Source organism: Hyla sarda, chromosome 2 (genome assembly GCF_029499605.1).
Source record: "Hyla sarda isolate aHylSar1 chromosome 2, aHylSar1.hap1, whole genome shotgun sequence".
NCBI classification, from domain to species: Eukaryota; Metazoa; Chordata; class Amphibia; order Anura; family Hylidae; genus Hyla; species Hyla sarda.
In genome coordinates this window covers 326,246,456-326,534,813 of record NC_079190.1, presented here as the reverse complement: position 1 = coordinate 326,534,813, position 288,358 = coordinate 326,246,456, and the positions used below count along the sequence as shown (strand labels likewise).

The 288,358-nt window shown below is 42.9% G+C and overlaps 2 protein-coding genes, 1 long non-coding RNA gene and 1 other non-coding gene across 7 annotated transcripts; 3 read left to right on the top strand and 1 right to left on the bottom strand.

Moving 5' to 3' along the window:
* The first annotated feature begins 29,581 nt into the window (after nucleotides 1–29,581).
* On the top strand, nucleotides 29,582–29,653 carry TRNAA-CGC (transfer RNA alanine (anticodon CGC)). The gene has a single exon. It is a non-coding gene; the product is annotated as a tRNA-Ala (tRNA).
* A 34,489-nt stretch (nucleotides 29,654–64,142) lies between these two features.
* Nucleotides 64,143–142,484, top strand: CAMK1G (calcium/calmodulin dependent protein kinase IG). The gene is given in 16 exon segments (XM_056557945.1): nucleotides 64,143–64,259; nucleotides 66,276–66,307; nucleotides 75,305–75,363; nucleotides 82,280–82,397; nucleotides 112,958–112,991; nucleotides 112,993–113,087; nucleotides 115,177–115,251; nucleotides 117,077–117,215; nucleotides 118,260–118,383; nucleotides 120,599–120,674; nucleotides 121,889–122,001; nucleotides 122,792–122,870; nucleotides 131,202–131,289; nucleotides 134,673–135,775; nucleotides 138,573–138,699; nucleotides 140,909–142,484. Coding segments are annotated over 15 exon segments (2,325 nt in total). The 5' UTR covers nucleotides 64,143–64,160; the 3' UTR covers nucleotides 138,664–138,699; nucleotides 140,909–142,484.
* A 4,598-nt stretch (nucleotides 142,485–147,082) lies between these two features.
* LAMB3 (laminin subunit beta 3) lies at nucleotides 147,083–281,282 on the bottom strand. Of its 4 annotated transcripts, none has more exons than XM_056557943.1 (23): nucleotides 281,266–281,282; nucleotides 243,743–243,790; nucleotides 241,891–242,045; nucleotides 191,785–191,899; nucleotides 190,617–190,690; nucleotides 190,060–190,242; nucleotides 188,205–188,268; nucleotides 186,559–186,752; nucleotides 185,078–185,198; nucleotides 182,244–182,432; nucleotides 180,590–180,745; nucleotides 178,980–179,176; nucleotides 175,009–175,105; nucleotides 172,420–172,789; nucleotides 170,900–171,060; nucleotides 170,196–170,401; nucleotides 169,530–169,733; nucleotides 167,734–167,878; nucleotides 158,067–158,274; nucleotides 156,994–157,135; nucleotides 151,491–151,667; nucleotides 150,242–150,395; nucleotides 147,083–147,506 (listed from the first exon to the last, which is right to left on the bottom strand). In XM_056557943.1, the coding sequence occupies exons 2-23, from the start codon at nucleotides 243,765–243,767 to the stop codon at nucleotides 147,367–147,369; spliced, it is 3,477 nt and encodes a 1,158-aa protein (XP_056413918.1). In that variant the 5' UTR covers nucleotides 243,768–243,790; nucleotides 281,266–281,282; the 3' UTR covers nucleotides 147,083–147,366. The 4 variants fall into 4 exon arrangements, with proteins under 4 accessions (XP_056413918.1, XP_056413915.1, XP_056413917.1 ...); XM_056557940.1 differs by lacking the exon at nucleotides 281,266–281,282 and adding an exon at nucleotides 245,650–245,901; XM_056557942.1 differs by lacking the exon at nucleotides 281,266–281,282 and adding an exon at nucleotides 244,873–244,966.
* On the top strand, nucleotides 214,090–224,039 carry LOC130356413 (uncharacterized). Its single transcript, XR_008888873.1, has 5 exons — nucleotides 214,090–214,217; nucleotides 216,239–216,420; nucleotides 216,763–216,856; nucleotides 220,790–221,015; nucleotides 223,746–224,039. It is a non-coding gene; the product is annotated as an uncharacterized LOC130356413 (long non-coding RNA).
* Nucleotides 281,283–288,358: the final 7,076 nt, after the last annotated feature.

Genomic DNA, 288,358 nt, shown 5'->3' with positions numbered 1-288,358 from the left:
AGTCTTGGCCTCCTCAAGCGGAAGACGCCTTTAAACGACTCAAGTCTGCCTTTTCTTCGGCTCCCGTGCTCTCCAGACCTGACCCATCTAAACCCTTCCTATTGGAGGTTGATGCCTCCTCAGTGGGAGCTGGAGCTGTCCTTCTACAAAAAAACTCTTCCGGGCATGCTGTTACTTGTGGTTTTTTTTCCAGGACCTTCTCTCCGGCGGAGAGGAACTACTCCATCGGGGATCGAGAGCTTCTAGCCATTAAATTAGCACTTGAGGAATGGAGGCATCTGCTGGAGGGATCAAGATTTCCAGTTATTATTTACACCGATCACAAGAACCTCTCCTACCTCCAGTCTGCCCAACGGCTGAATCCTCGTCAGGCCAGGTGGTCTCTGTTCTTTGCCCGATTTAATTTTGAAATTCACTTTCGGCCTGCTGATAAAAACATTAGGGCCGATGCTCTCTCTCGTTCCTCAGATGCCTCTGAAATTGAACTCTCTCCTCAACACATCATTCCTCCTGACTGCCTGATTTCCACTTCTCCAGCCTCCATCAGGCAAACTCCTCCAGGAAAGACCTTTGTTTCTCCACGCCAACGCCTTGGGATCCTCAAATGGGGTCACTCCTCCCATCTCGCAGGTCATGCGGGCATCAAGAAATCTGTGCAACTCATCTCTCGCTTCTATTGGTGGCCGACTCTAGAGACTGATGTGGTGGACTTTGTGCGAGCCTGCACTATCTGTGCCCGGGATAAGACTCCTCGCCAGAAGCCCGCTGGTTTTCTTCATCCTCTACCTGTCCCCGAACAACCTTGGTCTCTGATTGGTATGGATTTTATTACTGACTTACCCCCATCCCATGGCAACACTGTTATTTGGGTGGTCGTTGATCGATTCTCCAAAATGGCACATTTCATCCCTCTTCCTGGTCTTCCTTCAGCGCCTCAGTTGGCTAAACAATTTTTTGTACACATTTTTCGTCTTCACGGGTTGCCTACACAGATCGTCTCGGATAGAGGCGTCCAATTTGTGTCTAAATTCTGGAGGGCTCTCTGTAAACAACTCAAGATTAAATTAAATTTTTCTTCTGCATACCATCCTCAATCCAATGGACAAGTAGAGAGAATTAACCAGATCTTGGGTGACTATTTACGACATTTTGTTTCCTCCCGCCAGGATGACTGGGCAGATCTTCTACCTTGGGCCGAATTCTCGTATAATTTCAGAATCTCTGAATCTTCCTCCAAATCTCCGTTTTTCGTGGTGTACGGCCGTCACCCTCTTCCCCCCCTCCCTACCCCCTTGCCCTCTGGTCTGCCCGCTGTGGATGAAATTTCTCGTGATCTTTCCACCATATGGAAAGAGACCCAAAATTCTCTCTTACAGGCTTCTTCTCGCATGAAGAGATTCGCAGATAAGAAAAGAAGAGCTCCTCCCATTTTTTCCCCTGGAGACAAGGTATGGCTCTCCGCTAAATATGTCCGTTTCCGTGTCCCGAGCTATAAGTTGGGACCACGCTATCTTGGTCCTTTTAAAGTTTTGTGTCAAATTAATCCTGTCTCTTACAAACTTCTTCTTCCTCCTTCTCTTCGTATCCCTAATGCCTTTCACGTCTCTCTTCTTAAACCTCTCATCCTCAACCGTTTTTCTCCTAAATCTGTTCCTCCCACTCCTGTTTCCGGCTCCTCGGACATCTTCTCTGTCAAAGAGATTTTGGCCTCTAAAAAGGTCAGGGGAAGAACTTTTTTTTTAGTGGATTGGGAGGGTTGTGGTCCAGAAGAGAGGTCCTGGGAACCTGAGGACAATATCCTGGACAAAAGTCTGATCCTCAGGTTCTCAGGCCCCAAGAAGAGGGGGAGACCCAAGGGGGGGGGTACTGTTACGCCGAGCGCTCCGGGTCCCCGCTCCTCCCCGGAGCGCTCGCTACACTTCCCTCACTGCAGCGCCCCGGTCGGTTCCACGGACCCGGGGCGCTGCGTTACTACCTCCGGCCGGGATGCGATTCGCGATGCGGGTAGCGCCCGCTCGCGATGCGCACCCCGGCTCCCGTACCTTACTCGCTCCCCGTCAGTTCTGTCCCGGCGCGCGCGGCCCCGCTCCCTAGGGCGCGCGCGCGCCGGGTCTTTGCGATTTAAAGGGCCACTGCACCGCTGATTGGTGCAGTGGTTCCAATTAGTGTTTACACCTGTGCACTTCCCTATATCACCTCACTTCCCCTTCACTCCCTCGCCGGATCTTGTTGCCCTAGTGCCAGTGAAAGCGTTCCTTGTGTGTTCCTTGCCTGTGATTCCAGACCTTCTGCCGTTGCCCCTGACTACGATCCTTGCTGCCTGCCCCGACCTTCTGCTACGTCCGACCTTGCTTCTGTCTACTCCCTTGTACCGCGCCTATCTTCAGCAGCCAGAGAGGTTGAGCCGTTGCTAGGGGATACGACCTGGTCACTACCGCCGCAGCAAGACCATCCCGCTTTGCGGCGGGCTCTGGTGAAAACCAGTAGTGACTTAGAACCGATCCTCTAGCACGGTCCACGCCAATCCCTCTCTGGCACAGAGGATCCACTACCTGCCAGCCGGCATCGTGACAGATGTCAGCAGAGAGCACTGTGGTCATGATGTCAGCAGACAGCTCTGTGTTTCAAAAAGAAAAGAATTTCCGCCGTAGTATTCAGCAGCTAATAAGTACAGGAAGGATTAAGATTTTTTTATAGAAGTAATTTACAAATCTGTTTAACTTTCTGGCACCAGTTGATTTAAAAAAAAAAAAAAGTTTTTCACCGGAGTACCCCTTTACCTGCCTTAGAACACAGAGGTGGATGCAATCTGGACCTGGTGATTTGTCTATTTAGATTTTTTGTAGGCGGCACTGAACTTCTTCCTGGGTTAGACAGGTGACCTCTACTGGGGAGTTTACCTTATCTCGCTGTATTTCACCTGGCATTTCATTTTCCTCGGTGAATACATTGGAGAAGAATGTATTTAATATAATTGCTTTTTCCTGATCCCCATCTGTAATTTCTCCCTTATTAATTTTTAAAGGGCCAACACGTATTGTAATTTATTGCCCCCCTTTAATTCATCCACATAGTTTTTTTTTCCTGTTCCTGAACCTTTCATCCCCATAAGGTATATACTTCCCACAGTGAGAATTTAGGATATTTTGAAAAAGTCTCCAATTTATTGTCTTAAGTCTCCCATTTCCATATATATATATATATATATATATATATATATATATATATATATATATATATTCCATCCTCAGAAAGGCCCCGCCCATTCTCTTCCGTCAGAATGATCCAGGAAGCTGTTCTTTGACCTGTCCCCTAGGAGAGCATAGCTCCAGGGACGGTTTTAGGCTTAGCGTGGCCCTGGGCAAAATTAAAAGTGGAGCCCCAAAAGTCATAATGGTGCTCTAACCAGATTCGCCCATTTTTGGTCACTTCAAATACCATAACAAAATATCTAAAAAGCAATTGAAAAGTCCCATCAAAACAAAAATGGCACAGATAAAAACTACATATCACAGCGCAAAAAAATGACCCTCATACATCCCCATATACAGAAAAATAAAAGAGTTATAGGAATCATAATAGTACAATTTTAAGCATACTCATTTTTGTACAAAAACTTAAGTAGTAATAAAAAAAACTATATAAATTGAGTATTGTTGTAACCGTATGGATATACAAAACAGAGATAGTGTGTCGTTTTTACCGAAAGATGCACTGTGTAGAAACAGGTGCCCCCAACATTTACAAAATGGAGTTGTAATATTGAGGTTCTGAACCAGTGTGTGGTATGACACGGCATACCTGCCACCCATCACCATTACAAGCAGCCACTTCTCTTTGTGGCAGAGGGCACCACCACCATCGCACCTGATTCTAAGGTGGTAAGGGTGGTGTGATGGAGTTCCATGCACCCCAGACAAATTTGCGTCCACTCCTCCCCTCAGGTCTCCGGACATTTCCAAACCAGCTCTTCAATATACATAACTTGCCTCTACCTCCCCGCTCTGTATTACTGACTACTGCGTGTGTGCTGCTGCGGCCTCTGATCCTCCCACCTGCCTGACTTCCATCATCCTGGCAGTTTTCTTACTCCCACCATCCTCACACTAAGGCCCTTACACACTGCCGTTGCTACCCATCGAGAACGGCTGTTAAAGTCTCTTTTTTTTTCTGATGTATTTAACGATCATTCTTGTGACAGAGAGCAACGGGCAACAATGGGTCCCGCAGCTCCCATTTACTATTATGGGGGTTACTTTTAGATGGGATTAGCGGGAGAAAAAGACGGAACAATCAGTAATCTTTCTCCCGCTATTTCCCCCAGACATCCATATCCAGTCCGGGCATGCTGGGAGTTGTAATTTTGCTAAATCTATCTAAACACTGTTTTGTAAATTTTGCGTATTTGTAATATTTGTTGTGTATTTGCGTATTTGTAGCATATTTGCGTAATCGCACATGAAACTGCAAAAAAACGCTTCTGGGAGCAATCTTATATGGTGAAGGGGTGGGCAACTTTACTAATGGTTGCTAGGGATGTTGTTGATAACCTCTGACAAGTGTATTTGCATCATTCTCATTGGCCCACAAGCTAAAAGAAGGAATATGCGAATATGTGAAATATTCGCGCTCCACAGTCTCACACAGTAACTAGTCTTGGAGCCTTCTTGGAGGAATGATCACTGTGATGTGTTCTGTGGGAAAAAAAAACAATATTTGTGACTTCGAATATATAGCGAACATATTCGAATATTCGCGAATTTGAAAAATTTGTGATAAAAATTCTAAATGCGAATATTCACACCCAACACTAATCACATACAGAATTTTTTTTTACATATACACATACACATGTATAATCTCAAATTTCGTAGGGTATCATAAAAAAATCATAATAAAAAAGATACAGTGGTGATGGAAAAAATTGTATCTAATTAAATGTATCATTTTTATTATGAAATGTTTATTCATTTTTAAACAGGGATCAATTTATGTGAGCGGGTAAAGCACTAAAAATGTAGCCGACAATAATGAAAATGTAGTGTGTGCGTGTTTTTCACTTTTTTTTAAAACATTTTTTAGGTAGTACTACTACTCCCAGCATGGAACACACTCTTCCATGATGGGAGTAGTAGTTACCTGTACTAATTGACAGATCGCAGGGGTCCCTTGCGATCCTCTTGTATAATGTATAGATGCAGCGGCTGCTCTTCTATGGTCCCCTGCACTCACGTATATGTACACATATTCATATTTCCCGCAGAGCTGTGATTGGCCAGATGGTTCCAGCCAATCACAGCTCTCTGTGAGAAATAGGAATATGTGTATATATACAGCCGTGCAGGGGACCATAGGAGAGTGTCCGCCGCATTCATACATTATACTGGAGGATCGCAGCAGCTGTCAGGAGTGATACCTGCAGTGATCTTTCCTTTACTACAAGTACTAATACTCCCAACATGGAGTAAACTCTGCTCCATGCTGGGAACTGTAGTACCTGTATTAATAGACAGATCGCAGCGGTTACACTCGCTGCCATATGTCTATTAATGCAGGTACTACAGTTCCCAGCATGGAGCAGAGTGTGCTCCATGTTGGGAGTATTAGTACCTGCAGTAAGGGACAGATCCCAGGGATGTCACTCCTCCTGACACCCGCTGCTATCGCCCTTATGTGAATGTCGGGATCAGCTGTTCTCAGGGCTACAGAGCCGGGAGAACAGCTGACGCTGAGCCGTAGGTATACATCGTATATCTACTGCCCAGCAAGAACTTACAGTGAGCCTGCAATGTGTATACAGTATACACATTGCTGGCTCACTTAACCCCTTGCTGAGCTGTGCGCTATGCGCAAGCCCAGCAAGGGAAGAGTTAACTTACACTGCTGGACAGTGTAGGTTAACCCTTTGTGCGGTATACACTATATACAGCTATCTATAGATAGCTGTATACAGTGTATACACAAGACGAAGTCCAGATTACTTCCCTCGAGTCCCGGGCGGGGTTCGTGTAGCTCCGCCCCTAGTGATGACGTCATTAGGGGGCGGAGCTACAGAAGGGAACAAGGCTAATTAATCTGAAGCTCTGTTCACATTGTACGTTATGTATAATGTGAACAGACCCTTCTGGCAGTGTCTACCCAGACAGGGAGACTCCAGCTGTTGCTAAACTACAACTCCCAGCATGCCCAGACAGCCAAAGGCTGTCTGGGCATGCTGGGAGTTATAGTTTTGCACCAATTGGTGGCTCCCTGTTTGGGTAGACATTGCATCATGGGTTCTCTACCCAGCGGACAGCGCCAAAAATGTCATAACCAATTTTTTGTGTTTTTTTCTTCTCGTTTCAGATCCGTGTATGCAGAGGATTACTGCGGATTCGATGGATTACGGCGGATTATTTATTTTTTCCTTTAATAAAATGGTTAACGAGGGCTGTGGGGGAGTGTTTTTTTAAATAAAATAATTTTTCCAATGTGTTGTGTTTTTTTTTTTTTATTGAATTTTCAAGGTTAGTAGTGGACGCTGTCTTATTGACGGAATCCATTACTAGGCCAGGGCTTAGTGCTAGCCCCAAAAACAGCTAGCGCTAACCCCCAATTATTACCCCGGTACCCACCGCCACAGGGGTGCCGGGAAGAGCCGGTACCAACAGGCCCGGAGCGTCAAAATGGCGCTCCTGGGCCTAGGCGGTAACAGGCTGGCGTTATTTAGGCTGGGGAGGGCCAGTAACAATGGTCCTCGCCCACCCTGGTAACGTCAGGCTGTTGCTGTTTGGTTGGTATCTGGCTGAGAATGAAAATACGGGGAACCCTATGCGTTTTTTTTTTAAATTTTTTTATTTAAATAAAAAAAAAAAACCGCATAGGGTTCCCCGTATTTTCATTCTCAGCACAATACCAACCAAACAGCAACAGCCTGACGTTACCAGGGTGGGCGAGGACCATTGTTACTGGCCCTCCCCAGCCTAAATAACGCCAGCCTGTTGCCGCCTAGGCCCAGGAGCGCCAATTTTGACGCTCCGGGCCTGTTGGTACCGGCTCTTCCCGGCACCCCTGTGGCGGTGGGTACCGGGGTAATAATTGGGGGTTAGCGCTAGCTGTTTTGGGGGCTAGCACTAAGCCCTGGCCTAGTAATGGATTCCGTCAATAAGACAGCTTCCGCTACTAACCCTGAAAATTCAATAAAAATAAAAAAAAAACACAACACATTGGAAAAATTATTTTATTTAAAAAAACACTCCCCCACAGCCCTCGTTAACCCTTTTATTAAAGGGAAAAAAATTATCCGCCGTAATCCATCGAATCCGCAGTAATCCTCTGCATACACGGATCTGAAACGAGAAGAAAAAAAAACACAAAAAATTGGTTATGACATTTTTGGCGCTGTCCGCTGGGGAGAGCACCCATGATGCAATGTCTACCCAAACAGGGAGCCACCAATTGGTGCAAAACTATAACTCCCAGCATGCCCAGACAGCCTTTGGCTGTCTGGGCATGCTGGGAGTTGTAGTTTAGCTACAGCTGGAGTCTCCCTGTCTGGGTAGACACTGCCAGAAGGGTCTGTTCACATTATACAAAACGTACAATGTGAACAGAGCTTCAGATATACTAGCCTTGTTCCCTTCTGTAGCTCCGCCCCCTAATGACGTCACCACTAGGGGCGGAGCTACACGAACCCGGCCCGGGACTCGAGGGAAGTAAGCTGGACTTCGTCTTCTGTATACACTGTATACAGCTATCTATAGATAGCTGTATATAGTGTATACCGCACAAAGGGTTAACCTACACTGTCCAGCAGTGTAAGTTAACTCTTCCCTTGCTGGGCTTGCGCATAGCGCACAGCTCAGCAAGGGGTTAAGTGAGCCAGCAATGTGTATACTGTATACACATTGCAGGCTCACTGTAAGTTCTTGCTGGGCAGTAGATATACGATGTACACCTACGGCTCAGCGTCAGCTGTTCTCCTGGCTCTGAAGCCCTGAGAACAGCTGATCCGGACAGTCACATAAGGACGATCGCAGCGGGTGTCAGGAGGAGTGACATCCCTGGGATCTGTCCCTTACTGCAGGTACTAATACTCCCAACATGGAGCACACTCTGCTCCATGCTGGGAGCTGTAGTACCTGCATTAATAGACAGATCGCAGCGGGTGTCAGAAGGAGTGACATCCCTGGGATCTGTCCCTTACTGCAGGTACTAATACTCCCAACATGGAGCACACTCTGCTCCATGCTGGGAGCTGTAGTACCTGCATTAATAGACATATGGCAGCGAGTGTAACCGCTGCGATCTGTCTATTAATACAGGTACTACAGTTCCCAGCATGGAGCAGAGTGTGCTCCATGTTGGGAGTATTAGTACTTGTAGTAAAGGAAAGATCACTGCAGGTATCACTCCTGACAGCCGCTGCGATCCTCCAGTATAATGTATGAATGCGGGGGCCGCTCTCCTATGGTCCCCTGCACGGCCGTATATATACACATATTCCTATTTCTCACAGAGAGCTGTGATTGACTGGAACCATCTGGCCAATCACAGCTCTGCGGGAAATATGAATATGTGTACATATACGTGAGTGCAGGGGACCATAGAAGAGCAGCCGGCGCATCTATACATTATACAAGAGGATCGCAAGGGACCCCTGCGATCTGTCAATTAGTACAGGTAACTACTACTCCCATCATGGAAGAGTGTGTTCCATGCTGGGAGTAGTAGTACTACCTAAAAAATGTTTTTAAAAAAAGTGAAAAACACGCACACACTACATTTTCATTATTGTCGGCTACATTTTTAGTGCTTTACCCGCTCACATAAATTGATCCCTGTTTAAAAATGAATAAACATTTCATAATAAAAAAGATACATTTCGTTAGATACAATTTTTTTCATCACCACTGTATCTTTTTTATTATGATTTTTTTATGATACCCTGCGAAATTTCAATAAAAAAGGTATCTCCATTATTTATTAGGATCGCTAAAGTCCAACAAAAGACTAAAAAGATTTACCGAATGTACCCGAATACCGAATGTATCCGAAAAAAACAACACGAATACCCGAATACCGAATGTATCCGAAAATATTGCCGAACCGAAATTTTTTTCCAAAACGAAAAAACGAAACGAAATTAAACGAAAATTTTTCTAGTGCACAAGTCTATCATGTATCAAGGATAGAGGTGTCCCAACCGGGTACTAGAGCTTCTTTCAACGATATGATTTTCCCTAATAAACGTATCCTTTTGTTCCAATACTGTAATTCCTAACAAGTATCATAATTCTATTCAGACATTTAAAGTTTTATTTAATTCCAGCAACTCCTTCTTGATGTATGTTTTTTTATCATCAATGAGTTTATATACAGCATATTTATGGTGCACTACTGAGGTGATGTACCATTCGTGATGCCAGGGTAGCATTACCACCACGTTCCAAAGTATAGACAGTTCTGGGCAAAGCACTGGGGACAATAATGACCACAGATGCAGGGTTACGGAAACTCTTTTACTGAGGCAGAAACAATGGCAAAATCCTTTAATGTACAGATTAGAGCAAGGGAAGGGCCCTTGGGAGCCTTGTGCCTTTCTGGGACTTGTAGTTGCTTTCACTGGACTTAATTATGGTTGCTGCAGACTTTATACTTCAGCTTTCGACTTGTGACAACCCACACTGACTTTAGACTGACTGAAGAATATTCCCCCAGAGTTTCTAGCTTATCACCAGGCTTGAGACTGTACCTGTGTGATAGGGTTCTTGGAAATTGTGTGGCTATAGATTTTAGACTTCCCTTCAGGCCTCCTCGGACTATCACAGACTTCACCCAGCTCCTCTCCACATTGTACCTCAGCTCTAAGAACACTCTCTCCCAACTCCAACTCCTAACTGAACACCCCCTACCACCACCAGGTTACATACAGGTTAAGGTGGGGGCATCCCATTGGGGAATAAGGATCACCTGGTTTACTCTGCATGACTTTCCTTGAGGTTACAGTAACATCACCACATAATCACCACATAACACAAAATTCCATTATAACATAACAAAATATACCCTAGAGTAGTAGACCCAAAACAGAGACACTGGAAGTGCCTGAGGCAACATTTACCTGACAGGACAACATCCTGTACTGGGTTACCACACATATATTTATATTTAGAGGTTGCTCATTTTTATGGAAATTGGATGGAATGGCAGAAATTGTCCTCCAATCTTCTTTAAGCAGGCTTGCATATCTGTGCTGTATAATTGTATCATGTTTCCAGGAAGAAAGGTTCAAAGAGAAGATGTTGATAAACAGATATTGTGCTGGGATCTTGACATAAAGGGGTTCAATGGATGTGTTATCTAAGAGCATAAAGTGCAAGATAAATGAGCTTTCAGCAACACTGAAATTGTTATCTCACAATAGCAGGTTTACAAAGATATATCTGTTTTTTATTATGGTCATAATAAAATTGCCTGGGGAAGTATCACATGTGGGTACTCAATGTAGTCTGCCCTCCTAAGAAATGTCTTTTTATGTCATGTCAGATTGCAGCTATTTTTAAACAAAAAGTAATGGAAAAGGTATCAAACAATTCAAATGAATCTCACGGAAGAAAAAAATTTTTCCCAACCTGTTCACATCAAAATGTGACTATTTATACTACAAAATTCAACCTCAGAAAACATAGTTTCATTACATGAAAACCTGCAAGGCCATTTGGTTTTGAGGCTGAAGCCCATGCTGAAAACTTTGCAAAGAAGCATGCTGGGGCCCAAAGAAGAAAAAAATGGTGAAACCATCAAGAAATATTGAGGGACATATTAGGGGAGTGGGTGGAGCTTGCTGCAGAGAAGTAAGGTTTCCCATGTAGGGGGCGTGGCCTTCCCTGCTCGTTGAATTTACTATGGTAGCAAGCAAGAATGTATGTAGAGGAGTGCGCTGGCTGGGGTAATTTAGACCAACATGTAAGATCTTGATAAATTGGTGTAAATTGTAAATGCATTTTTTTGTACAGTGATCTCTTTGCCACTTTCTACTCAGAGTAACTGGTTGTACTGCTGTGACATAACTAAGGGGACTCAGGTGCCAGAGAGGGGGACAACTTTGTGTCGGGCTAGTATATATTTACAGGGCTCTCGATGTAAACATAAAGTATGTCTCATTACAACTTTGTACACTGATATTATGTATAAAGATCCCAGATCTCTAAAATCCACGAAAATGCATTTCACAGTCAGTTTTGTAAAAATTATAATCATCATTTAGTTAAAAAAAATTATAGACTAATACAACTCAGACGAATGGTTCTCGTGCTCATTGCTTCATTTTGTTGGTTCATTTTGACATATAAGTAGCACAACATTCACAACACTGCTCGACCTATTCTTGACAACCTAGGTGCCATGCCCTCTGTTACTTTGTCTGGGACTTGTGCTAGTAACCTGTAGCGTTGTGCACGAATATTCGTAATGTGAATTTTTATCGTGAATATCGTCACTTCACGAATATTTAGAATATAGTGCTATATATTCGTAATGACAAATATTGTTTTTTTTTTCTTTTTACACATGCAAAATTGTATTGAAATTCTTATTCTAATTTTCCATGCGAATTTTCGCATGGAAAAAAAGTGAACGAACATAGCAAATATGCGAATTTCGCAAACATAGGATGAATAATCGTCAATATACTTGCAAAATATCGCAAATTCGAATATGGCCCCTGCTGCTCACCACTAGTAACCTGTTCCTGTTTACTTGTTCAGACTCCTGGCTATATCTGAGTATGCTCCTATACTCTACTATTCCAGTCTAGTCATTCACACAGGGAAAACTCTCTGACAGGGTATGTCTGGTCACCGAAAATCCTCCAAATCTCTTCATCTATGATGTGTTCCTAAACCTGATTGTTAAAATACATGGAACAGAATCCAAACATAGTCATCCCAATAGAGTTTTCCGTACGTAGAATGGTATTCCCAATTCTGTTTGTTTCTTTCTTCATTTATAAAGAGAAACATTTAATTAGTTGTAATGAATGCAAAGAAACAGAAATTCAAACTAGGTCAAAGCCAGTCTAAAAATTCTTGATGTCCCACAAGTCCTCATGTATTATACATTAAAGCAAAGCATTATATTTAGAAGCATTTGCCGTATATTCTTCTGGCTCTAGCTGTTAGTGCACTAAGACTAGCTACAAAACAAATTCAGGCATCCAAATAGATACAAACAGCAAACTTCTGTTATGCAGCTTTTACAATGACTTGAGTGAATATCCACCTAGTGCTGTTTTATCCTCACTGAAGCATCGGCAATAAAACTTAACCTTTAATTATCAACAATTAAAACTGAATCCCCTCGTGATATAAAATGCATATTATGCAACAATCTTAAATAAAGATGGGTTCAAAAATGCCATAAGAAAACTAAATTAAGTATGTATTTCTCTTAATAGCAAGGTGGTAAGGTTCTTGAAATATACACCCGCTATATCCACCTAACAACAACAAGTATTAAACAGCCCAGCTCAACAGAAAACAAAACCTTAGATAACAAAGCCACATTTAGTTTCTTCCCTACGCGTTTCACCCATCAGGTAGTCGGGATCCTCAGGAGACAGGCTGGGACAGAAAACATATTCAGAACCCACAAGATAAATGTTGGACCAAAGCAAAGGACAATCCCTTCCAGATAATAAAAAGCATAATAAAGTGATATGCTGGTTCAGCAAATAATAGATAGAAAACAGATAGCTCCCTGTGGAGCACTTACAAAACCCTGTGCCCATGATATATGTATAAAATTTAAATAACATTTTTCATTTTCATGGACCACTGTTCCAAAAATCTGTCAGACACCTGTGGGGTGTAAGTGCTCACTGCACCCATTATTACATTCTGTGAGGGGTGTAGTTTCCAAAATGGGGTCACATTTTTTGGGGGGGGGGTCCACTGTTCTGGCACCATCAGGGCTTTGTAAACACACATGGCCTTCAATTCCAGACACATTATTTCTCCAAAAGCCCAATGGCGCTCCTTCTCTTCTGAACATTGTAGTGTGCCCGCAGAGCACTTTACATCCACATATGGGGTATTTCCATACTCAGAAGAAATGGGGTTGCTAATTTTGGGGGGCTTTTCTTCCTATTTTCCTTTGTGAAAAGGAAAATTTAAGGTAACACCAGCATTTTAGTGAAATTTTTATTTTTTTTCATTTTCACATCCAACTTTAATGAAAATTCGTCAAACACCTGTGGGGTGTTAAGGCTCACTATACCCCTTTTTACGTTCCATGAGGGGTGTCGTTTCCAAAATGGGGTCACATGTGGGTATTTATTTTTTTGCGTTTATGTCAGAACTGCTGTAAAATCAGCCGCCCCTGTGCAAATGACCAATTTAGAAATCAAACGTACATGGCGTTCACTCCTGAGCCTTGTTGTGCACCCGCAGAGCATTTTACGCCCACATATGGGATATTTCCGTACTCAGGAGAAATTGCATTACAAATTTTGGGGGTCTTTTTTCCTTTTACCTCTTGTGAAAATAAAAAGTATGGGGCAACACCAGCATGTTAGTGTAAAAAATTATTTTTTTTACAATAACACGCAGGTGTGACCCAAACTTTACCTTTTTATAAGGGATAAAAGGAGAAAAAGCCCCTGAAAATTTGTTAGGCAATTTCTCCCATGTACGGAAATACCCCATATGTGGCACTAAACTGTTGCCTTGAAATACGACAGGGCTCCGAAGTGAGAAAGCACCATGCGCATTTGAGGCCTAAATTAGGGATCTGCATAAGGACAGACCCAGATGCAAGCATTACCCTATGACAGTGTTTCCGAAACAGGGTGCCTCCAGCTGTTACAAAACTCGCCGCATGCCTGGACAGTCAATGGCTGTCCAGCAGTACTGGGAGTTGTTGTTTTGCAACAGCTGGAGGCTCCATTTTGGAAACAGTGCCGTAGGAGACATTTCTCATTTTTATTGGGGGTCGGGGTGGGTGGTGTAACTGTGTAAGGATGTGTGTATATGTAGTGTTTAACTTTTTATTTTCTGTAGGTGTAGTGTAGTGTTTTTAGGGTACTTTCGCATGGGCAGGGGTTCACAGCGAGTTTCCTGCTGGGAGTTTGAGCTGCAGCGGAAAATTTGCCGCTCCTCAAATTTGCAGAGGGAAACTCACTGTAAACCCCTCCCATGTGAATGTACCCTGTACATAGGGAGAGGGAGGGGGGAACATCCAGCTGTTGCAAAACTACAACTCCCAGCATGCCCTTTGACTGTCCATGCATGCTGAGAGTTATAGTTATGCAACAGCTGGTGGCACACTGGTTGCAAAACACTGCAAATTTGTTACTTAATTCAGTGTTTCACAACCAGTGTGCCTCTAGCTGTTGCACAACTACAACTCCCAGCATGTATGGTCTCCCAGTGCATGCTGAGAGTTGTAGATGTGCATCAGCTGGAGGCCCACTGCTTGCAAAACACTGATTTAGATAACAAACTCTCAGTGTTTTGCAACCAGTGTGCCTTCAGCTGTTTCAAAACTACAACTCTCAGAATGTACGGACAGCCGAAGGGCATGCTGGCAGTTATGCAACAGCTGGAGGCACACTACCACAACTCCCAGCATGCCCTTTGGCTGTCTGTGCATGCTGAGAGTTGTAGTTATGCAAAAGCTGGAGGCACACTTTTTCATAGAAAAAAAAATGTGCCTCCAGGTGTTTCATAACTGTAACTCCCAGCATGCCCAGACAGCCAAAGGGAATGCTGGGAGTTGTAGTTGTGCCTTCAGCTGTTGCAAAACTACAACTACCAGCATGCCCTTTGGCTGTGCATGCTGGGAGTTGTTGCTAAGCAACAGCAGGAGATGAACAGGCTTCACCTCCTACTGTATCCTACTGCCTCCGCTGCTGCTGCCACCTGTAGGGAACCCCGCCGGCCTCTGGACAGGTAAGTAGGGCCCCAATCGCCGTCCCAATCACCAGTGATCAACGCCCAGCAGGAAAGTGATTGGTCGGTCGTTGCGACCGACCGATCACGTGATCGTGAGGTGGCACCTTTCACCCTTTTTTTTTCAGGTCACCAGAGACCCGATTGAGCCGGAATCGCCGCAAATCTAAAAAATAGATTCATCTAATGGAATAATATATTTCTATAAAAATAAGTTTACTTATCCTGTAAAAAAAAAAAAACAGTGTATACACTTGTAAATAGTTAAAGGGGTACTCAGAGGAAATTCCTTTCTTTTTGGAACACTGATGACATCACGAGCACAGTGCTCTCTGCTCACATCTCTGTCCATTTTAGCAACCATGCATAGCAGATGTATGCTAAGGGCAGCATGGTGGCTCACTGGTTAGCACTGCTGCCTTGCAGTGCTGGGGACTTGGGCTCAAATCCCCCTAAGGACAACAATAAATAAAGCATTATTATTATTATAATAACGTCAGCAGAGAGAACTGTGCTCGTGATGTCACCAGAGAGCATTCCAAAAAGAAAAGAATTTCCTCTGTAGTATTCAGCAGCTAATAAGTACAGGAAGGATTAAGATTTCTTAATAGAAGTAATTTGCAAATATGTTTAACTTTCTGCCACCGGTTGATTTTAAAGAAAAAAGGTTTTCACCGGAGTACCCCTTTAAGAATGTACAGTTGTCTTGTAGAAAAATGTTTGTGGTGATATTGGCCATCATTTACTATTGCAAACCTGACATGTTTTGTCGGGTCTGTCTGTACCAGAATAAAAAAAATAAACGACTAACTCTCCATTTTACTAAGAAAACCCAAAAAAGGGGCCATCAGGGAAATAGGGAGTGGTCACTGAAAAGGGGCGTGTTCCCAATATTTTCACAAAAACCCAACAAATTTACTATGGTTTCCACAGAAAATGTGGTGGATTTGAGCTGAGGAAAACCCTACAGATCAGAACATGTGTAAAAAAAGGAAAATGTAGGTAAAGTTAAAAATTTAGGGAAACCTACACTCCACTCTTAGTAAATCAGGGCCATTGTGTTGCTTTTGATAGTCCTTAAAAAAAAAACACTCCTGGTATTGTCACAAACTGCAGCAATGGTTTTCTTTAAAGAATAGTATTTTGCACTGCTTATTTGTAGACCGATGATTCTGTGTAAGAACAAGTAGGTTTGAACAGTCTGTGACTGGGTTATACATGTTTCAGGACCTCCATAGGTCTATTCCCCAGTAGCCTGAATAAAGTAATGACTCTTTGGGGTTCAGATGCCTTTATATATATATATATATATATATATATATATATATATATATATATTGTGGCAGTGTGGCAAGGAAAGGGTGTATTTCCCTTGCTATCTCTGCAGAATGCTCCACCTGTGGCCTGATTAATGAGGTATCAGGAAGGGAAAGTGTGTTTAAAAGGAAAAGAAAGAGAATAGTTGGGGCTCTCCCTGGGTAACAGCATGTCGCTGTAGGGGGAGACACACGGACCCTGTTGAGGAAACACACAGCTAACTGTGAGCGGTCCAAGAACTGAAGAAGTGGTGTGAACTGTGAGAAACAGGTTGCAGGGGCACATGTTTTATGCTGGCTGAGGGTAGCTCACCAGATAGTAGTCAGGGCATGCTGATATGTGTAGTCAGTGACCAGACGGTCTAGGACTTTGGTTTGTTCCTGAGTTATGTTTTGTTTTACCTGCAACCTGTCTAAATAAATTCCTTTCTTTTTGGAACACTGATGACATTACGAGCACAGATGATAACATGAGCAAGGTGCCAGGCTTGCATGAATAACCGTTGTCTGCGGGTTTATTGAGTGGAAACGTGTCCCGTGGCAGTGTCCAGGATGATCCCGGAGCTAATCCCCAAGGAGGAATCCTTACAATATGTAATTTTTTTTTTTTTCTTACAGCAGACATCTTGAATTGACCTTGAAAGCCTAACCAACCAAATTTGAAAACCCAACCAACTCTCCATTTTAGTTAGAAAACCTGTGAAAAAGGGGCAAGGCTGCTGGAAAAGGGGTGTGGCCAATGATAAGGGTGCGTGTCCTTGACCTTTTAAAAAAAATACCAACATATTTACTAAGGTTTCCACAGAAATTGTGGTGGATTTGAGTTCTGGATAACCCCACAGCTCAGAGCAGTTGTAAAAAAAAAGCAAAACATAGGGAAAATTGCAAAATGTAGAGAAAGGTTAGTAAATGCCATGAGAAAATACCTGTGGGGATTAAAACCCACAAAGAAAACTACACTCCACTCTTAGTAAATCAGGGCCATATTAGAGTTTCAATTATAAGGTTAAAAATGAAAGATGTTAGTAGGAAAAAGTTTGGTTGGTGCTCAACGCTATATGGAATCAAGGTCAAAATTAATTTCCATTTATTAATATTAGAGATGAGCGAATCGAAGTTGACGAACCCGAATTCGTTACGAATTTCATGAAAAATTTGATTCGCAACGAATGCGAATATCGCCGCGATTTGATCGTGCGAATCGGTTCATTAAACTCCATTTTACAGCGTTCCAGGCTATTAGAGACCTAAGATGGCGGATTCACATGTGAGTACATGGGCAGGGGATTATGGGAGGGCGGGAAACAGCGGCGGGAATGAAGGTAGGCGGGCTGTCCCTGAATCACATGTGAGATGCAGCCTATCAGTGTTCACTGACTCCTGTGATGTCACAGCCCCTATATAATCGGCAGCCATCTTGCCTCTCTTCATTTCATCTATGCACTCAGATAGAGAGTAGAAGTATTGGAGAGAAAAAGCTGCGTTGGCGCTCCCAAGGAAGTAACCCAAGTCGTGGGTATTGATGCAAAATAATTTATTCTTACAGCATAAGAAATCAAAGAAAATAATAAATATATTTATATTTTTTATAATTATTATAGTTATTATAATTATATATATATATATATATATATATATAATATTTATTATTTTCTTTGATTTCTTATGCTGTAAGAATAAATTATTTTGCATCAATACCCACGATTTGGGTTACTTCCTTGGGAGCGCCAACGCAGCTTTTTCTCTCCAATACTTCTACATAACTCTACGGACTCTCCTCTGAGCTCCGTCCTCACGCTACTGGTTTGCATACCAAGCTACCATCACCGGCAAGGAACACGCTACCCCCACCTGGGTACCTACCTATACCGGATAAAGACCTACACCGCACCCGGCGATACCTCTGCTTTTTTCCTCCAAATTATTGCTCAGATGGAGAGGACGGGACTGTGTGTGTGTGAATAGCTCATACCACAGCGTTACACTGCAACTGCTAGTCACATCAGCATTAGGGAAAGGCAGGAGTGCAGAGTGCTGTGCTGTTACACTGAGAAGGATCATTGATTGCTAAACCTCCTATTCACGTTATTGAGCATTGCAGCAGAGAGGGGCAGATAGCTGTCAGCTGCCTCATACAGATCTCCAAGCTGCCTGAACTTTCTGAAGCATCTTATCTCCTCATTTTTCAGCCCAATTGAGTTTATTTTTTTTGCTCCATATATCTTCTGCTGCTCAGAATTGTGTGACAGAGGGCAATTTTTTTTTTTTTTTTTTTTTTTTTTTTTTTGTGGTGCTGCACTGTTGGGTCCTGCTGCTGTTCAGAAATACGTGATTGTTCAGTGGACTGTAGTACATTTGTATCATTTTGTACCTGTTAATCTGTCAAGGGGCTACATACTGTGCAAGTCCAAACAATAGTATTCACTGGCTGTTTTTTTTTTTTTTTTATAGTTTTTTCTGCGTATAGTTACGCATATATAACTGCCCTCATCAGTGCATACCGCATAGGTACTACCAAGTATTGTACAATTTAGTACCTGTTAAGCTGTCAAGGTGCTCCATACCGTTAAAGTCCAAACAATAGTATCCATCGGCTGGTGTTTTACAAAAATACAGATTTTTTTCTGCGTATAGTTAGGCATATTACTGCCCTCATCAGTGCATACCGCATAGGTACATCCAACTATTGTACCATTTAGTACCTGTTAAGCTGTCAAGGTGCATACGTACATCCAAGTATTGTACCATTTAGTATCTGTTAATCTGTCAAGGTGCTCCCTACCGTCAAAGTCCAAACAATAGTATCCACCGGCTGGTGTTTTACAAAAATACAGATTTTTTTCTGCGTATAGTTAGGCATATTACTGCCCTCATCAGTGCATACCGCATAGGTACATCCAAGCATTGTACCATTTAGTACCTGTTAAGCTGTCAAGGTGCTTCATTCCGTTGAAGTCCAAACAATAGTATTCACCGGCTGGTGTTTTACAAAAATACTGATTTTTTTCTGCTAATAGTTAGACATATTACTGCCCTCATCAGTGCATACCGCATAGGTACATTCAAGTATTGTACCATTTAGTATCTGTTAAGCTGTCAAGGTGCTCCATACCGTCAAAGTCCAAACAATAGTATCCACCGGCTGGTGTTTTACAAAAATACAGAGTTTTTTCTTCGTATAGTTAGGCATATTACTGCCCTCATCAGTGCATACCGCATAGGTACTTCCAAGTAATGTACCATCTAGTACCTGTTAATCTGTCAAGGGCCTACATACTGTGAAAGGACAGCCGTAAGTAATCACCTGCTGCTGTTCTAGACAAACACGGTTTAAAGAGTAGTGTAGCGTATTGTAATACCCTCATAAACGCACTAAGTATGTCAGGCAGAGAAGTGCCAGGACGTGCACAGAGGAGTAGCAGAGGCCTAAATTCTTCAGGCAGAGTTGGCAGCAGACTTGGGGCGAGTGGCAGCAGGAGTCGCAGCGAGAGGCCTGAGCTCCCGTTATCAGCCAGCAGTCGTGTCTCCACCAGCAACCCATTTGCCATCGTCGATTGGTTAGCACGCTCATCCACATCATCACAAGTGACATCTGACACCCCCAGTCAACAGTCGGTGGGTTCCTCAGACACAACCGTCAGTTGGCATGGCCCGGGAGCAGTCCCTGTCCTCAAATTGCCTTTGTCCTATGCTGTTCCCTCTCCTAAAGAAGTATCTTATGCTGTGGGTTCAGCTCCACTATTTACTGAGGATGATCTAATAGAGGACAGTCAGCAGCTACTGGACAGCCAAGAAGGGGAGGAGACATGCGCCGCTTGCTCCACTAGGCGGCCAAGTAGTGATGCGGAGAGTGACGTGGGAGGCGGTGTTGCAAGTGTTCAGGGTCCTGAAGCAGACACTGTTGGGGAACCTGAGGAGGACATCAGTGACGTGCGCACAACTGTTGATGATGATGAAGCCGATCGCAATTGGGAGCCGGGTGTAGAAGGGACTTCATCATCATCAGGAGAAGAGAGTTGCAGGTTGCCCTTGAGGCAGCAAGGTGGTAGCATGGTTGGCAGTCAGCGTGTTGGCAGTAGTGGAAATTCAGGAGCCAAACGTGCCCCGGGGAGACTACCTGCTTCGTGGCAGCCTACCTTTCCGGGAGGTAGTGGAACAGGGGTTATTGGAGACGGCGCCAGTAGCAGTCAATTAGTGTGGACTGCGGGTGAGAAAATCAGCTACTCGGCGGTGTGTAAGTTTTTCATAAGGCATCCGGAGGAGGTTCACGTAGCCACATGCAAGATCTGTCGGCAGAAGGTGAAGCGTGGCCAGGGTCCAAATGTCGGCACCACGGCCCTGCGTCAACACATGCTTCGCCACCATAAAGCGACCTGGGAGAACTGTGGCTCCTATGTAGTGGTCCAGCCTGCTGCATCACCCAGTGGCCATCCGCTTCCTCCTTTATCCAGCCAAGGCTCCACCACCTCAGCCAAAGGGAGGGAGCTGTTTGTCAAACCCTCCTTCTGTTGCTCCTGTTTCTCCCACTTTTAGTCAGCCATTCCGCCAACATTCAATCGGTGAAGCCATGTCCAAGAGACAACAGTATGCGCCCACTCATCCAACGGCGCAGAAGTTAAATGTGCTCCTGTCCAAGTTGCTGGTGTTGCAGTCCCTTCCTTTTCAAGTGGTGGACTCTGCACCTTTCAGAGAATTGATGGCTTGTGCAGAGCCGAGGTGGAGAGTCCCAAGCCGTCATTTCTTTGCGAAGAAGGCAGTACCAGCCCTGCATAAGTTTGTACAAGAGAAGGTGACGTGTGGAGCTGTAATTACGGGCAGGGACAATACTTGTCTTTTACGGCTCACTGGGTAAATGTGGTTCCTGCACAGCCACAACAGCAACTTGTACAGGTCACACCGCTTCCTCCTACACGCTCTCGCCCTCAGGCAGTTGGTCCTGTTACAGTGTGCGACGCCGCTTCCTCATCCTCCACCGTGTCCTCGGCCTCCACTCCACGTCCAAATCTCGGTGGCCCTTCATCGTACCATGTGTGTAGGGCACAGCGGTTTCAAGCTGTTCTTCACATGGTTTGCCTTGGCGAATGGAGTCACACAGGGGAGGAACTGCTAAAGTTCATTCGTAAAGAAATCCAAGTATGGCTTACTCCACAAAATCTGGAAATGGGAACCATGGTGACCGACAACGGGAAGAACATTGTGTCCGCGCTGCGACAAGGAAGTGGGAAACATGCGCCCTGCATGGCATACGTGTTGAATATGGTTGTCAAGCACTTCCTCAAGTCTTCACCCCATTTGCAAAACATCCTGAAAATGGCAAGGAAACTGTGCATACACTTCAGCCACTCGTACACCGCCAAGCACACCTTCCTTGAGCTGCAGCGTCAGAACGGTATCCCACAACATAGTCTTATTTGTGACGTTGCCACACATTGGACAGACTATAAGAACAAAGAAAAGCCATCACCGATTTCTTGATGATCCAAGCAGATAGGAGTACTCCCCTGTGTAACTTCAATGTGAACCAGTGGCAGCTCATACGTGACACCTGCCGTTTGCTGAGGCCCTTTGAGGAAGCCACATTATTTGTGAGTCGCCTGGATTACGCCATGAACGACGTAATTCCACTCCTACATTTCCTACAACAAATGATTGAAATTATGGCTGGTCATGGCAATGGAGACATTGCGCCTACATCTCAAGGCTACATGAGCCCTGTGGGGGCTGAACTGGAGGAGGAGGATGATGAGGGGCAGAGCGGAGCACAGTTTAGGTTAGATGAGATGGCCGCTTGTTACGCCGAGCGCTCCGGGTCCCCGCTCCTCCCCGGAGCGCTCGCTACACTCTCGCTCCCGCAGCGCCCCGGTCAGATCCACTGACCGGGTGCGCTGCGATACCGCCTCCAGCCGGGATGCGATTCGTGATGCGGGTGGCGCCCGCTCGCGATGCACACCCCGGCTCCCGTACCTGACTCGCTCTCCGTCGGTCCTGTCCCGGCGCGCGCGGCCCCGCTCCCTAGGGCGCGCGCGTGCCGGGTCTCTGCGATTTAAAGGGCCACTGCGCCGCTGATTGGCGCAGTGGTTCTAATCAGTGTGTTCACCTGTGCACTCCCTATGTATACCTCACTTCCCCTGCACTCCCTCGCCGGATCTTGTTGCCATTGTGCCAGTGAAAGCATTCCCTTGTGTGTTCCTAGCCTGTGTTCCAGACCTCCTGCCGTTGCCCCTGACTACGATCCTTGCTGCCTGCCCCGACCTTCTGCTACGTCCGACCTTGCTTCTGTCTACTCCCTTGTACCGCGCCTATCTTCAGCAGTCAGAGAGGTTGAGCCGTTGCTAGTGGATACGACCTGGTCACTACCGCCGCAGCAAGACCATCCCGCTTTGCGGCGGGCTCTGGTGAATACCAGTAGTGACTTAGAACCGGTCCACTAGCACGGTCCACGCCAATCCCTCTCTGGCACAGAGGATCCACCTCCTGCCAGCCGGCATCGTGACAGTAGATCCGGCCATGGATCCCGCTGAAGTTCCTCTGCCAGTTGTCGCCGACCTCACCACGGTGGTCGCCCAGCAGTCACAACAGATAGCGCAACAAGGCCACCAGCTGTCTCAACTGACCGTGATGCTACAGCAGCTACTACCACAGCTTCAGCAATCATCTCCTCCGCCAGCTCCTGCACCTCCTCCGCAGCGAGTGGCCGCCTCAGGCCTACGACTATCCTTGCCGGATAAATTTGATGGGGACTCTAAGTTTTGCCGTGGCTTTCTTTCACAATGTTCCCTGCACTTGGAGATGATGTCGGACCAGTTTCCTACTGAAAGGTCTAAGGTGGCTTTCGTAGTCAGCCTTCTGTCTGGAAAAGCTCTGTCATGGGCCACACCGCTCTGGGACCGCAATGACCCCGTCACTGCCTCTGTACACTCCTTCTTCTCGGAAATTCGAAGTGTCTTTGAGGAACCTGCCCGAGCCTCTTCTGCTGAGACTGCCCTGCTGAACCTGGTCCAGGGTAATTCTTCCGTTGGCGAGTACGCCGTGCAATTCCGTACTCTTGCTTCAGAACTTTCCTGGAATAATGAGGCCCTCTGCGCGACCTTTAAAAAAGGCCTATCCAGCAACATTAAAGATGTTCTGTCCGCACGAGAAATTCCTGCTAACCTACATGAACTCATTCATCTAGCCACTCGCATTGACATGCGTTTTTCCGAAAGGCGTCAGGAGCTCCGCCAGGATATGGACTTTGTTCGCACGAGGCGTTTTTTCTCCCCGGCTCCTCTCTCCTCTGGTCCTCTGCAATCCGTTCCTGTGCCTCCCGCCGTGGAGGCTATGCAAGTTGACCGGTCTCGCCTGACACCTCAAGAGAGGACACGACGCCGCATGGAGAATCTCTGCCTGTACTGTGCCGGTACCGAACACTTCCTGAAGGATTGTCCTATCCGTCCTCCCCGCCTGGAAAGACGTACGCTGACTCCGCACAAAGGTGAAGCAGTCCTTGATGTCAACTCTGCTTCTCCACGTCTTACTGTGCCTGTGCGGATATCTGCCTCTACCTTCTCCTTCTCCACTAAGGCCTTCTTGGACTCCGGATCTGCAGGAAACTTTATTTTGGCCTCTCTCATCAACAGGTTCAACATCCCAGTGACCAGTCTCGCCAGACCTCTCTACATCAATTGCGTTAACAATGAAAGATTGGACTGTGCCGTGCGTTACCGCACGGAACCCCTCCTAATGTGCATCGGACCTCACCACGAAAAAATTTAGTTTTTGGTCCTCTCCAATTGCACTTCCGAAATTCTCCTTGGACTACCCTGGCTTCAACACCATTCCCCAACCCTGGATTGGTCCACAGGGGAGATCAAGAGTTGGGGTCCCTCTTGTTTCAAGGACTGCCTTAAACCGGTTACCAGTACTCCTTGCCGTGACCCTGTGGTTCCCCCTGTAACCGGTCTCCCTAAGGCCTATATGGACTTTGCGGATGTTTTTTGCAAAAAACAAGCTGAGACTCTACCTCCTCACAGGCCTTATGACTGTCCTATTGACCTCCTCCCGGGACTACTCCACCCCGGGGCAGAATTTATCCTCTCTCTGCCCCAGAGACTCTTGCTATGTCTGAGTACATCCAGGAAAATTTAAAAAAGGGCTTTATCCGCAAATCCTCCTCTCCTGCCGGAGCCGGATTTTTCTTTGTGTCCAAAAAAGATGGCTCCCTACGTCCTTGCATTGACTACCGCGGTCTTAATAAAATCACGGTAAAGAACCGCTACCCTCTACCTCTCATCTCTTAACTCTTTGATCGCCTCCAAGGTGCCCACATCTTTACCAAACTGGACTTAAGAGGTGCTTATAATCTCATCCGCATCAGAGAGGGGGATGAATGGAAAACGGCATTTAACACTAGAGATGGACACTTTGAGTATCTGGTCATGCCCTTTGGCCTGTGCAACGCCCCTGCCGTCTTCCAAGACTTTGTTAATGAAATTTTTCGTGATCTCTTATATTCCTGTGTTGTTGTGTATCTGGACGATATCCTGATTTTTTCTGCCAACCTAGAAGAACACCACCAGCATGTCCGCATGGTTCTTCAGAGACTTCGTGACAATCAACTTTATGCCAAAATGGAGAAATGTCTGTTTGAATGTCAATCTCTTCCTTTCCTAGGATACTTGGTCTCTGGCCAGGGACTACAAATGGATCCAGACAAACTCTCTGCCGTCTTAGATTGGCCACGCCCCTCCGGACTCCGTGCTATCCAACGTTTTTTGGGGTTCGCCAATTATTACAGACAATTTATTCCACATTTTTCCACCATTGTGGCTCCTATCGTGGCTTTAACCAAAAAGAATGCCAATCCTAAGTCATGGCCTCCTCAAGCGGAAGACGCCTTTAAACAGCTCAAGTCTGCCTTTTCTTCAGCTCCCGTGCTCTCCAGACCTGACCCATCTAAACCTTTCCTATTGGAGGTTGATGCCTCCTCAGTAGGAGCTGGAGCGGTCCTTCTACAAAAAAATTCTTCCGGGCATGCTGTTACTTGTGGTTTTTTTTCTAAGACCTTCTCTCCGGCGGAGAGGAACTACTCCATCGGGGATCGAGAGCTACTAGCCATTAAATTAGCACTTGAGGAATGGAGGCATCTGCTGGAGGGATCAAGATTTCCAGTTATTATTTACACCGATCACAAGAACCTCTCCTATCTCCAGTCTGCCCAACGGCTGAATCCTCGCCAGGCCAGGTGGTCTCTGTTCTTTGCCCGATTTAATTTTGAAATTCACTTTCGGCCTGCCGATAAGAACATTAGGGCCGATGCTCTCTCTCGTTCCTCGGATGCCTCGGAAGTAGAGCTCTCTCCGCAACACATCATTCCTCCTGACTGCCTGATCTCCACTTCTCCAGCCTCCATCAGGCAAACTCCTCCAGGGAAGACCTTCGTCTCTCCACGCCAACGCCTCGGAATCCTCAAATGGGGTCACTCCTCCCATTTCGCAGGTCATGCGGGCATCAAGAAATCCGTGCAACTCATCTCTCGTTTCTATTGGTGGCCGACTCTGGAGACGGATGTTGTGGATTTTGTGCGAGCCTGCACTGTCTGTGCCCGGGATAAGACTCCTCGCCAGAAGCCCGCTGGTCTCCTTCATCCTCTGCCTGTTCCCGAACAGCCTTGGTCTCTGATTGGTATGGACTTTATTACAGACTTACCCTCATCCCGTGGCAACACTGTTGTTTGGGTGGTCGTTGATCGATTCTCCAAGATGGCACATTTCATCCCTCTTCCTGGTCTTCCTTCTGCGCCTCAGTTGGCAAAACAATTTTTTGTACACATTTTTCGTCTTCACGGGTTGCCCACGCAGATCGTCTCGGATAGAGGCGTCCAATTCGTGTCTAAATTCTGGAGGGCTCTCTGTAAACAACTCAAGATTAAATTAAACTTTTCTTCTGCATATCATCCTCAATCCAATGGGCAAGTAGAAAGAATTAACCAGGTCCTGGGTGATTATTTACGGCATTTTGTTTCCTCCCGCCAGGATGACTGGGCAGATCTTCTACCATGGGCCGAATTCTCGTATAACTTCAAAGTTTCTGAATCTTCTTCCAAATCCCCATTTTTCGTGGTGTACGGCCGTCACCCTCTTCCCCCCCTCCCTACTCCCTTGCCCTCTGGTGTACCCGCTGTGGATGAAATAACTCGTGATCTTTCCACCATATGGAAAGAGACCCAAAATTCTCTCTTACAGGCTTCATCACGCATGAAGAAGTTTGCTGATAAGAAAAGAAGAGCTCCCCCCATTTTTTCTCCCGGAGACAAGGTATGGCTCTCCGCTAAATATGTCCGCTTCCGTGTTCCCAGCTACAAATTGGGACCACGCTATCTTGGTCCTTTCAAAATTTTGTGCCAGATTAATCCTGTCTCTTATAAACTTCTTCTCCCTCCTTCTCTTCGTATTCCTAATGCCTTTCACGTTTCTCTTCTTAAACCATTCATCATCAACCGTTTCTCTCCTAAACTTATCTCTCCCACTCCTGTCTCCGGTTCTTCAGACATCTTTCCTGTAAAGGAGATACTGGCCTCCAAAAAGGTCAGAGGAAAAACCTTCTTTTTGGTTGACTGGGAGGGCTGTGGTCCTGAAGAGAGATCCTGGGAACCTGAGGACAATATCCTAGATAAAAATCTGGTCCTCAGGTTCTCAGGCTCCAAGAAGAGGGGGAGACCCAAGGGGGGGGGTACTGTTACGCCGAGCGCTCCGGGTCCCCGCTCCTCCCCGGAGCGCTCGCTACACTCTCGCTCCCGCAGCGCCCCGGTCAGATCCACTGACCGGGTGCGCTGCGATACCGCCTCCAGCCGGGATGCGATTCGCGATGCGGGTGGCGCCCGCTCGCGATGCGCACCCCGGCTCCCGTACCTGACTCGCTCTCCGTCGGTCCTGTCCCGGCGCGCGCGGCCCCGCTCCCTAGGGCGCGCGCGCGCCGGGTCTCTGCGATTTAAAGGTCCACTGCGCCGCTGATTGGCGCAGTGGTTCTAATCAGTGTGTTCACCTGTGCACTCCCTATGTATACCTCACTTCCCCTGCACTCCCTCGCCGGATCTTGTTGCCATTGTGCCAGTGAAAGCGTTCCCTTGTGTGTTCCTAGCCTGTGTTCCAGACCTCCTGCCGTTGCCCCTGACTACGATCCTTGCTGCCTGCCCCGACCTTCTGCTACGTCCGACCTTGCTTCTGTCTACTCCCTTGTACCGCGCCTATCTTCAGCAGTCAGAGAGGTTGAGCCGTTGCTAGTGGATACGACCTGGTCACTACCGCCGCAGCAAGACCATCCCGCTTTGCGGCGGGCTTTGGTGAATACCAGTAGTGACTTAGAACTGGTCCACTAGCACGGTCCACGCCAATCCCTCTCTGGCACAGAGGATCCACCTCCTGCCAGCCGGCATCGTGACACCGGTGTTTCTAGTCTTCGGACAGGAGAGGAGGAGAAGGAGCAGCCAGAGGAGCTGGAGGGTTATGAGGAAGTTGAGACAGGGGACCCAGACACACCGTGGCAGTATGCAGTGGAGATGGAGGCAGGTAGTCCCTCCGAGTCACTGGCGCAAATGGCACGATGCATGCTCAGTTGCTTGCGTAGTGACCCCCGAATTGTCAAAATTCGTCAGCAGGATGACTTCTGGATCTCCACCTTATTAGACCCTCGCTACCGTCCCAAAATGGGGGCCTTTTTTTACGCCCACTGAGATGGAAGAAAAACTGACCTACTACAGAGAGATTCTACGTAGTCAGTAGGATGCCTATCGGCAACATGGTCCATCCACTCGCAGGTCTGACTCGGGGGGCCCTCTGCGCTCACCTTCCACTGCCATGGCTGCTGGGGAGGGGAGGGGTGGCAGGAGCAGTACCAGCTCAATCAGCAGCAGCCTGAGTCTACAGTCGCTGATGAGTTGCTTTCTTCACCCGCATAGGAAAGCAACTCATCAGCAGCAGGTAGACATGGAGCAGGACCTGAACCAGCAAGTGGTGGCATACCTTGACATGGCCATGCCAACAACCATTGAAGATCCGCTGGACTTCTGGGCAGCCTCGCTGATGCCTCAGGCCGTGGGCCTTTGATTTTTGGAAGTTTAGCAGTAGCTAATACATGCTTAATGCAAATTTCAACAATGATCTTTAAATTCTCAGCGCTCTGCTAGGGCCTTCTCCTACCCCGCCAGGGCTGATCCGAGGACCTCACTAAATCATCCAATCGGTAGTAGAGACATGCGGTGTGTACAAAAGGCAGGGACTTAATGAACTCGATCTTATGACCCGCGCTTAGTTGTGATTCTTCTTTCCTGGCAAATAATTGCAATCCCTGATCCTTATAACACCTGTTATTGCTCGATCTCGCGAGTGATTGTGCAATGTAAGGGGTTATTAAAGCCTCTTGGGTACTGCTGATGCCTACTCCTGACTGCTCCTGTGTCTTTCAGGAACTACTTGACCTCATGATGCTTCTGGGCTTGGGCCTTTCATTTTAGGATTTTTGAAATGCATACATACATGCTTAATTCAAATTTCAACATTTATGGTGTAATGTATGGGGTTATTAAACACTCTTGGGTAGTTTTTTTCAAATTTTCTGATAATTATCACATTCATAAACTTGAATTTTCCACAATAATAACCATTACACCATTGAACGATTGTTGCGTGTGATTTTTTAAGTAAAATTTTCAAATAAAATACGCAGAGGAATGAACTCTGCTTCTTTATTTCATAAAAAATTATTTTATTGAAGAATGTCTTTAGGTGGTCCTCCGTCCAGCATTATAGAGTCTTCTGGACTCATGGATATGCCCTTGTTCTTAAACAAAGGTACAAAAAACAAAAATGGCCGGTCAGGGCTATTGAGACGTTACGCCTACATCTTATGGCCACATGAGCCCTGTGGGTGCTTGTGAGATTAGGTCCTTTGTACCCACACGGCGGGGTCCGGGACACAATTTTTGATTTAAATTTCAAATAATAAAAATCACACATTTCAATGGTCTCCTCATGCTGCAGCCAACTCCAGGCTGTGTCATTTTGGTAATATATAGAGAGCAGCACTCGCTGTCCTAAATTTTCATTAACATTTGTCGTCAAAAATGTTTGTCTTTTTTTTTAGGGATTGTGAAGCTTTGGTGCGTACTCATGCATCAGCCAACTCCTGTCTGTGTCATTCAGGCGATATATGGTTTACTGATGGCGCTGCTGGGCCTGGGTCTGGGAATTTAAAATTTTCTCATAGGTAGCACCCGCTATCCAAAAGTCTTCTTCATAAATTTCTACAATTGTTGTGTTTTTTTGGAGGGATTGTGAAGCCCCAGTGTGTACTCATCATGGGGGTGTAGCTCAGTAGTAGAGCACATGCTTCGCATGTATGAGGACCCGGGTTCAATCCCCGGCATCTCCAACCCTTGAAAGCAGAAAAAGACACCTTTAAAAGAAACAAACAAAAGGATACAGGTATACGTAGTAGAAATACTTCAAAAATATACCAGTTCACAAATGGGAGGAAGGAGCATGCATCAGCCAACAGGCTGTGTCATTCAGGCAATATATAGGTAGCACCCGCTGTCCTAAATATTCTTAAAATTATTTAAAAAATGGTTGTTTTTTCTTTGGGATTCTGAAGCCCTGGTGTGTACTCAATGCCGCTTCCTGCTACACTCTGTCAGCTCGTTGGTCCTGCGACAGTGTGCTACTCCGCCTCCACATCCTGCACTGTGTCTTAAGCCTCCACTGCCCGGGCAAGTCTCAGAGGCCCTTCAACATACCATGTGTGCAGGTCACGGCAGTGTCACGTTGTTCTTCACATGGTTTGCCTTGGCGACAAGTCTTGGAAACAATGGCCGGTCAGTGCAATGGACACGTTGCGCTTAAATCTTACGACCACATGAGCCCTACGGGGGCTTGTTGGATTTGGTCCTTTGTACCCACATGCTGGGGTCTGGGACACGCAAAGGTTGTTTTAAATTTCAAATCAAAAAATCATGGCGCTGCTGGGTCTGGGAATTTCAAATTTTCTCATGGGTAGCACCCGCTATCCAAAATCTTTTTCAAAAATTTCTAAAATTGTGGTGTTTTTTGGGGGGGATTGTGAAGCCCTGCTGTGTACTCGTGAATCAGCCAACTCCAGGCTGTGTCATTCTGGCAATATATGGGTTACTGATGCCACTGTGGGGCCTGGGTCTGGTAATTTCAAATTTTCTCATAGGTAGCACCCGCTATCCAAAATCTTTTTCAAAAATTTCTAAAATTGTGGTGTTTTTGGGGGGGAATTGTGAAGCCCTGCTGTGTACTCGTGAATCAGCCAACTCCAGGCTGTGTCATTCAGGCAATATATGCTTTACTGATGTTGCTGTGGGGGCTTGTTGGATTTGGTCCTTCGTACCCACACGATGGGGTCTGGGACACTCAAAGTTTGTTTTAATTTTCAAATAAAAAAATTATGGCGCTGCTGGGCCTGGGTCTGGTAATTTCATATTTTTTCATGGGTAGCACCCGCTATCCAAAATCTTTTTAAAAAAATTCTAAAATTTTTTGGGGGAGATTTTGAAGCCCTGGTGTGTACTCGTGCATCAGCCAACTCCAGGCTGTGTCATTCAGGCAATATATGGGTTACTGATGCCGCTGTGGGGCCTGGGTCTGGTAATTTCAAATTTTCTCATAGGTAGCACCCGCTATCCAAAATCTTTTTCAAAAATTTATAAAATTGCTGTGTTTTTTGGGGGGGATTGTGAAGCCCTGCTGTGTACTCCTGCATCAGCCAACTCCAGGCTGTGTCATTCAGGCAATATATGGGTTACTGATGCCGCTGTGGGGCCTGGGTCTGGGAATTTCAAATTTTCTCATAGGTAGCACCCGCTATCCAAAATCTTTTTCAAAAATTTCTAAAATTGTGTTGTTTTTTTGGGGGTATTGTGAAGCCCTGGTGTGTACTCGTGCATCAGCCAACTCCAGGCTATGTCATTCAGGCAATATATGGTTTACTGATGCCGCTGTGGGGCCTGGGTCTGGGAATTTCAAATTTTCTCATAGGTAGCACCCGCTATCTAAAATCTTTTTCAAAAATCTATAAAATTGTTGTGTTTTTTGGGGGGGATTGTGAAGCCCTGGTGTGAACTCGTGCATCAGCCAACTCCAGGCTGTGTCATTCATGCAATATATGGGTTACTGATGCCGCTGTGGGGCCTGGGTCTGGGAATTTCAAATTTTCTCATAGGTAGCACCCGCTATCCAAAATCTTCGGTTTAAATTTCTTAATTCATCTTTTACTCTTAGGGATTGTGAAGGCCTAATGCCTACTCATGCTGCTTGCAACTCCGGGCTGTGCCATTTATCCACTATATGGTCTCCTCATGCGGCCAACACCTCCACGCTGTGTCATTCAGCCACTATATGGACTCCTCATGCTGCCAACATGTCCACACAGTGTCATTCATCCACTATATGGTGTCCTCATGCTGCCAACACCTCCACGCTGTGTCATTCAGCCACTATATGGTCTCCTCATGCTGCCAACACCTCCGCGCTGTGCCATTCAGCCACTATATGGTCTCCTCATGCTGCCAACACCTCCACGCTGTGTCATTCAGCCACTATATGGTGTCCTCATGCTGCCAACACCTCCACGCTGTGTCATTCAGCCACTAAATGGTCTCCTCATGCTGCCAACACCTCCACGCTATGTTATTCAGTCACTATATGGTCTCCTGACACTGATGCCACCACCAGGCTCTGTCATTGTGCTGCTGTGCAGCAGTGATTCTAAAAGCGATGTCGGTAATCTGCATGTTATTCTGAATAACAGTATTATTTCACTAATCCAGCACACTCCATATGCGTTTTAGAACACAGCAAAGTGTCCTATACCCCTATAGAGGCTGTTTATAGGCTAGAAATAGCCTTTTTCAATATAGATTCGCCGCAAAAAAATTTGTATCGAAACAAACTTTTTCAGAAAATTCGGCGAATCGGCTGAATCGAATTTTTGAAAAGTTCGCTCATCTCTAATTAATATGATAGTAGACAATAAAATACATACATAAAACTTCTCTTGGTGAGTCACAGTGCCCTTGACCTTAGGCTAAATAGTGACAATCAAATAAATAGATAAATTAATAGCTAAGACCACCTTAAAGGGGTACTCCGGTGCTTACACATCTTATCCCCTATCCAAAGGATAGGGGATAAGATGCCTGATCGCGGGAGTCCCGCAGCTCGGGACGCCCGGGATCATGCACGCGACACCCCGTTTGTAATCAGTCCCCGGAGCTATCACGCCCCCTCCCGTAGGCTTGCATTGAGGGGTGGAGCATGACGTCACACGGGGGCGGAGGCGTGACGTCACACGCCGCCGGCCCTGTGGTCGCCGGTAATCAGTCCCGGAGTGAACACGCTCCGGGGACTGATTACAAACGGGGTGCCGCGTGCATGATCGCGGGCGTCCCCAGCTGCGGGACTCCCACAATCAGGCATCTTATCCCCTATCCTTTGGATAGGGGATAAGATGTGTAAGCACCGGAGTACCCCTTTAAACATATATAAAAAGCTACTGCTAGTTGGATCTTATAATAAACTAAGGGTTAATTAGGCAAAAGTTTCCTGAAAATAGTATGTGATAAGCTGTTATTTAGACTATATGTTAGTTCATATAAGACATCACTTGGACACTGAGGGTATATGTGTCAAATTGGTTTGCTCAGTTAACAGTGTACAGGGCAAAAGTGAGCCTTTCCTACACAATTCCGTTCATTAAAAATGAAAGATATCTAAGAAGCCATGAAGTATACCTCCGCATTTATCAAAAAGCTTACAGGTGTGGACTAAATTAAAAAAGTCTGTATTCTTGTATACAGTCATGGTAGTCAATAATATCACTTGTAGCGATATGCAGTGGTTGTATCTAGGTACATAAATATATCTAGGAATTAAAGGAGTAGTCCAGTCCTGAAAAACTTATCCCCTATCTAAGGATAAGTGATTGATAAGTTTCAGATCGCAGGGGGTTCGACCGCTGGGGCCCCTTGTGATCTCCTGTATGGTGCCCCAGCAGCCTGTGGGAAGGGGGCGTGTTGACCACCGCACGAAGCCGCGGCGGACACGCCCCCTCAATACAACTCTATGGCAGAGCCGGAGCAATGCGTTCGGCAATCTTCGCTTCATGCGGTGGTCAACACGCCCCCTGCCCCCTTCACACGGGCTGCTGGGGCCCCATGCAGGAGATCACAAGGGGCCCCAGCAGTTGGACCCCTTAGGATAGGGGATACGTTTTTCAGGACTGGACTACTCCTTTAATTTAGAATACAATTGTATGCAATAAGTTAATGGAAAATGAATACTGTCTGTATGTCTGTATGCCAGTCTGTTCCTACAGAATAAAAGAGAATCAATTGAAACAAGAAGGGAAAATAAAATAAAAAATATACTGAATGGAAATATAATCACGTTTAGCAATAGATACTCTAAATAGGAAAGGGAATACTTTATGTTTTGATAACTTTATTTTAAAAAATGCTGAATAGAAAATACTTTGCATGTCCATATACAATGTGAAAATGAATAAATAAATATATAAGATTTTTACATATAGATTCAGTACAATCGATTGTATACAGTCAAGGTACTTATGGAATCATATGCAGTGAAATGCAGTAGTAGCATCTGTGTATATATATGTGTGTGTGATAAATATATGAATTAGAATACAATCGTAGGCAGCAATTTGTATGTCGGTATGTTCATGCAAAGTAAAAAAGAATACTGTGCGAAAATAAAATACTGTGCAATGATGAATACACTGAACAGGAAAATTAGTACTGTGTTTCGGAACGTTCATGACAAATTGAAGGGAATGGAAGAAATAAACTGTATAAAATAACATCAAATGCAGACTGAAAAACTCTGCATGGTTATCTATAGTGTGATAGTGAAATATATTGAAATATTATGAAATAAAGTAAGAGTATGTTTTTTGCTTATAGACTTAATGGTTGTTCTGGTATGGTGTACATATAGAATAAAATAGAAAATGAATAGGAATAAAATCATATGCAGCAATTATTCAGGCAATTGGGACTCTGCATTTCCATATTTTCATGTATAATATATATGATAAAATAGTAAAGCTTGATATGAGATGGAGTTATGTACTTAAATATGATACAATAAAATCATATGAGATACCAATTGCGGTATATGTTATGAAAATACAATTACATTTAAAAAAAAAAAATCAACAACAATGACTAGTGAAACTACCACTTGACACGTTTGATTGGTTTGATGTATAATGTCATGAGGGGATCAGTCACAGGACCAATTGGAGCACTGTGTATGCAGCCTGTTCCCAATGCTTCAAGAGAAAGCCCCCAATTGGAATCTATATGTTGTCCAAAAAAAAAAGGGAGAGATTTATCAAAACCTGTGCAGAGAGACAGTTGACTAGTTGTACATAGCAAGCAATCCAATTGCTTCTTTTATTTTTAGATGCCTTTTTTTTTCGAGGAAAAAAAAAAGTTTTAAAAAGTTTTAAAACACACACATTCACCCCTTCCTTATTCAAAGTTTAAATCTCCCCCTTTTCCCAAATTCCATCTAAAAAATATATAAACATAATAAAAATAAACATATGCCGTGTTTCGCCGAGCGCTCCGGGTCCCCGCTCCTCCCTGGAGCGCTCACAGCGTTCTCCTGTTTGCAGCGCCACGGTCAGACCCGCTGACCGGGTGCGCTGCGATAATGTCCCCAGCAGGGATGCGATTCGCGATGCGGGACGCCCCCGCTCGCGGTGCGCATCCTGACCCGCTTACCAGACTCGCTCCCCGTCTGTGCTGCCCCGGCGTGCGCGGCCCCACTCCCTAGGGCGCGCGCACACCGGGTCTTTGCGATTTAAAGGGCCGGTGCGCCACTGATTGGCGCATGGGTTTTAATTAGTGTGTTCACCTGTGCACTTCCCTATATTACCTCACTTCCCCTGCACTTCCTTGCCGGATCTTGTTGCCATTGTGCCAGTGAAAGCGTTCCTTGTGTGTTCCTAGCCTGTGTTCCAGACCTCTTGCCGTTGCCTCTGACTACGATCCCTGCCCTGACCTTCTGCTACGTCTGACCCTGCTCTTGTCTAATCCCTTGTACCGCGCCTATCTCAGTAGTCAGAGAGGTTGAGCCGTTGTCGGTGGATACGACCTGGTTGCTACCGCCACTGCAAGTCCATCCCGCTTTGCGGCGGGCTCTGGTGAAAACCAGTAGCAACTTAGAACCGGTCCACCGACACGGTTCACGCCAATCCCTCTCTGACACAGTATCTCACAGTTGTAACACTCACGTTTCAGAAGACAGAAACCCCGGTGGATGTGGATCCGCTGGACCTGTGTGGCAGATGACTCGGATCGTACCAGGGAACGGAGTCTAAGGTGCCGCTGGTTTTCACAAGAGCCCGCCGCAAAGTGGGAGGGACTTGCTGCGGCAGGCGGCACCCAGGTCACTACCCCTGGCATGGCTCGACCACAAAGGCAGCTGAGGAGATGCGAGGCGCTGGAGGGATAAGGCAGCTTATAGTCTGGATAGCAAAAGGTCAGGACAGGGCATGGTTGTGTAGTCAGGACGTAGCAGGAGGTCAATAGGCAGGCAGCAGAGAAGCAAGGTCGGGTCACAAAGCGAAGGATCAGATACACGGCAAAGCAGAAACAGGAATGCTTTCTCTCAGGCTCAAGACAACAAAGATCCATCAGGGGAGTGAGGAGGGTGAAGGAGTATATAAATGAGCCACAGGTGAATCCCACTAATGGGCGCACTGGCCCTTTAAATCTTAAAGCTCCGGCACGGGTGCCCTAGGGGATGGGGACACGCGCGCCGGAACAGTGAGGCAGAGGCTTGGGCAGGAGAAGCACCAGGTGAGTGACGGACTGGGGCTCGCATGCAGGCGGGTCCTTCAATGCGAGTCCCAGCACCCGCCGGCAGCAGCAGGTAACGGAACCATGTGCTCACGGTCAGCGTGTGCAGCTGGAGCGCATAACGTAACAGTACCCCTCTTTGGTCTCCCCCTCCTTTTTTGACTCAGAAAACTTCTGAGAAGGTCACGGTCCAGGATATTCTCCTCAGGCTCCTAAGATCTCGACTCAGGACCGTAACCCTCAGGACAGTCGACCAAAAAAAATAGCTTACCTTTCACAGTCTTTGTAGCAAGAATCTCTTTCACCTTTAATATGTCAGAAGTGCAAGAGAAAAGTGTGGGGACAAGATTCTTCTGAGAAAACCGGTTTATGACAAGAGGCTTGAGGAGAGAGACGTGGAAGGAATTAGGAATATGTAAGGTAGCAGGTAGACAGAGTTTTTAGGAGACAGGGTTGATTTTTTTGTAGAATCTGGAAGGGACAAAGGTAGCGAGGACCGAGCTTGTAACAGGGGATCTTGAAGCGGATGTACTTGAATGAAAGACACACCATGTCACCAGAAGAGAAGGATGGAGGAGGTCTTCTACTTTTATCTGCTTGTGCCTTCATGCGTGAAGAAGCCTGAGATAATGACTGTCGCATCTGTTGCCAGATGGTAGAGAAGTCACGGACCAGCTCATCAACAGCAGGCACACTGAAGGAGACTGGGGGTGGAAGAGGAGGACAGGAATGGAGTCTGTAGACAACAAAAAAGGGAGACGACCTCGTGGACTCGTAATCCTTATGATTATATGATAATTCAGCCCAGGAAAGAAGGTCAACCCAATCGTCTTGGCTAGCTGAAACAAAATGCCAAAGAAAAGTCTCTAGGATTTGATTAACCCTCTCCACCTGTCCGTTGGACTAAGGGTTGTAGGCCGAGGAGAAGTCCAGATTGATGTCCAGACGGTTACAAAGGGCTCGCCAGAACTTAGAGACAAACTGCACACCTCGGTCCGAAACGATATATCGAGGAAGACCATGTAAACGAAAGACATGCAACAAGAAGTACTTCGCCAGCTACAGGGCAGAAGGAAGACCTGGTAGAGGAATGAAATGAGCCATCTTGGAAAACCAATCTACAATGACCCAGATGACAGTGTTATTATGAGATGGTGGCAAATCGGTGATGAAATCCATGGCGATATGCGACCAGGGAGTCTCTGGAATGGGTAAAGGCTTGAAGAGTCCTGCAGGTCTCTGTCGAGGAGTTTTGTCGTGAGCACAAGTTTCACAGGAAGGAACAAAATCAGAAACATCACGTACAAGATGGGGCCACCAGTAATGCCGGGAGATAAGAAGTAGAGTCTTGCTTATTCCAGGATGTCCTGCTGTCAAGGAAGAATAACCCCATTTCAGGACCTTGCATCTCAATCTGGCAGGCACAAAGGACTTTCCCAGAGGAACTTGCTGAATCTTGGCAGGAGCTGCAGCAACCAAACGGTCAGGAGGAATAATATGCCTAGGCGTGGAGTCCAAACCAATGATGTCAGAGGACCTGGAGAGAGCATCTGCCCTGATGTACTTGTCTGCTGGACGGAAGTGAATGAAGAAGTTGAACCTAGAAAAGAATAGTGGCCACCTTGCCTGGCGGGGGTTGAAACGCTGAGCAGACTGAAGGTATAGAAGATTTTTATGGACTAAGTAGATGCTGACCGGATGAGAAGAACCTTCCAATAAATGTCGCCATTCTTCTAAAGCTAGCTTGATAGCGAGGAGTTCACAATCTCCAATAGAGTAATTTCTCTCAGCAGGAGAGAAGTTCTTGGAGAAGAACCCACAAGTAACAGTCCTTGGCGTTTTTCTGAGTGAGAACGGCACCCACTCCAATAGATGAGGCATCAACCTCCAAAGCAAAGGGACTCTCCAGATCAGATCTTGTAAGCACGGGAGCATAGGCAAACGCAGTCTTTGAATGGGAGAAGGCCTCTTCAGCCTCTTGAGGCCAAGACTTAGGATTAGATGCCTTCTTAGTGAGAGCCACAATTGGAGCAACCAAGGATGAAAAATGTGGGATAAATTGACGATAATAGTTTGCAAATCCCAGCCAGCATTGAATAGCAAGTAGGCCCAAAGGACCAGGCCAATCCAATACTGCAGACAATTTATATGGATCCATCTGCAGGCCCTGGTGAGAGACAATGTAGTCAAGAAACAGAAGGCTAGATTTCTCAAACAGGCATATCTCCAGTTTGGCGTAGAGATGATTCTTCCGTAGTCACTGAAGAACCAGAGGAACATGAGTGCGATGCTCCTCTAGGTTGGAAGAGAAGATCAGGATATCATCTAGATATACAACAACAAAGGTGTAGAGAAGAACAAGGAAGATATCATTGACAAACTCTTGAAAAACGGCTGGAGCACTGCAGAGACCAAATGGCATTACGAGATACTCAAAATGTCCGTCACGAGTATTGAAGGCCGTTTTCCACTCATCTCCCTTGCAGATACGAATGAGGTTATACGCTCCACGTAAGTCAAATTTGGAGAAGACCTTGGCACCACGTAGACGGTCAAAAAGTTCTGAGATAAGAGGTAGAGGGAAACGGTTCTTGACCGCGATTTTGTTAAGTCCCCTGTAGTCAATGCATGGACGGAGTGAGCCATCCTTCTTCCCTACAAAGAAGAAACCAGCTCCAGCAGGAGAAGACTTACAGATAAATCCTTTTTGGAGATTCTCCTGGATATACTCAGCCATGGCTTTGGTCTCAGGAACCAATAGAGGGTATATCCTCCCACAGGGAGGAGTGGTACCAGGCAGAAGATCAATAGGGCAGTTGTAAGGACGATGTGGAGGCAGAGACTAAGCCTGTTTCTTGCAGAAAATGTCAGAGAAATCTTGGTAAGGTGATGGCAGGCCAGGTAAAGAAGGAAGGCGAGAAACAACTTTGTGCAGAACTGGTTGGAAGCAAAGATTTTGACAGGATTGTCCCCAACGAATGATCTCTCCAGTTCTCCAATCCAGTTGCGGAGAATGGCGATGCAGCCAAGGAAGGCCAAGATGAATCTCTGAAGTACAGTGTGGCAGAACATAGAATTCAATCTTTTCTTTATGCAACACACCAACTTGCATGACAAGAGATTCAGTACGGAGGTGAACCATACAGTCCAGGTTTTGTCTAGTAACAGAGGAGATGAACAAGGGCTTGTCAAGCCGAGTGACAGGAAGATGATACTTGTGGGTCAAAGTAGCATCAATAAAGTCCCCTGCTGATCCTGAATCCAAAAATGCTGTAGCTCTGAAGGAAAACTTGGCTGAAGCGAAGACTTGTACTGAAATATTTAAGTGAGGAGAGGTGTAAATCACACCTAGGGATTTCTCCCCTACGTGCCCTAGGTGTAAGCATTTTCCCGGATACAGTGGACGAACAGAACAGTCTTTGAGGAAGTGTTCCGGGCTAGCACAATACAAGCACAAATTCTCACTGCGTCGTCATGATCTCTCCTGTTGCGTAAGACGGGAACGACCCACTTGCATAGCCTCTTCGGCATGAGGCACAGGAAACTGTAGAAGTGAACGTTGAAACATGGGTGCCAGGCGAGAATATCTTCCTGCCTCTCAGCAAAAGGCACATCAATATGTGTGGCCAGGTGGATAAGTTCAGTCACAGAAGAAGGAGGATGACGTGCAGCAAGGGCATCTTTAATGCTGCTAGCTAGTCCTTTTTTGAATGTAGCACACAAGGCCTCATCATTCCATGCCAGTTCTGAGGCTAGAGTGCGGAATTGAACCACTTAGTCACCAACGGAAGAATTGGCTTGACATAGGTTCAGCAAAGCCAACTAAGCAGAAGAGGCACGTGCGGGTTCCTCAAAGACACAGCAAAATTCTGCCAGAATAGCCATTAAGTTGGAAGCTACTGGATCACCGCAGTCACAAAGGGGTGTAGCCCAGGGCAGGGCTTTGCCGGACAGTAGACTAATGACAAAGGCCACCTTCGCACATTCTGTCAGAAACAGATCAGACATGAGCTCCAAGTGCATGGAGCACTGTGTAACGAAGCCTCTGCATGACTTAGAATCCCCCTCATACTTGGAAGGTAAAGGCAGGTGTAGCTGGGAGCCAGAAGACACTGCAGGAGCTGGTGGTGGGAGTGGGCCAGGTTGCGGTACCTGCTGCTGTTGCAAGTCCAAAAGCTGTTGCATCATAGCTGAAAGTTGAGAAACATGTTGCGCCCTTTTGGGACAACTGCTGTGACTGACATACCACAACGGAGGGAAGATCTGTGACTTCAAGCAGGGGTACCTCAGCGGGATACATGGCCGGATCTTACTGTAATACTCATGTTTCAGAAGACAGGAACCCCGGTGGATGTGGATCCCCTGGACCTGTGTGGCAGATGACTCGGACCGTACCAGGGAGCAGAGTCTAAGGTGCCGCTGGTTTTAACGCTGCAAAGTGGGATCGACTTGCTGCAGCAGGTGGCACCCAGGTCGCTACCCCTGGCGCGGCTCGACCACACAGGCAGCTGAGGAGATGCGAGGCACAGGAGGGATAAGGCAGCTCATAGTCTGGATAGCAGAAGGTCAGGGCAGGCGGCACGGTTGTGTAGTCAGGACGTAGCAGGAGGTCAATAGGCAGACGGCAGAGAAGCAAGGTCGGGTCACAAAGTGAAGGATCAGATACACGGCAAGGCAGAAACAGGAATGCTTTCTTACAGGCTCAAAGCAACAAAGATCTGGCAGGGGAGTGAAGAGGGTGGAGGAATATATAAATGAGCCACAGGTGAATCACACTAAAGAGTGCACTGGCCCTTTAAATCTTAACGCTTTGGCGCGCACACCCTAGGGGATGGGGACACACGCGCCGGAGCAGTGAGGCAGATGCTGAGGCAGGAGAAGCACCAGGTGAGTGACAGACTGGGGCTCACATGCAGGCATGTCCCGGCCCCACCTACAGCAGCAGGTAACAGGACCATGCGCTCACGGCCACAGTGTGCGGCCGGAGCACATAATGTAACAACAGTCCTATCAGCTTGAGTGTACCCCCATAATGTAATTATTTGTATATTATGTGTAAAGGACCTTTGATATGGTCACATGGTTATTGATCACATGATAATGGTTGTCACATTTTAAAGTCACATGCTTTGTTACCCAGAGAGCACCAGGTGACCAGATGACCCGCAGCTAGCCTATGGGCTCTTTGCTCAGTCCCCTTTTTAAGAGGGGGAGGTACTACAATCTCTCTCTTCCACCACACTTTCTGCTGAGGTCAAGTCCAGTCCAGATGTCTCAGAGCCAGTGTCCAGCACATCTGGAGGCCTCAAGCCTAAATTACAGCCACAAGCCCGTAAGTCAAGTCATCTCTGTCTGCTGTCACTATCTTCAGACAAGTCAAGTCTATTATAGTCAGCATGGCTGTCCTAAAGTCTGTTCAAGTCACTGTAAGTCCCAGCAAGCTGCAAGGTCCCCTGTGCTACTAGTCACCTCTCTGGGATCCTGGCCTAGTTGTAAAGACTGCATCATCTGTCTACCTCAGTAAAGCTACCATTAACCCTGACTTGGCCTTGGACTCTTATTTGCCCTGCCTAAGTAGGACTAGTGGTGCTGCCGTTTGGGTGGTTCTCTGTAAAACCACGCCCTGGCGTCACAAACATTTAGGGGCTAACACCATCTGCCCCTGGGCTATAACATCTGCCCCATACACCTCATCTTCACACCCTGTGGTGCACCACATGTACTGTATATGTATGTAGATCTGGCTGGAAGGAGAGTGATGGTGGATTGGTGTTACTAGTATTGACCCACATACAGCAGGTGGTGGCTGACTGATTTTAATAATGTACAGCATGAGATGGAAGTTTGATGGTACTAGCGTACAGCATGAGGTGGTGTACTGATAGTGGCAGGAAGATGGTGAGCTGGTGGCTAACTGATGTTGCTATTGTACAGCATGAGATGGTGGACTGATGTCACTAGCATACAGCAGGAGATGACGGACAGATGTCACTAGCATACAGCATGAGATGGCGGACAGATGTCACTAGCGTACAGCATGAGATGGTGGACTGATGTCACTAGCATCCAGCAGGGGTGATGGTAGTACTGCCCAATCAGTGCCATCTGGAACAGGAGGTTTAAATTCCTCACTGATCCATGCCTGATTCATTTTAGTAAAAGTATGTTTTTCCACGCTGACAATCTTGTTCGCTTTGGGGTGACCTCGCCACATGCTGTGCGAAATATAAAATTGTTTCATTTAAATTTGCTTAATTTCGTCCCAGCCAGACGGCCCAGACATGACTGGAAAAAGCAGCAATAAATGGAGCAAAACTGCAGGGTGATTGCAAAAGCAAATGCAACAAATTTGAATTTGGCAAGCAGCCCTGGTTGGCAGCAGGGTCTTTGCAAAAGCAAACGTGATAAATTAGAATTTTGCCCCAGCCAGGCGGCCAAGGCTTAGCTGGGAAATCCCACAGGACAACAGAAATAGAGCAAAGCTTTTTTTCAGCCAAATATTGCCCCTTGCCATGGGTATTACTCCACATATTAACCATGGCATGCATGGTACGACCAAAATAATGGTGACTATGCATGTGCCACCTTGGCTGGGCACCCCCCTTTAGTAACCCGAAGGCCGTAGAGTCCACAAGAGGGCCTGTGCGGCCAACAATTTGGCCAGGTAGGAATTGAGGTGCACTATAATGGGGTGACTAGGAGAATACTGTTGTCTGGATGACATGGATTTCCCAATGGATAACTAATGGGATCGGGGCTACTCCCAAAAAATTATCCCTTTTTTAGGAGTAGCAACTGGTTCTTAGTTTTGCAAGTGAAGAAGACAGCATGGATTTTTCCAAGCATTCCAAAAATTATCCTTTTTGTTGGGAATAGCAACAGGTTGTTAGTCTAGCAAGTGAAGAAGATGGCATGAATTTTTCCAAGCCTCACAAAAATCATCCCTTTTATTGTGGATAATGGATTGTCAATGTGTAGACCTGGCTGGAAGTAGGGTAATGGTGGATTGGTGTTACTAGTAGTAGCCAGCGTACAGCAAATGGTGGTGAGGTAGAGTTATCTGGAGCCAGCAAAGAGCAGGCATTTGTGGACTAGGTATACTTCTACCCAGGCTTTGTGATACTTGAGGTGCTGATGTAGAGCCCTAATTCCTAAATTTGGACCTTGCATGTTCCTCACTTTCTCTTCGGAGAGACAGCACCATGCCTGCTTTCTTGCATCTGGTAACAAAGTAAAGAATTTCCCCACGGCAGGATACCTTAAATAACTAGGAACATGAACACCCAACTGTGCCCCTACTCTAGATTGTTTTTTCTCAAGCCTTCAGATTCAGCACCAGTGTCACCGTCACTTGCTCCTGAGCTAATCGGACCAGAAGGCCCACTGACATCCTCCTCTTCAAACACCTCTTTATCATCCCCACCATATTTACCGACTCATGCAAGCCAAAAAAGTAAAAGCTTGAGTGTTTGCCGAGACGGAAAAATCCAAAATTTCTGGTCGAATTGGGGTTTGCCAGATTTGGCTCACTCATCTCTAGTCTCTAATTTACAAAAAGTTGCAAGTCTGCTCCAAGTCTTACCTGTGTTACGCCGAGCGCTCCGGGTCCCCGTTCCTCCCCGGAGCGCTCGCCTCATCCTCGTTGCTGCAGCGCCCCGGTCAGATCCACTGACCGGGTGCGCTGCGGTACCGCCTCCAGCCGGGATGCGATTCGCAATGCGGGTGGCGCCCGCTCGCGATGCGCACCCCGGCTCCCGTACCTGACTCGCTCTCCGTCGGTCCTGTCCCGGCGCGCGCGGCCCCGCTCCCTAGGGCGCGCGCGCGCCGGGTCTTTGCGATTTAAAGGGCCACTGCGCCGCTGATTGGCGCAGTGGTTCTAATTAGTGTGTTCACCTGTGCACTCCTTATATATACCTCACTTCCCCTGCACTCCCTCGCCGGATCTTGTTGCCCTTGTGCCTAGTGAAAGCGTTCCCTTGTTTGTTCCTAGCCTGTGTTCCAGACCTCCTGCCGTTGCCCCTGACTACGATCCTTGCTGCCTGCCCCGACCTTCTGCTACGTCCGACCTTGCTTCTGTCTACTCCCTTGTACCGCGCCTATCTTCAGCAGTCAGAGAGGTTGAGCCGTTGCTAGTGGATACGACCTGGTCACTACCGCCGCAGCAAGACCATCCCGCTTTGCGGCGGGCTCTGGTGAAAACCAGTAGTGACTTAGAACCGGTCCACTAGCACGGTCCACGCCAATCCCTCTCTGGCACAGAGGATCCACCTCCTGCCAGCCGGCATCGTGACAGTAGATCCGGCCATGGATTCCGCTGAGGTGCCGCTGTCAAGTCTTGCCTACATTTCCACGATGATCACCCAACAAAATCACCAGCTGGCATACTTGTCCTCCGTGACACAGCAACTGAAGTCACAGTTACAGCAGCTGCTGTCACTGACACAGCAGCTGCAACTGCAACAACCATCTCCTCCGCCGGCTCCTGCAACTCCTCCGCAGCGTCCGGCCGCTCCTAACCCCTGCTTGTCCCTGCCGGACAAATTTGATGGGGACTCTAGACTCTGCCGTGGTCTCCTTTCTGGAAAGGCCTTGTCTTGGGCCACACCGCTCTGCGACCACAATGATCCTGCCACAGTCACAGTCCAGTCCTTCTTCGTTGAGGTCCGTAGTGTCTTCGAGGAGCCTGCCCGAGCTTCTTCTGCCGAGACTGCCCTGCTGAACCTGGCCCAGGGTGTTTCTTCCGTTGGCGAGTACGCCATTCAGTTCCGTGCTCTTGCTTCCGAGTTGTCCTGGAATAGTGAGGCCCTCTGCGCGACCTTTAAAAAAGGCCTATCCAGCAACATTAAAGATGTTCTGGCCGCACGAGAAACTCCTGCTGACCTACATGAACTCATTCATCTTGCCACTCGCATTGACATGCGTTCTTCCGGATGGCGTCTGGAGCTCCGCCTGGATATGGACTTTGTTCGCACGAGGCGTTTTTTCCCCCCGGCTCCTCTCTCCTCTGGTCCTCTGCAATCCGTTCCTGTGCCTCCCGCCGTGGAGGCTATGCAGGTTGACCGGTCTCGCTTGACACCTCAAGAGAGGACACGACGCCGCATGGAGAATCTTTGCCTGTACTATGCCGGTACCGAACACTTCCTGAAGGATTGTCCTATCCGTCCTCCCCGCCTGGAAAGACGTACGCTGACTCCGCACAAAGGTGACACAGTTCTTGATGTCAACTCTGCTTCTCCACGTCTTACTGTGCCTGTGCGGATATCTTCCTCTACCTTCTCCTTCTCTACTGTGGTCTTCTTGGATTCCGGATCTGCAGGAAATTTTTTTTTGGCCTCTCTTATCAACAGGTTCAACGTCCCTGTGACCAGTCTCGCCGGACCCCTCTACATCAATTGTGTTGACAATGAAAGATTGGACTGTGCCGTTACCGCACGGAACCCCTCCTAATGTGCATCGGACCTCATCACGAAAAAATTGAGTTTTTTTTCCTCAGGTTCTTTGGCCCCAAGAAGAGGGGGAGACCCAAGGGGGGGGGGTACTGTTACGCCGAGCGCTCCGGGTCCCCGTTCCTCCCCGGAGCGCTCGCCTCATCCTCGTTGCTGCAGCGCCCCGGTCAGATCCACTGACCGGGTGCGCTGCGGTACCGCCTCCAGCCGCGATGCGATTCGCGATGCGGGTGGCGCCCGCTCGCGATGCGCACCCCGGCTCCCGTACCTGACTCGCTCTCCGTCGGTCCTGTCCCGGCGCGCGCGGCCCCGCTCCCTAGGGCGCGCGCGCGCCGGGTCTCTGCGATTTAAAGGGCCACTGCGCCGCTGATTGGCGCAGTGGTTCTAATTAGTGTGTTCATCTGTGCACTCCTTATATATACCTCACTTCCCCTGCACTCCCTCGCCGGATCTTGTTGCCCTTGTGCCTAGTGAAAGCGTTCCCTTGTTTGTTCCTAGCCTGTGTTCCAGACCTCCTGCCGTTGCCCCTGACTACGATCCTTGCTGCCTGCCCCGACCTTCTGCTACGTCCGACCTTGCTTCTGTCTACTCCCTTGTACCGCGCCTATCTTCAGCAGTCAGAGAGGTTGAGCCGTTGCTAGTGGATACGACCTGGTCACTACCGCCGCAGCAAGACCATCCCGCTTTGCGGCGGGCTCTGGTGAAAACCAGTAGTGACTTAGAACCGGTCCACTAGCACGGTCCACGCCAATCCCTCTCTGGCACAGAGGATCCACCTCCTGCCAGCCGGCATCGTGACAACCTGGAATACAAAACTCTTGTACGTGAGCAAATTCAAAAAGTAGCAAAAAAGTCTCACAAAAGTTTCAGCTGCAACTTTTTTGTTTTGCCTATGTGCGGCAAATTTATCAACTCCTTGTGATTGTATGATAAACATGTAGTGCATAAGCAAAACTAAAGCAAAAAAAAAAATGCCTTCAGGACTTGCTTACCAAAGCAAACAATACATATGTATATGTTGCACTGCTCCCAATCTGTGGCCCAGTCTGGAGTCTATGATCAATACAGCCTCTCATACAGCCTCGTATACAGAAAAATAACAGAGTTAAAGGGGTCAGAAGAGGACAATGTTGAGCATACTTATTTTCCCAGAAAAAGTTATAATTTTTTTAAAAGTGGTAAAATAAAACAAAACCTATAAAAATTTGATATTGTTGTGATGATATGGACCTACACAATAAAAATATTGGCCCTGATTTACTATTGTAAACCTGACCTGTTTTCTTGGGTTGTGCACCAGAATTTGGTGCATTGCTCCAAAAATTGTGTCTGCGCAAAAATTTGCGCAAAAAAATTAAAAAACCCAACCAACTCTCCATTTTACTCTGAATACCAGAAAAAAAATGTGGCTGCAGGTGGAAGGGGGCGTGGCTGCTGAAAGGGTGCGTTTCCATGACATTTTCACAAAAATCACACCATATTTACCAAGGCTTCCATAGAATATATGATGGATTCGAGCTCTGGAAACCCTCACAGCTGAGATAAAAAAAAGCAAAATGTAGGGAAAAGTGCAAAATGTAGGGAAACCTTTATAAATACTGTGGAAAAATGCTTGTACAGAATTAAAACCCCCAAAAGAAAACAGCAGTCAACTCTTAGTAAATCAAGGCCATTGTGAAAATTTTACCAAAAAGTGGACTGCGTAGAAACAGAAGCCTCCACAATTTTCAAAATGGCTGTGACATATGGGCTGGGAAGGAGTGCACTCTAATCTCACCCACTCCCTTATCCCTGCCTACTTACGTACCTGCCCTAAACGACAGGTCCGTAACCACGAAGACAGTCCCTTCCTGTATACGTGAGGGGCGTAATTGTCAAAATAATAAACTACAATGACACTGACTAGGTCCGGGGACAGTAGGATTACAGACAGAGTAACAAAATACGACTACATACTCACACAATAAGAGTCAACTAACCTGGTCAAAGCCAGGAGAAGTCAAAGTACCAAGTCGCTAATACCAGAGAGAAGTCGAGATGAAAGCCAAAAGTCAAAGACACCTGGTTATACATGAGATACAGGGAATATACGCTAGATACTGGAGCAAAAAGAGTCTTTCACAGGCGCTGACTGAGAGCCAACTGCCAGGTTAAATAGGCAATTCATCGTGTTCTCATCAAGAGGTCAGCTGACCAGCTAGACAGTTAGGTGTAACTCGGCAACAAAATAAACAAAGAACCTGTCAAGTCATTACCAAGTTCAATTGATGGTGCAAAAAAAAGGCCTCATATGGAAAATAAGAAAGTGTCATGACTTTGTTAGGAAAAAATCAAAAGTGCAAAATAAAAAAAAAATAAAAAAAATGTCCTTCATACAATATGGATAAAAAATGGAGGGAAAAAAATCACCAAAATTTGGGCCAAGATAAAAACTTGATTTAAACATAAAATTTTGATTTAAACATTTTCTGATGCCAAATTTATTTTAAATTAATTCCCCAGGATATTAATCATGACATACATACATTGTTTTGTATCATATCTGTCACTTAGTTAAACATTTAAGGGTAGGGCTACAGGTAGCACATCTGCAGCGTATTTGATGCAGCGGATGTTATACTGTCCGTCCCTTAAGTGTGCCTCCAGCTGTGCCTGTGAGTCTTGCTTGCAGCACCAATCCACTGCTACTGTATGAGCAGATACAGAGGGAGCTGCGAGACGCGTGCCCGCATGCACTGTGTACTCCTGACACTGCGGGCGATCTTGACGTAGTTCATGGAGCCAGGGGAGCGGTTGCGATGTCTAGAGAACTGTGCATCTGCACTCATATCTGCTCATAGCAGCGGATTGCTGCTGCAAGCAGGACACATGGGCACAGCTGGAAGCACACACTAGGGACTCACTAGGGGCTGGCAGTAGCACATCCACAGCATCAAATATGCTGCGGATGCACTACATGAGACCTTATCCTAAGTGTAATTACTATAACATTTTCGCTAGCCATGTAGTAGTAGTAAAACATTTATAATTGCTACAGGCAGCTTATCTACATTTAACTCATGAAAGACTCTGTAAAGGTTAGGTAGCAGACTTTAGCCACACCCACAAAATACTGTTCTACAAAAGGATAAGGCTGGTTCGGCATGTACAGGTATAGCTTAGTGTTACACCTGAGTCAGCAAAAGAGCAGCTCTCAGTGTCTCATATCGACTTTTTATAATCAGCTTTCCTGCTACCTCCTGGCTGCACGTGTATAGAATTAATTGTAGGAGTCAAGCAGGACAGCAATGAGACTTAAAACAACGTCATGGATTAACTATGCACAGGACAAAACCACTAAACCATAACATCAGGAACAATTCTATTCAGGAACTTTGATAAGATCTTTACAAACTTTCATTCTATCTAACTATAGAAATTAAAAAATAAAAGATCAGTACATTCACATTTCAGATGAACTCCAATATTGTTCTTTTTTAAAAACTCATATGAAAAAAAGCAGTACCTCTGCACCACTCTAAAATAGTGAATCAAGCCGTATTTATTCCATAAAAAAATTAGCCTATTTAAAATTCCTTCCACCCTTCCAAAACCAATTATCCAAAATCCATACCATCAGGTGGTAAAGAAAAGAAGAATAACCATTTTAACAAGGAAAACTTTATCATCATGGATAAAGGCAATTTAAGCCATACTTTAAGCCATACATTCAATTGATAATAGCAAGTTTAATATTACATTTTATGCTGTGATTTTAATCCCTAGCTTTTCCATAATATCAGAAATAAAAAAAATAAAAAAATGTTATTCATATTTTGGGGGTTCTATCTATTCATCTATTGGTAAAAAATATGATTTAGACCAATTCATTTTCTAATCACCTTGGGAATATTTTCTGTTGTATTTTTTATTTAATAGTTTTTTATTTGTATTTTTCATGTTTTTAACATAGACAACAAAAATGCAATCTCCCCAAAAACCAGGGTGTCAATAACATATAAATTACGTTTGCAGGGATCAGTAAACAATCATTACATCACAATAGTACTGGCAATAAAAGAGAACATGTTGGTAGATAAATCTCCAGCTTTTCGAAAAGAGAGCCCTTAGGGTCACACGTGACGAATCTGCATCATATTTTACGCTGCGGATCCACCGATCACCGATCCTAGAGTGAGCCCCCTACATGTGCCCGCATGTCCGCCCATAGCAGCCATCCACTGCTACAAGCACACACAGAGGGGTCTGCGCAACTGTAGTAAACTGGGCACGAATGCACAGTTTACGCTCAGACATCGCAGCCGCTCTCTTCCTAGCTCAGGATGCAGAGGAGTGGCCGCGAGTGTCAGATCCCTGTATGCGTGGACACACGAGCACAGGCAGGGGGCTCACTCTAGGGTCGGTTATCGGATACGTACTTATTTTATTTCTACCCTGCTTAAAAGGGTACTCCGGTAGAAAAACATTTTTTGTAATTAATTGGTGCCAGAAAGTTAAACAGATTTGTAAATTACTTATATTTAAAGATCTTAATCCTTCCAGTACTTATCAGCTGCTGCATGCTCCAGAAGAAGTTCTTTTCTTTTTGAATTTCTTTTCTGTCTGACCACATTGCTCTCTGCTGACACCTCTATCCATGTCAAGAACTGTCCAGAACAGGATAGGTTTACAATGGGGATTTGTTCTGGACAGTTCCTGACATGGGCAGAGGTGTCAGCAGAGAGCTCTGTGGTCAGCTAGAAAAGAAATTCAGAATGGACCATTTTTATTTTTCCTATATACATCTGCAATCTGAAGAAGGGATATGCTGATCCCGAAACGCATCATTGTCTGCATGCTTTTTAAAATAGTTTTATTATTACATTTAAATAAACTATTTTAATGTAACCTACGTCTTCCCTGAACCATCTTTGGACCGAGCAGCGCCGAATGCAAGGGCCTTCTTTTTATCCTTCCTTTAAAGGCCAGTGACCTTACAAGAAGACAGGTTTGAGAAATCTTGTGCAATAACGACTGGGGGGAGGAGGGTGGCATCAAGCAGGGTGTATGACACAATTGTATGCACATTTTTGGCCATTGCTCGATTCCCTACCCCAATATAGCGAGCTCTGGTGTCACCCTAGTATGACAGCCTGTCAACTTTTGGAAGAGAGAGGAAACCTTTGTCCAGAATTGAGTTAACTTAGGGCTGCTCCAAAAAATATGAGATCTCTTCTGACCCCATTGCCTCCAGTACAGACCAGACAGGGAATGGTAGGTTGGTCATAGCCTCATTGGTGTGTAATACCAGCAAAAAGAAAGCTAATGAATGGTTTCCCAATGATTGGTGCAGTGAATGGATTTAATACCCTACCTTGTGCTAGACACCATTGTGAGTCTGAGAAGGTTTTACAGAGCTCTAGCTGCCACTTAACATGACTAGGGGATCGTATAGATCCGCAGGCCTACTTTCCCTGCTGACCAGTGACTGACCCTCTTTCCGGTTCCTGTCCCTTTTATTGCCTTCCTATCTCCTCCCCCCTTTTCCCGCTCTCCTCACTGACCTATAGTTAACCCCTACTTGCTCCTCATCCCCCCCCCCCCCCCCCCGTCATGTGTCCCCTCCTCTCCCATACTATCCTATATGGGGGCTTTCTTGACTAGGGGATCGTATAGATCCTCAGGCCTACTACCCCACTTTCCCTCTTAAAGAAGACACAACTCCAATTTTGTGGTAGTAAAGGCCACAGCGGACCATTTTATTAACATTTTTTAACCAACAAAATATATAAATATTCATATATAAATATACATACCATACAAAACACAGGGGTAACAAAATAACCCCTAATAATCATGTAAAGTGCAACAAACATTTTAACCCCTGAGATAAACCAACCCCCCAGCAGAAGGGGGGACCTGAAGGCAACCAACTCCTATTCCTCTCCTACTGAGCCCTTAGTTGCCTCACCCCCTGACACAAGGGCCCCACCTTCGTAGGATATCTACTGCCACGACTAGCTGAGTTCCATCCCAGCTCCACCAGGGCCAATATAACTGGGCCACTGCCACCGTTTTCCCAGCCATGCCTCCAAGTCCCCCCTTTCCATTCCAGCCGCTGGGACAAGCACCAATGCCCCCCTAAAAAACACAATAAAGTGCGGCGGGACAACTTTCCCTGCTGACCAGTGACTGACCCTCTTTCCGGTTCCTGTCCCTTTTATTGCCTTCCTATCTCCTCCCCCCTCCTTTTCCCGCTCTCCTCACTGACCTATAGTTAACCCCTACTTGCTCCTCATACTCCCCCTGTCATGTGCCCTCTCCTCTCCCATACTGTCCTATACGGGGGATTTCTTGACTAGGGGATCGTATAGATCCGCAGGCCTACTACCCCACCTTCCCTCTTAAACAAGACACAACTCCAATATTGTGATAGTAAAGGCCACAGCGGACCATTTTATTAACATTTTTTAACCAACAAAATATATAAATATTCATATATAAATATACATACCATACACAACACAGGGGTAACAACATAACCCCTAATAATCATGTAAAGTGCAACAAACATTTTAACCCCTGAGATAAACCAACCCCCCAGCAGAAGGGGGACCTGAAGGCAACCAACTCCTATTCCTCTCCTACTGAGCCCTTAGTCGCCTCACCCCCTGACACAAGGGCCCTACCTTCGTAGGATATCTACTGCCACGACTAGCTGAGTTCCATCCCAGCTCCACCAGGGTCGGTATAACCGGGCCACTGCAACCGCTTTCCCAGCCATGCCTCCAAGTCCCCCCTTTCCATTCCAGCCACGAAGGCCGGGTCTGAAACCTTACACCCAACCGTCCCTCCACAAAGCCACGGCTTGCTCCACCACCTCCCGAATGTCCAGAGCCCACATGTCATCTCCTTAAGGTGAATCCCATCACCATCCATCAATTCGACAGAGGTCACCTCCAGGTTGATATGCCTGACCACCAATCCACCGTTAGCTGCTACAAATTTCCCCACCGCCTTATTAACTCGGGCCCTAACCCTATTAACACTGCGCACTGACCGCGCCTGTCGCCACCGAAGCCTGGCCACAATGTCGGACCAAACTATGATGAGTCCGGGAAAAAGCGACCACAGCCGCAACAAGTCCATCTTCACATCCCTAATCAATGACCGAGACGTACGCATAGCCAGGTCGTTGCCCCCCACGTGCACAAAAAGCACATCCGGGGGACGATCCATTTCCACAAAAGAGTGCACAAACGGGAGGAGCTCCGACCACAGAAGCCCACCCCGCCCCCAACAAGCGCACCTGAGCAACAGTCCTGGGGAAACCCAGCTGCCGACCGTCCGGCCTCACCGCAGCCCTCACGCTACCCCTCCGCACGTAAGAGTGACCCACCATCCAAATTAAGCAAGGACCAGCATCTGCAAGACACAAAAGAAAAAATAAACAGACCACAACCAAAAACAAACACCCCCACAACACTTACAGTAAATGCGGCCGGACATTCACCTGAAAATGCCCGGACTCCCACCGGCCAATACGCTTTATCACCTCAGCCCCCACCGGGCAGACTCAGTGCCCGCCCCTATCCGGAACGAATGGGAGCTAAATTCCCCCGCATCCTGACCAGCCAAAACCACACATTGTCTAAAAACCTGAATGAACTGATAACGAGACAAGAACTCACCAGTCACATGCAGCAGCAACGGACCACCAACCCCCGGCCGCAAAGCTGCAAAAGCCCTGAAACACCATACCGGACGCATAACAGACTCCCCATGCTCCACCAAACGAACCAAAAAAAACCTACCCAACTGGTCCATCTTTGACCTGCACACGAAACATTCCAAGACTGAATCCACCACACTCACCTCCGTCCACTGCAAACCCCCCGACACCTTCCGACTAGGCGACACCAATTCCGAAACCCTGAAAGCACCAAAAAATGCCAGCGAAAACGCCAGACGAAACAGCACTACTTCGTAAGCAGACACACACACCACATCCAACAACAACCCCAGCCGTTCCAACAATGTAAAAGAGACAGGCCTATGCGTATCACGCATCGCAGCCCCCTTTCGGAAACCCTTCGCAGCCTGCCTAACCAAAAATGACTTCGTCCCGTCAGCCAACCCCCGGACTTTAAACCAAAACGCCAACGACGTCAGGCGCCAACTCAGACCAGAAGGAGACACCCGCTCACCAAAACACCACCCAACAACAGCACTAACGCCTCCCAACTACCAGAACCATCCATCCATCCCCCCAACATCAGATAACAAAGACTCCCACTCACGCCACAACCTACTATACCCTGACCAGGTGGCCTCACTCACTGACCGCTGGACCAACGCAAAGGCATCCCTCAGACCAACTTCCATAGCCAATCCGGTCACTGCAGACCGTGCTCTTCCGCTGCTGGAGCCAACTCCCGAAACCGCTCCCACTGAAAGCGAGAAAGAGAATCAGCTATAGCATTCTTCACACCCAGTACATGGCGAGCAACAAAATAAGAATTCAACTCAAGCCCCTGCAGCACCAGCCGGCGCAGCAGGCGCACAACAGGCGGAGAAGACGCGATTTGCGCATTCACCGCCTGAACCACCCCCAGATTATCACACCTAAAACAGATCTTACGGTTCCTAAGCTGAGCACCCCAAATCTGCACAGCCACAAGGATCAGGAACAACTCAAGCAGCGCAAGGTTGCGCACCAGACCAGCCTCCCGCCACTCCTGAGGCCACGACCCGGCACACCACTGCCCCTGCAGGAAAGCCCCAAACCCACAACTGCCAGAAGCATACGTAAACAATTCCAGCGCTTCATTGGACACCAACTCATTCATAACCAACGACCTCCCATTGTACATCCCCAGAAATTCTTGCCATATCAACAAATCCGCCCTCACATCTTCAGACCACCGAACATAGTGGTGCAGCCGCTGCACCCCTGCCGTAGCAGCCGCCGACCTCCTACAAAACACACACCCCATGGGCATAATCCGGCAGGCAAAGTTCAAACGTCCCAACAAGGACTGCAAATCCAGCAACTGCAACTTCCGCACCCGGACCGCTCCCGACACCGCCTCATGCAACTCACTCAATTTATCCACCGGCAGCCTGCACTCCATCGCCACAGTATCTATCACTATCCCTAAAAACGTAATTTCTGTAGCCGGGCCCTCAGTCTTGTCAGGGGCTAACGGGACCCCAAACCGCTTGGACACCCGTTCCATAGTCTGTAGCAAAATACTACACAAAGCCGACCCCCCTGTCCCCAGAAACAAAAAGTGGTCCAAATAGTGAAGAACTGAACCCACCTGCGCTTCTGACCACACCACCCACTCTAAAAATGTGCTAAAACACTCAAAATACGCACATGAAATAGAGCACCCCATCGGGAGGCACATATCAACAAAAAACTGGCCCTCCCAACAACAATCCAACAAGTGGAAGCTGTCCGGGTGCACGGGGAGCAGCCGGAACACAGCCTCAATATCAGTTTTGGCCAATGTCAAAGCCTCATCAAAAGAGGTGTAAGACACCGCACAAAGGTCAGGGTCGACGCCGTCGTTCACCGACGACCCCTCCGGATGAGAGAGGTGGTGGATGAGACGGAACTTGTTCTTCTCCTTCTTGGGCACCAGTCCCAGAGGAGAGAAGCACAAATTTGGCAACGGCAAAAACTCAAACGGACCCTCCATACAATCCAGCGCCACCTCTTTACCCAGCTTCTCCGACACCACGTCCGGGTGAGCCAAAGCCGTGGACAAATTACACACCCCACCAGGTCGACCCCCCGACTCACAAGGAATCCGAAAGCCACACTCAAACCCCTCCTCAGCAACGCAGCCGCGTGCCTATCTGGATACGGGGAGAGGAACGGCAGCATCTCTGCCACCCTCACCGGCATCACCCCTCTTTGAGTCAACCTCCCCACCCCCTCTACCCTTGCCCAGCTTGAAGCACCGCGACAAACTGTGCGCGCCGCCACAACTTGAGCATTCGTGTCTAAAGCGGCAGTCCGCCCCAAAGCGACACTGCCCTTCACTATAATGCCAACAACATCCCTTACCTCCCCCAGCCGACCGCCCGGCCCCTGAGCCTCCCTCCTGAAAGGACTGCTGTCCAGTCCCAGTCTTAGGGCCCGACATAAGGCGAATCCAAAGACTGATATCCTTATGGTCCCAGCGTAAAGCCGGACGCACAGCCTTCTTCTGGCGGAACTGCTCGTCGTACCGGAGCCAAGCATTACCGCCGTATACCCTATACGCTTCCCCTATTGAATCTAGGTAGCAAAACAACGCCGAGCAATGCTCGGGCGCACTCTCCCCCACCAAGCTCACCAAAATGGCAAACGCCTGAAGCCAATTCGTGAAAGTGCGAGGTATCAGACGATACTGCCGCCTCTCCTCCTCCTCCTTCTTAGACTCATCAGGTGTAACCCTATCTAAGTTAAACTTCTCCAAAGGGAGCAGGGAAAAAATTTCCACATACTCCACCTTCCAAATACGCTCCCTCACCTCCGCCTTCAAATGAGCCCCCAACGGACCCTCAAAGCAGACATAGACCTCACACTTAGCCGAGTCCGCTAAACGCACACCATCAACAGCCTTATCCAACGCCACCACCGGCGCCTGCACACCCGACCCCACCACTGGAGCGGAAACCGCCGCCACTGGAGCCACCCCCGCAGGCCCAGACCTTATGCTCGGGACCACCCCTACGGACCCCCACACCATACTATGCGCCACGGCGGTCCCACCTGCTCGACCACCACCGCCTCACTAACACCAGCACCAGACCCCCCTCCCAGGCCAGACACACCCCACACCGCTGCTGGAGACCCCGCTACAGACCCCCCGCGCCCTTGCAACAATGACCTCACCTCCCGCAACAAATCATACAGTCCCTCCCCCACTCCCGCCACATCACCCCTGGAGCTGGTGGTGCACTCACCCAACCTCTCCGGGCCGCACTGCCCAGCGGCTGTAGCTCCGGACGATCCATCCTTGAACCCGTCTCCTCTCCAGACAGCAAGACAATCGCAGCCCGATTGGCCACGATCGCGGCTCCACGTCCCTCTCCGTCAGCGGCCACAGGGGAAGGCCCCCAGAGTTGGACCTCCTCTCCGCACTTGCAGCACACCCAGCAGGCGACTCCTGTAGCTCCACGATTTCTCCATCCTCCTCATCAGAAGAGCAGTGGGCCGGACCTGTCACTAGTCCCCCACGCACTAAATCAGCATGGGAATGTCCCGTCAGCCTCATACCTCCCGCTCTTCTCCTCCAGCCTGCGGCAGTCCCCGTCTTCACCAGAGGTGGGCGAACTCCTGGCCCCCCTCCTCACCGAAGCGCCCACCAAAGAGGCCCTTCCTGAGGCCGCAGCACCTCCACTGGACTCAGGCACCCTGGCTTCTCCCCTGCAGGCAGCCGCGCCGGACACCTCACCGGCATCGAGGCCCCTTCCTTGCGCAGCTGAAGCAGGCCCCGCCCCCCACCGTCGTTCACTGGAGACCTGCGCCGAGACTGCCGGGGGAAGGAAGCAGGCGGACTCTCCCTCTGTCGCCCAGTACCTTGGCCCCGCCGGGAAGTCCTCCCAGCTCCCCCACCGTCCGCGGAAGCCACGGAACGGGCAGGGGAAGCTGGAGGGGCCCATGCCGGGGACTCCCAGTGGCGCCGCGCACGTGGAACCGGCTCCGGGCTGAGTCGCTCAGGCGCACGGGACCGCCGGGCGCTCGCTCGCGTGGCCACCGGAGCAGCCAGAGCCGCAGCCGCCGCGGGGGGACCCCACAGCTGCCGCTCCAACCACTCGGGACCCCGCTGCAGCACCTCGGCCTGCACCCGCCGCATGATCTCCTCGAGCTGGGAAGCCATTGCTGGTGTGTACCACAATGAACCTCTTTCCGGTTCCTGTCCCTTTTATCGACTTCCTATCTCCTCACTGGGGGGCATTTTCCCGCTCTCCTCACTGACCTAAAGTTAACCCCTACTTGCTCCTCATACCCCCCCCCCCCCCTGTCATGTGCCCCCTCCTCTCCCATACTGTCCTATATGGGGGCTCTCTGTTGTAAGTAGATAAAAATATTGCAGGAAGAACTCTGATTGCAGCTGAGAAAAGGATTTAAAAGGCACTTAAATGGCTTAATTTGGGTATTTCCCATATCAAACACCTCTAGTCTAATGGGAGTCTTAAAGGGGTAAGGGGATAAGATGCCTGATCGCAGGAGTCCCACCGCTGGGGACCCCTGTGATCTTGCATGCGGCACCCCGTTTGTAATCAGTCCCCGGAACGTGTTCGCTTCGGGTCTGATTACTGGCGACCACAGGACCGACAGCATGTGACGTCACACCTCCGCCCCCGTGTGACGTCACACTCCGCCCCTCAATGCAAGCCTATGGGAGGGGGGCGTGAACACGCTCCGGGGACTGATTACAAATGGGGTGCCGCGTGCAAGATCACAGGGGGTCCCCAGTGGGGACTCTGCTGAAAAACATCTCTCCATGGAAGGAGAGAGAGAGAGAGAGAGAGGTTTTTTTTTTTGTTTTTTTGGGCCACAATAGGGCATTATTAAAACATGGGAGGTAAATGGGCACACATAGGCCATTATTACTATAAGGGTGCACATGGTGGGGGAGATTTATCAAAATCTGTGCAAAGGAAAAGTGGCTGAGTTGCCCATAGCAACCAATCAGATTGCTTCTTTCATTTTTAACAAGGCCTCTGCAAAACACTGGGCAACTTTTCCTTTGCACAGGTTTTGATAAATCTCCCCCGGTGTTTTCAAAATCAAGAAACAAATCAGAATAACAAGAGAGCTGTCTTTTTACTGTGGTAGAAGCTGGACACAACATACTAGTCAATGAATGCTGTGAAAGAATGGCAATTTGAATAATGCAACTTCCGATGCTTAATAATATCTGGAAGACACTTGTAGGGATAAATAGGGGAGATTTTAAAAACATGTGCAGAGGAAAAGTTGCCCAGTTGCCCATAGCAACCAATCAAATTGCTTATTTCATATACTGGCTTTTTCAAAGATGAAAGAAGCAATCTGATTGGTTGCTATGGGCAGCTGGGCAACTTTTCCTCTCCACAGGTTTTGATAAATCTCCCCCAAAATGCTCACTATGGGGGAGATTTATCAAAACCTGTGCAGAGGAAGAGTGGTGCAGTTCCCCATAGCAACCAATCTGATCGCTTCTTTCATTTTTAAAGAGGCCTGTGAAAAATTAAAGAAGTGATCTGATTGGTTGCTATAAGCAACTGCTCCACTCTTCCTCTACACAGGTTTTGATGAACCTCCCCCTATATCCCTACATGAATTCTTTTAAGGGTAGTTTTCATAATGGGCTCACTTCTATGAGGTTTGCACAGTCATGGTACCTCAGGAGCTTTGTAAATACATCATGTCACCCAAAGACTAGTCTGCCAAAATATCAGCCCTGCTGCCTGCCCAAACAGCAGTTTATGAACTCATATGTGGTATTACTATACCCAAAACAATTTGTGTAACTATTTTTGGGGAGCTTTTTCTCCAGTTTGGTTTGTGAAACTGAAAAATAAATTCAAGAATAAAACAAGGATAAAAATGCTGAAAAAATAAAGTAAGAGCATTTGAGAGGGATTTATTAAGCTGTCTTATAGTGAGAATATTTTTGTTGCCCATAGCAACCAATCATAGTTTTCACTTCTCATATCACCTTGGTTAACTGAAAGCTGAGCTGTGGACAACAAAGAAAATCTTACTATAAGGGAACGTTCACACTTACAGGATCTGCTGCATATTTTGTGCAGCTGATTTTGCTAACCATTGAAGTCATTGGCTGCACAAAATATGCAGCAAAAATATGCTACAGATCCTGTATGTGCGAATATATATACAATCCTTTACATGCACATATAGTGGGTTGCTAATAGAGGTACTCTACTAGACATAAATAAATATATTTAAAATAAATAAATGAATGTACATGGGCTTTTTCTATTAAAGGAGTTGTCTAAGGCAAGGAAAAAGATTCAGCAACAATGCTCTTTCAGATATTACAGCTTACCCAAATTCACTTGAAAGTTAATAATTTACAATACTCCAAGGAAGAATTTGCCTAATGTTGATTATGTCACTTGATAATTTATTGATTTGTATTATAGTCATGTCCGGGGTAGGGATCAGCGCAGAATAGTGTTCTCCTTAACCACTCTCCTTACCTTCTTGAAAGATCTGCCCTAAATGGTGGCCCAATCTGCGCGGTGGTCCCTATACTGGGCTAGGCCAGATTAACAACGTATGGGCAGAGACAGTACAAAATCAGTAGACAAACAGTTAACCAGAGGCAAGCCAGAAGTCAGTAGCCAAGAGGGCAGTTTAGTACAAAATCACAAACCAGAGGCAGAGTCAGGACAAGCAAAGGTAAAATCTAGAGAGCAGAAAAGTACAGGCAAAATAAGCAAACAAAGGTAATGTCAGGGTAAACAGGAAAGTTGAGTAATACACAGAAAGCTAGTAAGGCTTGCAAGAAGACCCATTACAGGCTTAGCAGCAGTGTAGCTGCTGGTTCATATATACCGCACCAGGATGTGTGAGCAGCATCGGTGATGATGCTGATTGGCCTGGCACCTTCATCTCCCGATTGTCCAGCAGGGCTATCAGCAGTATGACATACAAAGAGGGAGTAGTCATCGAAACCCCATAACACTCCTAGAAGCACCATGCAGGGACCAGACATGGCAAAGAAGCATTTAGGACATTAGTACTGATCTGCCTCTTTTATACACTGAAATAAAATACATTTGCCAATTCTGTGTAATTTATTTAAAATGTATGTAGTGAATAGATTTTTTGTATTTGAGCTACAAGGTACAAGAATCTTGCCCCTAGAGGAATCACAATTCTACTATGATTAAAGCGTACCTGTCATAGTGCAAAAACAGAAAAAGTGATATGTTACTCAGTACATAATCCTGATCATGTACATATCATTTTTATATGTCTAGGACATATAAAATATATATCCCTAATAAATAGCATTTATATGTTGCTCACTTGCTTTGTATTCCTGCCTTCTGGAGGGGGCGTGTCCGTCTCTCTCCCTCACTGTGGATGACTCATCTGGGAGCAGCCTGGCAGACTGCAAATCACTGGACTTACCTTTTCTTCTCTGGGCTGTCTGCAAATCACTGCACAGTAGTTTTTATGCATACATTTTCTATCTGTTCCTAATAAAGCTGGATGTTAATAAACATAGCTGTCACTATGTGTGTCATTCAGCTTTCACAGACTCCTGAATGTCTAATCGGCTTATTTGTCATTCAGGAGTCAGCGAAAGCTTTGGCTGTTAAAGCATGCTGGGCGTTATAGTGTGGTGACCCAGTACAGAATATACAAAGGTAGAAACAAGGTGCGCTCCCCTGGGTGGGATCTGATATGGTTTCAGGTAGTGCAGAAGCTTTGAACTTGTGCACTGCCCGAAACCATATCAGATCCCACCCAGGGGAGCACACCCTGTTTCTTCCTTTTGTATTTCAGAGTGCACCCATACCTTGGCAGTGCATTATTCCGATCATTGGAGATTGGATCTGTACAGGAAAGCTGCACCTAAGTTCTGGCTGGATCTTCAGGAACTGTTTGACATCTTTTAACCACACCTGACTACCCTTGGGGTTTGAGCTCTGCTTGAGACACACAGCTCTCCCTTTGCGGTCGGTACGGGTAACGTACTTTCCTATTTATCATTGTGGATTTTTACAAAGATTGCTTACTGAAACAGGACATTTTACTTTCTCAGCTTTTGGGAGTGGTTGTGCAGATAGCGCATGTATCGGTATTGGATATGAAAGTATTGGCTGATTTATTTCTGCGTTTGGAGGACAAGTCTAAATTAGAAATATAGCATGGGGTAGATATTTTATTTTTGAACCTGTACTTAAGGGAAAAAATTGCCCCGAGAGGGTTAAGAATGCCCGAGAGGGTTATGTCACCCCCTCCCCCAAATACATAATAAAGCTATTCCTAATAGTGGTAATAATTATAATAATAATAAAAAATATTATCCAAATACTGAAACGAGAACAATTGTAAATTCAAGTTGGAAAAAGCCTATAAAAAAACCCAAACAGGGGAACATTAAACCAGCATACTGTGAAGGGGAGGTTACACTCAGTGCTAGTTTACTCCCTGGTATATGTAAAAACTCACTAAATAGCCTTGGGAATTTAAGCAATTCTAATGAGACCACCGTGCAGTCTGCATGTGCTACGGTGTGTGGCGGCAGAGTCCCTGATGTGACAGCATCTGGCTGCCCTGTGGGGGACCTGTCGTTGCTCACTGTGTATGATGACTGTTCAGAGGCATCCTGCTCTGATGGGGAGAATACTATTGTAGTAAATCTAACAAGCATCTCTGGGAATACAACTGATCTTTTAGAATCATCGGTCAGTCCCATTTCTGAAAGTTTTTTTTTTTAGACTTCTGCTTATCAAGTGCAGAGGACATGAAAAAGCCGCATGTAAATGCTGTGATGAAAATAAAAACGATACCAACGCTTCCTCTACTGGTGGTAACGTCAGGAGTGGGAACACCATCAAAAAGTCAAAAAAGATAAACAGACCCAGAGGAAAACGGGGGGGGGGGGGGGCAATAAAAAAAAGACCCCCAAGAAATGTTGAACATCAAAGTATGAAAATATTTAATCTATCAACACGGATTGCTAGAGAATGAGAGATGCCTTCTGAGTAAGGGTCTCTTGTTTTGTCCAGCTACACAGGTAGATTGCTTCCAACTTTTTTTTTACTTAAAAGAGTATGCACCTGCTTCTTTTCAATTATGGAAAGTAAAAAAGTACAGAAGAGGAGTGAAATAAAAAATGCCCCTCTGCTTGACATGTTTTTAGGTAACATGTATGTATGTATGTAGTGGGTGCCGACTTTAGAAAGCCACAGGATCTGCAGATTTCCCCTAATCAGGATAAATTATCATATGAGGAACGCAAAGGATTAAAAACATTAAGTAATAATGACACTATTGTTGTAATATGTAATATGTCCTGTTCTGACAAGGGGGGGGGGGGCACTGTCCTCTTGGATGCCAAGGATTATATTGAGGAGGCATTACGAATATTATCTGATGATGAATACTATAAAAAATTAGATCATGATCCATCTATAGCATATTTAGAGGAATATAATAAATTATATAAAGGAACTATAAACAGTGGTATTTTAAATAAAAGGGAATACCTACCAACTACCAAGTTTTTACAACTTGCCTAAAGTGGATAAAAATGAGAAAAAAACGTTGGGTCGACCCATTATTTCCAGGATAGGTGCAATAGGTATCCGACACAGCTTATTACTGAACTTAAACAGTTACAACCTAATCACCATTTTTTTTCTTGACCCTAGATGTAAGTGCACTTTATTCCAATATTCCCGAGTCCCGAGGTGTGGAGGCTGTGAAGCACTTTTTGAATAGTGATCCAGATACGGGTACTGCACAAAGTCCCTTTATTCTTAAATCAATCTCTTATATTTTACAGCATAATGTTTTTTCCTTTAATGAGCATGTTTGTGGTCAAGTGCGTAGATGAGCGATGGGGACTCGTTTCGCACACAGTTACGCTGATAGCATTAAAGCCAGGACCCATTTTAAGAAAGTTGACGTGAACAGCATTTTAAATTATGATAGCTGTCACTTTCCAAAATGGGTTAGGAATATACCTTTTGGACAGTATCAGAGGATAAAAAAGAATTGTACTGTCGACAGTGATTTTAAAAACAATCTAATTTATTATATACACGTTCGAGAAAAGGGCTACCCTAAAAAAATCCTGGAATCAGCTGTCAGGGTCCGGACTAGCAGCTGGTGAGGACACTGGAGGTGGATCCTCTGTGCCAGAGGCGATGACGCGGGCCGAACTGGGGAATCGGTTTTAAGCAGTTACTGGTGTTCACCAGAGCCCGCCGCAAAGCAGGATGGACTTGCTGCGGCAGTAACTACCAGGTCGTGTACCCCAGTAGCAACTCGACCTCTCAGGCAGCTGAGACTGGCGCGGTACACAAGGACTAGACAGAGGCGAGGTCAGACGTAGCAGAAGGTCAGGGCAGGCAGCGAGGTTTGTAGTCAGGGGCAACAGCAGAAGGTCTGGGTACACATGCTTGGAACACACTATAACGCTTTCTCAGGGCACAAGGCAACAAGATCCGGCAAGGAGAGGAAGGGGAAGTGGGTTTTTATATGTTAGGGAGTGATTGGACCAGGCACCAATTAGTGGCGCACTGGGCCTTAAAATTTTAGCATGCCGGCGCGCGTGCGCCCCAGGGAGCGGGGCCGCGCGCGCTGGGAGGAAGCAGACGGGGGCGCGATCCGAGGGCGGGCACGACCGTGACATCAGCTTTTAATAAAAGAAGTGCTTTGGAACAAGGGGACTTACTAATCCCCAAAACTAAACTAAAAGGGGATAAAAATAATGATAAACGCAAACTCAATTTTATTACAAATTTTAATAGCTTCACAGGTCGTATACAAATTTTTTTTAAAAACCACTGGCCGATTCTAATGCAGGACCTGATTTTAAAACAACAGATCCCAGGAACACCAGCTATGACCTACAGGAGAGCAAAGAGTCTGCGACATAATTTGGCACCGAGTCGACTGAAAAAAGAAAAACAGAGAGAAAACATTGTGTTAAACATGGAGAAGGTAGGAACTTTTAAATGTAATGCCTCTAGGTGTTGCAAATGGATTCCTCAGGAGGATCTAAATAAAGTCAAATCTTTCTCCACAGGTGAAGTTTTCACCTTGAGAGAGAGAAATGACTGTTCATCTACTTACCTGATTTACCTTTTAACATGTGTCTGCGGTCTTCAATATATTGGCCGTACGGTCCAAGCCCTTAGGGCACGCATGAATGAGCATAGATATAATATTCATGCAAAATTCATGCAGCATAGCATATCCTGACATATGGCCCTTACACATTAGGAAAGCGCCGAAGGTCTTTCTGTACAAGTAATTGAGACTGTCTCCAATGAAGTTTCAAATAGGTTCCAGAGACTTATAAATAGAGAGTCTTTCTGGATATATAATCTTAATACTTTATCCCCGGCAGGTCTAAAAGATGTAATTGAAAAAATTGATTTTTAAATACATGTATTTATTATAATATTTCATTAAAGTACTTTACTAGTACTGTTAGGTGTTTTTAAGTTTTTGATATATGTTCTGCTTACTGTGATATTTGAATGTAATTGTTCTGATACGTACGTGCACCATGTCACTTCCGCTGTGCTCTCCCAGTATTTTTAAATGGCTCCTTATCAGTGTATAACTGCACCTGACGAAAAAGCCGGAGCGGCTTTGTAACGCGATGCGTGGATCCTGTTTGTGCAATAAAAGCCTTATTCATATTTCTCAAGTTTATGTCTGGTGGCAGCACAATTTACCTCCCTTTCCTGGAACTTCTTTTATCTGCAGTACAGAATATAGCATCCTGTTCTTAGGAACCTTGTTGTTAGGGGAGTGTGCATGAGGTGAACCATGTGACTTATCTGCCCAATTGGGATCCTCCAAATCTGCCCCTTATATAGTGTGGTAGGAGTTCAGAGTTCAGTTCAGGAGAGAAGTGAGTTTTAGCTGAGGTACAGTTTGGAGAAGGCTGAAGTGAGTCTGGGAGGTGTTCTGAGGAGGCCTCAAGTCTAATCCTGCAACCACGCATCTGCTAAGGAATAACCCCAGTACCCAGGTGAATGTCAAGGCTAACGGTAAGCACTGACGTCTCAGGGACGTCAGTCCTACAAGCCATCAAAGTCAACCAAGGGTTGCCATACAGCAAGTCAGTCATACACAGCACAATAAACTAAAAGTCCCAGCAAGCCGATAAGCTTCCAAACTTAATCTTGCTCCTCTCTTTATGCCTATCTGAGCTGTAACAGATTTTACCATTTATCCTGCCTCAATATAGTCAGTTTTTCCGTAACCTTGCGTCAGAGTACTTATTGGCCCATTCCTGGCCCAGGAGAAGCTGGCTCAACCTCGAGTGGTGTATAGGTTAACCATGCCCTGGCACCATGAAAAGGTTAATTGCACATTACCCTCACCCACACCACAACTTTTTTGCATTGCAACAGCTGGAGCTGCAGCATTTATAAAGCACTGTGTTAGATCAGTGTTGCCTTTAGCTGTTGCATAACTACAACTCCCAGCATGCCCACACATCCTTTGTCTGTAGTTTAGCAAGAGCTGGAGAATGCACAGCTCTAAATCTTTACAAAGATTGTTCCCCCATCATAGAAGTCATAGTTTAGGAACAGCTGGAGGCTGTAGTGGTGCAATGGTGATCTCCTATACTGGATACCAACACACTTTGGGGCCAGTATCCAGTATGATGCAAAATACAGAGTAGTCTGTCTGCATAAAGACAGATGACCCCCCCTAGTGGTGGCTATTTTCATTTAGAAAAATTTTTGTAAAATTTTCATTTTTTTTCAATAAACGTATAGTTAAAAATTCATCTTATCAGTAGTACTACAAAATATAAAAAGTTTTTCATAATGACAGTACCTCTTTAAGAGCAGTTATTTGAAACGCGTTGGCGTGTCTATGTTAGAAGCAATCTTTTAGTGTTTTTATGTAACTAATGCAGATTTCTGTTTTACTCTATACTTTGGGTGCTGGACATTTGAAAATTCTGTTCATTTTTTTTTTTTTTTTTTGTAGAACCGGTGTACCATTTTACATCCTGCAGAGCAGTGAGTGCAACTATCGCTTTCTTGCATTGTCCTGCAACCTTATCCATTTTTCATACCAGTTGACACAATACCAATGGCAATTTCTGTTCTATGCAAGGTCACTTTAAGTTTCAGACTGCAAGAATGTCATATAAATTCCTGAAAATGACATGCCTATATTCCACAATTGCTGCCATGGTGATGACAAGGTCAGCATATGAATTCATATTTTATCGCTACAATTATGTTCTCAGGCAGATTATACAAAACAAAGATATTCGGCAGCATATACAGCACTGGCAGAGCAGAAACTAGAGAGCTGCTTCTCTGACCAGATACGGTCAAATTCATTGACCTTCTGGTCCTCTGCCAGCACACAGTGATGGACACCTAAGGAGATTTAAATTGTACAGCTTTGTATTTTAAGATAACACGTGTCTGTCTAACCCCTGCTCTCTTGTATAATCTGATAGGACACTCCTCTCATTAGATTCTCCTGCAAGCCTTGCCTAACACAACATTAGTTTAGTATTGTGTTTGCTGGGCATACAAGAGCAGCTTGTCTCCCTGGACTTCAGGTAGGAATTATTTTATACCGGTTTCCTCACAGCTTGAAGTTTAGATCCATTATTCATGTTGTTTTCTGCTTCCATAAAATATCTAAATATTAAAAAAAAAATGTATGTTGTAATTTGCAGAATACTACCTAATGTGACTCATTGTCCCATAAACAATTGAATCTACTTTTGCCTACTGTGTCTGCTTTGCTTCACAGGGTTATCAATGAACTATAGGCCTTTGTTACCGTATATGATTATTTTATATTGAGTTTTGTTGTTGGATTGTGTGACACATTACTACAATAGTGACTCAATAGTGAGAGTTTCAAAGCTGCTCTAATATATTCTCACAAAGTTGTCAGACAGAAATAGGTGATGTTTTTGGAGAATATGTCACCCAGTTGCCTCTTATAGATAAATATGTTCTTTAATTTGAAGAGGTCCCAGAAGATTGTATGATTTTATCAGAGCCAGAAGTCATTAAGTGGACACCATGGATGTCCAGGCAACTCTCCATCAGTGAGAAAGTAAATAGGAATTATAAGTACCAATGAGATTTCCATAAGACCTCTTATAAACACACACTGATGTAAAAAGGGTTACATTTAGGGACTTGCTGCAGTTTTTAAGAAAGCCCTTTGTGATTAGGATTTTTAAAAAGTTTAATTCCTTAACACAGTCTATGTATAGCATAGGCTAAGTTCACACCATGATTATTTTATGTATCCATCCTTCTTCAATAAAAAAAAAAAAAAAGGATCAGTTTAAAAAAATAAATCTAATTAATCTTAAAAAAAAAAAAAAGGAGCAAAAATGGTATGAACCTAGCCTTAATGGAGCAATGTACATAAGAAGGACATGGCTGAACTGGAGCGGGTACAGAGGACGGTGCTAGTGATCTTTTTATTCCTAGTAACCATGACAAGGGGGCATCCTCTACATTTAGAGGAAAGAAGGTTTCACCATCATCAAAGACAGAGATTCTTTACAGTAAAAGCAGTGAGACTATGGAACTCTCTGCCACATGATGTTGTGATGTCTGACTTAATAAACAAGTTCAAGGGGGGCCTGGATGTTTTTCTTGAAAAATATAACATGTTATGGATACTAGATTTATGGGAAGACAACATTGATCCAGGGATTTATTATGATTGCCATATTGGGGTCGGGAAGGACATTTTTTTTTGATTCCTCTGGATCAACACAGGAGGGTTTTAGGTTGAACTTGATGGACTCTTGTCTTTTTAAACCTTAGAAACTATGTAGCTATGTAAATATATGTAACTATGAATGAAAGGCGACCAACCACCCGTCTACCAACAGCAGTGATCAGGATCTGCTTGTTGTTGTTGCATTTCAAGGACTGCACCTTCAGTGCTATGTTCACACATATTTCCCCCCCCCCCCCCCTTTTGTCCCAGAAAATTGTCATTATTTGGCCATTATACGCTACAAGAGACAAGAGCAAAAAACTTCAGTATATTTCCAGTTATTTAAAAAAAAAAAAAAACTGGTAATGCACACATTGTAATATTTAGCAGGTTTTTTTCTGGCAGTTTTTGGAAAACTGCCACTGCAGTTTTTGAGCCAAAGTCAGAAGTGGATCCATAAGGGAGGAGAGGTGTAAGTCCTTCCTTTATATGTCCTATTCCTTTTGAATACACTTCTGGCTTTGGCTCAAAAACTGCAGTGGCAGATGTCCAAAAACTGCCAGAAAAATAACCAAGTAGAAACCAAGCCTAATCCTTTCAATATTAGGATTGATTCCCACTTCCATATGAAAATGGAAAAATTTCAATATAAATGTATTGCTGTTTTTTATTGAAAACTGAATGTTATGTAATATACAGAAGTGTATCTGAGTCCTTATGTAAACAAGCCCTAGTTATCTTTATAAATAAACTTTTATGTCTTTAATAATTTCTACTGTTTTCCAAACTATTAATGTTTAATGCCTTTATCATATTTTATGATTGTACCATATTGTATCTCTGATGAGTTCTCTTTAAAAATATACTTTAAAGATCAGCAGCATATTTTGTTACCAGGGGCCATTTCCATTCACTTCGTGTAAATATAACGCACACTTTATTCTATAATGTAAGGTATTAACATAGAGTTGTGCATGGATATATATTTCATTCTATCAGGCTATACTACATCATGAAAGTATTGTTCTTCTCTTAGGTCGTTTGTGTCAAGTAGTATAGTCTGCAATGTAGTTTGTGGTATATCTCAGGGGTTTTCAATATGTCATAACAGAAGCACAATTTGAAGATAGTCTGGTTTCCATAAGTAAACTATCCGCCTCTTGAGCAACATTGCCATAGCCAAATACATCCTGTCTTGCTCTGTATCCATGGATTTTATGGAATATGTAAAATTTAATAAATATGTAAATAAAGCCTTATATCCTAGGCTGGACACTGGATCCTCAATTTTGTTTACTTCAGCAATATTTTCAATGAGATTCTATCAGCTGCCAAAGTGTGGGCTACATGTACCCATTAACCCAAGTTTTGTTATTTTTTTGTTATTCTAATATAAAAACTACTCTGCTTCCTGATGTGTGCATTTAGATATTCTCTTCCATGATGGCCAGGGTAACAGTTGTGAACACCAATAGCCATTCAGCATACATGATCCAGACAAGTAGCAAGACTGTGCCCTGTCAATGGAAAAGCTGACAAAAAAAGGGGCATTAGATCAGAAGAAATAGAAGAATAAAAACAAATATCTGGATATGTTACATGTGTTTGGGCCATGTTTTTTTCAAGAAATGAATCCTTTATTATTGTCAGATACACATCACCAATGTCAATGGTAAACAAAACTGAACAATCTTACCAGATAAACTGGAAAATATTTACAGCTCACCCTCGTAGTGTTCGGTCTCTGCTGCTCATCCAGTCTGGGTGCACGGGAAACGTGTCTGCTCTACGAGGCAAACAATCTAGGAAGAGATCACTTGAAAAAAATCCATAGTGAAAAACTCCAGCACTTCCAGAGTGGATAAAAAGTATAGAATTTATTCAATCTCCGTGGAGGTAAAAAACATGCATAGAAGGCAGGAAAATATTTTCCTGCCTTCTATGCATGTTTTTTTACCTCCACGGAGATTGAATAAATTCTATACTTTTTTATCCACTCTGGAAGTGCTGGAGTTTTTCACTATGGATTTTTTCAAGTGATCTCTTCCTACAATCTTGCCAGATGCTAAAGGCCAGGCAGCCCTATTTTCTTCCTAGATGCCTAAGAAAGGAATCACCCTGACAAAGATCACCCCTTCCAGAATTTGCTGCTTCACATGAATCTGGAATTGGCACCAAATGTCCACAACGATGTTCTTTCCCATTGACAGATAGCACTTTTATACCTATTATTGTATACAGCTCTGGGTTACATAAATGTGGGGCATTCCAACTTTTGAGGCATATTGTTACGCCTAGCGCTCCGGGTCCCCGCTCCTCCCCGGAGCGCGTACGGCGTCTCTCTCTCCGCAGCGCCCCGGTCGGTCCCGCTGACCGGGAGCGCTGCACTGTCATGGCCGTCGGGGATGCGATTCGCACAGCGGGACGCGCCCGCTCGCGAATCGCATCCCAGGTCACTTACCCGTTCCCGTCCCCTGCTGTCATGTGCTGGCGCGCGCGGCTCCGCTCTCTAGGGCGCGCGCGCGCCAGCTCCCTGAGACTTAAAGGGCCAGTGCACCAATGATTGGTGCCTGGCCCAATTAGCTTAATTGGCTTCCATCTGCTCCCTGCCTTTATCTGACCTCCTCCCATGCACTCCCTTGCCGGATCTTGTTGCCTTGTGCCAGTGAAAGCGTTTTGTGTGTCCAAAGCCTGTGTACCAGTACTTCTGCTATCCACCCTGACTACGAACCTTGCCGCCTGCCCCCGACCTTCTGCTACGTCCGACCTTGCTTCTGTCTACTCCCTTGTACCGCGCCTATCTTCAGCAGCCAGAGAGGTTGAGCCGTTGCTAGTGGATACGACCTGGTCACTACCGCCGCAGCAAGTCCATCCCGCTTTGCGGCGGGCTCTGGTGAAAACCAGTAGTGACTTAGAACCGGTCCACTAGCACGGTCCACGCCAATCCCTCTCTGGCACAGAGGATTCACCTCCTGCCAGCCGGCATCGTGACACATATACTTCTGCTTTTCTCTTGTTATTTCATAACAGTCTTGCACAGGCCTCATCAGCAGAGTTCTTACTTATACAGTAGAATCTCCAAATAGCGGACACTCACGGGGAATAAAAAAGTGTCCACTATTGAGAGATATCCCCTATTGGGGAAAAAAGGCTAAAAAACAAACAAATTTCTAAATAACAAATATTGTCCTGTACACACTCCAGAGTGTAATTACCTATAAAACATGATAAAAAATGATATTACAGTAGAATCTCCCAGTGCCGTTTAATCATCCCTTATCCCTCCCCCGTATCATTTCATTCCCCCTTTATACCCTGTGCCACCTTATTCCCCAATGCCTTGTGCCAATTATCCCCCCCTTACCCCCTGTACCACATCATTTCCTCTTGACCCCCCTCCCCCCCCCATGCCATTTCATTCCCCCTTTATCAGAGCTGTAGCTAGCTCCTTTTGCGCTCGAGGTGAGAGAACAGAAGATTGCAATTCCCCCCCCCCCCCCCCATTTCGGCTCAGGGCACCCCTCAGAAATTATATTTTTGCAGGGCACCCATTCTGAATATTTTTTTAATGTGTTGACTATGTAGATTACAGTACTGCTAAATGCAGAAACTCCTCTGATTGGAGTCGTTCTCTTGTTCTTTTCTTCCCCATCTGGCCCAGGAAATCATGGTGATTACTTGCAGCCAAAACTCTTCAGCACAGAACCTGCAACACAAACATATTAGGCGCTGTACTTTTTTTTAGCATTATCCTCCCCTTTTCTCCCCTACAACACACAATGTTTCCAGCCTTGCTCAAATAACTCCAGCCCCCCACACAATGTATCCAGCCCCACCTCAAACAAACACACATACTCCTACCTTACTCAAATGCCTCAAGTCTTCCCCACATACATGCGCATCTTCCCCTCAAGCCTCCCATACACACAATGCATCCAACCTCACCCACACACACAATGCCTCCAGTCTCACCCACACCCTTTTACAGGTGTACAGGAGTACAGGGGTGTATAGGTGCACAGGAGTGACACAGGGGTGTACAGGGGTAACAGAGGGGTGTACATGGGTGACAGGGGTGTAGAGAGGTGACAGAGGGGTGTGCATGGGAGACATGGGTGTACAGGGGTGTACAGGGGTGACAGAGGAGTGTACTTGGGTGACACAGGGGTCTACAGTGGTGGACGCCTCATGGGAGCTACAGCCCTGCCCTTTATTACCCTTTGTGTAAATTCATCACTCCCCTCTTTATAAGGTGGCACAGGGGGATAAAGGAGGAATGAAATGGCACAGGGGATAAAGGGGAATGAAATTGCATAGAGGATAATAAGGGGGAATTAAATAGCACAGAGGGATCAAGAGGAAATGATATGGCACCGGGGGAAATAAAGGGGGGATGATTTGGCACAGGAGAAATAAAGTGGCACAGGGAGATCAGGGAAGCAGGGGGTGAATGATGTGGCCAGCGACCGTACAAAAACAGGAGACCACTGCTTCTGCAGTGGTGTGCAGTGGAGGCCTGGGTTCCTGGGAGCCTAGGCCCCTTACTCGGATATTGGCTCTACCCCCTGATGGCGGATATGTGTATAAGGTAGGGCCGGAACATAAGCCTGATTGTCCCCTATTGAGAGGGTTTTGTCCCCCTAATAAGAATTGTTTTGTCCTCTATTGTCCCCTTTTGGGTGTGTGTGCATCCGCTACTGGGAGTGTCCCCTATTCGGAGGGTGCGAATACATTAAGTCTTACGGGACTCTTCCAGGGAATTAAAAACTGTCCGCTATTGGGAGGTGTCCCCTATTGGGAGGTGTCCCCTAAGGGAGATTTTACTGTAGTATTAGTTAACTGTGTTAGTAGCAGATATGAAAATCCATGGCGGTGTCTGTCTGGTTTATATTTGGAGGCTCCACTGTTTTATATCATTATCTCACATGCACTGGAACATGTGATCAGCTATGCTGCAAACAGAAAATGTTAAAAATACCTTGGCATGTTTCTGTGTGTATATGGCAGAAGGATGTGAATACATACATTCAGAACTATTCCCATTGAACATAATGCCCGAATGTGTTGTGAGTGTAGCGTAACACTTGTGCACAAATACAAACACTTATTTTCTGTTCCTTCTACATTAGTGCTGGGTAACAGATATGGTTGGTATCACATACTCAGAGTAGAATCTATTGAGTGTTTGGCATATAAATATAAAAACTGGTCTCTTTCCCTGAACACGATTGTTGTGTCAGGAGGGGGTGCTCTGCAGAGTCCTGTGTTTAGAACAGAACAGATGGAGTGGTATGAAATTTACTGTATTTAGCTGCTTGGCATGTGTGTTCTGTTTGTTAGCAGACTGGGCAATCTATAAGGAGTCTTTTTACTAGTTAGATGCTACATTGTAAGTAATTTCTTGTTACTGATAATATATGCCGACTGCAGGCCTTCCTTATAATTCCATAGAAGCGTAAAGCTTAGATAGATTTCCGTTCAAGATACAAGACTGATTCTCTCTATAGTCACTGGAGCCACTTTAGACATGATAGCCATATAAAATGATTACATTGGGGAATGACAAGCCTGGCTACGATAAGAAACGTCTACCAATGAGGCAAATACAAAATCATACAACATTGGTCCGTCACTAGTTCAACCAATTTCATCATTATGTCAACGCGAAAAAAAGATATAATTTAATATTGGATTTCACAGGATGAAATAACAAGAGCTATAGACAGTTCAAAGAAAAAAAATATAGACAGAAGGGTTTCAATTGAGGTTATAACCTGGAATGTGTCAGCCAGACGCGAATGGGATGAATTGTGATGTATTATTTCCTCCACTCACAATGTACGTTGCACAGCATCATGGGAAATGTACGCAGTATAATCATTTTACTGTTCCTACTTACAGAGAAGGTTCACCTTAGTGATGACAGCTTTCTGCATTGACAAAATACAGGCACACTACATGACATATATAATCAGCTGACCGTCCAAGAGATGTTGCAAGGAATTCCATTTCCCCTTGACTGATGCTCATAAAGGGACTGATTCCTGTTATAAATGTGTATTGGGGAATTGTTTGAAATTCTCTAATACTGAAGTACAACTTAACCAAAGATGAACCTTCAATAAAGACCAAACAAAATTGCATCGTAATTCAGCGTCTCAATTTTGACGCCGGATGGTTGGACACGCCGAAGGGCACCAGACAGGGGAGCGCAGCTTTCTGTGTTCCCCTGTTCGTTGCCCAGATACAATTGACGCCGGATGCCATACAAGTGATGACAAGTTGTCATCAGTTATGGCATCTGTTGCATCGAGATTTTGGCTGAGTTCACCTATTTCCGACAAATGTGAACCCAGCCTTGCTTGGACAAAAAAAGAATCTGTAAATATGCATAAATTAGAAAACTGTAGTAGACGCACTCACCAGGTTAGATGCAAAGCACGATTTATTCCAGTTTACACACATAGTGCATGTAGCGCTGGTAGAAAGAAGAAAAGCCGCCAGAGCTATCCAGAGCTCCGGTGACTTTTTTCTTGCTACCCCCGCTACGTGCATTGTGTGTGGAAACTGAAATAAAGCATGCTTTGCTTCTAACCTGGTGAGTGCTTCTACTACAATTTTCTATTTTATGCATATTTACGGATTCTTTTTTTGTCCAAGCAAGGCTGGGTTCACCCATGTCCGGCATAGGTGAATTCAGCCAAAATATTGATGCAACTGATGCCATAACTGATGAAAACTTGTCATCAGTTGTATGGCATCCGGCGTCAATTGTTTCTGGGCAAGGTACAGGGGAACACAGCAAGCTGCGTTCCCCTGTCCGGTGCCCTTCGGCATGTCCAACCATCAGGCGTCAAAATTGAGACGCTGGATGATTGTGAACTGTCCCATTCAAATGGGATAAGTATTAGCATCAGTTTCCCTCTGGTGCATGCCAGAGGGAAACTGTGTCGGACACGGCACATATGTGAACTCAGCCAAAGAGCACCCCTGATATCATGCTCCCACATACTTCTCTCTCGTGCATCACTCTCCAAATGGTCAATAGGAGTACAGTGTCGAGACTGTTACTCTCTCTTGTCCTTACTCAATATTTTTAAATATAATTTAACCAATGGTAGTTTTTAGGAAACAATTCACATTCAGTGTCTCTGAACCATTGCCATCTATTGTATGTCATATTCTTCCTATTAAGTCCTATCTTCCAGTAATGTATGCCACAGTTCATTGCCTCCATCCTCTTTAGACTATTCCCATAACATAGTCTTATCAATCATGGTCTAATCAGTTTGCTCTATTTCTTTCAGGTTGGCTCTTACAGCAGCTAAAATGCCAAGTGCCAAGTTGACTGCATTTTCCCCAGTTGGTAAGTCAATTATAGAAAATAACACGGCTGCTGAATGCTAAATAGACATAGAATATCATTGCAGAAATGAAGTGGCATCTAGCCAGCCATTATATCATGCATATTTTATTTTTTTAATTTCTCACTACTTAGCCTCTTCCTTCAGAAAAGCACACGTCATTGTTAAAAAAAAGGCATTTATAACATGGCGCACGTCTGGGAGGAAAGGAAGTGGATGAAGAGGGCACAGGGATAACTGACCAGGACCTTCTCCAACCTAAGTGTCTTTACATTCTTTTTTTTTTAAACTGCAATTTCTATTAAAGAGTTTTAGAGAACAAATAAAATACATGAATACAATAATGCGGCAGGCATCAAATAAGACAGACCGGGGAATACTCGTAAATGTATACAATGTCCAATCTCAAACCAAAGGAAAAAACTAACTAAATCCAGTCACAGTGCATCCAAATTCGAAGGCAGAAGGACCTGTGAGGCAGGAGTAGGAAACAAATCAGGAAACCAAAATGTAATCTGAAGAGTAGCGCATAGTGCACACACAAAAAGCACAAAATGAGCAGAAAAGAACACACAATATCAAACAGACACACAAGAGAAGAGAAGAAGAAGGGAAAAACACCAGGACAAGAGGAGGGGAAGTAGCTCAAGAAGGTTGCCTATCAGTAAAGCGATCCCACAGATCCCAGACAGACAAAAATGATGGCAAAGTATTATTCAGAGAAGCAGTCAGAGAGTTGAGGGATCGGATCTCATAGACATGGACCAAAAGATCACTCTCCAAGGGGGGGAGTCTTCATCCAGTACTTAGCAAGACAATATGCTTAAAAAGTTTAAATGGCTTCTTGGACAAGGTCCTATAGGACAAATGCAGGAGATAAACCAGGGGATCAAGGGGGACAGACACCCCAAGAACCTAGCAAATTAAACAGGCCACCATCCTCCAAAAGCCCACTATAAGCGGACAGGACCAAAAATATGAAACATGGACCAAATCCCCACCCCACAACGCCCGCACAGGGGAGGAATGGAAGGGTTCAGTCTATTTAGAAGCTCAGGAGCTTAGTACAAACCAATGAGCATTTTAAACTGGGTTTCCTAATATGCCATACAAATCGAGGCCTTAGAAGTCCTCTCCTAGATCACCTGCCATTGAGGGATAGTTATATGGGTATTCAGAACCTCCTCCCAGCATCCCATATAACGGTGTTCAGGTTCAGTCCCACGAAGATGAGATTTGAGAATGGAGTAAATAGCCGAAAGGAGGCCCTTTACTTGTGGTGCCTGACAGCATAATTGTTCAAAGCCAGTGGGCAGAGAAACCACCTTAGAACCCAAGGTAGAGGACATGTAATGATTGAGATGAAGATAATGGAACCGCTCAGAGGAGGGAAGACTATTCCTGGACATTAATTGATCGAACGGCAGGAGGGCACGGGAACGGAAATGCACTACATCCACCCAACAAAAGAGCCCCTAAGAGCCCCACTCCCTTACCATACCAGAAGTTAAGCCAGCCAGGAAGTCATGGTGGTACAGAGAGACTGCATAGGGGAAGACGAGGGCGTCTTAACTGAACAATAACCCCAAACATACCGGGAGAAAGCCATTGGACCTAAAAGGGGACCCAGGGAAAGAGAAGAAAGAGAAGAGGTCCAAAGGAGAGAGTTAGGATGAAAAGGGGCAAGCCACAGCTTCTCCGGCTCCATCCATCTGCTATATGCGTGGTACGTGGACCACGTGGCCAGGTGGCATAAATGGGCAGCTCAATAATATTTGGCCACATCCAGCACAGCTAGAACACCAAAGGACCTACCAGCCAGCATAACAGACATCGGGAAATGAAAGATAGCAGACTGAAGGGAGCGAATGGCAGAAAGAGGTACCCGTTCCGGGAACATCTAAAAAAAGTTAAGCAATTTAGGGAGGACCTTCATTTTAACAGCCGCTATATGGCCAAAAAACAAAATATATTGGGACTGCCATTTCTCCACAAGACCCCGAAGATCCTGGAACAAAGAGAGGAAATTAGCAGACTAGAGGGAAGCATAGGAGGGAGTGAAGAGAACCCCAAGATACTTAAGGGCAGAGGGAGACCACTTGAAAGAGAAGTTAGCCCGGAGAAGAGAGCACAGAGACAGGGGGAGATTTACAGGCATCGCCTCAGTCTTAGAAAGGTTCACCTTATAGCTCAAGACTACACCATAGGAGTGCAGAATCCAGTACAAAGCAGGGAGGAAAAGTAAAGGACGAGTGAGGGTCAGGAGAACATCCTCCGCAAACATGCAAATCTTAAAATCCCTATCATGCAACTGAACCACAGAAATGTCCGGGTCCCCCTGGACCAGAATAGCCAGCCGCTCAATACAAAGAGCAAAGATCAAGGGAGACAGTAGACATCCCTACCTAGTCCCATTAAACAGAGGAAAACTCAGGGAAGTCACATGAGGGAGCTTAATAGAGGCAGTAGGGGAGGATTAAAGGCCCTGCAGAGCAGTCAGAAAAGGCCCCGTGATCCCAAATTTCTGAAGAGTAATGAAAAAAATTGCCCAGCTCAGCCTATCAAAGGCCTTTTCTGCTTCAAGGCTAAGGATCAGGGCCTTCTCTGAATGCCAATTAATCAAGTCTATCAGACCCACCACCCGTCTGGTGTTATCTCCCCACTGGTGTCAGGGGATAAAGCCAACCTGATCCATATGAATAAGGGAAGGGCCGCCAATACCTTGGCAAACTGCTTCAGGTCAGAATTAAGAAGTACAATGGGTCTGTAACTTGAACAATCATGGGGGTCTTTACCCGTTTTAGGGATAAGAGTTACCAAGGAATGCAAAAAAGATTGCAGGATCTGCTCCTGCACATCAGGAAAGGTAACACTGAAGAGAGTCCCTTCATGGGGGAGACGGGGGTAAGCCCTGCCGGCCAGGAGATGCAGGTGGACGCCTCATGCCAGACCGCCAATTGCGGACTGCTTGCCACACCAGAGGAAGTGGGTGGGGGGGGGAGAACAGGGACAGAGCATAAGGTAGGACGATCCGAAAAGAACTGCTAAACAGCAGAGCGTCCATCCTTGCGGGCATGAAGGGCAAACGGAAAGTTCCACCTATAGGCCACCTGATGGCTCTGCAAAGTTGCAAGAAGGGGCTGAAACATCTGCTTCTTCCTGAAGGTAATCCAGGAAAGGTCTTGGTACAGCTGTATGGGAGCACCATCAAACTCAAAATTCGGCAGATTACAGGCCTTTGCCATGATTGCCTCCTTCAGTTGGAAGTCATTCACACAACACGCAACATCCCTCGGAGTACCGGTAGAGGACTTGGGACGGAGGGCCCGGTGGGCATGATCCAGTTTTATTTTGCGCATAGTTCCCCCAAAATAAGGTTGAAAATGGCCTCAAGAGTCACCTGAAGATCTTCATACTGTGTCACCTCCGGGAGACCATGGATCCTGATGTTGTTACACCTCCCTCAGTTGTCGAGATCGTTGAAATGGTTATGGAGGTCAGTGAGGAGGGAAGACTGAGCAACAGACAAGACATCCCAAGGCTGTTTTTCCCCAGCAGGGGGAGGAGCAGCATGGGCCCCAGACGAGGAGGCAAGACCCCTCTGAGAGAAGAAATGGGGGCCCCCGCATTCAACTTTGAAGATTGCATTATTTGGGGCTTAGGAGAGGAGACAGAGGAGGACAAAGGCAGGAGCTGAGACCCTGGGATGAAGGAGGGGGAGAGGCCTTAGGCACCAGGGTAGAGGGTGGCAGAGTCCAGTTCACAGACAGGGCATATTTAAGAGGGGCACCCCCACAGAGGACAGGGGGGGACCCAGAGTCCAGCAGAGACAGAGCCTGCCACCAAGGAGGACCAAAGGGCTGAGGAAGGAAGGGAAGGCAATCCCAGGGCTGGAGGCACTGGACCAGTGGGAGAGCTCACCTCTGTATGATTCCCAGGTAGAAGAAAGTCTGGAGGGGCCGCTGATGGAGTCAGTCCAGTTCCGTCGGTGGAGGGAGCTGGAGGGCTGCACAGAGAACCGGTCCGAGGGTCAGGAGGGAGTTCCTGCAGGGCCGCCGCTCCAGGCATCACCAGCACAGGGTACGGGGCCTCAGAGACTTCCGGCTGGGACTGCAGGAGCACGGACTCGGAGAGCACAGAGGCCAGCGCAGGAGCAGAAGACGGACACCAGGGGGCGGGTGCAGCAGTGTGTCCCGAGCGGACACCACCTGGCGGGAGAGAGCATCACCAGAGCGGGAGCACAGGCAGGAAGCCGAGTCAGAGATGGCGGGCGGGTGTCCTGCGGCCTGATCCGGAGGGGGCCGAAGAAACCAGGCAATGCCAGCTGGAGATTCGGAAGACAGACGGGCGGAGGAGGAACGCTTCTGGGACCAGCAGGAGGTTCTCCCCATGAGGTAGGAGCAGGTCACCATGCTAAAGCAACATGTAGAGGGACAAAGGGAGCGGGAGCAAGCTCTTTATACAGCCATCTTCTTCGGTGCCTCGCCACGCCCCCGTGTCTTTACATTCTAGTTTCCATATACCATGGATAGTTTTTAAGTTTAGTTTATTAATTTACAGCCCTAGACAACAGTTTGCTTTTTAATAAATTGGAATGCTTCTTTAATCTATAAAATGTATGGCAGCCTCCCAACACATGATGTCAGTGAGAAGGAAGAGAGAAGGGTAAGCTCTGTTGGATTTTGCTGCCTGACTCTTCTGTTCTGGCATGGATAAGCTGGAACCAGAGCAGTCTGGCTGCAGCTTACCCCTCCCCACATAGAGCGCATGAATGTACAGCTGTGCCGAATGTTCACATGTATGGGGAGGGCTGGAGAGATGCGTTCGGCTTACAGTTATTGAGAGTGTATGGCCGGATTTGTTATAATGGGATCACATATGGTAACTGTAATAATGCTAACCATATTGCTTTTGTATAGTTAACAAAATGTTAACAGCTTTTGCACAAAATAATGTGTTTATTTGCCTTTTTGTCACAGGTTGCGTTGTTCACTGTATATATCTATGTGTCTATCTATATTTGTATGATAGCATGACTGTAGTTCTACATATGAATATCTATACAGGTATTTCTCTTGAAACCAAAATATGGGGGAGAAGGACAAATCTGTTTACATAGATCCACCAATACATTAAAATCACCTTTCTAATATCGTTATCTCCCTTGTTCCACCAAGCCCTTGTTTGTAGGCCCCCATTATTCCACCAAATGTAATGCCAGTGGTCCATTCCACTTTCCAACATGCACAGTCACCAGATTACCTATAATCCATGCCACCTGGTCTGGTCATCCACATTCCCGTTTTCAAGCCCATTGCAGGTACTTTTTCCAGTGGACAGTTGCATGGTAATTCTGACCAGTCTGCAGCTACATAGCTCCATACATAGCAAGGTGCAATGTCTGTGTATTCTGGCACCTTTATATCATAGACAGCATTGAAGTTTTTCAGCTGTGTGGTATTAAAGTAGACTGTTTAGCCTCTCATCCCCATGTGCATCAATGTGTGTTGGATCCAAAGGACTCTGTTGACAGGTCACTAGTAGGGTGGCTTGTTTTTCCACTTTTTTCTCTGACTGAGTCCTAATGGCCAGCAAAATTTGCCCTCCCATGAGCCACTCAGGTGCTAAATTTGGTTCTGATGGGACAATATCTTCTGTCTTCACTACAAGCTTTATATTATACACAGTAAAAGTGCCTTGTTTAGAACTTGACCCTTATTCTGAAATTTGGGCAAGGCCGGTCTGGATAAGAGAGTAGATAGAATTTGATGATGACATGCCTCTTGAACACATACTCTCGTGGACACACTTACACTGTATGGCATGGGTATTTAATGAAAGCTTGTCTATCTGGTGATTGTTTGACACACATAGCAACACAGGAGGTACTGTGCTGCTGACATCTGAATTATCCCAGGTAATCTATTCATTATAATCCTTAGTTTTAGGGTGCGTTCACATGGAGTAAATCAAGAGGAATTCACGTCGAAAAATTTACAAGCGAAAAAAAGAATTTTATTTTCACGCGAAATTTGCGCGCGGAAATGGGGGAGAAAGAAGTGAAGGGTTTTTCAGCAATTTCACGTGAAAACGATGTCTGGAGGAATTTTTTTTTACCATTGACTTCTACTGTTTTCTGCTAGCAGATTCCGCTTGAAGAATGAACATGCTCTTTCTTCAAGCGGAACGGAATTCCGCGAGCAGAATTTCCGCAGTGTGAACAGGACAGCGGAAAAAACATTAAAGTCAATTGGCAGAGGAGATGTGAATTTATTTGGAGCGGAGAATTCAAGAGGAATTACTCGAGTAAATTCCTCTTGAATTACTCCGTGTGAACGCACCCTTAAAATTAAGAGTAGACACAATTCAAGGCACATTTCTAATGTAAAACATGGAGTTCATAGTGGAGGCAGAAGATATTGTACATCAGAAACAAATTTTGCACCTGGTAACTAGAGTGGTTCATTTTTCTACTTTTTCCTTATCGAATCCTGATACCTGGCAAAAGTTGCCCAGGGTATGGATGGGCAACTTTGCCAGGTATTTGGATTTGGTCATTAAAAAAGTAGAAAAACTAACCATCCCAGTCATTAGTTGTCCTTTCTTGGACCTCTTTTGGTAGAAAATAACTGCGTCATACCAAAAGCACTCCAACCCAGACTTCTAGACATAACAGTTGGTCAATGTCCCTCAGATCCCCATGCTTACGTATTTTTCCTGTTTCAATGAACCGGCTTTAACAACTAACTCATCTTTTAATGACTCATCTTTTAATGTTATGGCTGACCAGTATATAAATATATATATACTTTAGATTTAAAGTTCCCATTATTATAGGGTTTTTATATAATGTACAGTATATAGTTTTGTTGTAGTGTTTAGTAATACATCTGACTTCAACTCATCTTAAATCTGCAGAATTTGCAGTGTCCACTATAGATAAAATGAGTCGTAAAGAAGAGGAGAATTCTTGCATTTGGAAGAAGCAAACAAACAACATACGAGAAACTTTTGTATTTATGGAAGTTCTTGGATCGTAAGTAACAGTCTATTTCTTCTACAACATATTGGGGTTCAGGTGTGCTAGTAGTGTTCTTGTCTTTGGCTGCCTGCATGTATTTTTCAGAATGTTCTGATTCCATAAAGGAAAATAATATTGAGCCTTTCCTATATATACTTGGGAGTAACATACCAGCCCATATTCATAAGAAAGGGTACTCACGATACAATAGCTACATGTGGCTGAAATCATGCTCGCATGCTGCCAACAGGGTTTTCTAATACTGTAGTGTCAATCAACATACTGCCTTATCATGTTTATTGGTGGATTCACACACAGCTGATTTTTATACACCAAAGACTAAACAAGTTGTTATTGCTACTATAAAAATATATACTTTATTATAGAAGCTGTGCAAAAAATGTTCAGCTCACCTCCGTATCCTGCAGCGCACAGACTAGTGCGGACCGCACCAAGGTAAAGTATATAGAACAGAAACGCTGTCCAGCGCTGCTCCCGTATAAAACAAATTCCTTTACTGTTTCATATACACCATAGGTACACAAGACAGGGTAGTCACAGGTGATGCGTTTCAGCCTAAGGTATGACTAAGGCCCTTTGACGGGCTGAAACGCGTCACCTGTGACTACCCTGTCTTGTGTACCTATGGTGTATATGAAACAATAAAGGAATTTGCTTTATACGGGAGCAGCGCTGGGCATCGTTTCTGTTCAATATACTTTATTATACTATGTTAAAAATTGCAACAATGTCCAAGTGTAAGGCACAGCTCACTCGAACGCCCGTCCTGATCGTGAGGTGGAGGATATATCACAAAGATTACATCAGAGAGGATATCAAAAAGGGACATTAGAAAGGGAAAAAAATGTTTCTAGCAAAAGAAACAGGAGAGAGTTGGTATATGGAGATAGTAAAAAAAACACAAGAACCATAAACTACAGAGTGATAAAAAACCACGTATCTTTTCTACCAATTACAGCCAAAATTTCAGACAAGTCTGTCAGATAGTGTAGAAATATCTGCCAATGGTAGCAAATGACAGCCAATATACAAAAGCTTTTGAAAATGGATACAAATGTATCTCTAGAAGAGCGAAAACCATTGGGCAGCATATTTCTCCCGGTATTTCGAGTTCAATGGAGGAGAAAAAACCTACCTGGTTAAATGTGAAGGGAAATTTTAAATGTGGACACTAGAAATGTATTTGTTGTACTATAATGAAAAATCGTAGGACTTTTATGTCCACCACAACAAAAGAAATTTTTAAAACATGTCTGAATACATAAACTGCAATACCAGCAGTGTGGTGTATCTAATGACATGTGAACTATGCCAAGTTCAATATATCGGTTGTACAACGAATCCCCTGAAGGCTAGGATCAGGAAACACCTTTCAGATATTCCACACTTTCAATCTAGACACTTGTCCATGGTAAGTAAGCATTGTGCTGAAAATCATGAGGGTGATTTCTCTGGTCTTAGACTTCAGGGGATAGAAAGAGTTGTCCACACTATTAGGCTAGGTTCACACTGTGGAATCTCTGGCAGAATTTCCGCCGGAGATCGATCCAGCAACACTAGGACCATGCGGACTGCATTGCCGTTCCCATAGATGCCACTGCATTTCTGAGCAGATCTCCCAAAAGATCCACCCAGAAATGCATTGCTGTTTATGGGGGCGGCAATGCAGTCCGCGGGGTCCTAGTGCTGCCGGCTCGATCTCTGGCAGAAATTCTGCCCAGAAATTCTGTAGTGTAAACCTAGCCTAAGGGGTGGAAATATCAAACAGAAGTTGTTGGATAGAGAGGTATACTGGATAATAAAATTACAAACCAGGCACCCCCAAGGTCTTAATCAAAGACAATACGTGATTTTACTCTACTAAATTAATAGTCACTGATATTGTGATCCAGCAACAACTTTGCACATGTATGTGTATACATATATATGTATGTGTGCACACATATGTGTATAGAGTTGAATGTTTGCCCTCTCTCACAAAATAAAAATATATTATATATAACGTAAGCATAAAATCTAGAATATAACAATTATTAACTTGGGCCCATGTTTTATTTATTATTATTATTCTTACAAAAAAAGTTGTCTAAAATGTATCACATTAAGAATTGACTAAAAATTACTTAACAATTCATATAGTATAATATAATGAAAATAAATACATGGACCTATAGATATTAAAAATATATAATATAAGACATATTTAACTGTCAATATACTTGCTTTTATTTCAGTATTTTTATACTTGTATAAATCTCCCATCTCTGATGTTTGGTGCCTATCATGTTGAATAACAGAATTAAATTAAATATAAATTAAATACCAGATACATTTTTACAATAAATATAGTGAGTCCAAATGCAGTGGTGTCCGCTCACCTCCGGAGCCGAATCTCCGACACACCTGTGCTGTCACGGACCCGCCGGTCCCGCCCCGGCTTCAACAGCGTATAGAAGGAAGAATTGTCCGGCACCAGGTATGCTCTAAAAGATTTCTTTTATTCATGCCATAGCAAGGAAACAGACATCACAGGACTGTGGTAATCTGACGCGTTTCGCTCTCTCTTGAGCTTAAACGTAGACTCAACGTAGTCTACGTTTAAGCTCAAGAGAGAGCGAAACGCGTCAGATTACCACAGTCCTGTGATGTCTGTTTCCTTGCTATGGCATGAATAAAAGAAATCTTTTAGAGCATACCTGGTGCCGGACAATTCTTCCTTCTAAATATAGTGAGTGTTACACTCTGTTTTTTTGTTATATTTTCTTATTACAGGCACCATAATCTAATCTGTACCATGAGAATTATAACTGTGAATCTCAGTTATTTTTATATTGTAGTGTTAGTATGTGTTCACATGAACCATGCGTTTTTATCACATGTATACAACTGTGCAGGAGACGGGTGGGTTAAATTCCAGCAGCAGGGTTAAATCCAGGGAGTGGTTGCATTCCTTGGATACACCCATCCTGTTGGATAGAATCCCGCCCCTCTCCTCTATAAAAGAGATTCATTTATATTGTATTGTTGTATGACTAAGGCGGCAGATTGTGGTTGAAACGCGTCACCTATTTGTCATCATGCTGTGTTACCGCTGAATAAATATTTTTCATATTGCTTGGAACCTGCGCTGGACATCTCTTCATTTCTACAGTATGTTAAAAATTATACACAATCATAACAGAATGTTCATACAAATACAGACAAGAAATGGCAGTACAGTACAATCATAAACAATATTCACAATAGTTATATTACCTAGCAGCAGGAAAATTATGTAAACTCATCCCAAACTGGAATGGTCTGTCTGCTGTGATCACTGAAATGTACAAATATGTATCCCTGAGTAGGCGCTACCATATATGTACATATAAGCCACATATGTAACCTCAATATATTCAGAACTATTCCTAAATGGCCTATAGTGCAACAATAATGATGAAAAATATCACAACCATGACGCTACGGTACTGTTTCCAGGACACCGAGCGCTTTCCCTCCTTCCTCAGGATATATTTTTATAGTAGCAATAACAACTTGCTCGGTCTTTGGTGTAGAAGTATTGTTATATCAAGTTGTTTCATAATGGTGAATTATATTGGTCCAGATACACTGCCCTAGCACTGTGCATTTTATATACAGGGGGCAGAATTGGTGTGGCCGGTTGGAAGGTGTTGGTTTAAAGCAGATTTTGTTGTAGATATTTCTGTGACTGAGGATCAGTTCTATTTAATTGAATGGGAATGTTTTAAACAGATCAAAACATCAATTTCTGCCTTGTGCAATGAGCAGCAGAATCCCATTGAGATCAATGAGAGTCTGCTGCAAGTTGATCCTGGAAAATCTGTAGTGTGCAAAGGCCCTAAGACAGTGTTCACACAGGGTATAATTCTTATGGATGTTTGGTGCAGTATTGCTCACAATGCTGGGGGAAAAGAATCTTTACTGGTTTTTAAAATCCAATTTTTTTGTAAAATGTTGTTGTAGATACATAGTTTATAAGGTTGGAAAAAAGACAAGAGATCATCGAGTTCAATCTAAGACTCTACCGTGTTGAACCAGAGGAAGGCAAAAAAAATACATGTGGCCAATGGCAATTGCCCCATGACAGAGGGAAAATTCCTTCCCGACTCCAATATGGGAATCAGAACAAGTCCCTGGATAAACGTTCTATCTACATTAATCTAGTATCCATAACCTGTAATATTATATGTTTCCAAAAAAACATCCAGGCCCCCCTTAAACTTGTTTATACTAAAATAATACATATTATCAAATAATATGCAAAGGATAAAATCAATGTTCAGATCTGTAGCAAAATTCACATAAAACCTCCATTAGGAATTACGTAACACATTATCATTTCCCCCACTAATGTTAACACCACTAGCCCAGATGATCTCCAGAATTCAGTCTACATGTGAGATGTTATCAGGAACACGTGGACGGCTTTAAATCTAGATACAGCCATGAGGCGTTGCTCGGCCTGCAACATTCAACATCCCAGCCTGCTAGGAATTCTTACAATCCTATTAGCGCACTAGGTGTTAAATAGGAGCATGTAATACAAAAGTGCTGACAAGGGCACTAGATAGGTCGGCGAAAGGATGCACCAAATATACCAATGATGAACGATGTGGGGCACATCTTGTTGGATTTGTTAGACACTTATCTCTTTCTTATAATTCCTGGTTTTTAGGAAATCTGACATCATTTCATGCTGTCTGAACCACAAGCTATTGGTCAGTCCCCAGTGGCTTCTGCCTGTCCTACCAGCCTGATTGATAGATCTCTACCTATACCCAAACAGGTCCTGATAACTCCTTTTGTAAAATTGAAAAAAACTTTATTAGCAATCAATTGTCAGAAATAGGAAGCAGCAGACAATAAATAAATATAATTGCCATACATACGGCAACAATACAACATACAGCACGGATCTTATTACGATATACAGGATACCACATGCTAAACTAACATTCCTGTACACAGTCAAATATATAGCATATCAGACAGTGATGAAGTCAAGTATTTATTCTGAAACTAATGGCAAGCACATACAGTACAGTAAAGAGAAACATCCAAAAAGTATTTAGGATCCACTGCTATGCCAACAATTATACATGATTCTGAATTTTTCAGTCACAAAATCTATGTCATAGTAAATAAATAAATAAATAAATGAAATAAATAAAATAACTGTTTAAATATACCGCTTAGTGACACTATAGTGCTGGAGTATCAAATACCTTCAGTAAACATCATCTTTCTGCTGAGCTAGAAGCTAAAACTAAATTTTTCCAAGCCAGACAAATGTCAAAAGGAGGCAATGTGAATGCGGAATAGCCTGAAACCATTAAAGCCAAGATCATTGCTATGCTTAGATCGCACAGCCTTGGATACACAGATACTGAAGCTTTGATGATGGTCGCTTCATATCAGAGATTGACTCTGGTATCCAGGCAACACAAGCACTATTATTATTACCGGGAGATTGTGCCGCATTCACTTTAGAGCAGTGTAAGTTAAAGGAAAAACAATTGGTGGGGGCTGCAATCATGAGCTGCGCCAACAGTTGTCTGCCGCGTGCGTGCACTTCAACACACCAGGAAAACAAACATTCATAAAGATGTCAGTGATCTAGTATTCTTATAGTAAACAGCCCCAAGCTTGATGCTTGTTCTATTGTAACATCACAGTTTCTACTATCCCTACTTCTTTTGGAAATGTTTTTTGGTCTTCGACTGTCCTAGGCCGACCTTTCCCATTCATTAGCCCTCTCTTTATTATATATATTTCAATTTTTTCATTTTTATATGTTTACAGAGTTTAACACCCAATGCTTGTAAATAATGTATTATCTTAAACTCTGTTCACACCTACCGATTTGTTTTTCAGAATTTTATACAACTGAACCCCATCATATGTCTGAAAGGGTTTTGCAAAAAAATCAATTACATGTTGCCTAAACAGAACTGCCGAATTTTCGTGGTGTTTTACAAATATTTTTCCTGTCCAAAAATGTGTGGCCAACTGTTACTTTAAAGTATATAGTAAAATATAAAGTTTACCACATTCATAGCATCTACATGTTGTGATATTTTGGTGGGTGTGTTTTGTTTTGTTTTTTTTGTTCAGTGGAGTTTTTTCAACACCCAGGATGCTCTGGCTTTTGGTATATCATTAGTAGTCTATATTTGGTTCATTGATCTCAGAGTATGCAGCACTAGTACAACCCAGAATACGCAGGTATGTTTTGCCGCTATGACAATGTATACCCCAAACATAGACTGATTTCGGCAGGACCAGCTTGCTATCTAATGTGTATGGGGGAGTGCAACTTTACCCCAAAATAATATTTGGGGATAAAAGGATTGAACATGTTGAATTTTAACACCTAAAACTTGTTCAGTAGGTTGACAAGCATGACAGCTTAGGCTGGGTTCACATATGTCCAGCAACCGGTATATTAGACGCAACTGATGTTACAACTGATGACAACATGTCATCAGTTGTATGGAATCCGGCCTCCATTGTTTCTGGGCAATGGACAGGGGAACACAGCAAGCTGTGTTCCCCTGTCCAGTGCCCTGCGGTGTGTCCAACCATCAGGCATCAAAATTGAGATGGTGGATGATTGTGAACTGTCCTATTCAAATGAACGGGATCAGTTCTAGCATCAGTTTTCCTCCGGTGCACGCCAGAGGGAAACTGTGCCGGACGCCTGATATATATGAACTCAGCCTTACACTGCTCTCCTCATTGGGAACACATGTAAGCTTGGCCAAAGCAAGCACGCACGAGGAGCACAGGAAGAATAGCTGTCAGCTGAATACATTTTTGACCAACAGCTAATGAAGCGGTATGACCATCGTAATGCATTTCTATTATCAGAGTTTCCGGAAGAAATGTGGGAATAGAGCAAGGAAGCCACCATAAGAAGACTAGACAGAGGTCAAAGAAATGGACTTCATGCCATTCTTCTAGCTAGTCAGACCAATGCATCTTCTACAGAGGCTGTTTCTTCTAGGAAGCATACATCAGGGAATGTCTTCTCATCAGTATCTTGCACACGATAAACATGACTTTCTATTTGCCTTCATTTGTATCTATCTACCACAGATAATGAAATAGTTTTTGTGTGACTTTAGCCGATTCATCTCTACACATTTACAAACAGGTTATTATGCAGATAGCATCATGCCCTACTCCGAGGACCATATGGAGAAGAAGATTGCCTCTTATTTTTCTTTTTTAGAACTGTGGATGAGCATAAAGCTGATCATAAAATCATTCATGTGACATAATAACAAAGTAGTACTGCTCCCCCGCATAATAGCATTGTCAACTTATATGTGATCTCAATGGTTGCACACTTATTCTTAACTCCCAAATTGTCACTGCATTTGCATACCAATTAGAATGCAAGATCAGGGGATCTCAATTTATGATTATTTATTTATCTATTTGACTATTTCTAATGCTTCCATTAAACCTACTGATGGCAAAATGGAGGTAAAGGCATAATCTAGCATCATGCCTTTTGTGATACTGAGATGAATTCTGTAGATTTGAAACAGTAAACCAGAAATTTCTAGCTCCCAACTTACTCCGGCAAATTTTTTTATTTCTCCTATATGCCTGAACTGCCGGAATAAAAATAATACACTTTGACCTACCTTCTGCCATTCCTGCATTGCTACTGGAATCAATCAGTCTCCCATCCTCCAGCCCGAGTATTCGTCTGAATTTTGGTATCCGACATGTAATACCGCACTGGCCGCAGCAATATCCCACTTGGGCCGGCGATTAGCTAAGCACAGTGTGACGTCACGTGCCCCAGAAGCCAGGAGAAGACCTGTGCTGGAGGACGGGAGACTGATTCCAGCAGCACCAGGGAAGGTTAGTCAAAGGTTATTGTTTTTATTCCAGCAGAAATAAACATTTTCACCGGAGTTCTTCTTCAATTTTTCTGTAAAAGTTAAATTTTGGAGACTGTGTAAACTGCAAGTGACATGGATCCTCGGGTTATTAAGCATGATTTTTAGCATATACTTACTTATTATTAGCATACACTTACTTATTGCTGTTTTTTTGCACAGAATTCTATGACTGTCCTATTTGAACAAGACAACTATGGTTATGCTGCAGAATCAACATCATTCAGATGTATTGTGTTGAATGGATACATTTTTCTGCAAACAATCTGCTTCTTGTAAAGTAACCCTTGGAATTTCAATATGGCCGCGCGGTGTTTTTCCACGGGAAAAAAACACTGCAGCCAGATGTTAGCAGAAGTCAATAGGGAAATGCAAAACCCACTTAGCATTTTTGGTTTGGGTGTTTTTTCCCCTGACCCCGGCATTTTGCTGTGATCTGGCAGTTTTTCCAAATTGTAGCTTGCTGAGACAATGGTGTTTTCTTTTTAAACAAAGCCTTTGGCTGTCTGGGTATGCTGAGAGTTGTAGTTTAGCAACACCTGGAGTCTCCCTGTTTGGGAAGACACTAGAAGAAGGCTCTGTTCACATTATACAAAGGTACAATGTGAACAGAGCCTCATACTTACCACCCTGGCTCCCGGCTGTAGCTCCGTCCCCGAGCTACACCGACTCGGCCAAGACAGGAGCCAGGAAGGAAAGTGGAGGTCGGCTTACTTATACACTATATACAGCTATCTATAGATGACTGTATATAGTGTATAGCCACCAAAGGGGCCATAGGAATGGGGAGTCCTGCCATTATAGTGATTGGATTCCACGCTCCAGTATAGTATATGGCCCCCTGTATACAATACGTCCAGCGGAGGTGAGTAGGGATGCTATACATCCCTTCTCATCTTCTTATACTTTGTGGACCATGCGCTCAGCATCCGACCCACAGAGTGGTACCCTGAAGGAAGTAAAAAAGCTGTCACAGGGGAAAAAATGGCTGTTTCCACACACCAGCAAAAATATGTTTTTGCTGGTGGGAAAAAACCTCAGTGGAATCCTAGCCTTATGAGGCTTCACATGATCACTTTGAGTCAGTCTCTGCAGTTGGTAGATCTGACTTACTGCTATTAAAAAACAGCAATCAATAATAATTTCCCATCCAAACGAAACTAACATTTCACACTTACCTAGAGGAAAATGGCACATAGACCATTACTAGTTTAAATGAACCAATCTGCCAAGTTTTAGTTATACATGGAATTTTGGCATTTTGCTAAGTTTTTTGGATTTAGGCACATATATAAAAGATCTTTGCAGCACATAACTAATGTAGAGAGCTAATAAACAGTGAAACGTCATATCATGACTACAGATTTGTTCATTTACAACATGTAAAATGTAAAATCCCATGTAAAATAACATTATATTTCAGAGTATGACTAAATTCAAAAAGTCAACATCAGTTTGTGTCCTGTTAAAGGTATAGAGTAACCTGATATCTTTAGTTTAGTGCTTATAAAATGAATATGGAAGTAATACAATCCACAGTTACATGGCTGGTGGAAAGTAGGGCAGGGGATGAAGATAATGTGTTGATAGGGCTTTGCTTGGTCAATCCAGGTTTACAGATGCTAAAGGTCTCTTGCATAACCCTTCCTTGTGTAACTAGGATTTAAGCTTTAACTTCTGATTTACTGAATGGGCTCCTAGTAAATTACCTGAAAGCTGAAGCTAAGAAATGGTGCTTTCTTATCCTTAATATGTTCATACTGGTTAGATTTAAAAAATCATAAATCGTTTTTTTAACAACCTGTTAACTTTAAAGTTATTATATCAACAACCTTAAGCAATGTTCACAGTGAGGGGGATATTCAAAGCTCGTCGCAGTAAAAATAAAACATTTTGGGTCAAAATTTTGGCGTAAAAAATTTCCGATATATACTCAAAACTGTGTACGTTGGTTTCTGCAAGGTTTGCACGGTTCTCATCAAAACTGCTAAAGTGGGCGTGTCAACGTAATTTGAGAATTTACCACATATTTTCAAAGGCTGTGTAGACAATTTACTTGAAAAATATCATGTATAGTGTAAAACCTATATGATTTGTTTTATTATTCTGTACTAAATGTTATGTTAAAAGCCTAGACAAACAATATACAGCTGAATATAACTATTGAAAGCAGTTTAACCTCTTAATTACTCATATAATTTTGCCCTTAACCCCTTAAGGACCAGGCCAATTTTCACTGTAGGACCAGAGCGTTTTTTGCACATCTGACCACTTTCACTTTAAGCATTAATAACTCTGGGATGCTTACCTTTCATTCTGATTTCGAGATAGTTTTTTCGTGACATATTCTACTTTATGTTAGTGGTAACATTTTGTCGATTTGCATCATTTCTTGGTGAAAAATGCAAAAATCTGATGAAAATTTTGCATTTTTCTAACGTTGAAGCTCTCTGCTTGTAAGGAAAATAGACATTACAAATAAATTATATTTTGATTCAAAAATACAATATGTCTACTTTATGTTGGCATCATAAAGTTGACATAATTTTACTTTTGGAAGATGTCAGAGGGCTTCAAATTTCAGCAGCAATATTCCAATTTTTCACAAAATTTTCAAAATCTGAATTTTTTCATGGACCAGTTAAGGTTTGAAGTGGATTTGAAGGGCCTTCATACTAGAAATACCCCACAAATGACCCCATTATAAAAACTGCACCCCTCAAAGTATTCAAAATGACATTCAGTTAGGTGTTTCACAGGAATAGCAGCAAAGTGAAGGAGAAAATTCAAAATCTTCATTTTTTACACTTGCATGTTCTTGTAGACCCAGTTTTTGAATTTTTACAAGGGGTAAAAGGAGAAAAATCCTCTCAAAATTTGCAAGCTTCTCTCGAGTAAGGAAATACCTCATATGTATATGTCAAGTGTTCGGCGGGCGCATTAGAGGGCTCAGAAGGGAAGGAGCGACAATGGGATTGTTACGCCTAGCGCTCCGGGTCCCCGCTCCTCCCCGGAGCGCTTACGGCGTCTCTCTCTCCGCAGCGCCCCGGTCGGTCCCGCTGACCGGGAGCGCTGCACTGTCATGGCCGTCGGGGATGCAATTCGCACAGCGGGACGCGCCCGCTCGCGAATCGCATCCCAGGTCACTTACCCGTTCCCGTCCCCTGCCGTCATGTGCTGGCGCGCGCGGCTCCGCTCTCTAGGGCGCGCGCGCGCCAGCTCCCTGAGACTTAAAGGGCCAGTGCACCAATGATTGGTGCCTGGCCCAATTAGCTTAATTGGCTTCCACCTGCTCCCAGACTATATCTTACCTCTGCCCCTGCACTCCCCTGCCGGATCTTGTTGCCTTAGAGCCTAGTGAAAGCGTTACTGTGATTATCCATACCGTGTACTTGACCTCCTGCTTGCCTTATTGACTACGATTCTTGCTGCCTGCCCCGACCTTCTGCTACGTCCGACCTTGCTTTGTCTACTCCCTTGTACCGCGCCTATCTTCAGCAGTCAGAGAGGTTGAGCCGTTGCTAGTGGATACGACCTGGTCACTACCGCCGCAGCAAGACCATCCCGCTTTGCGGCGGGCTCTGGTGAAAACCAGTAGTGACTTAGAACCGGTCCACTAGCACGGTCCACGCCAATCCCTCTCTGGCACAGAGGATCCACCTCCTGCCAGCCAGCATCGTGACAGTAGATCCGGCCATGGATCCCGCTGAGGTTCCCCTGCCTTCTATCTCTGATCTCACCACGGTGGTCGCCCAGCAAGCCCGACAGATCGCCCATCTAACCCACCAGCTGTCGGAAGTGTCCACCATAGTGCAACAACTTCAGTCGCAACTTCTGCTACAGCAGCAACCATCTCCTCCGCCAGCTCCTGCACCCCTTCCGCAGCGAGTGGCCACTCCTAGCCTCCGCTTGTCCCTGCCGGACAAATTTGATGGGGACTCTAAGTTTTGCCGTGGCTTTCTTTCGCAATGTTCCCTGCACTTGGAGATGATGTCGGACCAGTTTCCTACTGAAAGGTCTAAGGTGGCTTTCGTAGTCAGCCTTCTGTCTGGAAAAGCCCTGTCATGGGCCACACCGCTCTGGGACCGCGATGACCCCGTCACTGCCTCTGTACACTCCTTCTTCTCGGAAATTCGAAGTGTCTTTGAGGAACCTGCCCGAGCCTCTTCTGCTGAGACTGCCCTGCTGAACCTGGTCCAGGGTATTTCTTCCGTTGGCGAGTACGCCATACAATTCCGTACTCTTGCTTCTGAACTATCCTGGAATAATGAGGCCCTCTGCGCGACCTTTAAAAAAGGCCTATCCAGCAACATTAAAGATGTTCTGGCCGCACGAGAAATTCCTGCTAACCTGCATGAACTCATTCATCTAGCCACTCGCATTGACATGCGTTTTTCTGAGAGACATCAAGAGCTCCGCCAGGAAAAAGACTTAGATCTCTGGGCACCTCTCCCACAGTCTCCGTTGCAATCTACGCCTAGGCCTCCCGCCGAGGAGGCCATGCAAGTGGATCGGTCTCGCCTGACCCAGGAGGAGAGGAATCGCCGTAGGGAAGCTAATCTTTGTCTGTACTGTGCCAGTACCGAACATTTTTTGGTGGATTGCCCTATCCGTCCTCCACGTCTGGGAAACGCACGCTCGCACCCAGCTCTCGTGGGTGTGGCGTCTCTTGAGTCTAAGTCGGCTTCTCCACGTCTCACGGTGCCCGTGCGGATTTTCCCTTCAGCCAACTCCTCCCTCTCAGCCGTGGCCTGCCTGGACTCTGGTGCCTCTGGGAATTTTATTCGTGAGTCCTTGGTGAATAAATTCCGCATCCCGGTGACTCGTCTCGTCAAGCCACTCTACATTTCCGCGGTCAACGGAGTCAGGTTGGATTGCACCGTGCGTTACCGCACGGAGCCCCTCCTAATGTGCATCGGACCTCATCACGAAAAAATTGAGTTTTTGGTCCTCTCCAATTGCACTTCCGAAATTCTCCTTGGACTACCCTGGCTTCAACACCATTCCCCAACCCTGGATTGGTCCACAGGGGAGATCAAGAGCTGGGGTTCCTCTTGTTTCAAGGACTGCCTTAAACCGGTTCCCAGTACTCCCTGCCGTGACCCTGTGGTTCCCCCTGTAACCGGTCTGCCGTCCTGCCATAAGAAGTGCCTCTCCCCCCCTCCCAGTCCAGTCAGGCAAGCCTCGGTGCCTCCTCATGGCCCCCGTCCTGGTGTCACACTGCCCCGTGCCAGGCCTCGCCCTCTGCCCTCCCTCCCCATTCCCACTCCTGCTGTACTGCCTGCCGTTGAGGAAACCCTCCATTCTTTCCCGGTGTCCTCATCCCAGGGGAGGCAGTTACCGGACAAAGAGAAGGGGAGACCTAAGGGGGGGGGGTACTGTTACGCCTAGCGCTCCGGGTCCCCGCTCCTCCCCGGAGCGCTTACGGCGTCTCTCTCTCCGCTGCGCCCCGGTCGGTCCCGCTGACTGGGAGCGCTGCACTGTCATGGCCGTCGGGGATGCGATTCGCACAGCGGGACGCGCCCGCTCGCGAATCGCATCCCAGGTCACTTACCCGTTCCCGTCCCCTGCCGTCATGTGCTGGCGCGCGCGGCTCCGCTCTCTAGGGCGCGCGCGCGCCAGCTCCCTGAGACTTAAAGGGCCAGTGCACCAATGATTGGTGCCTGGCCCAATTAGCTTAATTGGCTTCCACCTGCTCCCAGACTATATCTTACCTCTGCCCCTGCACTCCCCTGCCGGATCTTGTTGCCTTAGAGCCTAATGAAAGCGTTACTGTGATTATCCATACCGTGTACTTGACCTCCTGCTTGCCTTATTGACTACGATTCTTGCTGCCTGCCCCGACCTTCTGCTACGTCCGACCTTGCTTTGTCTACTCCCTTGTACCGCGCCTATCTTCAGCAGTCAGAGAGGTTGAGCCGTTGCTAGTGGATACGACCTGGTCACTACCGCCGCAGCAAGACCATCCCGCTTTGCGGCGGGCTCTGGTGAAAACCAGTAGTGACTTAGAACCGGTCCACTAGCACGGTCCACGCCAATCCCTCTCTGGCACAGAGGATCCACCTCCTGCCAGCCGGCATCGTGACAGGGATTTTGGAGAGCGAGTTTTTCTGAAACTGTATTTGGGGGGCATGTCACATTTAGGTAGCCCCTATGGCGCCAGAACAGAAAAAAACTCCCCACATGGCATACCATTTTGGAAACTACACACCTCAAGGCACGTAATAAAGGGGTCCAGTGAGCCTTAACACCCCACAGGTGTTTGACGACTTTTCGTTAAAGTCGGATGTGTAAATGAAAAAAAAAATTTCACTTAAGTGCAGTTTTTTCCCCCCAAATTTACCATTTTTATAAAGGGGAGAAAATGACCCCCCAAATTTGTAAACCCATCTCTTCTGAGTATGGAAATACCCCATGTTAGGATGTAAAATGCTCTGCGGGCGCACTACAATGCTCAGAAGAGAAGGAGTCACATTTGGCTTTTGGAAAGCAAATTTAGCTGAAATAGTTTTGGGGGTGGGATGTTGCATTTAGGAAGCCCCTATGGTATCAGAACAGCAAAAAAAAACACATGGCATACTATTTTGGAAACTACACCCCTTAAGGAACATAACAAGGGGTACAGTGAGCCTTAACAATTTACAGGTATTTCACGAATTTTTGTTAAAGTTGGAAGCATAAATGAAAAAAATAATAATTTCACTAAAATGCATTTTTTCCCCCAAATTTTACCTTTTTAAAAGGGGTAATAGGAGAAAATTAACCCCAAAATTTGTAACCCCATTTCTTCTGAGTATGGAAATACCCCATGTGTGGACATCAAGTGCTCTGTGGGCACACTACAATGCTCAGAAAAGGAGGAGCGCCATTGAGCTTTTGGAAAGAGAATTCGTTTGGAATGGTAGTCAGGGGCCATGTGCGTTTATAAAACCCCCATGTGCCAGAACAGTGACCCCATTTTGGAAACTACACCCCTCACAGAATTTAATAAGGGGTGCAGTGAGCAATTACACCCCACTGGAGCTTGACAGATCTTTGGAACAGTGGGCTGAGCAAATGAAAAATTAAATTTTTCATTTTCACGGACCACTGTTCCAAACATCTGTCAGACACCTGAGGGGTGTAAATGCTCACTGTACTCTTTAATACATTACATGAGGGGTGTAATTTCCAAAATGAGGTCACATGTGGGGGGTCCATTGTTCTGGCACTATGGGGGCTTTGTAAACACACATGGCCTTCAATTCCGGACAAATTTTCTCGTCAAAAGCCCAATGGCGCTCCTCCTCTTCTGAGCATTGTAGTGCACCCGCAGAGCATTTACATCCACATATGGGGTATTTCCGTACTCAGGCGAAATTGCGTTACAAATTTTGGGGGACTTTTTTCCCTTTTACCTCTTATAAAAAGTAAGGGGCAACACCAACATGTTTGTGTAACATTTTTAATTTTTTTACACTAACAGGCTAGTGTAGACCCCAACTTTTCCTTTCCATAAGGGGTAAAAGGAGAAAAAGCCCCCAACATTTGTAGTGCAATTTCCCCCGAGTACGGAAATACCCCATACGTGCCCTAAACTGTTTCCTTGAAATATGACAGGGCTCCGAAGTGAGAAAGCGGCATGCGCATATGAGGACTAAATTAGGGATTGCATAGGGGTGGACTACGCCAGTGATTCTCAAACAGAGTGCCTCCAGCTGTTGCTAAACTCCCAGCATGTCTGGAAAGACAGTGGCTGTCTCCAGAAATGCAGGGAGTTGATGTTTTGCAACAGCTGGAGGCTCTGATTGGAAACACTGCCATACAATGCATTTTTCATTTTTATTGGGGGACAGTGTAAGGGGTGTATATGTAGTGTTTTACCCTTTATTATGTGCTAGTGTAGTGTCGTGTTTTTAGGATATATTCACATGGGCAGAGGTTTACAGTGAGATTCCCGCTAGGAGTTTGCACTGCTGCAAAAAATTTGCCGCAGCTCATAATTGAAGCAGGAAACTTACTGTAAACTCACCCATGTGAATGTACCATGTACATTCACATGGGGGGGCAAACCTCCAGCTGTTTCAAAACTACAACTCCCAGCATGTACTGACAGACCGTGCATGCTGGGAGTTCTACTTTTGCAACAGCTGGAGGCACACTGGTTGGAAAACCTTCAGGTTCTGTTCCCTAACTCAGTATTGTCCCAGTGTGCCTCCAGCTGTTGCAAAACTACAGCTCCCAGCATGTACTGATCGCCGAAGGGCATGCTGTGAGATGTAGTTATGCAACAGCTGGAGGTAAGCAACTACAACTCCCAGCATGCCGAGACAGCTGTTTGCTGTTTGGGCATGCTGGGATTTGCAGTTTTGCAACATCTGGAGGGCTACAGTTTAGAGACCACTGCACAGTGATCTCCAAACTGTAGCCCTCCAGCTGTTGCAAAACTACAAATCCCAGCCTGCCCAAACAGCAAACAGCTGTCTGGGCATGCTGGGAGTTGTAGTTTTGCAACAGCTGGAGGGCTCAGACTGTAGCCCTCCAGATCTTGCTAGGCAACTCACCAGCTTCCGTAGGATCCAGGGAGCCAGCCGGACGACATCGCCGCCTGCCAATCACCGCCCAGCGATCACTGCCTGATGGGTAAGTGGACTTCGGCGCTGGTCCTCTGACGGTTTCCCCGTTCTGCCCCACCTATTGTGGGTGGGCAGAACGGGAAAACCGAAAGTTAACACCCCCGCCCCTGATCTGCTATTGGTCATCGCTTCTAGATGACCAATAGCAGGGATAGGAGGGGTGGCACCCCTGCCACCTCACTCCTATCCCTTCAGGGGGATCGTGGGTGTCTTGGACAACCCGGTCCCCCTTATTTTCCGGGTCACCATAGACCCCTATGACCCGGAATCGGCACAAATCGCCAATCACTGACATGGGGGGGTCTGATCAATATCAGCAGTCACCCCGGTTCCCACAGATGTACGCATACGTCCTTGGTCCTTAACTACCAGGGAGCTTAGACTTATGCGTACGTCCTTGGTCTCTATAGGGTTAAAGGGGTACTCCAGAGAATTTTTTTTTTTTTTTTATCAACTGGTGCCAGAAAGTTAAACAAATTTGTATGTGTTCTGCTCTTACACCAGGGGACATTCTGTAGTAGCCACTAAAGGGGAAATGTGGCATTACATTTTTACATTTTTATCAATGAGTATCCATGTATTATAGAATTTAATTGAGTCTACAAGAGTAAAAGGCTCTCTGCCTTCTGCTCTGGCTCATAGAAGGCTGTCTACAGTGGGGGACCTCCTCACAGGGCTTATGTAAAGGGGTTGTCCAGATTGGGCAACTCCTTTGAGGTTTTAAATAAAATTGAAATGTTAGTTAAGCACCCAAGTCATGTTATCAAAAACTATTTTTAACAGGATAGCACAAACCATGACGCAGTCAAGATCAAGCAAAAACATTTTAAAGGGGTACTCCCTTGGAAACAAAATTTTTTTATAAACTGGTGCCAGAAAGGTAAACAGATTTGTAAATTACGGTACTTCTATTAAAAAATCTTAATCCTTCCAGTACTTATTAGCTGCTGAATACTACAGAGGAAATTATTTTCTTTATGGAACACAGAGCTCTCTGCTGAATCACGAGAACAGTGCTTTCTGCTGACATCTCTGTCCATTTTAGGAACTGTCCAGAACAGCATATATTTGCTATGCGGATTTTCTCCTACACTGGACAGTTCTTAAAATGGACAGAGATGTCAGCAGAGAGCACTGTGCTCGTGATTCAGCAGAGAGCTCTGTGTTCCAAAAAGAAAAAAATTTCCTCTGTAGTATTCAGCAGCTAATAAGTACTAGAAGGGTTAAAAAAATTTAATAGGAATGATTTACAAATCTGTTTAACTTTCTGACAACGGTGTATTTAAAAAAAGTTTTCCACCGGAGTACCCCTTTAAGGACCAATTTTATTTAATTTTTTTATTAATTGTACATATTCTTTTCTGCAGCACTCATTCTCAAAGTCCATTTTGTCACCTACACACCCATATAAAAAATAGTTTAACCCCTTAAGAACCAATCCCATTTTAACCTCAAAGACCAGGCCATTTTAATTTTTGCATTTTCATTTTAAATTCCACAGATATAGCTTGCTCTGCCTGTTTTTTCGCGGGTTTTCAATTTTGGCGCATAGCTCGGTAAAAGTGGTGCAGAGTTTTTACTATTTGGTGTGAAAAATCAAAAAAGTGGCGCAACATTTTTTAACCATATATTTAAGAAAAAAGGGGTCTTTGAGAAGTAAATAAAAAATTAACATAAAAGAAAAAAATGTGTCCAGGAAATCGCTGCAAAATTGCACTTTCTGCATTTTTTACATTGACCCCTTCCCGCAGAATGACTTATATAAATGTCAGGTTATGCACATCCTGACATTTATATAAGTCATTCAGTTAACTCGGTGATGCGCGGCATCGCATGGGTTAACAGGCAGAAGTCCCGCTGTAACCAGCAGGTGACACGTTCTGCAACACAACCCAGGACCATCTGTGAATGGTCCTGGTCAGCTATCACTGTGATTGGTCCCTGTGGACAATTAACAGTGTCTCATCCGACTGGGGGGGGGTGAAAGTTCAGATCCCCAGCTCTGCCTGTCCCTAGAAGTCCGGGCAGAGCGGGGGAAGAGGACCCCAAGAGACATATCTGAGGATCGGCGCAGGCAGTGGGGTCCGGCGGTAGGCAAGTGGAGGAGGCAGCGGCGGCATCAGAGGCAGCAGTGAAGATCGCTGTAAAGAGATCTTCACTGCTGCTTCTAGGAGTTTCAAAACTACAACTCCCAGCATGCCCAGACAGCCTTTGGACCCCCATGTTGAAATTATCGTATGTCGGGGCCATCGTAGGTCGAGGGGGTGCGCTGTATACGCACTTTAACTACAGTATTTTTAATAATACATCATATTCATATGTTAATCGATATCCTACAGGCCATTGCTCACAACATCTAAGATGCAGAGAATTGCCAGCAACATTACTTGGAAGCCATGTTGTGGTGAAGGTATTTTAGGTCAGATAATATAATACTTCTCCAAGTTCTGGAATGAAAATGATTTGGGTAATAAAAAAAATGATATATTAATTAAGAAGAATAACCATGTACGGTATATAATGGCATATAACATATTCTGGGTTGGTAGTAGCAGATATGGGGAATGTTGTGCTCTACAGTTGTGGATAGAATTGTTCTGCCTCATTTAATCTTCTTCTTACTTGAGATCATGTTTTAGTCGTGCATTAGATTGCTTTTCTACAGCTTTCAATATTTCAATTACCTTTGTCCATAGGGAAATCGCTCTTGTGTTACAAAGTACTTCTCTCTACCAGGGCAGATACAGAGCACTTACAAGCAATGCAAAAGCAGGCTAGTTAAGAATGTACTTTTATGCCTTGCTGAAGCGCAGAAAGGGAAATCCACTGTGTTTTTACCATTCCTTGTGTATAATGCTGAAGAATATGTCTGTACTTTGCATGCAATGGAAAATAAATCCACATTGTACCCGTCCTTTTCTGTGTAACACTTACAGTCATCCCTGAAAAAATAGGACTTTCCAAAAAATATATACTGCCCTTTAACCCCTTAATGACAATGGACGTAAATGGACGTCATGGTGACGTGGTACTTAAAGGGGTATTCCAGGCCAAAACTTTTCTTTATATATCAACTGGCTCCGGAAAGTTAAACAGATTTGTAAATTACTTCTATTAAAAAATCCTAATCTTTCCAATAGTTATTAGCTTCTGAAGTTAAGTTGTTGTTTTCTGTCTAACTGCTCTCTGATGACTCACGTCCCGAGAGCTGTGCAGTTCCTATGGGGATATTCTCCCATCATACACAGCTCCCGGGACGTGACATCATCATTGAGCAGTTAGACAGAAAACTTCAGCAGCTAATAACTATTGGAAGGATTAAGATTTTTTAATAGAAGTAATTTACAAATCTGTTTAACTTTCCGGAGCCAGTTGATATATATAAAAAAAAGGTTTTGCCTGGAATACCCCTTTAATGCACCATGATCTACATTTACGCGCCGCTATGATCGCAAGCACCAGCGTCATGCCCGGCTATCAGCAGCCAGGGACCCGCCGGTTAAGGCGGACATCCGCGATCGCGGATACTTTAAATGGATGATCAGATCACCCGCAGCGCTGCCGCAGGGATCTGATCATCCAGCATGGCGGCCGGAGGTCCCCTCAACTGGCTCCGGCCGTCTCCCGTGGTCTTCTGCTCTGGTCTGAGATCGAGCAGACCAGAGCAGAAGATCACTGATAATACTGATCAGTGCTATGTCCTATACATAGCACTGAACAGTATTAGCAATCAACTAATTGTATGAATAGTCCCCTATGTGTAAAAAGAAAAAAAGTTAAAAAATGTAAAATAAAAAAGTACAAAAGTTTGAAAAATCCCCTCCCCCAATAAAAAAGTAAAACGTCCTTTTTTCCCATTTTACCCCCCAAAAAATTGTTAAAAAATAATTAATACACATATTTGGTATCGCTGCGTGCATAAAAGTCTGACCTATTAAAATATATTGTTAATTATCCTGTACGGTGAACGGAGTAAACGTAAACATTTTTTTTTTTAAGTCTGAAATTGCTGCTTTTTTGTCACATTTTATTCCCAAAAAAAATGTAACATTTTATTTATAAAAAGTAAAACCTAAGCAAAAGTGGTACTAATAAAAACTGCAGATCATGGCGCAAAAAATGAGCCCTCATATCGCCCCATATACGGAAAAATGAGAAAGTTATAGGTGGTCAAAATAGGGCAATTTCAAGCATACTAATTTTGTTTAAATGGTTTGAGATTTTTATTTAAGTGGTACAATTATAGAAAAGCATATAACATAGGTATCATTTTAATCATATTGACGCACAGAATAAAGAAAACATGTAGCACGGTACAGTCTATAGAGGATGTGCATAAGTTACAAGATGACTTGGATAGACTAAGTGTCTGGGCATCCACTTGGCAAATGAGGTTCAATGTGGATAAATGTAAAGTTATGCATCTGGGTACTAATAACCTGCATGCGTCGTATGTCTTAGGGGGGATTAAACTGGCAGAGTCACTGGTAGAGAAGGATCTGGGTGTACTTGTAGATCACAGACTACAGAATAGCATGCAATGTCAGGCTGCTACTTCCAAAGCCGGCAGGATATTGTCATGTATCAAAAGAGGCATGGACTCGAGGGACAGGGACATAATACTCCCCCTTTATAAAGCATTGGTACGGCCTCACCTGGAATATGCTGTTCAGTTTTGGTCGCCTGTACATAAAAGGGACACTGTGGAGCTGGAAAGGGTGCAGAGACGCGTGACTAAACTAATGTGGGGCATGGAACATCTTAGCTATGAGGAGCGATTAAAGGAGTTACAATTGTTTAGTCTTGAGAAGAGTCGTTTAAGGGGGGATATGATAAACGTATATGAGTATATTAATGGCCCATACAAAAAATATGGAGAAAAACTGTTCCAGGTTAAACCCCCCCAAAGGACGAGGGGGCACTCCCTCCGTCTGGAGAAGAAAAAGTTTAGTATCAAGGGGCGACACGCCTTCTTTACCATGAGAACTGTGAACTTATGGAACAGTCTACCTCAGGAACTGGTCACAGCAGGAAAAATTAACAGCTTTAAAACAGGATTAGATACATTCCTGGAACAAAATAACATTAATGCTTATGAAGAAATATAAAATCCCATCCCTTCCCCAATATCGCGCCACACCCCTACCCCTTAATTCCCTGGTTGAACTTGATGGACATATGTCTTTTTTCGACCGTACTATGTAACTATGTAACTATGTCATTTTTACCGGAAAGTGTACAGCGAGAAAACAAAACCTTCCAAAATTTGCTAAATTGTGGTTTTCTTTTCAATTTTCCCACATAAATAATATTTGTTTGGTTGCGCCGTACATTTTATGGTAAAATAAGTGATGAAATTACAAAGTAAAATTGGTGACACAAAAAACAAGCTCTCATATGGGTCTGTGGATGGAAATATAAGAGAGTTATGATTTTTAGAAGACGAGGAGGAAAAAACGAAAATGCAAAAATAAAATTGGTCTGGTCCTTATGGCCTAAATGGGCCTGGTCCTTACGGGGTTAAATACATATGGGAGCCTGCCAAAAGGATGAGGTATAATATGTTCCTTGTCTGTATTTTAAGCTTGTTTCATTAGGAATCAGCTGGTATTACCATTGGAAGCCACAACTACAAATGATTGGCCATCCATGTAGTACAAAGTTGGTTTAGTGCGCCAAAATGGAAACCACTCCTACAGAATGGCTCTAGATTCTTACACCTAGAGGGTGATACCGAACACGGGGACCCCCCTCCAGGAACCACCCATTTCCATCTATATAATGCTCATCAATTAGAAGCACACAACAGAATAGAAATCTATGTAGAGACAGGGCAGAACTAGACATTGTCTTGGCAGGAATCATGGCACTGAAATTCCAGCTCCAAAAAAACCATAGTTGTTTGTTAACTGATAGGTCCTGGTGTGACATATTCATAGACAGTTAGGGGGTCATTTATTTCTATGTGCTACTTTGGGTCTTGTTTGCCTGTGCAGCGCACTAGTGTTCAAGAGGCACAGTTGGTCACCATTTGATAAGTCCTGGCTAGTCTACATGAACCACTTGGAGCTAGTGTGGCGCACACTTGTTAGTTAGCCCAGCAGCGCTAGTCAATGGGAAACTGTTTCTGCTGTATGCATCCTTTTCACATATACAATGGTCCCTCAAGTTACAATATTAATCGGTTCCAGGATGACCATTGTATGTTGAAACCATTGTATGTTGAGACCATTACTCTATGGAAACCTGGAAACCTGGTAATTGGTTCTGAAGCTCCAAAATGTCATCCAAAAATAGGAAAAAGTGAGGATAAAAGAAAAATAAGTAGATAAGTAATACAGATAAAGCAAATCCTTACATATAAAAGTAAGAAAGATCTGCTGGGAGCTGTAATCACTGTCTATGTAGAGGACAGGAGCTTCTTCAGGGTCTTGTACAGTACACGCAATGTCCTAAAAAATGGAGCCGCCCTCACCTGGTGTCCAAAGGAGCAGATAACCCTGGCACAGGTAAAGAGTAGTACAGAACATGTAGTACCACCCTTTGCTGTAGGGGGCGCTACCAGACAGGAATTCAGTGCATATGCTTCAGTTATACAGGTGTTTTACCAGTGAAATGCCCATTCTGATTGATCAGTTCTTCCAGCTATTGACACATTTCATAGATCTGGACTGTCTATAGCATTGTATGTTGTGTCTGGTTTCAAGTTACAATGGTGCAGAAAAGATCATTGTATGTTGAAACTATTGTACAGGGTGGGCCATTGATATGGATACACCTTAATAAAATGGGAATGGTTGGTGATATTAACTTCCTGTTTGTGGCACATTAGTATATGTGAGGGGGGGGGAAACTTTTCAAGATGGGTGGTGACCATGGCGGCCATTTTTAATCCAACTTTTATTTTTTCAATTGGAAGAGGGTCATGTGACACATCAAACGTATTGGGAATTTCACAAGAAAAACAATGATATGCTTGGTTTTAACGTAACTTTATTCTTTCATGAGTTATTTACAGGTTTCTGACCACTTATAAAATGTGTTCAATGTGCTGCCCATTGTGTTGGATTGTCACTGCAACCTTCTTCTCCCACTCTTCACACACTGATAGTAACACCGCAGGAGAAATGCTAGCACAGGCTTCCAGTATCTGTAGTTTCAGGTGCTGCACATCTCGTATCTTCACAGCATAGACAATTGCCTTCAGATGACCCCGAAGATAAAAGTCTAAGGGGGTCAGATCGGGAGACCTTGGGGGCCATTCAACTGGCCCACGACGACCAATCCACTTTCCAGGAAACTGTTCATCTAGGAATGCTCGGACTTGACACCCATAATGTGGTGGTGCACCATCTTGCTGGAAAAACTCAGGGAACTTGCCAGCTTCAGTGCATAAAGAGGGAAACACATCATCATGTAGCAATTTCACATATCCAGTGGCCTTGAGGTTTCCATTGATGAAGAATGGCCCCACTATCTTTGTACCCCATATACCACACCATACCATCAACTTTGTGTTCCAACAGTCTTGGAGGAATCTATCCAATGTGGGTTAGTGTCAGACCAATAGCGGTGGTTTTGTTTGTTAACTTCACCATTCACATAAAAGTTTGCCTCATCACTGAACAAAATCTTCTGCGTAAACTGAGGGTCCTGTTCCAATTTTTGTTTTGCCCATTCTGCAGCACCTGAAACTACGGATACTGGAAGCCTGTGCTAGCATTTCTCCTGCGGTGTTGCGATCAGTGTGTGAAGAGTGGGAGAAGAGGGTTGCATTGACAATCCAACACAATGGGCAGCACAATGAACACATTTTATAAGTGGTCAGAAACTTGTAAATAACTCATGAAAGAATAAAGTTACGTTAAAACCAAGCACATTATTGTTTTTCTTGTGAAATCCCCAATGAGTTCGATGTGTCACATGACCCTCTTCCTATTGAAAAAACTAAAGTTGGATTCAAAATGGCCGACTTCAAAATGTCCACCATGGTCACCACCCATCTTGAAAAGTTCCCCCCCCCCCCACTCACATATACTAATGTGCCACAAACAGGAAGTTAATATCACCAACCATTCCCATTTTATTAAGGTGTATCTACATAAATGGCCCACCCTGTATGTTGAGGCCATTGTAAGTTGAGGGACCACTATACATTTTTCAATAGGGAATTTTTCAATGCTTGCCTTATTTCTGCATAAGAATTAGCACTTTCCATTGTTTTGCCAAAGTTTTGTGCTGTGCAAAAAAAAAAGTGCAACTTTTTCCACAATTTTTTTGGTGTCGTGCACTGATAAGTTCCCCACTAAATGTAAACACATATGCAGTGTGAACCCTATCTTAATCTCCTGCTTCAGATCGGAAAAAAACATGCAATATGTGGACTGTCATGGAAGGTGCTATCATAGCTTTGTTAATAAAAAGCTCAGCATTGACCCCCCCCCCCCCCCCCCATAAATACTGGGCAAGTCTACAGAATCATTTTCAGATTATCTATTTTCTCTTACTGACCCATCAGAGATTTAGTAAGTGATTTTTCTACATTATTCTGACAATGAACTGGACAATGTACTTCTAGACACAACTAATAGCGCAGAACAAGATGTTCCTGATTATATTAATAGGCTTCTTACACTTGTGTCCCCATCTGAAATCATCAGAAGTTAAGACATTGAGGGACTTAGTAAGGATTAGTGGTTGCTAATCGTGGAGAAAAGAACTTGATACCAATGAAACAACCAAGATTAACCAGTGAGGGCACGGAAAAGGTTTACATAATACTGCAGTTTAGATCTATAGATGACTAGTGATGGAAAAAGACAGCAATATGAAGCATTTACACTGAAATACAAATCATGTATATTGTTTAAATATACTACATGGTCAAAACTATATCTAGAGATCTGAACATCAAGTATCTTCTTGTTACAGAATCTTTGCTATATATAACTAGTGGGTGCTATTGATGTTATAGCAGCATCTGCCTATTCAGAAAGCTTTCTATTATACATTGTACTAGCTGCAACATTCTAAGGCCTTTTGGCCACAAAAGCATTAGTGATTTTAGGTACTGATATAAGGTGATAAGAGTGTGTTCACATGTTCAGGTTTTCAACTGCAGTTATTAAACACACAGCTAGGAGGGAATCTGAAAAGAAAAGAAGTCTCAGTTTTTTCTTTTGAAGACGTCCTCCATTCATGATCTGTTTTTGGCTAGGTTGTCAATGTTCCAATTAATCTCAAAGGTGTTCATAAGGGTTCAAGTCGGGCCCTGCAGCCTATTTAAAGGGGTTTATCCAGGAATAGAAAAACAGAGCCAATTTCTTTAACCCCTTAACGACGCAGGACGTATATTTACGTCCTGCGCCGGCTCCCGCGATATGAAGCGGGATCGCGCCGCGATCCCGCATCATATCGCGTGGGTCCCGGCGCTAATCGACGGCCGGGACCCGCGGCTAATACCACACATCGCCGATCGCGGCGATGTGTGGTATTAACCCTTTAGAAGCGGCGGTCAAAGCTGACCGCCGCTTCTAAAGTGAAACTGAAAGTATCCCGGCTGCTCAGTCGGGCTGTTCGGGACCGCCGCGGTGAAATCGCGGCGTCCCGAACAGCTGATCGGACACCGGGAGGGCCCTTACCTGCCTCCTCGGTGTCCGATCGACAAATGACTGCTCCGTGCCTGAGATCCAGGCAGGAGCAGTCAAGCGCCGATAATGCTGATCACAGGGGTGTTAATACACGCCAGTGATCAGCATAGGAGATCAGTGTGTGCAGTGTTATAGGTCCCTATGGGACCTATAACACTGCAAAAAATGTAAAAAAAAAGTGTTAATAAAGGTCATTTAACCCCTTCCCTAATAAAAGTTTGAATCACCCCCCTTTTCCCATAAAAAAAATAAAACAGTGTAAAAAAAATAAAATAAACATATGTGGTATCGCCGCATGCGTAAATGTCCGAACTATAAAAATATATCATTAATTAAGCCGTACGGTCAATGGCGTACGCGCAAAAAATTCCAAAGTCCAAAAAAGCGTATTTTGGTAACTTTTTATAACATTAAAAAATGAATAAAAAGTGATCAAAAAGTCAGATCAAAACAAAAATCATACTGATAAAAACTTCAGATCACAGCGCAAAAAATGAGTCCTCATACCGCCCCGTACGTGGAAAAATAAAAAAGTTATAGGGGTCAGAAGATGACATTTTTAAACATATAAATTTTCCTGCATGTAGTTATGATTTTTTCCAGAAGTGCGACAAAATCAAACCTATATAAGTAGGGTATCATTTTAACCGTATGGACCTACAGAATAATGATAAGGTGTAATTTTTACCGAAATATGCACTGCGTAGAAATGGAAGCCCCCAAAAGTTACAAAATGGCGTTTTTTTTTCCATTTTGTCGCACAATGATTTTTTTTTCCGTTTCGCCGTGCATTTTTGGGTAAAATGACTAATGTCACTGCAAAGTAGAATTGGCGACGCAAAAAATAAGCCATAATATGGATTTTTAGGTGGAAAATTGAAAGGGTTATGATTTTTAAAAGGTAAGGAGGAAAAAACGAAAGTGCAAAAACGGAAAAACCCTGAGTCCTTAAGGGGTTAAAAAGAAAAAACGCTCCCCGTCTGTCTCCAATTTGGGTGTGGTTCTGCAGCTCAGTTCCAACGAAGTGAATGGAGCCAAGTTGTAATACCACACACAACCTTGAGACAGATGTGGAGCTGTTTTAAAAAAATAAAATTAGCTGTTTTTCTATTCCTGGGTAATCTTTAAATCTTTCTACAACAAACTCAATTGTGAGGCTTAGGCTAAGTTCGTAATGTATACAATTTTAACCCTTTTTTTTGTGTTGATAATGGGCAAAAATGTAATTTTTTTTTTTTGTGTGTGCAGTCTGGGCAACTGATCACCATAGATCTGACATCTGTAACCTCTGGTGTTCTGCTCTTACACCAGGGGACATTCTGTAGTAGCCACTAAAGGGGAAATGTGGCATTACATTTCTACATTTAAATCAATGAGTATCCATGTAATATAGAATTTAATAGAGTCTACAAGAGTAAAAGGCTCTCTGCCTTCTGCTCTGGCTCATAGAAGGCTGTCTACAGTGGGGGACCTCCTCACAGGGCTTATGTAAAGGGGTTGTCCAGATTGGGCAACTTATTTGAGGTTTTAAATAAAGTAGAAATGTTAGTTTAGCACCCAAGTCATGTTATTAAAAAACTATTTTTAACAAGATAGCACAAACCATGATGAAGTCAAGATCAAGCAGAAACATTTTAAAGAGTTACTCCCTTGGAAAACTTTATTTTTTTATAATCTGATGCCAGAAAGTTAAACAGATTTGTAAATGAAAAAATCTTAATCCTCCCAGTACTTTTTAGGGGCTTTATACTATAGAGGAAATGTTTTTCTTTTTGGATTTCTCTTATGTCACAACCACAGTGCTCTCTGCTGACCTCTGCTGTCCATTTTAGGAACTGTCCAGAGCAGCATATGTTTGCTATGGGGTTTTTCTCCTTCTCTGGACAGTTCCTAAAATGGACAGCAGAGGTCAGCAGAGAGCACTGTGGTCGTGACATAAGAAAAATAAAAAAATAAAAACATTTCCTCTCTAGTATACAGCCCCTAAAAAGTACTGGAAGGATTAAGATTTTTTAATAGAAGTAATTTACAAATCTGTTTAACTTTCTGGCACCAGTTGATCTAAAAGAAAATGTTTTCCACGGGAGTACCCCTTTAAATGCGATATTTACCTGTCCCTAACCTACAAAATATTGACAATACAACAATGACAATGAAAAGCAGGGGCCTCCAGCTGCTACAAAAAGATAATGTAATAAAAACTTCACCTTTATTCCATGCAAATTAAAAACAATGGGATATCCAACATGATAATAAAACCAAAACACCGACGCGTTTTGAGCCAGATGTGGCTCTTAGTCGTGGCAACATGTTCACGGGCATATGCCCCTTATAAAGTGACAACCCTAAGTGAACCCGCCAGTCACAAGAGCGGAAGCAACGTGAGTGCACTGTTAATTCCAACAGTTCGTTGTCTACATGGGGGTATTATCGCTGTGTTATATCTGTTGCACCCTCACGATCAACACAAAAGAATTTGCATCCACAGTAACAAAACAGAAATGCATCATTAAACCATTGATTAATTGCAAAACTATCCATGTAGTTTACATGGTAACTTGTACCAAATGTCATATTCAATACGTAGGTTGCACTACTAGAAAATTGAAAATTTGCATTCCAGAACATTTTTGGTGCTGCACGATTAATGCATTGGACAGCAACCAACCCACATGTGGATTATCTAAACACCTTAGAGATCACACCTAGGCGACATCTCTGGTTTTGAAGTGATAGGGATTGAACAAGTCAGACCGCCTCGCAGGGGAGGTGACTGGACGCAAAAATTGAAGTCCAGGGAAGCTTTTTGGATTTTGACTCTTGATTCCCATAGCCCTCGCGGCATGAATGCTAGACATGATCTGATGTACATATACTGATTGAACATCATATTCTCACATGTAACTGTGGTGATGCGTAGTGCTTTTGTGCTTCTGTGTATGTGTTATGTTCTGTCATTATTATGCTTTATATTACGTCTAGCATTATTATATTTTACATATTATTTCTTTTTTTATTTTGGATATATTTGACGTGAGGGACATCACCAAATGATGTGATACTCTGCAACACATGCTGAGGTTGCACTATGCATTTGACAGTTATGTAATGTTTGTTTTTTGAGTCTTACAAATTTACACAACATTTATACTTTCTAACATTTATATTGTAATGTGAGCTCATTTATGTAACGGTGTTCTACAATAGATGGATACATGCATGTCATTCACGTATTTTGTGGCTTTGTGGTAGTACCAAGCTTGCATATGTCACACTCACGTTGCTTCCGGCCCGCTCCTGTGACTGACGGGTTCACTTAGGGTTGTCACTATTTAAGGGGCATATGCCCGTGAACATGTTGCCACGACTAAGAGCCACATCTGGCTCAAAACTCGTTGGTGTTTCTTTTGTTTTATTATCATGTTGGATATCCCATTGTTTTTAATACGCATGGAATAAACGTGAAGTTTTAATTGCATTATCGTCTTGGAGCAGCTGGAGGCTCCTGCTTTTCTGTCTTCTTTTGTTACAAGTCCGGGATACGACCCGCTGTTTTCCTGCCCTGCTTTCCAAATACTGAGTCATCTTTCAGTCACATTATACATTGGAGTAGTGAGCTGAATCTACATTTTTCTTTTCCTTTATTGAAAAATAATACAAGACAAAAATAACCCACCCTATAAAATACACAAACCCCCAAGAAAACAACAAAAACAGATGGGGAGCATCAAAAAACAATGAGCTCTACATCATATGTCACCAAAGGGTAATAATTCAATCATATTGGCATGTAAAAAAAAAACGTCGCTGGAGACCCCCGCGATCTCTCCTGCTGCACCCCCGTACATCAGCAGCCTGGAGCTATGTTTGCTCCGTGGCTGATGTCGGGTGATAAAGGGGCCCCACCCCCTCGTGACATCATGCCCGCCCCTTCAATCCAAGCCTATGGGAGGGGGGCATGAATGCCGCCATGCCCCCTCCCATAGACTTGTATTGAGGGGGCAGGGTGTCACAAGGGGGCGGGGCAGTGATGTTACGATACCCTGTCTTTTTTTTGTGCCCGTCATTAGCCACAGAGCAAACATAGCTCAAGGCTGCTGATGTACGGTGGTGAGGCAGGAGAGACCTGTGGCAGGGCCCCCCGCGGTCAGACATCTTGTCCCCTATCCTTTGGATAGGGGATAAGATATCTAGGGGCAGAGTGACCCCTTTAAACCCTCACCTGGCTGGGACATGTTGGAGGCTATTGATGCACCCCACCACCACCTCGACACGTGTTTCGATCCTTCGTCAGGAATGATATGATATTTACCTGTGTTTACAGTTGATACATTGATCTCTTTCTCCTGCAGGGGGGCCTTTTCGGAGGTGTTTCTAGTAAAGCAACCGGGCCACTGGACAGCATTATGCACTGAAGTGTATAAAGAAAGTGAACAGCTCAAGAGATCGTAGCTTGGAAAATGAAATTGCTGTGCTGAAGAAGTAAGGCTTTTCTATGTGACAAAATTGTTTGTTATTATATATTAATGTGAAAGTGAATGGCTCAAACCAATTATTCTGGAATCCATTAACAAAAAAAAAATATGTTTCCCCTTACAAACGGCCGCAGGACCTGACAATGTTCTTCTATGCCCAATGCCATACTACATAGAGCTGAAAAAAATAACATTTAACAGCATGTGCTGTGACTGGTATCTAGTCTCAGCGGAATGGGACCCAATCTTATTCAGTCTACTTGCTGTACCCTCCTCCTGCCAGTCAGGCTTGAATGACAGTGAATCCTCCTCTCAAGTCTGAGCAGGAAGGTGAAGAATAATCATATTATTCCATGGATGGCTGGATTTGCATTCAGAGTTTCTGTTTGTTTTTAAATTTTCATGCTGTATTTTTGCTGGCATTTTCATAGCATCTTTTGAGGCCAAAAACACTGTGACTAGACTCGCCATGCCAAGTCCAGTGCCAGTGCTCTGGTCTACCCAACTGATTATGTTCACTTATCTTGATGACAGGCTCTCTGCTGCTCGGAAAATGTTGCAGCCTCAGTGATTTGTCTCAGTGACTAGCCTCAGTGACTGGCCTCAGAGACTCGTCTCAGTGACTTGTCTCAGTGACTGGCCTCCGAGACTCATCTCAGTGACTGGCCTCAGTGACTTGTATCAGTGACTAGCCTCAGTCACTAGGCTCAGTGACTAGCCTCAGTGACTGGCCTCAGTGACTGGTCTTAGAGACTCATCTCAGTGACTGGCCTCAGAGACTGGCATCAGAGACTCGTCTCAGTGACTGGCCTCAGAGACTGGCCTCAGTGACTAGCCTCAGTGACTGGCCTCAGAGACTCGTCTCAGTGACTGGCCTCAGAGACTCATCTCAGTGACTGGCCTCAGTGACTTGTATTAGTGACTGGCTTCAGTGACTTGTCTCAGTGACTGGCCTCAGAGACTCGTCTCAGTGACTGGCCTCAGAGACTCATCTCAGGGACTGGCCTCAGTGACTTGTATCAGTGACTGGCCTCAGTGACTAGCCTCAGTGACTGGCCTCAGTGACTTGTCTCAGTGACTGGTCTCAGTGACTGGTCTCAGTGACTAGCCTCAGTGACTGGCCTCAGTGACTTGTCTCAGTGACTGGTCTCAGTGACTGGTCTCAGTGACTGGCCTCAGAGACTCATCTTAGTGACTGGCCTCAGTGACTAGCCTCAGTGACTGGCCTCAGGGACTTGTCTCAGTGACTCTCCTCAGTGACTCGTCTCAGTGACTGGCCTCAGTGACTCGTCTCAGTGACTAGCCTTAGTGACTGGCCTCAGTGACTCGTCACAGTGACTAGCCTCAGTGACTGGCCTCAGAGACTCGTCTCAGTGACTAGCCTTAGTGACTGGCCTCAGTGACTCGTCACAGTGACTAGCCTCAGTGACTGGCCTCAGAGACTCGTCTCAGTGACTGGCCTCAGTGACTTGCTACAGTGTGATCACAATGTCATCAGCAGAGCCAGGAAAGTGCATCATCGGGTGAAGTAAACAGAGGCAGTAGTGTATTTTATTTATTTTGATTTTACAACCCTTACAGTTTTGATTTTTATTTAAATCTGAAAACCCCATAAGGGGTTAGGTAAATCCTTCTCTTTCAAAGTCTCAGTGGAGTTGTATTACAGCCATATGCCATAACATTACATAAAACGAATACTAGTAACACTGGCCACATGTAATAGCGTTTTATAACAACTTCATGTTTTGCCTTTCTCTTGATCTACAAAGAATATAAACGACAGATTGAACCTTGTGGTGTTATGTATTTTATACAAGGATCACATTTTTGTTGACAGTTTCATAGAATCCTGACTGTACTTTGGTGACACATTTTAGTAAATTCTTAAACACAATTCCTGCTGATGAAATCTTGCGTTTCCTTGATATGTGCACCTTGTTAAATAGGTTCCCTGAAGGTCCGTTTCTTGTGCTGATGTGATTTTACAGTCATGTCCAGAATACATTTTCTCTCACATATAAAGTGCTTGCTTTTAGATTTCTTGCTGTCCATTGTATCAAAGTAACTGAACAATGGGCCTGTCCTCTTCTCCTCAGGATTAAACACGAAAACATTGTGACACTTGAAGATGTCTATGAGAGCTCTTCACACTTCTACCTCGTAATGCAGCTGTGAGTATTCTGCTGAACTGGATATATTGTTTATTGTAGAAAAGTTCACTTTACATTTACTGAAAAATATGGTTACAATATTCTCAGAAGATGTTTGCTTATAGGGCATAATTCCATCTGAACATTTATGGCAAATAGACAGGATGTCCCATAAATGTCCAATTGATGCAGATCCTGCATCTGGGATCCATACTATCCTGTCCATACTCGGCTATCTATAATAAACGAGAAAAAAAGAGAAAAGGCACACGCGCCCCTAGTAAGATACTGTCAGGAACTTGGCAAAATGTAAAGAATTACACTTACCAGAAGATCTTGCGCTGAGGGCACAACACCATATAGAGTATAAACAAGTAGAAAAATCTGTATGCAGCCTGGATCCTCCGGTCAGGTCCTCCCTCACCGGTTCATAGTAGCAGCAGGAATAGCAGAAGTAAAAGTGGATTCATTTCAGGCGCAGTTACAGTAGAAGACAGATGACGGTATACGTGGGTACACTTCATAGGGTTTTATTTGGAACACAAACAGCAACGCGTTTCTTGCCCATAAAGGGCACTTCATCAGGCAGTGTGCCTACACATTGCCTGACGAAGTGCCCTTTATGGGCAAGAAATGTGTTGCTGTTTGTGTTCCAAATAAAACCCTATGAAGTGCACCCACGTATACCGTCATCTGTCTTCTACTGTAACTGCGCCTGAAAAGGATCCACTTTTACTTCTACTATTCCTGCTGATACTCGGCTATCTATAACAGTTCACTCAGAGGAGAAATGGAGTAGCTGTGCGCATTCATAACCACTGTGACGTTCTGACGGGAGGCTCATACATACATACATAGTTTAGTTACATACATACATAGTTTATTAGGTTGGAAAAAAGGACAAAAGTTTATTAAGTTCTATCTCAGATGTTCATTTACACGATTGTTGGGTCCCAGACATTGATCCTTTAGTGGATTGGGAATAAGTTGTTATGTGGGATGTCCCCTCTAAACTATGTCTTTTATATTTTATAGAACATTTTATTTATATTTTTCTATTGTTGCTGCTCTACATATCATTCTTTCCCAGTTATTTCAGATAGAGCACTACTCTATTTCTAATTTATTGATATTTCCCTTTAAAAAAAAAAAAAAGCTTTCAAAATAACCAATCTTGCTTGAATGATCCCTCCAATTCCTTGTTCACTTCCTAAAATACGAATTTTTATATCTAATGGAATGGGTATTTGAAAATAGAAGACAACATTTGTACAATAGCTCAATTTCTGAACAGCACTAAAATAAGTCATAAAACCCTTATTTCTTAATAATCTTAAAAAGATATTGGGGGAGATTTATCAAACGATTTACACTGGTTTTTCCTGTCTAAATTTGTCGCACAGAAAGTCGCAGTCTAAATATGTGCGACTTTTCTGCGACTTTTGCTGTAGAGGATTTTTAGAACATGATGCATGCAAGTCTATTTTAGACGGAAATGCATTGGAAAATGCATTGGTGCTGAATTTATCAAGTGCTACTTTTGTGCGACAAGTCGCATCTGCCCAAAATACGCTGAAATGTCAGACCATGTTGGAGCAGGTCTAAATGCAATTTAAGCTGTAGATCCTGAAGTCTGAGCACAGAATTTTCAAGGGCTGTGAGACCTTTGCTAAATTAGGAGCACAATAGACAGGAGACTACCACATACGCTGGTCTATAAGCATACCCAGAATAGACTAGATTAGGAAATGTCCCCCATTGTATTCATCCTTCTAAAATGTAATAAATTGTGCTTTCTGTCTACAATAATACAATAATAATATTACCCACCTCTCTCCAATTATAGGGTATCCGGAGGAGAACTCTTCGATCGTATATTAGAAAGGGGAGTGTACACCGAGAAAGACGCCAGTAATGTAATCCGTCAGGTTCTCTCGGCTGTGAAATATCTTCATGACAATGGCATTGTTCATAGGGACTTAAAGGTAAAACTGTATGAACTTAACACATTCAGACAATGTCAACACTTAATTAAAGAAGTACTTTGGGAGAGGGATTCATTTTTAGCAATATTCCCATTCTGCTCATTATAATACAAACATTAAAAATTATAAATATAAACATCTACTTACCTCCCACCACTGCGGTCCTGATGTGCTCCTCTACCTGATTCCCTGTGGTCAATATTAGTGATGAGCTGCATTGCCCATATTCAAATTTGCGATATTTCGTGAATATATAGATGAATATTCGTCCTATATTCGCGAATTTCGCATATTCGTTATATTTGCATATGTGAATATTTGCATATTCACGTATTCGAGGAAGAAAACAGTGAGGGGGTGGGCAACTTTACTATGGGTTTCTAGGGATGTTGTTGATAACCTGTGACAAGTGTATTTGCATCATTCTAATTGGCCCACAAGTGAAAAGAAGGAATATGCAAATATTCACACATGCGAATATGCGCATATAGGAATATTCACATATGCGCATATGTAAAAAAAAAAGAGAATATTCACAATTTCGAATATATAGTGAATATGTTTGCAATATTCGTGAATTTTCGATATTCGTGATCAAATTTCAAAATGCTAATATTCACGTCCAACACTAGTCAATATGTCACGCTGTGACCCGCTTTGGGCAGTGATTAGCAGAGAGGCAATGAGACGTATTCAGCCCCGGCAATGGTCTTCTTCCTGGTGCCAAGGCTCATTATCTCCAATTGCTGCTCAACCAATCACTATGACAAAACATTGATGTGGCCAGCAATTCGCTGTGCTGCAGCGTGACATATTGACCACGGGGAACAAGGAAGAGGAGCACAATGGGTACTACAGCAGGGCAGCAAAAGCACTGGTGGAGCGGCAGGAGGTTATTAGATGTTTACTTTTTTTTATAATAGACAGAATGGGAATGCTGCTTAAAAACCCTATCATTGGGTACTCCTTTAATCTACACTAAAACAATTACATACAACTACCAATTTCTTTTTAAACAGCAGACTTGCACATTGTGTATTACAGCCAGAAAACCTTCTTTACCTCACCCCAGATGAAAATGCAAAGATTATGATAACCGATTTTGGTCTTTCTAAAATGGAAGAAAGCGGGATTATGTCCACTGCTTGTGGTACTCCAGGATATGTTGGTAAGTGCTATAATTGTTCATACTGTATATACTAAGGGGTAAGAAAGAAAAAAAAAGCCCATATCTAGATAGGGATTCTCATCAGAATTTCGGACATATCTTTTTATAATTCAAAAGTCCTCTCTAGCGCCTAGAATAAAAGCCTTTTTTGTTACTATACAAACCAAATTCAGGTGCCCAGGGGGCGTTCCCCAGCATGGAAAACGCCCAGGTAAGTCAGGCCTATGTCCTGTATATCTAGTGGCTGTCAGTCAATGGGACAAACGGATGCAAGCAGAGTGTGGGAAGTGGTGATAAAGAGAACATGTGTTAGGCTGGTATTCCACTTGTTTTTTTTGGGGGGGGGAAACGCCAAGAAAAATGCCAATTCTGCCGCATGGCGTTTTTTCAGCCAAGAAACGCTGCGACCAGATGTTAGCTGTAAATCATTGAGAAATCGCAAAATTCTTTTTCCACCTTGCGTTTTTCAGTTTGGCGTTTTTTTTTTATCCTTTTGGCGTTTTTTCACTCTTTTTCAGCTCCTTGGTGGTTTTGCAAAATTGCAGCATGTTGAACCTATGGCATTTTTCTCCCATAGAAGTCTATGGGAGTAAAAAAAACACCAAGAAAAACGTCATGTGGGTTTTGACTTTGGCGTTTTTGCAGGCGTTTTTTATTTTTTGGGGGGACTTTAACGATCCAAAAAAGTGATGGAGATACCTTTTTACAAAAATTTCGTAGGGCACCATTAAAAAAAAATTATAAAAAAGATACAGTAGTGAGGGAAAAAATTGAATTTAACAAAATGTTTCTTTTTTATAACAACATTTTTGTTCATTTTTAAACAGGGATAATTTTATGTGTGCAGGCAGGGCACAAAAAATTTAGCCAAAATTAATAAAAATGTAGTGTGTGTGTTTTTTTTTTTCACTTTATTTTCTTTATTTTTAATTTTTTTTAGGTAGTACTACTACTCCCAGAATGGAACCCACTGTTTCATGATGGGAGTTGTAGTACCTGTACTAATTGACAGATCACCCCGGGTCTGTTGCGATCCTTCTGTATAATCTATAGATGCGGCCGGCTGCTCTTCTATGGTCCCCTGCACTGACGTATATATACACCTATTCATATTTCCTGCAGAGCTGTGATTGGCCAGATGGTTCCAGCCAATCACAATTCTCTGTGGGAAATATGAATAGGTGTATATATACGTCAGTGCAGGGGACCATAGAAGAGCAGCCGGCCGCATCCATACATTAAACAGGAGGATCACAGTGGGTGTCAGGAGTGACATCTGCTGTGATCTTTCCTTAACTGCAGGTGTCAGAAGTTACACTCGCTGCGATCTGTCTATTAATGCAGGTACTACAGCTCCCAGCATGGAGCAGAATATGCTCCATGTTGGGGGTAGTAGTACCTGCAGTTAAGGACAGATTACAGCGGGTGTCACTCGTCCTAACTTTTACAGTGATGTGGAGCGGCTCTATACAGCCCTCGCATCTCTGCTCTGTACTCCAGCCAGTGATGTGAATAGAACATCACTCATTCATATTTCCCGCTGAGAGCAGTGATTGGCTGCCACCATCCAGCCAATCACCACTCTGGAATATGAATGAGTGATGTGAATTTCTATTCACATCACTGGCCGGAGTACATAGCAGAGATGCGAGCGCTGTATAGAGCTGTCCTGCATCTCTCCAATAGATAGGATGATCGCATCGGGTGTCAGGAGTGACATCCAGGGCGATATGTCTATTAGTACAGTCTGCTCCATGCTGGGAGTAGTAGTACTATCTAAAAAAATGTAAAAAATGGAGAGAAAAAAAGTGAAACACACACTTTATTAAAAATGTATTACAATTTTGTTATAAAAATACAATTTTGTTAAATCCTAGCCTTAAACTTTCCTGGGCTCTTTCATTGATGGGGAATACCCCCCTGAGCACTTGAGCCTCATTTGCATAACAACAAAAAGGATTATATCTTAGTGTGGGAGGGGAATATTGAAATGCCTGGAATCATGATGACTAGCCCTATATAGCCATGGGCCTATTTACACCCCTACTTTCTTGTTGACAGGTCTGTTTTATAAGGTGCAGAAACAGATATATTGTCATGCTTTGATGTATTGTCCCCAATGTAAAACAACATCTAAATCAGTTCTATTTAAAAAGCAGCACCAACAAAAAGCAAACTGGGGCAAAGATAAAAAGTTGTGATTTTATTCTTTTAGCTCCAGAAGTCCTTGCACAAAAGCCATATAGTAAAGCAGTGGATTGCTGGTCTATTGGAGTCATAACTTATATTCTGTAAGTAACTCATTAGATTTAAAAAAAAAAACATACACACGATTATGTTTTTGTTTTCCATTGTCTAGATGGTAAAGCGACAAAATGTGTTATGTGAGGTGACTTTGACCAACAATTTTTTCTTATGTTCGTCACCAGACCTTAAAAAGTACCTGTTATGATCTTAACAAATTTCATAGTCCTCCCAGTTTACTCCCCCCATCATGATAAACCACCCCCTGCCTTTATTTTTATCATTTTTTTTTGTTTTGTTTTCTACCTTGATTGTTCTGTATCTTCTGCTCAGTCTCAGTCAGCTCCACAGACTGGGAAGGGGTGCTCACCAGCATGCATGACATCATCTGAAGCCATGCAGAGGAGAACTTTCCCCCTCCCTCACTCTGCTACACACAGCCTTGAGCAGTTCAGTGTAAGATGGGCTGTGATTGGCTGAGGCTGCACACACACACATCACTGTGCTGAGCTGAGGTCCCACCTGCATTTCCTGACTTTTGCCTGTGCCAGGCTGCTGCAGGAGACAATTTGCAAGCAGGACTGCAAGCAGGAACAGAAGCAGGACTACTGGTGGCCAAACTTTTAGGGAATTATTTAACACAAAATGCTAATTCATTTTACTATTAATAATGACAGGTACAGGTTAATATAGTTTCATTAATTAATAGTACAAGTGAATATAAGAAACTCATATCTTTTTAGTAAAAAAAACTTATATTTCCTGTTATCAATCTTCTTCCCTCTCCCCCCCCCCCCCCCCCCTCACCAGCTCGGGGAGAACTGTGAATTATTGCGGAATACTGCAGAGCAGATATCTGCTTAAAAATACCAAGTGAAAGTTATATAATGGCCGAAAATCACCGTCGGAAGTCAGCTTAAATGACAGCTTGTGGCCCTCCAGATGTTTCAAAACTTCGACTCCCAGCATGCCTGGACAGCCGTTTGCTGCAGTCAACTGCCATTAGCTCCAGCCAGCAGCTATCCGAGCATGTCAAGGCATGCTGAGAGTTGAAGTTTTACAACATCTGGAGGGCCTCCAGTTTGAGACCCATGATTTATCACATTCAGAAATGCCAGCATGTGAAAAACACATCAAGAAAAATATGGAATTATTGGCAGGGAGCAGAAAAGGACAGAATAATAGGACAGGGAATACGTGTAGGAGGTTCAATGTTCACTGAATATAGTGAATAAAGTGTTTGCTTTGTTTTGACTTATAGGCTTTGTGGTTACCCCCCATTCTACGAGGAAACTGAATCTAAACTCTTTGAGAAAATAAAAGATGGATCATATGAGTTTGAATCACCATTTTGGGATGATATTTCCAAGTCTGGTAGGTATATTTGTATTACTTTGGTATAGAATACAGAGGTCCCTCAAGTTACAATATTAATTGGTTTAAAGACAATCATTGTAAGTTGAAAATATTGCATCTTGAGACCAGAACTCAATGGTAAATTGGTAATTGGTTCCAATGTCTCCAAAATGCCATCCCAAAATAAGAAAAAAATCAAGATTAAAGAAAAATAAGCAGATACCTAACACAGGTAAAGCAAGTTCTTACATATTTCCAACAACCTGCGGACATCCAGATGTTGCAAAATTACATCTCCCAGCATGCCCGGAATTGTAGTTTTGCAACATCTGGAGGGTGAAGACCACTGCACTAAAGTAAAAAAAAAAAAAACTACCCAAGTTGAAAATAAAATCCATTTCCCATGGTGGCTATAAACCCCACAAAAGAAAATAACTCATGTCGCTTGCTGATATACTGCAGAAGGGACTCCGAAATGGCTGCTCTACAGGGTAAAATACGCATCCTCTGTGGTGGTAAGTTCTGTGTAAAAGGCGCTGTGAACAGCTGATTTCAACATTTGCGCCAAAATTACTAACAACTTACACCAAATGACAAATTTGGTGCATGTCCACGAAAACCAAAGTGAAAAAAAAAGGGTAAAAAGAAACTGTCAGCAGGCAAAATTGATAAATACCCCCCATTGTCACTTAAGGGATCATTGTATATAGATGGATTTACACATCAACTCCATTTAACAGATTTTAACTCTTTGCTACATTTTGGTTGTTTTGATGTATTAACCAACGTTTTGACCATTTTCTTTTAGCAAAAGACTTTATAAGCTGTCTGCTAGAAAAAGATCCCAAGAAGCGATACAACTGTGAAGCTGCTCTGAAACATCCATGGTGAGATGCTGTTTCCAATGTCCTCTGTGTAGGGCAGGATGATATTACTATGATTTAACTGCATGAACAGCTGTTAGAAAGGAGCCAAGTGGCACTTGACAAATCAGTACACATCCATCCTCAGTGCCATATTAAACTCCCTTCTCTAGCAGAATAAAGCAGTATTGCCAATAAACATAGTCTAGCTATTTGGAAGCGTCTCGGTATAATAGTCGTGTCTAATAATTATGATCATGCCATTAGCCTACGCCTGGCAGAGGGAATTATAAACACTTAATAAATAGCTTGCTTGTAAATGTCTGTTCTGACATTAGAAAATGTGTGCTAAATTTGTCTGCTGAGAAAGACAATCTTATGTATGCAAGCTTGCTGAGAACACTTACTGATATATTTATATATTGTATATAAATGTGTGGTGCTCACTGGGTGAAAATTTAGGTGATGGAATGCAGTAGGTAAGGTGTAGTTCGAGATGCCAGGGCACCGTTAATCTCCATGGTTCGAGGATGAGATAGCTTCTCCTGGGCCAGGCGCATGGTAATGAATACACTGATGCAAGGTTACGGATAACTATCTTTACTGTTGCTGGAAGTAGCAGATCTTAAACAGTATAGTCTCTTGTGAAGAGGGATGGGCAGAGTGAAACCCGGGGAGCCTGTCACCTTGCTGGGAGTTGTAGTTGCTGTTGAATGCAGCTTTAAGATTATTAGCAGCACCCGCTGACTTAAAATATTTAACTTGACTGAATGACTGACTGAAGAAGAGATTTTTCTCAAGAGCTTTGCTTACCGCCAGGCTTTGACATTCACCTGTGCACTGGGGTTTTTCCTGAGATTGGCATGGCTGTGGAATTTTGTAGTTTTCTTCTCCATAGGCTTCTCGTTACGGTACCTGCACTCCACTCCTTACTGCAACTCTCAACCTCCTCTGCTAACTCACAACTGAACTCCACCCTCCTCCCTACACTACATAAGGGCTAGGTTTGGGGGTCCCTCATTGGGATGTCAGGGTCGCCTGGCCACAATCTCTTAAAGGTACAGTGCAAAAACTAATACATAGCATAACAAAATAATATATCAAAGTATAACAGGTCAGACAATGGCGCAGTGGGCCCCAACAGATAGACAGCAGGGATGCCGAGGTAAAACTTTAGCCCACACCACAAATGGCCCTTCTTCAAATGCTAAAGCGACCTGGGTTGAACCATGATGGACACAATGGGAGATGGAAAGTATTGACCTCTAATATAGGTTCCAACAAAATCAATATTTTTCTCCTCTTATTAAGTTACACTTTGGCCATAAGAAAATGCACATTCCCGCACCAGGACGAGCATACACGTCCATGGTTCTCGTGGGTGCTGACCAGTGCACCCAAGAGATCACAGCAGGGACTCGGCTGTAACACACAGCCAAGACTCTGACGCACTGCCAGGACCGAAGTAAACTTTGGTTCCAGCAGTTTAACCCTTAAATCTGCGGTCGGAAGTGACCGCGGGCTGTAAGTGTTTTGACAGAGGGAGCTCCCTCTGTCACCCCTGCTGCACCCCGCAGCTCGATCGTGGGGTGCTGTTTGTGATCCCTGGTGGGCTGGAACATGCTGCACTGCCAGGACCGAAGAAAACTTCGAGTCCCAGCAGTTCAACCCTTACAGCCGCGGTCGGAAGCGACCGCGAGCTGTAAGGAGTTTTGACAGAGGGAGTGGGCTCCCTCTGTCTCTCTCCTGTAGCACCCCACAAAGATCGCGGGGTGCTGCATGTTACCTGGGCAACCGGGGGTCTTTACAAGGACCCTCAATCCTGCCCCGGTTATTGCCCATCAGGACGTGCCAAAGGCTGCCTGCCAGTGTAAAACTAGCAGGCAGCATATAACTGCAATGCTTTTGAATACTAAGTATTACAAAGCATAAAAAAAAGTGTAAAAAAATAATATAAAATAAATAAAAGTGTAAAAACAATAAGTGTAAAAAAAAGTGTCAAAAATAAAAAAAAGTGTAATTTTTTTTAAAATTAAATAAATATAATGAAAAATAAAAATGCATAATGTGTAGGATCACACGGCGCACATGTAATATGCTGCGGATGCCCGCCAGCAGTCACAATAATGATCTCCCTGCTGCGGCTGGGTAGCTTTGTGTGTCCACTCATAGCGGTGGATTTCCCGCCTGCAGTGATGAGCGGACATACTGAGTTACCCAGCCACAGCAGTGATCTCGTCCCTGTGACTGCCTGGGGCATTCGCGGTGTGAAATATGCTGTAGATGCGCTCTCTGTGACCCTACACTGCATCCTGTTCATACAGCATTTCAGCAGTATGTTAGAGGTATCCGTCAGCATCATGTCAAAAAAGTGATGCTGACTAGAGATGTCGCGAATTGTTCGCCGGCGAACGGTTCCCTGCGAACATAGCTTGTTCGCATTCGCCGCGCCATGCGAACATATGCGATGTTTGATCCGCCCCCTATTCATCATTATTGCAGTAAACTTTGACCCTGTGTGTCACAGTCAGCAGACACATTACAGCCAATCAGCAGCAGACCCTCCCTTCCAGACCCTCCCACCTCCTGCACGGACTCCATTTTAGATTCATTCTGAAGCTGCATGGTTAGAGAGAGGAGGGATAGTGAACCTGCTCCTGATTTAATAGGGAAAGCGATAGCTAGGTGGTTTATTCAGGGTCCACTACACTCCTGAAGCACTAATTTAATCTCTGCTGTAAGGAAAGCACCCAAAAAAGCTCTTTTTAGGGCTCAAACATCAGTCTGCATTTCTTAGTTTTTCCCCTGTGTACTCTAATAGCATTTGCCTGCCTGGCAGCATGATTGGCAGGCTCACAGGGTATATTGTGCCCACTTGCCCAGTGGCACCAATCATATCTGCTGTCACAATAGCTTGCAATATAGCAGTAGTATAGCAGTCAGTTTCTTTCACACGTGTGTTTTGCAACAGCTGGAGGCCCCCTGGTTGGGAACCACTGGTTAAAAGGGGTACTCCGGTGGAAAACTTTTTTTCTTTCAAGCAACTACAGTATTCAGTGTCCACAAAAGTCCGGAAGGACTCATCTGATCTCTGCTTTAAGGACAGCACCTAAAAAAGCAATTTTTAGGGCTCAAACATCAGTCTGCATTTTTTTTGTGAAATAATAACAGTTTCCATCACACAAGTGCGTTTCAGGGCCTGCAAGGGCACAGTGTTACACCAGTGCTACTCATATATGGTGTAGCAGTAGTGTAAATTTGAAAAAAAATAAAATAAATAACATTTTTGGCTGTGAAATAAAATCAGTCAGTTTACAAAACACTTGGGAGTTTTTGGGCCTGCAGGCCTCTGTGTCACACTAGTGCAAGTCATATTTGGTGTAACAGTAGTGTAAATTTTAAAATAAAAATCTTTTTCGGCTGTGAAATAAAATCAGTCAGTTCACTTCACACTTGGGAGTTTTTGGGCCTGCAGGGCTCTGTGTCACACTGCAACAATACCAAATTTTTCAGGCATGTGTACATGCCTAATTTTCTGGCCTTTGGTGCTGAACTGTGGCTTCAAAAACCAAACAAAAAAAAAGGCACATAACAGGGCTTAAACTGATAGAAATAGCACTACTTAACACACCACTCCTATCTGGTGGCACATTAGATTGCACGCGCAGTGCCCCAAATTTGAAGTAGTAGGACCAATTCCCGAAGGGACTGACAGTGGGCGATACATTCGACTAAAAAAGGCATGATGATGAGATGAGCTGCCTTGGGCTAAAAATGGTCCACACGCTGCTGTATTTTACTTCTGAATGCCGCATGACTTGCGTGACTTATTCGCCACCAACTAGGGTTCAAGCTGCAATGTTTTAGGGCACTTTCAGCCTGGAAACAAACAGAAATTTTTCTGGCCGCTGCTACAGCAGCGGCTGCAACAATACCAAATTTTTCACGCATGTGTACTTGCCTAATTTTTCGGGTATCTGGTGCTGCACTGTGGCTTCAAAAACCAAACCAAAAAAAGGCACATAACAGGGATTAAACTGATAAGAATAGAACTACTTAACACACCACTCCTATCTGGTGTCACATTAGCTTGTATTTAAAAAAATAATAATTTGACTGTAATATAATAGCAGTTTCCTTCACACGTGTGTGTTTCCGGCCAAAGTCCTCTGCACGCTGACACATGCAAAAGAAGCCCGCAGCAGAGTGAGGATATCGGGGACCCCCTTCCCACCCTTGCTGGGCTCCTTGTACATAACAGTCTGTTTAACTCTGTCCATTTTGCCCCAGATGAAGCGAAAAACGGTCCGGGTGATGGCCCTGCAAACGGTGGCAAGGGGGGGCATTTCCAAAAAGCAGGTCCGAAGCGGAGGATACGCATCAGGCACCAAATATAGTGCCACTCAACGGAATCAAAAGCCTTATGGATATCCAGGCTGACCACGTGACCAGGGGAGACACTCTCCTCTGCTGCGGAGATGTTGAGCTGAAGTCTCAGCACAGGCCAGCAGAGAGGGGGTTAATGGAGCAGAAGCAGGATCAACTGTTAGCACCACTCAGGCTCCAGCAAGTCCTGCAGCCAGGACGCTTCCTCAGCACAAGAGCCCCACCGTCCCAGCAGTTGGAGGAGCGGGGGTTGCCCTGGAGACCTACACTACCTGATCGATACAACATAATACTTGATGTTTTAAAGCACATTATTCCAAACAATTTAGGAATGTTAGGTGATTTATGCCCTTTATGGATTAAAACCAGACTCTGCATCAACTATGTAATTTTCCATGGAAGTTTTGCCATGGATCCCCACTCCAGCACGCCACAGTCCAGGTTTAGTCCCCTTGAAACAACTTTTCCATCACTATTTTTGCCAGAAAGAGTCCCAGTGGGTTTTAAAATTCGCCTGCCTATTGAAGTCTATGGCGGTTCGCCTGGTTCGCACGTTCACGAACATTTGCGGAAATTCGGGTTCGCTTTTCGCGAAAGGAAAATTTTTATGTTCGCGACATCACTAATGCTGACGTATACTGTAGCAGCTCCATTAATTTCTGAATGAGACTGCTACAGTATACATTGGCATCCCTTTTTTGAGATGACAACGGACACCTATACTGCAGAAACAGGTTTATTTTGTTGGGGGGGGGGGGGGGGGCAACATAATAAACCAGTTTTTTCAAGATTTTTTTTTTATTACGCCCAGTGATGGATATATTGGCCATGTGTGAGTGCTAATTCCCACAACATGACGGATATATCCATCAGTCGCACATTACTGTTAGCCGACCAAGGACCGATCAGAGTGGTCCCTTGTCCAGCCAATACACTTTTAGGGGTGCAGTATTATTCTGACAGCTCCGATCCTTTGCAGGCATGGGGTGGGGTCTATAAGTCATATAATGATATCCTGAAAGCCAAATGGGGCTCCTCTCCTTTTGGGTCCCACCAGGTGGTCATGCAACCAAATATGGCCTAAGCAGGGATATTACTGAACACGGGACAAACAGCATAATAAAATATGGAGAGCATTTTCTACTTTTCAGATGCATTGTACAAAAAATATATCCCACAAATGATGCATTTGTGGGGATTTTTTTTTTTTTTCCACTGATTTTGTAACCATTCCAGCCATTCAAAAAGGACTCAAAGTACTCACTTTTGGTGTAGGTGAATACTTTAGGGGGTGCAGTTTCCAGAATGGGGTCACTTGTGGGGGTTCTGTATGGTTCTGGCAGCTAAAACCCTATGCAGTTATGAAGTGCGGCCTATAATCCATTCCGCACTCCTCTCCTTCTGGGTCCTACCACGCGGCCAAAGAACCAAATATGGCCTAAGTGGGGGTATTTCCTAACACGGACCGAGCAAATAAAATATAGGGTGCATTTCTTTCTATATCAGAAGTGATGTACAAAAAATATGTCCCACAAATTATGCATTTGTGAGAAAAAGCAAATTTCAAATTTTTAACACTGACTTTGTAATAAATCCTGCCAAAAAACTCTGGTGTTAAAATACTCACTGTACCCCCTAGCGAATACCTTGATGGGTTTATTTTTGGGGGGGGGGGGGGGGGGGGGGTTCATATGTTCTACCACCTTCAAATTTCTGCAAACCTTGCATAGCACATTAAAAATAGATGTATTTTTCAGATTTTGAAAATTTAGAAAATTTCAAGTTAAATTGTTAGGCTTCTAATTCATTTAAAAATAAAATAAATGCTTACAAAATAAAGTAGACATCTGAAAGTATACGTTTTATAAACTATTTGGTCAGAAAGTATAAATATATGCAACCTATTAGTGTTAAAATAGCAAAAAATCTAAACAACCGACCCGGTGTAATGCGGAGTCACGGTGTGTAGGGCGTAGGGCGTAGAGGTACGCCCTACGTCCTTAAGAGGTTAAGGGGTTAAAGGGGTATTTCAGGAAAATTTTTTTTTATATCAACTGGCTCCAGGAAGTTAAACAGATTTGTAAATTACTTCTATAAAAAAAAATATTAATCCTTCCAATAATTATCAGCTGTTGAAGTTGAGTTGTTCTTTTCTTTTCTAGTCAGAAGAAAAGAGTAGAGTAGAAGAGGTTTGCTATGGGAATTTGCTTCTACTCTGGACAGTTCCCGAGACAGATGTCATCAGCGAGCACTTAGAAAGAAAAGAACAACTCAACTTCAGCAGCTCATAAGTACTGAAAGGATTAAGAGTTTTTAATAGAAGTAATTTACAAATCTGTTTAAATTTCTGGAGCCAGTTGATATATAAAAAACTGGATAACCCCTTTAATTTGAAGTGCAGGTCACAAACACAACTCCTTTTCAAATAATTGCCTTTTCTAATCTCGGAAAATTAGTTGTTATTGGCTGAAGACAAGGCTACATATTTCACATATTCATGGCTGAATGCATAATACATGACAGGCAGGATCCATATTCTGGTTCTGGCTCATAGGGTGAGGGTTGTCCTGACATATGAGCAGCACCAGTACGTGAGAAACTCTAAAGGGAGAAAGTCAGAAGATTTAAGCTGCATAAACCATGGGCAGCATGAAATTCAGAGAGGCAACATTGTTACAAACAACTATGAGTCCCTTTAATCCCTTGGTGACATCATTGTAAATGTATGGTGCAGCCGCCTGGGCCTGAATGCACCATACCGTACATTTATGTCCTGTTAGTGCAGGAGTTCTATGAAGCAAACTCAGATGGTGAGTGATCTCATGCAAGAGAACTTATCCCCTATCCCAACGGCTCTCCCATAGAGATATATGGAGGGGGTGTGGCAGCCCCCACTTCGGGCAGAGGTCTTGACGCGTCGCTCCAGGGGAGAGCTGGGGCTCCGTACAGGAGATTGTGGGGGCCCCAGCGCTCGGAGCCCCCACAATCTAAAACATATCCCTATCCTGCAGATAGGGGATACGTTTTTTGCGTGAGACTACTCCTTTAATGACCGACATCAGAAGTCACACTGATCTCATTCATTTAGCAGCTTAATAAATTAAGAAAGAGAAATCAAAAAGTTTAAATCAAAATGGTATCAATAAAAACTGCAGATTACAGTGCAAAAAATAGCCCTCAAACAGCCCCCTCAGAATAGGGTGATTTTAAGCATATTTATTTTGTAATAAAAAAAAGTATGACTTTTTTACAAAAGCTATGCAAGTATGAATAATGTTATTGTTTTGACCTGTAGAATAAGATACTATGTCAGTTTTGAAGTGCCCTGAATAAAAAATAAAGATTCCCCTCACCGAAATTAGCAAAATTGTGATTTTTTTTTTTAAATTCACCACCCTTAAAGGGGTATTCCAGGAAGAAACTTTTTTTTTATATATCAACTGGCTCCAGAAAGTTAAACAGATTTGTAAATTACTTCTATTAAAAAAAATCTTAATCCTTTCAGTACTTATGAGCTGCTGAGGTTGAGTTGTTCTTTTCTGTCTAAGTGCTCTCTGATGACACGTGTCTCGGGAACTGTCCAGGGTAGAAGCAAATCCCCATAGCAAACCTCTTCTACTCTGTGCAGTTCCTGAGACAAGCAGAGATGTCAGCAGAGAGCGCTGTTGCCAGACAGAAATTAACAACTCAACTTCAGCAGCTGATAATTATTGGAAGAATTAAGATTTTTTAATAGAAGCAATTTACAAATCTGTTTAACTTTCTGGAGCCAGTTGAAAAAAATATTTTTTTCCTGGAATACCCCTTTAATCCCAGCCTCTGACTGACTGCTCCTATTAGGAACTTCTGACTGGAAGACGTGTCTTTTCTTCTGGCAGTATTCTTTTTTTCTTCTATCTGTTACATACTGTATTCTACATTACACAGACTTATGTTCTTTAGTACATTAAAAATGGATTTTCCCTGCAGGATTGCTGGTAATACTGCTCTCCATCGAGACATCTACCACTCAGTGAGCATCCAAATCAAGAAGAACTTTGCTAAAAGCAAATGGAGGGTGAGTTATACTATTTTAATTACAATTTTTTTCTACTTTCATAAATACATTCTGAAATGTCAGAACCATATCATTCTATTCTTTACAGTATAATGCATAGTGGGTTTTATGATCACAGATATAACACAATGCATACTTCAGGTCATGTGTTGACTAGTAGAATGTACGCAATATTGCCACCAAACATCCCTTGGTTGACCACACCAGTTTTTTATAGTCTAGTCTGGTCTAATATTGTGTTCTAGTTAATGTCTTGGTAGATCCTTTCAGATACAGAACTTTAAATCCATTGTATAGAGAAAGAAGGAAATGTATTAGGGTCTGTGGCAAGCTCACCGATTATGTGGGGCTTAGCTTGATGGTGACTTTAGTTAAAGGAGGTGTGGCTGTACGACATGCCGAACAATTTACACATGCTAGCAGGCATGAAATGGAGTGGAAATCTACACCAGCTATGGGCTGGTGTAGATTTCTGAAGCTGTCGCCTGGGTCGTGTGCCTCATGATAAATCCATTGCAATTGTACACTGGTGAAGGTTTACTTAAAGGAGTACTCCGCCCCTATACATCTTATCCCTATCCACGATCTCGACATATGGCGGATGGAGCAAACTTTTAAGGTGGAGGCTCGTGACGTCCCAGTCAAGCCCCGCTCATGACGTCATGATCATGCCCCCTCAATGCAAGTCCATCACGCCCCCTCCCATAGACTTGCATTGTGGGGGCTTGGCCGTGATGTCAGAAGACTCCGGCGCTGCACCCAACGCTCTAAATAAATGCCAAGTGCAGCGTGGATAAGATGTCTAGGGTCGGAGAACCCCTTTAAGACCAGCGTGTAAAATGTCAGTTTCGGTTAATTCCTCCCATACTGTTAACACTTAAGATTCTAGCTTCTACAATCATTTTATTACAGCCTAAGTGTTCATCCGTCTTTAAATTCAATAACAGTATATATTATTTTCCCCAGTTATCTTTTAATCCCTTAAGGCCCATTTTCACCTTAAACTGTCAGCTTGCTTCCCCCACACTAACCAGCAGTACTGGTAGTGGGGGATGCTGATCAGTTTGATGCTTACTGTGCCCGGATCCGCCCAGCCGTTCAGCCGATATCTTCATTTTTCCCTATATGCTAATGAAGTGCTAACTGGCACAGGTGGGGTAACTGGCACTCTGACATCACCGCCGCCGGACGCAGCCCCACCCAGCTCATCAATATTCCTTCCCTCCCTCCGCCTCTCCCTCTTCATTACAGAGCAGGGAGAAGAGAGAGAGGCGGAGGGAGGGGAGGAATACTGATGAGCTGGGCGGCACTGTGGCCGGCAGCGGTGACGCCATAGTGCCAGTTAACGCCGCCTGTGCCAGTAAGCACTGCATTAGCATACCGCTGTACCACTGGTTAGTGCAGGGGGGGCAAGCTCCCTTTAAGGACTCAGCAAATTTTCATTTTTGCATTTTCGGTTTTTCCTCCTTCGCTTCTAAAACTCATAAAGCTTTAAATTTTGCAGGTACAGACCCATATAAGATCTTGTTTTTTTTATGTCACCAATTGAACTGTGTAATAACATCACTTATTTTGTAATATAATCTGTGGCGAAACAAAAAAAAATATTTGTGGGGTGAAACTTAAACAAAAACGCAATTTTGTAACTTTTGTGGGCTCCTGTTTCTAAGCAGTGCGCTTTTCGTTAAAATTATTTATTATCTTTATTCTGTAAATCCATATGGTTACAAGGATACCAAATTTATTGGATTTTATTTTATTTTAATACTTTATAAATTATAAACTATATGCACCAAAATTTGTATGTTTAAAATTGGCATCTTCTGACCCTATAACTTTTCTTATTTTTCCACATGCGGGGCTATATGAGGGCTAGTTTTTTGTGCTGTTGTCTGTAATTTTTATTGGTACCATTTTATTTTTATGGGACTTTTTGATCTCTTTTTATTATTATTTTTATGGTATATGACCAAAAGTGCACAATTTTGGAATTTTTTTTTTTTTTTTACGTGTACGCCATCGACTGTGCGGTTTAGCTAACCTTGTATTTTAATAGTTCGGACATTTACGCACAAGGCGATACCACATATGATTATTTTTATTATTTTATTTTAAAAAATGGGAAAAGGAGGGTGATTTAAACTTTTAATAGGTAAGGGGATAATTAACTTTTATTAAAGAGGTTATCCACCATAAGGTGATTTTAGCATCTATCTGCCAGACAGTAATGGAGATGCTTAGAAAGGATCTGCGCTTGTCTTTGGGTTAAATGGCTGTGTTGTGAGATTGCCATAAAGTTGTGGCTTTCTTTTTGTGAACCTCAGTATTTCCTGTTGAAGTTTTCTTTTTTACTACAAATCCCAGAATTCCACTTTCCTGCCTCCCACACATCAGCCACCCCACCCATTGAATAACAAAGCTAGATTCCATGCTTTCTAATCAGGTTGCCTCCAGCTGTTCCACCCATTGAAGCAGACAGGCTCCCTGTCATCACCTGACTAGTGATGTCAGGTCTCGGCCGCACTGCATCCTGGGAAATACCCGAGACAGGAGTCATTACGTATGCTGTTAAAAACGAACATCCAGTGCAAAGATCACATAAGAATACGAGTCCAGCCATTAGAGACAGGTACAGACACTATATTATTAACTACACTAACTTTACAGCCCCTGTAGCATAATCAAATAAAAAAAAATCCTGGAATACCCCATAGGGGGCTACAACATGCAATCTTCTGATTGCATACACGGATCAATGCTATGCCATAGCATAGCATTGATCAGTGTTCTCAGCGCTCTGCTGCTCCTGCCTGCTGAGCAGGCATGGAGCAGTAGATCGTCAACTGGATGACAGAGAGGCAGGTGAGCACCCTCCCGTTGTCGTGATAGTCCCGATCAGCTCCGCTGAGCTGCCGGGATTCTTTCACTTTTGTTTTAGATGCCGCAATCAACTTTGATTGAGGCGTCTAAAGGGTTAATGTCGGGCATTGGCCTGATTGGCGGTGCCCAGCATTAGTCGTGGGTCCTGGCAGCCCGTAGCAACCAGGATCCACCGGGTTTAACCCATTCTCTGCTGGTTTAAACCCGGTAAACAGGACCAGAGCATACCTGTACCTGAGTCCTTAAGGGGTTAATATTATACCTAGGCACTGGATTTGAAGTTCTGTATGAAAATAATACATTCATATACATTTTAAAATAGGTTATACAGTAAGTGACACATAATACTGAAACTAGTTTAAAATATTACAAACAATGTGGTTTGAGTCTTGTTCTGTACATAGAAAACAGTGAGATAAGAACACTTTCACATTTATTTATTTTTTAAATAGAATATAATAATAGTAATAGAACAATAATAAAAATAAAAATATTTTTTTCAGCAAGCATTTAATGCAGCCACAGTAGTTAATCGCATGAAGAAAATGCACATGCATACTGCTCAGGGATCTGCCTCTGATGTAAAGAATGGAATACCCACTATCAAAGTCTCTAATGCTCCCAGTACCATCAGTGAAGAGCAAGGAAACACCAATGAAACCTATACAAATTTGCATCCTACTAGAGAAGCAATAGTAAATGCATGTGACACAGCACATGTTAAAAATAATCCTGATGGGAACAAAGCAACACTAAAGGAATCCTGTCTCCCAAAAGATGCCAGTAAAGTGAATCCAAGCCATCAGTCACAGCAGAGCAATGCATCTAGTAGGAATTCAAGTGGACTACAAACATCAGACTGTCAACTGTCCCCCAAGTCAAGTAGTGAGGTCCAGAACCCTAAGAAACCAGGGAAAAATGTGACACAGAATTGTGCTACACAAACCAGCCCAGTGCATCCAATGTCTGGTGAAACATTTCAAGCCTGTGTCATGAAGGATGGACACTCGCAAACAAAATCTAAGACTCAGGCCAACCAAGCTTCCAAGGCTACCACTGAAAGTAAACCAACTACTGTTGACACAAATACAAAAGAAGTCAAACAAAGTAACCCAAAGCCTAAAAACATTTCCCAATCACTTGATCTGCCATCTCCACCTACATTTAAGAGTGAAACACATCGCAATTCATTAGAGAAAACCCCTTCACCCAATACCTCATCCAAAAAGTCAGCTTTACCAACAACTGTTCCAGCTAGTACCACTCAAAAGCCTCCACCACAAGCAGGCCTCAATCCACCTTCTCAAAAGAATTCCTTGCAAGAAGCCAGTTTCTCAAAGAGCCCAGCTAAGAAAGTGAGTGCCCAATCCTCTGTCCAGGAAAGTACAGCAAAGAAGAATAGTACTCCAAAAAAGTTAAATCTGGACTATGATATCTTGTGCATGGAGCTCCCTCAGTGCAAACCTTTGGACTTATCGAACAGTGATGAGATTTCTATTCCCAATAGTCTTTATGTGACTAATGGAATTTCGGTGGAAACATATGAGAAGGGAAAACCTATTTCATGTCCAGAAACTGGCCTGGTGAAGAAAAGTCACAAGAAACAGTAAGTCATGTAAAATAACGTTACTAACATTTCAAAAAGCAGACATATAGCCAAGTGAAATAATTTGTGACAGGACAATGGTGCCTAGTGCTGAAGACCCCACTTATGTAGGTAAGGCCCTAAACAGCAACAGGAAAACCTAGGGAAATGTTAGGGCCCAATGGATTGGATAACTGTGGTGATCCAGCCAAATATTGTCTATGCTTGGCATTGTGCCACAGGACAAACGTTGATTGTTGTCGATGCCATCTGAAAAGTCTCAATGACATGCCTGATGTTTTAAAGTGGGTTTTCTCTTTAAACATAAATAAGGGAAAATATTTTTCCCACTTGTTTACAAAAATGTGATGGCTGTCATTGGCCTATCTAACGTGTGTTCAAGGTTATTCATCTACACTGGAGAATATCTACATTTAGAACCCATTGAATGTGCCGCACTCACACGACACACAAGTCTATTGTGGGATATTTAACGTTTGCTTTGTAGTTTTACTTTAAGGATGAATATATATTAGGATTCTTGTAAGTGATAATTAAGGGCAAACACCTGAGAAATAAATTGAAGAAAGCCAAAGTATAATAATAGCTATCAGTATAACCTTACAATTGTAGACAGAGTGCTGAAGGTGATAGTGTCTCTGTAATGTGCAGTAGCATCATCACTTTGAAATCCTCTCTGAAATAATGGCTTTTGAAATAAAGGTCTATAACCATGCATTTGAAGAAGTGTTCAATTTGTATCTAAATATTCAGAGACTTATAGAAGATGACAAAGTCATACAGTATAACACTGCCCTGAACTGCAAAAAATATGAAATAACAAAATTACTCAATTTTAAATCCTAAATTAAAGGGAATCTGTAATCTATATTTGCTGCTAACAGCTGCAGGGACAATTGGATAGCTGTTAGGGTATAAAAGAAAACTGTTCTTTTGCTGGAGTTGATGGTGTTGCAAACTCCTAAAATTGTCTTTGTATTTCTCAGCCAAGTGCCAAGGAGGCAGAGCCAAGCTGTTTAAGTGGCACAGCTTGTCACCCCCTCTCACTCACCTTCACCTCACCACAAGGAGGGGCTGGAAGGGAAGGGCAAACAAAGAAGCATGCCAGGTTGTAGCACTTAAAGGGGTAGGGGATAAGATTTCTGATCGCGGGGGTCCCGCCACTGGGGACCCCCGCGATGTCAGCTGCGGCACCCTAGACATCTGAGGCACGGAGTAAACTTCGCTCCATGCCGGATGACTGGCAATGTGGAGCGGAGGCCTGTGACATCTCAGTCACACCCCACTCGTCACATCATGCCCCCTCAATGCAAGTCTATGGGAAGGGGCGTGACAGTCATCACGCCCCCTTCCATAGACTTGCATTGAGGGGGGGACTGTGACATCACAAGCGGGACGTGACCGTGAGGATACGAGCCTCTGGCGCTGCACCCAATGCTTTAAACGAACCAGGGTGCAGCACGGAGAACGAGGGGGTCCACAGCTGCGGGACCCCCGCGTTCAGACATCTTTTCCCCTATCCTTTGGCTAGGGGATAAGATGTCTAGGGGCAGAGTACACCTTTAAGTAGTTTGACTCCACCTCCTGCTTTGGGGTTGTCCTGACCTACTTTCATAGACTGCTGATATAGGGGGTGTTAGAGCAAACAATCACAGACTGCTGTTATAGAGGTTGGCCCACCCAGGTCCAAATTACAAACAGAGTTTGCTATTATTAGGGACTGACAGTCTTCTGTTATATGGCATAGTTCATAATGCACAGGCAGAGTGCTGTTGTAGGGGGAACACTACCAAAAAACACAGAGTTCACTTTAGTAATAGTAAAAGTCTTCAGGTCAGAAGAAAATATGTATTATTAGTATTAAAGGAGTAGTCCGGCGCGCACTTTTTTCACTTTTTTCTCTTACCTGCCAACGAGCCCCCGGAGCTCCGGTACAGGTGTTCGGTCCCCGGGCTGTATACTTCTTACTTCCTGTTAGCCCGGCACGTCACACGGAGCTTCAGCCTATCACGGGCCAAGGCGGGACATGCTGTGGCCGGTGATAGGCTGAAGCTCCGTGTGACGTGGCGGGCTAACAGGAAGTAAGAAGAATACAGCCCGGGGACCGAACACCTGTACCGGAGCTCCGGGGGCTCGTTGGCAGGTAAGAGAAAGTGTGTTTTCTTTTACTTTGCAGCCCAGATGGGATAAAATGAAAAAAGTGCGCGCCGGACTACTCCTTTAATAATAATAATGTTATTAATAATAATAATAAAAAAATAATGAATCATGTTTTATTTATAAACCAACTTTAAAAGTGGTAATTTTAAAATTAGTAGAGAAGTGAAACGGATGATCCAATCATGAAAAAAAAGGGGAACATCTGAAGGAGCGCAGACCTCTAGAGGCTCTGCTGGGCATATAGCCTCAGCAGATATATGCCCAGCAGAGCCTCTAGAGGTCTGCGCTCCTTCAGATGTTCCCCTTTTTTTCGTGATCGGATCATCCGTTTCACTTCTCTATTGATGCACTGGACTCCGCTACCCAGAGCCCAGAGGAACCCGGATGCTGCAACCTCCCTCTCCAAACTCAAAGTGACTGCAGGTGTTATGCTCTGAGCATAACACCGTAAGGTAAGGGACCACCCTGCTGGCCCATTTATCACTATCTATGCACGAAGTTACCCTGTTTACCTGCACGCACCTTTTCCTTCTTGTATCCTAATCTTAAAATTAGGGGGTTCTGTGTTAGAATATTTATGAATAAAACAACCATGGATTCTACTTTGTTCCATGTATGACATATTTTATCCTTGCAGGCATTTCATGAATGGTGTTACAGGACCAATGAAAACCACAAATTACACACATTGTGGCAGTGGACAGACGGGGGTCTGCTCTGTAATGTGACCAGCAAAATAATGCATTGACATACAGCATTTCATTGTAAGTATTTGGTATATGCCAGGCAGATGGTTCAGATGATCAGAACTGTGTCTTCTCAATAGGAGTTACTGCTTTGTTTTTGGTTTTGTATTTTTAGCTTACTTATTTTAGCATGTCATATAAGGATTTGGAAGGTTAAACGTGCTTCAAATAAAAAATAAATTTGGATTAATTGTAACCACCAAACCAATCATCCATAACAATAAAACCAACCGCCTAATATTGTGTCAACAAACTTACTCTGAGTAAAATATGTGAAGAGAAACTTACTCTAACTTTTAGAGGCATGGGGGAAGATTTATCAAAACTTGTGGAGAGAAAAAGCTGACCAGTTGCCCATAGCAACCAATCAGGTTGGTTCTTTCATTTCTCATAGGCCTTTTAAAAATAAAAGAATCTGATTGGTTGCTATTGTAAACTGCACCACTCTTCCTTTTACACAGGTTTTGAGAAATTTCCCCAAAACACTCTGCAAAGCTTTCTAAGTTAGGCTGGGTTCACATATGTCCAGCATAGATCGCGACGCATAAATGATGCCACAACTGATGACAACATGCATCAGTTGTCATCAGTTGTATGGCATCCGGCATCCTTGTTTCTGAACACTGCATTCGCTTGTCTGGTGCCGTCCAGCATGCCCAACCATCCGGCGTCAAAATTGAGAGGCTGGATGATTGTGAACTGTCCCATTAAAATGAATGGGATCAGTTCTAGCATTAGTTTCCCCTCTGGTGCACGCCTGTGGGAAACTATGCCGGACGCCTGATATAGGTGAACCCAGCCTTATTTGGCACCAAAGTGTTAGCAGCAGATCTATGTCCTGTAAGTTGTGAGGTGAGGCCTCCATGGACCATCAGACTAGTATAGTACATCCTATATATATATATATATATATATATATATATATATATATTTGTGATCCATATGTGCAGGTCCTCCACTCCAAGGTAGGTGCACAACTGCACTTGGAGTTGAGCACCTTGTATCACTTTAGATCACATCAATGTAAGTGTTTACATCCCATATATTCTTGAGCATATTGAGATCTGTGGAATTTGGAGACTAAGTCAACACCTTGAACTCTGTGTCATGTTCCTCAAACCATTCCTGAACAATTGTTGCAGTGTGGGGTGGCAGAGCGCATAATCCTGCTGACAGACATCACTGCCATGAGGAAATGCTGTTGCCCTAAAGAGGTGTAGTTGGTCTGGAACAATGTTTAGGTAGATGGTACATGTCAAAGCATCATCCACATAAATGATACGACCCAAGGTTTCCCAGTAAAACATTGCCCAGAGCATAATACTTATTATGCCAGCTTGCCTTTTTCCCATAGTGCATAGTGGTGTAATTTCTTGCCTAGCTAAGTACACACACATACACTAGGCCATTCAGGTGACATAAAAAAAATAAGTTGTGCTACCTGAACCTTTACAGCAAAAATTATATATCAGACCAGGCCTACTTCATCCATTGCTCCATGTCTGATGCCCAAGTGTCCATTATAGAACCTTTCAGCAGTGTTTAGGGTTTAGCATGGACACTGTGACCTGTAGCTTCATATGAAGCAAGCTGCAATAATCTGTGTGCTCAGACACTTGTCTATCATAGCCCAAATTAACCAGCAATTTATGCTACACAACCTCTTTAGTGGGTTAAGACCAGATGAACTACCCTTTGCTCCCCACGCACATTAATGAACCTTGGCATACATAAGCCTGTGGTTGGTTCACCAGCTGTCCTATTTTGGACCACTTTTGATATGTACTAACCAGTGCAAACTGGTAACACCCTATTAGACCTTTAGGAGATCTAGCCATCTAGCCATCATACAGATCAAACAGACTGAAAAAAAATGACAGCATGGCATTTTGATAGTATTCAGAATATTGGGCAGACTAGATGGGCCAAATGGTTCTTATCTGCCGACATCTTCTATGTTTCTATAAGTTAATGAGCAGTTCATATAAACTAATCACTATGCAAAGGTGGCTGGCACACAGCAACAATGCCAATACTAGTAAATGCAACATACTTACCTAATTGTCACTTACTAATAAATTATGCCTTAACATTTTTGAGTGTTAAAAGAAAAAAAATTATAAAATAAAATAATTTTTAGCATTTCAATGATTATATAATTAGAACAATGGCTAATGCTAGGATTAGCTACAGTATGTAATAAAAGCAGAATCTTTCTTTTCCACAGAAGGGCTACACAGTAAGACGTGTACTGAAGCCAAACATTGATCACGCTTCAGAGGGACGCATGGGAAGCTTCCTTTCATTTCCTCTTTGAGAACATCGCCCGGAGGACAAAGGCGTTTTTAGAGGGACACAGCAGTGATTTTTGTTAAGTGGAGGCTGATCACTCACCAAGGAGATATGGTGGCCTCTACAGTATGGCCATGACTACAACCATTGCTGGACACTACAAGGAGGACCGCAACTATGTGTACAATCAAAACTCTTCCTTGCATAACTAATGTACATTTTTAAATCTCACCGGCAACAATGCCTTGTATAATATGCTTTGGCAGGTGTAGCTTTGTATCACTTTGTATGTTAGTATATTGGATTTGGTGAGCTACTGTGACCATCAGGAGCCTTTTACAGCTTCATATTGTACAGTAATGTTGCATTTGAACACCCGTAGAGCTGTTGGGAGGCCTAAAGCTTTGACCACAGAATATGACTTATGTAGGTTTTACCCTATATGAAGCCATTGTGCTTGGTCAGTTCTATCTGCTTGTATTTATGACAAGCGCCAGGAAAGCCTATGTGTTTAATGCATGACTTTAATAAAGACAAAAAATACAGTAAGGCTTCTGTCTAGCAAGGTCTTGCTGGAAACAGAATATAGTTATTTATTCATTAGATGGAAAGACATGAAGTGAATGTATGGAAACTGGCAAGACTTTTGTGTGTTATTTCACTTTTACAATAGAAAGATGTGTTACATGTTGAGCTACTGACAATGTACTATTTTAGAAAAATGATACCAGCAAATATATTGTTTCCAATGCAACGCACGACACAGAACTTCCACAATATAGAGTTGTATTTTTTACTCTAGCTATACATATGTATGTATATATATGTTGGTGTTATGAGTAGTGAGTATTGACAGCTTGGCGCCACTTTGTGCCAAGAGCTCAGCCACTTTATGATAGTGTAACTGTTCAGGCTTGGAGTCCTGAAGACCATAAGACAAACATTTGCTGGATATTTCAGAAGCAAATGGACTCTGCAGCTACTGTAAAAGCCTATTTGTAGCTTTTTAATGCAGCGATTTTATTAAACATTGACAAATATGCCTTTGTAAATATAAATGCAGTGAAATGGTTCTGCTTCTGTAATTCAGAAATAAATATGACTTTTTTATGTGGAAATCCTCAGCTGGCTTTCACTTAATGTCTGTTACAGCAGATCTGTTTGTGTTGAACCTTGGTTTAAAGGTTCACATAGAGATGAGCTAATCCTTAAAAAAATTCTTATCCACATTGATTTTCCTGGAGGCGAATGACCCTGATGAACTGTGTATTTTTATACATCACACAATGATTCTCCCATCATTTAAAGGTTACAGAATAGTTAAAGTGAAGGTACACCTTAACACATTTGCTTGCATCTCATGTGACACTGCGTCTAAACTAGACTAATATAAATGCAACCGGGCATACAGCAAAGGCAATAGGAGGATATTCAGGATAGGTAAGTCTAACAATAAGGGTTCAATTGGGGCTTTGGGATACTATTTGTGGTAAGACTGGGTGTCTGTAGCCCAATAATGTAGCTGAATATATAAATATATATATATATATATATATATATATATATATATATATTTACTGTACATATTCCGATAACACAGATGCAGAACTATGAGTAAATCATAAAAAAGCCTGTAGTTTACTGATGGATGATATGGTACAGCAGGAATATTAAAGTATTTCCAGCTCTATACTGGGAATGGTCGTGGTTGTAAAATGCAGTAATAGGAATATATTAGGAGAGACAAGATACTTATGCATCACATATTAACAAAGCAAAACTGCATTGGTTCAATGACCTTAGTTAAGACATATAATCACACTAGGCCAGTTTCACAGTTGCATTCATTTTTGCATCCATATTACAACCACAGTTTCTGGCCCAACCATGACACCATCATAGAATAAGTGTCTATTCATGGGGGTTCTGACCTCTGGGTCCACTCGAAATCTCAAAAATGACATCCAAATCTCACAATGTACAGAGCGGGGTTAACACGCCCCTTCATTCATTCTCAGTGGGAGTGTAGGAGACAGCTGAGTACTGGGATACATTGTCAAATATATCGTGTGTCCCCGAAAATAGTACCTACCCCGAAAATAGGCCCTAGCTGGATTATCGGGGTGGACTGCAATATAAGCCCTACCCCGAAAATAAGACCTAGACCAGTAGTCTCCAACCTGCGGACCTCCAGGTGTTGCAACATCTGGAGGTCCGCAGGTTGAAGACCACTGACCTAGACAATGCCTGGGCTGCAAATATTAAAAAACAAACTTTAACTTACCTTCGTCCTCCATTCCCCCGTTGCTAAGGAACTGGCTTCCCTGTCCTCCGCTGTTCTTGCTGTGGTCCTGGGGATGGGAACGTCACAGAGCCTTCAGCCTATCACCGGCCACAGCGAAGTCCCGCCTCGGCCGATGATAGGCTGAGCCCACTGTGATGTAAGAAGCCGGCCGGCTTCTTACATGACAGTGGGCTCAGCCTATCATCGGCCAAGGCGGGACATCGCTGCGGCCGGTGATAGGCTGAAGGCTCTGTGACATCCCAACACCAGGAAGCAGAAAGAACAGCGGAGGGAACATGAGGCCGGTGCCTTAGCAAAGGGGGAACGGAGGACGAAGGTAAGTTAAAGTTTGTTTTTTAATATTTGCAGCCCGGGCACAGGAATAGATACAGCGCAGCTGCTGACAATTATTTGCAGGGGGGAGAGAAACTGCACTCGCAGGTCACAAATCATTAGTCCCCCGATGTGGGGTGCTGGGCTGATAAACCGGCGGGGGGTGGGGGGGACGTTGGTGGGCAGAGCTGCGCCCATCACATGTTGATAATCGGGGGGGGGGGTGTAAATACCGTTGAACCGCCATGTTGTTCAATGTGCATGCCGTACTGTAAATAAATAAGCCCTACCCTGAGAATAGGTCCTAGTGTGTTTTTTGTGGCTAAATTTAATATAAGACCTGGTCCTATTTTCGGAGAAACACGGTAGGATAATCCCTTTAAAGATGTTTTTTTTTATTTATTTCATTTTGTAGCTTCTGGTGCCTTGACTCCAACAGTATTTTTTCATGCTATGCCCCCCTGTTACTGAGATATAGGGGTTTTACTGTTTAAATGATTATAATTTTTACTGAATAGTCAAATTGGCGGGAACTTTGTTACAAAAGGAGGTGTAAATCCTAGGCTAAAGGTGTAAAACGTGTTTGTGAGGATGTATTTATGAAGCTTCTAATCACGTCCCCTCACATTTTTTATTTTTTTTTGCAATAATATACATTAAATATCTCAACAGACCTATTTTATGTTACGCCTCGCAGGATACTCTTTATTCACTGACCAAAAAGGATGAATATATTGTACTCAAAAGAACAATATTTTTATTCAACTGAAATAGAACTTAATGTAGTGCATAGTTTATTTATGTATTCATTTATTTGCCATCAAAGGTACATACAGAATGTGATATAAATAAATATTAATGTTACAATAAACAAGTCTGTGAACCAAAATAGTTGGACAATAACATTAAAGCAACTGGGTATTGGACAGAGCACTTTAAATAATCCTAATACACTGTAGCATTTCAAATAATGACAAAAACAATAAAAACGCCTGGTTACACATAATGTGAGTCTAAGCATTGTACAATACTTGTATAGTTACTTTTTGATGTTATCTACTGAACATACGTTACAGCTGATTTACTTTTCTGTTCTGTATTTTAGCCGCAGAGCCATACTAAATGTAGAAAATACAAATATCCTTCTCCCCTTTGATCTTAGTGAGACATACAGTATATAAATAATTTTTCATATATGCTATTGGAGCTCTGCTATTTCACCTCCACACAACTCTGTGTCTGGCTGTTATACATCGGCCTTACAAAAATATGTTTAGCTAACAGATATTCCCTTGAACTCCCCAGAAAAAAAAATCACTTTACGTTTTTCATTCACTTTACTGTTTCTTACAAAAGCATCAGCTCCATTTTGTCACAGTTTAGCAGAAAATGATGTAAAATAATTGATTTGATTTCACCGTATGAACAAACTCTAATATTGGCTTATCTTTCAGCAGAACAATGGACTTAGCATTTAGAAATCTGACCTGTCCAGTCTTTGTTACCCCCAATTGCTTGCTGTATAAAGACAGTCTTGCTGCCCAGTATACATCAAGTTGTTGGCATATCCCCTAAAATCCATTGGTTGGCACAGGCAGCTTAAAGGAGAACTCCGACAAGAGTTTCTTTTTTCTACTAATTATGCCCACTAGGTGGCGTATAAGGGGGAAAAAAAAAAACAACAACAACAAGAGATTGTCTTCCTGAAGCTGCTGCAACATGACTGTCGTCTACGGAAGCATCTGGGCCCAAATTGTCCCATCTTGGTCAGTGATTCGCTGAGTGCAGTCTGACTTTGGGACTGATGCTTCAGTAGGCGACAGTCATGCTTCAGGAAGACAATTGCTGCTGGGACAACAGAGGCATCGGAGGTAAGAGGGAGCATTGGAGATAAGCAGATGTTTATTTTTTTTATACCCCACACGATAGGCATAATTAGAAAAAAAACTGCCACCGGAGTTCTCCTTTAAGATCCTCCAACACATTAAAAATAACACATCTCATTAACAATACTGTAGTCTAGAACAAGATATGTATCAAACAGCACCATATAGCGTATAGTGACATATATATATATATATATATATATATATATATATATATATATATATACAGGTGAAACTCAAAAAATTTGAATATCGTGCAAATGTTCATTGTATTTTATTAATGCAACTTAAAAGGAAAGGAAGCATGAAGTGCTCCAAAATCTCCTGGTAGACGGATGCGTTGTCCCTGGACTTAATGAAGCACAGTGGACAACACCAGCAGATGACATGGCTCCCCAAATCATAGTAATTGGGGGGGGTGGGGGGGCTTTGGGGTTTTCATGAGCTGTAACCATAATCATCACAATTATGACAAATCACGGCTTGATCTATCTTGCTTTGCATGTAATGAGTCTCTCTCTTTAGATTGCATTACTAAAAGAAATAAACTTTGCACAATATTCTAATTTGCGAGATTCCAATGTAGATAAGAAAGTTAACAGCATGAGCTGAAGGGTAAAAATCATACATTTTTCCTCCATAACCTCATAGCCCATCAATGAAGGTTGTCACTTAAAGTCCTTAAATGTGTGCAAGTCTATGAAAATAGGGGCAGCAGTCTGGCAGGGTCACAATATACAACAGCCAAGCCTCTGTGTATTGGTCTTCTAGTATGATGTTATTCTGTCCTTTTGCAAACTGTTCATTGTTACCAATATGGAGAAGTACATAAAACAAGTATACAATAGTTTTAATACTGGGCAGCGAAGAGAATATTGACCTATAATGCTTTCTACGGTAACAGTAAAACATATAATTTTTTTTCTTGTGCAAATTTGGGCCAAAGAGTGTTTTGCATAAAAATGTGCTCTATGGAGGCGATTTGTCAAATCCTGTTCAGAGTAAAAGTTGCTGAGTTGCCCATAGCAACCAATCAGATCGCTTCTTTCATTTTTGAAAAGTCCTGTGAAAAATGAAAGAAGCAATCTGATTGGTTGCTATGGGAAACTGGATAACTTCTCCTCTGCACAGGGTTTGATAAATCTCCCCCAATGACACTCAACCTATGGCACTGATTTGTTTTCTATTAAGAGCAAAAGTGGAAATACTGGCTTCTGGGTTGACTAAAGGGTCATCACTGATTGGTTAAAGGGGTTATCCAGGAAAAAAACTTTTTTTTATATATATCAACTGGCTCCAGAAAGTTAAACAGATTTGTAAATTACTTCTATTAAAAAATCTTAATCATTTCAGTACTTATGAGCTTCTGAAGTTAAGGTTGTTCTTTTCTGTCTAAGTGCTCTCTGTTGACACGTGTCTCGGGAACCGCCCAGTTTAGAAGCAAATCCCCATAGCAAACCTCTTCTAAACTGGGCGGTTCCCGAGACACGTGTCATCAGAGAGCACTTAGAAAAGAACAACCTTAACTTCAGAAGCTCATAAGTACTGAAAGGATTAAGATTTTTTAATAGAAGTAATTTACAAATCTGTTTAACTTTCTGGAGCCTGTTGATATATATAAAAAAAAAGTGTTTTCCTGGATAATCCCTTTAAGACTGATCTGATAGACACGTGACATTTTGATGCAGTATATCAATCCATTTCTGGTTTTGGCTCCAAAAACTAGAAGAAAACACCAAAGCAGAAGGTCTCTTTTTGGAGAATGTTAAATCCCCCACAGAATCTTGACTTAAAAGCTTGAAATATTGACCATTAGTACAAAAGTGGAGATATGAATATTCAAGTAAAGTTCAAATACTCGTACAGACAAATGGCAACGTCTCACTGGTTTTAATCCTTGCAGGTTGCGTAAAAGGCAGCTCTAGCACGAATGTCATCTCGGATGCTCCTGACATCATCTTCCAAGTCCTGCAGCTCCGAAATCTTTTTCTGCACCGATTGATGATGTGCTCGAAGCTCACCTTCAATTTCTGTAAGAACAGAATAAATAATCTTAGGTACTGGCAGAGATTCATTTTAGAGGTGAAGTAACAACATCCTGGATTACCTACTTCGAAGTAATTGAGAGAGCATACATTGTACACTTCTTACAGTAATCGGAATGTATATATACAGCTACTAGTATAATGCATATTGTGGGTAGCATATGGCTCCGTGGGGAAGAAAATCCCAAACTGGCTAATTCTTTTAAGGTGTGAATTTGGGCAAGGCAGTTTAAGATTGCACCAGGTTATTTAGAGTGTCTCAGGCTGTTTGAAAATCTGGTGTATTTTACACTGACACGGGGGGGGGGGCATGTATCATTGTCTTTAGAGCTGTTTTTATGTGTATCTTTGTCGCACATTTGGCTGGACCTTTGTCGCTATATTTGGTTTACGCTTTTAAAAAAAAGTGTTTACAGACCAGCTGTCACAAATTTTGGCACAAAAAAGACTTAGCTTGGCTTAATGGTGTATGTGAAGAGTGAAATTTCAGAAAATGTGACCTGCACAAAATGTATCAAATGCCCTGTAACCATTTAAAATATTTGGTGCTCCTACACATTACGAGCACGCAAAAAAGGTGTACAAAAATGCTTCACTTACACTACCTATTTGTTGGCACAGTTAAAAGGCAAAAATTATGTGTAGCACGTAATCAATTTTTTTGGCACATTTTAAGCCCCACCCATTTTATCAAGTCATGCCCCTTTTTAAATAATAATATTTTATAAGAAAATGAGTTTACTTAAAATTGTCCTTTTCTGACCCCTTGAACACTTTTATTTTTCCGTACACAGGGCAGTATAGGGGGCAAATTTTTATGCCATAATATGTAATTTATATTGGTACCATTTTTGTTGTTTGGGATGTTTTGATAGCTTTTTACGCCATTCACAGTGCAGTTGCATTAACTGTTTTATTTTAATAGTTGCGAAATTTCTGCACAAAGAAATACCACATGTTTATGTTTGAAAAAGAGAGTGATATAAACTTTTATTAGGTTGGATTTATTAGGTTGGATTGATGTCACTGTACAAGGATAAAGTAAAGATATGATGTCCATAGTGATGTCTCAGTATGGGGGGGCTTAGGGGCTGAGATGGGACCTAACTACTATATGGGAGCACAGATTGAGCACTATCAGTGTCTGGGACATAACACATAGGGAGTTTGTAAATAGGTTGGCATTGTGCTGGAGCAATGAGCCTAAAAGATTTGTCTGGCAGATTCCGCAGAGACAAGACTTAGGCTGCATTCACACCACTTTTATGCAATACAGTTTACGTATACGTTTTCAATTTGAAAACCGTATGGAACCGTATTGAAAACCATCTGCATTAACTCTCCATTGAAAACCGTATGCCAAACGATGCATCCGGTTGCATCCGTTTTGCGTTTTGTACAGTTTTGTCCATTTTTTCCTGTACCCAAAACCGTAGCCTACCACGGTTTTGGTCGGGGTGAAAAACCGTATTGGAACCGTATACGGTTTTTTAACATGGAAGTCAATGGGAACCGTACAAAACCGTATGCTCTTAATGGAGTGAAAAGTTAAAAACATTAATGGTTTTTTCTTAAAAAACGGATGCAACCGGATCTTATTTTCTCAAACTGTATATGGTATATACAATTTGTACACACGTTTTAGTCCGGTTTTGAGGAATCCGTTTTTCATCAAAAACCTGATACGGGAACTGTATTGCAAAAATGTGGTGTGAATGCAGCCTTAGCCAGGTGAAGTCTTAGGGGCGGTCTGCACCAGATAGAGAAGAAAAGGAAAGGTGAACAACTCTGAAAAAGACACTTGTGAGACACTGACAGTAACTGTAATCACTTATACTTTCAGCAGAAAGTACGGCTGGTATCTACCTCTATCACTGAATGTGGAAGTATTAGTCAGTCATTAGTCAGTCATTAGTCACAATGGTAATCCAGATCGGTATTATTTGTTGCTTGCTGGTAACGCAGACATCTATTTAATTTTGTTTGGAGGTGCTGACCATTTTTGCTTATTTGTAGATGGTGGCCAGCTACAGTACCTCCCTGATCTTATAGTTACTCTGTTGCCACTTGAGATCTGTTGCCATCTAACAGCCGATTGAATCACCACATAAAGTGAAAATGATGTGAGATCTTATGTTCGAGTTTTACCTAAGGCCTTACAAAGTCTAGAGCCACTTCTGATACCACACACAACCTGAGGACAGGTGTGGGGCTGTTTTTTTGGGGGGGAAATCTGCTCTGTTTTTCAATTGCTGTTTTTTCTTTTACAATTTTTTCTATTCAATGTAATCTGTGTAGACTCATAGGTATCTAAAAACATCATAGCTGCTGTGGATGTGTTAAGAACAAAATCCATGACAGAGTGATCAGAGCCGTAATGCATGGTGGCCTATTCACTTACCATATGAATAGCACAGTTTGCAGCTGCCTTTATCCTAGACTGGGTAGCGTCAGAATGAACAGAAGGCCCATGGCTATCTTACAGGGAACATATTGCTAAGACTCTCAGGCGCTTGTTCAAAATGTGTGGGAAGCATTTAGATGAATATAAAAAAAGGCGTCAAACCACGCCATTCAGTATTTTTCTCCCATAGTAAGCGACTATTAACTGTTCTGCTCCTGACAGATTGTAGCTATATATACCACAAACTATCAAAAGAACCTGTTACAGCATAAGATGCACATTTTGTCCAGCAGGCACGCATACACATTTCTCTTACCGTTCATCCTTTTCAGCATTTTTTCAGAATCTTTAAAAAGCTGATCAGCCTCCATTTTGATATTTGAGACCTTCTGTCCTTGGGCACCAAGGCTGGATGCTTGACCCAAGCGATTCTTTAACAAGGCATATTTTTCCTTTATGGCATCTAGACCCTATAAGATAGATATTATATAATAGATATCACACATAAAAAGAGTAGTTGAGATATAAGTTACATTACTGGGCACCAGTGTACAAGAAAGATATAGTGGAGCTGGAGAGGGTTCAAAGACGGGCAACCAGAGTAATACGGGGAATGGGAGGACTACAGTACCCAGAAAGATTATCAGAATTAGGGTTATTTAGCTTAGAAAAAAGAAGGCTTAGGGGCAACCTAATAACTATGTATAAATACATCAGGGGACAGTACAGGGATCTCTCCCATGATCTATTTATACCCAGGACTGTATCTATAACAAGGGGGCATCCTCTACATTAAAAGGAAAGAAGGTTTCTACACCAGCACAGACGGATGTTCTTTACTGTAAGAGCAGCTGTGGAACTCTCTCCCTATCAATGTGGGAAGAATGTAGCAGCCTTGAGTATGACCCCACAAACGGTGGCCTCCCGTGCATGATATTGGGAACATGTATTTATGCCCCTGCTTAAATGTCCATTGTTTATTTAAGTTATTATATTTTATTTTAAAACTGTCATTTTAGCTGCAAATTTCTGTACTGATTGTTTGTTTTTTACAATGTTTTTTTTTAAACACATGTTGGCAGGAGCCTGTTTGTTCCATGCCAGGAACTGTACCGAGCAGGATAGGTGTTCTATGGGGATTTGCTCCTGCTCTGGACAGTTCCTGACATGAACAGAGGTGTCAGAAGAGAGCACTGTGGTCAGACAGAAAATAAAATATACAAGAAAAGAACTTCCTCTGTAGCATACAGCAGCTGATAAGTACTGGAAGGATTAAGATTTTTAAATAGACGTAACTTACAAATCTGTTTAACTTTCTGGCACCAGTTGATTTAAAATAAAAAATGTTTTCCACTGGAATACCCCTGCACCCTCTACTGGTATCTGGAGGTCACCTGAATTTTATGTATGTCTACACAGGTGATTTTGTTTTCTGTTCAAGAAAACTGAGCTCTAAACATCGAGTGAATCAGCACAGACTTTTGTGTAAAAGTGAAAATTATTTTGAAAAAGGCCTTCAGCACATTTCAATGGACAACTTTACATGCATAACATTCTCCCAGTACCTCTTGTGCATCCATTGCTTTCCTATGAGCTCCCTCAGCTGCTTGCTTGGCCTGACCAGCCTGCTGTAGACTTTCTACAGTCGTTGCGCGCAATTTCTCCACTCGCTGTGTAAACATTTCAAGTTGATCGTGTATGTCTGTCAATCCCCTTTCTACAGGGCTCAGAACTTGTTCAATCTGCAATAAAAAATCATTCTGGTAAGTAGTAGAAGAAAATCACAATTGTCCCCCATACTGCCGGCAGTAACAAAATAAAGATGTACCTACCTTCCTTCGCTCCCCCGGGGCCTCCGGTAACTGGTTCCAGTCTCCGCCGTGATCCTCTTCCTGGTTGCTGGTGGTCAACGAGTCATACTGCACTCAGCCAATCACCGGCCGCAATGAAGTCCCGACTCGGCCGCCGATAGGCTGAGCGGCAGTGTGAGAACGCTTCAAGTCACAAAATTCTTCACTTCACCTGCACCTGCTGCCAGGGCCGAAAACTTCACACTGCCGCTCAGCCTATCGCCGGCCTAACTGGGACTGCGCTGCAGCCTGTGATTGGCTGAGCGCAGTATGACTCGTCGACCACCAGCCACCAGGAAGAGGGTCGCTGCGGAGACCGGAGACGGTTACCGGAGGCCCCGGGGAGCGAAGGAAGGTATGTGCATCTTTATTTTTTACTGTCGGCAGTATGGGGGACAATTTTTATATTCTGGAGCTCTCCTTTAAGAGCCTGACCTCCATCACCAGTATAAAAAATAATCAGGACTGGTCAGGAAAATAATGACAATACCACTGCTAACACATTTTGGTACATTACTGCCTTTTGCTAAAATAAAATTTAAAAAATCACATCCCTCCCCCCTTTCATTCTGCACACAAAACCCTATTAAGAAGTAAAAACTGAATTTTTGAAAGTTTAGTGAATTTATTAAAAAGGAAAAACTTTAATTTCACATATACATAAGTATTTAGGCTACTTGCTGGGACACCTGAAATTTAGCTCTGCGGGGCTCCTATTTCTGAGATGTTTCTTTACCTTGACTGGAGTCACCTCTGGTAAATTTAGTTGACAGGACATAATTTTGAAGGACACATCCCTGTTAATATGAGCTCTCACAGCTGACAATGCATATCAGATATCAGAATGAACTGCCTGTGGCACTGCACTGAAATTTCCATTGCCATACATAACTCTTAAATGGAAGATGTTTGGAATCACCCAACCAAAGTACTGTAAGTGATCAGGTGAGGAAGGACATAGTAAGGAGGTGACTATGAATTCAATGGTCACACTGGCTGAGCTTTAAAGATCATGCTTGCAAACAGGAAAAACTTACAGAAGGTCAACAATTACTGCAGCACTCCATAATCTTGGATTAATGGCAGATAGGTGGACAGATGACAAACAGGCGGGTGGATGCAGCCGATGGACGACGGTCCGTTATCGCGCCTTAGCGCTTCGTTAGGCCCCCAAGGGACCGTCGCCCATCGGCTGCATCCACCCACCTGTTTGTCATCCGTCTACCTCCCTGCTACTTTGTATACAGCAATATGAAATAAAAGCATCTCCGCAAGAATTTACCTGGTGTCCGAGGTGAGTGCTCCAATGCTCATTCATCTCTCTGTTTGTGATAGATTTGTAAATTACTTCTATTAAAAAAACTTAATCCTTCCAGTACTTTTTAGGGGCTATATACTATAGAGGAAATGCTTATCTTTTTAGATTTCTCTGATGTCATGACCACAGTGCTCTCTGCTGACCTCTGCTGTCCATTTTAAGAACTGTCCAGAGCAGGAGAAAATCCTCATAGCAAACATATGCTGCTCTAGACAGTTCCTAAAATGGACAGCAGAGGTCAGTAAAGAGCACTGTGGTCATGATATCAGATGTTTAGAATAAGCATTTCCTCTGTAGTATATAGCCCCTAAAAAGTACTGGAAGGATTAAGATTTTTAAATAGAAGTAATTTACAAATCTGCACAGCAAAGAAAAAAAAAATGAAAATGTAGCCAGCACCTAAACCCAATACACGGGTGCACGCTGCTGTGGCAAGTACAAAACATGTAAAAAAAGAAAAAAAAAAGAAAATGGCAGCAGCACACTTGGTCAACAAAATGGAGGCTCTTAGCGCACTTTTTGATCAAAACGTGTCCCCCCATCCACCACGCGGAGGTGGCCTCCCTCTGTAGCCGTGCATCCCCTCCCCTATTTTCACAGGAGGTGGTTTGGATCGTTAGTGGATCCAACATGTCACCCAGCCTGAGGTAGGTGAGTGTTTAGGGACCCATCGGATAAGAGGCCACCTCCGCGTGGTGGATGGGGGGACACGTTTTGATCAAAAAGTGCGCTAAGAGCCTCCATTTTGTTGACCAAGTGTGCTGCTGCCATTTTCTTTTTTTACATGTTTTGTACTTGCCACAGCAGCGTGCACCCGTGTATTGGGTTTAGGTGCTGGCTACATTTTCATTTTTTTTTTCTTTGCTGTGCAAATTTGGGGGGAGTGGCTCCCTCTGTAGCCGTGCATCCCCTCCCCTATTTTCACAGGAGATGGTTTGGATCGTTAGTGGATCCAACATGTCACCCAGCCTGAGGTAGGTGAGTGTTTAGGGACCCATCCGATAAGAGGCCACCTCCGCGTGGTGGATGGGGGGACACGTTTTGATCAAAAAGTGCGCTAAGAGCCTCCATTTTGTTGACCAAGCGTGCTGCTGCCATTTTCTTTTTTTACATGTTTTGTACTTGCCACAGCAGCGTGCACCCGTGTATTGGGTTTAGGTGCTGGCTACATTTTCATTTTTTTTTCTTTGCTGTGCAAATTTGGGGGGAGTGGCTCCCTCTGTAGCCGTGCATCCCCTCCCCTATTTTCACAGGAGGTGGTTCGGATCGTTAGTGGATCCAACATGTCACCCAGCCTGAGGTAGGTGAGTGTTTAGGGACCCATCCGATAAGAGGCCACCTCCGCGTGGTGGATGGGGGGACACGTTTTGATCAAAAAGTGCGCTAAGAGCCTCCATTTTGTTGACCAAGTGTGCTGCTGCCATTTTCTTTTTTTACATAATTTACAAATCTGTTTAACTTGCTGGCACCAGTTGATTTAAGAAAAAAAAAAAGGTTTTCTGCGGGAGTACTCCTTTTAAAATGGCTGTCCACCAATGGTACCCATGCAACATGACAGAGTTTAAGAGGATCTGAAGAGAAGAATGACAGAATATTCCCAAATCCAGGTGTGCAAACAGATGGCATCATACCCAAGAAGACAGGAGGCTGAAATCACTGCCAAAATTGCTTCAACTAAGTACTGAGCAAAGAGCCTGTATATTTACGTCACTGCAAAATTTTAACTTTCTTTTTAATAAATTTGCTAAAATGTCTTTAAATTCAGTTTTCACATTTTCATTATGATTGCAGACTGATGGTGGAATAGTTACATTTTGTTGATTTTAGATCAAGGCTGCAACGTAACAAAATGTTACAAAAGGGGAAGGGTCTGAAGACTTTCAGATTGCACTGTATATATTTATAACTTTACATAGATATCTATCATATGAAACCAATAACTGTTCATGATAAAAGGATAACCTTAATTAGTCAGGAAAACTGGATTTTGCTACAATTAATAAATACTGTATTTATCGGTGTATAACACACACTTTTAAAACTTAAATTTAGGGCAAAACCCCTACCTGCGTGTTATACCCCGATAAATGTGCTGGTCACTGATTTAAAGTGGCTGCAGTGCCGGCTGCTTGTTAAAGATCAACATCCCGGCCGCGGCCACTTTAAAACAATGACCAGCAGCGGCTCCTGCGGGCTAACACTTCTCCTGATTTTAATATTGTTTATAATCCCTTACCTGGCCGCGTTCTGGTAGGTTCAGGTTAGGCGGCAGGTCTTGTGGGCTGTGTGGATAGTAAAGTATGATAAGTGACGTCCCCTGCCGACTCCTCTGTGTAGCATCAGGAACGTGACGTCCCTGCAGCGCCCCGCTGGCAGCTGTGCTAAAGTGGCCACAGTCAGGCTGCTAAACTTTAAACTCTTCTGACGCAGAGCAGAGGAGCCGGCAGGGGACTTCACTCGTCATACTTAACACTCTACACAGTCCACAAGACCCGCCTCCTAACCTGAGCCTTCCCGGAGTGCGGCCAGGTAAGGGATTATAAAAAATATTAAAAGCAGGGGGAGAGGGGATTATGAGCAGGGGGGAAACAATGAGCAGAGGGGCTTGTGAGCAGAGGGGAGATGATGAGGCAGAGGGGGGTAATGATGAGGCAGAGGGAGGAAATAACGAGCAGGGGGGCTTGTTAGCAGAGCGGGATTATAAGGCAGAGGGGGGGATGATGAGGCAGAGGGGGGTAATGATGAGCTGAGGAGATGATGAGCAGAGGGGGAATGATGAGCAGAGGAGATGATAAGGCAGAGAGGGGGATGATGAGTAGAGGAGATGATGAGGCAAAGGGGGAATGATGAGCAGAGGAGATGATAAGGCAGATGGGGGGGGACGATGAGTAGAGGAGATGATGAGGCAAAGGGGGAATGATGAGCAGAGGAGATGAGGCAGAGGGGGGGATGAGGAGCAGAGGAGATGATGAGGCAAAGGAGGAATGATGAGCAGAGGAGATGATAAGGCAGAGGGGGGGGGTGATGAGTAGAGGAGATGATGAGGCAAAGGGGGGATGATGAGCAGAGGAGATAAGGCAGAGGGGGGGATGAGGAGCAGAGGAGATGATGAGGCAAAGGAGGAATGATGAGCAGAGGAGATGATAAGGCAGAGGGGGGATGATGAGCAGAGGAGATGATGAGGCAGAGGGGGGTAATGATGAGCAGAGGAGATGATGAGGCAAAGGGGGAATGATGAGCAGAGGAGATGATAAGGCAGAGGGGGGATGATGAGCAGAGGAGATGATGAGGCAGAGGGGGGTAATGAGGAGCAGAGGAGATGATGAGGCAAAGGGGGAATGATGAGCAGAGGAGATGATAAGGCAGAGGGGGGATGATGAGCAGAGGAGATGATGAGGCAGAGGGGGGTAATGATGAGCAGAGGAGATGATGAGCAGAGGGGGAATGATGAGCAGAGGAGATGATAAGGCAGAGGGGGAATGATGAGCAGGGGAAAGGAGGCACATAGGGGATCAGAGGGGGTAAATGTGGCACAGGGGCTGAATGATGTGGCATGGGGGGGGACACTAAACTGAGAAGCAGGGAGAATCAAAGTTGGGGGGATGATGAGGCATTTAGTTCAGAGGTTCCAAGTCATTTATTTTACATTTATTTTTTTTCCCTCAATTTTTCCTGTGAAAATGAGGGTGTATGTTATACGCTAGTGCATGTTATATGCCAATAAATATGGTATATAATTTCTCTAATTGTTGCAAGGACTTTATGGTGCATTCACACTTTCAGGTTTTTAATTACAATTATAGAATACAAGACTAAAATAGACCATACATTGAGAATATATATAAAAGAAAAGAATGGGACTGCTGTCTTCAGATCCGTTTCTTGTTAACTGTGTCTCACCTCTTGCATTCGGTCCTGGATTTGCCACAACAAAGTGCTTGATCCACGGATTTTATCTTCTGCTTCCTGGAGGATTTTCCTTGCTTGCCTTATATTACCTACCACACCATCCACATTTTCTTCAACATTAATTGCTTTGTTCCTAAGGTTTAGAAACATAAAGAAGTCCATCATTCAGGGCCCCATATTGATCCACTTAAGTAAAATAACTGGATGAATATCCCAGTGTTCCCCAACCAGTGCTCTATCCTGATCGTGTTCAGTCCAGCCCAGTACACTAGCAATTTCCCTGCCTGTCACTTTAAGATAAATGTTATCAGGATGTGTAACAATCTACTTTGTATAGGAGAAGAGTGTGTCCCCACCATCATCTAAAAAAAAAACAGAATATGCCATCAGGCATACTGAATTTCAACAAGGTTCGACTGTCAACTTTTTACGTATGTTAGTGGGGTATTCCTGCTTTATACATTTTATCCCCAATCCAAAGGATTCGGAATAAGATGTATAAAGACAGAATACCCCTTTAATGGCCATCTTTAAAGGATGAAAAACACTAGTTAACAACCAGTTCTGCAGGGAAAGGCCCCCGTTCTTTTGTATGAAGCAGTATTTAAGTTCCCTGCATAGCATGTAGACTGGAGCACCGCTGTGAAGGGACATAGTCGAATTGACCTTTTTCACTTTGTTCTTGGGATCATCAGGAATATCACACTATCCCGATATCGTAAACAAGGAAGTAACAGGGATAAAATAAGCTAGGTTCTCATAAATATGTCAAGATGTCCAGTAAAGAACAGGCTACTCATAAGGTAAAATGAGTGGTCAATATAGTGATATACTGTGTGTCATAACAAGTATGGGAGGACTTTATCTAGATTGTATGGGAGCAGTTTGTAAAGCAAGGACCATGTCTGACAACTATCTTATGTGCATGGCTATGGGGGTTTCTTGTCATCAGAAGCTATAACATCACTTACTTATCTTCAGTATTTTAACACTGAATAAGGGAGTATACTGGACTTGGTGTCATTTCATGACTGTTATATTTCATCATTTCTTGCTGGACATACCTGGCTTCTTCAGCCTCGCTCTGCAGTTTCTTTGCTTTGGCAATATCCTCTTTTGTTTGTGACAGCACTGCATCAATATTCGGCAACTTTCCTGCTATGTTACGTATTTCACTCATTTTCCTCTGTAGGGAGGAAGCATCAACGGGCAGCTTGAGTGACAACACATACTCGCTGACCTCTTGGATAGTGGCTGGATCTGTAGAAGGCTCTAAGAACAGACAAATGCTAAATTACCCTTTTGTTCTCATATATTAAATGCCGAACCTAAATAAGAGAAACAGATATCATGTACATATTATGCAAAATGCAAGTCTGATGGTGGTCTTATTCTTTGTATTTTATTTTTTGCACGTGTATTGTTGGGTGTCATAGGGTTACATTTATTATATTATCTGTATTTATTTACTGGCCTTACAGCCAGTATGTCTTTCCTACACTCCAGTTGTATTTATATTTGGATTTTTATTTGTTTCGGTCCTTTATGTGCCTTATAAAATTTTTGTTCTGGCAATTTTTGTACCTCTATTTTCAATACATGGCCTTACATTCATGCTAATGATTCTGTTTCCCCATTTTGACAGGGTATATTTTTATGACTAAACATAAAAGGAATTTCATGCATGGACCATAGGAACCTGTAGACAGGAGCTGGTCATTAATTTCTATGGGAAAGTGTTCCCTCTCCCTTTTCCTTTCATTGTAATCTCTGTAATCCTTGTAATGCTACCAAAGAGATTTTTTTTTAACTATAGATAAAGATGAAAAATAAAGAAAATGGCCAAAAACTATAAAAAAAAATATGAGTAACACAAAAGCTTGATTTAAAGGGGTATTCCAAACAATTCATCTTATCCCCTATCCAAAGGATAGGGGATAAGATGTATGATTGCAGGGGTCCCGCATGTGAAGTGTGGAGGCTGGAGGCTCCGAGTGTGAAGCGTGACAACTACGGGGGCAGAGTTGTGATGTCACGATAATCCAGCCCTGTGGTCGTCATGCTTCACACTCTGAGCCTCCAGCGCTGCAGAGAGCTTACAAAGGAGGGTGCGTAATGACAGATTGCAGGTGTCCCCAGCGGCTGAACCCCAGCGATCATACATCTTATCCCATATCTTTTGGATAGGGGATAAGATGTATTAGGGCCGGAGTACCCCTTTAAGCAATGATTAATTTTCTGATGACAACACTTGAGTTGGATAATTGTTAAAAGATGCAAGTCTGTATTGAACAATTGATGTTTCTAATACTTCCCTGGAAACACCCTTTTCCCTAAGACAAAGGATTTGTTCATAGGGTAAGTACAGCCAGAAAATTTCCGAAAAGTTGCAAGTAGAAGTAACATATAAATATTTTTAAGCAATAACTATGACACTGTGTGCTATGAGTTGTAATTCATAATTGTATACTGTACTTATTGCTGTCCTTGTCCTGCAAAATCCTCCTCCAAAGTCCTGAAGGATCACAGTGTTCTGTATAAGCTGTTAGTGGCATAGTTTATAAAGCTTGTCTGAAGTGCTAATGATCTGACATTAATACCTGGCACAGTGCTGATCTCTCCCTGTCATATTAACTGATATATATATATATATATATATATCCCCCTCGATTGTGTAGTATAGATAGCACTCCTCCATAAACCCTGAAGATCCACACATCATGTACTCATCCTTTGAAATTCTTTTGGATTTCCTTACATCGGTGGAGACAAGAAATCGACAAAATGTAAATCTAAAAAGAACACATTAGCTTCTAATATGAAAACTAAAGTTTTATCCCCAGTGTTTCCAATGTGATAAACAAAATGAGGTAAGGATGGGTCTGTATCACTGTCCTATGCTGGCAGATCATGTTGTCCATCAGATTGTCCATAAAGGAGAATGTACTAGAAATAAACACTTCTTTAGATATTTTACAATTATCCAGTAGTATTTAATAGTCTCATATTAGACTTCTCCCTTCATATACTGCCAAGATAGAGGCAATGAGCCAGAGAAATATGTGGGATGTGAGAACCCACAGCTAGTGTCTGTTCACACTCACTAGAAATAGATCAGAAGGGGTACAATGAAAACAAGATGTGTTGAAAACCTCCCAGCGGTCTGTGTTATGTGCTTTATATCAACCGAAAGGAACAAAATTCACACATTTCCCAACCTATCACAGATCAACACAGTAATATGTAATGGCCTAAGAATTGATGTCACTGCAAAGGAATAAGCGTGCTAGTCTGCTGCCAGAGAGACGTGATCTAGTTCAGGAAAGTAATCCCACAAAGGATTCCCTGTTATTAATGTAAAGAATCAGCAACTTATTGTTCAGACATGTAGTCTGATTAACTAGTCTGCACAGGTAATACCACGTGTAAAAGGTCTGCACATGGTGGATGTAGTCTCAGAGGTATAATAGGATAAGCTCTTTATTCCAAGCAGGGGTATAGTTACTATTTTGTAGGGATTGACCGATATAGTTTTTTTAGGGCTGATACCGATAATCTGTGGCCTTTCAGGCCGATAGCCAATAACTTATACCGATATTCCGGTATAAGTTATCGGCTATTTCTCCACCCCCCAAAAAGCCGCTGCAGATCATTGATTTAAAGCGGGAGCTTTAAATCAATGAACTGCAGCGGCTTTGGCTGAATCAGAGACCACCACCGCCACCCGCTTCTCTCCCCCTGCCTGTCTGGGGGTCCTCCCAACCGCCGCTGCCCCCCAGCAATCCCCCCCTACCCCTGCACGCACACCGCCCCCACCGCCGCTGCCCCCCAGCCACCCCCCCCCCCCTTATTACCTGTTCCAGGGGTCCGCGTTACTTCTGGCTCCCGTCCTGAGCTGTCACTGTGCTCAAAAAGAACCTCCAAACCCCAGTCACCGGAGTGACGGGGTAAAAAACCCCTATTGAAAATTCCCTCCCTAACTATAATATATAAAACTTCACTTTTATTTCAATATTATTATAAAAAGGTCCCCTGTAGTGAATAAAATTAGCAGACTATTCCCTCAACTAGTGTAGCTTATCCTATCTGGAGTTCACTGTAATATGTACTTGACAGTGGCTGCAGACCACTGTCGATTGGGGAAGGTACTGCAAATAAAATGTAATCAATCTGTCTCCCCTACATGTTTCGTGGTATGACCCACGTCCTCAGGGGTTAAGAGACAAATGGCCACGTGTATATGCAAGTGCTTCCTTTTATAATGTCCACTGGACACTCCCCATACCTTAGAACCAATCATAATAGCGCATAGACTTACCTGTTCCTATGCCACCTATCACTTCACCGTTTATTGCAGGTGCCTGGGGTTAAGGGATAACTTCCGGCGCTTGTTGATGACATATATCAGTCGCCGCACTTACCCGTGTTTTCCTTTTGTTTACCTATTCCGTTACGTAGATCGCGCATGCGCCCTATCTCCGGGCTCGCCGTTCAATGCGCGATCAGCGCTATGAGGACTCGCGCATGCGCGCGGACTTAGACCCAGGTCCGTAGCTCAGAATGTCAAATGCGCATCTGCACGGACTTAGAATCTGGCTGATAGAACGTTATCTGCCCAGTGAAGGTGACATATATAGATCACTAGGATCTCTATATATTAGAGTTAAGGTATCAGATAAAGTAGACTTATAGGGATCTTAAATAGACACCCCATATAATCATTAGTTGTACACTCTAATCTCTATTATTGTGTATCTAACAAGTGTATTCCACTATTGATAGAGCGGTGGTATAGTTAAATCCTAGCTGCCTTGTAATTAATTATCAATTAATTTATTGATTACTTTATTAATCTATACACTTGTACTAAGAACAATTTATTTAGTTGTCTTCTATCTTTTTAGGGGTAAGTACTATATCTATCCATATATACACGTTTTATGCCAAAAACCAATAAAAGATGGGGGAATACATTAGTTGTATATCGATCAGGAAAAATATCAAATATGATAGTTAAATTTGCCCAGAATAATACCATTGCCAACTTTAAATGAAAGAGATTTTTTTAAGTTATTATTAGAATTGTACCATTTCTACTCATAAAAAAGCCGCGAAGGAGAAACCTTCATTAAGGCCATAGGGACTGCGTGTTCCCAGTCTATAGATCCATCTGGATTCTTCTTGTAGCAATATTTTATCTATATTGCCTCTACGTGGGCCCAGTTGTTTCTGACAGATACCCCAAAATTCGATCTCGAATACATTCTGACCATGAACTGCCCTCATGTGTCTAGCAAGTGGCGTATCACTGTTTGTACGTATAGTACTCAGGTGTTTGGAGATTCTCCTCCTAAATTCTTGTGTTGTCTTACCGACATAGAGTTTGGTCTGCAGCCACTGTCAAGTACATATTACAGTGAACTCCAGATAGGATAAGCTACACTAGTTGAGGGAATAGTCTGCTAATTTTATTCACTACAGGGGACCTTTTTATAATAATATTGAAATAAAAGTGAAGTTTTATATATTATAGTTAGGGAGGGAATTTTCAATAGGGGTTTTTTACCCCGTCACTCCGGTGACTGGGGTTTGGAGGTTCTTTTTGGTTATCTAACCCCGTTCCCCCCCTGGGCACTTAAGTTTTTTTGTGTTTTCTAGGGCTCTCGCCCTTTTTTGCCCGTTTAGGTTACATGACACTGCATGATGGCAGGTTTCTTATCACAAAAATTTAGCCTAGATCAATTTAATACTGAAGCCACTCATGTTTTTTCTACTCAACATCTTCCATTAAACCAGATTGACATCCAGCAAGCGTTCCGCAATCTAACAAAGACCTATAAAAACTGTGTTAGGTCCTGGTGGGAAGTCACCAGTTTTGAAACATATTTGCAACAAAAGATCGTGTATAGAGGATTGAGAATACCTATTACACCTAATTCACACAGGGACGACTCAGCGTTCCTACAAGGCTGGGAACAACTCCTAACCGAAAATTCATTGCGCATGATAAATTATCTGTGTGAATACGAAAAAAGACATCTGGAATCCACGAATATCCAACTAGAAAAGGAAATTAAAGAAATTCAGGACTTTATTAATAATCCAGAATACGCATCTCTGGAAGTAAAACTCCAAAAAAATTTGGAAAATTTCAAAAACGAATTAAAAGAAAAGAAACATAGCAAATATATAAGGGACTACACAGATTTTGCAAACGGCAAGGCATACACATACAGAGGTGAGAGGAAGGGCCATTTTACCCATTACAAATCACACCCATATAGGTCACATCAGGACACTGATACTTCAGGCACAGAAGAATATCTCTCAGATAATAGCAGCTCACGTGGGAGCACCAAAAGGAAATATAAAGGAGGCAAAAATAAGACATACGTTCCTCAATACAAAAAACCTCCGTATACGAATAACCCTAGAAGTAGTCAAACATGGTCGGAGCCATCCAGACCAGTACCCAATGGCTCTGGATCGTCTATGGTTTCCTGTGTGCCGTATCCCCCTCTGACACAGGGAAATATGGGCACTATACAAGGAACAAATCCTCAATTCCCCAATACATCACAGGCGAATATGACATACCATCCTGTGGCATCAGGCAATATAGTGAGACAACTGGGTCCTCAATCTATGTCACAAACAACTATGACACGTTTTTTAGGCCCAACAGTGCCTCAGGCACTTCCAACATTTTTGGGCAATACAGGGAGTGTATCAACTCTGAATACCCCAGCGACTGCACATATGTAGGATTGGGAAGAGTAGAGGAGAATTCTGACCATAGGGATGATACAGGAATTGGAGATATGGATGAATTACAAATCATCAATCTCTCCTCTTACTCCTTATCCACTAATGAGATTTCACTACTCAAAAGGGGTCTGTCCTTCACCCCGACACCAAGATTTGACACCTTTACATGGGTGAAGGACATTAATCTTTTTGCCCGTAAGTTATGTCTCCATAAATGGCATCAGCTACACAATGATCCAGTACTTACTGCACAGAGTAATGAACTGAAGGCTATTGAGGTCTTGGAGGATCTTCTTCTGGAAAATATAGAGGGACCTAGAGGTTGCGAAGGACCCCTAACTAATCTTAGGCCGAAAAGTAGATTGACTCCATCTCTTTCACAATACGGCAGCATTGATACATTTGTAAATCTAGTAGTGAAGGAAATTGAAAAAATCAGACCAACACAGAAGATGGTATACACCAATCTAACCGCAGGCGAAAGAGAGGCTTTAGAAAATCTAAGAACAAACACTGACATTATAATAAAAGCCTCGGACAAAGGCGGTAATGTGGTTCTCTTAGATAGGAGTGAATATATCCGTATGTGTCTGGCTTTGCTAGAGGATCACACTAAATATCGGAGACTAAAAACAGACCCCACAATTCCTTTCCTCAGGGAACTGAAATCCCTCTTGACCTCAGCGAAAGAGAGTAGTCTAATCTCCATGGATGAATATAACTTTATATATAATCCAAATCCTACAATTGCGACCTTCTATTCTTTGCCGAAGACGCATAAGAATACACAGCCACTCAGAGGACGACCGATAATCTCGGGGAATGATAATCTCACACAGGGTGCCAGCATCTATGTAGATCAGTTTTTAGCACCATTAGTCACCTCTTTACCATCTTATCTTAAGGACACTAAGGACACTGTCACTAAACTACAAGATTTAACAGTCACTGATTCCACCATGTTAGCGAGTATAGACGTTGAAAGTCTTTACACTAATATTAGGCACGATTTGGGGATCACGGCGGTAAAGAAATTTCTTAATACACGCAGTATTCACTTCAAGACACATAATGAATTTGTCATTGATTTACTCACATTTGTTTTGACACATAACTATTTCTTATTTGATGATACTTTCTTTTTCCAGACACAAGGCACCGCTATGGGGTCCACTTGTGCACCAAATTATGCTAATCTTTTTCTAGGGTGGTGGGAGAGTGAGTTTGTTTTTTCTGATGATTTTGAGCACTACACTAGTCACATTATATTTTGGGGTAGATTTATTGATGACGTGTTGATTTTGTGGGATGGGGTGAGCACCTTATTCACATCCTTTTTAGAAGCTCTTAATCACAATGTTATTGGTATGCACTTCACTTCAGAGTTTGGGGGTAGACTAATTAACTTTTTAGACCTTACTATTATGATTGATGAGACTAACACGATTCAAACAAAAGTTTTTCGTAAACCGACATCGACGAATAATCTCTTACACTGGCAAAGCTGGCACCCTGTCACCCTTAGAAGAAGCATTCCTGTAGGACAGTTCCTAAGGGTGAAGCGTAACTGCTCTACTCAAGATACCTTTGAGGCGGAATCTGTAGAATTATCCAGGAGGTTTAGAGCAAGGGGTTATCCTCTGGCCTATGTCAAGAAGGCACACAGGAGAGCGAACAATAGTGATAGGAGACAACTACTAACTTCAAATAGAGTAGCCACAGAACACAAAATCAGATGCATTGGTACATATGATGCATATAGTACTAGGATCTATAATATCTTACGCAGATATTGGCCGATTCTATATTCAGATCCAGATCTAAGAGAAGTAGTAGGGGTTAGACCACAAGTAACCTTTAGGAGAGGATCCAATATTAAGGACATTCTAGTCCGGAGTCATTTACCCTCATTGGAGGAGACCCACAATAGACCTCGGATGGGGGTTACAGGATCTTTTCCATGTGGCCATTGTAGTTTCTGCAAATACTTACCCAAGACTCAAGAGTTCTCCAATCCACTTGATGGACGTCAATACCAGATTAGACAATTCATTAATTGCTCAAGTAAAAACATAATCTATGCAGCTCGCTGTAATTGTCACAAACTCTATGTCGGTAAGACAACACAAGAATTTAGGAGGAGAATCTCCAAACACCTGAGTACTATACGTACAAACAGTGATACGCCACTTGCTAGACACATGAGGGCAGTTCATGGTCAGAATGTATTCGAGATCGAATTTTGGGGTATCTGTCAGAAACAACTGGGCCCACGTAGAGGCAATATAGATAAAATATTGCTACAAGAAGAATCCAGATGGATCTATAGACTGGGAACACGCAGTCCCTATGGCCTTAATGAAGGTTTCTCCTTCGCGGCTTTTTTATGAGTAGAAATGGTACAATTCTAATAATAACTTAAAAAAATCTCTTTCATTTAAAGTTGGCAATGGTATTATTCTGGGCAAATTTAACTATCATATTTGATATTTTTCCTGATCGATATACAACTAATGTATTCCCCCATCTTTTATTGGTTTTTGGCATAAAACGTGTATATATGGATAGATATAGTACTTACCCCTAAAAAGATAGAAGACAACTAAATAAATTGTTCTTAGTACAAGTGTATAGATTAATAAAGTAATCAATAAATTAATTGATAATTAATTACAAGGCAGCTAGGATTTAACTATACCACCGCTCTATCAATAGTGGAATACACTTGTTAGATACACAATAATAGAGATTAGAGTGTACAACTAATGATTATATGGGGTGTCTATTTAAGATCCCTATAAGTCTACTTTATCTGATACCTTAACTCTAATATATAGAGATCCTAGTGATCTATATATGTCACCTTCACTGGGCAGATAACGTTCTATCAGCCAGATTCTAAGTCCGTGCAGATGCGCATTTGACATTCTGAGCTACGGACCTGGGTCTAAGTCCGCGCGCATGCGCGAGTCCTCATAGCGCTGATCGCGCATTGAACGGCGAGCCCGGAGATAGGGCGCATGCGCGATCTACGTAACGGAATAGGTAAACAAAAGGAAAACACGGGTAAGTGCGGCGACTGATATATGTCATCAACAAGCGCCGGAAGTTATCCCTTAACCCCAGGCACCTGCAATAAACGGTGAAGTGATAGGTGGCATAGGAACAGGTAAGTCTATGCGCTATTATGATTGGTTCTAAGGTATGGGGAGTGTCCAGTGGACATTATAAAAGGAAGCACTTGCATATACACGTGGCCATTTGTCTCTTAACCCCTGAGGACGTGGGTCATACCACGAAACATGTAGGGGAGACAGATTGATTACATTTTATTTGCAGTACCTTCCCCAATCGACAGTGGTCTGCAGCCACTGTCAAGTACATATTACAGTGAACTCCAGATAGGATAAGCTACACTAGTTGAGGGAATAGTCTGCTAATTTTATTCACTACAGGGGACCTTTTTATAATAATATTGAAATAAAAGTGAAGTTTTATATATTATAGTTAGGGAGGGAATTTTCAATAGGGGTTTTTTACCCCGTCACTCCGGTGACTGGGGTTTGGAGGTTCTTTTTGGTTATCTAACCCCGTTCCCCCCCTGGGCACTTAAGTTTTTTTGTCACTGTGCTCACTGACGGTGACGTTACTTTGAGGACGTCACTGCGCTGCACAGCGTAACGCAGGACACAGCAGGAGCCAGAAGTAGCGCGGGCCCCAGACCCCGGGAACAGGTAATTATAAAACCGGGGATAGGGGAGGCAATGGGGGCAGCGTGCGGTGCAGTGGCGGTGAGGTGGGGTCGGGACATTATCGGATTATCGGCAAGGTAATTGCCAATACCGATAACGTCAAAAATCGTGAATATCGGCCGATAATATCGGCCAAACCGATAATCGGTCGATCCCTATTATTTTGGATCAATATACATGCTATTTATTCCAAAAGGTATATTGTGCTCACCGGTCAAGAAGTCTCTAACTTGCTGTATAAACTGTCTGGTGCTTCCTATATCTTGTACCATGCGGTTTCTGGTCCGGGTCACTTGTTCTGACAGCTGTTGGGCACTATCCTTGATTTGATTGGAAGTTTTTTCCGCTTCCTGTATCTATGAACAGATGTTGCATAACATGTCACTTTATCGGTATACATCTTTTAAAACTTTAAAAAAATATATATATATATTGTTAAAAAGGACCCCCAAAAAGAAGTAGGTTACAGAGTGTCTTGCTGTCGGGACACATATCCATCAGCTGCAATCTACAATAACTCAGGAACAAATCTTCAACTTACCAAATTGTAAACCTACAAGTTTTATTGTTGTATCCACTATTCACTGTCATGTTTTTTTATGTGAATAAAAAGAAGCACGAAGTACTATATGCAGAAAGTGTCCTAAAAATTTTTATTATTTTAATATTTATTAAATATTGTGTGTCTCCATGCCTGTTTTCAGACTACCTTTTATATTTTTTGTAATAAATGAAAATCAATGACAAAAGAACTAAAGAAAAGATCTGATCATAAGACTGTTTTATAATGAAATACAAATGTACGTAAGTATGTAAGAGTAAGGCCTGGTGACCAGGCTGAAACGTGTTGCTGTCTGTTTGTCCCAAGTACCGTGGGCTATTCTATGGGTATGCCAGCATCGTCAATGTCCCAAATAACCCCTTTGATAATCAAGATCTTACAAGCCGGCATCCATACCACCATTAAAGGAAAACTGTCAGCCTGTACATCCACACTAAACCTTATATACTGGCTTATAGTGTGGGTGAACAGGAGTCCAAAGAGGGGCCACTCACTTAAATAGGTCCAGTAGGTCCTGAGATTTGTCCCTCAGAAGATCCTCTGCTGAATTCAATGAATCATGTGCAGTGTGGTGGGGCTTCGCAGGTGGCGGGGCTTAGTGACTCCACTTCCAAGGATGTGGAGTCACAGACAAGGAATATGTAAATTGAACATATTAAGCCCTGCCCCCGCTGAATTCAGCAGTGGATACTCTGGGGGACATATCTCAGGACCTACTGGACATATTTAAGTAAGTGACCCCTCATTGGACTCCTGTTCACCCACACTATAAGCCAATGTATATAGTTTAGTGTGGGGGAACAGGCTGACAGTTTTCCTTTAACCAATTCCAGTTCTATATCTCTGATATTTGTACTGGAGCTAAATATTTCATTAATATAGCTCTAATATTTTGGAAATGGAAAGAACATATTTCTTCTAAGACACATCTTAAAGTGTACCTGTCATTACAAAAATCATTTCACATGTCAAAAGTTTTGATCAGTCAAGGTCTGAGTGGTTAGACCTCAACTCGCTAGAAAAAGCAAGGAGAGAAGCACGCTTATCTCTCCGCTCTGTGACTATGTGAGCGAGACAGTTTCATAAACTTACATCATGAGACCATCTCTGTCACATGACACAGTGCTGTGAGAGAACGCAAATAGCACGCACTTCTGGCTCATTCTAGTGATTTAACATGGTCTGAATACTCTGACCTGATTTTTTTATCGACACTTCATTTAGGACTTGGGGGAAACTAGTTCTAACCTAAAGTATTAGGGTTGATAATATGTTTTGTGGTACCCTTATAATAAGTATTGTTAAAGATAAGCAGAATTATGGCATGTGAGTACCCTGAAATGGAGAATTCATCATCTCAATCAATTAGTCATTGTTTTTATTGTATCCAGCTTTAGCATACTGTATTACCATAATTAAAGTGCATGCTTTAAAACATTATTTACCATCTGTGTGTTCTTCAGCAATTGGCTATTCAGGTCCTGAAGTTCTTTGGCAGTTTTTTCTGTGTTCCTTAGTGCATTCATTGACAAAGGAAATGCCCCTCTGCAATTGGATCCCACCTTGCATGATGTGAGATTGTTCCTGAGACACACAGTTCCAAGGCAGTTCTCTGGTGTGCAGGACTCTGTTCGTACACCCTCACAGATCTGCATACAGTTTTAAAATGAATCAATTTTGTTTAAACATTCTATTCTAAATAACAATTTCTGTAAAGTGACATGCCACATTAGGCAGGTTTACTGAAAATGAACGATAATCTAATGTACTGGCAGTTAGGCAGATGATAGCAAATTCAGCAGTAAATCTGTCGATAATAACATTGAGTCATCTTCCTATCCAAATACCTTGTGCACCCCTAGCACATATGATGTTTAGGGTCTTTCCTCATGCAATTTGCTATCTACCCTATACATGGATTACAATAGGACTATAGAAGATTTCTGTACATTTAAGAATAATAGACATTTCTTGACATTACAGGTTTTACCATATATTTATGTGGCAGTCACAATACCAGAAATGTAAATGTTATGTTTGTGTAAAGAATAATATCTATCCATATAATGAACAGCACAATGTGCTATAATAATAGCTGCATGTACAATTACCCTGTTGATGGTTGGAGTAAGATTTGGGTAGGACAGCTCATCTTTTAGTGTCTCCAGGTCAAACACTGCTTCTTGAGTCTTCCCTTCAAGACCATTGACCCCTCTCCTGCTTTCCCTTGATTGAGATATAGTTGTCTGAGCCAATGCCACCCTCTCAGCTGCCTCAAGAGATGATTGGTAGGCTGCATTAACCGTACTGAATAAACCTAGAAAAAGAATGTGTTTGCATCAAAGGTTTGGCTCAGTGAACACTACATCTGAGCCTTTTGTTGGCATTTTAGATGAGAAATATTTCCAAACAGATTGAAGGCTCTGACATATGACACTGCATTGGCAAACAGTAGCAGACATTACCCATAGGGCCTTAATGTAAAAACAAAATATACAGCATGCTTTACACTATTTTTTGTACTACCATATACGGTAAATGTAGGGCTCATTTCATTTGCACTAAGTCTAAATCACACTACACATTGCGTTTAAGCCATTGTTTGCCTACTTCTCCTCTATTAGGCCTTTTCAACTGTACAGGAAAATGCAGCAAAAAGCACTCTTTGTCTATGTTTGTCTATACAAGTGCATATGTCAGAGCCTTTCATTAGTGGTATATGTTGGGAAATCTTCCTGAGGTATACTGCCCATGATTGGTTCCGAGGTCATCTGCATTGAACTTGGGGAAGGTCACACCAAGGGCATCAGCTTACCTAATGCATTAGTAGAGATGCTGTTTCCATGTTGGGTCAATTTCCTCTGGTAAAGCTCATTAACATTGTTATAATTGAACCCCAAGGAATTCATGTCAGCTGAAAGAGAACCGAAACTATCCACCATAAACTGGTCCGGATTTATTTGCCTCATGTCTCCCCTGTAAAGTTCAAAAAAGAAACTTTGTACTTGGAAAATGTTTTTAACAGACAGTTTTTATTTATATGATAACAAAACTATTGACATGATATTAAAGGGTTCTCCAAAACAAACTAAATAACAGAATTTGGTAAGATAAACTAAGTCACCTGTCTTCTCTGAGAGACTTTTTCTCCAAGCTCAGGCAACATATGCAATATCCATCTGCTTTCCGGGGAAACTGGTATTTACATGTGCTGTCTCTATTGTGTTGCTTCATGGTTCAGTCACTTAGCAGCACTAAGGCCTCATGGAAACAGAAGTACTATGGCTCCATGCAACCTTCTCAATATATTGAGTGATTAAATGACACCAACAGAAGTCTATAAGACCCTAATGAACTTCTATGTGGATCCAACATATCATGTTCTATTAGATTTTTAGGGGAGTATATCTCTTCTAAAAGGTGCCATACCAAGCACCATACAGTGGGACATAGAACGCCTATGTACCCTGTACTGACAGCACAGGGTAGAGGCAGAGGAACTGGGGGGGCTGCACTCCACCAGCTGAGACACAAGGATGCCAGGAGAATGAAAAGACAGTAAAGAGGCCAATGCTGTACTAAGTGCAGGCACACAACAGCAGAAGTCAATCGAAGAGACTTATGGCATAGTCTAGACTATCAACCATTGGAAGTCTAAGGTAAAGAGTAATGACCAGTGGAAGGACATCAGACTCCTGCTACATTCAAGAGTACAGTGGAGTCTATATATCTACTATTCTATGACCAGAAGGTAGCCTATTAATATAAGTGCCAGTTGGATCACTCTGTCCTTTTATCAGAAGAAAGGTTGCCAAGCTCATGTGGGTCAGCTTAGGACTGCCACGAGCATGTGATTAGATATGTAATGAACTCCTATAGGCAGTGTTCCTGTAAAGAACTCTGACTGTGGGATGAGTTGGCCTGGATAGGTCTTGAACCATGAGCTAGTTTTAGACAAGTTCAAACAATTGTTCAAACACTGCATGGTTGGTAGCTGCAATGCACAGCTCTTGCCACTAAAAGTGATTTGCAAATATCCAGTGACAGGTCCACTGCTATAGAGAATTTCTACAGAGGCTGCTATAAACACTGCCACAGAGCTTGCTACAGAGATTACTATAAGTTTCAGTGTTTAAAAACATAATCCCCCCCCCCCTTGGGAAGAGTCCGCCAATCAGGATGCCGCCCCCGAGGACCTGTATCATTTATTCACCAAACTCCTTGGTACTTGGTGTACTCTCTGGATATGGTTCTGTAGCATACCTAAATAATGTGGCTCTGTGGAGTAAATATCTCTGAATAACAGAAGGTAATGATCACATAACTAACATTTACCTCATTTTTGTCAGATGGTTCTCTATGCGCAAAAGCTCACTTTCTGAGATACCAGACCCACCGGAAAGTCTCTGGATATGCTGAAGTTCAGCTTCAACACTATTCACCCGAGGTCCAAAATCCACATCAAACTTCCCTGTCTGTCCCGCAGTTGTGTTGCGGACAGTTTGCAATTGTGTACCCAAAACTTTAAGCTCATAATCGTAAAACTGGAAGCATGAGTGGCAGGGCTTGCAGTTGGGGAAAGTATCAGAGTAGCCTCTTTGGCAGGAGTCACAGCGTTCTCCCACAAATCCTGGTCGGCACAAGCATTTCCCAGTTGCTTTATCACAGCCATTTTCAAGTGTTCCTTGGAAGTTACAGTTGCATTCTGCAAAAAATAAAGCATGAAATCTTTGGAATTATCTGAAGGAGAAGGAAAGGTGTTTAAGAATAAACTAAACACAAGAACAAAGGGCAGCACAATCTGAGGTTTGTTAGGAAAAAGATCAAAAGCAATGTCATTTCACTAAAAAACATAGTAGATGTTTGGAACAAGCGTCCAGCAGATGTGGTTTAAACATGAATTTAAGTGAATTTAAACATGCCTGGGGATCAACACATGTCTTTACTAAGATAACATAACAAAGAAGTAATATTAGGACAGACTATACGGACCAGTCTTCTATGTTTCTATGTATTACATGCAGGGGTCAAGTCCTGGGAAAAGAAAAGTGTGGGAACTCACGCTAGATTTCCACTTAAAGGGGTACTAGACATCTTATACCCTATCCAAAGGATAGGGTATAAGATGCCTGATCCCGGAGGTTCCATTGCTGGGGACCCCCACGTTCTCCCTGCTGCTCCCGGTGTTCGTTTAGAGTGTTGGGTGCAGCGACAAAGGCTCATGACATCACAGTAATGCCCCCTCAATGCAAGTCTATGGGAGGGGGCGTGACGGCCGTCACCCCCCCTCCCATAGACTTGCATTGAGGGGGCATTACTTTGACGTCACGAGCCTCTGCCCTGCATCACCAGTCATCCGGCACGGAGCAAAGTTCGCTCCTTGCACCGAATGTCTGGGGTGCCGCAGCCGAGACCCCCCTGATCAGACATCTTATCCCCTATCCTATGGATAGGGGATAACATGCCTAGGGGCGGAGAAACCCTTTAAGGGCTAGTCCTACAGGACTCCTGCTAATGGGAACTGCATTCCTGCTGTGGAAAAAGTGCAGGAACTCCTGCAGGACTTGAGCCCTGATTACATGGTACTATACCCTTGCATTATAATTGCACCATATGCATCTTTAATGGGCACAGTATAAACAAGCACTTTTTAGAGGCTCAATGGGGGAGATTTATCAAAACCTGTCCAGAGGAAAAGTTGCCCAGTTTCCCATAGTAACCAATCAGATCGCTTCTTTCATTTTTAACAAGGCAAAATGAAAGAAGCAATCTGATTGGTTGCTATGGGCAACTCAACAACGTTTCCTCTGGACAAGATTTGATAAATCTCCACATTGTTCAAGAAGATTAGTATTCTCTATATGGAAAAAAAATCTTCTATTTATTTCTTTTTCCATATAGAGAATACTAATCTTTTGGCACAACATTGGATTCACATTGGGGTTTATTTACTAAGAGTGGAGTGTAGTTTTCTTTGTGGGTTTTGATTTCCGACAGGAATTTTCCCAAGGTATTTACTAAGGTTTCCCAACATTTTGCACTTTTCCCTGCATTTTGCTTTTTTCAACTGTTCTGATCTGTTGGGTTTTCCTCAGTTCAAATCCACCACATTTTCTGTGGAAACCTTAGTAAATATGTTGGGATTTTTCAAAACTGTCGGGGATACGCCCCTTTTGTCAGGACCACGCCTACTTTCTCCATGTGGCCACACCCCCTTTTCAGGTTTTTCTTTTAAAATGGAGGGTTTTGGGTTTTTTTTGTCTCAAATTGTGTTGCATGGAACGTCCAACACAATTTGGGTGCAAAACCAGACAAAAAAGATCAGGATCACGTTGGTAAATAAACCCCATTATCTCTTATACCATTACATAAGATTGTATTAGAGAACAGCAACAGTTTATATCATATGATCATTACATTTATTTTTTATCTTTAAAGCTCTATTTCATTTACAAATATTATTCATTAAAATTGAATGCTGCAGCATAGAGAAACTCTTATCACTGACATTGGCCCTCATTTACTATTCTAAACCCGACTTGTTTTGTCGGGTTTTTTTGGCGCATCTTTGTCTGCGCCATGTCGCAGACATCGTGCACCAGTCTGCGACACGATGCAACATTTTTTCCCGACAGACCCGATGTGGATTCTCCCAAACCCGAAAAAGGGGCGTAACCCAACATTTCTGAGCTTTCCCACGTATTTATAAAGGTTTCCAACCCGAATTTGTTGAATTGTTGTGGATTTTTTCCCCACAGCTCAGAGGAGTTGGAAACCAAAACCAACAAAACCCACGTGCGACAAACAGGATGCGACATAATAATAAATACCAGGGGAAAAAAGCAGTCGGGTAAGAAAGCAAGATAGATTTACAACACGATTTTCTTAGTAAATGAGGGCCTTTATGTAGGTGACTGCACAAACCTCGACATCCGGACTGTAGGGTTCCATACATCCTGTCCGGACACTCCGAGCAGAGCTGACCACCAAAACCCTCTCTGCACAGACACTGCCCAGTGACCTATATGGAGTGAGATAACATATTACCTGTTATTAAATGCACTAACTAAAAAATATATACTGGATGATACACTGTATTACTGTGTGCCCCATTGATAAATATGCTGCTCTCTGCATGCGGCCAGAATAAATTCATCCACCCCATATATTAAAAGATACAACAGTCTGAATGTGTTTTAATTATAGCTATTGTGACATCCTCAAGTTGGCTGTTGTGACATCACAAGTGGGTCTTAGTCTGGAAAACAGCAGTAAAACCATATGATACAACAAGAGAGTCTCAGTCAGGTAACATGCTGTGACATAACTATTGTGTATCACTCAGTGTGCTTCAGTCAGGTGAACTTCAATGACATCACAACCCTCTTATGTGAGGTAATCTGCTGTGACATCACAACTCTCTTATGTGAGGTAATCTGCTGTGACATCACAACTCTTTTATGTGAGGTAATCTGAAGTGACATCACAACTCTTATGTGAGGTAAGCTGCTGTGACATCACAAGTGTGTCTCAGTGAGGTTAGCTGCTGTGACATCACAACTCTCTTATGTGAGGTAATCTGCTGTGACATCACAACTCTCTTATGTGAGGTAATCTGCTGTGACATCACAACACTCTTATGTGAGGTAAGCTGCTGTGACATCACAACTCTCTTATGTGAGGTAATCTGATGTGACATCACAACTCTCTTATGTGAGGTAATCTGATGTGACATCACAACCCTCTTATGTGAGGTAAGCTGATGTGACATCACAACTCTCTTATGTGAGGTAAGCTGCTGTGACATCACAACTCTCTTATGTGAGGTAAGCTGATGTGACATCACAACTCTCTTATGTGAGGTAATCTGATGTGACATCACAACTCTCTTATGTGAGGTAATCTGATGTGACATCACAACCCTCTTATGTGAGGTAAGCTGATGTGACATCACAACCCTCTTATGTGAGGTAAGCTGATGTGACATCACAACTCTCTTATGTGAGGTAAGCTGCTGTGACATCACAACTCTCTTATGTGAGGTAAGCTGATGTGACATCACAACTCTCTTATGTGAGGTAAGCTGCTGTGACATCACAACTCTCTTATGTGAGGTAAGCTGCTGTGACATCACAACTCTCTTATGTGAGGTAATCTGATGTGACATCACAACTCTCTTATGTGAGGTAAGCTGCTGTGACATCACAACTCTCTTATGTGAGGTAATCAGATGTGACATCACAACTCTCTTATGTGAGGTAATCTGATGTGACATCACAACTCTCTTATGTGAGGTAATCTGCTGTGACATCACAACTCTCTTATGTGAGGTAATCTGCTGTGACATCACAACTCTTTTATGTGAGGTAAGCTGCTGTGACATCACAAGTGTGTCTCAGTGAGGTTAGCTGCTGTGACATTAAAACTAGGTCCTGTAAGGTAAGCTCAGGTGTTGACACACCACATGAACCATCAAGCAGGCGGTGTATACTGTTCCAGCCTAGGGACCCCTCTGAAGGTTGTGTCTGCCCCTGCTGAGCTCTGGGTGTAGTGTACAGTTCTTGAAAACATTTTAACTACTATTTGCATGACACAAATATTTGATTTTAGAATCTGGGGATCACTTCTGCAAATGTATACTGAATATGATTCTAGTGGTCACATTTAAGAAGTGTTGCAGGACACCAGAATATCTATTTCCTAGTCCACTCAACCCATAGTTATACAACACTTATCAACCCATCTACAATCCTGCCGCTTCAAGACTGTTCAATGAAACCCTCTAAAAACACATGTTACATTACTGCTCTGAATAAGCCTTGGACCTACAGTAAAGGTGGACAGTTTGTTGGTGGAGAGCAGGCCAAGAATGCATCTTTTTTGGCCTTAAAGGGGTACTCAGGTGGAAAACATTTTTTTTAAATCATCTGGTGCCAGAAAGTTAAACAGATTTGTAAAAAGATTTGTAAATCAGCTGCTGTATACTACAGAGGAAGTTGTGAATTTCTTTTCTGTCTGACCACAGTGCTCTCTGCTGACACCTCTGTCCATTTCAGGAACTGTCCAGAGCAGGAGCAAATCCTCATAGCAAACCTATCCTGCTCTGGACAGTTCTTGACATGGACAGAGGTGTCAGCAGAGCAACTGGTGCCAGAAAGTTAAACAGATTTGTAAATGACTTCCTCTGTAGTATACAGCAGCTCATAAGTACTGGATGGATGGAGATTTTTAAATAGAAATCATTTACAAATCTATTTAAATTTCTGGCACCAGTTAATTTTTAAAGAAATAGTTTTCCACTGGAGTACCCCTTTAAGTCTTCATGGCAGGCTTTAGTTTACTCTAGAACAGAATAAGAATTCTTAAAGGAAATCTGTCAGCAGTGTCATCTGCGCTAACCTGTCAGTATCGACAGGTAGTGCAGGTGACACTGATGACAATGGTACTTACCTTGTCCCGTTCCGTGGCGGGGATCTCCGGTAATCTTGTCCGTTAGCTCCAGTCCCGGCACCCGGCTTGGGGCACGGGCGGAGCTTAATGACATCACCGCTACTGCGAGACCAAGCAGAGAGCAGCAGCGGCTTGGGACATGGGCGGAGCTTAATGACATCACCACTGCTGCTCCCTGCTGGGTCCCGTTGTTACAGAACAGCAGCAGTGACGTCACTAAGCTCTGCCCGTGCCCCAAGGTGCCGGGACTGGAGTTAAGGGACAAGATTACCGGAGATCCCCGTCACAGAATGGGACAAGGTAAGTACCATTGTCATCAGTGTCACCTGCACTGTCGGTACTCACAGGTTAGTGCAGGTGACACTGGTGACAGATTTCTTTTAAACTTTATCATGAAAATGATAGATAGTTTCTACTTTTGCAGGTACTAGCTAAAAACAATGTTTATCTTCCCTAATCTTCAAGTAACCCTATCTACTTAGGTTTTGAGGATATCCCTAGGATACAGTTGAATCCCTAAAAACATAGAAATCCACTATGTGATATTAAAGAAATCATAATTTGTTGAAGGTACTTGGAAGAAGTTGGGAAAATAGCTCGAAAATATAAAAATGTTTATTATTTGTAAGGAATTCCTTTTTAAATTATTCTTAGTGAAGACTATAAACCAACAATATACAATTCTATGACAGTCTACAGCAGTGTACAGTAAACTGCAGAACAAGGTCTAGTAGACCTTGAGGTTAAGTCACCTCCAAAGCAGTCCTGGTTGTTTTTGTTATGCGTTCTAGCGTGCCCGTAACAATTAGTGCCCGTAACAATTAGTGCCCGTAACAATTAGTCATTGGTGAATCATACAGGGGAGTGAGAGGCACAACCAGTTCTGGTGCCATTTGCCCAATTCCACAGATCAGGGCAGAGGAGAAGCTAAGCTGTGCATAAACGTAACTACAACTAACATAGGCAATAAAAATCTATTGGTGACTGCTATTACTTTAGTGGGGCTATTCTGTGTCTCTCCCTTTTTGTTCGTAAAAAAGGATGTGCTTTCTATGTAATTTCTATCTAATTGTAGTTTTGATTTCTTTGTTTTTGCAGTAAAGATCATTTGGGTGATTAAGCTTAAAGGGGTACGCCATCCCTGGACATGTCTGTTTGCAGGAGGGGGGGCTGGCTGCTGGGCCCCCCAGCGGTCTACTGGCAGTACCGCAGCGTTCTGAACATTTTGGTTCAGAACGCTGGATTCGAGTGGCCATGGTCAAGACCTCACACCACGCCACCTCCATTCATGTCTATGGGAGGGGGCGTCGCAATGTCTAGGGGCGGAGTACCCCTTTAAATGCATACCCAGTGAACAGGGCTTTCCATAGGAAATTCAATGACAGAACTGTAAAATTCTTGCCCCACTATATCTGCCTGTGTGACATATCTATGATAGTTCTCACCTGATTACATTGAGGACTGTAAGAATTCCTTGCATGGCAACCGCACATCTGACATCCCCTTCCACTAGCAATATTCCAGTAGTGGGAGGTGCATTGGTCACAATGCCGGCCTGCGACATTTGGAAGACATCGACATTGTCCTGTTTCACTGTCACATGGCTGGTCTCTCTCAGTGCCTTGTGGGTTGCAGTCACACTCTGTAACATGAAATGGACCCAAATTAGCAGATGCATTGACAAACCTGTCATCCCCTGTCTTCATAAATCACATATATATTAAAGAAGTATGACTTTTAGGTGTTAAAGGGGTATTCCGGGCAAAAACATCTTATACCCTATAAAAAGGATAGGGGATAAGATGTCTGATTGCGGGGGGCCCGCCGCTGGGACCCCCGCGATCTCCCTGCAGCACCAGCATTCTATGCGTAACAGCCGCAACGCCCCCTCCCATAGGCATGAATGGAGGGGGCGTGGCATGGCGTCACGTCCCCATCTCGGAAGCCCCGCGGTTTACGAGACTGCAGACGAAGCTATGCATAGAATGCGGGCTGCTGCACGTAGATTGCGGGGGTCCCAGTGGCGGGCCCCCCGCGATCAGACATCTTATCCCCTATCCTTTCGATAGGGGATAAGATGTTTTTGCCCGGAATACCCCTTTAAGTCACTCCACATACTCCAGTCTCATCCTACACCTTTCAAAGCATAGTGATAGGACTGACTGGTGTATCATGGTATATATTTGTATACTTCCTATGGTATATATTTGAATCTAAATTGTATTTCATAATTAGTGTTGCTCACGAATATTCGCAATTCGAATATTATTCGCGAATATCGCATATTCGCGAATTCGCGAATTTCACGAATATAGCGCTATATATTCGTAATTACGAATATTTGTTTTTTTTTTTTCACAGTACACATCACAGTGATCATCCCTCTCTGCTTCCAGCTTGTGTGGTGTAAAGAAGGCTCTAATACTACTGTGTGAGACTGGCGTGCGAAAATTTGCATATACGAAAATTAGCATATGCGAATTTTTTCGTATGCTAATTTTGAATATGCTAATATTCACATATGTTAATTTTCGCATACGCGCATTTTCGCATATATGCGAAAATAAAACGAGAATATGACGAATACGCGAATATTCGCGAATATATGACGAATATTCGTCCATATATTCGCGAATATTCGCGAATTCGAATATGGCCTATGCCGCTCAACACTATTCATAATACAAAAACAACTTCTCAAAACTAGAAAACTAGAAAATACCATTAAAAGACCGAATAATAACAGTACTTTCACAGCAAATGGAAACACTGCAGATTTTCTGTAGTTTTGGAGTGTTTAAAAAGAAAGAAAGGAAAGAAAAATTAGTGTATTTTAAAATGAACAACACTGCAGATTTATTGAGGATTTTTTCCTTCCCTATTGAAATTTATCTGAAAAATCCACAATAATTTAGCAGCAGATCTGCTACATAAATTGACTTATTATAACACATTATTATAACATGAGCAATAAATTCAAAGCATATCACAAACTTAATAGGTTAAACTGCACAGGGAAAGTTTTAGAGTCTGAGCAACTGGTTATTCTACTTACTGGAACAACCCTGTGGGTTGGCAGCATTCAGTTGGTAGTACCCTGGCTTGCATTGATCACAACGTTCTCCGCCAACATTTTCTTTACAGATGCATCTTCCATTCATAGGGTCACAGCTGCCACCTTCCACACTGCCCTCCGGATCACAATCACATGCTAAAAAATAAACCATTAAAGATAATTAGCAAAAAATAAAATAAACTGATGAGATTAAAGTCACATTCCAGTCAAAATGTATATTCTGAATGTTGTCCAGATCCCACTGCTTGGGATACCTGGTGGGAGATTAAAAGCACAGAAGGAGGTTAGCTAAAGACTGGAAGAGCATCATAGCAGGGAGTTCTTGTAAGAGCATACATTACATTTAGGCTAGGTTCCCACTGTGGAATTTCTGGGCAGAATTTCTGCCAGAGATCGAGCCGGCGGCGCTAGGACCAAGCAGACTGCATTGCTGCCCCCATAGACTGCAATGGATTTCTGGTTGGATCTTTTTGGGAGATCTGCTCAGAAATGCATTGCCATCTATAGGGACGGCAATGTAGTCCGCGTGGTCCTAGTGCCGCCGGCTTGATCTCCGGCAGAAATTCTGCCCAGAAATTCCACAGTGTGAACCTACCCTTAAGGATGGAGGACCACAGATATATCTGGTGGACTGACTAATTTTTAAGGCATTTTGTTTAGTTTTAGAGATGATTAAAGATATGGTGGAGATGAGTTTTCTTCTAAAAATCCACAATGCAACCAGAAAAACATTATAGGTATAGCATTTCCTATTTCCTTTTTGACACCTAACATTTGCATGTGGCATTTTTGAAAAAAGAAAAAAACATTTGTCACCCATGGCATTTTTATTGGTGTGTTCAAAACCCTGAAGTGGGGGTTAATCATAGAAAATGTTTTTTCACTTAATGTGTCCAGGCTATGTGATAGCATTATGTGATTATCATCCCCCCACGATCAGGCATGTCTAGCGGCAGGGTACCCCTTTAAGTAAAAATGCAACGGCCCAGGTTTATCAATCTGTCTGAAAACTGGTGGTATTTGCCCATTAGCAACCAATCACAGTTCAGCTTACATTTTTTAGATTTTTCTGGTACAATGAAAGCTGAGCTGTGATTGGTTGCTATAGAAAATTCACCCCAGTCCTTGTCTAAGGGTATATTCCCACTGCAGAATTCCGTGAGCGGAATTCGGCGAGTGGAATTCTGCACAATGAACGTTAGCATCAGTGTGAATGGTTCTTCCGCGAGACCCGTTCACACTGCAGAATTTTAGCGCCGCTGAAATCCCGCCGCTGAAATTGTTCCGCGCAAAGAAACAACATGTTAATTTTTTTTTCACGGAAGTCCGCGAGTACTGCATAGCAGTCAATGGTGATTGCACAGTGCCCCGCGGTCCTACCACCGCCGCCGGCAGCCAGGCTGAAACTCTGCTCGCTGAATTCCGTGAGCAGAGATTCAGCGACATATCTGTAGTTTGAACATACCCTTAGACAGAATGATACATCTTGGCTATTATCTGGAAACACCCGAAATACATTAATACAATTTGTAGAGTGTTGTTGTTAAGAAACCTCCATTGGTTACCAGTAGAAGGCACTGTGACCCTCCAATAAACCTCCCCCTCACCCATGCTCTATAAATAAGGCACTCACAGATGCAGGCATCCCTATGGCTCATTTCCCGGTTTGGATTTCTGTAATAGTCCGGCTTGCACCTCTCACAGTTGTTCCCTGTAGTGCCATCAGCACAGTCCTCACACACCCCTCCACTCACTCTGCCACTGGCTTCATATACTGCAGGGTCGAAGTGGCATTGGTCGGAGTGATTGTTGCAGTTACAGCCTGTCATGGGACAAAGAAAAGGCATTAATAATACAGTGAAATGGACTGTATACCCAACGTTACAATGAGCCATCTAATACCAGATCCTTAGCCTTTTGCTGTTTAGTTTTACATTTTACAAGATGAATAAACAAAAGGTCTTCTTCTTCAGTTGTGTTTGAAGTGTAAAGATGAAGACATCGCAACACTAACATCTCACAGCACACTGCAGTGTGTACTGCTTACCACAAGATGGCGATATCAGACTGCATTCAACCTCACTTCCCTGTCTACGTTGAGATCCATACATAGAGGCTTAGGGGGAGATTTATCAATGTCGGTGTGAGGTAGAAACCATTTAAACCATGTCAGTGCTTTCTATGTTTTGTATGTCTGTGTAAAATGTATCAATCGTGCGCAAGCTTGCTGATAAATTTTGCTCAAACATTGGCATTCCTTCATGTTTCTACCGTCTGACACATTGGTATGTGCACTCCCCGGTGTTCTATATTTGCGCAAAATCTGCTGCCTTTGCGCAAAGTTTTAATATCTAAACAAAAAATGTGCAATAGTAAATTAGTGTGTAAAGCATTTTTCTTTCTACGGTACACGAGCACGTAGAGAACATTGCACAAAAAAGATGCAATGAATGTCACTGCGCAAATTTTAGCACAAAAAAAAACACGTGATAAATGTCCCCCTTAGTGATTATTATAAGATTGGTGAGCACTTATAAGGTGTCCTGGTAGGGGCCACTTGATGAGGAAATATAATATTAGAGATCTTACTGATGCTGCATTGAGGCTCCCAGAGGCGCTCGCTACTACTAGATACAGAAAATTCTGCTATTTGTATGTCTTAAAAACAAGATTTAGTGCAAATAGTACATGATGTTTTTGAAGCACAGAAATAATAGGAGTAATGAAAGACAATTCTGTAAGGTGAGATGATGAATGTTTGTAAATGTTCTATGTCTACAGATAGGTCCGTGTCTGAAAGTGCTGCTGGCATCAGGGCAGAAGGTCCGAGAAGGTCATTGTAGTCAACACCTTGTCAGCATTGAATTCCTCTTACAGCCTCTCATCACGGCCATAACTGCAGAGGTAGCAGATATAGCAGCTGATATGGAGCCCAACAACTATGTGGGCCCATCGGACTATACTATGAGGCCTCTCAGTTAACCCTGCTGTGAGCAGTATCCCCTCCTGTGCTGTGACATCATATGTTCATTATATTTGTATGTGTCATTAATACATGTTCTTACTTCTATGATGTGATGTCACAGTGAACAATGTCACCTGTTTTATGTTTATATATGTAATTTCTGTGTTATGCTATCATGGTGTGAATTATCCTTGTATTATCACAGAACTGCCCATTATCCCATTATTGCGACATCACCAAAAGCATTTTTCATGTATTGGACCATCCTTGCACTATGACATGATTGTGTGTATTATCCTTGTTCTGTAACCTCACTGTGCACACTATCATAGTACTGGGGCATTACTGTGTACATTATTCCCGTTATCGTGACATTAACGGGTATATCATCACTGTGCTGTGACATCGCTAGGTGCTGTGTATTGGGCAGATCAAAACACTCATAGGCTTAATGAAGCTGCAGCTAAAGGTGGTCATGGTGAGGACCCACTACAAGTCTTGCTATATTGCTCCATGGTTAGTTATTGTACTTCTATTTCTCATCAGAAAGGCCTGCAACTACAATACACAGCATACAGGAACTGATTAAAAAAAAAAAATTATAAAATTTTGTAAAAAAATGTATTAGCACCATATAACACAAGGGGGTTTATTTACTAAGAGTGCAGTGTAGGTTTCTTTGTGGGTTTTGATTTCCGACTGGTATTTTCTCAAGGTATTTACTAAGGTTTCCCTACATTTTGCACTTTTCCCTACGTTTTTTTATTTATTTATTTTTTTTTACAACTGTTCTGATCTGTCGGGTTTTCCAAATCCACCACATTTTCTGTGGAAACCTTAGTAAATATGTTGGGATTTTTCAAAACTGTCAGGGACATGCCCCTTTTGCCTGGACCACGCCATCTTTTTGGGTTTTTCTTGGAAAATGGAGGGTTTTGGTTTTTTTCTGGTCACAAATTGTGTCGCACAATTGCGACACAATTTGGGTGCAAAATCTGACAAAAAAGAGTTGGGATCACGTTAGTAAATAAACCCCAATATGTTGAGCAAGACTATGGTGTTCGATCTACAGATTTTACGGAAGTCCTATGCAAGTCTATGGAACTTCCGCCAAATCTGTAGATTGAACACTATAGTCTCACCCTAGGATGGCTCGGACATCTCACATAAGTGTAAACATATTTCCTACACTGGTTAACTATTCCTCTGCACAGGTTTTGATAATTCTCCCCCATTGTGCTAAGTGAATATGTCTTAGGTCCCTGAAACTCCACAACTATTAGCTCTAACCTGGCAGCAATATTTCACATTGCAGTGCTACCACAGTGGAAGTTAAATAGGCACTGTCATATGAATAACCTTTAAATAGATTAATAGTACAAGCTTTGTAATATATCTTATTATCTGGCTATACTATTTGGTGCTTTCCTCCTTTGTTGTAACCGCCATATATGTGCACAGACTACTCTTGCAGCACTCTAACAGGTGTACAGGGCACTTACGTTTGCACACGTTTGGGTTGTTTTCATCAGCCGGCCTCCAGGGCAGGTCATTGTAGAGGTCAGCGCAACGTTCACAGTTCACTCCAGCAGTGTTATGTTGGCATGCACATGTCCCATGTATCTACAGCAATGACACAAACAACATATATGACATGTCAGTCATTTCAGTCACTAAAAATAGTGCTGTACAAAATGTCCATTGCAGGATATTAATCATTAATTATTGTTATTATTATTATTAGCCTGGTGCTTTGAAATCTATCTGTCTGTCTATATATATATATATATATATATATATATATATATATGTATATATATACACACACACAAATATATATATATATATATATATATATATACATACATACAGATGTATGTATTCTCTAGGGAAAAATATGGCGGGACTCGTACCTATATCTCTATGATGTAGGTCCTTAAAGTCTCCTCTAGAGTCCGTGCGCATAGTTTTGTTGTGTGAATGTGTCCTGAGTGTGCCTTAGCTGTCGCTGCCTCTGATAACGTCTCTTTTTTTAGAGCAGAAGCCGGGGCCTTTATTTAGGAAATGCTGCCAACTAGGCGATTATTGACTTTGATGGAAAGAAGCTGCCTGGTACAGAATAAATGCCATGCATTGAGCATTCAGATAGATTTTCTTACTGCAGGGCTAATGAGTAACACCAGAAGATTGAGCAAAAATCCAGTTCTGCAACATTTGTTTTTCTTAATTTCAGCAAATACAGTTAACTCATTGTGTAATAAAAGTTATACAAAATTCTAATTAACTCAGCTTCATACAATATTCATTGAATAGAAACCTTCATTATCTACTTCAGGATGGAAATCTTGCCTAGTGATGTGATGGATCTAGAGATCCAAGGCTTGTTACAAGACACAGATCTGATAACTTACTGAAACAAGCCGTGCAACTGTGGGATTGTCATAAGACAAGTAAACAAGGGTATACTTGTTTACATGGCGCGGCACTAGCAAACCACAGTGCAGCACTGTTGTGACTCTCTATCATACCATAACCTGATATATAACATGAAACATAGAGCACTTGTGTAGGGCTTTCCATTTCCCATTCAACTGGTGATCCCGCACAGTTGCCATCCAGTGTGCAAGAACTGGAAGAAAATAATGTTGCATGCAGCCTTTTTTAATCCGGCAAAACATCAGAGAGCTACTATGCCGGATGGTCTATAGAGCTGGCACCATAACCTATTTTAGCCCAAGGGGCAACAGATAAAATATTGGATAAAAAGATCCTGCCTGTTGCATCCAGCGTTTCCATCTGACATAGCTCAGAAGAAGCTGGACATATGTAAACCCAGCCTGAGCATTTTATTTTTGGCTATAATTCTTTCACATTTTCTATGGCTACCCAGTAATCCAGAATATTTAATAGTCTTTTTTACTTGCCTGCTCCTATTGATCAAGTGAATTTTGCTTAGATATATGTATGTAAATGCTATATTTACCTGGATGTCACCAAATGGATCTCTTTCTAGAGCACCCTCTGAGATGCAGCGGTCTGCATGGCCATAACAGAAGCAACTACCATGGACCCGCATCTCATTGACTGCATAGAATGCATTGGGTTCTCGATATCTCACGGGGGGCAGGTGTGTCAGCCGAGTAAAGTTGATTCTCAGGTTAGTGAATTGCCCAAGCTCTGTAAAAATAGACAGGATAAAAGAATAAGTGTTCTGCACTGGATATAAATCAAAAGCATCGATCAAGTAAAATGGAAGCTATAGAAGGTAAAGAATGTATGTGAGAAATAAAATGAATCTTTTCTCTTGATGTTTAAAGCTTATCTGGAAACTCCATCATGCTAGTACTGATAAATGTAAGGTTATGCACATGGGGAGGAAAAATCCGGGCTGGGATTATGTATTAAATGGGAGAACACTTGGGACGACTGACGTGGAAAAGGACTTAGAAGTCTTCGTTAACAGTAAATTTAGCTGTAGTGACCAGTGTCGGGCAGCTGCTGCCAAGGCAAATAAAATCATGGGGTGCATCAATAAGGGTATAGAGGCCCACGACAAGGAAATAATTCTACCGCTGTACAAATCACTAGTCAGACCACACATAGAATACTGTGTACAGTACTGGGCACCAGTGTACAAGAAAGATATAGTGGAGCTGGAGAGGGTTCAAAGACGGGCAACCAGAGTAATACGGGGAATGGGAGGACTACAGTACCCAGAAAGATTATCAGAATTATGGTTATTTAGTTTAGAAAAAACAAGGCTTAGGGGAGACTTAATAACTATGTATAAATATATCAGGGGGCAGTACAGAGATCTCCCCCATGATCTATTTATAGCCAGGACTGTATCTATAACAAGGGGGAATCCTCTACGTTTAGAGGAAAGAAGGTTTCTACACCAGCACAGACGGGGTTCTTTACTGTAAGAGCAGTGAGACTGTGGAATTCTCTCCCGGAGGAAGTGGTCATGGTGAACTCTGTAAAAGAGTTCAAAAGGGGTCTGGATGCATTTTTGGAGAATAATAACATTACAGGTTATGGATTCTAGATTTATAGGGACAGGAGGTTGATCCAGGGATTTATTCTGATGCCATATTTGGAGTCAGGAAGGAATATTTACCTCTAGTAGGAGGGTTTTTTGCCTTCCTCTGGATCAACCCAGTAGGGACTCATTAGGGTTATAGGTTGAACTTGATGGACTCTGGTCTTTTTTCAACCTTATGAACTATGTTACTATGTTACTAGTCTATAAGCCATGCTAGGGTCACCATATGTGATGGCATCATGTAAAACACATAGATAAAAAAAAACAATATGTCCACTAATATATAGAGATGTATTACAATTACCAAGATATGTTATTGTACCTCCCTATGGCAAATGCTACTGTTCACTTATTTGGCATGAGTATCTGCCGGTTTCCCAGACACAGGGGAATGGTAAAAATTGTAACCTCCTATTGCTTCACCACTAAACTTTATTCTAAATTACAACCTATAATCTGAATTGATCCCAAAACCACAGTAACAGAGAGCAATGATTCTTATCTATATAACAAGTTGTATTATAATCGGTTATAGTGATTCACATACTATTATGTAATGGAAACAGAATTGTTTGTATTCATACCATGGATTTGTTGGCTTTTAGATATAGGAACCGAGAAAGCCATCGCCATTGGGCTAAATTGTACCTGAAAAAAAGAATTCATAAAAAAACATTAACATGTGAGTAGGCTTCAAGACTTATTGAAGGACAACCACAGTAGATTAAATCATATTATGATAGGTTTGTTTAAAGCTTCTTACTGTCGGAATAAGACATAGGGCTTTATGTATAAAACCTGTTTCAAGAAAGAGTATCAGTATTGCCACAGACAGAATGACTATTCACACACCTAAAGCAGTCCTAAAGTATGCCGGCCATTTAACATAACTTTCAACGTGTCAAAAGTTTTGATTGGTGGCAGCCTGAGTGTTCACACCCCTAGTTATTGAGAAGTGCATAGTTGTGCGCTTCACTCCCTAGCTCACTGTGATCTCCATCCAGTTGCACTAGATGGGCTCCATAGACATATAATAGAGCCCATCCTGGTGTTACCCATCGCCACCCAATCATATCTCATTTTTAAATATACTTTAAGATAAACTGGAATTAGATTTTTGCTATGGACAATATTGTCACTTATTTTGTAATAAGGTGCATTGTGTAAATCAACACAAAATAAGATATTTCAGGCAAGTGTTTAGTTTACTGGTAAAGGGACTGGATGAGGTCAGAAAAAGGATCTGAGTGTACTCTTGTCTGCTACCTATACTAAGTACTGCAGATCAGCTTGAATCACCTGCGTGGGGCTGAACTGCAATACCAGATACAGCCTATTAAAAAAAAGTGATACTATTTTGGGGAAAAAACAGACCTAGAAAGACACATATAATATAATATAGCACATTATTTTAAGGTGAGCAAATCTTACAATAGGTCTAGTTTTTATCCTGCAGTGTTGATCCAGAGGAAGGTAGGTAGATGCCACTACCCTTAGGTAACTACTCATTTATACTTCACAGTTTGGATTTTATTGGCTATATTTATGCTCAGTTATGCTTATGTCATTTAACCATTTGCAATGGATGCGATATAGTAATCCATGCTCTTGGCTGTATGTATGTATTTATTTCGCCATGGACCTCCAAGAACATAGGCAAGGTTTGTTTTTATAATTTATTCAAATGTAGACTGCTAGAAGGTACTCTGTGCTAAAACACATCTACATATGGGGGGAGATATATCAAAATCTGTGTAGAGGAAAAGAGGTGCAGTTGCCCATGGCAACCAATTAGGTTGCTTCTTTCATTTTTTTACAGGTTTCTTTAAAAATGAAAGAAGCAAGGTGATTGGTTGCCATGGGAAACTGTACCACTCTTCCTGTACACAGGTTTTGATAAATTTCCCCCATGGAATCTATTTAGTTTCCAGTCATTGATATGAGATTGCCTTTAGTACTCGAACATGCACAGGCCTCATTTATTTCAATGGTTCATGAGCAGTCAGATAGTCTTGGATTGAAAAGTGCTGCAAACCAAGCTTCTCAATCCAAGTTAAACTTGTACACGATTAGAAAATGACCTGAACTAGCTGACTTTGCTAAGGCCATTAAAATGGGTAGGACCTTGTCTAAGCATAGATACATTGACATGTCATTTTTGGGATCTTCCTGAAATATAGGTGCCTCGGAGGCACAAATCGTAGTGTGATTAAGCCCTTTCATAGTATAGCAATGTGTGACAATGTTTATTAGCTCTAGATAACACTATATATAGTATAACCCAATGTATATTTTGCTTATTTTTCTGAATAGTAACACATTCAACATTGCTTTAGAAAACTTAAAACTGTTATGAAAATAATCCAATTTCTACTATATATTTTATATCATAATAATGCCACAATATATTCACCACAAGTAAACAGATACTACCATTACCTTGCCTCCATGTGTTGGGTTCCCATGGAGCTCTTGACACCGCACATCCTCAAGGTTTTGGGGTCGGCCTTGTCTTATGTTTGGAAATAAGGCAGCACAGTTAAAAGCTAAATACTGATACACCTGCCAAGTCTTTCCAAGGTCAGAAGATCGCTCGATCAGCATGCCAGCTGGCCGGGGACTCTATCAGGATCAAATGAAAGGAGGAGAGGCTGTTAAAGAAAAAAGTGGGCACCAAGCGAAAGAGAAAATAAAAAGAGCAAATGTTGGCAGCCATTATATCATTGTCTTCCTTGAATCAGGACTGTGTTTTATTAGTTTCACAAATGATCATCTTTTACTTGCTTCTATGTGTCACAAAGTAGGGCAGTGAGTATATAATGTTGTTTCTGGGAAAGAGCCAGACTGAGAATGAGTTTAAAATATATGGGACACTTATTTCTACATGTGTTTAATATATCTACTGTTGAATAGAAGTAGTAATCTTTAGAATGTATGGTAAAGATATACATGTCTGCCTGTCATCACATGTCTGCTGTGTCTAACATGGGGCTTACCCTGAAATCCAAAGTGACATCATTGAGTTGAAACTTCCTGTTCAAGTCAAATTGCAGAGAAACAGACTCGACTCCTGTGTGGAGAATAAAGTACATCATACTTACTGAATTATCGGGAGTGACAAACTAACTATGGAGATTACAGACTTACATACAGCCAACAACTATGCTGCTTTTTATGAATAATTTTAGGCTATTTGAAGAATTTAGCGATATAAGTATGACAGATTGACCCTTTATAATTGTATGTTGTTCTCTTAAGGGCTTTTGTCGTAATGAATCTAGTTATAGGTGTCCAACAATCAGCTTATATAATATTGCATGGGTAAATTTTTTCTGGCCATATATATGGGGCATTACATGGCACTGTTTGTAACATATGGACTAACATGTAAATCACATGAAAAGTCATAATAAGTCCACCATTATTACTTATTTATATTCCCTGAGGGGGTCACAAGAAGATGAACCCTGGATATGCCATAGGAAGTCAAATGGACAGGCGTCTTGATTAGACAACTCAATAAAAGAATAATTCCCTTTAACATGGAAATACTTCTTTCAATTAATTGTCTCATCAAGACACTTGTCCATTTGACTTCCTCGGACATATCAAATATAAGGGTTCATCTGCCTGTGACCCCCCTCAGGGAATAGATAAGCCATGAATAACTAATATGTAAAAATTCCACCTGGAACTCTAATCTATTAGAAGAATATAGGCTCAGGAATCAGCTTTTTCCCTAACTCCCATAAACTTGACTGTAAAGGCCTCTTCCGATGAACTTCCTAGACACTGTGTCTGCCACAAGTCAGGGACTGTGGATTAACAGACCTCCATTTTCCATGTGAGGGCCCCAGGGGTGTACATTTTTTACATCTAAGGGACAGTTCAGTAAAATAAGGATTTTAAAAAATGCTTGTCTTGCTAAATATTCTGTGATATGGTAAAAAAAAAAAATAATAATAATCAAAACTGAAGAAATTTTAACTTTTGAGTAAGGTTTCCAATTTGTTTCAGGAAAAAAATACTAATTAGATAAAAAGTATGGTTGATAAATTGCTTAATTCTTAGGGTTATTTAAAGGAAAATCTCTGTCCAATGGCCTGCCATCATAAAATACGAGTATAGCTGAGTACAAGAAAATAGCAACTCCTTAGAACTTACCATTCTCAGATTGCCACCAACGAAGATGACCAATTGGGGAGACCAAATTAATAATCCGATGACTCACTGCTGTAAAGGGTTCTCGTGAATCACAGCGACAACATTTCAACTGTTCCTAAAAGACAAATATATAGAAGATTTAGAAAGATCAAACTTCGCTGACAAAGAATCTGCTGATAGTGTCTTGGTGCCAAATACCACAGATCATGTTCACAGGTCTTGTCCATGACCATGATATAAAGGGTTAGAGCTATTTTGGTAATACAAAGGGGCCTACACAATGTTAGGTAGGAGATTTTTATGTTTTGGCTGACCAGTTGATATATATAGTATGTTTTTGCTTCCTCACTGGGCCATGTGGCCTTGATGGCATGTGTAAAATCTTACACTGGTCTCCTTAATAGAATAAAGTTGTAAAACAGCTCTTCCTGTTTACACACTGTGCATGCCAACTTTGCCACCAATACACATATTAGGGTCATTTATCAGGCTTCCAAAACCATCCAGTATTTATTTACTCAGTAGACATCTTTACTCATTCATTCATGACAATCATGTGCCCTGTACGACACTAAGTGAGACTACTGGGTTCAGGGCAAAGACAGTCAACTTTACACAGAGCAACCCTTGGCATCACTTCCAAACTAACCAGAGACATACAAACATTATAAACTATATGTACTGTAGGTAGCAAATAGTTAAATAACTATAAGGATAAAGCCCAAAGTAATAAACAAAAACAATATTTATCAATTGATGAAAGAAATGAACACCTCACATTACATCAGATTAATTCTATCTGTTCAATAGGACCCATGCACAATATGGTTCCTGATTCTGAAGAAAATCAATATGATCATTTTTTTTTCTTCTGAAATCCACACAAAACTGCATTGAAGTTAATGGGATGGTGATACATTTGAGCATGGTTGTCTGACAATACAATGTATACATGGGCCTTCCAACTCCCACTTGACGCATGCTATAGAGATTTAATTAACAACAAATTGCCATCTATTTTCAATGACGACTAATAGAATTGTAAATGCAGCTCTGGACTCTAACACCCGTTATACCTTAGGATCAGTATGTTAAGTAATTCAATGCATTTTCAATGTTACTCATTAATGTCTAAACTTAAATATATTTACAATAATAATCTATAGAAATCCATATATAAATATGTATCTATAGTTTTATTTATTAGTCCTATGAGGCTTGCTTGGAACATTTCACATTACAGGAAGAAACTATATAAAGTCTAAATTGAACCATTACGGTAACATGGGAAAGTTATCTAGGGTAACCTAGTGAAATTTCCCAAGGACCACAAACAGACCTTTGTAGTGGCTTTTGTCTGCAACCATTCCCTAAACTAGGTGAAAGGTTACTGGGTGAAAAGTCAGTCTGTATAGGGATTGCTCTGGTCTGAGAAGGCCGAAAGCTCCACAGGCACAGCTCAGCCACATGTACATTTCTATAGAGGATCTTATTTCTATAACAAAGAACTGTCACATTTAGGAGGAAACCTGTTGTGCTGTGACTCAGATGGTGACTAAGATGCCTCCCACAGGACATAGAGGGGCATTTACTAAGGGGTTTAGTCATTTTTTTCTGACTATTTTTGGCACAAAATCGTCGCAATTGCGCCTACCCTATAAATTGTGCGACTTTCCCTAGCAAGAGCTAGAAAGTCAAAAAAAAATTCCCGCTTAATTTACGCAAGTTTTCAGTTTTGACTTGCAGTGGTCAGGAATTTATTAACTGAGACAGTCGCAGTTGCGCAATAAACTGTCGCAACGGCCATAAAAATTTACTAAATTTACTCCAGCTCCAACATGGAGCAGGAAAAGCTATTGCCGCCCGGGCTCCGACATACTTTCTCCCCGCTACCCTCACTGCGCTACCGGGACACTGCAGTGATTTATATCCCCCCCCCCCCTCTCACCTGCCAGCGCCACACAACTCCCATCTGTCTGCTGTTGCAAGACTACAAGTCCCAGCAGGGCCTTACAGTGAGGACACGCTGGGAGTTGTAGTCTTGTAGCAGCGGGAGCTGAGCGGCGCGGGCGGGAGACAAGGGGGGTAGCGGGGAGACCGTATGAGGAGCCCGGGCGGCTGCACTGTAATGTCAGCCCAGGCTCCTGCCCTGAGAGCCATAGGCTTTGGCTGTCCGGGCATGCTGGGTGTTGTAGTTTTGCAACAGCTGGAGGGCCACAGTTTGCAGACCACTGGTGTGTGGTCTGTAAACTGTAGTCCTCCAGCTGTTGCAAAACTAAACAGCTGAAGGGGACCGGCGAAGAAGTTCACTTACCCTTCCGAGGCTCCAGCGACGATCGCTGACGGAGATCGTCGCGCGGCAGTGTCGTGCAGCGCTGCATCCTACGGAAGCCGGTAAGTTGCGCAAGCTTCCCAACCAGGGTGCCTCCAAATGTTGCAAGACTACAACTCCCAGCATGCCTGGACACCCTTTGGCTGTCCGGGCATGCTGGGAGTTGTAGTTTTGCAACAGCTGGAGGCACCCTTGTTGGGAAACACTGGCCTAAAACAGTGTTTCCCAACCAGGGTGCCTCCAGATGTTGCAAGACTACAACTCCCAGCATGCCTGGACAGCCATTGGCTGTCCAGGCATGCTGGGAGTTGTAGCTTTGCAACAGCTGGAGGGCCACAGTTTGCAGACCACTGGTTTGTGGTCTGTAAACTGTAGTCCTCCAGCTGTTGCAAAACTAAACAGCTGAAGGGGACCGGCGAAGAAGTTCACTTACTCTTCCGAGGCTCCAGCGACGATCGCTGTCGGAGATCGTCGCGCGGCAGTGTCGCGCGGTAGTGTCGTGCAGCGCTGGATCCTACGGAAGCCGGTAAGTTGCGCAAGCTTCCCAACCAGGGTGCCTCCAAATGTTGCAAGACTACAACTCCCAGCATGCCTGGACACCCTTTGGCTGTCCGGGCATGCTGGGAGTTGTGGTTTAGCAACAGCTGGAGGCACCCTGGTTGGGAAACACTGGCCTAAAACAGTTGGGAAACACTGGCCTAAAACAGTGTTTCCCAACCAGGGTGCCTCCAGATGTTGCAAGACTACAACTCCCAGCATGCCTGGACAGCCAAAGGCTGTCTAGGCATGCAGGGAGTTGTAGTCTTGCAACATCTGGAGGCACCCTGGTTGGGAAACACTGTTTTAGGCCAGTGTTTCCCAACCAGGGTGCCTCCAGATGTTGAAAGACTACAACTCCCAGCATGCCTGGACAGCCTTTGACTGTCCAGGCATGCTGGGGCTTGTAGTTTTGCAACATCTGGAGGCACCCTGGTTGGGAAACACTGTTTTAGGCCAGTGTTTCCCAGCCAGGTTGCCTCCAGATGTTGCAAAACTACAACTACCAGCATGCCTAGACAGCCTTTGACTGTCCAGGCATGCTGGGACTTGTAGTTTTGCAACATCTGGAGGCACCCTGGTTGGGAAACACAGTTTTAGGCCAGTGTTTCCCAGCCAGGTTGCCTCCAGATGTTGCAAAACTACAACTCCCAGCATGCCTAGACAGCCTTTAACTGTCCAGGCATGCTGGGACTTGTAGTTTTGCAACATCTGGAGGCACCTTGGTTGGGAAACACTGTTTTAGGCCAGTGTTTCCCAGCCAGGTTGCCTCCAGATGTTGCAAAACTACAACTCCCAGCATGCCTAGACAGCCTTTGACTGTCCAGGCATGCTGGGACTTGTAGTTTTGCAACATCTGGAGGCACCTTGGTTGGGAAACACTGTTTTAGGCCAGTGTTTCCCAGCCAGGTTGCCTCCAGATGTTGCAAAACTACAACTCCCAGCATGCCTAGACAGCCTTTGACTGTCCAGGCATGCTGGGGCTTGTAGTTTTGCAACATCTGGAGGCACCCTGGTTGGGAAACACTGGCCTAAAACAGTGTTTCCCAACCAGGGTGCCTCCAGATGTTGCAAAACTACAAGTCCCAGGTTGGGAAACACTGTGCCCGGCCTCCGCCCCACCTTACTGTAAGGGCATGCTGGGAGTTGTAGTCCTGCAGCTGGGGGCAGGGGACAAGCTTGTCACTTGCCCACACATCTCCTGCACCACACAACTACAACTCCCAGCATGTCCTTACTGTAAGGGCATGCTGGCAGTTGTAGTCGTGCGGGGCGGGAGATGTGTGAGCAGGTGATAATAAATGTACTAACCCATTTTTTTTGTTTTCTTCTCATTTCAGATCCGTGTATCCTGTGGACTCCTTCGGATTCGGTGGACTACTTCGATGACCAGCGTTTTTCTTTGTTTGATTTTAATAAAATGGTTAACGAGGGCTTGTGGGGGAGTGTTTTTTGTAATAAAAAATTTTTAAAACCTGTTGTGTTTTTTTCTTACTTTACTAGACAGGCTTAGTAGTGGAAGCTGTCTTATAGACAGAGTCCATTACTAACCTGGGCTTAGCGCTAGCCACAAAAACAGCTAGCGCTAACCCCCTATTATTACCCCGGTATCCAATGCCACAGGGGTGCCGGGAAGAGCCGGTACCAACAGGCCTGGAGCGTCAAAAATGGCGCTCCTGGGCCTAAGCGGTAACAGGCTGGCGTTATTTAGGCTGGGGAGGGCCAGTAACAATGGTCCTCGCCCACCCTGGGAACGTCAGGCTGTTACTGTTTGGTTGGTATTTGGCTGAGAATGAAAATAGGGGGGACCCTATGCGTTGTTTTTTTTTTTTTAAATAAATAATTAAATATATTAAAAAAACGCATAGGGTCCCCCTATTTTTATTCTCAACCAAATACCAACCAAACAGTAACAGCCTGACGTTACCAGGGTGGGCGAGGACCATTGTTACTGGCCCTCCCCAACCTAAATAACGCCAGCCTGTTACCGCCTAGGCCCAGGAGCGCCATTTTTGACGCTCCGGGCCTGTTGGTACCGGCTCTTCCCGGCACCCCTGTGGTGTTGGGTACCGGGGTAATAATTGGGGGTTAGCGCTAGCTGTTTTTGTGGCTAACGCTAACCCCGGCTTAGTAATGGACTCAGTCTATAAGATAGCTTCCACTACTAAGCCTGTCTAGTAAAGTAAAATAAAAATAAAACACAACAGGTTTAAAAAAAAATTTATTACAAAAAACACTCCCCCACAAGCCCTCGTTAACCATTTTATTAACATCAAGCAAAGAAAAACGCTGGTCATCGAAGTAGTCCACCGAATCCAAAGGAGTCCACAGGATACACAGATCTGTAGAAGAAGTAACCAAAAAAAAAAAAAGTGTAAGTACATTTAGGGAGAAAAAAAACTGTGTTAAAAAAATTTAATAAACACACACACACACTAAACGCCGTTTACCACTTCTGAGCCATGACTACAATTTACAGTGATCCCTCAACTTACAATGGCCTCAACATACAATAGTTTCAACATACAATGGTCTTTTCTGGACCATCGTAAGTTGAAACCAGACTCAACATACAATGCTACAGACAGTCCAGATCTGTAAAACGTGTCAATGGCTGGAAGAACCAACCAATCAAAATGGGCATTCACTGGTAAAACCCCTGTATTACTAAAGTGTATGCACTGACTGGTGTCTGGTATGACATGTTCTGTACACTTTACCTGTATCAGGGTTAGCTGCTCTTTTGGACACCAGGTGAGGGCGACTCCATTACTTGTTTGGGACATTGCCTGTACTGTACAGGACCCCTGAAGAAGCTCCTGTCCTCTACATAGACCAGTGTTTCCCAAGCAGGGTGGCCCCATCTTTTGCAAAACTACAACTCCCAGCATGCCCGGACAGCCTTTGGCTGTCCAGGCATGCTGGGAGTTATAGTTTTGCAACAGCTGGAGGCTCCCTGCTTGGGAAACACTGACATAGACAGTGATTTACAGCTCCCAGCAGATCTTTATTACTTTTATATGTAAGGATTTGCTTTATCTATATTAGTTATCTACTTATTTTTCTTTGTCACTTTTTCCTATTTTGGATGACATTTTGGTGCCTTTAGAACCAATTACCACGTTTCCATAGAGTTATGGTCTCAACATACAATGGTTTCAACTTACAATGGTTTTCCTGGAACCAATTAATATTGTAACTTGAGGGACCACTGTAGTTATTGAATTATTTAGATGTGATGAAAAAGCTAAAAAAAAAACTCAAAAACAAAAGATCCAGAAGGAAACCTAGCAGCCAAACCTATTTGGACAGCAGGAAAAAGGAACAGACTATTTTTTCTACTACATGAAGTAAATTTCCCACTTTTGCCTATGTGTGCCAAATTTATTAATGCCGTGCAACAATTTAGTAAATTTGTTGCACATAGTCAAAAATGAAGTAGAAAAAAACAGGGTAAAAACCAGACTACATAGTAAAAGATTAGTAAATGCCCCTCATAGACTCTTCAGTAGAAATTTGGGACAGAAGCTATAATAGTTTTCACTGGACTTATTTCTCCTCAGACATTTACATAACACAACACTGTTCCCGGCTCTGTTACACATAAGAAGATTCCTAGTCAGTGAATAAAACAGGCTTATTATTATTACGATCTTTTCACATCAGAGAAAGATCTACAGCTCCAACATACAATGAAACTACACAAATACATTGGGGGTATTTATGAAGCATTTTACTCTGTTTTTGAAGGGTATATTTAGTGCAATCTTTTGGTGCAGTGCTTTTTTTTCCGACTTTTTGTGCAACTTTTTATTTACATGTGTTCTTGGTATTTTGCTATGGTAGACATTTATTGAGTAGAATTTTTGCAGTGGTCAGGCATTTATGATGTGCGACTTTTTAGTGTGTTGCAAAGTTAGGGGCAACTGGGCTAACTTATGTGCACATCTACTCCAGTCCTGACTTGGCTTACAAACTGGCTGCATTATCGAAAAGTCTCACATTGTCTGACAACAATACTCTTTGCTGCCACCTCTGTCTGTGTCAGGAACTGTCCCGAGAAGGAGAGGTTTGCTATAAAGATTTGTTTCTACTCATGATTTTTTAAAAGAAGTAATTTACAAACCTGTTTCACTTTCTGGAACCAATTGATTTGAAAAAGAAAAAGAAAAAAAAAGTTTTTCCACTGGAATACCCCTTTAAGCCAAATCCTAGGTATACTGATGTTGCAGGCCATAGAAGAAATCTCCTAGGGTACTTCAGGGGCTGCAAGTACTGCCTTTATGGCACATATGCCCTTGGATGTTTTCCTTGAATATAACACAACCAGGGGCTTATGGGATACCATGGCAGACCTTGCAGCTGTTAGAAACACCTGAGAACTCCTTTTTTGTTTCTTCTCTTTGGTCTGTAACATCTGTATACATCTGTATAGATTAGATTTTTCACAAGAAGGGCCTGTGTAATGTTGGCACACAAGCATTGCTTCTTGACCTGTTCAGCTACAGTCAAAGGGGTCTTCTGAGGCAAAAACATTGATTGCACATTCACAGGAAATAAATAGGGCCAAGCTACCATGATGGGTATGGCTGCATGTCCAGGTAGTCTTTAACAGTCAAAAACTTCCAAAAAACCTTTTACTAAAAAAAAATTTAAACTGTAAATGGTGCACACAGAATGGTGCACACAAGGACAGCCTGGATAGCCAAAACCTGGTACAGGTAGCAATATGTGCTTGGCCTAAACATTGTTAAATGGGCACTGTCAGTTACTGAAACTTTTTATAGGCTGTTACTGATGGAAATTAAAGACCATTAAAGTTGATCACATTTTTTTTTTTTATTTAATAAAGAAAATGGCTCCTGGAAATATCCCCACTAGGGGTCCCCTTACCTACTGGTCCTGCAACAGCATCAGACATGTCCATGATTAATGGACAAGAGATGAGTCATGGACAAGGCTGCATGAGCAGACACACCAATCACCTCCCACCACCACAAGGGAGGGACACGTCCCCTTCCCCTGAGAGGATTTCTAACACTGTGAGCTAATGAAGAGAGGTATTTTTATAATAAATATAGGTGATAGAGGCATCAAAACTATAGGTACATAGTCAGGATTAGGTACTGAGTAAAATGTTAAATTTTTTTGTGGGATCTGAAAGGTACGCTTTAAGTGAAGAATAAACATGGAAACATCTTTTATTTCATGTTTACTACTTGCTTGCTACCTTTGCAGGTAAAAAGGGATATACTGTAAAAAAAATCCCTAAAACCTAAAGAGACTAATGCTAAAATAACCGCCATTCTGTTATGTCTCGTCTGAGTGATCATGATGAGACCCCTCTCCTCTGACATCTCAGATGATTTCCTTGCAGTATTACATATTGACAGAATACATTATCTAGTTTATCAGCTATTGTTCCTCTGCTTCATCTTATCTATTAGGGAAATGAGCAATTTTCACTTTCATAACATCATCCAATACTGTGACTCAAAATAAATTCTGGGCAAAGGGATGCAGATGATTTCAAGTCTACATTCCACTGCTCTGCCTCATTTACTATAATTCCACCAAATCTATCAATGTTCCGGCAGGGCGGACCTCAATCCGATGACTTTGATGCTGCTGCCTGCATAATGTTTCGAAAGCAGCAAAAGAGAAAATCGCATTAGTCATATCTTGCAGTAGTTTCCATAACCATATAACCTTTATACTGATATCCTGATATGACTGTCTTCTGCCAGTGGTTTGTACTGTGCTAGGACAATTGGTAACAAGAGGGGTATGTAATACCATCTCATGACTTTAGGCTCATAGATTGTGAATTTTATTTTTTATTCATTAAAATATATTGCACATATTGAGCAACTGTAGATTTTTTAACCTAGAGAACTCCTGAGGGCTTTCAGGCATTGTCCAAGAATATAAAAACAGTGCCACACTTGTCAACTGGAATAGTCATCTATCTTTCAATGTATGAGCCCAGTGGCCATGTTTTTATTATCGGGAAGCTGCAGCTTTTTCTTAGCAAGGTGTCAATAAAGAAGAAAGCAGGATTTCTCACACTGTGCAGGATGGAAAGCTAGTTTTATTTTTAGACAAAAGCTGTCACTTCTCATCCTAAATCTGCACCATACGAGACTGGTATAGTATCCATGGAACAATGTGAATAGTTATCCTTAGAATTTGTAGTGACTTTACCTATCCAATTTGATATAGGCCTCTGGCTCCTTAAAGAATTGTTTATAATGTTTTCTATGTTTTTATCGGATCTGGATTCCAGGAATTTACTTCTTTAGTTTAAAGCTCTGATTAACTTTTAGTTTAAGCCCTGACCTGACACAATCCTCCTCTATGACCTTCACAGTTAATACTTGTCAATCAGCACAGGGGCTAGTGGGTTATCTACAGAGGGTTTGTGAAGATACAGATAAAAAGTACCTCAAGAGAGGTTTTTATTAAGTACTTTGGGATTTCTAAGATGACGTCAGCTCACCATCTGTTCTTTAACCCCTTAAGGACCCAGCCATTTTACACCTCAGGACCCGGCCATTTTTTGCACATCTGACCACTGTCACTTTAAACATTAATAACTCTGGAATGCTTTTAGTTATCATTCTGATTCCGAGATTGTTTTTTCGTGACATATTCTACTTTAACATAGTGGTAAAATTTTGTGGTATCTTGCATCCTTTCTTGGTGAAAAATCCTAAAATTTGATGAAAAATTTGAAAATTTTGCATTTTTCTAACTTTGAAGCTCTCTGCTTGTTTTTATTCACATATACAATATGTCTACTTTATGTTTGCATCATAAAATTTACGTGTTTTTACTTTTGGAAGACACCAGAGGGCTTCAAAGTTCAGCTGAAATTTTCAAATTTTTCACAAAATTTCCAAACTCACAATTTTTCAGGGACCAGTTCAGGTTTGAAGTGGATTTGAAGGGTCTTCATATTAGAAATACCCCACAAATGACCCCATTATAAAAACTGCACCCCCCAAAGTATTCAAAATGACATTCAGTCAGTGTTTTAACCCTTTAGGTGTTTCACAGGAATAACAGCAAAGTGAAGGAGAAAATTCACAATCTCCATTTTTAACACACGCATGTTCTTGTAGACCCAATTTTTGCATTTTTACAAGGGGAAGAAGGAGAAAATGTATACTTCAATTTGTAGCCCAATTTCTCTCGAGTAAGGACATACCTCATATGTCTATGTAAAGTGTTCGGCGGGCGCAGTAGAGGGCTCAGAAGCGAAGGAGCGACAAGGGGATTTTGGAGAGTACGTTTTTTTAAAATGGTTTTTGGGGGGCATGTTGCATTTAGGAAGCCCCTATGGTGCCAGAACAGCAAAAATCCCCCACATGGCATACCATTTTGGAAACTAGACCCCTTGAGGTACGTAACAAGGAATAAAGTGAGCCTTAATTCCCCACAGGGGTTTCACGACTTTTGCATATGTAAAAAAATAAAAATAAAATTTCACTAAAATGTGTGTTTCCCCCCAAATTTCACATTTTTGCAAGGGTTAATAGCAGAAAACACCCCCCAAACATAGTAACCCCATGTCGCATTTAGGAAGCCCCTATGGTGCCAGGACAGCAAAAAAAAAAACACATGGCATACCATTTTGGAAACTAGACCCCTTGTGGAACGTAACAAGAAATAAAGTGAGCCTTAATACCCCACAGGGGTTTCAAGACTTTTGCATACGTAAAAAAAAACCACATCTCTTCTGAGTATGGAGGTACCCCATAAGTTGACCTGAAGTGCACTACGGGCGAACTACAATGCTCAGAAGAGAAGGAGGCATATTTGGCTTTTTGAGAGCAAATTTTGCTCGGGGGGCATGTTGCATTTAGGAAGCCCATATGGTGCCAGGACAGCAAAATAACCCCCACATGGCATACCATTTTGGAAACTAGACCCCTTGAGGAATGTAACAAGGTGTAAATTGAGCATTTACCCCCCACTGGTGTCTGTCATATCTTTGGAACAGTGGGCTGTACAACATTTTTGATTTGCACAGCCTACTGTTCCAAAGATCTGTCAGACACCTGTGGGGTGTAAATTCTCACTGCACCCCTCATTACATTCCGTGAGGGGTGTAGTTTCCGAAATGGGGTCACATGTGGGGTTGTTTTTTTTTTGCGTTTGTCAAAACCGCTGTAACAATCAGCCACCCCTGTGCAAATCACCTCAAATGTACATGGCGCACTCTCCCTTCTGGGCCTTGTTGTGCGCCCCCAGAGCACTTTGCGCCCACATATGTGGTATCTCCGTACTCGGGAGAAATTGCGTTAGAAATTTTGGGGGGCTTTTTTCCCCTTTACCTCTTGTCAAAATGAAAAGTATAGGGCAACACCAGCATGTTAGTGTAAAAAGTAAATTTTTTTTACACTAACATGCTGGTGTAGACCCCAACTTCACCTTTTCATAAGGGGTGAAAGGAGAAAAAGCCCCCCAAAATTTGTTAGGCAATTTCTCCTGAGTACGGCGATACCCCATATGTGACCCTAAACTGTTTCCTTGAAATACGACAGGGCTCTGAATTGAGAGCGCCATGTGCATTTGAGGCCTGAATTAGGGATTTGCATAGGGGTGGACATAGGGGTATTCTACGCCAGTGATTCCCAAACAGGGTGCATCCAGCTGTTGCAAAACTCCCAGCATGCCTGGACAGTCAACGGCTGTCCGGCAATACTGGGAGTTGTTGTTTTGCAACAGCTGGAGGCTCCATTTTGAAAACAGTGGCGTACCAGACGTTTTTCATTTTTATGTATGTGTATATGTAGTGTTTTTTACTTTTTATTTTATTTTGTGTTAGTGTAGTGTAGTGTTTTTAGGGTACAGTCACACGGGTGGGGGTTACAGCAAGTTTCCCGCTGCGAGTTTGAGATGCCGCGCAAAATTTGCTGCATTGCAAACTTGCAGCCCGATACTCACTGTAAGCCCCTGCCCATGTGAATGTACCCTGTACATTCACAGGGGGGGGACACCTCCAGCTGTTGCAAAACTACAACTCCCAGCATGCACAGTCTCAGTGCATGCTGGTAGTTATAGTTTTGCAACAGCTGGAGGCACACGGGTTGGGAAACACTGAGTTAGGAAACAATGTTTCCCAACCAGTGTGCCTCCAGCTGTTGCAAGACCACAACTCCCAAACATTCTCAGGCATGCTGGGAGTTGTAGTTCAGCAACATCTTTAGCGCCAGATGTTGCCGAACTACAACTCCCAGCATGCTTGGAGTTGTAGTTTTGCAACATCTGGAGGACTGTTCCCAATCTGTGCCCTTCCAGATGTTGCAAAACTACAACTCCCAGTATGCCAAAACTGTCCAGGCATTCTGGGAGTTGTAGTTCTGAAACATCTGAAGGGCCAGATGTTACAGAACTACAACTCCCAGCAGGCCTGGACAGTAAGGGCATGCTGAGGATGTGTAGTTTTGCAACATCTGGAAGGGCACAGTGGTCCAAAAACTGTGGACCTCCAGAAGTTGCAAAACTGCAACTCCCAGCATGCCCAAGGGCTGTCTGGGCATGCTGGGAGTTGTAGTTTACAGGGTCCCTTCATCGTCCCTTCAAGACCCTTCATCGTCTGGATCCGGGTCTTCAGGGACGAGGTAAGTACCGGGGCCGGTCCCCAGCACTCCCCCGTCCCCCGCCGTGTCCTCCGGTCTTCCTCCCGTCCTCTCCGGACTTCAAGGGGCCAGGCAGGACGGGAGGAAGTAACCGCCCCCCCTCCTGCGATTGGTCGGTTAACTAACCGACAGATCGCAGGGTATAGGAGGAGGTGGCAGGCTTGCCACCTCGCTTCTATACTTTAGCATGGACCTGGCTGTCTGTGACAGCCGGGATCATGCGAAATTACCGGGCGGTCGGGTCCCAGAGACCCGATCAACCTGGTATCGCCGCAGATCGCAAGGGCGATTTCCCTTGCGATTTGCGGCGATCGCCGACATGGGGGGCCTACATGGCCCCCCTCGGCGTTTGCCCTGGATGCCTGCTGAAGGATTTCAGCAGGCATCCGGTTACGATCTCTGCCCGGCGAGCGGCAGAGACCGGAAAACGCCAGGACGTACGGGGACGTCCTGGGTCCTTAAAGCCCACGGTGCGGGGACGTCCCTGTACGTCCTGGGTCCTTAAGAGGTTAAAGTGTCCTTGTCCTTTAAAAAAAACTGGTGACAAGTCTTAGAGACATGTCACAGAGTCAAATAATTTGATCAAATGGAGCCTCAGTACTGGAACCCCACAGTCACTAGAATGAGCAAAGAGAAGGGTGCAGTAGCCCGCTTTACTCCTCAGCTTGCAGCAATCTCTGTTCAACTTTACTGGACAGTCCAATAGATAATGGGACTGTCCAGTAAAGCTAGAACAAGATCATTGTGAGCTGGGAAGTGAAGTGCTTAAGTGTGAATTTCTCCCTGTTCGTTTTAATAATTGGAGGGGGTCTCAGCAATGAGACCTTGACCAATCAAAACTTTAGACAAGTAAACGGGGCACTTTGAACTCAAAATATAGTTTAAATATTATGAATTGATGACTTTTTATTCCCTGATTAAAATATGTAGGCAAGAACCTATAATCACTATCATGCTGCCTTTACCATGAGTTATCAGAGCAGTTCTTGGTGGCTTCTCTCAACCCCTCAAGGCTTTATTGATAGATCTCCTCCTGCACAGGCATACAAAGAGATCTATCAGTCAAGGCTGGTGGGCTGGCAGAAACCAGTGAGGACTTGTGGTTCAGCATGAGAATGATAAAGGGGTTCCCTTTCATGTCAAATTCCTGTGAACCCATTTGCAGACCCATTGGCATCTATAAAAATCTTTGAATGGCCATGGAATATAAGGGTGTGCAGAGTACTCCAGGGTGCTTTCTTTGGTGCTTTTTTCTGGCTAAAAGAAAAATTCAAAAAGGTCATCTTCTGCTAGGTCACGTTAATATGGTATAAGTATTTGAGCTGATGGGACAACCCCTCTGATGATGGAAGGTAATCTGACCTGTTCTTAGTTAAGCTGATATAGGGGAGTTCATGGTAATATAAATGCAATGTAAAGCTGGAGGTACACTACTGGAGGGAAAGCAGGGATATCACTTACACCTAAGCCATGGAGCCATTTTAGGGGCACACAGACCTCTTTACCACACCAGCATAATAAATGACAAATGGTAGGTGCAGGATCATGTAATGAATGTGACACTGGGGCCATGAGCTTCAATTCGATTTTGCTATGAATGGTGCCTACAACAAGGTGATTTTGTACTGTCATTCTTCTGGAAGACGTACAATCTTTAATTTTACTAGAAAACATATTTTGTACATCAAATAGTGTAAGGGTTAACATTTACGTCAATATTTAACATAATCTATACATAATGTATTTCCAGGAAGCTGGGTATTTCTTCTACATTGTGATTAAGGGAATTTATTTTGAAATGATAAAAGCAGACTGAAAGCATACATCATCTACTGTATCGAGTATATAGTATTGAGTATATAGACATAGGTGAAAAATAATTATATAGATAGATAGATGAACAGTGGCACTTTAATATGGTGAAGAAAAAGTGGTCTTTATTCACACAAACATGATGTTCACATTTGTGTGAATAAGGATCACTTTTTCTTCACCATATTGGAGTGACATTGTTCATCTGTAAGCTGCATCAATGAGGAACCCTAACCCAGACCTATTACCTTGTGCACCTGTGTATTGCTGTTTTTGTGGAGTGCTGTTTTCTGGGGAGACTATATTTATATATATGATGAAAGAACACTGCAGCACTCCAAGATGTGGTAAAAAACTTGTAAAAAAGTGTTTATTCCATCAAAAATGCAGAAGGCAACGTTTCAGCTGCTAACATACAGCCTTTCTCAAGCTTGAGATATGCTGTATGTTAGCAGCTGAAACATTGCCTTCTGCATTTTTGATGGAATAAACACTTTTCTACAAGTTTTTTTTACCACATCTTGGAGTGCTGCAGGGTTCTTTCACCTTCTTGAAGTTTGGAGTTCCGTGACCAGGGTCTCCCACTGAATTGCACCCATCTTCATTTATTCTGACGGTGTGCTGCTTTTTCTTTATATATATATATATATATATATATATATATATATATATATATATACACAGACAGTGGGGTTCAAAAGTTTTTGGCACCCCAGGTAAAAATTTGTATTAATGTGCATAAAGCCAAGGAAAGATGGAAAAATCTCCAAAAGGCATCAAATTACAGATTAGACATTCTTATAATATGTCAACAAAAGTTAGATTTTATTTCCATCATTTACACTTTCAAAATAACAGAAAACAAAAAAATGGTGTCTGCAAAAATTTGGGCACCCTGCAGAGTTAATATCTTGTACTGCCCCCTTTGGCAAGTATCACAGCTTGTAAACGCTTTTTGTAACCAGCCAAGAGTCTTGTCTTGTTTGAGGTATCTTTGCCCATTCTTCCTTACAAAAGTCTTCCAGTTCTTTGAGATTTCAGGGCTGTCTGTCACGCACTGCTCTTTTAAGGTCTATCCATAGATTTTCAATTATGTTGAGGTCAGGAGATTGTGAAGGCCATGGCAAAACCTTCAGTTTACACCTCTTGATGTAATTCTATGTGGATTTTGAGGTGTGTTTAGGATCATCATCCATTTGTAGAAGCCATCCTCTCTTTAACTTCAGCTTTTTTACAGATGGCATCAAATTAGCATCCAAAATTTGCTGACATTTTATTGAATCCATGTTTCCTTCTACATGTGAGATGTTCCCTGTGCCACTATCTGCAATACAACCCCAAAGCATGATTGATCCACCACCATGCTTAACAGTTGGACAGAGGTTCTTTTCATTAAATTCTGTTCCTCTTCTTCTCCAAACGTACCTTTGCTCATTCCGGCCAAAGTTTAATTTTAACCTCATCGGTCCACAGAACTTGTTTCCAAAATGCATCAGGCTTGTCTATATGTTCATTTGCAAAGTTCAAGAACACCCCTGAGGAAGTCACAAACGGTGACGGAACGCGTGGGGCTTTAGGGGTCCCGTCCCGCTTTCCATCTTTTCGGCTCCTTTGTTCTGTGGTTGCTGTGCACTGGTGATATGCATTTATATATCTTCTCTTTGTACATCGTGTATTCCTTTTTCATTTGATGTTAGGATTATTTATTCGGTGACATAGTTTGATGCTGTATGTGTATTATCTTATTAGTTAGCACCACTGTCTGAGCCATTATATTGTATTATAGAGGGACGGGACTTTGGCGAGAAGGGGGTTCATGGCCCCTCTCCCATGTTGTAGAGGTTGCTCAATTAAGAGCCTTTTAACTGATTTTAGCTCTTTCTGTCTTTTTTTCATCTTTATATGATATTTAATAAAATAAAACATGTTACTTATATGAATATTGATCCTGTGGTGTGCACTCTTTACAGTAAATCTTTACCCTTGTATAGAAACATTTGCAAAGTTCAAACGCTGATTTTTGTGGTGAGGACGTAGAAGAGGTTTTCTTCTAATGACTCTTCCATGAAGACCATATTTGTACAAGTATCTCTTTATAGTGGAATAGTGTACCACAACTCCAATGTCTGCCAGATCTTTCTGGAGGGATTGTGCAGTCAAACGTGGGTTTTGAATTGTTTTTCTCACAATCCTGCGAGCTGTTCTGTCTGATATTTTTCTTGGTCTTCCAGATCTTGCTTTAACTTCCACTGTTCCTGATGACTGCTATTTCCTAATTACATTCCGAACAGAGGATATTGACATCTGAAAATGTTTTGCTATCTTCTTATAGCCTTCTCCAGCTTTGTGAGCGTCAACTATTTCAGTTTCAGATTTCTAGACAACTGCTTAGAAGAACCCATGGTACTGATTGTTGGGGAAAGGTCAGATGAGTCTGGGCATTTAAAACCTTTGAGACTGACATCACCTGGTCTTCCCAGATGATGATTGAGAACAATCCATGACACTGGCAGGTATCAGCTTTGCAAAGGGGGCAGTGCATGCTATAAATTCTGCAGGGTGCCCAAACTTTTGCAGACGCCATTTTTTTGTTTTCTGTTATTTTGAAAGTGTAAATGATGGAAATAAAATCTAACTTTTGTTGACATATTATAAGAATGTCTAATCTGTAATTTGATGCCTTTTGGAGATTTTTCCATCTTTTCTTGGCTTCTTTATGCACATTAATACATATTTTTACCTGGGGTGCCCAAACTTTTGATCCCCACTGTATATATATATACAGGGCACAGTAAGCACAACACATAGTGCAAACACTTCAAAAGATCTGCAAGTTATAAATCTATCAGGGAAAATACTAAGTGAGGCTGAAATGAATTTACTAGCGAGAGGACTCACCTTTGTTCCCACAGTAAAATTCGACCCATTTATATGGGTTAAAGATTTAAATTTGTTTACAAGAAAATTGAAATGGAGGAAATATTTCCTTCTACAAGATCATAAACAAAGTAGAGAAATGGGGTTAGAATTAGAGGACATACCATTATTTCACAACATGGTTGATCTAACAAGAGAAGCATCGTTGGGTGAAGGATTGGGGCCATTCACTAAACTACATAAAAAGAGTACAAGACCAGCCCCTATTGGAGATTATAGCAATATAGAAGTGTTTACAGATGTTGTAACAAAAGCCCTGAGATCCCTGGACCCCAGGTCCAGCGTATTACAAAATCTCACTAGAGCAGAAGAACAGGCACTAAGAACCTTGGAGCGGGATTCCTCCCTGGTCATCAAACCCTCGGACAAAGGGGGAAACATTGTATTGATGACCAGGGATGAATATAAAAGGATGTGCCTCAATCTACTAGATGACAGGCAATGCTATCAGCGTCTGCCGGAAAATCCTACAAAAAAATTTAGTGCTGAGCTGTTACAGATATTGAATGAAGCTAAAACAGAGAAATTGATAAGTAATGCTGAATATGAATATCTAAAACCAGACATGCCACAAACAGCATGCTTTTATACTATTCCCAAGATACACAAGGGGTACCCCCCACTGAAGGGAAGACCAATTGTGTCAGGAGTGGATAATTTGACGCAAGCCCCAAGTCAATATGTGGACCAAGTACTTAGACCATTTGTATACTCATTACCATCATATGTACGGGATACACTGGATGTACTGAGAAGACTCGAGGGGTTAGTGCTTGAGGAAGGGTCTTATTTGGCGTCTTTGGACGTAGAGGCGCTATACTCGAGCATCCCACATGACTTGGGGCTTAAAGCCACTGAGTCCTTCCTAAAAACTAGGGGACTTCAATACACTCCACACAATGATTTTGTCATCCAATTGCTGTCATTTGTCCTTACTAAAAACTATTTTGTCTTCGAGGGGAGGTCCTTCCACCAGCAGCGTGGAACAGCTATGGGGAGCCCCTGCGCCCCCAGTTACGCTAATCTATATTTAGGCTGGTGGGAGGACCAAACCGTATTCGGAGACGAAATGATTGAATGGACACAACATATCAGTTTATGGATACGATTTATAGATGATATCCTGCTAATTTGGACGTCATCCAAAAGCAAATTTGAAGAGTTTGTACAAAGTCTGAACAAAAACGCATTTAATCTCAGATTTACTCACACGATTAGTCAATATGAAATTGAATTTTTGGACATTAAAATAAAACTGACAACTAATAACAGTATTGAGACCACGCTTCATAGGAAAGAGACAGCCACAAATACCCTTCTTCGGTGGGAGAGTCATCACCCTCTCCCCCTGAGGAAGGGTATACCGACAGGACAATACCTACGGGTAAAGCGCAATTGCTCAAGTCTTTCGGAATTTCAAACTAAAGCTATGGAGTTAAGACAACGATTGAGGGAAAGGGGATACCCCAATAAAGTCCTGAAAAAAGCCTATCATAGGGCCCTCAATAGCCCTAGGACAGAACTATTGATTCCAAAACCTAAACAGGATGGAGAGGAGATTCTCAGAATAATAGGCAACTATGATGTTAAATCGAGGGAGGTAAGAGAAATTTTCCAAAAATATTGGGAGATCCTGAGGGCAGATAAGACACTGGCGGCAGTGCTACCAGAAGATCCCTCTATAACATATCGAAGAGGTAGAAATTTAAAAGATAGACTCATTAGAAGCAATTTGGAACCAGAAACAAACCAGGAGACCTGGTTAAAAACGGGAGCAAAAGGTACCTATCCATGTAGTGGATGCATTGTATGTCCACATATTAAAAGGGGTAATCACTGTGTGAGTGCCACTAATCAAAAGTTATTTCCCCTGAAGCATTGGGCAAATTGCAACACGAAAGGGGTGGTCTATGTGTTGAGTTGTCCGTGCCCGGTCAACTATGTAGGCAAAACATTTAGAACATTGAAAAATAGGGTACAGGAACATCTGGCTGATATAAGGCATCGAAGAGACACCCCAGTGGGAAATCACTTCTCATGTAGCCACGACGGTGACCCTAGAGAACTTAAGGTACAGGTGCTGGAAGTGGTTAAGCCCCCAGTTAGAGGGGGGAACTGGGATAAAATTCTCCTGCAAGTAGAAGCTAAATGGACATTTCTTATGGATTCAGTCAGACCCAAGGGATTGAATGAATTCATAGCATTTTCAAGCTTCATTTAAATGAGAAATAAATAATCCCTCCCCTAGCGTCCCTAATATACTTCTTACAAAGTAAGAAAGACCAACAAAATAAAGTAAATAATAAACATATAATTTTTCATAGTTATATATCGGATCGGTCAATAAATTTGCAGCGCCTCGGTAACAATGCAAATCTCTGTATTAATATATCACTGCAGCCTCAATAATTCCATCTAAACAGAAACTGACAGAATGGTTAGAACGTGTATTACTACCCTAACCCTGACCAGAATACACTCCCCCATACACCTGGTCCCAATACACACCTTCTCTGCACATAGACACGCCAGGTAACTGACGTAGCAAGCAGTGATAGGTAGAATCAGAAAGGAAGGAGGGTGGAGTGGGAATGACGTCCTATTTAAAGAAGATACAATGGCGGCATTTGGTGCTGACCGCCATCAGTGTCGGACATCAAACAACCTGGCTCTATACTTCTGATGAAAGAAAATGGCCTAATATGGTTCCTGAAGACCTGGCAAAAGAAACGCGTCGAACCTAGACAATGTGAACTGCATCCTTGATCTACACCAGGTTTTTCTTTCCATTTTGCACTTTTTTCTATTGACCTCTCTTAAACAAGATATAAGGCAATGCATGCATGCAAAGTGTAAATAGATTCCTGTGAGAAAGGAAATATGATACTAAGTGAATAATAATTACGGAACACTTGTATCAAATATATCAAATATGCAAATGGATAACAAAAAGAAATAAGTGCATATTTAAATATATCAATATGATAAAGGTCATAAGTTGCTGACAATCGCATTATAGACTGTGCATACTAAATACAACTACAATCAATGACTACTAACGTTTGAATTTTACAAAATATTAAACTGGATAATATCCTCACATCTGCATTTGGCTCCATATACGCTGAACAATATGTGTGACCGCAATACAATGTGAATAGAGTCTTTACGTACTCAGAAGTTTATATACAATCGTCCAATTACATCTGAATCTACTTGTGCATGAGTAACCAAAAGGCTACAAATTGTGTGAAATATGCATGTGGTGATCTATTGGTATTGCGATGATTGATGGGCTCACATACATAGTAATATACTCACTATAAGTAATAGTGAAGAATCGAGGTGTATGAATTACACCCTGAATATTCACTATATAGAGCTCTACAGTGCAGTGAATATATACACCTCAGTATAATAATAATTAACAGATAACACTGTATGAATGAGGTGCTGTGGTGATTGTGAATGTCTCATGGAGAGGGTTAAAAAAGGCTGAGACATGAATACACCAATGTGAACAGAAAGCTAAAACCTAATAACGCAGAGTGGATATTAGAACTACAAAAATAAAACAAATACGAGGACGAATAACTAGGATCGTATATGTTTATATGTGATTTAAATTAATCCCAATCGGAGAGTGTTATACAGTGGAGGATATACGCCTTAGCCGGTGATAAAACGATTTATTTAAGAACCTCAATCTGAAAACTATTCAAATATCACAACCAGTAGGAGTGTGAATGAGCACCTACATAAGGTGTTGGACATACGCCCAGAAGGGCAATCAACCGGCAGCAGTGTGAATAAGCACATACATAGGGGTTTGCACATATACCCAGGTTGACGATCCATTAGCAGAAGTGTGAACAAGCGCACATATAGGGTGTTGGATACACGCCCGGGATGGCGACTAACCCTGTGTACTAATGAACAAACCCATGTGGAGTATAACCAATATATCGCAACCGGCATGAATGTGAACAAGCATACAGCAATATGGGATTAATTGCAATTTAACACAGCACTATGAGCAATATATTACGGAATTGTTGTTGTATTGTACTGGTATTCCAATGTGGATGCGCCTATTACATACTGAAATAAGAAAAGGAGAATAACGCAGGCACAGCGGCTACCTATGTGAATAGGCACCGATACTGAGATTGATCAATAGACCTTTAACACACAGGAACTTATGAACATTGTTTGAACTTTCAGAATTATTACGGAATTATGAACATTGTTTGAACAAAAGTAAATTATATACACTGGTGGCGGTCAAGAAAATAATTTTTCAAAAATTTTCTAAAAAAATTTTCCATTTATTATTTTGTTTTTTGTACATTTTTTAAGGATAAATTAAAAGTAATATTTTAAAGGTTCCCTTTACGATTATTCTTTCTATATATATATATATATATATATATATATATATATATATATATATGAATAATGTATGAAAAATAATCACCAACAGTATGGTAGATCTACCGGTCAGGTCATAAGATACACAACAAGGTTTCATGTGAGGACATTAAACTCCAGTCTGCAAGAATCTATATGCACATTGCAAAATGTAAACAGTAGATCTGAAAGCTGAGATAAGTAGTGGAAACTAAACACTAAATGCTAAAGGTGGCCATACACCATACATAGCTATTGCCTAAACACTACTTCTTCTGATTTCCCAACGCCCCCCACACCCAGACAGTTTCCTTCCACCTTTACCAAAGATTACCAAAACATACCCTAACAAGAGAGGCAACTGTATGCAGTTTTTTTTATTTCCAGAAAATAAGGGTTCTGTAAATGCAGACTATGCCTTATTGTATGTCTTTCTGCTTCTCTTACAATAGGTCACGGCACGAGTTTAAGTCCCAGCAGGGACAAGGTACAAAATAAAAAATCTATATAACACAATAGGAATGATTCTTGTGCAGTTTTTGCTGATCTACACAGATACATTGGATGCCAATATGCAGAGAACTGCCGTGGGCCACCTCCTCTCAAGTAGGTCCCACCTTGGTCCTGTGTGTGACAGCCCACCCTGCAGCCACTCTCACAGCTGCACTGTATGTTTAGTAGCCCCTCTCCAGGAAAGCACATTGACAAAGTCTACACTACACTGATCAGTCTTAACATTGAAACCCCTGGAAGATGAAGTGAATAACATTGATTATCTGGTGACTATGGTTCCTGTCAAGTGGAGGGATATACAGTATTTTGCAGCATGTAAATAATTAGTTATTGAAGTTAATGTGTTTAAAGCAGCAAATATGGACAAGGTTTTCAACTATATAAACTATGGAGATTTATCAAAACCTGTGCAGAGGAAAAGTTGCCCAGTTGCCCATGGCAACCAATCAGATTTCTTCCTAAATTTTTAACAAGGCCTCAGCAAAATGAAAGAAGCAATCTGATTGGTTGCTATGGGCAACTGGGTAACTTTTCCTCTGCTATTGATAAATCTCCCCCATAATATGTGTAAGGATTCAAGCAACATTGACAAGGATTATTTGGCTGGGTCAGAACATCTCCAAAATGTCAACTCTTGTGGGGTGTTGCCAGTTTGCAGTGACTGAAACCTGCCGAAGAAGTACAACCAGTAAACCAGCAAAGGGGTCATGGATGTTCATGGTGCACTGATGCGCATAGGGAGCAAAAACAAGCCCATCACAGAAGATCACAAAGAAAAGCTATTGTAGATGGTTGTGAGTTTCTTACCCAGGGAATAGATGGTACCAGAATGCAATCTGGGAAGAAGACAAGCTAGTGGAAAAGGTGTGATGCTCTTGAAAATGTCCTGCTGGGAAACACTGAGTCATGGCATTTATGTGGATGTTAGTATGACAAATACTATCTAAATCTAATTCCTGAGATGTGATGGAAAACCAAATCCATTGAGGCTCCTCGCAACTTACATGACTTACAAAACTGACAGGCTGTTCACCTGCACTAAACCCCAGATTTATATGTCTTTAGTTTTCTAGTTCTGCAGCGCAGCTCAGCACAATGGAGGCAGGGATGCGGCTTGCTGTGCTCTCCTGCCTCCTGAATATTCCGTGCTCTGGCCTGCCCCCATATTGAATATGCAAAATTATTGACTTTCACCTCGCTAGGATGTGCAAAGCGGAGCACAGGTGCAGGCTCTCACATTCATACAATACTTTTGCATATTCATTGCGGATGAAGGTCAGAGCGAGAAGACAGGGCAGTGCGAAGACACTAGTCCCTGCTTCCATTGAGCAGAGCTATGCAATACCACTAGAAGACTAAAGATCTATAACGCTTGCCATACTTCAATAATTCAAATAAGTAACCCCCCATTTTAATGCCAGTATATTGGGTTTAGTGGAGGTGAACAGCCTGTCAGTTTCCCTTTAAAGGATTTGCTGCTAATGGCTTGGTGCCAGATACCACAGAACACCTTCATGGGTTCACTGTTTGTGTGCAGTAACACATTTTAAGCTTGCTAAAACCTAACTTGGGACAATTTCAAATGCCCTATATAAACATGTAAAGTGCTACCACCCTCCACAGACATCATTGTTGGTAAATGAAGAGTCTGCAAAATACTCTATTCCCTCCTACAATAACTAGTAAACTGGGGAAATATAGCTGCATAAAGGTCCCCATACACCCAAGACCCTGACCAACTCTCTAAAAAGTATGAGGGCCTCCTGACTCTCCCCTGCCAGATGATGTTGGGGGAAAAGGGGTTGGGTTAGATATTAGATATCAATAACCCAACTGTTTTTATTGTTTTAAGAGGGGTATGTCACCGCCACGGCTGTCTGGAAGCAGCTTACTGTGCCTCTCTCTATTGAAAATAGCTATTTCTTCTGATCTCCCATATGGTAAGATTGGGAGCGATATCTGTCATCCAAAACAGCTATTTAAGGTGTGCGGTCAACTTTAGAATTGTGCTTGTAAAATTCTGGGTCAGAAGGGTAGGCAATGGGGCCTTCTTCTATATGTACAACACCATTCAAATGTAGCAGTAATTGAATATGATATTGACATGAGAAACTAAACAAGCAGAATAAACGTATAAAATGCCCCATGATTTTATCACCCAAGATTACTTAAAGATGATTTAGTGATAACATAGAACACGGTTTAATGTAAGTTATTGAAGTTATTTACATACACTATGATTGACATTTTACATATTCTTTTACAGATAATTCCACACTGGTCTCACCATGGAGCTTGCAATCTCTTTTTAAGTGCCTAAGCAGCAACTCACATAGTTTAAAACCATATAAAATAAAGCCAAATGGAAGGAAACCAAGAAAGAAAGGACAATTTACTAACTAGAATAAACTCCATCACCCACAATGGGATCATTTTGGTTTTTTGCAGGTACTGAAGTAGTTCATTAATCTGATATATATTCCTATTGTCATTACAGAATAAGTTTCCATTATATTATATGGTGTGGTGTAACTAGACAGTAAAAAATCCATCCTCTACTATTCTGTATACACACCTGTATTACCTTGCCCTGTAAATAATACTTTGATTGTGCTTTTATCCAGTAGTCTGAAAGCATTTACTATTCTATACATGTTAAAACTATTAAATGATGTAAATGTGCCAGCAAAACTAAGCACAGCAATTTTCAAATTAACACATAGGGGAGGGTGAGTTCTGTGCATGCATAAACCTGTCTGTTCCTGGGTGTTAAACGAGACTCTGTTTCAGATAAAGCAACACCACATTCCCTTAACAATCCAGAGCACTGAGCCTTAAAGAACTAGTAACCACAGACTGTCTTACCTTACAGAGAACCCATACTGTGAGTACTATGGAACCCAACCCCGTGTGATTTACACATGTTTTAAAAACATCCAGGGTGAGACGTATGTGCTAATCCTAAATACAAAGCAAGTGAGGAGAACTCAATGGACTACATGCAGATGCCATCATTTCAGGACCACCTTATAGATGAACTTTTGGATAGAAACTAGTTAGTGCCATTGTCTACCTTAGAAAAATAAAGTCTATGTCTAGGGTATAGCTCATTTATTGAATAACTGCTAATGGGATTATGTGCATAACACAGAAAGTAGCTAAAACCCTCTGAAAGTACTCACCGTTCTTAGAATTCATGTATGTATTACCTGGCGTGTCAGCTAATTGCTCTGCTAAATCCCTCATGGTGTCTTAGCAGCCTGCAGCTACTCATGATAAATACTTCCATCCTATAATCTATAAATGGGCAGGTGAAGCATCAATGAGATTATCTACCACAGTGTATGACCCTCCCTTCCCATTACCTCATTCCCTACTGTGCCTCGCACATAGGTGTTTAAAGCCACAGGTGACAGTGACCTAACCTTTAATCATCGACCCATGTGGCATCACCAGAGGGAAGGCTCATGGGCACAGTAATAAAGATCATTTTAAAAACTTTATAGTCAACTTTCCGGATTTTGAACAGATATATATCATCTGGTAAATGTGGGAAAGAGTTAACATTGCTTTCTGACTGCCATATCTTGTGTGGTTTAGTCTTTGGGGGTTCCAATTACAGGGATAGATAGATTGTACTTTGTCATATAGAAGGTTTCAAATGGTCTGAACACAAAAAGGATAGCTGATCCAGCTCTTCCGTTAAACTTGCCTTTATTCGGTATGCATTAAAATCTTTATCCATACACTGTAACGCTACTGTGAGTTCTCCATAATGTGAATCTCAACACCTTTCACATGCATGTGCGCGCTTTGTCAAGAGTCAAATGTTTAGGACATGACTATGGTTTCCTATGATGGTATGGCAGCCTGTATAGACGTGCGTAGATCATAGATAAAAATGGTCACACTTGCCCATCAACTGCATTGAGAACTTAATTCTTATACACACAAAACTGGATAGGTCATAAATATCAGAATGGAAGGGGTCTGACAGCCAGCACCCCTGCCAATCAGCTACTTTAAATGTTTAGGCCTCAATTTTAAAAGGTGGATGACCCCTTTAAAGAAATGTTTCTATATTCAATCCTCAGGATAGATGACTAGTGTCTGATCGTTGGGGTCTTACCACTGGTCAAGCATGTGTACTGCTATTCCAGTCAAACACTCAAGGACTCCTGGAAACACGCAGATACATTGTTTCACTAATTCTAACAGATTTGCAGTGTGCATGCTCATATGCTGCTCCATTTAAACTCACTTTCTCTTGTGATTGGTGAAGATCCCAGCACTTAAAACTTCACTGATTGGACACTCCTTTAATTAGATGTATCACCAGAAAGATAGCTGTATCCAGCAGGAGTCTATTTAGTATACCAAAGGCCTAATGCTCACAACTGTATTATAGCTTTGTGTTGTATGAAGCTATTTAATTTATTTCGTTCCACCTGGCGTCATGAGGTATGTCCTGAGGAACTCACTTTTCTAGAAAATTGCTCCACTTTTCCCCCTCAATCCATATTATTCTGACTTGCAAAGTAATTTCCCTTTATACTGTATAAATCTCTTTACCTATTAAAGGGCGACCACGGGGCAGGCGGAGTGTGACGTCACGCCTCCGCCCCCGTGTGACGTCACGCTCCGGCCCTCAATGCAAGCCTATGGGAGGGGGCGTGACAGCTGTCACGCCCCCTCCCATAGGCTTACATTGAGGGGCGGAGGGTGACGTCACACGGGGCGGAGGCGTGACGTCACACGCCGCCTGCCCGTGGTCGCCAGTAATCAGACCCGGAGCGAACATGCTCCGGGGACAGATTATAAACGGGGTGCCGCGTGCAAGATCACAGGGGTCCCCAGCGGCGGGACTCCCGCGATCAGGCATCTTATCCCCTATCCTTTGGATAGGGGATAAGATGTCTAAGTGCCGGAGTACCCCTTTAATGTCTTTCCTTAGCAGCTACGTCAACAATATCATCTTAGAGTGAATTGGCCGTTCATATATGTCAAAGACGATCAAGTGAGGAACAACTGCTTACCAGGCAGACAAACCTATCTATATACACAGTTATTTAGCAGTCTAGACTGTGAATTGAGAGTGCACACAAAGGAATAAATCTATGACACAATGTATTACTTGCAGCTATGCTAAATGGAATGTTACTGCGTATAGTCATATATATGTCTCCAGTCAGCTACTTCACGTTTTAACACACAATGTTTGGGTGTATTCTTCGGCTTCAGGGCAGATTTACAGCACACGAGAGCATCACATGTGATGAAATCCTCCCAGACGCTGGGCATAGTACAGATCTACCGCAGTCCTGGGGTCAGCACGTTTTGTACCTAACAGCTGAGAACACACTATGAGTCATGAGAAATCAATGCTAAATTAATTTAAAAAAAAAGCCTCATAAAGTTAGAAAAACACCACTTTACAAAATTTCCACAAAATGTTGGTCATTCTGTTCATGGCCATTCAAGTAGTTTTATAAACATTCCTATTTTCCTATTTCTTATGGTTGACAAAGAGGTGGAAACAACAGATAAGTCCCGGATCTAAACTTTTATCTTAACTGCACTGTCACTTAAAAAAAACTTTTGGGATGCAGAGTTTTGAGAGGTCAGGTCTGAGTGTTCAGACCCCAGCTGATAACTAGAACTAGCTAAGGCTACTTTCACACTGCTGCTGCGCCCTGTCCTAAACCCCTTGGGGACAGAGGGTTTTTCCGTATTTGCACTTTCATTTTTTCCTCCCCGTTCAAAATTCATAACCCTTTTAATTTTGCACCTACAGACACATATGATGGCTTTTTTTTTTTTGCGCCACCAATTTTACTTTGTAATGCCATCAGTCATTTTACCCAAAAGTCTATGGCGAAACCTAAAAAAAAAAATCATTGTCCCCTATAGCTTTTTTATTTTTCTGCATACAGGGCAGTATGAGGACTCATTTTTTGCGCTGTGATCTGAAGTTTTTATCAGTACCATTTTTGTTTTGATCGAACTTTTGATCGCTTTTTGTTAATTTTTTTATGGTATACAAAGGGACCAAAAGTACGCTATTTTGAACTTTGGAATTTATGCCATTTGACCACGCGGCTTAATTAATTATATATTTTTATAGTTCGGACATTTACACATGCAGCGATACCACATATGTTTATATGTATTTTTATTTACACAGTTTTTTTTTCAATGGGAAAAGGGGGGTGATTCAAACTTTTATTAGGGAAGGGGTTAAATCATCTTTATAAACTTTTTTTTTTTGCAATGTTATAGCCCCTATAGGGGACTATAATATGCATTACACTGATTGCCCACACTGATCAAAGCTATGCCGGGCAAAACGGTCAATAATGGGTCCCGATGGATCCTATTAAATATATTGGGGTGCGTTGTGCGCCGTTATTTTGTAGCGGGAGAAAAATAAGGCCCACTATTCTCCTCAGCTCCCGCGAAGGCCATCACATTACCGTGTCCTAACGGCAGTTTGAAAGAAGCCTAAGAGTACACCTAACGGCAGTTTGAAAGAAGCCTAAGAGTACACCTAACGGCAGTTTGAAAGAAGCCTAAGAGTACACCTAAGCGTACACCTATGGAATTGTGTCAGCTGCATTTTTCTCCCTGCTTGTTCTAACAATTATTTGGGGTCTTAACAATCAGACCCAACTGATCAAATTTTTTTACATGTCTCTAGGACAGTGACAGGTACACTTATTAAGTCTACCAATTAACCTGTCATGACTCAATAGGATCCATATATAATATTGAAAAACCCTCTGTAACATAATGCTATTATTTTCTTATGTGGCCCTAGGATAGCAGTTGCATCTCAGCACTGGTTGGCAAAAAAGTGGAGAAAAATGGGGACAAGTTTGTGATCCAGAACAGTAGCACTTTATCAAGGCCCAATTTTTCTCCAATTACCTGTTCCGAACCTCCGGATATATGGATAGGGGCCATAGAGCTGAAAACTGCACACAACCTCACAAATCCTAAGCCTACCATAGAGTTGTGTCTACCTGATAGCACAACCCAGCAAGGTTAGTACAGTACTATAGGTTTGGTGGTGGGTTTGCTTTCTTTCCTCCTACTGCACTAGGAAACACCCCAGCATTTTGTCTTGTTCATCATTATCTGCCACAATGGATTCTCTGTGAATCTGTGAATATTGTGTAACATCAGAAATAGTGTGTCTTACAATTTTTGACACAATTATATCACCAACATACACTGAGGGAGGAAGATATCCAACCCTGAGGGAAAAAAAGCCACCACTGGCCTATGCAATGTATATATACACCAACAAAAAAGAACCAGTAGTGTAAAAAGTTGTATTTTATTTAACATATATGCCGTCATATATGACGAAGCACAAGCGAAACGTACGTTGGGGTAGGAGGTGGCAGGCAGGTAATGCATGGCAGGATGTTCTTGGTTTGCCTATTTGCACTTTATATTTCATCTTGATATGGATTTGTTTACACCTTGTTTGTATATTCTATATATCTGATTGTCCTGTAGCTACCATATATCGAGGTTTTGTACCCTGTATATTGATCTTACTATATTTTTTAAGGACAGCTTCCCTGTATTCCATGTATTTATATTTGCCATGCCCCCTTCATCTAACTACAGTTGTTTTGTGGTGCCTTGTTTTTATACTTTCCTCTTTGTATTTTTAAATGTCTGTGATCGGCATATATGTTAAATAAAATAAAAAAAATTTACACTACTGGTTCTTTTTTGTTGGTGTATATAATTTTTGACACAAGACATCTTAAAATTGATTCAAGAGAATTTATATTATGTCCTGGAACAAAATCTTAGGCATTGGCGTATGGGCATTCATATGAAGTACATTATGAGCACTAAAATATAGCTGACATCTCTGTGGGTATTACCAGGATAAACAATGCTATGTAGCTGGCTTGCTGAGTTGAAGCTGTCATACAATGTCATTATTTTAGACTTCTGTGTTTAACATCTCTTATTCCATATATTCTGTATCTAATATTTTTCTACAGCTAGAAATTGTGTGTGTACACACATATATATATATATATATATATATATATATATATACACACACAAGCGTAGCTTCTGGGCCCCGATGCAAAATCTGCAACAGGGACCCATATGCCAATTAAAATACTGGTCTCTTATGGGGCAGGTGTGTTTTGGGGCCCCCTTAGGCACCAGGGCCCCGATGCAACTGCTACCTCTGCTACCTCTATAGCTACACCCCTGTATATATATATATATATATATATATATATATATATATATATATATACTTTTCTTGGGGGTTTTAATTTCTGAAATCTACAAAGAAAGTAAAAGCATAACAGAACTACGGGCATTATCTGCTATACTTTAAATAAATATAATAATAGAATGATATCAAGCCAAATACCACTCTGGTACAATCTGATCATTTCAAATTTCTACCCATAACAGAGTCCGCTGTACTTGGCTTTTAGCCACCACTCTGAAGCCTGGAGTCTCGGCACGTACTTACAGCCAGAGGATAAAGTTACATAAAGCTGCAGACTGAGGATGTGAAATGTAAACCCAGAGAATAAGATGATGAGATTAGCACATTATAACCATACTGGGCACGACAAATCCTCAGCTCTGCCAGCGCCATGACAAATCATGAGATCTTGTCAGCAATATAGGTAATGGGGAAGAAGTCTGAGGCAAACTCACACAAATGTCACCTTCTCACTAGGCTAAGTAAACATCTGTCTAAAATCCATTTAGCTAAATAATATATTCGTATTGTTTAAACTATTATTTATATCATCATGTAGTCATTCTAAGGCTAGGTTTCCACACAGTTTTTTCTCGCGTTTTTTTTGTTGTTGTTTTTTTTAACTGCCACTGCAGTTTTTGAGCCGAGTCAGAAGTGGATCCAGTGGGAATGAGAAGTATAAATACTTCCTTTATATTTCCCATTCCTTTATAATTAAATTCTGGCTTTGGTTTAAGAACTACTGTGGCAGATTTCCAAATAACACCAGAAAAAACCTGTGTGGAAACAGCCTAAGACTTAAATTATTATGGTGTGAAGAACCAGTAAAGGGGTGTAGCTATAGGTGGTGAAGAGGTAGCATTTGTACCTAGTCCATGGTGCCTAAAGGGGTTCCAGAGGCCCATCTACCACATAAGAAGAAACCAGTATTACAAATGTGCTAAGGACCATTTATAGACTTTTTTATTGGACCAGCATTTTCGCCTGTCTACCTTTCAGAATTATGGCTACAACATGTGCATAATGCAATTAAAGTGATCGGCTTTGTATCCTACCTAATGATTTAGAGGCTGTGTACACAACAGGTGAAAAATCTATTCCTGTCTGGTGAACAAATCTACCTCTGAAGCCTAAAAGGTATAATGACTCTGTATGGTATATATGCTACAGCAATATATGGTGAAGCATTAGACAACTTTTCTGCAGACTTAGAGTTATTATAATATTACCTGTGAAGAATTTATATCATAACCCTTGGTAAAAAAAAAAAATAAAAACAGTAAGCATATTCCAATGTAGCTGTTGCTTAATTTGGAATAGCTGTAAAAGTATTTTATTGGCTTGTCATAAAGACCCGGCTTTGCCTTGTGGAGCCTTCTGAGCTTTGGCATTTGACTTTCCTAAGGGTCATCATATTGATGGTCTAAAGAGAAAGGACATGTTTCTCCTTCAAAGTTATTAGTAATCTATATATCTGGTAACACATATCAAATCAAATGTGACTCCTTTTTCACAGGAAGTGCCGTGAAATGGCTTTTGCCCTGTTGCCTTCTGTGCTCGAGACCGTGGCTATATAATGGAAGATTTCATACAGTAACCATTTGGTAAATGCCATTGCTTTTTCTTACTACTTTGTTTTTAGACCATAATAAGGATTTGTAAGTATTGCTTTCTGTCAAGCAACTGAGCACGGGCACTGGCAAGAGGGCAATAGATGACAAAAAGGGGAATTAAAAAACTGGTTGGCATTAGCCATTGAAAATAAAAAGTTTATAAAAAATTGGCTAAATACAAAATGAAAGAAAGGTGTCCTAAGGAAGAAGCTAAATCAATCCAACATTAAATATACAAATGCTAAAAAAAAAATAAAAAAAAAACACTTGTCAGAGCATGTAGGCCCCCTAAATAATGATAATGGGAAGGTGGTCACCAGGGATCAAGAGAAGACAGAGATACTAAATGGATTTTTTTTAGCTTTATATATACAAAAGAGGAAGGAGGAGCTGATATAGAGCCATCATGTAATGTAGATATGGTCCAAGCTAAATTAAATAAAGTGATTGTGGGCAAAGCTACAGGACCAGATGGATTATACCCAAAAGTTCTTAAACAGTTTTAATGGTGACTGGCATTCATTCAATGGACTAGCACAAGGTCTATGTGGTGCTGATCTTTAAAAAAAAAAGAGTTATGAGTTTACATTTAACACACATATTTTTATACTCTTGAATTGGATAAAAACACATACTTTTACATATGCAAAAAATCTATTCTGCTATATGCCATACAGTAGAATCTGTTTCCCATTGACTTACAATAAAAAGAAAAAAAAAAAACAATGCAAAGTTAACTTTTTTTGCTGGGTAGGGTAGGACATAGACTACAGAATAGTATGCAGTGCCAAGTGGCTGCTTATAAGGCTTTTAGGACTTGCAGGACAAGGACACGATAATACTATGTTAGAAAGTATTGGTCATGCCTCACCTTAACTATACTGTTTAGTTATGGGCACTGAAATGCCCTGGATTCAGAGAGCGTACAAAGAAGAGTGATATCTTAGTTATGAGAAAAGATTAGAAGAATTACATTTCTTTAGTCTTGAAAAAATATCTAAATGGGAACATGATTTACCAATATATGTATATAAATGACCCATATGAAGGTATGAAGAAAAGGTACATCATTTTAAATCTTCTTAAAAAATAACATCAACTCTTACGTAAATATATAGAAATCCCTTCAAGGCTGATGTCTTTTGGATGTTTTATCTGGATTACTAGTAGGGAAACAATATTCCAAAGTTTACCAAATTCCCATTCCTTCATTCACGTCTTTTCACGTTCATTGAACTCTACAGACTTTTTTTTTATCTTTCTGTTTTTGAACTGTACTAACTATGTAACTGTCTATGAATCACTTGACTTGGAAAGTAGCATAAACAAGCATAACAATTCTGAGAATATATTCACCACCCAAACTGTATTTCCTGCTAAATCAAGGAAAACTATTTTAGTTTCACTTCCAAGTACTAAGGAGTCATAATATAGAAACCTTTATTCCCTGAGGTGTATAGGTATATGCAAATTACTATAAAGGCACAGTAGAAATGTGGGGAAGGCACAATTCCTAAAAGGAGAACTGACATATAAATACACTATTACACAACATGTATGAATATTATGTGTATTTATACAGTATGTTAATTAGGTGCTTACACTTTTATAGGATTGAAGGACATCCAGGACGATATTATCCTTAACACTTTATTCAAAATTTGGCTAAAACCACCAATTTCAAAGGGTTCGACCACCTCTCTTATGCGTATGGTGGTATCCCTACTCTGCACTGATAGATGACATCTGGGGAAAGAATGGTCAAGCACGTTGGATTTTAACTACTCAACCCACTGCCAGAGCTGTATTCACAACACATAAATATTCAGCTTTGTCTACTTACAATATACCGTGGTATCCATGGTATATGTCAGCATTCCTTTTTATAGGAATATACCATTTTTTCTACAACTTACTAAGTAAAAGAAGTGTGAACCCAACCTTAGAGCATAGGGTGCTATATACTGTATATAGCCTTTTTAATGGAGTAATAGGCTGTTTATGTTATTGTAGGAACCTCACAAGGTGATGAGAACCAATGGATACTCTAAGGTGGAGAGTTTGCATATTTGTTCAATATAGTATAGATAAATGATGTTCATCATTATTGCAGAATGGTTTTTCGATGTTAGGCACAAAGTACATTGTGTGGTATACTGAAAAAGGTATTGGGTATCCCAGTGGCAAATGTAAGATGGGCACTGCAATGTTATATCCTATTTCATAAGACAAACATTTTTAATACATGTTTCCTTGATATACACAATCTAAACCAGCACACAATCCATGCCTAAAGATCCCTGAAATTTGGTTCAGTCTGTAATATTGTATAATAATAAAATATATGTAATAAACACAGAAATTAAGTATATGAGTCTGCAGTATACAAATAACAAATAACAGAGGATTTTATGAACAATTAAAGGGGTACTCCAGTGGAAAACTTTTTTTTTTAAATGAACTGGTGCCAGAAAGTTAAACAGATTTGTAAATTACTTCTATTAAAAAATCTTTATCCTTGCAGTACTTATTAGTAGCTATGAGCTACAGAGGAAATTCTTTGCTTTTTGAATTTCTTTTTTGTCTTGTTTATAGTTCTCTCTGCTGACACGTCTGTCCGTGTCAGGAACTGTCCAGAGCAGCATAGGTTTGCTATGAGGATTTTCTCCTGCTCTAGACGGTTCCTAAAAAGGGCATCAGGTGTCAGCAGAGAACATTGTGGACAAGACAAAAAAGAAATTAAAAAAGAAAAGAATTTCCTCAGTAGCATACAGCTGCTAAAAAGTACTGGAAGGATAAAGATTTTTTTAATAGAAGTCATTAACAAATCTGTTTAAAGGGTTGTGCGCTGCCCTGGCTTTCGGAGCTCCGCACGCAGCGTCAGGAAGTTCATTACTCCGAATGCTGTGTGCGGGCTTCCGTGTACGCGGCCGCCGGGCGTGACGTCACGTCTGGCCCCCCTCGTGATGTCACGCCCGCCCCCTCTACCAAAGTCTATGGGAAGGGGGCGTGACAGCGGTCGCGCCCCCTTCCCATAGACTTTCGTTGAGGGGGCGGGCGTGAAGTCACGAGGGGGCCGGACGTGACGTCATGCCCGGCGGCCGCGAACACGGAAGCTTGCACACAGCGTTCGGAGTAATGAACTTCCGGACGCTGCGTGCGGAGCTCCGAAAGCCAGGGCAGCGCACAACCCTTTAACTTTCTGGCACCAGTTGATTTAAAAAAATGTTTTCCACCTGCTTGGACACATACTAGTCCTGTTGTGTCCATGCATCATCACCTATGTCATGGACACACTTCCTTGATTGACAGCTGTGAGCGCAGGGCTCACAGCTGGAGGAAAAATCCTCCCATTGTCAGCTTGTGTCCCGCTACTGTCAGTGTGGACAAGCTGGGAGTTGTAGTTTTGCTAATGCTAGGGGAGATGTGAGCAGACAGCATACTGACGGAGGGGGCGGAGACCTGCACAGTGAGGCCACGCCCCCTTCCTTTGAGAGGAATTCAGACTAGTGAGCTCAATTAAAAGTAAAACAAAAAAATAAATAAAGGTGCTAGACACATAAAAATTACATGCACATGGTCAGGATTAGGTACTGAGTGATATATTTAAAAAAATGTTTTTTTGTTGCATCTGACAGGTACGCTTTAATACTAAATGCATCAATAACATTGTTTTACAACATGTGAAAACTGCCCAGACATCTATGTAGCAGAGTTTTGGAGGAAATCAAAATCCACATTTATTGTATAGTTCACTCTAAAAAACAGATTTAATATCAACAATAAACACAATTAAAGGGGCTGTCATGGATCTTAAAAATACAGCTGTTTATGCCTAAATACAGAGCCATACCTGTCCATTGCTTACAAAATAGTATATTTGAATAGCATTCATTTTGGCACAGAATCCAGACAGTACACATAGAGGCGGTGGTGTGTGGCAAGCTATGACCTCTGTTTCAGTTGCACAACTAAACTGCACTTCTACAGCCAAGGGACGTGTTCAAGGGTTTATTTAGCATTTACAGACAAGTGAAGGCTAACAGTGCTAATTGAGAATAGAGGCCGACAATTCTAAACATAATATACAAAGCCAGGCTTCAAAAGTTTTCTATATCTGCATCCACATGAATGGAGTCAACAATATATCACATAGTTTTGGAGTCAACAATATATCACATAGTTTATTAGGAAATTTAAAAAAATAGCAAAATAGATCTTGTAAAGCATTAGCAAAAAAAAAAAACAATTTTACCTTCTTAAATTGAATTAATTAAAATAGAAAAAAATATAGACTTACCTCTCCCCAGTCCCCTGCTGGTATCCCACAGCTCCAGTTCAGCTCCTTCCAATTCCACAAAGCTACTGTTTTCTTCTTGCTTCTGAGAGGAGAGCTTGATGCAGGGCCTGCCCGCTTAGCCAATCACTGGCCAAGACGGGACACCGCTTCAGCTAGTCATAGGAACTGCAGCAAACTCTCATCTCTGAAGCAAGAAGAAGACAAGATAGGAGGACCTGGATGGAGCCAACCAGGAGCTGTGGGGGACTGGGGATAGGCGAGTATAGTTTTTTTCCTATTTTTATGCAGCTCGAGCAATATATCATTTTATTAAAAATGCTTGCATACCAGCGTTAAAGCTCTTGGGGGCCCAGTGCAAAATCCATAGGTAATTCTAACTATGACATGTCATCTAAAGTACTGTTTCCCATATGACAGATGGTTCATGTTGCTACAACCTCTGCATCTATATATAGTAAGTAGGGTAGCATACATGGCATTGTATATATGTATTGGGGCTATATACTGTACAAGTCATTCTGGTTGCACAGTTCAAAGGAGGGGGGGTAAAAATTGACATAATACATAAAATCTTCTCATATGTGGGATTAACACTTGGGTATTTTTGATTTATGATAAGTTATATGCAGTGTCTTTAGTTTAAAGAAAAAATAGAGGTCTATTGGTTTCTTTCCTTTCTTTTTATAATTTTACAGGTTTCCTTGCCTTCATAACTATAGCTACTTGTAAAGTTAATAGACAACTAATAAGTAAACACCACAGAAGAAAAAAGTCACAGACTTAATACAGTACCACACCTCTCAAAGGCAAATTATTTGGCAATAAATATGTGTCATTTACAAATATATATGCTTTATTGCACATGTATTGGTTACAAAAATACCGAGGACATACAATTTAAAAATATTTAAAATACCCAAACATCTTGGGCAACCCTAAACACTGGGGGAGGGGGGGGGGGCAATAATGGTACACCCTCCTATAGACACCCACTATCTGGTAAGAACACTCAGTATGATTAGTAAAACTGAATAATGAAAAGAACAGGGCAAACCCAGATGGAGGTGCACAGAAGCCCCACGTGTTACGTCACCCAATTGGTGACTTCCTCAGGAGTGAAGGGTTACAAGCAAATGTCCTCTTTATATATACAGTACTAACTGTGCAAATGGCTAAGAGATGTGGGTGCAGGAAGTCCCTCCCCAAACAATACCTCCACAGTCAAGTTTGCTATACTGGAAGCACCAGTTTCCTGTGTCCGGCTGATGTATGTCCAGTCACAAGATTAGCACTACTCACATGATCAACAATTGGCTAAATAAGATCACAATATACACAGATTTTTATACTGAGTGTACTGACAATAATAGTTATTACAGAAACATAGCTAATTTGATCGATGTATGCATTCATATGCATGCATGCATTCATATCACAAAGGGGCGCAGCAAGTAGTAGCGTCCAGTCACATGACCCGCAGTCCCGAGAAAATAACTCAATATACGCTCGTTTTCAGGCTGAATATACTGAACTGTATTCCCCCCAGACGGGCACCTCATTAGTTCAATACAAGCATTACCTTATGTATTACAAATGGCGCAGCAGTTAGTCCCGTCCATATACCGGTCACGTGACTACCTGTCACATGGCCTGCTCTCCGCATCCATCACGTGCCCAGCTGGTCATGTGAATGACCTGATCCCGTGACCGGTCATGTGGGCAGCGTGGATATGTGGCCCAAAGCCATCAGGCAGTGGTCCACCATGGTCAGAAATAAACGGGTATACTTTGCTATTTAGTCATATGAGTGCACTTTAAATGGGTTTAATGCTACACACTAAAAGTAAATATGTTGTTAACCCCTTAAGGACTCAGGGTTTTTCAGTTTTTGCACTTTCGTTTTTTCCTCCTTACCTTTTAAAAATCATAACCCTTTCAATTTTCCACCTAAAAATCCATATTATGGCTTATTTTTTGCATCGCCAATTCTACTTTGCAGTGACATTAGTCATTTTACCCAAAAATGCACGGCGAAACGCCATTTTGTAAATTTTGGGGGCTTCCGTTTCTACGCAGTGCATATTTCGGTAAAAATTACACCTTATCATTATTCTGTAGGTCCATACGGTTAAAATGATACCCTACTTATATAGGTTTGATTTTGTCGCACTTCTGGAAAAACTCATAACTACATGCAGGAAAATGTATACGTTTAAAAATGTCATCTTCTGACCCCTATAACTTTTTTATTTTTCCACGTACAGGACGGTATGAGGACTAATTTTTTGCGCCGTGATCTGAAGTTTTTATTGGTACGATGTTTGTTTTGATCGGACTTTTTGATCACTTTTTATTAATTTTTAATGGTATAAAAAGTGACCAAAAATTTTTGACTTTGGAATTTTTTTGCGCGTACGCCATTGACCGTGCGGTTTAATTAATTATATATTTTTATAGTTCGTACATTTACGCACGCGGCAATACCACATATGTTTATTTTTATATTTTTTTACACTGTTTTATTTTTTTTATGGGAAAAGGGGGCTGATTCAAACTTTTATTAGGGAAGGGGTTAAATGACCTTTATTAACACTTTTTTTTACTTTTTTTTGCAGTGTTATAGGTCCCACTGCACACACTGATCTCTCATCCTGATCACAGGCGTGTATTAACACGCCTGTGATCAGTGTTATCGGCGCTTGACTGCTCCTGCCTGGATCTCAGGCACGGAGCAGTCATTCGCCGATCGGAAACCAAGGAGGCAGGTAAGGGTCCTCCCGGTGTCCTGCAAGCTGTTCGGGACGCCGCGATTTCACCGCGGCGGTCCCGAAGAGCCCGACTGAGCAGCTGGGTCACTTTCACTTTCACTTTAGAAGCGACGGTCAGCTTCTAAAGGGCTGATACCGCACATCGCCGCGATCGGCGATGTGTGGTATTAGCCTCGGGTCCTGGCCGTTGATGAGCGGCGCGATCCCGCTTCATATCGCGGGAGCCGGCGCAGGACGTAAATATACGTCCTGCATCGTTAAGGGGTTAAACTGTAATAATTAAAACATTAAAAATAATTATAAACAATTACATGTGAAAATAAATGTGAAACATTTATAAAAATAACATTTTTGTTTTGTTTAAATCACTAATATACAAGTATATATATATACACATACATCTATATGTATGTGTAACAAATACATACTATATGATCCACATGGGATCCACCCCCCAAAAAATAAAAAATAGAAAATAAAGATATAGAATTTAGCCCTTTATTGATATTCTACCGACACTAGTACATCCCTGTAGCACAATTCCTCGCTTAATGCCAATTCCTCCTTAATCAAGAATGTTTCCTATTAGTAGGATGATTCATTGTATTATATTACCTCTATTGGCCCTCCAGTAAACTTAGTCATGGGAGGAGAGACCCCACTGCGCCACATCCGTCAGCCCTCTAGACAGCCAACCAAATACACACATTTTAAATCATGAAATCTTCAGCAAGTCTATTCACATACATCCCTACCCAAAAAATCATATCCACTATCATAGACGTCCCTCTGATACCACTTCTGTCTTTCAGAGAAAATTACTGCATTTATTGGATTTGGCTGCAGAGCATGGGGCTATTACGAAGAAAGAAAAGAAATACATGCAGGTAAATAACCCAAGAATTGCCACCTTTTACATGTTGCCTAAAGTGCCCGATCATATCAGGAATCGGGAGTCTCTGCGAAAGGCCTACACTTTTCTGGATTACTTTTTACATAGTAAAAGTTGTTTGGTTACTTCTTTAGCCTTTTACATCAGGAACTCCATCCACTGGATACAAAGTTTGGAAGATCTAACTGTGCCAGAGAATACTTTACTTGTAACCTGTGATGTGGAATTTCTCTATTCTAATATTTCTCACAAAGATGGAATCACGGCTACTATGTATTTCTTGGACTCTAATTCCACTGGAAACAGAAGATTGGATTCATTTCTGATTGATTTACTTAGGTTTGTGTAACATCATAATTATTTCGTTTTTTGACTGACAGTTTTTTCTGCAGATTTCTGGTATCGCGATGGATGCACGATGTGCGCCCTTCTATGCTAACCTCTTTTTGGGGCACTGGGAGCAGACACACGTGTACCCATCACGGTTTTTTCATAAGGTTTTACGTTGGTACCGCTTTATTGATGACATTTTGTTTTTCTGGCAAGGTACGAGGGAGGAATGTATTGAGTTCATCTCCTCCCTCAACCAAAATTATCTGAATATTTTCCGTTTCACCCTCCTCTGTAGAATTTCAAGATCTGAAAGTATCTTGTAATGGGAATTGAGTAGCAACAGATCTCTAAAACCGGAAACAAAAACGGCTACAAACAGTCTTTTGCACAACTCCTCATTTCATCTAGGACACACACTTTGGGGCATCCCAGTAGGGCAATTTTCAAGAGTACAAAGAAATTGCAGTAATGAACAGGATTTTCGTCAGCAGTCAGCGGAAGTTTCAAAGCCGTTTAAAGAACGCAGGTATCCAAGAAGTAATATCCAGAGCCTTTCAACAGGCAAGAGTTAAAGATAGAACAGAACTTTTGGAGACTACAAAATAAGCTCAAATAGAAGAACTTCGATTCATCTCAACCTACAACAACCAATGGGATGCACTTCAGAACATCTTACAGAGATATTGGAACATGCTTTCTATGGATAACCGCATCCGGGGACTGATACCCACCAGACCTGCAATGGTATCCCAAAGAGCTCCTAATTTGAAAGACCTTCTATCACACAGCCATTTCCAAAGGCCAGACAAGAAATTACAGAGGGGACAAAAACATCAAGGATCTTTTCCGTGTGGAGACTGCAATGTCTGCCAATATTTCTGTCCAACACTTATATTTGTGAATCCAGGAGATGCAAAGGAGTATCTCTTTAGGAGCTAAATTAACTGCAAAACAGCAAATGTTATATACGTGATAGTATGTCCATGCTATAAGGTCTACATCGCACAAACCAGCCAGCAGCTACAAAAAAGAATACAGAAATATTTATCCACAGTCTCCTTGGCACAAAGAGACACTGGACGTGACAAGACTCTGACTTCAGTTGCAGATCATTTTCTATATACCACCAGGGAAGACCCTCGGGCCTACGGTTTTGTGGCTTTGGAAATGTTACTAATATTCATGGAGGCTCAGTCTCCAATCGCCTACTACACATTGAGGCCAGATGGATCTTCAATTTGAAGTCAGTGTCTCCGGATGGGTTGAATGAAGAACTTCTTTTTACTGGTTTTCTTGGTGAGTCATAGAATAGATTGTATAAATCTCTGGGGTGAAAGCATGAAATAGTAGGGTCATACACATCATTGTATGTTGTGTTTTCTCTGGCAAGTGTCTCCATGTTTGCAGCTGGTAGATATCGGACATAATATACACTGCTCAAAAAAAATACAGGGAACACTTAAACAACACAATGTAACTCCAAGCCAATCACACTTCTGTGAAATCACACTGTCCACTCAGGAAGCAACACTGATTGACAATCAATTTGACATGCTGGTATGCAAATGGAACAGACAACAGGTGGAAATTAGCAAGACACCCCCAATTAAGAAGTGGAGCTGCAGATGGTGACCACAGACCACTTCTCAGTTCCTATGCTTCCCGGCTGATATTTTGGTCACTTTTGAATGCTGGCGGTGCTTTCACTCTTGTGGTAGCATGAGACAGAGTCTACAACCCACACAAGTGGCTCAGGTAGTGCAGCTCATCCAGGATGGCACATCAATGCGAGCTGGGGCAAGAAGGTTTTCTATGTCTGTCAGTGTAGTGTCCAGAGCATGGAGGCACTACCAGGAGACAGGCCAGTACATCAGGAGATGTGGAGGAGGCCAACAACCCAGCAGCAGGACCGCTATCTCCGCCTTTGTGGAGGAGGAGCAGGAGGAGCACTGCCAGAGCCCTGCAAAATGACCTCCAGCAGGCCACATATGTGCATGTGTCCACTCAAATGGTCAGAAACAGACTCCATTAGGGTGGTATGAGGGTCCAATATCCACAGGTGGGGGTTGTGCTTACAGCCCAACACCGTGCAGGATGTTTGGCATTTGCCAGAGATTGGCAAATTCGCCATCTTCACAGATGAAAGCAGGTTCACACTGAGCATGTGACAGAGTCTGGAGACGCCATGGAGAATGTTCTGATGTCTGCAGAACAGCTTCACCAGTTTGGCGGTGGGTCAGTAATGGTTTGGGGTGGCATTTCTTTGGGGGGCCGCACAGCCCTCCATGTGCTTGCCAGAGGTAGCCTGACTGCCATTAGGTACTGAGATGAGATTCTCAGAGCCCTTGTGAGACCAAATGCTGGTGCGGTTGGCCCTGGGTTTCTCCTAATGCAAGACAATGGTAGACCTGGCAGGAGTGTGTCAGCAGTTCCTGCAAGAGGAAGGCATTGATGCTATGGACTGGCCCGACTGTTTCCCAGACCTGAATCCGATTGAGCACATCTAAGACATAATGTCTCGCTCCATCTACCAACGCCACATTGCACCCCAGACTGTCCCAATGCTTTAGTCCAGGTCTGGGAGGACATCCCTCAGGAGACCATCCGCCACCTCATCAGGAGCATGCCCAGGCGTTGTAGGGAGGTCATACGGGCACTACTGAGCTTCATTTTTACTTGTTTTAAGGACATTACATCAAAGTTGGATCAGCCTGTAGTGTGGTTTTTCATTTTGATTTTGAGTGTCACTCCATATTAAGACCTCAATGGGTTGATAAATAAAATTTGATTTCAATTGATAATTTTTGTGTTATTTAGTTGTCAGCACATTCAACTATGTAAACACGAAAGTATTTCATACGACTAGTTCATTCAGATCTAGGATCTGTTCGGGGCCATCTATGTTGCAGGGACCGTCCGGTGGGGATGGTTAGTCGTTGCGGGCTGTCCATTTTCACCGGGGAGGGCCTCTTCTCCGTGCTTCGGGCCCAGCCCCGGAGTAGTGACGTTGCCTTGACGACGACGCACAGGGACGTTCATGCGCAACATCCCTGTGCGTCGTCGTCAAGGCAACGTCCCTACTCCGTGCCAGAAGAGCTTGGGGAGGGAGGTACTGCTTGGGGAGGGACTTCCTGCTCCCACATCTCTTAGCCATTTGCACAGTTAATACTGTATATATAAATTGGACATTTGTTTGTAACCCTTTACCCCTGAGGAAGTCACCAATTGGGTGATTTAACGTGTGGGGTTTCTGTGTGGACACCCACTCATGATAAGTATTTGTGTTTGAACCTGCACCTCCATCTGGGTTTGACCTGTTCTCTTCATTATTTAGTGTTATACTGCTGTGTATTTATACTGATATAGTGAACAGGGCTCTTACCACCTACATTGGCAATTCTATGGGGAAAGGGGTTCATCTTCCTTGCAACACTGCATATATTGTTAATACACTCCCGTAGACTTGCTTTCTTATACATTCTCTTCATTACTCAGGAACAGCGGGGGTGCCACACATACTGAGTGTTCTTACCAGATAGTGGGTGTTTATAGGAGAGTGTGCCATTATTGCCCCCCTAGAGTTTAGGGTTGCCTAAGATGTTTGGGTATTTTAAGTGTTTTTAAATTGTATGTCCTTGGTATTTTTGTAACCAATTCATGTGCAATAAAGTATATTTTTTTGTAAATGACACATATTTATTGTCAAATAATTTGCCTATGAGAGGTGGGCTACTGTATTGAGGTGTGTGACTTTTTTCTTCTGTGGTGTTTCATGTGCCTTTCACGCCCTTAGTAGCACCACGCCATAATTGATACAGTAATTTAAAGCTGAGCCGCCTCCCCCCCTCCATTTTTCCTTTGCTTGCATTAACTAAGAAGTAAATGCATACCGTATTTTTCGCCGTATAAGACGCACTTTTTCTTCCCCAAAACGTGGGGGGAAAAGTTGGTGCGTCTTATACGGCGAATATATGCCCGAGGCTGCTGCGGGCGAGAGCGGGAAGTCAGCGGTAAGTACAGAGGCTGCGGCGGTGCGGTACAGCGCTGACTACCCGCTCCCCACCCGCAGCAGCCTCATGACCGCCGGTGAATTTTTCACCTCACACCGGCTATGTTTATTGCCCTACGCCTGGAACATACAGTTCCGGGTGCCGGGCAAGTGAATTACTAATAACTGTATACTAAAAACCAGGGGGCCTCCAGCTGTTCTGAAACTACAACTACCAGCATGCCCGGACCGGCAAAGGCTGTCTGGGCATGCTGGTAGTTGTAGTTTCACAACAGCTGGAGGCCCCCTGGTTTTTAATATACAGTATTAGTTTTTACCTGCTCTGGCCGGCCCCCGCCTGCAGCCGCACACAGGAGCCGGCCCGGGCAGATAAAATCATAGGTTTTCCTATGCCGGACATCCCTATGTCCCGAAAAATCTTTTCGGGACATAAGGCTGTCCGCGGGTCACTCACCATTCCCCGGCCGATGCGCGTCCTCCTCCGGTCCTCCTGCGGTCTTCCTGAGATCCTCTGCCTCTCTATGGTTGTACGCACGGGACCTCAGTGACGTCCCGCGCGTACAACCATAGAGGCGCCGGAGGACCGGAGGAAGACGCACGCCGATCGGGGCCTGGTGAGTGACCGGCGGTGTATAATCTTCAGCGTTCCGGTCACCGCTCCTCCGGTCCCGGCACCTACTGCTATGGTCCATAGGCCATAGCAGTAGATGTGACACTGGGCCAGAGGAGCAGTGACCGAAACACTGTGGGGGAAGCACACAGAGATACAGCCTCCAGCCATACACTGTATATGGCTGGAAGCTGTATGTCTGTGGGGGGGAGCTGCCTACTATTGCGGGGGAACTATACTGCCAGCCATTGTGGGGGAACTATACTGCCAGCCATTGTGGGGGAACTATACTGCCAACCATTGTGGGGGAACTATACTGCCAACCATTGTGGGGGAACTATACTGCCAACCATTGTGGGGGAACTATACTGCCAACCATTGTGGGGGAACTATACTGCCAACCATTGTGGGGGAACTATACTGCCAACCATTGTGGGGGAACTATACTGCCAAACATTGTTGGGGAACTATACTGCCAACCATTGTGGGGGAACTATACTGCCAACCATTGTGGAGGGTGGGGAGCTGCCTACCATTTTGGAGGGGGGGAGCTGCCTACCATTGTGGGGGAACTATACTGCCAACTATTGTGGGGGGGAGCTGCCAGTGCCTACCATTGTGGGGGAACTATACTGCCAACTATTGTGGGGAAACTATACTGCCAACCATTGTGGGGGAACTATACAGCCAACTATTGTGGGGGAACTATACTGCCAACCATTGTGGGGGGGAGGGGGGAGGAGCTGCCTACCATTGTGGGGGAACTATACTGCCAACTATTGTGGGGGAACTATACTGCCAACTATTGTGGGGGAACTATACTGATATAAAATATTTTACTACAGTATTTGGTTCAGAATCTTTTTTTTCTAGATTTTCCTCCTTTAAAATTGGGTGCGTCTTATATGCCGGAGCGTCTTATATGGCGAAAAATACGGTAATTTCTAACTATTCATTTTACTAAATTTGTGTCATTTCGGGTTATAATGCGCAAAGGAACAAGCAGATGTGTCTGGTTCATGGATTGAAACTAGACTGCCAACTAAAGCACAAGGCAATCACGTTAAGTGAATAAGAAAAAAATGTACGCCTCAATTCCTCTCCAAGGGTCAGAAAGAGCAGACACGTTTTACAAAATAAGTCTGCTGTTTCTCCTCTTTGACTGTGTGCAAGGGGCAGTGTCCTCTAAGATACTTTCTTTGTGAACTTACCAGTGCTAGGCATGGAAATCCACCCCCTAGTCATCCAACCCATATTAAAGCATTAGCAAGTGGAAGTTATGTAAGTGTATAAAAGGTTACACATTAAAAATAGACTTGCTGACAATAGTGAGATTTCACGATGGCTGTCTCACTCAGCAGTAATACAGACATGCACAAAATTGTTGGTACGCTTCTGTTAACTCCATAAGGATGCAGGGTTTTTCAGTTTTTGCATTTTCATTTTTTCCTCATCACCTTCTAAAAATCATAATGCTTAACATTTTGCACCTAAAATTCCATATGGTGGCTTATTTTTTGTGCCCCCAATTCTACTTTGCAGTGACATTAGTCATTTTACCAAAAATCCACAGCGAAAGGGAAAAAAAATGTCATTGTGTGCCAAAATTGAAGGAAAAAAATGCCATTTTGTAGCTTTTGGGGGCTTCCGTTTCTACGCAGTGCATTTTTCGGTAAAAATTACACCTTATCTTTATTCTATAGGTCCATACAGTTAAAGGCGGTCGATTGCTCAAGCCTGGATATCAGGCTTGGAGCAATCAATCGCCGATCGGATGCGACGGAGGCAGGTAAGGGGACCTCCGCTCACGTCCTAGCTGATTGGGACATCGCGATTTTATCATGATTGTCCCGATCAGCCCGACTGAGCTGCCGGGAAGCTTTCACTTTCATTTTAGACGCAGCGATCAACTTTGGGTTAACAGCAGTTAGCAGCACAACGATCGGTGCCGCACACTATTAGCCCAGGGTCCCGGCTATCATTAGCCACCAGGACCAACACGGTATGATGCAGGGTCACGGCGTCCTTAAGAGGTTAAAGGGAAAATGACATGATGTTTTCAAGATATGGCTCCCAATGCTGGAATGCTAATTAGGTTTAGTGAACAATGGAGGTAAACTTGATGAGCTTCTCTGCCTCCATCCTGTATGCTGGACTATGCCCGTCAATTTTACGCATATTCCTTATTCTAAACTCTCACATCCTGCACATATGTGAGCGATCTGTTGTTGTTGCAGAGTACGTGTGCCGCTAGCTAATCTTCACGTATTAATGACTAGGACGTGAGAGTGAAGAATAAGGAATATGCATAAGATTTGCATTCATAGCGCAGAATACAAGACGTAATGAAGCTGTATCCCGCCTTCATTACGCACTTAAAATAACTAGCAGCGGGGGGCCTTATCTTAAAAAAAACACATGGAACAATTTAAGTAAGTGATATCTCATTTTACTCCTGGTCACCCACACTATAATCCAGTGTGTTGGGTTTAGTGCAGTTGACACTCCGGTACAGGTGTTCGGTCCCCGGGCTGTATTCGTCTTACTTCCTGTTAGCCCGACACGTCACACGGAGCTTCAGCCTATCACCGGCCGAGGCGGGACATCGTTGCGGCGTGTGATAGGCTGAAGCTCCATGTGAGGTGCCGGGCTAACAGGAAGTAAGAAGAATACAGCCCAGGGACCGAACACCTGTACCGGAGTGTACCGGAGCTCCGGGGGCTCGTTGGCAGGTAAGAGAAAGTGTGTTTTCTTTTATTTTGCAGCCCGGACGGGATAAAAGGAAAAAAGTGCGTGCCGGAGTACTCCTTTAATATTTTGTTGCACAACCTGTTAAGGCTGTCACTGTGAATATGTGATTTCTGTAACTCTCAATGAGACTTCTGAACTTGTCTACAGGTATCTAAGCCCACTCCTCAAATGATACTGTTCCAGGTGTGAAAGGTGCCTTCTCCAGACTGTAGGTTTTATCTCCTTCCACAGATCTTTAATAGGATTTAGGTCAGGGCTTATAGAATTCCACTTCAGAATGGTTCAATGTTTTGCTCTTAGCCAGTTTTGGATCCTTATCCTGTTGGAGGACCCGTGACCTCCGACTAAGACCAAGCTTCTTGACACTGGATAGCATATTTCCCTTCAGAATACCTTGATAGTCTTGAGATTTAATTGTACCCTGTACATATTCAATGCACCCTATGCCAGATGTAGCCCAAAAACATACTTTGCCGTGGGTACAGTGGCAAGCTGATCTGATTTGCCAAAAAGCTCCAGTTTTGTCTCATCTGTCCAAAGGACAAGCCACAAAGCTTTCCTTGTCATGGGCATCTATGCCCCTATTGATGCACCCCATGATTTTATTTGCCCAACACTGGTCACTACAGCTAAATTCACTGTTAACTAAGACTCCCAAGTCCTTTTCCATGTCAGTCATCCCAAGTTTGCTCCCATTTTATACATAATCCCAGCCCGGATTTTTCCTCCCCATGTGCATAACCTTACATTTATCAGTGTTGAACCTCATCTGCCACTTCCCAGCCCAAACCTCCAATCTATTCAGATCCATTTGTAGCAGTACACTCTCCTCTATAGTGTTTACTGCTTTACAGAGTTTAGAATCATCTGCAAAGAGTGCTACTTTACTACTCAACCCCTCTACAAGGTCCTTAATGAATATATTAAATAGAACAGGACCCAAGACTGACCCCTGTGGTACCCACTAGTAACAGTCACCCAATCAGAATAAGTTCCATTAATAACCACCCTCTGTTTCCTATCACTGAGCCAGTTACTTACCCACCTACACACATTCTCCCCCAGCCCAATCCTTCTCATTTTATGCACCAACCTTTTATGTGGTACCGCATTACTTACTTTGGAAAAATCCAGATATAGGAAATCCAGCAATTGCCCCTGGTCCAGTCTGGAGCTCACCTCCTCATAAAAGCTGATCAGGTTAGTTTGACAGGACCGATCCCTCATAAAGCCATGCTGATATGAAGTCATACATTTATTTTTATCAAGATATTTCAAAATAGCATCTCTTAGAAAACCCTCAAACAATTTACATACAACAGAGGTTAAACTAACAGGTCTATAATTCCCGGGGTCACCTTTTGACCCCTCTTTAAATATTGACACCACATTTGCCATGCGCCAGTCCTTGGGAACAGTCCCTGTTACTATAGAGTCCCTGAATATTAAAAATAGGGGTCTGGCTATTACATTACTTAATTCCTTTTAAAAGTTCGTAGCCTTCAACGACTTTGCCGAACACCACGTGCTTTCCATCCCAAATGACCCAAAACACAAGGCTAAAAACACCCAAGAATGGCTAACAGAAAATGACTGGTCTATTCTTAAGTGGACTTCTATGAGCCCTGATCTGAATTCTATTGAAGTTCTGTGGAAGAAGCGGAAACATACAGTCTGGAGAAGGCATCCTTTACACCTAAGACAGCTGGAGCAGTATTTTATGAGGACTGGGCCAAGATACCTGTAGACAAGTGCAGAAGTCTCAAGTGCAGAAGTCCCTTGACTACAGTGACTGCCTAAAAAGGTTGTGCAACAATATATTAGGTTTAGGTACCATCATGTTTGTCCAGGACATGTTTTTCAAAATGATTCTGCTGAACCACAATTCAAAAGCAATGTCTGATTTTTTTCATCAGTTAATTTTCAATAAGCTGTTATTCATTATTACGTTTGTCAGTTTCAAGTTATTTAAGAGAGCAATGTGGTTTTTTCTGTCTTTAACGGAAGAGTACCAACAGTTTTGTCCATGTCTGTAACTGAAACTTCAAAAGCCAAATTATATAACATTTGTAGATCCCTATGGGTCACGAAACCCAGGTTACTGGTCAAGCAGAGAACTTTTACTGAATAAAGTAACAAAGTAATATTAGTAACATAATCAAGTTAAGATTTTCTCACCCAAACACTGAAACGTCCGCAGTCTCTTATTGGGTTTTATGGAAGAAGACTGAGCTACATGTGTCCCTGAATCTTTTAGATTCCAAATTTCTAATATACACACAAAGTCACACAGATATATATACACTTCAGTACAATCCAAAATAATGATCAGCTGAAGTTGGACCATGCTTCATAAGTGATATATGCAAATATATGTTCACCAACCTTTCCGAATGGTGTGCAGTATGTTTCTGGTCTTTCCATTCCACATGTAGAAGAAGCTCTCAGGTATTCCGTTCTTCCAATAAGAAGATCACCCATTGCAGGATAACATCCTCCACGTGAGCAGTCTTGCTGTGTGTTCACAAGGGTTGCAAAACCTATTTAAAATACAAAAATAAAAAAATAAAAATAAATGCAAAACATACATCTAATGAAAAAACTATATTAGGCTAGGTTCTCGTCACGATTTTGACATCTGACAGTTGGACTGTTACAAAGTTACATAGTTAGTATGGTTGAAAAATGATATACATCCATCAAGTTCAACCAAGGAAATGAAGGGAAGAGAATTGGAAAATCTGGTGTTGAAAGTAAAATCGGATGCAAAAAGTAAGATCGGGTGACTATAATAATCATATCTCAATGGGTGCATTCACTCTGCGGTTTGTGCATGCGGGTGGCAAATGGTTTAGAGGTATTGAAATCATACGAGCCAAAACCATATGAAATCGTATACCCATACGTTTTCATTATGTTCTCATTGACTACAATACTATATAACGCCCTATACCTGACTATACGGCTTTTTAACAATAGACAAAACCGTGGTAGGACTTTGTTTTTTGTTTGGCAAAAATCGGACAAAAACTGATGCATGTTTTAAAATTTATTTTTTTATTGACATCAATGTATACGACTAAAAATACTATGGTAGACAATTTGTAGCTATCCAAGGCTGGACATACCTGCACCCAGCGATTCACTGAGCTGCAGAATGACACATTGGGCCCGGGTGTTTCCGTAGATGTCAGTCACACTGCAGTTTAAGTAGAGGTTTATTTTTTTTTATATCTCACACAATGACCTTAATTAGAAAAAAAAACTTCTGCCGGAATTCTCCTTTAAGAACGCATTTTTTAAATCTGATCTGTCTTTATGTATTTTTTGTGAAATTAATGTTAGTGGTAAATTTTGGTCAACATTTTGTAAAAAATTTGAAATAGGAAATAATTCACATTCAAACTATGTATACTTAATGTTGGCATAATTTGTTTAATGTCCTGCATTTAAAAAAAGAGTAGAAGAGTATCTGTTTTTTGTACTTTTACTCCCATTATGATCCACACCTGGTTTCAGATTCAAATACTGCATCCCATAACCTCAACAAATCCTGGTCAAATCCTGGATTTGAAAGAACACCCTGAAGCCAGAAAATGAACGCATGATGACATCCCTATAGGCCTTGGTTGGCAGGCTCACTCATAAGGCATGTTGTTTCCATGGTACTGCTGCTATGTAAACAGATATGTGTTTGGGAACAGTCAGAAGTCATAAATGTAACTTTATTAACAAGTTAATTGTTCTTATTGCAGAATATGACATTTACTGTATTTTCTCCTGTTAAAATTATATTTAATAAAGGTGCCATATGATCCTTTCATCTTTACTAGACACATTTTTTTTCTGGCATACTATCCTACAAGACAGATAGGAGAAGATATCATTCCCTGTGATAGTGCAGAGTGGCAAAATTGCAAAAAAATGGAATAAGCTCAGTTTTATTTTTACAAATTTTCAGTGCAATGTGGGAGTTTTTGCAACATTTTTTTGTGAATTGTGCACAGTTAGGGCAATTGTGTGTGTGCAATTGTACCGCTCTGCGCTGGCCCAGGGAATGAAAAATTCTATTCTCCCAGTACAGTTTAGTGGCCCAAGGCAAAAATATATAGACACATAAGAATTAAGGAAACATTTACCACTCTAGACATGCATAAAATATTTTCCATAAAGAGCACAGTACATATAATTAAAGGAAAATAATCCCCCCCTGAAGGGACACAATCTGGAGCCTTACCTAGAAGTATGATGCATAACCACATCCTTTGCTCTTGAGCTTCAATACCTGTGAGTGAAATCCAAAATCAAACATTAACTCCATGGGATTCTTTGTTCTGATTTTTACTGCAGAGAACCATCTGTTTTCATAATAGTATCATGTATAAATAGGTTTTTCAATGTGTGTGGTTTCCCAAAAGAACAGAGCAAGTAACACCAAACGGATAGATGATAACCTGTTTGCAAGTTTTTCACAAGTCTCTAAATTAAAAAGGGTAAATGTAGATTATTGTTAGTTAGTATATTATGTCTTCTGCCCTGAACATGGTCAGCTATGTCATGAGCTCCTGCACACCGTATTCATTCTATGTGCAATGTACTAGATATTATACATGGTACTTGCTTGACTGCAAATATAGTACATAGGACACAGTTGGCATATTGGTATAATAAATACCATAAACTGACCTAAAAGGCCTTATAATAACTATTAGTATAGCAAGGTGTCCAGAGGACTGATGCCAGTGACCTTTCCCATGTCCTTGTCTTTGTGTAGCAGTAACAGTCTATAAAAAAGATCTGGGCTCTAAAGTTGGCAGTAGACATTAGATATCTATTGGCAGCTCCATCCAATTTGATCCCACCAGAAATTTTTAGGTCTATGATTAGAAATTGATGACCATCTTAAGTTTCTTTGGAACAATCACAGGTCATTCACCTGATCTACACTTCTTCATGATACACTTAAGTATTTGACTTTTACAAGTTTTTCTTAAAAGGGTACAAGACTCTGAGATATCCGATGCCATTGGCAATATGTCCACACTTACTGAGCTGACATGAAAAAATAAGGTAATAACTGGACTAGTGGATTTTTCTTCTGTCAGGTCCCTATTTAGTTTAGTTGAATAAAAGGAACCAGTGACCACCTTTTTTGAATCCATCAAGCACAGAGACAGCCAAAGCAGTACTCCATTATGAGGCACCCTCCTAACCGATGCCTATTCCCTTTAAAGCATTATAGATCCATTGATTCTTCTTCATATTAAGCCTGGTAACTCCCTATAACGTTTATAAAATGTCTCTGCAGAAAGAAGCACAGGTATTAAAATGCCTATGCCTAGCTTGCAGCACAATTGTGAGACTCACCTGGACTTTCACTTTTCTCTGATATCCTCTACTGGGAGTGTGTTTCTTTCTCTACCCCAAATCCCAACTGCAGTTTGCTTCCTTGAGCTGGCTTTTTAAACCACGGCTCACCTAGAAGTCTCCGCAGTATATGTGATAAGGGAGTGTGTCAGTATGCTCATCAGACGCACCCACCCAAACATGGTTACTCATCACATACCACATCCTAGACACAGCATGCCTGCTCCAAGCTCCACACAGCACAGGTATACCTATAAGGACAGGACCATAGCACAATACTGAACCTCTAAGTAGCCCACAAGTCTTGGCACTGGCACTTTCACAATAATTCATCATAGGTCTATAACTCACCCCCAGGTGTGAACTAAACTCTAACACTTAGGAGTTATCTATACATTTTAGGAGAAGAGCTAGAATGTCCACTGTGTTTTCTAACATATATTTATCGTAGTAGACTGCTAATATATACAGTTGGTGTGAAGTTTCCATCCTGACTAAAGCTTTACTACATAAATCCAACTATGCAAAGAAAGAAAACTAAAGTTTTTGAATATTAGAGACTCTTAATTTTACTGTTTCTTTGCAGTTAACATTATTTTTAGAGCACCAGGACCAGTTGGGCATGAATGGTTCACCCAACTCACATCTAGATCTACTGTTACCTTCCATATTCTAGATCTACACAGTGACAACATTTTGGCCTCATATTAGACTGGCTGGTTAACAGTAAAAAAAAAAAAAAAGGAGTGCCTTCTTAAAAAACACATGTAAACTCACCAGATTGTTGGCAAGAATATCTCTTCTGCCTTTTTACATTCTAGGTAGTATTCGGGATTCAGTTGTCTTGTGTTGATTGATATCCAAAGATGCAGAAGAATCCGGTACCTTTTCCATTTAAAATCTAAAGTTTTTGCAAACACTAAGCTTTACCCAAATATGGATATGTGAATAATATACAAATGTGGGAAGATTTATCAAAACATGTGCAGAGGAAAAGTTGACCAGTTGCCTATAGAAACCAATCAGATCGCTTCTTTCATTATTAAAAAGACCTCCGAAAAATGAAAGAAGCAATATGATTGGTTGCTATGAGCAGCTGGTCAACTTTTCCTCTACACAGGTTTTGATAAATCTCCACAATTGTTTCTATATGTGGCAAAAGTATATACTCCCTCAGAGTTAAATCTCTTGAGCTTGGCTCAAAAATAGTGCACTTGTAGGTGCAGAAACAAACATGAAATATCTAATGTTTCACTTGCTTATAAGAAGAAAAATGTTCTGCCAAGTAATGTCAGGGCAGGATTGGACTGGCAGGTAAAGTTTTACATGTAAATGTGTAACCTGTTTATCTGGTCTCCCAGGATTTGTTAATACATTCGGGTCACAGAGTGGACAAAAATATATTTATTCATGTATGCTATTAAAGAAATTAACAAAATAAAGATACAATGTTGCTGTTACTTTAATTGATTATAAACAGGCATTTTACATTAGTTATTGTGACGCCGAGCGCTCCGGGTCCCCGCTCCTCCCCGGAGCGCTCGCAGCGTTCTCTCATTCGCAGCGCCCCGGTCAGACCTGCTGACCGGGTGCGCTGCGATATTACTCCCAGCCGGGATGCGATCCGCGATGCGGGACGCGCCCGCTCGCGATGCGCATCTCGGCTCCCGTACCTGACCCGTTCCCCGTCTGTGTTGTCCCGGCGCGCGCGGCCCCGCTCCTTAGGGCGCGCGCGCGCCGGGTCTCTGCCATTTAAAGGGTCGCTGCGCCACTGATTGGCGCAGCAGGCCTAATCAGTATTCCCACCTGTGCACTCCCTACTTATACCTCACTCCCCCTGCACTCCCTCGCCGGATCTTGTTGCCATTGTGCCAGTGAAAGCGTTCCCTTGTGTGTTCCTAGCCTGTGTTCCAGACCTCCTGCCGTTGCCCCTGACTACGATCCTTGCTGCCTGCCCTGACCTTCTGCTACGTCCGACCTTGCTCTTGTCTACTCCCTTGTACCGCGCCTATCTTCAGCATTCAGAGAGGTTGAGCCGTTGCTGGTGGATACGACCTGGTTGCTACCGCCGCTGCAAGACCATCCCGCTTTGCGGCGGGCTCTGGTGAATACCAGTAGCAACTTAGAACCGGTCCACCAACACGGTCCACGCCAATCCCTCTCTGGCACAGAGGATCCACCTCCAGCCAGCCGAATCGTGACAGTTATCCTGTATACAAGATATACATAGTACTGCAGTTTTAACTTTGCAGAAGCAGTGTTCATGTTGGCATGACAATAGAATTCCCAAAAATAAAGTAATTGTCTGAGGAAAAAAGGGAAGACTGTCTTCAAAAAAATTGACGGATACCCAGCATTTTTTTATATCGTCATTGATTTAGTTTCCCAAAATAACTGTTTGCAGTGTGTGTGTACAGATAATTTAAATTCAGTTAAAAAATATTTTTATAAATATGCCATAAACTTCATTTTTTTTACTATATTGTGAGAACAGAACCACTGCAAATTTCAGTTTCTTCAATGTAACATGGGGCAGTCAAGGAAAATTACCAGACTATCCCTTCCCATCAAAAAGCATAGGAAAAGAAAACTGAGCTGTAATTGGTTGTTATGGGCAAAACCACATTACTTTTTGTCTCAGTAGAATAATAAATCTGCGCCACAGTTTAAAGACTCAGAATATAATTGTACTGACAACATTACTGTAGAGAAGTTGGGATAGTACCTCCAGGAAGAAAATAGTTAATGTTTCATGTTTAGGAGTACAGGACACCACCTTGATGAGATAAATAATATGCCCTGAAGGTATAAAATAGCTCATGATCTGACTGCCCGATTTCCTGTACTGTACAGTGTGTAAGCTCCGTATTACTGCACCTCCTAGGGTGTGTCAGATGTCTGTATTCAGGTAAAGAAAAAATCCTTCTATTACACATAGCTCAAAGTGAAGTCACTTCCCTAAGTTACTGCAAACAAACAATTTCAGAGAATGACTAAACGACTAAACTATACGTAGAGATTGCTACCAGTGCTATTAATGGTCATTAAAATAAATATAAACTTCAAGAATCTGCTTTTTATAATCCAAAGAATGCTTACAGTTCTAAAACACATTTATACTGTGATGGCCACTGTGTACACTGCTAACATGTTAAGTTATGTTCACACTTTTGGACCTCACTGACTTATAACTGTGTTTGCCAGATTCCACTGAAATGTCCAGCAATTTGACAAGAAAAATGCAGGTGTTACACTATGCGCTCTGGCCTCACACGCTGGCCGTGAGCGCATGGTCTCCTTACCTTCTGCTGCGACTCGCATCGCGGGACACGCCCACATGCGAGCCCCAGTCCGTCACTCTCTGGGTGTTTCTCCTGCCTCTGCCTCCACCTCTCTGCTCTGGCGCGCGTGTCCCCGTCCCTTAGGGCGTGCGCGCACCGGAGCTTTAAGATTGAAAGGGCCAGTACGCTCATTAGTGTAACCACCTGTGGCTTGTTTATAAATTCCTCCACCCTCCTCAGTTCTCTGCTGGATCTTAGTTGCCTTGTGCCCTAGAGAAAGTGTTCCATTGTATTGCCTTGCCGTGTACCAGGTCTCCTGCTTTTGTGACTTGACCTTGCTCCTCTGCCGCCTGCCTACTGAACTCCTGCTACTTCCTGACTTTGCTACTTTGCTACTAACTTACTGCTATCCTGACTACGAGTTGCCTCATCCCTCCTGTGCCTCGCATCTCCTCAGCCACCTGTGTGGTCGAGCCGTGCCAGGGGTAGCAACCTGGGTGTCGCCTGCAGCTGCAAGCCCATCCTGCTTTGCGGCGGGCTCTGGTGAAGACCAGCGGCACCTTAGACTCCGCTCCCTGGTACAGTCTGAGTCATCTGCCACACAGGTTCAGCGGATCCACAAACACCGGTGTTCCTATCTTCAGAAACGTGAGTGTTACAACAGTTTAAAGCTGCTTACTCCCAAAGCTAGGGTGAGTTTTTTTGCCAGAGTAGGTTATCACCTATAATAGTTACATAGTTACATAGTTAGTACGGTCGAAAAAAGACATACGTTCATCAAGTTCAACCAGGGAATTAAGGGGTAGGGGTGTGGCGCGATATTGGGGAAGGGATGGGATTTTATATTTCTTCATAAGTATTAATGTTATTTTGTTCCAGGAATGTATCTAATCCTGTTTTAAAGCTGTTAATTTTTCCTGCTGTCACCAGTTCCTGAGGTAGACTGTTCCATAAGTTCACAGTTCTCATGGTAAAGAAGGCATGTCGCCCCTTGAGACTAAACTTTTTCTTCTCCAGACGGAGGGAGTGCCCCCTCGTCCTTTGGGGGGGTTTAACAGTTTTTCTCCATATTTTTTGTATGGGCCATTAATATACTTATATACGTTTATCATATCCCCCCCTTAAACGTGTCTTCTCAAGACTAAACAATTGTAACGCCTTTAATCGCTCCTCATAGCTAAGATGTTCCATGCCCCATATTAGTTTAGTCGTGCGTCTCTGCACCCTTTCCAGCTTCACAGTGTCCCTTTTATGTACAAGCGACCAAAACAGCATATTCCAGGTGAGGCCGTACCAATGCTTTATAAAGGGGGAGTATTATGTCCCTGTCCCTTGAGTCCATGCCTCTTTTGATACATGACAATATCCTGCTGGCTTTGGAAGCAGCAGCCTGACATTGCATGCTATTCTGTAGTCTGTGATCTACAAGTACACCCAGATCCTTCTCTACCAGTGACTCTGCCAGTTTAATCCCCCCTAAGACATACGACGCATGCAGGTTATTAGTACCCAGATGCATAACTTTACATTTATTCACATTGAAACTCAGTTGCCAAGTGAATGCGATGACACTTAGTCTATCCAAGTCATCTTGTAACTTATGCACATCCTCTATAGACTGTACCGTGCTACAAAGCTTGGTGTCATCTGCAAAGATAGAAACAGAGCTGTTAATGCCATCCTCTATATCATTGATAAATAAATTAAACAACAATGTTTCCTTAATTCTTATATTCACTTATAATGTTTAAAAATGCTAATAATCTGGTGGGGATTCAATCTCTGGGACCTCCACCAATCACAAAATCATGGGTCTCATTTCCCCTATGTAAATGGATCAATGGTCAAGCACTTAGAGTCCCACTAGGATCCTTGCTAGGTTTTTGGTTGGATGTTGTCCAGCCAGTACCTTGTTGCATATATGTATTACATTTTTATGCTGTTTTATACATTTTTTCTGTGTTTGACACTGTAAGGGTATGTTCACACTGAGGAATTGGAGAGGAATTTCCACAAGTAATTCTGCTCGCTTTTTCCTCTCCAAATCATTCAGCAGTGAAAACCCCCATAGAGTTGTACAGAATTTCTGCCTCTCAGTTTACACTGAGGAATTTCCTCAAGCAGAATTCTGACGAGGAAGTCTGTTCCGCTTGAAGAAAGAACATGTTCTTTCTTTCAGGCGGAATCAGCGTCGTTCTCCCATAGAGATCAATGTTATATATTTTTTTTGAGTCAGAAGCATTTCCACGTGGAATACACATGGAATTGGAGAGGAATTTCCGCATGAAAAAATAAATTTATGAATAGAAATACTTGATACTCCTCCTCCGAATGAAACCTGCATTTCCGCACGAAATCTCTGTGAGTTCTTGTGGAAAAGTAACAATATTTTGAGGCAGAAAATTTCTGCTTGATTTACGCCCCAATTCCTCAGTGTGAACATACCCTAATTGTATTTCTACCAGGCATGGCTTGGAGCAGAAGGCTTAACAAGCGCACACTTTTAGCTAGGAACCTTCCAGAGGAAAGTAAGGAGTTTGTTCACAGTTAGCCTCTCTACTGAGAGAAACATGAAACAAGGAGTAGTCTAGTGTAGAGTGTGGAGGAGAGTTAGACTGGGTTCACACTGCAGAATTGCTGGGAAGAATTTCTGTCGGAGATCGAGCCGGCAGCGCTAGGACCGAGCAGACTGCATTGCTGCCTCCATAGACTGCAATGCATTTCTGGGTGGATCTTTTGGGGGATCTGCTCAGAAATGCATTGCCATCTATGGGAACGGCAATGTCGTCTGCACGATCCTAGTGCTGCCGGCTCTTTCCCTGGCAGAAATTCTGCCCAGAAATTCCACAGTGTGAACCTAGCCTTAAGCACACTAGCCATTCTACTGCTAAGAGTATTGTCTTGGTCAACACCTCAACCTGATCCCAACTAAGAGAACGCTAAGGCTGGGTTCACACTGCAGAATTTCTGGGCAGAATTTCTGCCGGAGATCGAGCCGGTGGCGCTAGGACCAAGCAGACTGCACTGCTGCCCCCCCCCCCCCCCCCCCCCCATAGACTGTAATGCATTTCTGGGTGGATCTTTTGGGAGATCTGCTCAGAAATGCATTGCCATCTATGGGGATGGCAATGTAGTCTACGTGGTCCTAGTGCCGCCGGCTCAATCTCCGGCAGAAATTCTGCCCAGAAATTCAACAGTATGAATCTAGCCTAAGAGGAAAAAGGAGAAAACAAACCTTTGCGGATAAGCTGCACAAGGGCCCCATAGCAAGACACTAGGACTTCAGCTGTGAGCCAAAAAACTAGGATCTTCATAATGTAAAAAGATTAAGGGACTAGCAACGACCAGAAAGGTTAACAGAATAAGCTTGATGCCCTAGTACACAAGGGTGCCCTGCTTTGTGGGGTGCCCTGCTCCAGCAATATTTTTTTTTTGTTTAATTATGTAAGAGACTGTGTCTGTTGTCTCCAGAAAAGAACTGTGAATTTGTTTAAGCTACCTTCATTTCCGGTCTGATCCCTACAGTTCACAGTTGTAGGCACCAAAACACAATCAGGCCAGAAACTATACAGAGTTCCCCCAATAGGAAAAATTCCTACTTTTGCAGTCCCTCCTCAATGTGTCACTTTTTTGTGAACACCTATTGTAACCCATGTGACACAGACCATTATTGGTTTGGGCACCAGAAATCTAACTGACTCTGTCTCTGTTAAAACAATCGAGTTTAAAAAAGTGTTATCCACAATAAGGTGACTTTAGTACTTAAAAGAGTAGTCTAGTGAAAAATTACTTATCCCCTATCCAAGGATAGGGGATAAATTATAGATTGTGGGGTCCGAGCGCTGGGACCCCCACGATCTCCTGTACAGGGTCACGGCAGTTTGCCAGAAGCTGACGTCCGACCACACAGGAAGCCGCGGCCGGCACACCCCCTCCATGTATCTTTATGGGGTACATGGAGGGGCGTGTCAGCCGGCGCTCTGTGCTGGGGGTCGGCACGCCCCCTTCCAGCTGACTGCCGGGACCCCGTGCATTAGATCGCGAGGGGGGCCCAGCGCTCGGACCCCCCCCCCCCCCCCCCCCCCCCCGTGATCTATAACTTATCCCCTATCTTTGGATAGGGGATAAGTTATTTTTCACTAGACAACTCTTAACTGTCAGAAAGTAATGGTCATGCTTAGGAAGGATCTGTGCTTGTCTAGGGGCCAAATGGCTATGTTGTGAGAGTACCATTACAATGCTGCTTTTGTTTTTGTGAACCAGCTATTTCCTGTTGGAGTTCCTTCCCTACAACTACAAGTCCCAAGATCCGCTGTTTGTAATTTTTAGGTCACTTTTCTAACTGCCACACATCAGCTACCTGACCCATTGCAGTACAGCTGCAGCCCTGTGGCGAATGATCTCGCACCCCCCCCCCAACCCAGCAGTCGCTCCACCCATTAAAGCAAAGACAGGCTCCATTTTAACACCTGACCAGTGATGTAATGTCTTGGGCCCCACTACAATCTGGGAAAAGCTGAGGCAACACTTATTGTGTATGCTGTATAAAAAATGAACATCAGGGAAAAGATCACATAAGTTTTGCAAGACCAGCCATCAAACATGGGAATAGACACTATATTATGAACAACACTAACTTTACAGCCCCTGTAGCAAAGACAAATAAAAAAAATCTGGTAATACCCCTTTTAGCAAATTTCTATGTACTATATTGTCTTTGCTACACCATTTTCTGCTAGTCACTGCAAGTCCCCCTCACTTTCCCAGGGGTTCACACCCACCACCACAGTCTGTTTACCATTAAAGATGAAATGCGCTTGAACTAATTATGTTTTTTAAGACATGTCTGTCTTGGCTTGATAAAGGCCATTTGTGGACAAAAACTTTGCTGTTTGTACCCCAGTAAAGAAAGTGTCTGCCTGCCTTGGATTCTCTTTAAAAGTACTGTCTAGGTGACGTGGTTGTGAGGCTTCTTAAAGACAACCTGTGGCCAACCTCATTAAATAGCTTAGGATACTCTGAATATAACTTTTTACAGTCTCTTTATGCGCCTCTCCATTCAAGAGATATGAGCGTCTATAGTTTGTCTAACAATTCAGGAAATTAGTCAGATGGGTGTGAACTTAATTTAAATAATGGGAATGAATTTCAGGTGATTGGCGGGATTTTGCAGTCGGGGATATGAATATAGAATATTGAGGGGTGGCAACAGGTCCTCTTTAAGTTGAGTGGTACCTGGATGTGTGTAAATGTAGAAATCATAAACATGTCATTGAGAAAATTGAAGACCTAAACAAAAGACCAGACAATTAATTTGCACACAAAATTTAATACTGATATTTATTAAATTGTGCACATAGGCACTAAATTAGCATGGCTGTCCATCTATTAACCCCTTAAGGACCAGGCCCATTTTGGCCTTAAGGACCAGACCGATTTTATTTTAGCATTTTTGTTTTTTCCTCCTCGCCTTCTAAAAATCATAACTCTCTTATATTTCCATCCACAGACCCATATGAGGGCTTGTTTTTTGTGTCACCAATTTTACTTTGTAATGACATCACTTATGTTACCATAAAATGTACGGCGCAACCAAACAAATATTATTTATGTGGGAAAATTGAAAAGAAAACAGTAATTTAGCAAATTTTGGAAGGTTTTGTCTTCACGCTGTACACTTTCCGGTAAAAATGACATGTTTTCTTTATTCTGTGGTTCAATACAATTAAAATGATACCCATGATATATGCCTTTTTATAATTGTACCGCTTTAAAAAAATCTAACTATTTTAACAAAATTAGTAAGTTTGAAATTGCCCTATTTTGACCACCTATACCTTTCTCATTTTTCCATATACGAGGTGGTATGAGGGATAATTTTTTTGCGCCGTGATCTGCAGTTTTTATTAGTACCACTTTTGCTTATATATTACTTTTTATTAGTTTTTCATACATTTTTTGGGGAATAAAATGCGACAAAAAAAGCAGCGATTTTGGACTTTTTTTTATTTTCACGTTTACGCTGTTCACTGTACGGCATACTTAACAAGATATTTTGATATTTGAGACTTTCATGCACACGGTGATGCCAAATATGTTTATTTTATTTTTTTTATGCTTTTTGGGGGGATAAATGGGAAAAATGGATGATTTACAATTTTACTGGGGGAAGAGATATTTCAATTTTTTTTACTTTATTTTAAATATTTTTTTTACTTTTTTTTTTTTTATACTCTAATAGTCAACTATAGGATCCTATACGTCTGAACGTACCCTTAATATGTAAACAAGTTCTGGTAAAATGAAAGCAGAGCTGTGATTGGTTGCTATGGGCAAAACCCGACAGCATTTTAGCTCAAACTGTTTTAATTAATCCCCTCCCAAATTGTTTCTGCTTTCAGCTTGTACGAGAAGTCTTATGTGGTGGTGGCCATACAGTTAACTCTTCTTGTAAGAAAGGTGTCTGCGGACTGCTGGTAAAGTGACATGTGATCTAGCATATGTAATGGTGCAGAAAAGAGCAGGAACAATGACTTGACTGTAGACTTAGGGCTCATTCACACTACAGAATCTTCACCAGGAAATATTCTGGGCAGAGATTCCATCTGTGAAGAGGACCGCTCCATAGATCGCAATGCATTTCTGAGCAGATTCTACTGAAAGAAAAAACATGTTTATTGTTCGGCCTAGTCTGGTGTCCGCTGCAGAAATTCTGTAGTGTGAATGGTTCAGCCGAATCCCACAAAAAAAAATATGGGAGGTTTCTGTACCGCATTTTTCACAGCAGAAGTCAAGAGAAGAATTCCATTTGAAAACACAGTGTGAATGGGCCCCTATAAGACATGTGGCCTATGTGTAGGTATGCCTAACAGTAGCAAACCTAAGACCAACTTTGCTTGTCTTCTACTGGCTAACAGGTTTAGGTCCTGCCATTTCCCCCGAAAAGGAAAGTTTGAATAGGGACTTTCTCCTGCAATAATTGGCAAAGAATAGCGCATGACCAAAGCACCATTAAACTGTGTATATTATTTGGTGAAATTTTAACCCCTTACATTATGGAAGACTTTAGTGTACACAATGAATTGAGTTCAATGCAGAAAAACACATTTGCAGAACTCTCCAGTACCTAATAAAACATTTTTTTGTATAAATATTTTTTAGGCACTAAGCAAACCTTTAGACTCTTAGCCACCCGACAACTTTCTTAGCAGGGTAGCTGGAACAGACCTACTGGAACACTACACTATCACACAAAGGAGCTATATTTTTTTTATTTATGGGAAACGTATGCATTCCTAATCTATAAATCTGGAATGTGCTACGAATCTAGCATTCTTTTATTTTTCTAACCCAGACCTGACCTACTGCTGTTTGAATGTCTGACAGTAGTCAGGTATTGTGTTGCATACCTAAAACAGCCAAAGCCAGCAACCAGGAAATCATGTAGAACACTGCCTTGTTTACTAGCAGGGAGTACTGGATATAGGTAGGAGGAGGCTAGAGAACACATGTTGCACCTATTATTCCCTCTGCTCAGTTGAAGGCGCATGCTCAACTGTAAGCTCAACAGTGATGTAAAACATCACTCACCACTCACTCAATGTCATCATTTATATGTGCCCACCCACACACACCGGCTGGATGTCTATTGACTGGTTTTCATGGGCCTTTGGCTGTGCAGGAAACCTGCTGTCACCCAGGACTTGCACGCTCAACGATCTTGGAAAGCAAGCAAGTGGCAAATCCTGGGTGGGCAGCTGGGTGCTCTCTAGTTTGGGGCCTGAAGCTGGAGCTCCAGAAGCCTCAGTGATAATCTGGCCCTGATTTTTGTCACAGGGGAAATTTAGCTGAGAAAGGGCCTCCGGTTGGGCCAGATGACAGTTTTTCTGTCGGAAGCCAACCTCCAAAGTTTCAAAAGCCTTAATATCAAAAGGGACTTAATATCTCAGAAACTGCTTTGAAGAATATCTACAACATCCTCAGTTAACTTATTTGGTACCATCTGCCATCATTTATCTCAAATTCGGTTTTCATTGGAACTGTTCAAAATATGTGCCTCCACTATGTGGAAGATTTACTGTATAAAGTACCCGTTATGATGCAAACCCTTTCTGTTCAAGTGTTTGTAAAACATCATGGTACTCCCACACACTACCGTGAACCATTGTCACCAGAATGCTTAGCAGGTGTAACTTGCACTGTGCACAGTCCACTACAGCCCATAAATGACCTCAGATGTCACTTGCAAGAGGACAGTGATTGGTTATGAGGGCCACTACACAGTGACATCACCATACACTTCCACTGGGCCATGCGGTGCGGCAACACGGTACTGAGAGTAAGTAGATAAGTGAGTATTGTTCTTCCCTTTCCTGCCAGCAGGCAGAAATCTCCTTAATTGATCTATATAACTTTCTATCCAAAGGCACCCCGTAGACTTACTACTATGGGGTAAAGCATCGGCCAGTTTTCACAGCTGAATCAAAAAAACTGTGCAGGTACCATCCCCTGATCTGGCTTGTGACATTATCACCAGAAAGTTTCCCAAGTGAAATAGATTTTATACAATCAGTGCACCCTTTACCACTGACAAATCGTGTAATGACACTTCGGGTTCATCTCCACTCTAGCAACTAATGCCGTAGAGGACCCTACAAAAAAAGTGCGCTCATATTGACAGATTGGTCAACTTTTATATGGTTAACTGATTATTTGTATAGTATGTATTACTAAAGCTTGTGACATCATTTAATAATAAAGATGTTTACCAAGCTTTACCCATATGCTGATATTGCTGGGACTTTGCTGGCTCCATGACAATGCATCTTGACTAGACAATCCTTTACCATATACAAAGGGGAATAATGGGTAACTAGTATTAATGACAGAGCAGTCATAAAAAAGAGGTGTTGAGAAATGATATGCTAGGCCGGTTAATTATTAATATGCTAAAGTTCAACCCAAACAGTCTGTGATATGGAAACACTTCAAAAGTGAAAAGCAAGAGGCCAGATTAACCTTTAAAATCCCATTGTTCTGATGAGTGCCATGAACTGAGTTAACTCCACTGCCTGAATTATACCAATAATAGTGCCTGTGCATGCACATCTAAATCTTAAGGTTGCATATGCTACATTCGTGACAAAAGACATACAGCAAATCTTTGGCCATAAGAATAATTGATATAGAATATTAAACTTTATCAACTATGTCAAAATGCTTTATATGGGCTGCATTTGCCTTGTCAGCTCAGGATAAAAAGAGAATCTCTTAGGTACATTTAGTGGGGGGAAATTCTCAAAGGACACAGCAAAAATCAGCCAAAATCAGGAAAAAAAATCACATAATATTCATGCAAGAGTCAGCTGTGCAGAAAAAATGCAAATATTTACTATGTTATGCAGCACTCACCAAACAGGCGTAGCTTCATAAGGATGGCATGTTTTTGCTGAAGGGGGCATTGTTCGTCCCGCAATTTACATTTACTAGCAAATGTAAGTTGAAATTAGAGCTGGTGGAGATATTAGGAAGGTGCCCCGACTCCAACAGTCTGTACGCTGTCAGGGCATTCATTTAGACCAGTGCGTATGAAATCTTCTTGATGCATTCCCTCACGCTGGGGGAGATTTTCAAAGAATTTTGCGCCACAAAAAATTAATTTTGCACCAAAATTATGGCCCGAAAAGCATCAACCACATTTTTAAAGAGCTTTGTGCTGCGGTTTACACTTTTTACGTCAGTTTTGTAAATGTGGGCGAGTCCACTTATATTGTCTGCTTTACATGATATTTTCAAAGGGGTGAGAGTCCAGTTTACAACAAAAATTTCACACTAGCTTTGCGATAGTGTAGAAATCACAGAAATGGTTGTAGTTTTATTTTATTTATTCTTTTCTTAGTTGTTTTGGGAAAAGGTGTTATTTAAGTAATTATTAAAGAAAGAAATAATTATTATTGAAAAATGTTATTAAAAAAATATTTTGTATTTTTTTTTCTTGGTCACTGCACCTGCACTCACATTTTAGCTCTGACATTTTTTATTTATACAGTTATCGCTTGTCTACGCACTAGTAACCATGGAGATGTTTCTGCCAGAATTTTCTAGGATGTAAAATTTAGCGAAAAAATTGGCAATTTTGGTGCCAAATTGCCGATTTTGGTGCAAAAATCCAATATAGCTGCAACAAAAGAAAATTGGTGTGCAAAAAAACAAAAGTGGCGCGAAAATGAAGCACAAAAGACCAGCAGAAATGTGAGGAGAAAATGAAAAGGTGTGAATATCATCATTGGAAAAGAAATTACAGTAGTTTTTGAGAATCTCCCCCTGTGTTTTCAGAGCTCAGCCACAGAATCATTGCACTCCTTGTACAATATCCAAAGCACAATAGAAGCTGCATTGTGGTGGCCCAACTTGTGGGCTACATTTGTTTTGTCAAGTGCAAAATCTGCGTAAAGTGTGGCAATTTATTTGGGTGGCACACTAAAGGAAAGAAGGTTTTCAAACAAGACTTTTGTGTCACATTTGCATACAGTTGTTTAAGCGCAGTTTCAGTTACTAGTGTATGCTAATGGCACACACATATAAGTAGGGAAAAAGCTTGTGAGAAAACGGATTTTGCAATAATCCTGCAGATTTAAGTGTATACAAATGTATATATGTATATATATATATATATATATATATATATATAACTCAATGGGGGACAGGTATCAAAGCTTTTACTCCTGTTTTGTGTTAAAAATTTTGCGCAAGCTGTTTTTTGCGTCCTTTTTTGCGCACATTCTGGTGGAGCATTTCCTCCAGATGTGTAGGTTTCGGTGTACCTTGGAGTGACATATTTAGTACGCACAATTGCATACATTTCATTTACCCACAGAAATCTTGCACAATGACCATATTTTTAACGCAAATATAAGCCATCTTGGACTGCACGTAGCAAGATGCTCTAAATCATCGATCGATTCTAAGGAGATTATTATGCTTCTGCCAACAGTCAGATTATCTCTGGGATACTTAAAACCTTTTCATGTAACTTTTAAAAACAATGCAATGTTTATGGACAGCTTGTCTAACCCCATACACCAGGATAATACACCGGGATAATACACCGGGTTATAGATACACCGGGATAATACACCGGGTTATAGATACACCAGGATAATACACCGGGATAATACACCAGGTTATAGATACACCGGGATAATACACCGGGTTATAGATACACTGGGATAATACACCAGGATAGTACACTGGGATAATACACCAGGATAATACACCAGGATAATACACCGGGATAATACACCAGGTTGTAGATACACCGGGATAATACACCGGGTTATAGATACACTGGGATAATACACCAGGATAGTACACTGGGATAATACACCAGGATAATACACCGGGTTATAGATACACCGGTATAATACACCAGGTTATAGATACACCAAGATAATACACCGGGTTATAGATACACTGGGATAATACACCAGGATAGTACACTGGGATAATACACCAGGATAATACACCGGGTTATAGATACACCGGTATAATACACCAGGTTATAGATACACCAAGATAATACACCGGGTTATAGATACACTGGGATAATACACCAGGATAGTACACTGGGATAATACACCAGGATAATACACCGGGTTATAGATACACCGGTATAATACACCAGGTTATAGATACACCAAGATAATACACCGGGTTATAGATACACTGGGATAATACACCGGGATAATACACTGTGATAATACATTAGGATAATACACCGGGTTATAGATACACCGGGATAATACACAGGGTTATAGATACACCAGGATAATACACCGGTATAATACACCAGGTTATAGTGCAGGTGAAATACTTCCTGGCACAGTGCAAACTTCAAACTGTGTAAAATTCAAACTCCCTGCTGTTCTTGATGAGAGCAGGAGATTGCACCTGTGTAATGTAAACATGGTGACCGTACAGCTAAGAATATACCACTGTATGTGCAGGGAGGGAGAAGAAGGTACAGCTGTTAGGTCTATGTTTATGTGTGATTGTGTGTCTGCAGCAGAGTTGGGTCTGTGTATGTAGCAGAGCCGAGTGTGTGTATGCAGCAGAGTTAAGTGTGTTATGTGTGTATGTAGCAAAGCTGAGTGTGTAAGTGTGTGTATGTAGCAGAGTTGAATGTGGGAATGTGTGTATGTAGCAGAGCTGAGTGTGTGAATGTGTGTATATGTAGCAGAGCTGAGCGTGTGAGTGTGTATGTAGCAGAGTTGAGTGTGTAAGTGTGTGTATGTAGCAGAGTTGAGTGTGTAAGTGTGTGTATGTAGCAGAGCTGAGTGTGTGAGTGTGTGTATGTAGCAGTGTTGAGTGTGTGAGTGTGTATGTAGCAGACCTGAGTGCGTAAGTGTGTGTATGTAGCAGAGCTGAGTATGTGAATGTGTGTATGTAGTAGAGCTGAGTGTGTGAATGTGTGTATGTAGCAAAGCTGAGTGTGTGTGTGTGTGTGTATGTAGCAGAGCTGAGTGTGTGTATATGAAGCAGAGTTGAGTGTGTGAGTGTGTATGTAGCAGAGTTGAGTGTGTGTGTGTATGTAGCAGAGCTGAGTGTGTGATCAGGTGTATGTAGCAGAGCTGAGTGTGTGATCGGGTGTATGTAGCAGAATTGAGTGTGTGCTTGGTCATGCTTACACATAATCACACATTCAGCTCTGCTGCATACCCATGTCGCACACTAATTTCTGCTACCAGGGTGCCTCCAGCTTTTGCAAAACTGCAACTTCCAGCATGCCAAGTTTTGCAACACTTGGGGGCATTCTGGTTGGTAAACACTGATATAGAGGGAAGGGGACAGATTGTTCAGCCAAATTACATATTTTTTAAACCCAGACATTCTGGTGGAGATTCTCAAAAACTGCTGTAATTTCTGTTCCAGCGATATTATTCACACCTTTTTTTTTTCTCCTCACATTTTCTAAGGTCTCTTTTGTTACTTTGAAAAAATGTGAAAATTCCTTTTTGCGCCACTTTATTTTTTTATTTTTTGCACCAAAATATTTTTTTTGTTGCAGCCATATAGTTTTTTTTTTTTTTTTTGCGCCACAATTGCTGAGTTTGGTGCCAAAATCGTCCAACTTTTACATCCAAGAAAATTCTGCTGGAAACATCCCATTAAATATTCCATGGTTACTAGTGCCCAGACAAGAGATAACTGTATAAATAAAACATTTCTGAGCTTAAAGTGGTATTCCGGGCAAAAACATCTCATCCCCTATCAAAAGGATAGAGAATAAGATGTCTGATCGCGGGGGGCCCGCCGCTGGGACCCCCCGCAATCTCCCTGCAGCAGCCCAAATTCTATGCGTAGCTGCGTCTGAAGTTTCGGAAACCTCCGGGCTTCCGAGACGGGGATGTGACGTCATACCCCGCCCCCTCCATTCATGTCTATGGGAGGGGGCGTAATGCCCGCAACGTAAGTCCCATACAAGTCTATGGGAAATTTATGTTACTGCATAATTTCCTAACAGCTGGAGATATTTCGATAATACTTGGTCACATGTTACTTATATGTCAAATAAAAATATAGGATAGTTAATTTAACCCTTAATTACTCCCATTTGTGAGGGTTGGGGTTTTAGTTTAAAGTCCCACGCAAATCTATGGGAAATGAATGTTCCCACATAACTTCCATACGGCTGAAGATATTTCAATACCTGGTACACATATTACGGGTCAGGATATGAGGTCGGAATAGGAGGTTGGCATAGGAGGTCGAGATAGGAGGTCGGGATAGGAGGAGGGGATAGGAGGACGGGATAGGAGGAAGGGAGAACGCCGTAAAAAAAAAAGTGCAAAGTTCGCCAATTTTGGTGCAAATAGCGGAATAAAAAAGATCAAACGGTATCATGTATTTCAAAAATGATGCCAATGAAAAGTACAGCTAGTCCTGAAAAAATAAGCTCTCACTCAATGGTGTTGGACGAAAAATAAAAAAGTTACGGCTGTCAGAAAATGATAACACAAAAAAAGTGGAAAAAAAAGAATTTTGCTCAGAAAAGGAAAAAGAACAGCCATAAAAAAAGCTATATAAAATGGGTATTGCCATAATCGTACTGACCCACAGAATAAATATAACATCACTTTTACCACACAGTGAACACCATAAAAAAAAACAATAAAAAAAAATGCAAGAAATGTTCAGTTTTTCTAAATATTTTGGAGTTTTTCACAAAAAATGCCACGTCAACAAAAATGCACCACTTATATAAAGTACAATATGTCACGAAAAAACTATCTCAGAATTGCTCCGCTCAGAAAAATCAATCTAAAGTTATTACCATTTAAAGAGACGCATCTCAAATAAATAAAAAATAAATAAATAAATGAAAAAAGAGCCTGGTGCTTAACCCCTTAAGGACCAGGGTTTTTTCCATTTTTGCACTTTTCTTTTTTCCTCCTTACCTTTAAAAAATCATAACCCTTTAAATTTTGCACCTAAAAATCCATATGATGGCTAATTTTTTGCGTCACCAATTCTACTTTGTAATGAATGACATCAGTCATTTTACCAAAAAATCTACGGCGAAACGGAAAAAATTATCATTGTGAGACAAAATAAAAAACACCATTTTGTAACTTTTGGGGGCTTCTGTTTCTACGCAGTAAATTTTTCGGTAAAAATGACACAATGGCCCTGATTTATCAAAAATTTAGGGTTTGGTTTGTTTTTTTTGGTTTCAACCTGACCATCTTTTTCCCTATCAATTTATTATTGTGTCGCACGTTTTGTCGCAATCGTTTTTTTTTTGGCGCAGGCAGGTTTTTATGTCTCAGCTTTCTAATTCTCGCGTTATTAGCAAATTTCCTGTCAGAAGAAATAGCTAATATGACTATTGACATAAGAGCATGTATCGGAGAGTTTAGAAGCCTAAAAAGGGGCGTTTCCCTAACAAAACCAAGGTTTCCAATTGATTTATTAAGAAACCGACCAGACTTTTAGGGTTTCAGTGTACTTTTTTTTCCCACTGCTTCAAAAAGGACACTGAAACCCTAAAAGTCTGGTCGGGTTTCTTAATAAATCAGTTGGAAGCCTTGGTTTTGGTCGGGAAACGCCCCTTTTTCGGCTTGAAGAATCCCCGAGTCGGGTTTGTAGGAAAGGCTTGTCGCAGTTTGTCGCACGATGTCTGCGCGTTGTCGCAGACATCTTGCGCCAAAAAAAAAAAACACAAAAACTGTCGGGTTTCCAATGATAAATTAGGGTCATTCTCTTTATTCTGTAGGTCCATATGATTAATATGATACCCTACTTATATCGGTTTTATTTTGTCCTACTTCTGAAAAAAAACATAACTACATGCAAGAAAATGTATACGTTTAAAATTGTCATCTTCTGACCCCTATAACTTTTTTATTTTACCGTGTATGGGGTGGTATGAGGGCTCATTTTTTGCGCCGTGATCTGAAGTTTATAGCGGGACCCTTTTTATATTGATCGAACTTGTTGATTACTTTTTATTCATTTTTTCATGATATAAAAAGTGACCAAAAATACACTATTTTGGACTTTGGAATTTTTTTGCGCGTACGCCATTGACCGTGTGGTTTAATTAAAGAAATATTTTTATAATTCGGACATTTCCGCACACGGCGATTCCACATATGTTTATTTTTATTTTTATTTACACAGTTTTGTTTTTTTTTAAATGGGAAAAGGGGGGTGATTCAAACTTTTATTAGGGGAGGCGTTAAATGATCTTTATTGCAGTGTTATAGCTCCCATAGGGACTTCGTGGCCCCGCGTTATAGAAAGGGAAAGGACTCAGGACGTACCGGTACGTTCTTGGTCCTTGAAGGGTTAAGGTAAAAAAATTGTCTGTCCTTAAGGGGTTAAAATTTTACTTTGGAACAGCACTACCAAAAGGTTGTTTACCCCTGCCACAGCCTAATATTGTGTGGCTCCCTAAACAAGGCTTATCCTATTGTGGTGGCAGGGGCGTGTGGTGCAGGGTAGATGTTGTTACCCTAGGGGTATTACCCCCTTGTGTTCGTGAAGCCAGGGCGTGGTTTAGTCTTAACCACCCGAAGGTATACCGCTGGGTCCTGGGCTAGGCACAGAGTCAATGAAGACACAGACGTCAAGTTACGGACAACGGTAGCTTTACTGAGGGTAGACAGTTGTTACAGTCTATGCAGTCCTCGCAGGTTTTCTGGGACTTGTAATAGACTTGAGGCTGCAGGACTTGACTTGTGGCTGCAGAACTTGACTTGAGGCTTCCACTGTTCTGGACACACACTATAGTCACGACTTGACTGAACTGGACCTTAGCACAAAGAGAGAGAGCAGAGCTAAAAAGAGCGAGGCTAGCTCCACCCGGGGCATATATGGGGGAAACTAGCAGGGAGCCCATAGGTCACCGTTGGGGTCAGTTGGTCACTAGTACCTCCTAGGTAACAATCACATGGTACATTTATTAAAGGTACAATACAAAATATAATACATAACCTATTTACATGGGGGAAGCAACTGCAGGGGGCAATGGGGACACTGAGGGACACTGCCTGACAGGGTAGGAAAGTTACGGGGAAACACCATCCCGTACTGGGCCACCACAAACTCCCCCTCTTAATTACAGTTGCCCTCCAAGCCCAGTCCTGGAGGGCGGAGGACCGAAGTAACCACTGGGGCCAATGACAGTTCCTGGAGCATTTTAGCCCATTATCTTTTCCAGGTCTGATGAGGGCCTGCAATGAATCCATGTGGCATGGTTAATGTCCATACATGCTCTAAACTGGTGTGGAGATTTTTGACCTTTTTGACCTTGTAATTCTCTCCTCGACACTTCTCCCTCAACAATATACATAACAACTTTACAAGACATGTCGGATTGGGCTGCCGAAGGCTATCTACCCAATGCCTTGGCTACTGGGGTCCCTTGGTTTGACACACTTCCCCCCAGAACTCTATACATAGACTTTAAACATAATGTTACATTTACATTTGGTTACCTCATTGCATTACATGTGTGTCGTGGTATCAGGAATACCTTCTGGCCAGCAAAGTATCCTGCACACTGGGACAGGAGTAAACAATAGACATACTCGTTATACACATGGGTGGACTGGAAAATATACAATGCTGCAGTCCTAATCTAGACATTGACATTGGAATAGACTAATCTAGTAATAGTGTACTGACTATACTGGACTATGTGTGGTACATAACGTTTATTTATTTTAATGAGAGTAAATATTTGTACCTCGCTGGGAGTTGTCCTTGGGTTGATCTTTGGGACCTATGCAACACCACTTCTGGAGAGTCTGGAACACCGGTGTCTTCTGAAGGTCTTGGTACTGTTGACACTGTGACTGGGTCTCCTCAATGTTCCTCAACTCTCAAGTCGAGAGTTGGCACAGGGTCAGGACTGGCAGGATCCGGAGTCGCTGACTGTGGTGCTGGAGAGATTGGTGATGGACTTGGTGCTCTGGAAACTGGTGTATAAACTGTAGCCAACGGTGACAGGACTGGAGCTGGAGTAGAAATCAATATTGGCTGAACCAGCCCCTAGGCGGACACAGAAGACACCGAAGACTGCAGGCTGACTTGGGGAAAACAAAGGGAAGTCCATAGATGGATGAATCCCTTCGCCCTGGGTATACTCTCTTGCAGGTCTGACAGCTGGAGGAGATTGTGCGGGGAGCACAGGCAAATCTTTTAGACACAGTATGATTCGGTTGCGATGAACAACTTGCGGCTCATACCAAGGCTTTTGTACTTCATATACGTCAAAATCTAGATAGGGCATGGCCATCGTCGTGTACGGTTCCGTCTCCCAGATAGAGTCAAATTTATGGGTTCTCGGAAACTTGCGCAGCCACACTTTAGCGCCCAATTGAAGTGGTTTGACAGAAGCATGACGGTTATAATCTTCCTGTTGTCGTTGCTGGGCCTCGTCCATCTTCTTGCTAACAATTTCTTTGGCTTCTTGGATTCTTCTTTGGTGGTCAGAAAACTACTCCAGGGAGGCTTGCGGAGAGTTGTTGAACGGGGCTTGGAGCCCAAATGTTCGGTCTTTTGGCAGCTGTACATGGCGCCCCATCATCAAATAAACAGGGGTGTACCCCACAGAACAGTGGACTGTGTTATTATAAATCTCCAATAGTTCAGGAAGCAGTCGGGCCACTCTTCTTGTCGTGACACAGAAGCTGTACGCAACATGTGGATAAAGACTTGATTGATGCGTTCACAGGGCCCCTACCACTGGGGGTGGTAAGCAGTAGTCTGGAGTTTCTTGCAGGGATGGAATTGACACAGTTCTCGGAAGAGTTGGGCCTCTAAAGGCTATTCCACGGTCCCTTAGGACAGACTCCAGACACCCAAGGGTTTGCACCCAATAGGAGTAGAACATCTGGGCTGCGGTTTTGGCAATTGCGCAGATGTCCAGCATTAACCCCTCAGATGCCGTGATCAATACAGATCACGGCATCTGCGACAGAGTGGTACTTTGAATGGATGATCGGATCACCCGCAGCACCCTCCAGCCGCCTCACCTGGCTCCGGCTGTCCCGGGGTCATCTGCTCTGGTCTGAGATCGAGCAGACCAGAGCAGAAGATCACCGATAACACTGATCAGTGCTATGCTCTATGCATAGCACTGAACAGTATTAGCAATCAAATGATTGCTATAAGTAGTCCCCTATGCGGACTATTAAAGTGTAAAAAAGAAAAAAAAAGTTAAAAAAAATGTAAAATAAAAAAAGTAAAGAAAAATAGAAAAATCCCCTCCCTCAATAAAAAAAAAGTAAAACTTCCGTTTTCCCATTTAGCCCCCCAAAAAGCGTACAAAAAAATTATACACATATTACGTATCGTCACGTGCGTAAAAGTCTGGAGTATTAAAATATATTGTTAATTATCCCGTATTGTCACGATTCGGCTGGCTGGAGGTGGATCCTCTGTGCCAGAGAGGGATTGGCGTGGACCGTGCTGGTGGACCGGTTCTAAGTTGCTACTGGTATTCACCAGAGCCCGCCGCAAAGCGGGATGGTCTTGCAGCGGCGGTAGCAACCAGGTCGTATCCACCAGCAACGGCTCAACCTCTCTGACTGCTGAAGATAGGCGCGGTACAAGGGAGTAGACAAGAGCAAGGTCGGACGTAGCAGAAGGTCAGGGCAGGCAGCAAGGATCGTAGTCAGGGGCAACGGCAGGAGGTCTGGAACACAGGCTAGGAACACACAAGGAAACGCTTTCACTGGCACAATGGCAACAAGATCCGGCGAGGGAGTGCAGGGGAAGTGAGGTATACATAGGGAGTGCACAGGTGAACACACTAATTAAGCCAGCTGCGCCAATCAGTGGCGCAGTGGCCCTTTAAATTGCAGAGACCCGGCGCGCGCGCGCCCTAAGGAGCGGGGCCGCGCGCGCCGGGACAAGACCGACGGAGAGCGAGTCAGGTACGGGAGCCGGGGTGCGCATCGCGAGCGGGCGCCTCCCGCATCGCGAATCGCATCCCGGCTGAGAGAGGTATTGCAGCGCACCCGGTCAGCAGGTCTGACCGGGGCGCTGCAAATGCGAGGATGTTGCGAGCGCTCCGGGGAGGAGCGGGGACCCGGAGCGCTCGGCGTAACAGTACCCCCCCCTTGGGTCTCCCCCTCTTCTTGGAGCCTGAGAACCTGAGGACAAGACTTTTGTCTAGGATGTTGTCCTCAGGTTCCCAGGATCTCTCTTCTGGACCACAGCCTTCCCAATCCACCAAGAAAATGTTTTTCCCTCTGACCGTCTTGGAGGCCAGAATCTCCTTCACGGAGAAGACGTCAGAAGAACCGGAAACAGGAGTGGGAGAAACAAGTTTGGGAGAGAAGCGGTTAATGATGAGTGGTTTGAGGAGAGAGACATGGAAGGCATTGGGAATACGAAGAGAAGGAGGAAGAAGGAGTTTGTAAGAGACAGGGTTAATCTGGCACAAGACTTTGAAAGGACCAAGATAGCGTGGTCCCAGTTTGTAACTGGGGACACGAAAGCGGACATATTTAGCGGAGAGCCATACCTTGTCTCCGGGAGCAAAAATGGGGGGAGTTCTTCTTTTCTTATCGGTAAACCTTTTCATGCGGGATGAAGCCTGTAAAAGAGAATTTTGGGTCTCTTTCCATATGGTGGAAAGATCACGAGTCACTTCATCCACAGCGGGCAAACCAGAGGGCAAGGGAGTAGGGAGGGGGGGAAGAGGGTGACGGCCGTACACCACGAAAAATGGGGACTTAGCAGAAGATGCGGAGACTCTGAAGTTGTATGAGAATTCGGCCCATGGTAGAAGATCTGCCCAGTCATCCTGGCGGGAGGAAACAAAATGCCGTAAATAGTCACCCAGGACCTGGTTAATTCTTTCTACTTGCCCATTGGATTGGGGATGATAAGAAGAAGAGAAGTTTAATTTAATCTTGAGCTGTTTACAGAGGGCCCTCCAGAATTTAGACACGAATTGGACGCCTCTATCCGAGACGATCTGCGTGGGTAAACCGTGAAGACGAAAAATGTGTACAAAAAATTGTTTTGCCAACTGAGGCGCTGAAGGAAGACCAGGAAGAGGAATAAAATGTGCCATCTTGGAAAATCGATCAACGACCACCCAAACAACAGTGTTGCCACGGGATGGGGGTAAGTCTGTAATAAAGTCCATACCAATCAGTGACCAAGGCTGTTCGGGAACAGGCAGAGGATGAAGGAGACCAGCAGGCTTCTGGCGAGGAGTCTTATCCCGGGCACAGACAGTACAGGCCCGCACAAAATCAACAACATCCGTCTCCAGAGTCGGCCACCAATAGAAACGAGAGATGAGTTGCAAGGATTTTTTGATGCCCGCATGGCCTGCGAGGTGGGAGGAGTGTCCCCATTTGAGAATCCCGAGACGCTGGCGTGGAGAAACGAAGGTCTTCCCTGGAGGAGTTTGCCTGATGGAGGCTGGAGAAGTGGAGATCAGACAGTCAGGAGGAATGATGTGTTGCGGAGAGAGCTCTACTTCCGAGGCATCCGAGGAACGAGAGAGAGCATCGGCCCTAATGTTCTTGTCGGCAGGGCGAAAATGAATTTCAAAGTTAAAACGGGCAAAGAACAACGACCACCTGGCCTGGCGAGGGTTCAGCCGTTGGGCAGACTGGAGATAGGAGAGATTCTTGTGATCGGTGTATATGATAACTGGAAATTTTGATCCCTCCAGCAGATGCCTCCATTCCTCAAGCGCCAATTTAATGGCCAGTAGTTCTTGATCCCCGATGGAGTAGTTTCTCTCCGCCGGAGAGAAGGTCCTAGAAAAAAAACCACAAGTAACAGCATGCCCGGAAGAATTTTTTTGTAGAAGGACAGCTCCAGCTCCCACTGAGGAGGTATCTACCTCCAATAGGAAGGGTTTAGATGGGTCAGGTCTGGAGAGCACGGGAGCAGAAGAAAAGGCAGACTTGAGACGTTTAAATGCGTCTTCCGCTTGGGGAGACCAGGACTTGGGATTGGCATTTTTCTTGGTTAAAGCCACGATAGGAGCCACAATAGTGGAAAAGTGTGGAATAAATTGTCTGTAATAATTGGCGAACCCCAAAAAACGTTGGATAGCACGGAGTCCGGAGGGGCGTGGCCAATCTAAGACGGCAGAGAGTTTATCTGGGTCCATTTGTAGTCCCTGGCCAGAGACCAAGTATCCTAGGAAAGGAAGAGATTGACATTCAAAGAGACATTTCTCCATTTTGGCATAAAGTTGTTTGTCTCAAAATCTCTGAAGAACCATGCGGACATGCTGGCGGTGTTCTTCTAAGTTGGCAGAAAAAATCAGAATATCGTCCAGATAAACCACAACACAGGAATATAAGAGATCACGAAAAATTTCATTAACCAAGTCTTGGAAGACGGCAGGGGCATTGCACAGGCCAAAGGGCATGACCAGATACTCAAAGTGTCCATCTCTGGTGTTAAATGCAGTCTTCCATTCGTCCCCCTCCCTGATGCGGATGAGATTATAAGCACCTCTTAAGTCCAGTTTGGTAAAGATGTGGGCACCTTGTAGGCGATCAAAGAGTTCCGAGATAAGAGGAAGGGGGTAGCGGTTCTTTACTGTGATTTTATTAAGTCCGCGGTAATCAATGCAAGGACGTAGGGAGCCATCTTTTTTGGACACAAAAAAAAATCCAGCTCCGGCAGGAGAGGAGGATTTGCGGATAAACCCCTTTTTTAAATTTTCCTGGATGTACTCTGATATGGCAAGAGTCTCTGGAGCAGACAGAGGATAAATTCTGCCCCGGGGTGGAGTAGTACCCGGGAGGAGGTCAATAGGACAGTCATAAGGCCTGTGAGGAGGTAAAGTCTCAGCTTGCTTTTTGCAAAACACGTCAGCATAGTCCATATAAGCCTTAGGAAGACCGGTTACAGGGGGAACCACAGGGTCACGGCAGGGAGTACTGGGAACCGGTTTAAGACAGTCCTTGAAACAAGAAGTACCCCAGTTCTTGATTTCTCCTGTGGACCAATCAAGGGTTGGGGAATGGCGTTGAAGCCACGGTAATCCAAGAAGAATTTCGGAAGTGCAGTTGGAGAGGACCAAAAATTCAATTTTTTCGTGATGAGGTCCGATGCACATTAGGAGAGGTTCCGTGCGGTAACGCACGGTACAGTCCAATCTTTCATTGTTAACAGAATTGATGTAGAGGGGTCTGGCGAGACTGGTCACCGGGATGTTGAACCTGTTGATGAGAGAGGCCAAAATAAAATTTCCTGCAGATCCGGAATCCAAGAAGGCCATAGTAGAGAAGGAGAAGGTAGAGGAAGATATCCGCACAGGCACAGTAAGGCGTGGAGAAGCAGAGTTGACATCAAGAACTGTCTCACCTTTGTGCGGAGTCAGCGTACGTTTTTCCAGGCGGGGAGGACGGATAGGACAATCCTTCAAGAAGTGTTCGGTACCGGCACAGTACAGGCACAGATTCTCCATGCGGCGTCGTGTCCTCTCTTGAGGTGTCAAGCGAGACCGGTCAACTTGCATAGCCTCCACGGCGGGAGGCACAGGAACGGATTGCAGAGGACCAGAGGAGAGAGGAGCCGGGGAGAAAAAACGCCTCGTGCGAACAAAGTCCATATCCTGGCGGAGCTCCTGACGCCTTTCGGAAAAACGCATGTCAATGCGGGTGGCCAGATGAATAAGTTCATGCAGGTTAGCAGGAATTTCTCGTGCGGCCAGCACATCTTTAATGTTGCTGGATAGGCCTTTTTAAAGGTCGCGCAGAGGGCCTCATTATTCCAGGATAATTCGGAGGCAAGAGTACAGAATTGGATGGCGTACTCGCCAACAGAAGAATTACCCTGGACCAGGTTCAGCAGGGCAGTCTCAGCAGAAGAGGCTCGGGCAGGTTCCTCAAAGACACTTCGAATCTCCGTGAAGAAGGAGTGTACAGAGGCAGTGACGGGGTCATTGCGGTCCCAGAGCGGTGTGGCCCATGACAGAGCTTTCCCAGACAGAAGGCTGACTACGAAAGCCACCTTAGACCTTTCAGTAGAAAACTGGTCCGACATCATCTCCAAGTGCAGGGAACATTGCGAAAGAAAGCCACGGCAAAACTTAGAGTCCCCATCAAATTTATCCGGCAAGGATAATCGTAGGCCTGAAGCGGCCACTCGCTGCGGAGGAGGTGCAGGAGCTGGCGGAGGAGATGATTGCTGAAGCTGTGGTAGTAGCTGCTGTAGCATCACGGTCAGTTGAGACAGCTGGTGGCCTTGTTGCGCTATCTATTGCGACTGCTGGGAGACCACCGTGGTGAGGTCGGCGACAACTGGCAGTGGGACTTCAGCGGGATCCATGGCCGGATCTACTGTCACGATTCGGCTGGCTGGAGGTGGATCCTCTGTGCCAGAGAGGGATTGGCGTGGACCGTGCTGGTGGACCGGTTCTAAGTTGCTACTGGTATTCACCAGAGCCCGCCGCAAAGCGGGATGGTCTTGGAGCGGCGGTAGCAACCAGGTCGTATCCACCAGCAACGGCTCAACCTCTCTGACTGCTGAAGATAGGCGCGGTACAAGGGAGTAGACAAGAGCAAGGTCGGACGTAGCAGAAGGTCAGGGCAGGCAGCAAGGATCGTAGTCAGGGGCAACGGCAGGAGGTCTGGAACACAGGCTAGGAACACACAAGGAAACGCTTTCACTGGCACAATGGCAACAAGATCCGGCGAGGGAGTGCAGGGGAAGTGAGGTATACATAGGGAGTGCACAGGTGAACACACTAATTAAGCCAGCTGCGCCAATCAGTGGCGCAGTGGCCCTTTAAATTGCAGAGACCCGGCGCGCGCGAGCCCTAAGGAGCGGGGCCGCGCGCGCCGGGACAAGACCGACGGACAGCGAGTCAGGTACGGGAGCCGGGGTGCGCATCGCGAGCGGGCGCTTCCCGCATCGCAAATCGCATCCCGGCTGAGAGAGGTATTGCAGCGCACCCGGTCAGCAGGTCTGACCGGGGCGCTGCAAATGCGAGGATGTTGCGAGCGCTCCGGGGAGGAGCGGGGACCCGGAGCGCTCGGCGTAACACGTATGATGAACAACGTAAACATTAAAAAAATTAAAAAGTACAAAATTGCTGCTTTTTTGTGACATTTTATTCCAAAAAAAATTTATAAAAAATGTATAAAATGTAACACCTAAGCAAAAGTGATACTGATAAAAACTACAGATTATGGCGCAAAAAATTTCTATTTCAAACATACAAATTTTGTTCAAATGGTTTGAGATTTTTTTTAAGCGGTATAATTATAGAAAAGCATATATCATGGGTATCATTTTAATCGTATTGACCCATACAATACACAATTTTTACTGGAATAATGTCATTTTTACTGGAAAGTGTACAGCGTGAAAACAAAACCTTTCAATATTTGCTAAATTGTGGTTTTCTTTTCAATTTTCCCACATAAATAATATTTGTTTGGTTGCGCCGTACATTTTATGGTAAAATAAGTGATGTAATTACAAAGTAAAATTGGTGCCGCAAAAAACAAGCCCTCATATGGGTCTGTGGATGGAAATATAAAAGAGTTAGGATTTTTAGAAGGCAACGAGAATAAAACGAAAATGCTAAAATAAAATTGGTCTAGTCCTTTAAGCCAAAATGGTCCTGGTCCTTAAGGGGTTAACGGATACAACGACAACCCATTTGGAGTAGTGATCAACCACGGTGAGAGCATAAGTGTACCCATATCGTATAGGAGACAACTTGACATAGTCTAGCGCGACCAACTGATTATGCCTTTCACTCTGGATGGAGGGGTGCTCTGGCGTCCTTGCGCACATTCTTGGCAACGTTACAGACTGCACATTGTAACACCTGCGCTCGTGCTGAACTGGGTGCCACATGCCGCAGCAATACCATCCAGCTTTGGGGCGGGCTCTGTTGAAAACCAGTGGCACCTTAAACTCCGCACCCTGGCACAGCTCATGGTAGGCGTTGAGGACGATGGCCGCATCTCTTCGGGGAACCAGAATCTGATGAAGTTGATCAATAGAGACCGGATCCAAAGAATTTCGGTACAACAGGTCCTTGTGCACAAACAGTCACTTCCTCTGTTGCCACAGACATTTTAGCTCATAATCAAACTGGGCCCCGCATAGACGGGTTGGTACCTTTTCCGCCAGCAGGTAGTCCAACAGATCCCCCATGACTCGACTTTCGTCTTGAAGAGTCTTCCAAGTGTATAGGTCTTCTTAAACCTTTTCAGACCTGGGTTCGCCATCCCTGTGGGCGGTCACAACATTTTGATTCACGAACCATTGATAAAATGGGGGCATCTCCACATCTTCCCACACGTCTTCGACAGGGGGTTCTTCGCCGAGGGTCATCCGAGACAGCACATTGGCATTGACATTCGACTTGCCACTTCTGTACTTGATAGTGAAACTGTAATTGGCTAATCTTAAAGCCCAACATTGTTCGATGGCAGCCAACATGGCGGTGTTCAGGTGGGCCAACGGGTTATTATCTGTGTAGACAGTAAATGGCATAGCAGCCAAGTAGTCTTTGAACTTTTGAGTCACGGCCCATACCAAAGCGAGAAGTTTTAATTTGAATGAGCTGTAGCTTACATCGTTCTTCTCGGCTCCTCGCACGTTACGACTGGCATAGGCAATTATCCGCTCCTGTCCTTCCTGGACTTGGGACAGGACGGCTCCCAGACCTTCGAAACTGGCATCAGTATATAGCCGGAACGGCTGACTGTAGTCTGGATACACCAGGATGGGTAATTCTGTCAGCAAACGTTTAAGAGCTCGGAACTTTGTCTCTTGCTCTTCGGCCCATTCGACAGGTAGTCTTCCATTGTAGTTCTCCTTCGTTGTACCCCGTAAGAGATCTGTGAGGGGTTCTGCAATCTGAGCGAAGTAGGGAATGAAGCGGCGGTATTACCCAGCAAATCCCAAGAAGCTCCTGACATCTTTCACCGTGCGTGGGGTAGGCCAGCCCTTGACAACTTAAAAATTTTCAGGATTGGGCTGGACTCCCTCGGCACTTTGACGGCTTGATCTTCAGCCCATGCTTGATCAGGACTTTGAAAACGTCTGACAGATAACTGAGGTGCTCCTGGTAGGACTTGGAATACACAATGACATCGTCCAGGTCCAATAGGGCACTTTGAAAGTTCAGATGGCCAGGCATCTTTCCATCAAACACTGGAATGTAGCAGGGGCATTACATAGCCCAAATGGCACTTTTAAACTCGAACAGTCCCATGGGTGTCACGAAGGCGGTCTTCTCCCGGTCTTCCACGGCCATGGGCACTTGCCAATATACGCTGGTTAAGTCCAGGGTGGAGAAGTAAGCAGCAGACCCGAGGACTGTGAGCGACTCCTCGATCCTTGGCAGAGGATAAGCATCCTTATGCGCGACATTGTTCAGTTTCCTGTAGTCGACACAGAAGCGGATGGTGCTGTCTTTTTTCTTGACCAGGCCAGCGGCGAGGCCCAGGGGCTCTGACTTTCTTGAATGACGTCTGCCTCTTTCATGTCGGCCAGCATCTTCTTGACAGTTTGATACATGTCTAGGGTGATCGGGTGGTGTCTTTCCTTGTTAGGTGGGCTGTCGCCTGTGAGGATTCAGTGTTGAATCATGGACGTATGACTGAAATCTGTGGGGTGTTTGCTAAAAGCTTCATGGTACCTTTTGGCGACATTGATGTCTCCTTTGACTTGGTCCCTGGGGGTATTGTCGTCCCCAACTTGGAGTTATGCCCATCAGGGCTCGGGAGGACTCAGACTGGATCCTTCGGCCACTTGGGCTGCACGCTGTTGGGCCACCATACATTCTGTTAAAATGTCCTTTGACTCTATAAGATACAACTGGGCTACTGGGGTGTATTTGGGTAACACAGTATCAGCATCAGACAGGTTGACTAACCGGACTGGAACTCTCCCGTTGGTAACGGTGACAAGGCTTCTCGCAGCTCGAACAAGAGGGTGGTCTTCTAGTTGCAGAGGCTCCAGCAGGGCTTGGTAGTGTCTATTCTTGACCCCGGGACATGTACAACACCAGATGATAGTCTCTGTGTTGGATTGCAAGGTTACTGACCTGATGTCTTGTACTTGAACTCTGAAGATTTCACCTTGCTTGTTGGCAAACTTCCACTCCGCTTGTTGAACCTTCAAGTGGTCTTGCGCAGCCCGCTGGCCTGAAAGGGACACATGGGGAAGAGAGGCATGCAAAGCATCTACTATTTCAACAAAACAGTTTTTCATAATGTTCCTCCCCAATATAAACTCAGCAGACCCCTTATCTGTCACATTAGTTACAATCACTCCCTGCCCGCTAAGTACATACTACTGAATGGTTGGCTCCCAGTATCCATGTCTGGGGACTGGTTGCCCATTACCCGCAACTACTCTGAAGTTAACATCCTCTGGTTCACACAATAAACTAGCATCCCAATGTTGATAGAAAACATTTCTAGGTATAGTAGACACTTGTGACCCTGTATCTATCAACGCCTCCAATGGTACACCTTCTACAATAATTTTTACATAGGGGCAGGAGGCGACATAAAGTCAGAGTCCTGACTTAGGTCGTTCTGGGATTGGACCTGATGACTGTTTTCCTGAGGGCTGATCCACATCCTCAGGGGAAATCTGTTTAAATCCCAACACCGCATTTTCCAATGTCCGGGCTTATTACAATGGTTACAAAAGGGTCTCTAAGTCCCTGAGGGTCTACTAGGTGGAGGGTTGCGAGGGCTGAAATTGCGGGGAGCAGAAGCAACGGTAGGTTTTCGATGCAGGGGCGGTTCACAGTAACGTGGAGCGGATCGGGTGGCAAGCTCCTTCACAGCCTTAGTCAGTTGTTCAATATCCTGCTTAACACTCTGTAGATCCGAGGCTGCAGTGTGGGGCAAAGCAGGTGACACTGAGGCGGGGCTGGTGATGGCGGTGGTATAGGTCAAGCTACAGCCCCTAGTGGTTCTTGGACAGGTGGACAAGCTCCCTCTAATTCAGTCCTGGACTCAATTATTTGGATAGCCAATCTCTTGAAAGCGGGGAATGACATGTTGGGGTTTTGGACTGCTAACATTCTTAGCTGAGCTTTGTCCCATTTTAAAGAGCCCCATCAAGAAATCTGTCTAGTAACACTTTATTGCCCTGCTCGGGAGTTATACCATCTAATTTTTTTGAACCTTCTCTAGGTCGTTCTGTAGGGCTACGGCATATGCTCTCAGGGTCTCACCTGGCTTCTGTTGCCTTTCATACAGCCGGAGACATACCTCTGATGGAGAATGTGACTCAAATACCTGGTACAACCCTTCAAAGATCTGCTCTACAGTTGCCTTCTCGGAGGCTGGCCAGGTGCGGACTTTCTCTAATGCTGGTCCTTGTAGTTGTCCTGTGAGCAATTGCACCTGTTGATTAGGAGGGAAAGTGTAAAAGACAAACAAACTCTGGATCCTTTCTTTGAAATCCCTCATGGTTAAGGGGTCTCCATTGTAGGTAGGGAGGACAGGGTTCCCTATGAATAGCGATGCAGACGCTGGAACCCCAGGGTTATTGATGTGGACTGCAGGCAAAAACTGGCAACATTCCGGCCGCTGGGGAAGGTGATGATCCTGCTGATAATCGTTGGTGTTGGCAGAGTCTGCGCTGCAGCGGGTGCTCGATAGAAGACAGCAGAACCGAGGGCACAGCCGCCGGAACCTCCAATATGGCTGCACCCACGCAACTTCCTGTTTTGGTCCGGTCGGCAAAGTCGTCCCGAGGGCGACAATTTGGTTCCTCCTCGCAGTGCTGAAGAGGCATCACCGCTGGGACTGACGGGGCGGCGCTGCGACCGCTCGTGTGCGCGGGGAACACTGCACCAAATTAACCCTTTCAGATACCAACTCTTTATACTCCACGGTAGCAAACAACAGTGTTTTCTTCACCTCCCCCTCTATTTCACAAGCCCCTCGGGTAAATAATTTTCCACAGTCCTGTACACTTTCTGGCGCTAACTTTACTTGCATCAGCATGTGATTTTCTTGCAGAAAATACTTGACACAGTTCAGACTAGGGGGGAGGATTTGTGGCATAAGGCACACACCCGTATTCTGTTCGTGACACGAAAAGTTGTGGTGGCGGCGGGGTGTGTGGTGCAGGGCAGATGTTGTTACCCTAGGGGCTGATGATATTAACCCCTTGTGTTCATGACGCCAGGGCATGGTTTAGCCTTAACCATCCAAAGGTATACCGCTCGATCCTGGGCTAGGCACGGCGGCAATGAAGACACCGACGCAAAGTTATGGACAACGGTAGCTTTACTGAGGGTAGACAGTTGTTACAGTCTATGCAGTACAGCCAGGGCCCAAGGAGGTGACCAATGACACAGGGGGACCTCGCAGGTTTGCTGGGACTTGTAGTAGACAGGAGAATTTAGTGCAGGCCACGCTGAATAGACAGAAGACTTGACTTCACTGACAGGACAGTGACTTCAGCTTACTTGCACTTTACTTGAGGCTGCAGGACTGGACTTGTGGTTGCAGAACTTGACTTGAGGCTTCCACTGTTCTGGACACACTATAGGCATGACTTGACTGGACTGGACCTCAGCACAAAAAGAGAACAGAGCTCAAAGAGAGCGAGGCTAGCTCCACCCAGGGCTTATATGGGGGAGACTAGCATTGAGCCCATAGGTCACCTTTGGGGTCATCTGGTCACTAGTACTTCCTGGGTAACAATCACATGGTACATTTATTAAAGGTACAATACACAATATAATACATAACCTATTTACATGGTGGAAAAAACTGAAGAGGGCCCTGGTGACACTGAGAGACACTGCCTGACAAGGCAGCGAAGGTACGGGGAAACACCATCCCGTACTGGGCCACCACACTAATAGGCTAGATTTCCGCTTGTTTTTTGTTTGTTTTTTACACCTAAAAAAAATGCCAACAAAAATGCCAGAAAAACTGCCACAGCTTTTTCCTGCGTTTTGGCAGTTTTTCTGGTGTTTTTTCTGGTGTGGGGAAACATCCAAATTTGTCCTCTGTGGCAGTTTTTCACTGCCATCAGGGTACCACTCTGTGGGTCGGATGATGGATGCCCGGTCCACAGAGTGTAAGGAGATGAGGAGTGATGTATAGCATCCGACAACCGTGACTGACAGGACTCCCTGCTCTTATATCCGCTTTGGGCGATATACACTACAGTATATACAGCTATCTATAGATAGCTGTATAAAGTGTATACAGAAGACCACCGCGTCCATGTTGCTCTGCCCCCTAGTGCACCCTAGGGGGTGGAGCTACAGACAGGAGGCAGAGTGTTTAGCATAAGGCTTTGTTCACATTGTATGTTTTGTATAATGTGAACACACCCTTCTGCCAGTGTCTTCCCAGACAGGAAGACTCCAGCTGTTGCTAAACTACAACTCCCAGCATGCCCAGACAGCCAAAGGCTGTCTGGGCATGCTGGGAGTTGTACTCTTGCACTATTTGGAGGCTCCCTGTTTGGGAAGATATTAAATTTTGGGCGCTCTCCCCAGTGGAGAGCGTAGAAAATGTCCTAACCCAATTTCTTGTGTTTCTTTTTCTTCTCATTTCAGTTCCATGTATACAGAGTATTGCAGCGGATTCGGTGGATTACAGCGATGAACTAGATTTTTTTTTCTTTTAATAAAATGGCTAACGAGGGCTGTGGGGGAGTGTTTTTTTAAATTAAAAAATTTTTCCAATGTGTGGTGTTTTTTTTTAAATGTAATTTTCAGGCTTAGCAGTAGAAGTCGTCTTGTAGATGCTCTTCCCGGAACCCCTGTGGCAGTGGTTACAGGAGTAATAATTGGGGGTTAGCACTAGCTGTTTTTGAGGCTAATGCTAAGCTCCGGTTTAGTAATGGATTCCGTCAATAAAACGGCTTCCACTACTAAGCCTGAAAATTCAATTTAAAAAAAACAGGAAACATTAAAAAAATTATTTTATTTAAAAAAAACACTCCCCACAGCCTTCGTTAACCATCTTATTAAAAGAAAAAAAATCTAGTTCATCGCTGTAATCTTCTGAATCCGCCGCATTTCTGACACCCGTTGCAATCTGTCTATTAATGCAGGTACTACAGCTCCCAGCATGGAGCAGAGTGTGCTCCATGTTGGGAGCAGTAGTACCTGCAGTTAAGGAAAGATCTCAGCGGGTGTCCCTTCTAACACCCGTTGCAATCCTCCTGTATAATGTATAGATGGCGGGCGGCCGCTCTTATATGGTCCCCTGTACTTACATATATATACACCTATTCATTATTCCCACAGAGAGTTGTGATTGGCTGGAACCATCTATACATTATACAGGGGGATCGCAACGGGTGTCAGAAGTGACACCCGGGGCAATCTGTCAATAAGTACATGTACTACTACTCCCATCATGGAACAGTGTGTTCCATGCTGGGAGTAGTAGTACTACCTAAACAAATGTAAAAAATTAAGAAAAAAAGTTCAAAACACACACTTTATACAACACATTATTAAAATAAAAAAGGAAGAGTTGTGCCGCTCTCAAGGATTGAAATTGGGTTAAAAATAATTTGAAAGAGAAGAGATTTATATGGGAGAAGAGTGTGTGGATGAATGAAATGTCTGAGGGTAGATAAATAGATGTACGGGCTATATGGTGTGTTGAATGGCTGAAAAAAAGATGTGGTGATATAACGGGGGATATTTATCAAAGGATTGAGACTGGTTTTTCCTGTCTTAATTTGTCGCACAGAAAGTCGCAGTCTAAATATGTGTGACTTTTTTTTTGCGACTTTTGCTCTAGAGGATTTTTAGAACCTGATGCATTCTAGTCTATTTTAGACAGAAATTCATTGGAAAATGCATTGGTGCTGAATTTACCAAAAGCGACTTTTCAGCGACAAGTCGCATCGGCTGAAAGTACGCCGAAATGTAAGACCATGTTGGAGCAGGTTTAAATACAGTCTAAAGCATAGATCACAAAGTCTGTACGCAGAATTTATCAAGAGCCGTGCACCTTTTGATAAATTAGGCGCACAATAGACCAGCCTAACCCTCTGTAGTTTGGTCTATATTGATGCGGGACATAGACAGCTTTGATAAATATCCCCCAATGTGTCTGTAATGTGCCTCTAAATTGATAACAGTTACCAAAAGTATGTGTGACAATGATAATAATAAGTTTATTATCTCAAACTAATATACAATAGGTCCTAGAGTGGATGCCGGCAATCCACTCCAAGATGTGCAATTTAAAACAATAATATATCAATTATGTTACAAAAAAGAATTTGAAATGATGGCTACATCTATGCAAATACAATGTATCCAGCAGATGATACTGCAACCTATAAGCGCATGTGATGTACAGTCTATGAATGTCTCCGTTTGGTGGTCCCAGAGCAACTCAGAATATTGCCCACTAAAGTACAGCTGGCCCCGTAGGTACAGGCGCTGGGACACAGTTCCAGGGGACAGGTGAATTGGCAATTGTCAGAGAAGGGTAGCGCTACCGTGTTGGAATTGGAAAGAAGGTAGGTGGTCGCAGAAAGCAGGGGACCTCGGTAACTTGCTGGCATTGATACCTGTGGGTGAGGGCAGTGGTGCGACTCGGCGGTTGGCACAAAATGAAAATGAAAGTCCACTCACCCACTCCGGTGTCAGGGGGGGCCCCGCACTCCACTGCTCCCGATGTCCTGGTGTCCACAGCAGGTTGGTAGTCTCGATCCTGGAGTCCTGTTGTCAGTGGCAAGCTGATGTCTCATGGAGAAGTCTGCCAGCAGGCAGACAAACTCCGCTGGTGTAGCGTTCCTCGTGGTCGAAAGTGCGCTCACTGATGATGCGCTGGTATGCACAGATGGATTAGATGCTCCGTATTACAAGCAAGTATTACGCGTTTCGAGCCCACTAGGCTCTTCCTCAGTGAGATCCTGGAAATGTAACATATTTCCCAGTGTGTAAATGAGCAGTTATAGAAGACCACTGTAAAGATACAAACACTTTGGCACAGTTGGATGTACACAAAGTATGCCACATTTTTATTATGAGACACTTATTACAAGACCAAAATCCCTTTGCAGAAGATTGAATGGCAAGTCATGTAATGCGTCTCCTTTAGCCATCTGTACAGCCACCTGTCTCCTAATATACACATATATGATAACTGTTATTGTGCATATTATAGGTGTCTACAAAGGAAATGAGAGAGAATAAAACAATTACTACACCGCTCAAAAAAAATAAAGGGAACACTTAAACAACACAATGTAACTCCAAGTCAATCACACTTCTGTGAAATCACACTGTCCACTCAGGAAGCAACACTGATTGACAATCAATTTCACATGGTGTTGTGCAAATGGAACAGACAACAGGTGGAAATTATAGGCAATTAGCAAGACACCCCCAGTAAAGGAGTGGTTTTGCAGGTGGTGACCACAGACCACTTCTCAGTTCCTATGCTTCCTGACTGAAGTTTTGGTCACTTTTGGATGCTGGCGGTGATTTTACTCTAGTGATACCATGAGACAGAGTCTACAACCACACAAGTGGCTCAGATAGTGTAGCTCATCCAGGATGGCACATCAATGTGAGCTGTGGCAAGAAGGTTTGCTGTGTCTGTCAGCGTAGTGTCCAGAGCATAGAGGTGCTACCAGGAGACAGGCTGGTACATCAGGAGATGTGGAGGAGGCCGTAGGAGGGCAACAACCCAGCAGCAGGACCTCTACCTCCACCTTTGTGCAAGGAGGAGCAGGAGGAGCACTGCCAGAGCCCTGCAAAATGACCTCTAGCATATCATAAACAGATTCCATGAGGGTGGTATGAGGGCCCGACGTCTACAGGTGGTGCAGGACGTTTCGCATTTGCCAGAGAACACCAAGATTGGCAAATTTGCCCTGGCACTCTGTGCTCTTCACAGATGAAAGCAGGTTCACACTGAGCACATGTGACAGACGTGACAGAGTACAGATGCCGTAGAGAACATTCTGCTGCCTCCAGCATGACCGGTTTGACGGTGGGTCAGTAATGGTATGGGGTGGCATTTCTTTGGGGGGCCGCACAACCCTCCATGTACTTGCAAGAGGTAGCCTGACTGCCATTAGGTACCGAGATGAGATCCACAGACCCCTTGTGAAACCATATGTTGGTGCGGTTGGCCCTGGGTTCCTCCTAATGCAAGACAATGCTAGACCTCATCTGGCTGGAGTGTGTCAGCAGTTCCTGCAAGAGGAAGGCACTGATGCTATGGATTGGCCCGCCCATTCCCCAGACCTGAATCCGATTGTGCACATCATGTCTCACGCTATCCACCAATGCCATGTTGCACCACAGACTGTCCCGGATTTCAGCCACTTCAGCCACTTCATCAGGAGTATGCCCAGGCATTGTGACTCTATATCCAGACCTCCATGGGTTGATAAATTTGATTTCCATTGATGATTTTTGTGTGATTTTGTTGTCACCACATTCAACTATGTAAAGACAAAAGTATTTCATACAATTAGTTCATTCAGATCTAGGTTGTGTTATCTTAGTGTTCCCTTAATTTTTTTGAGCAGTGTATAAGACACAGATAAGGAACAGTATAACTGCTTTTACCTTGTGACTTTACTAGACCTATGAATATTTATTGTGGTCAAAGTCTAAAGGAAATTGACCCTTGCTCACAAGTTGAACATGTGGAACTGGAAGTGACAATGGTCAGGCAGACAGGAACTCATTGGCAGGTCTGGGTGATCTAGGCAAGTGTGACTTGGAGGTTATTGTACAATTGCATTTATTAGTATAATATAAAGTGCAGATTAATAAGTATTATGCCTCAGGATTTAGTACAGGATTCTATAATACAAACAAAAGAAAAACTGAATTTAGTATTGAACAATTCAATCTTTTCATCACCTCATTGTTGGATACATTATCTTTTATTCTAAATATTTAATAAGATATTTCTATAAATCCAAACAACCTCCAGACAGCTACTTACATGTAAGATGTGTGAATGGTTTGTCCAGTTTCATGAAAAGCTAACATTTACACCGCTGTTAGTACTATGACACTATAAGGACATAAGTATTGGGTCATCCACACTTAACCTCTACAGGAGGTTTTTGGATATAACAGCTTTTTTCTAGGATGACTCTCTACAATATTTTAGAGTTTGTCTAGGGGAATTTTCGGCCCTTCATTAAATCTAACATTCGGAAGGGCAGACACTGAGTTCAGGCTGCTTACTACCTGCACCATAGAGAAAAAGAAACATGACTTATATCCAGGCCTGCAATAGAGGAATGGCACAGCTCCATATTTCAATGGAAGATATAAACTCCTTGGGTAAACTCTGTTCCAGCCCGCCTAAACCTTCAGTGAAAACTGTGCCTCCATCTTGGAATGTTACAAGTTATTTTTAGTAAAGAGAACTGTGAGACACTGCATCACCAAGGGCACCCCCAAACACACCCAGCCATGATACACACACAGGGATTGCCCCCGGCTACTGATACCATTCTATACAAGTATAACCCCTCATTATTGTGCCAGCCTAAGAAGTGTGGGCGTTCTGGTGGAAGCACTCCAGCCACCACGGCCATTGTTATCCAGACTGTCGTGGCAGATAGAGCACTACAATCCTCAGCATTCTCAGCATCCTCAGCATTCACACCAGCTATTTCTCAGTAGTCCCATCTGCACACTGATTGTAGCTGATTTCAACATATCATTTCATCATATTTAAATCCACACAGACAGATAAGATCATGATTCAAACATGAGAGATGGATATATATACCTAAAAAAATTACTTGTAGTTTAGTATGTGTATTTATTTTATTTTATTATTATTATTATTATTTTTTTTTGCCAAAGCCAGAAGTAGAAAGGGATCTAAAAACATCATCAATGTGGCCTTATTCTCGTATTTAGAGAGACAATAATGTATACTTTTTATTTTGCAGTTGACATTTCATTAATGGACGTTTTCTCATATTTGACAGGAGTGACAATGTTCTCACACATGTGACATTTTACTACTGTTTACAAACAGTGCGGTTAGTTAAATGTTAACTACTGTCTGGCTGAATTGCCCCAGATAAAAACGCTTTCTGAATTTATAACTCTGAACTACTAATGATCATGAAATGTCATCAACGTGGCAAGCAATGTTCAGGGACAATGTGTGAAGGCACTATGGGGTGATAGTTTCATAAATTGTACCCCTGTAATTTAATGTCTAACTCTTATTGCCCTGTTGGAGTCCACTTTATACAGATTTTCGGCAGGGCATATGCTTCTTACCAGGCATTGAGGGTTAAAACTACAATGTGAAAACTATGCTATGAGTAGTAAGTAAAGGCATATGCAGAATGGACAGACTTGCATAGTACATGCAAATGCAAATGATGACACACCAATACTGTAAATATTAATATTTAACAATACACTATATATATACTTATAATACAGTGTGACATAGACATACATTCATATAAACACACACACTATATATATAGTTACATACATAGACACATTTAATTTCGCAGTACGCATTGGTTCAAATTTATCAATCTGTTCAGAGCAACCAATCACAGCTCTGCTTTACCAGATTTTACCAGAGGTCATTATCATATGAAAGCAGAGCTGTGATTGGTTGTTATCAGCAAAATGACTTACAATGGCAGAGCCCCAGCCAGCAATGTTTTGCAAACTCTACATTAAACCACAATTGACAGCAGGATCACCAGCACTATCCTAAATGTACAGGTGGATAGTACGGGTAATCCTGTATCAGCATGAGATCATGTGTAATATTTTGCTGTATATTTGCTGCTGTGTATTGCGTTGTCCTAAGAGACAGGAGGCATATATATGATTAAGACCGCATAAATGGGACACAGGGGATGACACAGACATTGCACAAACTATCTAAACCCACCTCCGTTGCATAGAAAATAAAGTTTGCATACACACAAAAAGCTATATATCCCGGGAGCAGCTGCAAGGATTTTGTGCAGTTTTAGGGTACGTTCACACGTACAGGATTCTGTGCAGATTTAATGTGCAGGATTTGTAACTGCAGATTAGAAGCTGTGCTCAGTCATTTAGTTTACATTGAAATCTGCAGCAGAAAATCCTGTGCATCAAATCTGCGCACGTGTGAACATACCCTTAGGGTGTATTCACAAGAACAGTGGGGGGGCATATATCATTGTAGATGTAAGTAAAGCATTTTTCTACACCTTTTTTGTGTGCTGGTAATGTGTAGGACCACCATATTTATTAAATGGTCGCAGAGCATTTGATAAATTTTGTGCAGGTCACGTTTTCTGAAAATTCTCTCTTCACATACACTAAAAAGCTACGCCAGGTCTGGGCTGGTGTAGTTTAGAGACTCTTCAGTGGTTTTGCGCCTTTTTTGCACCTATTCACAAAAAGGCGAAGTTCATAAAACCCTTCCATATCATGTGTATTGCCAAAATCAGTGGATTATAACTCAAAACCAGCAGAAATGTATAAACCAAAAGGTGCAAAAAAAGGACACTTGCGCCAAAGTAGCGCCAAATGTAGACTGAAAAAAAGGTTAAACACAATGATAAATGCTGGCCAGTATCCTGCGCATATTTGATGTGAAGAATTTGAAGCTGCAGATTTGATGCATTTTCAGCTTTAAAGAAGAACTGCAGTGCATATCAGCTTTAAAGGAGAACTGCAGTGCATATCAATAGTAATTCATATACAGTAAAATCAAAAGTTATATAAGTGCTCAATATACTTACATTGTAAATACTGTCTGCTTTTCAATACTCTGTGTTTACCGGAAGCTGAGTAGTCCTACTGAGTAGCGTGACTTTCGAGCTCATAGAGAATCATTAGGATGGCATCTTAGGAGGTTTGAAACGTCATCTTTCTCCCACAGTGCTCCAGGAGGTTTTTCTCCTCCCTAGACTTTCCTGCTCCCACTAGACAAAACGCCCCTCTTCATTATTATTCTTAATTGATTATTCATCTCAGCTCTGATACGCTGAGCTGTTTCCGCACTTTATCGCTGCCCCCTTCTGCCCGCCAGCCAATAGTATAACTAATCCTGGCGCCTGCGCACAACCCAAATGCTAGGCAGCGCAGCAGACCTACGCTAGTTTGATCGCAGTGTCTAAATAATGCCGGGCATCACATCAGTTGGTGATGTACGGCATTACTAAGCAGTAAATACTTACAGTAGCCATATTTACTGCTTTCTCCAATGATTCTTCATTGTTGCGATGCGGTTCACATGATCTAAAGATCGATCATGTGATCAGAGAACAGGAGAGAGGAATGCTGGGAGCGAGGAGAGCTATGGGGGCATGACTGTAGGACGGAGAGGGGGAAGAATAAGGTGAGACCTGTAATAAGTGGGCGGATGAATGATTTATTAGGGGGCATGTCTTACATGGACCTCTGAGGGGAGTAAACGTCCAGCCGGGCACGCAGTGGCTCATGGGAAATGTAGCCTCAAACATTACCTGCGCTTGCCTGCATGAACCCGGAAGTAGGAAACTTGACATGGTGGTAACTGGAGAACAGGAGCAGCCAGACACAGACCAAGGACGTCAATTTGGTGGTGAGTAAAAACTACATCGATTCAATGCTTTTTTATTATTGTGGATACTGCATATCTCCTTTAAGTGCTCTGCATCCAATATGTGCAGAATACTGTAAGTGTGAATAGACCCTTTATCAGGATCACCAGAAAATAAAGGAATATGACCTCAGTTCGGGAGGAAGACTAATGAATCTTTTGAATCATGTGTCTTTACAGAGGAAGAGGCTCTAAGTCAGCTGTCTAAAGTGAAGACAAATAAGTCACAGGGGCCTGATGAGATACACCCAAAGTTATCAAAGGAGCTTAGCAGTGTACTAGCAAAATCGTTAACAGATTTATTTAACCAATCACTGGTCACAAGTCCCAGAAGATAAAAAATTTGCAAATGTCGTGCCCAATCACAACATTAGTAGACAGGAATAAGGAAACTATAGGCCAATAAGCTCGACATCAATAGTGGGGAAATTTATGTAAACCCTACTAAAGTATAGGACTGTGGAACATCTAAAATACCATGGATGAAAAACAACACGGGTTTACTTCAGGGAGATCATGTCAAACTAACCGTATTGTGGTTGTTTTTTGATTGGGTGACTGAAATAATAGATGGTGGAGGAGCAGTAGACATCGCTCATCTAGATTTTAGTAAGGTTATTAACACTGTCGCACATAGAAGACTTATCAATAAACTGCAGTCTTTGAACTTGGACTCCATATTGTTGAATGCATTAGGCAGTGGCTGAGGGACAGACAACAGAGATGTAGTCAATATTCAGAGCAAGGTCTTGTTACCAGTGGGGACCTCAGGGATCTGTACGGGGACCCATTTTGTTTAATATCTTTGTCAGTGATACTGCAGAAGTTCTTGATGGTAAGGTATTGGTCTTTTTGCTGATGACACAAAGATTTGTAACAGATGTTGATGTTCCTGAAGGGATAGGCAAAATGGAAAAGGACTTGGGTAAACTACAGGAATGGTCAAAACTCTGGCAACTGAAATTAAATGTGGATACGTGCAATAATAATAATGCACCTGTGGCGTAAAACCCCCAGGGCAGAGTATAGAATCCAGTGGGGATCAAAAGTTTTGGCACCCCAGGTAAAAATTTGTATTAATGTGCATAAAGAAGCCAAGGAATGATGGAAAAATCTCCAAAAGGCATAAAA

Coding starts and splice junctions, on each gene's coding strand:
- LAMB3 (XM_056557943.1), bottom strand. CDS start 243,767: ATGTGGTTATGCATCATACTTCTAG. Junction 186,753..188,204: donor TAAAAGCCAACAAATCCATG/GTATGAATACAA, acceptor CTATTTTTACAG/AGCTTGGGCAATTCACTAAC. Junction 147,507..150,241: donor AATGCTGAAAAGGATGAACG/GTAAGAGAAATG, acceptor CTGTTCTTACAG/AAATTGAAGGTGAGCTTCGA.